Consider the following 288,358-nt stretch of genomic DNA (forward strand, 5'->3'; position numbering starts at 1 on the left):
AATGTGTGGTTATGAAAATCAAGTGCAACCTATGTCATGGAAAAATTGTGTAATGTTGGCTGATGCTGTGTGCGTGCATGTTGTTAGTGGTGCTTGTGGTGTGTGATCATGAGTGATATTACCAGCAAGTAACACTGACATACTCGTTGTAGACATAAAGTCCCATGAGTAACAAAAGAAGAAGGAGAAGAAAAAAGACAAAAACATTTGAAACTAATTAACTTGGACTTGAGTACTTCAAACCAAACAGACTCTAGATTCCCGAAGTGATGAAAGGAATTAAATGTCAGAAGAATCGTGCATTCTGAATTTGTCCTCTTTGTGCTTTTTGGCACAGCTCTGCAACTACCACTGTCTTTACATCAATTTAGGCGTTGAATTGTAACAACATGTTACTGAGTAAAAGGATTTCGCCTATACAGGACTATACCACTTTAATGGTAATACCTTGGGTATCTCCAAAAAAAAAAAAAAAAAGTAAAACAATCCAGGGATGGACAAAAATTGAAAATGAATTTGCTAAAATATAAGGCAATGCATTATTGTAAGCTGCCAGAGATAAACAAGTTTAGAGCTTTTTCACAGCGGACATTTTGATTGAAAACTTTCCGCTCCAACTCCTGTGTTTGTGCATCTTAAAAGCCTTGAGGGTTAGCTAGGTTTAGCACATCTAACTAATCCAGTGTGGGTGTTATTTCACCACAGTGTGCACAGCTGTAACATAAAGGTGAGTCAAGCAAATTTAGCACTTGGCCACATTTTTGGGCTAAAATGAATTGTCCATTTATATTTTGGTTGCAGTTGTAAAATGTTATCTAAACCCTTGGCTTGCATAAACTTTAAAAGTATGTAGGCCTACTTAAAGTAGCATAAACTGCACCAATCTTTGGAATCTACCAGGAAAAATATGGTGGGACTGTTGCAGCTACAAGCCGACGCAGCTCAGTGGTGGTAGCTTAATGATATGCTCGTTGTTAAAAGATATAAGTTAATATTAGGTAATAAAATCCAACATTTCTTAATCTTTTGTAAAAAAAAACAAACAAAAAAAAAAAACAGCAATTCAAACTTAATTTTGATGCTAACATACTATAATTGATTACAGTTTTCAATTAAACAGTGGTGAAAAGTACATTTACTGTAAGATTATTTCGATAGAGTTTGCATATACTTGCATATTTCCACTTTATGCTACTTGGTATGTCTCCACCATTTTATAAACAAATATGGTACTGTTTACTTCATCGAATGTATTGAGCAGCCATAGCTGGTGCCTTTTCAGATTTTTAATGTGGATTGTTTCTTTCTCTTAATAAACACAATAATCTGAATACTATCTTCCACCACCACTTACCCACCTCAAAAAGGTGATGCAATAGGTTTCAACTTCCTCTCGAATGAGTAAAGCAATTACTTTTTTGTCCTGTTTGACCTCTACAAATACAAACCCCTTTCCCGCCATAAGATTTAATAATAATAATTTAATAGAACTAAATTTCGCTGTATTTTGCTAGTACAGAAAAGACAGTCATACATCAGGAGGACTGGGTGACAGGAGATTACTGATGAGTCTGTTTCATAAACCAGAATCCACAGATTTAGCTGAAAGTTTGGCAGAGATGATACTATCTGAACATATCATGTTATCATGTTGGCCAAATAAGGGTCATATATTTTACAGACAGAAAAATGGAAACCTCTGCTCAGTGTAATGTTATTGATTACCATAACCTTGCAATAAATCCTATCTCTTTAACCTTAACTATCTGTGGCCTGTGATACTGTTGCGTTATACAGTTGATTTACCAGCGACAACTGACTCGTTAGTTACTTATACTAATCTCTTTAAGATGATGTGCCTAATGCTTAAATGATGTGCTACAAGTACCACCTTTAACCACATATCGATAACAGCGGGTAAATGCTCTGCTGCTGTAAACCCCACCCGTCTGGTGCAGCCGGCAGATTAAACAAACTACAAGCACTATTTGACCCAGATGTGGATGGATCTACTTCCTAAATAAACAACGTGTGCATCTCGTCAGCCAGGAAATTGCATTAGCGCACATTAAAACGACCATGGAGAGGGTCACAGGCTGTTTCCTCAGGGGACGCTACCTACCTGCATTGTGTGGAGGGGAGGACAAACTGTGGGATGCTGCTGTTGCATTTGAATGTGTGCCAGAGAAATCCCTCCTCTGTGTCCTTCACCGCCTCATTTCACTTTGTGCAAAACAGCACCCACCCACCCACCCACCCATTGCCCCCTCTCCACTTTCTGGGTGTCACGTGAGACAGCTGATATGAGCATTCGTGCACCTGACATCATTGCCTGTGTGTGAGTGTTTTTGTAAGAGTCTGTGTACATGCCCTTGCAGGTCCGTGTGTGTGATAGAAGTAGAATTGTCCCATTTGTTCATCCGAATGACCCTAATTTTTGTGTGCCTCCTAGCTCTGCAGCTATGTGTATTGACCAGACATTTTAGGCACAAAAAAGATGAGCAAGGGCGAATTACAACGGTTGAGATTATCCTCTGTCACTGCAGAGATACTCAAAGAGACTGGGAGTCAGACAGATTTGTTTGTGAAACTATACTGTGCACGGTAGAGAAAACACAAGAAAATCTAGTCCGGCTTGATAACAGGCAGAGGACAGTGATTTAGAGACAGTGGACGGCAGTAGATTACGCATTGATCAAACACCCTCCTCCCCTTTAAATATAGATTTTAGAGAAAATGTGAAGGAAGGTAATTTATTTGCCAGCCATTTCCCCTGGATTGCTGTGAGCAAATCAGTCACTGAAGGAGAGATATTATATCACTTACAGTAAAGTGCCACCACAGGCCTTCTCTTTGAACCGGCTGCCAATCATCCTGACACCAGTTGATGGTGATGGTGAGAAATAAATATTGCCTTTAAATATAGGATGTAGACACGTTGAGAATGAACTTGAAAGTTACTGTGAAGTGCAAGTTGTGTATGAGTCAGACGGCTTAACATAATTCTTCTTACATAAAGGAGTCCAGTCAAATATCAGCCCTGGGAGGGGGATACTTTAAGTCATTTGATTTACCTTTTAGCATCAGGTCATTGTTTTAGGTGATTTTAAGGTGACATCATATTTACAGTTTGTACCCCTTATAGGTATTTCTCATATATATTTGCTTTTTTTTTTTTTTTTTTTTTAAAGTTATGCTATTAAATCTACTAATTAAAAATTTGGGGCTAAATGTAGTTTAATATAAAGTTGGGAAGATTATACATATTTGTAGAATGATTACTGAAGCATGTATTTATTTCAGAAAATTTGCCTGATAATAATAACTGGCCAGAGATCAAGCACATGAGCTATTTACGTCCCATTTCAACACTTTCTGTCACAAAGTAAACCTGTGTCACCGACACAGAGCTGGCAGGTGGAGGTTCAATCCCCATCCTTTCCTCTCCGAGGCGCAGTAATCTAGCATTTCTCAGAGTAGGAAGTGCAGCTTGCGGTAACAGTGAATTGAAAGTACGCCATAAATATGGCGCCAAAAGAGTTTTCAAGCTGATGATAAGAGCTGATTTTTCTCTGTGTTGTCTTTTTGGTTCTGGTGGTGGTGGTGGTGGTGGTGGTGGTGGTGGGGGGGCGGCGGGAGGAGAGGTTGCAAGACAAGACCCGCCTGTGCATTTGTGCAGAGCAGTGTGCACGTACACCGGGCAGAGGAGTGGAAGCGAGGCAAGGCAGCAAGTGAAGGCGAGGAGAGCTCAGTGTTTTATTTTTGAAGGAGGGACGTTGCGAAACTGGCTTGCGATCTTTTCTGACTCATCGTTTGGAAATAAAGCATCCTTTTCTTTTTTTTTTTTTTTTTTTTTTTTTTTTTAATAATAACCCCTCGTCTTCTTGCTTCTCCGTCCCCGTCCCCCCCCCCCCCCCCCCCCGCCTCCCGCCTCCCGCACCACTGGCACCGGAGAGGAAAACACAGCCGGATTTTTGACACCACGTTTGGGCTGCTTTTTTGCAAAATGCGACATGCTTTCCTGTGAGCGGTGTGTTGTGCGCACCTCGCAGCCTGCCACACAGTGAACGGCAGCAGGACCAGCGGCGGCACCGCTTACCGCCGTGTTTGTTGTTGTTGACTTGTGAAGGCTGCAACTTAGTCCGGCCGCCACTTTCGGATTTTTATTTCGGATTTTGGACTCGGTGGTCGGTCTTCGCAGAGCTGACGCGCTGTCAACACGCACCAGCACCGTGAAGGGGAAGGGAAGGGAGGGGAAGGGACAGTCCTGTCACCCAACGTGGATTCAGAGTCGGGGCTGTTTAGCAGCACTGCTAGCAGCCTGCCAGGGCACTGAGTGGGCAAACTGAACTAGTGCTAAACCCTCCACTGTGAAACTACATGTGCCTGGCTCCCAATGATCTCCTAATCTCCGGGAATCGGCCGCCGTCCAGGACTGAGGACGTCTCTGCACCCGAAGCTGACTGCGATCAAGGTAAAAAAAAAAAAAAAAAAAAAAGAAGACACCACTAATGTACGGATAAAGGATAAAATTAAAAGTGGGAGTGTTGCAGGACCAGTGAAGTCCACTTCGCTGCTGCTGCTGCTAGCGCTATACCCAGTGCTAGGCTAGCAGCAGCAGCTTGGTACGCACTTTTTGCAGCGGGCTTGTCAGTCACAGTTAGCGGCGGGGGCTCTGAACAGTGTCGGTACCCTGAGCGGTGCACGTCGACCCGAGAGGGGTAATGCGTTTTGCGTGTTGCAAGAAAAGAAAAGGCAAAAATAACCCCATTTGGAGCCAGAGCCCGTGCATTGGCCGAGATGAAATGAACCGGGTAAACTTGGCCATGTTGTGCTGCAAACGTAACAGAAACGCGCCCCGGTGGGAATCAAGTGTGCGAGCGGGTAGTTGGAGAGTGTCCAAGTGTGGGTTATTTTTGCGCGTAATTGCAACAAATAGGCTCATTTGCAGCACTGTGGCGAGGAATGTGAGTTTAACTCGCAGGCGAATGTGAACGCACAAACACACACACACACACATGCATGTATAGACACATAGGAGGTGTAGGATGTGAGATGAAGTTGTATGGAGGGCAGCAGGTCTGGGTGCAGGGTGGTGGCACCAAACGTTCACAGTCCTCGGATGATTTGCAGGTTCCTTCACTCCTTAGTGAAGGAGGAGGAGGAGGAGGAGGGGGGGGGGGGGAGAGAGAGAGAGAGAGAGAGAGAGAGAGAGAGGAAACCAGGGGGAGCAGCAGTGCTTTTAGGAAGGCTGAGCACGCAACCACACACATACACACATCAAGGAATTAGAGCAACTCCTCTCTGCCTCCTTCACCCTCTCCTCCTCCTCCTCCTCCTCCTCCACCACCTCCTCCTGCTGCTTCGTGCTGTGCAGATCTAGCTGGCTTTAGGAGGTGGGGGGGGGGGGGGGGGGGGGCTGTTGTTTACCTCATCTAAGTCAGAGTGCTATCTGTATCCCTGGGTTGGATGAGTGTGGCTGTTTCATCCTTTCCTGAGGAGGGAAAAAAAAAAAAAAAAACAACACAAGGACTTCACATGTGGATGCAGGTGCTGATGCTGGGAGTCAGATGTGAGCAGGATTAATGGGGTGTAAGTGGGGCATTTGCCTCTGGTGTGATTTTCAGCGGTGCTTTGTGGCCGTGTACTCTTCATAATTGCCTGGAGAACCTCTAAAGAATATTATGTCTGCCTATTAGTGCTGATCATTAATGGATGGAGCAATTTATCCCGATTTTTTTTTTGGTATTAATTTTCTGATGGCACATGTTTGGCTGAACTGGCTCTAGCCTTGAATCAATTAAGCTGGAATCATCTGGGGGCTTGTTAAATGTTCCCGGTTGTGACAGCGCACCCCCAATCCCCCCCTCTTACCACCACCATCACACACACACACACACACACACACACACACACACACACACACACACACACACACACATCATCGTCATCACAATCACAAACAAGCTTGACTTGAGCACACATACCAACAACCCTCAGTGTGCCTCTGGCTCACTCTAAACACATATTCAAGTACAGATGCATGTACCATGCTCTTCAAACTCTCTCTCAACAAACTCTTGCATACAGGCACAAACACACTTATACACAACCCTCCTCCCGCTGGGTATGAAACCGGAGATGAGTCATGGCGTGTGGGGGCATAACAACTCTGTCTCAGTCCCTCTATCCCCCTCTCTGTCTTTCACATCTTTTCTGATGCAGTGCTATCTTGTTTTCTCTCTCTCTCTCTCTCTCTTTCTCCCTCCCCTCCCTCAAGGCTCTCCTCTCTTCTCTCTCGCCCAGAGATAGTGGTTGTTTACAAGGCAAGAGAACAGGGATGGGAGCTGTTTTCATTTTGCATTCATTTTTTTGGATGACAGCCCTCCAGCCAGTCATCCATGTTTCAATCCCTCTTTCCTCATCCATCCCCTTGACTCATCCATCGCTCCCTTTCCCCTCCATCAGTCCTCAGCTCTGCTCCTCCCCAAGCTTTTATCCATCAACCCATGCTTCCATCTTTCCCCTCATTACCTCGTCATCAAGGTGTTACTGTGATCTCTCTCGTTATGTGAATGCACAGCCAGGAGGAATAAATGTGTGTCCACACGTATCAACTCTCCCTGTACAGTATGTCATGTGAAACTCGAGCATGCAGACCTTTTTAAGCCTCACATGTGTACATACGCACACGTGTGTGTGGGCGGGGGGGGGGTGTAGCGTAGCGTGTGTGTGTATTTGTGTCTGCTGCGTTAAGCGGTGAGCTCTGATTGGCTAGAAAAGGGGGTAAGGACCCCCACGTGGTGCGTTGTATCGCATTAGCAGCTACGTAGTGAGGAGGAAGAGGAGGAGGGGTGTTGTTCATGAATGGCCCACTGACGTCACCTAAACTGTACCCTAAATCCCACACACACACACACACACACACACACACACACACACACACACACACACACACACACACCTGCATACCCACCCGTGCATGTACATGTTTTTACACATATTACTATAGAAGGCTTCAGGGCAAGTGTGTGTGTGTGTGTGTGTGTGTGTGATTCAGTAATACATGTCAGATAAGAAGGATAGGAACCAAGTAAGCTGAGGGATTTGTTTGTGTGTGTGTCTGTGTGTCTGTGTGTCTGTGTGTCTGTGTGTGTGCATGCATGTGTGTGCGTGTGGCTGCCTGGAGGCGTGTTGGTTAGCTGTCATGTCACTAGCTCTTTACTGTGCTCTGCTCTGATAACTAACTAACCAGCATGTCGGCCACAAGGGTATTAGCACTAGCTGACTACTAGCCGATTTTTGTGTGTGTGTGTGTGTGTGTGTGTGTGTGTGTGTGTGTGTGTGTGTGTAGTTCATATATATGCTTTGATTTTAGATGTTAAGAAGAGCCTGATGTTGGATTTCTGATATCGATTCTGATGATTAATGTTTGACGAATGTAAAGAGACAGAATAAGCCGAAAAAATGAAACAAGTATTAAAATGTTTTCTTAGACTTGATTATGTTAAATAAAAGACATGAAAGTAACTTCATAGAATTTCTATTACAGCACTATAATATAACAGGAATTATTATATAAAGTGTTACATTTTAAAACTACTTTTATTACACTTTTATTACACTTACATGCATTTTAAGGAAACATAAATGACACAAATAACAAATATAAACCTGTCAGTGTTCAGGGTCAGATCACGTTGGGAGTTACTGGACTTATAAGTCACTTAATCACGTCGACAGTTTAGCTGCAGAAATCAAACACCAGCCAATAAAACACCACTAAGCTGATATTTGGTTTGTTCTTAATGTGTGGTAACAAGTTTACATTTGTTGTGAGTGTGTAGGTCGGGAGTGTTCTGGTTTCCTCACATGCAGGCTTTGTCATGTTTCACAAGGATTGCAACATGAAACCAACCCTGCGGTGGATTAAATGCTGCAGCCATGTTCTTCTGCATTAGCCCCTGTGTAGTGTTGTGTCAACGTTTGCTCTCAGTAGATGACCCTGCTGTGGCCGAGTACCTCATTAGTGGGTTCTTTAGTGTGTTTGTGTGTGTGTGTGCGTATGCATGCTAACCTGCTGTTCATTGGGCAGGACATGACGTCAGACTTCGAGCGAAGGGGGGGGGGGGGGGGGGGCTGTTTTGATATTTTCCTGTTCCACTGTGACTCAGCCTTGTTAGTTAAGGATAATTGCAAAGTCTGCACACCTGCACAGATCACCGAGGAGGAAGGAAGTGGTACACATATTTCGCAGAAAGATTTTTGCAGGAGTAATTGGAATGTGCTTCATTGCTCACTGGTCCCTCGCTGACTGAATAAGAGCAGTGAACGTTCTGGTGCAGCAGATGGTTTTTCAGATAAAATTAATGATCCATTTTTTTTTTTGGTCATAGTTCAGAGTGAAGTCTATGTTGTTACCACAGAGTTGACAGTGATATCATTAGAGCGTATCTCACCAAGGTTATGTTTCATGTCCTTCGTACTTATTTCACATGTTTTCATTTCCCCTCAGCAAATGAGATGGTAACCACAGCAATCCCTATGTAGGACTCGGTACATATTATAAATTATGATACATAATATTTCTGTAAATGTAGTGTTATTTTATTGTTTATTGTACAAAACAAGATATTTGACTTGAAATCATCACTTCCCCTTTTTATACGTTTTTTTTTTTTTTTTGTTTTGGTTATTTTATGCCTTTATTTGATAGAGACAGACAGGAAACGCAGGGAGATGGGGAATGATAGGCTTCAAACAGTCTAGCTGGCTGGGAGACCAACTGGGGACTTGCTGCTCAGGGCCCATGTGGTTCCCACCCTAACCATTGGACCATCAGGTCGCCCCTTAAGTATTATTATTATTATTATTTATTTATTTTTTTTAACTTCCCCTTTTTTAAAGCCACTCCCAAAATTAGATCTAACAGAAAAACACCTGAGACGATCATTTCCTTATATACATTACAGTATCTTTGTAGATATGGAAAATCATATGTCAGATTGTCTAGTTGATATCCATCACCGTGAACTACAGGGTACTCAAGAAGTCAAACTGGCATTTTCATTTCATGCGTCTTAGAAGTCAGTTTGCAAGAAATCTGGTTTAATCAGTGGTGTCAGGCTTTATCATTAAAAAAAAAAACAAACAAAAAAAAAAAAACAGATTCATGATTACAGTGGTGGAAAAGTATATTATACATATGATTCTTCTACCCAGAGAGTTAAAGACTATATTGCAGAAACATTTATTAAAGTGTGTTATTATCCTTTACATACTCTCTCTGCCTGCTTACTAACTCCTGCTCTTCCTTTGGGGAAAAAAAATAAAACGTCTGCAGGCTGTAAGCACGTTGATGGACAGGCTGACAGATGCTGCCTGAGCTCCTGATGGGAAGAGTTTCAGGAGAGTGTGTGTGTGTGCGTGTGTGTGTGTGTTTGTGGGGAGAGAGTGGGCAAGTAAACAACAGACAGAAACAGTATGTCAGACCTTCCTTTGCTGTTTGAACACCTGGTGATCCACTATGGAAATATGCTTCTGACTCACTGTGCCATCCTTGAACATTTTATTTGTGCTCAATATGTATTTAAACCATCAAATATATCAAAATGAATAAAAAAGGCAGGAGCATCTGAGGTTCAGAGAGAAGGGCGGTGGGGGGTTACATATTTCTACTGTTGGTCTATTGAAAATAGCTGTTCAGCTGAGTTTGAAGACCTTGAAAAGAACTTAGAGACTCAGTTTTTATATAGACAAAAAATTACAAATAATACAATTTGAAATGGAGGAAAAGGGCAGCGTGGAGGGAAAGAAAGAGGAAGAATGATGGTGATGAGGGGTGGAGGGGAAGTAGTTGAAGAGCGGTGCAGAGGGAGTAGATGAAATGTAACAAAGGTGAAGCCAAGAAGGTGAAGCCAGCAGGGACACGGAGGAGGGAGGGAAGTAGGTGGAGGAGAGGAGGGGATATAGGGAGGGTAGGATGAAAGACGACAGGAGGGGTGGCGGAGGGGAGGCGCAGGTAGATAAACAGGGAGGTGGTAGTCGGGGTCACTGGGAGTGAAGGGCAGAGTGTTCACCCTCCATCTCTGTCCTTTTCATCCCTCCTTCACTCCCTTCCAGGAGCTAATGAACTCCTGATGGCAGTGGAGATGGGGAGCGAGGGATCAATCCTCCATCTCGCTCTACGTTCCTTTCTCCCTCTCTCCCTCTCTCTCTCTGCCTCCTCCCACCTGTCCTCCTCCTTTTTGCTCTCTCTCCTCCGGGGTTTTTGGCAGGGCCCCAGCCTCGCTGGCTCAGACTCACCTCCTTCATTGTTTGTCAGCAGATTTCAGGAGACGGAGCGGGAGGCTTAGTTAGAAAATTATTTGGACCTCTGCCTCTTCTTTCTTTTTTCTTTTTCTTTTCATTTCTTCTTTCTCTCTCTCTCTCTCTCTCTCTCTCTCTCTCTCACCCTCTTTCTGTTTTCTTCTCTCTCATTTCTGCTCCCATAATGCAGCGGCAGCAGCAGGAGCAGTGGCAGCATCAATAAATATTGTGTTAATGTTCTGGTGGCTGGAGCCAGCAAGGTGATAAAGGAAATCTATTTGATTTCTGAGGCTCGTTTGTTTGACCCGACGCCTCTTCGGTTGGTGTGCATGTGTGTGTGTCCATATCGTGTTTGAATGTATTGAATGTGTGTGTATAGCTTTCTATAGTTTCTTGCATAATTCCTTTTCATTTTTTTCACTCCCTTGTTTGTTCACTCCTCCAGTCTTCGTTCCCGACTTTGCTCCTTCTTCTTTTTTCTCTTAATTTCTTCCCAGAGTTTCTCACACTGTTGATTTGAGCAGCTCGTATTTTTTATGCTCAGCCTTAGGATAAATCAATCATAATATTGAGTGCCAGCCGCTGTACAACACTTGTCCCATTATGATTCCTCTCAGTGTCTTCTGACCACATCTGAAGGCAGAAGTGTTGATACTTGTTTCCAGCAGCCACAGTTGAATGTGATAGGAAAGAGCCTCCTGTTGTACAGAAGGGACTTGATGTGCTAAATGTTCAAATGGGGATAACAGCACACATTTTTGGACACATTTTTTCCTTAGAGGCATTCGAGTTCCTGCCTACTTTCTCACCTCTGCATATGTGGCCAGTCGCTGCCTGAGGTGTCTGAGGTTGTCTGATTGTGGCCACAAAAATTACAAAAGGAAAAAAAAAATATATATATATATATAAATAAAGGAGCAATCCCCCATAATTCTGACAATGGAAATGGGTGAGGGGAGGGTGGTTTCAGAGTCTGTTGGACCGCCGACAAGCACGTCAGTTGAATCACACTGACGCCTTTAGCGCCTGTTAAACAGCCGCCTACTTTAATATTCTTCATTGTGGTTGGATGCTGACAGATATCCATATACTTTAAATGTTTGTTTTCACGCTTGCATTCAGCTGTGATATAACAGGGTGGTGGTGGTGGTGGGGAGAAAAAAAATCTGCCAACTTGCTTCATCAAGATTGTGAGTGATTTGGTCAGATTTTTATTTATGGTGGCGTCGTCAACAATAGTTGGTTGAACTTCACTTTCACAGCATGTGGAAGTTTTTCATTTGTAAATAGGTGAATTTGACACGAGGTGGTAGCCAGATATTCAGCAGTTGTTGAACAAAGGTGAGACTGCGGGCTTCCTGAATGAAATGTCAGTGTAAATGCCACCAAAACAAAACCCATTTGGACGTGGCTGAATGAGCTAAAAATAACTTAAACCTGCTGGTCCTGTCTGTCATGTCAGAGGAGGCATGGAGCAAAAAAAGTCTGAAAAAGTTACTAATAAGCCACCTACACCTAAAACGCCTCCCTGCCTAAATGCAGCATCTGTGGAGAAATACTGAAATGTGCAAGATGATTGATTTCGGGAATCATCTCTCTCCCTTAAGGACCAAAGCTAGGTTCTTAGCATCGTTAGCGTTCCTCATTTAAACCACGCTACAGCTAGCAGGGAGCATTTATTTTTTTTTGGTTTCTGTGTTATTTCACACTTCACTTAGGGAGGCTTTGCTCCCCTGAGAGCAATACCAAAAAACTAATTTACTTTACGGAGACAACAGTCTTCTGTATTTGACATGAGGAGCAAGCTTCCTTCCATCCAGCGGATCCCCGCGGAGTGTTCAGCGGGGGGGACCACAGGGGAGAGGGCTGATGGGAATGGTGATGGTGATATCAGCATCAGAGAGTGACTCATGACTGCACTTAAGTGGCTCTGAGCCTTCCAGTCAGTCAGGAGATGTTTGTGTGTGTGTGTGTGTGTGTGTGTGTCTGTGTGTGTGCTACTGAGTAAGGTTTTGAGCACATCATTAAAGCTGCTGGCTGAGAAGTTAAGCACCACGGTGTGCTGTGGTTTTTGTCTATGCACTTCAGGTTTATTTGTGGTTTTCCACCTTTCGGTTGCAGCTCTCTTTGTGTCAGTGGATTCCTCTGCACAACAGCTCATGTTAACAAATGTATTCAATCGACAGTCCGGCATTGAAGGGGCTTTGTCCAGCTTTCTTTTGAGATTTTGAACTTGTTTCTCAAATATCCTGAAACCAGAGTGCAATTATCTCACTCCAGGAGGGGATCAGTAATGTTATTACAGTTCATCCTGAGGGGCACACAGGTGTGTGTGTGCGCGTGCGTGCGTGCGTGCGTGCGTGCGTGCGTGTGCGCCAAATGTCATGGCAATCCATTCAATAGTTGCTGAGAGACTTTACTGAAAACCAAAAAATGTCAGCTTGCTGTAGGTACAGGAGGAAAAGTCAGGCAAAGATGTCACCAAAGTCAGTTGGCGTCATCTCTGAGCACCATGACTGTCATGGCAGTTTTTTTAATAGTTGAAATATTTCAGTCCATAGAGCCACGAAACCGAGAAGAGCAGCAAATCCTTGCGACGGAGAAGCAGGAACCTGCAAATGTTTGCCAGTTTTTATTGATGAAAGGCTTATGTGATCAATCAATTATCCAGCTCATTCACTGCTAATTTACTGTTGATCAATTGACCAAACGTTTTAACACATTGAAAACTGAAAACTGAACTTCGGTTGCACAAGAACTGAACTGGTGTAAGGACACACCTCTCTGACAGTCTAAACCAGAATCTTGGCATGCAGTCGAGAATAGCTTCCAGTTGCCTGTTACTCTACTTAGATGTCACAGATTCACCATGTTTACCCAAATTTTTAGCCTTTTAATGTCAGATGAATGGCTGATGGGAAATCTTCTTTGAACGCAGCATACGAACCACAGGGCTTCATCTAGACAACACACCGAAAACATCAGCTCCTCCTCTTGAAATGGTCGGGTGTTGAAAGATGGATTCTTGCCAGTTTTATCCACACACCAAGCATGTGTGTGTGTGTGTGTGTGTGTGTGTGTGTGTGTGTGTGTGTGTGTGTGTGTGTGTGTGTGTGTGTTTCTAGCTTTCATGTTTGGCTTTTGAGCAGGTTGCTGTCTTCTTTCTTGCACACCTGTTAGCATGGGATGTTTGATGTGCGTGATGTGTGTCAAATGTATTTTTTTCCTTTTCTTTTTTTTTTCTTAGCAAGCGCTTGCATTTCTACTGTGTGTGTGTGCTTGTTTGTGTGTGTTTGATGTTAAATACTAAATACTTGATACCTGCCTTCACAGATTGGTACACACACAATTTCAAACATGCACCCGCACATCCTGACATTTTCATTCTTTCAGCTCATTCATAATAGTTACCCTATTTCTCCATCTCTCTCTCTCTCTCTCTCTCTCTCTCTGTCTGTCTCTCTGTTTCTCTCTGTCTCTGTCTTTTCTCTCCCTGGTCTCTGAACCTCACTTTATAAATCTTTGTGATTCCTTTCTTTGGTGCCTTTTTCTCTCTATACCTGTCAAACTCGTCGGCGTGAACCTCTCTCTTTTGCCTACCTTCTCTCTAGCGGCTCTGTCCAAAAATAGCTCTGTGTGTGTGTGTGTGTGTGTGTGTGTGTGTGTGTGTGTGTGTGTGTGTGTGTGTGTGGAAGATGAGTTGGAGAGTAGAGGGAAGGAAAGAGAGTGAAAATAGACTTGGACGTGTGTGTGTGTCTGTGTTGCAGTCTTCCCTGCATGCCTTGTAGCTGTTGCTGTCTTACTGGTACGCACATTAACACTGCACAGGCAAGTGGCATACACACACAAACACACACACACACACACACACACAAACACATGTCCAACCCATCTTATCTTGCTTGTTGTTTTTTTTCCACGAAGAAGAGGAAATATTCTGTGTTGGTGGGTTGAGAACAAACAGGGGGGAAGAGAGAGAGGAATGGGCTGACAGAGAGACTGAAGGAGAGGTAGAGAGGTAATGATGGACAGATGACTGGAGTATCAGTGTAAGATAGGGGGATAGCAAGCAGATGATAAGAGAGGTTAAAGGTGGAACAGTGACTGAAGGAAAGAAGAGAGGGAAGTGAGGGGAGAGCAGCTCTGTATTTTCCTGCTGTGGTTGTTGCCAAAAGCTTTTTAGACTTTTTTAGTCTGTTTGTTTCCCCGGCAGGTGGATGTCACCCTGCTCAATCAACACACACATACATCAGGATCACAAGGAGAGAAGGAGACACATGCAGGCCCGCAAATACACACAGTAAATTCACTGATATACAATCCTCCACCCTGGATACACACACACACACACACACACACACACACACACACACACACACACACACACACACACACACACACACACACACACACACACAGACGTAGCACTGCCTCAGAGAGATGACTTGTTATGAAGCAATTTATATGCAAGGATTCTTTATCAAACTGACTGACCTCTGGCTCCTCAAGGAGCTCTAAGCACCGGCCAGCTGTGTGTGTGTGTGTGTGTGTGTGTGTGTGTGTGTGTGTGTGTGTGTGTGTGTGTGTGTGTGTGTGTGTGTGTGTGTGTGTGTGCTGTTTGGCAAACACCTTCACTTCCTCATATTGTTGTTCGTATGTGTGTAAGCACCTACATCACCTGCACGATTTATAGCCTTTTTATATGCTTGTTGTGCTTTATACATAAAAAAACAATGTGTATCTCAATATCTGCCTGTGTGTGTGTGCGTGCGTGAGTGCGTGCGTGAGTGCGTGTGTGTGTGTGTGTGTGTGTGTGTGTGTCTCCAGATGTTCCAGCAGTCACTTGATGTCTGTTTATTGTTGATGGATCTGTCTGCTTCTCCTGACAGCCAGACTGCCTACTCATCTCAAGAGAGCACTCTGTGTGTGTGTGTGTGTGTGTGTGTGTGTGTGTGTGTGTGTGTGTGTGTGTGTGTGTGTGTGTCTGTGTTCTGGGTATGTTGATTTCCAATTTTTTTTCAGACTGATAGCCGACGCTCGTTAACCAACCATTACCCGTTAACTGACAAGATGAAAATGAACTATTTTGAATAGACGAGTGTGTGTAAAGTGGACCAGAACGATGTTGTGGTGTGTCTAAACAGAGAGCGAGACAGATGAGCACACACACACACACACACACACACACACAGGAAAGAAGCCCCTCCTGTTAGATCATCACACATCACACACACAAGGTGATGGTCCTTTTAACTTCATCGCTGCAGAAGAAGCGACGCCCAGGAACACTTAAGAAGCTCCACGTTATAAATTCATGAGGTTGTTATAAAAATCAGCTCAACGTGTGACTAAAAAAGAGCAGAGGAGCAGAATCACCTCTGGTGTGAACAGCTGGGCTACTGCTTGTTCAACACAGAGTCAGACTGGCATTAAACCTCAATAAAATAAACAGGCCAGACCCACCTCAGTCCTCAGCATAGGGGACGGCCTGTCTACTGGTCTTTATTCAGAAATAGCAACATGTCGAGATGCTGTGGGGTTAGTCTGGTACACAGGCTGTTAACTGTGGGACCTGTGAGATTGCTGCTCAGATTGTACTGATGTCCCAAGATATTTGAACTGTTTAACTGATGGAGTTAATCAGTCAAAATTCATATTATCGGTCAATGGTTAATTATAATCAGTCCTAGAGTGTACACGTCTTCCTTTGGTCGTGTGGACAAATGTTGGCTGATCATCTCAACTTCGAAGGGCTGTTTGATGGTTTTAAGGTTTAGGGTAGAAATAGGTTTAGGTTAGGCTAAGGAGCTGGAAAACTGTGTGAAGAAAGACCACTGTAAGTGTGTGTGTGTGTGTGTGTGTGTGTGTGTGTGTGTGTGTGTGTGTGTGTGTGTGTGTGTGTGTGTGTGTGTGTGTGTGTGTTTTGCCTGCTGGGCCTCTGCAGATACAGTCTCTTAATAATAGATCACCATCATGGCAACCATTGTTGTGTGCTGACCTTAAGTGCTGCAAAGTGCTGCGAAAAGACACCAGCCCACTCCGGTGTTTCTGCTGAAGTAAATGCACTGTCATCTACAGGCTGACTGAGGGAGGGACAGACAGACAGACAGCCAGACAGACAGCCAAGCAGTGGGCTGAAATACTTGCAGACAGACAAACAGATGGCAGGCAAAAGGGTAGACGGGCAGAAAGGCAAAGAGTCAAGCAGTCAGACAGACAGAAGGACAGATGGCAAGCTTATCGGCAGACAGAAGGATGGACAGAATGACAAATGGGACGCAGCCAGTCAGATGGATTTGGAGGCTAGAGGACAGACAGACAGAGAGACAGACAGAGAGACAGACAGAAAGTCCTGCAAATATATGTTTCACTGATCACTGATTAATAAACTGGTCATGATTAAAGCTACAGCCAGTTTAGTGCTGAAACCATTAGCTGATTAATCAGAGTATGATTTATAAATTAATCGCCTGTTGATTAATAATAAATTGCCTGTTAATTGATGGTCAAACATTTTCATTCATTTGAGCCTCTTTAATGAGAGCATTTAAAACATTTCTGTTTTGTATCCGTGTTAATGGAATATCTGTTTTACAACATTTTTATAGATCAAATGATGAATGGATTAATTGGAAACTCATCAACAAGGTTTGTTGCAGCCCCAGCTACTAAAGCGCTAGATGTCTGCGAATCATTGTCTTAACATTGGTAATTTTCACAAAATAAATTATCACATGAACTGGCACAACCTTCTAGTGAAGTGACAAAATTAACGGAAAATCGAAAGAAATAAATGGACGTCACAGTCCCAGTCACACAGTTTGATTGACAGGTATGATCGGACTGAAGTGCAGTACTTTTCAACACATTTATTCCTGGCTTTGGTAGACCGTACGATGCTGTCAAGATGTTGTAAAGCTAAATACTGCTTTTTTTATGACGCTTCGTCTGCAGTGGCATCTGCTGTCTTGAAAATGACACCAATGAAGCTTCAGAGGCTTCACCAATGAAGCTGAGATGATAAATCTGGTTCATACTCTGTTATATACACAATTCACAAGCAAGGCTCAGTAGAATGCGCACATGCTGTCTGATCATTTTTCAACGTTGGTTTTTGCCTGAATCACCTTTTTCAACTCATTAGTGATTTAAAGTGATTAATAGAGTGACTAAAGATTGGTGTGTTGCTACCAGGCTATGACATTTCTCCACATCCAAACTCCATTGTAGTGATTAAGACTTAAAAGCCTGTGGTAGCACAAACTCAGTGCAGTTGGGGGAAAGTCCTTGTCTGAGCATGTCAGCAGGCACATCAGTGTAGAGACTTCAGTCCTCCTGAGTGGAGTCTGATTTAGAGAAAACAGTGCTGATGACTGTGCCACTTGGAGTGGCTGAAGTGAAGGGTTTGTTTACTCTGTTGCCTTTTTGGTTTGTTGAGATTCTCAGTGACTAGATACTAGCAAATCAAGGCTCATAAACAAAAGTCAAGCTCAAGCTTTTTTAGCTTTTAGAAATTCGCCCTTTTCATAGGACTGGATTATGTTACATAATCACATTTGACTTGGATCACTGAGGGAGATTCAGAGGTGCAGGCTTCCTCAGCCTGACTGGCATTGCTCTCACCTGCACAAATGAGCAAACCTAAAACAAAGAAATGCTCCAGAGAGGGAGTAAGCTGCTATAAACATGCTGGGAGTGTGAGCACACCCCGAAACAGTCATTTATCAAGCACACGCTACTACTCTGAGCAGTAACGGCTGTTTTCATCCAACTTTTTCTGTGCTGAAACCTACCCTACTTTAGTAGCCTGGGCGTGGGTGTGTTACAGATCCTGTGAACTGGTAAAAGGAGCTGACACATGATTTCTTTTGCACCTGCAGTTTGGTGTCCAGATACAGCTGTTTTCTCAGGCCTGATCTGTTGCACCTTTCAGGGAATAGCTCTCTTTAAATGCTCAGTCAGACACAGTGCTCTCGACAGTGTCATGGTCAGCCAATTAATTAGCTCCCCAGGCGGCTTGGCTTTCCCAGCATGCATTAGTCAACCTTCTCACTGTTTGTCTTATTGTAAATGTCTTGGGCTGACACAAAACTATCCATCGAATATGTGGCTTATACAGGCGTGAAAATGAGAGCAGGAGGTGGCCGTCTAAACCTGTGTAGTCTGAGCCAGGTTTGAATTTCAGGTTTATTTGCCCAGCAACCATTACTGCAACATCTGTGTTGACTGAGAGGTATGTCAACAGGACAGATGTGCCACTCACTGCTATCTGGTTAGGGCACTCGGCTCACATGACCCTGACCTCAGGCCGAATGATCGAAGTGAAATCAACCGTATGCTCATCAGGTTAGTGTCTGTCTGGAGATAATAAAGCCAGGCTATGGTGTAATTAGATGGACAATTTGATAATCAAAATCATCAATACAACAAGTTATCCAAGAGATTAAAACCCTTACGCACCCATAGTCCACCAACACAGTGGTTTCAGTTATGTTGCCTGATTAGGCCCCTTCTCTCGGGACTCTGTGGGTGTGCACCGACTTGGCTTGGTTCATATCTCCCTTCTGTCCTGTTAGTTTTGTTTCACGCATCAGGGTGGGACAGTTCTCCCTGTTATCATTCTGATTGGTACACAGAGGTCTGTGACATGGAATTCTCAGCGTAGCTCCACCCACTTTAACCTTACTGGAAGAGTAATCGAGACTACGTTGGATTAGTTAACTCTCCAGGATTAATCTGGACTAAAGCGGACCAGACTGATCTTTTACCACTGACAGTAATAGTGTTCTTGGCTGGTGTTTACATTTTAACGTTCAGCAGAGGGATGATTATCTTTGCATCAGTCGCACCAAATCCTGCTGCTTGCCATGCTGTTGGCCATTTTCTCTGTTTTATTTGTACGTGTGTGTGTGTGCGCGCATGTGAGTGTGTACACTGTGCATTGTCTGGCTGCCCGTCATTGACCCCATAGCTTTGTTTAATGTAACATACCTTGGCCTCAGGGCAGCGGTTAGCATAGCAATAGTTGCAGTGTGAGTGTGTTTGAATGTACCGCTGTGTTAGCTGATGTATGTATTCATGTACAGATGTTGTACATCTGTGTGCTTGGTTCGTTTATTTTTGGACCAGGCCGCCACAATCATACGTTAGGCAGGACTTCCTGTCTCCATTATGGCGTCTGCCGGACTGTGTGTTTTCACTTGAACAATACAACACATGACATTAAACATCTTTATACTTGCACAACGGGTTCCTCCTATTAAATTTTCATTTTAACAAAGAAAAGCAGACCTTGTTGAAACTGTTTCTTTAAGACACAGAGTTCATCATCACACCTTTAACTTATTATTTAAATTAATGAGCTCATTACCAAAGCTGCTTGGGTTTAATATAGCATGTTGATGAAAGCAGGATGTGGAGAGTTTAAAGTTTGAAGGTGGTTAATGTTTTCTTGTGTGTTGTGCACATGTCTTCTTGTTTTCTAATATGTTGTTGTATATATGCTGTAAATTTGTGTGTTGAGATGAGCAGAGCATTTCCGTCCAACTCAGAAACTCCCGGTTGCTTCCTGCTGCCTTTCTCTGACTTGTTTGTCTTTGTTAGCCTCATATCGTCTCCTGTCTGGATGTTTTTTCCAGTTTAACTCTCATCTTTCTGTCTGCCTCCATCTTTTGGGATATCGCTCTTTTTTCGTTTGACTGATGGTCCCTGTCTTCTCACTCCCATATTGATCTCTGAATCTCTGATCATTTTTTTTCTCCCTCCTTTCGCTCTGCTCGTTTCCAAACCTTTTTTTTTTTTATTCCCTCATTTAGCCAGGAGACCTATTATTTATATGTCAGAAATGTCCAGCTCCACCAGAACCACATTATTTGACGATATGGTTGTATTTCATTCTGTCTGATAGTGTTCTCTGCTACGTACAATATGGTTTCATCAACTCTGACAGCTGGTTGCCTCCAGCTATTGTCCTGCTTCAGCTCTGACAAAGTGTAGGTTTACACAGTGATGGTACAGCATGAGATCATAATTCAACAAAAGCCAATAGTATACATATCCCATGTAATTAGGGGTGCAACTAAGAATAATTTTCATAATTGATTAAGCAGCTTGTTATTATCTCCATTTCCCAATTAATGGTTTGGTATAAGAAAATATAAGAAAATACTAAATAAATATGATATCATAGTTTCTTAGAGCCTGAGCTTTCTTTAATGTAAGACTTACTGAAACAACAATACTCACACTGAAGAAGTTGGAACCAGATAAATTTTGGATTAAATTAATAATTATATTTGTCAGACATGTTAATATTGTAATTTTCTGATCGACTGATTACCAGACTAGATGTTTCAGCTAAGTGTGACACACTGTATTAAAGTGATTGGAAAAAAACAGTATAATGCAGTACAAACCTCAGACACATATAGAAAAAAGAAAAGTTGGAAAAGTTCCATTGGCGACTGTAGATGTTATCATCATTTCATCATTTTACTGGACTCCCAGCACCGTCTACACAGTGAGTTTAATCTGCTTCTGGCTGTTGGCTTTTCAGACAAAACATGATTTGGCCTCTTACCACCTATGGACGTGTGGTTCCTGGCCTCTTTTCTGTCGCTGCTTTTTCTGATGGTTTGGGTGACAAGTCACGATGACAGTGGTGATGTTGGCTTTAACCTGTGGTCTAATTGGATGTGTATTGTACTGATGTTCATATTGTACCGCCTGACATTTTTATTCATCATTGTATTCTTGTGTTTACTGTTATTGACTTAGAGCCAAAGTGCTCTGTGGGGACATCTGTGGGGAAGCTTTACTCTGTATGTTCTGCCTCCCACTCAGCTTTGTGGGATCACCTAGTATAACACAACTCAACATTTCTACTGTCCCACCCTCCCAGGTTTGCTGCATTAGTAAGACCTGTCCCAGTATTTGGGACATCAGTGCTGACCCTCCAGTCTCTTTAATAGTAATGTTTAATGTATAATAATGTACCAAACAAAAGACATACAATATAGCACATAGAGAACATTACTGTACTGTACCTCTGCCAAGGCCAGTTTCAAACAACATACACCAGACTTCAGAGAAAAAAAATCAAATTCATGGATAATGATCCAGATCTTCCTCAAAGTTGAATGGGTTCCTCCCTGGCCCATGTCCCATCCCTCCACCAAGTTCGGTGCAAATCAGTTCAGGACTTTTTCCATAATTCTGCTGACAAACATAACCTCCTTGGTGGAGGTAATAATGATGCAATAACACGTCTGCTGGATACTACCCGAGGCTGTCTGTTGTCCCTTATTGTAGTATTGAATAGAGGCTGTGGAAAGAGGACAATAAGTACCACAGTGTGTGCATCATACCGTTTTCCACTTTTGTATAGTGTGCTTGTCTGCAAAATGTGCACAGAAAGTGGACTCTTTGTTTTGGAAGTTGATACTAATGTGAAGCATTTATGGGGTTTCCCTCCTTAAGTGCTTCACACAGGGGGATTTATAGCCCACACTACGGGTCTTACCTTGTCCAATTCTTACCTTAGGTTGCATTTCGCCGCTCTCCTTTGTTTTAAGGGATTCTCTGAGTGGTCATCTCTTTGAGCTGCATCAGTGACCTTAGTCTTTCTTTTGGTAGCTTCCTCTTCTGTCTTGTCTCCATACTCTATTCTTTCCCTGCACTCTGTCTCCTCTGTTTCATCTCTTTCCAATTAATAACAAAGACAAGTTTGAGCCATTGATATGTTCTGAGCCAGTTAGCCTGAAACTTATCTTTGGACTGCTGCCTCCTTAGTAACAGTACAGTTTCCTGTCTGAGGATCCTGATGGTTAACGTTGTCAGCTTCTGGTTCTGGGTTTTTTTTTCTGTGCAGAACATGCACATTTACATTTTAGCCATTGGTCCCTGTTTGCATGACTTCACGTGTGTTGTCCAGGGTGGAAATAATCCCACTTTCTGCAAGGGTGCAAACATTGGCTGAACATCGTCAGACACGGCTGTAAATGTGTGTGGGAGTTTCCTGCATTAGGAGTGATAGATTTGCAGGAATCAATTAAATGATGTGCAATACCCACAATCCCACACCAAAACCGAAGCCCTGCTGTAAGCATTTGGATTCTGGCTCTAGAGATAGAAGCTCTTACAGCTGTTTTGGCAAGACAGCAGTGAGACTGTCGCACACTCTCTCTGTTTGTCTCTGTAGGTCTCTCTTTTCTCCTCGTCTTTGTGTCTCTTTTTGTCTCTTTTCTGTTTGTCCTCAGGAAGTAACCCAGTGCAGACCCGGAGTCTGATTCACTGGAGTGATTGAGATGAAGTTGTACATTTGTGAGTCTTTTCTCTCTCCCTTTTCTCCTTCACCCACTCCATCTCTCCAGAGAACAAGAAATATCTCAATCTCCAGTGTGGGCTCTGGTTCACTGAACTGATTGAGACAGGGTTGTGTGTACTGCATGAAAGAGAGAGAGAGTCGGAGCGACATCCTGTCGACCTGGAAGCTAAGGATGAGGATAAAGTAGAAGGAAAAAGAAGGATTTCAGGTGGACAGAAAGAATAAGTCAGGGAGATGTAGAAAATGAACTTGGAGACTTTTCAGCAGTTGCCTCGTGCCTTAGGTGAGGCGGCTCCAAAAGAGAAGGGGAGGGGGATTTTAAGTGACATTTCCAATTACCATCAGTTCTTTCACTTTCACCAGCCAGCAGTTCTCTCCTTACATACACGTTCAGAAACGCTGGGCTGCCACCAGGTGAAGAAGTTAAAGAGACTGTCCTGCCAGCTTATAATCACAGGTTCAAGCCCCATGACGGCTACATGTCACAGAGACACTGAACCCCAGCCAGTAAATGTGGCTGCTTAATGGATATGTAACATAAATCAGCCAGTCAGCATAAATCAAATAAAGTTTTTTTTTTTTTTTTTTTTCAATCCAATGGCCAGTAAATGGAATAGAAACACAATTATCAGGAATTACGTCACAACTACACAGAAAAATAGGACAGCTACGTTATTGTTTTGTGTTGTGAAAGTGGCTGTTAAATAAACAACTTCAGCAGCCAAAATTAGCCGCACCGGCTGGAGAGGGTTTCCCACTCTGGTCAATACAGTGAGAAAAGTGGAGGCATTGCAAAAGAAATGGTGCAGTACTGAGAGAAAATCATTATAATTCCCTCTAATTTTCTCTTCTGAGTAAGCATACAATCAAGTAAGGATTTGGCTACTGCTTGGAGGTAGAGCTTTTATCATAACAGCCATACAGAAGAAGAGCTTCACAGCTAAATCACCCGAAGTGGACCCAAAACTGGGACAGCTGTGCACCCAAAATCAAAATTACTCCCCAACTGCTGCCGTAAAAACAAGGAGGACACACACACACACACACACACACACACACACACACACACACACACACACACACACACAAAATTATAGGGAGAATCATTTAAGGCTGTCTTCCTGCAACAAGGAATATGTTTCTGGAGTTTTGCACTTAACCAAGCGTGGCTCGTTAGCATTGTCAGCTAACCAAATGTCAACAGTTTGCCACAAGCTCACTGATATGTCAGTGTGAAAACTTCTCACCTCTTTTCAGTTTGGTTGACTGAAAAGTTTTTATTCCAAAATGAAGTGTCAAGCCTCTGTTAAATCCAAACCTGCTGTGAAATTGTATTATTTACATATCCTGTGACATGTCAAAAAGCCTTCTGTGATATTTGGGATTTGGACTATTGCACTTGACAACGCCTGACTGTTGCTCTGTGAAATCTGCTGGGAGTCAGCAGTACGGTGTGCGTCTTTGCTTGGAATGACTTGGCATGGGTCTGAGGTAGGCCTGGTTGATTAATATGATTTTATTTTTCAATCATGATTTTGGCTTCCGATGATTATGAAAACAAGATAATGGAGATAAAATCATTATTGCTGCACTCTATTTCGCAACAAATTTTTATCCCCCCTACAAAACCCATCCCCCATCCTCTTCCCGCTCACGTTTAGTCATATTTTAGGAATGTACATATGAGTGCATCATCGCGAGAGACCACGCCCTGTTTGGTTGCTATCCCACACTGAGATGTCTTTAACTTATATTGTGTATAACCAGAAAAACTACAGACACAACGCTTTTTTTTGTTTTTTTTTTTTGTTTTTTTTGGTTGTGCCTCATATTAGATCTAGCTCGACAAGCGTGCTGCCAGGGGTGATGTGATGTGTTGTATTGCTTGTAAAAAACTGCTTTGTGAAATTATGATCGCGATGACTGGGTGTCATGGAAAATAATGGCTTGAGAATCCAACCCACCGTTACCAAAGTCAATGAGTAATTGTGTTAAATAATCGGGATTTCAGCATTGATCAAAAATAATTGGGATTCTGATTTTTGCCACAACCGAGCAGCCCTAGTCTGAGGTTCATGTTGTTCTTCTTTGGATCCCTCCCTCGTAGCTCTGCAGTGCAGTCAGTCAGCGATGCTACTCAAGCTCTATTTGATGGAGTTCGTTAGCCAAGCTGGAAGCACTGTAAGAGATCAGAGCATAGCAAAGATTTCCAGTAGATCCTCTCTCTTCTTGCAAACTAAATAACTTGATTTTAGAGCATCTTGGAAGCATTAAAATACCTCCCAGCTCATGATAAATGCTTTTCAGAAACCTGATTTAAAACGTTTTTTTTTTTTTATATCTGATGCAACAGCTCAAAGCTGTCGCGCTGATGGATGGAGCTCCGCACACAGTCGAACTAATCACGAGATATAACCGTCCACAGCTGTAGCCACAGGTATACCCAAGCACTGAGCGGGAGACACCTGAGTAAATATTTCTGACCAGGATTTTTCTGCTCAAGTCAGTTGACTGCTTGGTTGAATCGCAAACAGAAGTGTCTGAATTTGGAAGCTCTCAGGTATTTATCGTCCATGTCTGGTGAAGCCCACTTTCTGCCACAAACTGTTGTTGTAAATGCTTCAAACAGACTCATTCAGAAATGAAAAAGAATTTTATGTCACATTTTTTTCTGGCTTCACATTTTCCCTTGAGTGGTCAGGAAAAAAAACCGACTTGGCTGCTTTGAAAAAAAAAAAAAAGAAGAAAACTTTGGTGCCCTGAGTGTGGTTTAAGTGGGTCGTCTGAGAGTTTAATAGGCGAGGGGAAACCCTGAGATGGATCCAAGCGTGCAGACTTGAAGTCAGACAGACGTAGCTGGAGGAAGTCAATGATGTACTTAACCAATCTCCTAAAGGCAGGAAGACGAGGTAGAGCTAGACAGATGGGAAGGGGTGGAGAGATGGAGAAGAGAACGAGCGAGGCTGAGGAAGTCAATAATGTACTTAACCTTACTCAACGCGCTCCCTGTGTCCCTGTTATTGTAAGGCAGGGAAGACTGGAAGAGGGAGGAAGAGAGATGAGAGGGAGAGAGAGAGCGAGAGAGAGAGTATGATGGCAGGACTTTGGAATGGAAATAGTCAGAGGCAGCGAAGAAGCGCTGTGTTTTTCTGTCAGCATAAATGTCAGAGTAGTTAAGTGTGTGCAGGGCAGGCGGGGAGGCCGGGGTACTGGAAGAGCCCCATATAAGAGGGAATAGTCGGGTTTTACGGCCACATAAATCTCCACTCCCCACACTGAAGGTTGTAACCCACCTCCTCCTCTTCTGGCTTTCCTGCCTGAGTCTAGCAGTACGCTGAAACCTCCTTTTGACTTCTTGACTCTCTTTGCCGCTGCCTCTTTTGCTTCATTTCTCTCTCTTTCAGACTCTTGACCCCTGCCCTGCTTTTTTCCTTGTAGTGGCGCTCGATATATTTTCTTCATTTGCGACTCAAACGACACGAGACAAGAGATTAAACATTTCTACTGGCCATCCTTGATCCGTGTTTTTCCTTCACTTTAATCCTTGTCAGGGATACTTTTATATTGTATATTATATTATATTGTACATATGTATATTATATTGTACATATGTTGAATCATAATGTCATAACATCACATAACAAGGTGACCATCAGGTGTGTTTCACTGCTTCTGACTATGTATTCAGGTGTGTGCTGATCTTTTCTTACCTGAAAGTGCTGATTAATCTGTTTTTTTTATTTTAGTGAAAACAAGGGGAAAGGTCGCTCATAATAATACATGAAATGAATCGTGGCTCCATCTGTCAGTCTGAATTAACTCTGAGAGAGGAGGAGTAACTGTCACTGCATCTCTCTATCTCTCTCTCTCCATCTCCCTCACTCCCTCCCTCCCTCCAACTGGTCTGCAAATGTGTTGTAGCCCACTTCTAATGTGTCAAATGTGAAGCAGTGTGTTGGTGGAAAACACAGAGTGTGCCATTATTTATTTAAAAGCTTTTTCTTGACAGCTTTTGTTTGATTTATTTCTGACCTTTTTCTCCCTGACGCACTCTGTCTTCTTTCTCTGACGTTCCTCCATTGTTTCTCTTTGCCCTGCTCTTTGCTTGTAACATTGTCTTTGTTTATTTAGTCTTAGCATCTCTCTCTCTCTCCCCCCTTCTCTCTCTCTCCCATTCTGGGCACAAAATTGAATCAGACACACAGTAGGTATCTATCTGTTAAATAGATGCCTTTTAGCAGCCTCTCATTTCAGTTTCCCCTCTCTTTTCTCTACCTCTGCAGTGAGACTCGTGCTCCACAGCAGAGTTGACTCTCTGCTGCTGCTGCTTGTGAATTGAAGTTAAATTGATAATAAATTCTCTGTGCAACAATTGTGGATTGAAAACTTCACACTTCTTGTCACATTTGGGAAATGGGTGTAATACAGGGTTTATTTGAGTGTAAGTTGAGCAAGTAACTAGGGTGTGTTTTATATATTCTAAGTGGCAGAAACACACATCAGTTCAGTCAAAATAATTTTTCCCATAGGCAACACTCCTTAAGTTTGTGCAGCTTGTGTATCTTCCTGATGCTCCTGCTGTGTTAAGTATGTTGCTCCCTGATGGAGACTCATTCATAAAGATGTAGAGAGAATCCATTCAGTAGATGCTTTATGAAATACTGTGCAATGTTGCTGAGTTTTCTTGTAAACAAAGCCATGATTACATTCAGTGTTATTCACCAGAATGCATTGTGCGCATCATTGAGGTCTAACAAATGCACATTTGCAAACCAGATTTTTAAACTAATTTCAAATTCTGCTCTGTTTACATTCATGTTTGCTTGCAAACGTTGTTGTTGTTGCTCTTCTTCTTCTATGCTTTTTACTGATGCATATCTGTGTGAAACGTGGCAGGGATGTGTGTCGTGATGCAATGTCCTTGTGTGCGGACATGTGCGAGTTATTGCGCATGCATGAGATACAAGAAAAATGGGGACAAGTGTTCATAATGAAGTGCTTATCCATTAACAGACAGACCAATTTATGCATATTTTAATATTTTAAATACACATTATTACTGTTAAACAGTCAAAATATCCTGGGACATCAGTACCATCTGAGCGGGTATTCTCTGTCGCTATTTCTGAATTAAAACCAGTAGACTGTCCGCTATGCTGAGCCCCTGATGCCCCTGTGTTTTGGTATTTTTAATGGGTTACAGACACTCACCTATTCTAAATAGTACTTTTTAATCTTGGTTAATGGTTTGTTAATGAGGATTGGCTATTGGTCAGACAACAAAAATCAAAATGAACATCTCTAATGGGAACTCCCACACAAAACTATTGAGCCACAGAGCTACTTGTGGTCAAAACCCTCACAGGGTACCTTTATAAGCCAAATGTTTTATCATGTTCATGGATTTAAAAGGTTCTCAATTAAAGATCATTTGAACACGCTCAAAAATGAGGGTTTAAGGTTTAGAGAAAAAAGCATTTTTGTGTGGGAAAATTTAACATTTTAGGTCACTGTTGCCTGTACAGAAAAATTTGCACGCAGCACAATTTAATTCTTTATGGCTCAAGCTCGATTGCAGCACAAGCCTCTTTTACAGTTTTCCCAGATAATCTCATAATGAGAACGACAAGGTGACAAATGAATAACATGAGGTTATTAAATAAAAATGTCCTCCTGCTAGCTGTAGCTTTTTAATTCACTTTTCCATCAAGAAACACTGAAAAAAAGCTCTTGTCTGCTGCCTCCAGCATCAAAAAGTGTCATAGCTGGTTGTGAGAAGCCAATTTTTTGATTTGTCATGATTTGATTTGGTTTTATTCTGTTTATAATGAAGAAAGAAGTACCTTGAGTATTAAAGAAGACGCATAAAACGGGACTTACACTATAGCTCCCAGTGAATGCAGCACTAATGCAGGATGAGTTCACAGCTGACTTGTACAAGGACTCCCACTGTATGCGAAGAAACAGAACAAGTGTATCATTGTGAAGTTCCCAGCAAGTCCGAAGCGCTAATATGTAATGGTGATCAAGTCGGTTTATTCTGGCAGGCTGCCTGCTGGAGGCTCTGACAGATTGGTGCCATCAGCGCGTTATTTCATTAACACTTGTGTTTTCATGGTGAACATCTTCTCACTCGTCATTTTTCTCTCTCCCCCTCTCTCCCCCTCTCTCTCTGTTGCCCTCATTCTCCCTCCCTCCCTGCCACCCCCCTGACAGATGGAGAGCGAGAAGAAGAGGAGAAAATACTCCACAAGCAGCAATGACTCCGACACCACCGACAGTAAGTTGGAGGGAGATTCAGGGGAAGGGAGGGAGGGGGAGTGTATTTGTGTGTGTGTGTGTGTGTGAGAGAGAGAGTGTGTGTATGTGAGTGTGAGCGGTAGAGAGAGAGAGAGAGAGCATGAAACATGGAAGTGTCAGAAAAGTGAGTTCCTGTGCTGCTGTTGTACAGTGAGCTGCCTGGTTTTAGTCAACTCCCGCAGGGTATTTCTCATATTCACTCTCCATATAGACTTTCCACCTGTCTCACAGTCGCTGTCTCCTCTGCTCTCCTCATTAAGACTTCCTCTTTTTCAACACAACCACAATATAAATATGAATATACAGCTGTGGTCTGTTTTTCCTGTTTCTACACTTGTGTCAAAATAAAGAGAGCAATAGGAGAAATGTGACAGAAACAGATAAAACTTCTTGTATCTCTGAGGGCAAACTGAGCTGAGGCTGCATGAACACAGTGTCTAAGTATCTGTGGTGTTAAAACAAGTGGGGGGGGGGGGGATTGTTGTGTTAGTTGACAATCAGTGTCTATGCAATCACCACAGGCTGCGGCTGCACTCTTCTTTCTTTTGATAAGACACTTGTGTTGTGTGTTTGTGTGTGTTTGTCTGCATTTACATTGCTTTGCATTTACTTTACTGGTACCTGCAGCTCCGTCCTTCTCTCCACCAGCTGCAGTGACTTGTGTTGTGGCCTTTTCTGTGCTTTTCTTTGTCCTTTCCTATGAATTATGTTCAACTCATATGTGATCAATAAAATAATAAGACCTAAAGATTTTTTTTCTTTTTTATCAGCTTCACTCAGGTAGAGTCACACTACAGCAAAGTAAACCTTCAGGAAGACCACACTGTGTTACAATGTTTTCTGAGCTTGGTGATTGCAGTCTAAGAGCTAACGGCGTAATGAGCTGCTGCTTTAGTAAACCAGGTGCTTAATACACACAGACTGTGGCTGTAAATTCAGTGAAACCCACGTCTTGCATTTGCGGTGGGCCCTATTCTTTGTAAATCTGTCCTTATGTGCTTTGGAAGAAATGTCAAACATATGCAGCCTGCAGTTAATGGCCTGACTGGTAAATGGTTATTAGATAATGGATGCATAGACCAATAGATCGGCAGATACACTTCCCACCCGGAGTTAAGACTCAAACAGCCACTGAGACAGACAGACAGACATGAGGAGATAGACGGCACGATGGTGGGAACATCTGGCCAGTCTAACACATTACTGTCGCTGACAGCGTGTGCTGGAAAATCATCTGATAATAAACTGTCTTTGAATAACAGTGCAGTGTTACACAAGCACACTTGGCTCTCAAAGCTGATCATTCCTCCACGAAATATGAAGATTTAGTCACTGAAGACAGCTAGCAATTTTAATTTAATTCTAAACATCATTCTTCTTGGCTTTTGGCAGTTCAACATGACTAATTCTTGGCATTTTGCGGGGTGCATTTTTCAATAACAAGCAAATATATTTGTTTGGCCATTCCCCTGACTCTGTCAGGCCAACATAGACAGAAAATGAGATATATCAGTGAGCTAGAAAACAAACTGTTGGGTCCAGAATTGGACCTCACCTTTTGTTTTGTGTCTCTCTAAAAGCCACTGATGAGGGCTTTGGATATTATTTTCAGGCTGAATTAGTTACAAGAACAGAGAATTATCTTGTGTGACACAAGAAACTAAAGCGTAGTGGCTTAATCTGCCTTTTTCACCTGAGAGCGAAAAAAAGCCTTAAATACAGGAAAATAAGGTCTTAAAAGGTCTTATCTTCACTGTAAATTTGTTGTAGGTATTCATTTGTAGATAGTGTGTTTAAGTCTGGTATTAAAAAAAAAAAACAAAGGCAATAAGATTAATTTTGTGAATCAGTTTTATTATGGTGTTGCAGTTTCATGCCACTTACACGCTGGTGTTGCCTTGTTACCTGGCACATAAATGTGTTTCTAAGATGAGGTTATGCCGACATGTTAGGGGGCACTAACCTAATAGGAGAACAAAAGGAGAACAAAAACAAAAGTCTGAATAAAAGAAATCATTTCAATATCGTTTGATCTTAATTTTCATTTATTTTTTATTATTTTTCTTCTTTGAAATTGGTGAAAAATCCAATTTCTTATTACAGGATGATAGAAAAATCAATCTGATGTTCAGTGATAGAAAAGAAAAGGGAGCATTGTTTTGTTTTTGTTTATTTGTCACAAACAGTTCAAGTTAAGGCATTGATTTAAGAGTCTCCAATTCAAGCTGTCATGATGTGGAATGTCTATTTTAAAATTTAGATCTACAGAGAAATGATTTCTGGGTAATGTAGTGATTGAAACGTGGAAGAAAAATCCAACTGTTAACTGCAGCAGGGCCACCAGAGGTTGAAATGACCTTGTGCAGGTTTAACCGTTATGTGGTCACGGGTCTGCATGTGTAAAATATTTTACAGCAGGTTTAACAGGCTGGCTCAGACCTGACTCAGCCACCCTGCACCGAAGGCCATACTGTCTGCTGTGTAATTAGCTGTTAGCCGTTAGCTTCCCCTGGCTGGTGCTGTGGGGGCTCCAGCTGCATCTGTTGACTGGAGGTTATCAGGTTTCTAATTGAAGGATGCCCATGATAATTTTGGCTGCCATGCACCAAGCGCGGCTTTTAATTAACACACGGCCATGATGGTAACCTCCAACTGTGCTGCGGCCCGTTTGGTTATCTGGCCGCAGTGATGGAGCGGTGCAGCTGCCTCATGTGGGGCGTGTGGACGTAACCTAAACACACACACACACACACTCTAGCAGACTGCAGAGGTATGAACATCCAGCAGACAGTTCCACTGACTGAACACACACGTGTGTAACATAGCTCTTGTGGACGAACACATGCATCCTGCAGAACAGCTTCAGAGCTTTGGGCAGAGATTCTCCAAGTCTCTGTGTTGGTTTGATGATGGTGGTGGTGGTGCAGAGTGCTGCCGTCTAACACGTCCCTCCAAAATCTCCTATACATGTTCAGCTGTACTGAAACTGAGAAAACGCCACTCGCCACTCCACCCTGCTCACTCTGACAGTGTTTTTTTGTGATTTTGACATGTTTATTCTTGGACAGACTAGAGTCTATGTGCTCCAGTTTGCCTTTAACAGTCTCTCTCTCTCTCTCTCTCTCTCTCTCTCTCTCTCTTTCTCACACACACGCAGAGCACACACATTTTGCAAGGTGGTACACTTTTAAGACTACCACTTAGACGAAGTGAGCGGAGGATTAATTTGAAATTGTTACCCACTTGTGGCTGTCAGTTCATGACAGTGAAGGTGTGTCTGCGTGTTTATGTGCGTGTGTGTAACAGCGAACATATAAATCTGTGCCACTCTGAGAGATTGAGACATCGACACAGTGTAGGCAAAGTGTGTGTGCATGCGTATGTGTCAAATATATGTATACATTAGCCGCTGTATGTTGCTGGGTGAGTTGTATCTGTGTGCGTCTGCGTAGGGAGAGGGAGTCAGTAATTTCGAAGACAAGCCTGACAGCAGCTCTGCCCTCGGCACCGTTAGTTGTTCAGACATCACAAGTAAAATTAGCACGGTGGCGGTACTTCTGTGGTGGCAAGGGAAATATGTTGAGTGGGAGGCAGCCCGCACACACTCGCACACGCACACACATACAGTCACGGTCACAGTGTGCTATATTACACAGTACTGGCAGGTTTGTGTTTTCCATTATGCCTGTGTGATGTAATTTAATTGCTAATATGATGCAATTTTTAATGAGAGCCTTCTTCACGGTGCACAGGTGAAAATGAGCTTTTGGCTGTCTACGTTGCAGTGGTTTTGTGATTTAAAAAAAAAAAAATATATATATATATATATAGAAAAACTACCATAAATGAATTTACACACATTTCCTGTCTGCTCTTGATATATCCATATGGGCTCTGATCACGTTCATGGACATAGGCGAACACAAACAAACACGCACGCACACACGCACACAGGGCTGCTGATTGAAGCGGTAGGTGGGATATTGGCTCCAGTGTCTGGTTAATTGCCATTAAGTTGTGTATTAATGAGGTTGTAAAGGAGCATAGTGGACTAACTGCTTAACAAGATGCTATTTATTCTGTCATTACTTATTACAGCCCTTAATAGATCATCATCCGTCTGCTTCAATTAAAGGCCTGACTTGGAGAGGTAGGAGAAGACACAGGGAAGGCTGCTTTCCTTTAGTGCTTCTCTGCAGTGGTTGAATCTCCTCTGTCAGTGTGCATTACAAAAGTTTTGAACCCCCGTCACATGCTCACGGAAGAACTTTCGATGACCAGCTTTTTCCTCTCTAATAAGTAACCGATTCCCCACCGGTGCGAGCTCGCTACAGTGTTTTTATTATGTCTGTATTGTAAACCTGCTCTGCAAAACAAATTTCTCCAGTGGGACAATAAAGTTTGTTTGGAGTGAATCTGGCGGCACGCTGTGTACATGAAGTCTGGTCTACAGCCAGAGCCCTGTTCTTCATTTGCCTCATTTTAAAATCAACATTCACACTCATGAGTACACATTCTTGACAAATCAAACACAGACTACGTTTGCTTTATGTTGTGCTCCAGGAGATTTGAAACTCTCTGTCTTTACAGCTGTGTCAGAATCGGCCAGAAGAATGTTCATGGTTTCTCCTCTGGCCCTCAAAAGTACAAGAGGATGTTTGTCACTCTGATCGTTATCGTCCTCTTTGTTGTTGCAGGTCAGGTGACCTCGTGGTCCAGGTCATCCAAGAATACGGGCACCAGCAGCACATGGGTCCGCCACCAGCACAAGAAACCATCAGAGGTAAGTTTGCGTGTCAGCTTGGTTGAGTGACTCGGGCAGATACAGTGTGCTTAGTGAAATACAGTGTCTGTTCTTCAGCGCTGCCTGTGACATATTTATTGCGGCTGTTGGTCAGATTCCAACATTTTGTCTAGTTGCCGGGGTTGTTGAACACTGGCATGATCTGCATCTTTTATGATCCTTGTTTTTGACATGTATTAAAGAAAAAGAGTGCAGGTCCAGCAGCTGATCCACATCCTCGAGTCAGGTGAAGGGTTTCTGGACAAGCTCAGTTGTTATTGGGGTGTATAATTGCAGTACTGTTGAAGACTTTTAAGAAATCATAAAATCATGCTTTACCTAGTTTGAAAACATCCAGCAGCTGTATATCAGTTCTCAACTGGACCAAACACTATCCAATGTAAATACAGCCGTCTCTGTCACCACAGCTAAATCAACCAGGCGCATGGATGGCACAGATTGGTTCGCTAAAATACCAGGTTGGAACATCCATACGGTCATGATGAGCGTTCCCAATGCACTCAAATGACCACCCTGAGGAAGAAACTGGCATAATCCAGCTGGAAAATGGTACACTGTACCAGTTGTGGCAATGCTTTGCCTGCCACAATCACACATTCCTCCCACTCTGTGAGTGAAGTGGGTTCAGATCTGTTTAAGGACAACTTGATGTTTTGAAGAGTTTCACTCCAAAAATAACTAACTATCTGCCATTTGGAACAAATTACAAGTCCTCTTAAAAATTAGCAGAGGTGATTTAAAAAAATAAAATAAAACAGAGCAGGTGACACTGCTCAAATTCTGAAGATGTTCAATGAGACACTTTAAACAAAGATCCTTTACAAAACGAATTAATACCATTTAAGAGGGTGAATTGCTCTCACCGCTGTTATTTCTCACCATCCTTCATCTAAAAAAATGTCAGAGACTGTCTAAAGTGTAAGCACACAAATGCTTTTTTTTAATGTATCTTTTAAAAGGAGAATGAGTAAAGCAAAAAGGCATGCATGCCCCCGAACCACCCGAAGTAGAAGTCATCAGCAGAGCATCTGTCATGCCCATGCATTTGAAGCTTCCTCCCCCTCAGCTCCATCCAGTTAACCACAGGCTGTTGGAAGGTCCTGTCAGCAATCAGTCTCTCAGTAATTACTACTGTAGCTCTCTGCTCTGACCCGGGCCTCAGCTGAAGAGCCAGGGGCCACGTTCAATTTCATAACGCTACCTCCTCGCCTTGCTCCGGGGCACCCTGTTTTTTTTCTTGAAGGATGATGTTTTGCGGCAATTTTTTCTCCTGCTTCTCTCAAGCAGCGAGTGACAGGAAAGGTCGAACAAAGAAAAAGGGCGAGTGACATCTGACAAAGGCGTAGTGAAAAGTTTTGAAGTTGTGTTGCAAGTGCATTGGAAGATTTTTGACACCTTTAAAATGACAGATCATATTATTCTCACTTCTTCCTTCCTCAGAACATCCTCTTCTTTGGGGCTTGTCTTACTTGTTGATTTTTGCACCTCAGTCCAATAAAGGAATGACATTTTATTCAGCTACATACCTGAAGATGGATGAATGGAGATTCATTCAAGTTTTGTTGTTCAAGCTGACACATGAGAACACATAACTGCATAATGTGATAGAATCATTGCAGATATTCAAGCAGTTACATTTGTTATCTTGAGGATGCTATCATCCATTGTTCTTAATCCTAACAACAGATTTTACCTACTGTACATTTACCATGTAGCCGAACCTGCTGGTAAATATGGGAAACTGGTCATACAATAAATACATTAGTTTGTACAGTAAGGAAGAAACTTGGCTTACTTTAGTTCCCTTGTGTCATAGTAAGCAGGGTTCACACAAAGAGCTTGTTGTCTGACACATTTTGGAATAGGCAGGTTCGTATCTGTGACTGACCAGGTGTGTGGAGGTGCGGCAGTTGGCAGGACTTGAGCTACTCTACTCTCTCAACCAATCTTTTTTTTTTTCTTTTTTTTCCATTCTTGTCACAACTACTTGTGTTATTTTCTGCATCTACAACTGAGTGGCTTTGAGAACAGACTGTCCGAAACTGTTTGCCTCATCTCTTTGTGTTCAGTTTGTTGCATCGAGGCTACAGACACATGCAAAAAGACACAGACTTCCTGGAAAGAGATTTGAGAGATAGTGGGATAAAGCCAGGAAGCGTTTATAACGGCCATCCAGAACAGGTAGAAAGCCTTTTGCCTTGGGTGGGTGACTCATCCTATGACCTAGTTCATTTGAAGGGTACTAAAACCTTTAGTCATCATTGACTGTGCGTGTATTTAAGGCTCTTACCCTATTTGTATGTTAATTAAGTAATGGCTCATATTTCTTAAGGGCCTCTCGTCTTCTGTCAGTATGTTGGGGAAGTGATGAAGAAACTGACCTTCATCCCTAGTATAAGAGTTAAATCCTTCAAAAACCAACTAGCTGCTTGTCAGCACTTCAGCCAGAGGTGTTGGTAACTGCTGTCAGTGTGAGAGGTATCCTGAGGCAACAGCAACGACATGTGTTTTACAGGACAAAGGTCAAGACCCCGATTAAATGTCATCCCTCTTCTGCTCAGAGTACTTAGCTGGAGAGGACAGGTTTGGGTCGTCTTGGCTTTTTTGAAAGAGTGAGGACGATCTTGACAGCTTTACTTTCTTGACCTGACTGATCAAAAGGGAGAAGGGGCTTCCCTTGTATCTAAGCAGTAGATAAATTAGGCTAAGATAGATCACTACCACTATCAAATGTCACATTTACATGTGGCATTTTGTGTTGAACTAGTTCATCAGCAAGAATAAAGGGCTTCATGGGTTGAAAACGCCTGTTAGCAAATGATCCTTATCGTGCTCTGTCAAATCTGCATCCGGTTTTTAACTTTTCTTATGGCCGGGGTTTCAGCATTTTCTTCCACAATCACCCATGAAAACATGACATTAAAATTAACAGACTGTTTCACTGAAATAAAGCCTACATGGCATATTCTGTGGTGTTTTTTTGGTATGGACGTACATTTGCTGGTAGTTGATGGTGGCAGACAGACACCGCTGACATTAAGTGCTTTTTTAAAATGAAAAAAAATCCAAGCAGGGTAAAAAAAAAGATGATATATTAGGTTGTGAAGATCCCTCATCCGTACTGGGAAGAAAATTCAACAGTGCCTCGCAATGCGAACAAGTTTATGGAACGATGCTCACCCTGGGTTAAGGGAGGTGTGGCAAATGGTAAACACCATGCACTTGTAATGACAACGTAGCTCATTTCTAAAAATGAGCCGTCTCTATTTGCGCCTTTGCGAGTCTTTCAGTCCAGCTTTGACTTTTCTTAGAAGTGGTTTAGAGGGCTTTTCGGTTGGCGGAAAGAGGGCACAGCGAAACGCTTCCGTTTTTTGTATAGCTGTTTTTATCTCATTTTAGATGAGGGCAGAGATTTAGGATTTTGAAAATGTTGTGGACAAACAGGAAGTCATTATGACATACGGTTCACAGGCAGACAGCACATATTTGGTGTTGTGGTTAATGGTTAGGGGCAGCAGTTGAGAACAGGAAAAAGACAGAGGCAACAAACAAAGCAGACGACAGTTAACTTAAAAATGCACCGTAATGCATGTGTGCTGAGTCACCAGTGAGAAGGAGGACTCTTTGTTAAACAGCTCCTGGCCTCATCTCCTCTGACAAAAGCAAAGCTCCCCTTCTTCAGAGAACCCCCCACCCCCCCACCCCCACTCTCCCCCAGGGGATTGTGTGACACTTGTCAAAACACTGCAACATGGGCAGAGGACACACGCACCCACACGCAAACCCTGACACAAACACTCCCACACATTTTTTGGAGGGTGCTTGTAACACTATATTGAGACAGAAACATGAATACAGACACACTTTGTAATCTGGGGTTTTTTCCAGGCGGTGGTATTGAAATTTTGCACCACACACACTTGGAAGAGGGAATGTCTATATCCAAGCTCCTAGTTTCATTTGAATCTTTTTCTGTAGGTTATTTTTTCCTCTGAGAATCAGGCCAGTCTTCAGATAGTCTGTATGGATATGACAGTAGTTATAGCAAGTGTTTACCTGGGCTGTTTTTGCAGCTAAACACCACAAGTGAACCAGGTATATGAAGCATAAACATTTCCATTTAGTCACTGTGCCCGGTCAGAGAGAGTGTCAGAAGGTGATCATAGCTCTGCCAAACTTTCTCTATAAGTTGCACAGATAATTAATGTTAATGAGGATCAATTATTGTTGGGCTGTCTGGAGCCTTTGACATCACGAACATGGGATGTGCACTTGTGTCTGCACACCCTCTGTTAATAATAGGCCTCCACATCTGTCAAAAGTAGATGAAAATTAGTCTGAAATCCAGGTGTCATGATCTGCTGTAATGTTCTGAGATATATCACAAGCTCAGCACTAATGTTTGACATTATTCAGTTCACCATTTACAGCTTGGCAATTTAACAAAAAGCTGTGACTTGCAATTAGTGCAACAGTTACGAGTGAGTATGCAAAAGAACTCCTATTCATAACTGGGAAGTGGAGCAGGGAGGTGTTAAGTGCTTTTTAAAGAAAAGGCACCAAAGCAAAAACAGCACTCTTTCAGTCCCTTTAATTTTTAGAGGCTTTTTCCTAAACTGGTGGTATCACAGGTCTCCTCTGTGACCTCCCTGTTACCGTCCTTGTTACATAGTGTAGTGTGTTTGCTCTGTTTTGCTGAAATGACTGTATAGTAGCATCCAGGCTGACATCAAATGACAATAGTAGTTAAGAGTTGAAGGCATGTTGCTTTGGACATTTCAGTGTTGTGGTTGAAGGAGGATGACGTGATGAAGTTCAGATCAGATTTAAGTCATAGTGTTTCAACCCTTGTCGAAAGTATTTTCATAAGTGAGGAACTTCGAAGTGATTGTCGAACAACAACTGATATTGGGAGCCACTCACAATGCATCATGGGAGGAAGGAAGTGGTATTGATGGGGCTTGGCAAAAAAGATGATGGCTGAGCAGGTGTGAAACTCTCTCTATAGAATCGTTGTTTACCCGTGCATATACAGTATAAGAGTGTGTGTGTGTGTGTGTGTGTGTGTGTGTGTGTGTGTGTGTGTGAAGACAAGTGTGCATGCAGTGTGTATGTGCGACCGTATCCTGAGGTTGAAAGTGTGTTCGAGAGGTGGTAGCTGCAGCACATTTTCATTTTTCAGTAGGATGCACATTTATCTGCAGTGTTCATACAGACTGTGTCAGAACACCTGTGCAGTGTATTATCACCTTTGCACCATGGCCACAAAAACGTGTATTAGTTGACGTTGCATTGTGTATATGTTTCACTAATATAGTGTGAATCTTAAGTATTGTTCTGTGGTAACTTGCAGGTTAATGGATCATTTGTTTTAAGATGTTAGCCTGAACAATGTTAACTTGAAAGCAAGTTAGAAAAGTTTTTTTTTTTCTTTCTTTCTTGCATTTTTGCTTTTTCAATAACCAAATTGGGAAGATATGATGTTTCTCTGCACTTGTTAGCATTTTTTCTTAACTTATATTAGAAATTGTGGCACTGCAGTGCAGTGAAAAGAGGATGAAAAAGAAGTTGACACTTAAAACAACTGATTTGACAACATAACAAAAGATAAAAATCATTGTAAATGGGTTTAACACTGGGTGAATCAGTAATGATAAGACAGAAAGTGCTAAGCCTAGGAACTGTCAGGGGGGAGTGCTCTGAAGGCGTAAAATTCAGTGCAGAAATTCAAAACAGCAGCCAACTGATGGAAAACACAGCGAGTCTGTGGAAAAGCCCCTGATCGTTTTCTTCCTTATTGCTTGCAGTTGTTGAAGAAATATTACGATCAAATTAAGACATTGGAAAACTACCTCAGGGTATTGACAAGCTCTGTGAGCCATTCTCCAGTGTTTTTAAATAGCGTCCATGTTAAGCTAAGAGTCATTGTTCTCAGGCAGCTGTATGTTCATCCAGATGTGCAGATGTTACAGGTGGATCTCTGTCAAAGTGGCGATAACCTCTGTTGTGTGAACTCGTCGTTTTTGGTGCCAGCAAGACATTACAAGTTCTAACGCTCTCCAATGGTGTTGATCTTCCAACACCATATGTGCAAATGGTTAAATAATCATGTGTACAGACACAAGCATGTGTACTGTACATATATACATGTTTGTGTGTGTGTGTGTGTGTGTGTGTGTGTGTGTGAGCGTGAGCGTGAGCGTGTGTGTCCTAGCAGGCTAGCAGCTGCTGTAGCTCATTAGGGTCTGCTAGAAACAGCTGTGAATCTCCATGGCAACCAGATGCAAACAGCTACAGGAATGCATGGAGTTGATGTTTCTCACACACACACACACACACACACGCACACGCTATCTCTCTCTCTCTCTCTCTCTCCATCACTCATGTGTGCCAAGCTCAGTGAATGGATGAGCCGCCTTGATGGATGGATGGAGAGTTTTGCATGTCGACACATACCAGCACGGAGATGAGCACAAATAAACGCACACACACACACACGCTCACACGCTCACACACACACTCACACAGACTGTCAGTATTGCTCACCTGCCAGAGAGGTGAATAGATAGATGAGTATCAAAGAAAAGATGGGGTGATGGGAGGCTAAAGGACTGCGTAGATGGAGGAATGGATGATGATTAGATGAATATAAATGATAGATGAAAGAAATAATGAATCGATAAATTATTAGTTAATATCAGAGTTCATGTGTTTGTGTCCTTCCCTGATTGATTTTGAGTATTTTTAATAAAAAAATTCTGTCACAGGATCCATTTGGTAAAATTCCTGTATGTATATTTCTTTTTTTTTTTTTTTATTTTGAACCAAAACACCCTGCAGCTTTCTTATCACTTATCTTCCTTTGGCCTGTGTTGTGAATGTTGAATTTCAATTAAAATGTACATACCCAGGTCAGAACTTTCCAGCATCTTTATTCTGTTCATGCATCAGTTGCTCTTGTTTTTCGAAAATAACTCACAACTATTACTGAAACATTTTTGTCAATACACCTTGCCCAGCACTGTGAGAAATACATACATTCAGATTACACAACCTTTAGTAGCTTTTATGTTACGTCTCATGTTTTACTGTCTTCATTGACATCCAGCATTAACATCATATGTGACATGAAAATATCACATTTCTACAGAGTGACCTGTAGTGATTAAGTCCTGACACTTCAATAAAAGCTGTCAGCCAAAGTGCTGATCACACTGGACGGCAGTCGACTGCCCTGATTTGCAAGCAGTGTGAAGAAAAAAAAAAACTAGCCATGCATCACACATTGTCTCCCATTGCTGCGTTATGCACTGCTCTCTACAGTTTTCATGACCCTTCAACCTATTTCTGTTCAAGTCAGATATAGAGATGAGTGTAAAGATAAGGTTTGTAAAACTTCATGGCCTCTCATGCTCATATCCTGTGCTGTGCACTGACACAAAGGGGCAAAGAATAAAATGATTCCATTTATATGACTGACAGCAGGAGCGCTCCTCGACTGATATCATGATAATCCATAATGATTTCAAGTCATCCCAGTATTTGTTATCTGGACATCTGGACAGTCCTCTGTGTCCTAATGTGATGCCAGTCTAGTTGTTTACCTCCGATCATTAGCGCCCGTTGTCCACTTTTCAAAAGTGGATAGAAACGGTTACATTGCTCTGTTCTGTGATGGTGCAGATTTAGCATTGCAGTAGTTTGCAGACATTATAGTGGGATATTTAAGTTGCCTGTGCTGAAGGGAAAAAGTTTAGTTTTAGTAAGACAGTATGAAATGTTGTTCACTGTTCATGAGTGTTGGAAGTCAAACAGTTTTGGAGGTGGGCTCTGTGGCCTGAAACTAAAATGTATACTTTGTCTCTGAGTTCTTTGAGTTTGTGGTTGACTCATAAACTAACTGCTTTGGCCGGAGATCTTCTTGGCAAAATATAAATACTAATCAGATGGCGTGTGTGTGTGTGTGTGTGTGTGTGTGTGTGTGTGTGTGTGTGTGTGTGTGTGTGTGTGTGTGTGTGTGTGTGTGTGTGTGTGTGTGTGTGTGTGTGTGTGTCTGTGTCTGTGTCTGTGTCTGTGTGTGTGTGTGTGTGTGTGTGTGTGTGTGTGTTTGTTGCCTGGAGAGGGAAGTGAATACTTGTTCACCCATGAGCATTTGTTTTGTTTTTGCATGTATCACTGACCGTCTTCGTGTGTCTGTTTCCAGTTAGTCATTACCAGTGTGTGTGTGTGTGTGTTTGTGTGTGTGTGTGTTTGTGTTTGTGTTTGTGTTTGTTTGTTTGTCTGTCTTTCATGGGTAAAGTTGCCCATATTTCCACATACTTCCAGTCATGTGTGATGAGTTCATGGCAGCAGCTCAAAGGACTGGATACTGTTCCCTGTGGGATGGAGAAATCTAGAGAAATGAAGATGGGAAGCGAGGACTGCATGTCAGAAATACAATGATGACAATTAATTAGTAAAATTGTAATGGATTTTGTGGGGGGGGCGGGAGAGAAGTAAGTTAAAGGATAAAGTGAATGAAAACTGCATCATTGAAAGAGTATGACAGAAAGGAAAACAGTGTGATCATCAGTTAAGGATGATGTAAAAGGCCTAAAATAAGGCACACAGAAAGTAAAACTAATATTAATTGTAATTGTTGGACAAAGACAAATCTACATTTGAAATTCTACATTTTTTTGCTAAATTTTTCTTATTTTTTGCTGTGTTCAGTGGTTGCAGGCTTTGGTTCAGTATCTGTGCTGTGTAGACTGTTTGTGTTTCATCATGACCACTTCCCTGATGCAGCCAACTGTGCATTACCTCTGCTGCCCTCCACATGCCAGCCCGGAGATGAGCACAAATAAACACACACACATACACGCACACACACACACACACACACGCACACGCACGCGCGCGCACACACACACACACACACACACACACACGTGCATAACACCATCACCACCATAGACACAGTTTCAGACATTAGTTTTGAAACGTTGTGCAACTCATGACTGTGATGAAAGTTTTAACTCTTTTATGACATAGTTTTCATAACTGTAAAATATTGTCTAGAATAGAAATATACCAACCAGGCTCTGTGCATTGTCACTTTCTGCAACAGCAAGAGACAGATAATTGTAATGATTTGTCAGCCAAAACAAAAACCGCAGGGGATCCAGAGAAGTGCTCGTGATTTTGTCTTGTCAGCCGCTGTTGAGCTAACTCATGTTATAGAGGCACCACATGGCGAGGGCACAGTGTTCAGAAAGAGCTACATGGTAAAAATCCCATATACAGATAATGTTTCCATTACACCTCTGCAGCTTATGTTCCGTTCACCTTATGTTATTAGGAAGCGGCTAGTGATTAAAACCAACATCCCCCGCGCACAATGTTTGTCCAACTATTAAAAGGTCTGACAATGCGTCACTGACACTTCAGCATGTCTAACCGCTGTGGATGTGCCCACTCTCAGGTCTAACACCACACTGCCACACCAATGACACAAAATCACACTTTTTGAACTAAATCAAAGATTCAAACTTTCAATATATTTCCACTGCACTGCAGAATTTTTCAGTTACAATGGTTTGTCTTCTGTTCCCTCCAATTCTTGAACTCAAATTGGCTCATGTCGTGTAGTTCTTAATTTTGACAAAGATTCAGCAGTGAAATCATCAAAGCCAAATGTCAGGTTTTGATATCCCCCTCAGAATCAAAGAGTGAGGGCTGATTTCTAGACCACACATGCTGACACTGACATTCAGCAACGAAACTGAGAAAAGCCTGCACAGACTAGCATGTTGTGTCTCTCACCTTTCCTCAGCTCAAAGAAAATCTTTCACTTTCTGAATATTAAACACTCACATGGATTTTCTGGGTGTTATGAAAAGTCATTCCTGTGGATGTAGTGAATCACTAACTGGAGCGGGAGCAGATTGAGGGATGAAAAAAGTGAAAATAAAATAACTCCTGGAACACACCGAGCATCACAGACTGATCGTATATTCATGCAAGAGCATCTGATGGTGGATTTTTTTTTTTCCCTTTCAAAAATGGATGTTGTGTTGAGTGGTTGTTACTTAAAATGACTCAGAATCTTCTTGGAGTTAGGTTGGGCGTTAATATGAAGCCAGTGGAGAAGTTGGTGTGTTATTATAAGACTGTGCGGACCAACTCCTATTCACAAGTCATGGTGTTTATTTTGGCCTGAACACAGCACCAGATGGGTGGAGTTTAGTGCATCAAAGCAATTCAGAAAAGTCACAGAAAGTACATGCAGAGGCACAGAAGTGTATAAAAATGTCTGAAAGATATTGTTCTGTGTGGCAGATACCACCCAGCTGACAGAGGGTAAAACCAGCCACAGATCTGTCCAGTGATATTTAGACATTTGATCCTTTGTATTAGTTCTTTTTTTTTTTTTTGTGAGGTTTGTTTCTGAAAGCTGTACTTTCGTAAACTTGCTGAGCTTCAGGGCAGGGGCCCACAGACTGGCTCATATTTAATCAACTTCGTTATTCCCCATTAGTAAATTCTGCTGCTAAAAAGCGTGACAACCGACTCCAGTCGCAGCCGACGCAGATAGGCGGAGTGGCATTAATCATGTAGTTGTTTTGGTTGTTTTTCAGCCACGCATCTCCGAAAGTGGGTCACATCTCCCCCCAGCCTTCGCTTGTCATTTTACCAAATCGTGTGCCTGAGCCTGCCATACGAAGAATGATATTTGCATCGGACTCTGCGGGGGGAAATTGGCTTATCCCTCCTGCCTCTTAAGTCTCCTTCACTCCTTCTTGTCAGTGACCCAGTTTTTTAACCTTTATTTATTGAGGGAAGCATGTCTGCCCTCTCTCTTTTCCTCTCTCAGAAACATCTTTGCTTCACATTAATGATTTTACACACATTAGCACTTATGAGCTGCAGAGCACAGCCTCTACTAGAGGGGTTCGGGGGCCACAGGCCTCATTCAAACCGGCTGTTTTTTAAAAAGCTCGAACCTTTGTACTAAAGTAAGCAGTGGATGGTCATTTCTGCTCTACCTATGCTCTCTATCAGAAGTGTTTTGCTTCATTTCCATGCTGTTACATGATTTAGCATGTCCAAGCTGCCCAGCGCAGTTGCCATCTCTGACATATGGTCATTTAGTAGCTCCACTGAAGAGGTTTGGAGGTTAAATGCCTTGCCCAAGGACATCTGAGGAAAAGAGCTTTTCCCTGACCAGACTCCAGTCCAAGCACCCTCCAGCTCCAAATCCAACTTACTTAACTTCTAAGCTACTGTAGCCCTGAATATTGATATTTAAATTAAAATTAAAATGATGATCTTTTCTGCCTTTTTTTTTTCTTTTTTTTTTTTTTGGTAAGCGTTCTTCTGTCTGTTAGTTTGACTCATTTCTTTGAATACATGATTGTGAACATGAATGGAGGGCAGAGTTTTAGCTTGCTGGAGGCCAAGAATCACATCTGTTCAAACGGAGGAGCGCAGTCAGTCTGTCAAAGCCTTATTGAAGCGGGAACAAAGCTTAATTGCGTGACCTTTGAGTGAAGCCTTGGCAATCAGCCTGCCCTTGGCGTGGAGGGGAGCGGCATCGCTCCACGCATCATTCAGGCCATGGCTTGTGATGAGGAGCCGGCGTTCGGAGAAATCTCAAAAGGACCTGTTCACTGTCTCGTCTCACGCTAATGAGGGGGCATAAATTGTAGGCTGAGTGCCTTTTCAGAGCTCGGCTGTGCGAAGCTAGGCTAATAGCAACGGATGTGACAATTCAGATGTACGAGGGGAGAGGGGTAGCGCAGAAAGAGCAAGAGGAAATCCTTTTCACTTCCCTATCAAAATCCTTTATGTGTTATTTTAAAAGTGTCATATCGATACAGGCTGTTGATGCGAGAGATTCGGTTTTGCGAGACATAATGTTTCTGCATAATAACAGTGACTCCCTCCGCTGTCGCCTTTTGTGCCTCTTCCCCCTCTCATCCGTCCTGAGCTGGAGCAGGGTGTAGCGAGCGCACTGAAAGGCGCCCTCAGCCCTGTGCTCTTTTTGCCCCGCGTGGTGCCTGTTCTGCAGCGCTCACACAAAGAACAAGCTGCCATCAGAACTATGTCTTCATGGTGAAAAAGAGAAAAAAAATATGTTTGAATTGCACCTCGGGGCTCAGCGGTAGAAATCACAGGTGGGTTGTGAAAGAGTTCCGCATAAATATAACCATTTAGTGGCTCCAAAAAAGTAGCATTAAATATAATTTTAAAAAGTAATATATGTTTTGAAATGATGTGTGTATAATCTGTGTTTTAACATCACTCTGCTCCGTGTTTGTGAAGTTTCCAAATAGGAAAAAATCCTATGCAGTTAAGCTCTGCTGAAGCTGCAGCGTTCATTCAGTGCTGCTGCGTTTACCCGAGAATCCTACACAAACGTCACCGTATTTTTTAAAGATGTTTTATTTTAGAGATGTTATCGATTGAAATTTTAACACCTTGGATGCTTAGCGCTCAACTTTTAATGCTGGCGATGTTGCTCGTGATCGTATAAGAAATTGATAGTGGTTGCTGTTGCCTGGAAGGTTGTCTGGGGCAGTGCGTAGTTTGGACAGAAAATGTAGATGTTTTAATGAAACGCTGAATGCTTTAAGATGGAGAGTAGCATGTTATTAAAAAAATCTCATGAATATTTACTGTAAGAACACCTGTCCTTTGTACAAATCAGGGCTTGATTATACTCTGTCAGTTTCTTGGCTGAAATGAGACAGTTTGTCTTCTAGAGGCTTGAATCTACTACCTCACTTTCTTCTGTCTTCTCTTTTGTATTGTGTTTTTTTTTTTTTCTTTTTTCACAGACCACCTTGAAAACCAAACTTAGTTTTCCAGGCTGTGAGAAAAGATGGAAAATGAGAGAAAAAAAAATGGAGGAGAAATAGAAGATTGGGTATAAAAGGCTTCTCCTGGAAGAACATCAGGAAAAGATGCTCGCCAGTTGAATTTGCACTTCACTTTCTTTTCTCTCTCTCTACTATCCCTTCTTCTTTCAGCTACTGTTCTTTTCTTCCTCTCTGTCTCAGCCAAATGTGTCCTCTCCTTGTCTTTTCATCCTATTTCATTCTGTTTGTCTGTGAAATATGTGTCTTTACCTTTTCTCCCTCTCTCTCCTCCCTCTCTCTCCTCCTCTCTGTTCAGCTTAGTGAGAGGAGGAATAAGTAGCAGAGAGGTGGCCATTTTTCAGAGGCCTGTGGTCATATGATAAAGAAAAACACGGAGAAACATTGCTGCTGCAGTGGAAAACAAACATGGAGAAGATGGTAACAAGCAGTGTGGTGTGTGTAACAGAATCATATACTGTATTTCCACAGGAGCCCTTCGTTTGCTTCTGTACATCTCTGCACTTTATAGTCTTCTTCATGTCGTTTTCCACTGCAGCAGCAATGTTTCTCTCTGTTTTTCTTTATCACATGACCACAGGCTTCTGAAAAAGTGCCGCCTCTCTCCTATTTTTTTTTTTTTTTTAAGCAAAAATGCCCCAAAATTGCTGCTGTTTTGTAGTCGTCTGTGATGGTAAACTGTATATCGTTTATCTTTTTAAACAAAACAAGACAATTGGATTTGGATTTTTCACTCTTTTCTGACTTTGTATAGAGAAAATGATTAATTGATGAATTGAACAGTAATGTTATGGATTCACTGAGAACAGAGTATTGTTAGGAATGAGATGGTGCAGGGTAATCGCTGAGGAGAGATGTGCACGTGGAAGCTCAGTGTGATATGAAGTTAGTGTACTAATTGATGAGGCACCAGATTCCTGTTTTGGTGCCTGTTAGAGAAAGTGTGTTTGAGTGTCTGTGTGTGTTTGTGCTTGATGAAATCACTGAGTCACTGTACTAATGCACTGAACACACACACACACACACACACACACACACACACACACACACACACACACACACACACGCTCTCTTCTCCTTTCTGTCTGTCATTCTCTCATCAACCCCTTTCTCTCCCTTGCCGTCTTTTTCTCACTCTTAATCACCCACTCAACACTCACACACACACACACACACACACACACACACGTACACACACACACACACACACTTCTTCCTGAGTCCTGTGGACCTTCCAAGCAGCCAATCATTAGAGCCCATCCCTGCGCTCTGATGTGGCTGCTAAAATTAGCCTCCTCTCTCTGTGAGTCGACATCTGCCATGACGCACTGTGGAGAGCCAGGTAGCCATGATGCCCAGAGGAGGGAGAGAAGAATCTCTCCTCTCTTCTCCTCTTCTCTCCTCTCCTCTCCTCTCCTCTTCTCTTCTCTTCTCTTCTCTTCTCTTCTCTTCTCTTCTCTTCTCTTCTCTTCTCTTCTCTCCTCTCTTCTCTTCTCTTCTCCTCTCCCCTCCCCTCTTCTCTCCTCTCTTTTCTTCTCTTCTTCTCCTCTTCACTCCTCTCCTCTCCTCTCTTCTCTTCTCTTCTCTTCTCTTCTCTTCTCTTCTCTACTCTTCTCTCCTCTTATCTTCTCTCCTCTTCTCTTCTCTTCTCTTCTCTTCTCTTCTCTTCTCTTCTCTTCTCTCCTCTCTTCTCTTCTTCTCCTCTCCTCTCCTCTCCTCTCCTCTCCTCTCTTCATCTCTCTCCCCTTCCCTTTTCCTTCCCCTCCCGTTTCTTTCTCTCTTATCTGCTTTCTTTCAGTTCTGCTTTTCCACTCTGTATGATTGCTTTTGTCCCCCTTTCTCCGATTCATACCTCTTTACCTCAGAGTTTCTTCTCTTCTTCTTCAGCAGCTGTGCGTAGACACCAACCTTTGTTGTTGTTCCTTTGTGCCAACCCATTTGAGATGCAGGTATGAGGTCTGACTAGTGTACACTGCTGTTAGTTCTCCATCTGTTTTACTTTTTAACTTTACATGGACTATTATGAACCTCATATTGCCTGTGGGTGTATGTATTCCTTCACAGTTCAGTCTGTAGAGTAGTGGCTTCATCTTCTCCTTTAAATGTCTGAAATCGTAGTACCTTCAATTCCTTACTATGTTGTATGCATTTGAAATATGATACAACTTAATTAATAGGATTTATTTGCTTATTTATTTCTATTATTCATTAACTGTTTGTTTATACCAGCGATTCCCAAACTTTTTAAAGCCATTGCACCCCTCCATTTATTTGCTGCAGATAAATATTCAACTTAAAATAATCAATAAAATTAAGCACCCTGTTCGTTGACAGTATTTATTTTTCTCTGTTCAAAAGTAAAATGAGTTCACATTTTAGGTTCTCAATGAGAAAAAAACACACATGACATCACGCATCAACTTTGGTTTGTATTTACATTATTGTTTAGGTGCTTGAATTATTCAATATCTTTGCTGTCTACAGAAGATGCTACATATGAAGATGTTTATTGTCTTTACCTGGTGTCACTCGCGTATCTGACAGTTTTTCCCTGCAGATGAGGCGTTCTGGTGTGGGACAGCTAGTTTTCTTTTTTCAGGAAAAGCCACGACCGAAGTGCATTTCACCTAAATTCAGGTGTTTTGGTCAACTCAGGTTCAGTCGGCTCAGACTGGGCTGAGGGCCGACAGAAATCAGTTTTTCTTTAAACTCTATAGACATCTTGTTTCCACCTGTGCTATTTGTGACAGCTGCCCTCATGGAAAACTGACACACTGAAAAGTGTGATGCATTACTATGACAACCAGCATCTATGAGCTGTCATGTTGTTAGCTGCAACAACATATGCATACATATATTTAGAAGGATTTGTCTTTAAGGGAACGACTGATTTATAGTTTCAGAGCTTTCATGAGAAACGGTCGATCAGGATGAGCTGTTTGCCTCTTGTTTTGTTCCTGTATCACACCACAGGTGCTATTTAGAGTCTTTAAGTTGACTTTGTGAAAAGGCAGAAGCTTCACTTTCACTCTGTCCACTCATTCTGTACACATGAACCTATTCTGTTAACATGGTGGCCTTATTATAAAAAACCTGTTGACATTGTCGGAGGTCAGCCAACTGCAGCAGTGTGTTGTTTGGTAATTAAAGAGTACTTGGACATTTTATTTTCTTCAAGTTAAATGAATAAAAATAAATTGAAATACTTAAATTTTTAAATAAATTTTAAAATAAATTCTCAGAAGTCAGAAGCAAACCAAAATTTGACATTACACCTTTTCTTAGTATAAAAAATTCCTTTCCTTCCCATTCCTCATTCACAAGTTTATAACTATTCTATATGCATAAATATATGCATATAGTATAGTGAGTTATGTATGACATTTTGTCACTTAACATTACTATTTTATGATACACTACAATTATGTTGCTTGATTTTGTGGATAGTTGCTATGATTTTGTATAATTCTGATTGTTTTTCTTTTGGGTAACAGTCATTCTTGGCTCAGTAGCAGTTCCACATTATACATTCAGTCCGTTTAGCTGGACTCATGCTGCCCTCGTGGGTCTTTTGCACCTCGTTGGGTGCTGATAACTATCACACCACTGTTGCACTAATAATCACAGTGAAGAAGGCCCTGCCAGAGTTTAGCAGTCTAATAATAACAGCGGGATGAGAAGTGAAAGGGAGAGCATCCTCCTTCATCAGTGCTCCCATCCTTTTCAGAACAACAAGGCTGAATGTTTTTCAAGATAAACAGCGAGTCAGATGATAGTGTGTGATGTCAGCTGGCCTTCAAATGCACCTAAAGCACTTTGTCACTGTTTTCAAGGAAAATGGCTCAGCAACGCCGTAATAACAAGGTCTTTTGTGTGGGTGAGAGACTGGGTGTGCACCTGTGTGAGCTTGTGCAAGTATATACGCATGTCATGTGTTTGCACTGTAGGATTCTTTATTTTTTCTGTTAAATGCATTTGTGTGCGGCCATGTAAAGATCCATGTGTACGTCTGTGTTTATGTGCGTGTTTCTTCCTCTGTGTGGGCGGTTTTAGGCGTGTCATTCCTGTATGTCATTGTGTATTTTGTGCCTCTGTTTATTCAAATGTGTGTGTCTGCTTTGGCATCGGTGCGAATATGTCTTTGTGTATCTCTATCTGCCTGAGTGTACGTGTGGTTCCCGGTTTGAAATGTCAGCTTTCAGCAGTTGTCCTCAGTGGTTTCTGTTCCGTTCGGCTCAGGGAGAAGCAGACAGTGCTAATCTATCATCGCTCCGCAGATGGTCAGAGATACGAGTCAGTCCACAAACTAAGACAGACAGGATACAAACGGCATACAAACAAACAAGCTCCATTAGAGCTGGCAGAGGATTATACTTTCACCCTGTCCTTTAAAGGTTGCTGGTTCAAATCCCCCCAGTTCTGGTTGGAAAACTCTGGTTGATTTTTGTAATATGTATCTATATATAGTGGCAGTTTGTTTTTCTTTTGTGGCTCATTTTGCTGTGTAAAAATATGATTACTGTATAATGTAGTAGTAGTTGTTGACATTTCAGAAATGTCAGAAGTAGTTGAAATAGTAGCAGAGGTGTTTGTAGCATATAGTATTTGTGGCTGGATGAGAAGTGGTGCTATTGGCAGAAATAACATTCACAACACTGTTGGTAGTAGAAGCTCTGCTAGTATCAGAAAAAGTAGTAGAAATAGTGTAAGTACTTTGGTGGGTAGAGTTAGTTGTGAAGTGGACCAAGGAAGTAATTTTCCCAGTTAAGGCGAAATATTTATCTATGATATATATATCTATGATAAATCTGTATTTTTTAGGCCCACATGCAAAAAACAGTTGAGCAAGAATAATCAAGAAACCTGGACCACTTACAAGAGTGTTGTCATTATGCATTGAAAAAAGAAATGCAGCTATAACACACAGTCATGTATGGACTGTAAATAGCAGAAGCTTCAGCTACACAGACATACACTTTAACTATCACTCTGAGCACAGACAGTCTGCTCACGAATTCATCTGCACTGTTCATGGAGTATTAGCAGTTATCCTACTAGCTGTATAGTCGTTTATTCTCTTAGAGGTGGTTGTGATAGTGATGGTGGTAGTGATAGAGCCATGATCAGTTATCAGACAGGACTTCTTAAACACACTGCTTCTCTTTAGTATGCCTGTGTTTTTGAGTGTGATTATTAATGCCCATCAGGCTGTCAGCCCTCCTGCCCTCCTGCCAGTGTGCACACTCACACACACACACACACACACACACACACGCACGCACGCACACAACACTGTACACACTCCACAGCCCCTGTTCATGTCATCGGTCCAGATCTAGATTGGACTTAATGAGAGCCCTGCATGCGTACAGCCCATAACTCAACACAGCATACTGATCTACTGACTGACTGGCCAGAGGAAAGTGTGTGTCTGTGTTTGTGTGTGTGTGAGTGAATTTTCCTGCTCTCACATTAATGCTGAACTAGAGTTTCTGTGGGACCTTGTCTGAGCAGCTGAATCTCATCTATTCAGTTTCAGTGAGAGGTCATTGATCACTCGGCGCTGCGTGATTGGATGGCTTGTGATGCAAACCAAACTGATGACGGAACGAAAAAAAAAAATTGAAATTGAGTTATTGAAATGCAAATGAGCGCAACATTTATAGCATGACAACCTGTCACATTTGGGGAAATGAGGCAGCTCAGGATCTCTCTAGACAGAAACTCAATAATCTGATTGTTGCTGAATCATGATTTGGAGGGAAAGTTATTATCTGAACTGTAGGATTCCCAAACTGAATGATCCAGCTTTTCAGACGTTCAGAGGCTGTACAGAAGAGAGCAGCAGATGTTGGCGGTGTCTCTGGTGTGTAGATAAGAGTAAATTAAGCTATTGCCTTTCAGCTAACCTCGCTGCGGCATTTTTAGGAAATAATTAGGTGTTTTCACCGTGTTACAGCAGAAAAATAAAAGGATATGCGTAAACAGACTTGATGAGAAACCGGCTGAAATGGCCAGAAGCGGCTGAATACAATGAATGATGGTGATGACATATGAATTAATTGCATGCTAAAGGGGATTTTCTGTCTGTCTGTTGGAAATTTACTGTATCATTCCCTCTTTTGTAGGAGTTGGGCATCCACTCAAGATGTTCATTTGCAAATTATGATTCATCAGATTTGGAAAGCTGAGTGGAAATGGCAAAATTTAATCAGATGTCCTCAGAACAAAGTTATTAAGTTTGATCAATGTGGAAAATCTTATCCAGCAATAAATAAATCATGTGATAAATGGAGAAAGAAATGCACTTTTTGAGTAATTGCAGAAAGAGTTTCCATGGCTGCTCCAAGCTCATTGCACAACAGCCTCTGTCCACCAAAATCTGATAGACAGTCTGACCAGATCTGACATTTGTATTTTCACTCTCGGACATAACTCTTCATTAGTTGTTCTGTTATAATACAGCCAAGCATTTTTGTTTTGTTTTTTGCATGAAATACAGCCGACAGTAACTGACTCTGTAGAGGATAAACAAGTTACTCAAATCTAATCAGCTCTTAAAGGACTCTGTTTTTCCATTTTTCTGCTGGATGTGTTTTCTGACTTCCTGAAAGCCCAGGGAAATGCACCTCATTTGTGTTTTATATTCTGCGTAAAAATTTGCTCGACAGTTTGGAAACGGCGAACACTCGCCTGCCCCTCTACCTGTCCGACATCTGAGTCCTGTCATCGTTTTTTTTTTTTTTTTTTTTTTTTAATAATGCTCCTTTTCCATCTGTCTGCCAGCCATCCATCACAAAAAGAGTGTCGGTCACCCAAAGAGCAAAAAAAGAGGAAGAGGGTGGTGGATGAGAGGAAGAGCAGGGTGGAGATGAGTTGGAGGGAGGGAGAGAGAGAGGCAGGGAGAGAGCAAAGGCAGAACATAAAACTGCAGGAGCTTGTAATAGTGTTTCCTAGACATTAATTAGCCGCAGTCATTCCTGTACAAACACACAGCAATAAAACTGATATACTCTCCTCTCCTTTTTCCTCTCCTCCTTTTCCATCCCTTCCTCTCTCCTCTCATTTTTTTCCCTTTTACCCCCCCCCCTTTTACTTCACTTCTTCCCTCCCCACTGCTGAGGCGTGTGACGAAGAAGTGAGAGAACATGGGTTGAGGAGGAGAAAGAGACTGAAAAAGGGAAAAAAGAGAGAAAGATTAAAGAGGAGTGGATCACCCTCAGTCTCTGTCTCTCCTCCTCTCCTATTGCTGAAGGGGAAGGCAAGATTCATCATGGCCTTGGCTCACTGTCTAAAGCGCGCGCACACCCACACACACACACACACATACACACGCACACACACACACACACACACTCACTCACTCATGCACACACACTTTTTTAAACACTCAGACACACGCAGTAAAACATGCAGTTGCATACCCGCGCGCGCACACACACACACACACACACACACACACACACACACACACACACACACACACACACACACACACACACACACAGAGAGGGGCACACACACGGGCGAAACTTGAACACGCACATAGACATTTACGCCACATTGTTCATAAACATACACACACACTTGCAGCTATATATGCGCAAACACACGCACACACACACACACACATGTCCTCTTGCTCCATTGCGTTATTTATTTGTGCTGGCTGGCAGACGGTGCAGGCAGCCGACCAGCACAGGCAAGGATGCTGCTTTTTACATATGGCCTTTTCATATACTAGTGACACACACGCACACACACACTCACATCCTAATCTGTCCTTGTCTTTCCTCTCTCTTTCCACTTAAATTGATAACACTCCCTTTTTTACTCTTTCTCATCTCACTGTTCTCTGACATCACTATCGTTCCTCCTCTCCTCTCCTCTCCTCTCCTCTCCTCTCCTCCTCCTGCTGGTCCAGGGATTGAACCAGTAACCTCAATGCTCAGGAGTGCCTTTATTCTTGACCGACATGCTTTCAGGTTGCAAAGACACTTTTTATTGCTGCTCATTAACTATAAAACACTGCAATTTGTCACATGTGCTTATCTATCTGCAAAGATTTAGTCAGTTTCAGGAAAGCTGGGGTGATGATTACTGTAAAAGCAGCATCCATTGTGATATGGAAAATCTTATGGAAACTCATTTGAGAAACGTTCTTTCCGTCTGTGTTTCTCTTACTCTTGTTTTTTTTTTATAGATTATTATTAATCTCTCTGTTGCCTCCTTCCTTGAACATCTTATTTAATCCCACTCACTCACTTCCTGCACCTGGTCTGCAGTTGCGTTGCTGTTGGTGAGAAATGCCTGATGAAGGTCGCTTGACTGAAATATAGTGATTTCATACATTTACCTTAAGTGGTGACAGTGTGCCGGTGTTGATTCTTTTTTTTTTTTTTTTTTTTTGTTTTTGTTTTGCATTTTTGCTTTTCATCTCTGCACCTGTCGGATTGCAGGTGTGCAGAGTCTACAGCTTTAGCATTTTCTCTCATTACTGTGTTTTTCCTCTCACAACTCTCCTGTTAACACTTTTTTTTTGTTTAGTGTCTCTTGGGTCAAAACAAACAAGGTAAGAAAGAAAATCCACATTAGGGGACAGAGGGGGAGAAGGAGGAGGGATGGAGAGAGGGAAGATGGAGAGGTTAATGGAGAGAAGGAGGGGAAGCGGGGGAGTAGGACGGAGGAGAAGAGCTAATAAAGCAGGGATAAGCAGGCTTAGAAAATAATGATAAAATATAGAGTGAAGTCATATGGTTGATTTGGCACCTGTGTGTGTGTGTGTGTGTGTGTGTGTGTGTGTGTGCGTGCGTGCGTGCGTGCGTGCGTGCGTGCGTGCGTGCGTGCGTGCGTGCGTGCGTGCGTGCGTGCGTGGGTGTGTTGCTTGTTTTCCTATGTGAGTTTGTGTGTTCACGTGTGTGTGTGTGTGTTCTTGGCTGATGTCCTTGGCTATATGACTGATAATATCTTTGCTTCAAGTCTCTGTTAGAACATGTCAGAACAGACAGTGTGTGTGTGTGTGTGTGCGCGCGCGCGTGCGTGCGTGTGTGTGTGCGTCGTGGGTGTGTGTTTGTGTTCATATTATGTATGAGAATGATTGTGTCTGCATGAATACACCCACTCCCTCAGGTCACACACACCCCATGTTTTGTTTTTATAGAGTCCTCCTGCATATTGTACACACGCTTCTAATGAGTCAGTAGGTGGTTCTCATTTGGCTACAATGTCTCCTTATTTCACTCTGTCACATCTCTTCCTTATGTCTCTTCCTCGCATCTTACATGGGGGGGGCTAAAGAAAAGATGTGAGGAATGGAGGAACCTCGTTTGTAATGAAGTGAGACGTCCTCCCCGCCAGCATCAGCATCATCCACAGCAACGTTAGTCACTGATGTTGGTGTCACAGTGGATCACCTGTCAGTCTCAATGAGATGCAGGCTCAATGTTGTTCCTTTGGACTTTGTATTTATACCTGTAGTGTGATGCACTGTGTAAATAATAAAAAGTTACTACTCCCAGCGCCAGCACTTTATTATGACATAACAGAGCATGAAATATTAGTCTCTGCATGTTGTGTCTTAAAAAGGACGTAACCACTGATCAAAGTTAAGACCATGACCATGATCTTGATTCATGCCTCAATGTGATTTCAGAATAGCACAGTAGGCCTATGCTTGTAGTGTGAAAACACACACAGAGTCTGTTATCGAAGTCTGCGTGGAATTCAATTGAAAGGCGATGATGACAGTAAAAAGCACCTGTTACTTTGCAAACAAAAGTCAGGAAATGGATCACCCATTGTGAAAACAGTCTTCCTTTTTCTGACCTACTTCATCCCTTCCTTCCTCTTCACCTTAGGTCCGCCTTCCACACTTATGACCACCCAAAAACAGATGGGAGTATACACTGTTTTTCACCATTTAACTAAACTTTCTTTTACCTTGCTGTCTGTGCAGGTGTTTCGTACCGACTTCATCACGGCCATGAAGCTGCCGGACTCAGCCCAGCTGGGCTCAGACGACTTCTACGTGCTCTCAGACCCTTGGAGACAAGAGTGGGAGAAAGGAGTACAGGTCCCTGCCAACCTGGAGGCCATACCAGAGCCTGTGGTCAGGTAGGACACAACAAACACATGGAGCACGTACACACAAACAGCCATTGACTTTTGCAAGAGTTTAATACCAAGTAAATGACCACAGGTGACTCTCCTTTTGATTTCATAGAAGTCGTTGAAAGGCAGAGGCAACCCACATTGTCCTTTCTGTGGCAGTATAATAGGACAGGAGGAACTGTTATCTGTTTAACAGTGATTCAGGACCGGTTCAGCCTGTGGCTGTAGCACACATAGACATTATGTCACCACCATAAACACACAGACACTGGCAGAGTTCCCATCACAAAGAAAGAAGATCTGTGAGTTATGAGATTTGGACATTTGTTTTCCATGACTAATAGTTGCTTTGGAAAACTGCCTAATTCTCAGTGGACTTTTGGAAAAGGTCTGAAATTGTAGACTCTGGTACAAAGTTGAAACAGCCTTGAAAATGAAATTGACTAAAGTAATTTCGATAAAAGTGAGAAGTGTGCTGATGAGAACCCAAAAGTCTTAACTGAGATTGTCCAACAAACCAAGTCTTTTCTTTTTCTTTAAGTTAAACAGCTGTCATACATTCATGAACATTTTGGAACAGTTAGGGAGAAACACTGAGTTGTAATAAAACGTGTGCAAATCCTTTTACATAATTAAACTGCATGTAATTACACTTATAAGCATTATATAGTTGTTCATGTAATACATGCACACACACACCTACACACAGAAATCTATGGAGACACTCAGAATTCTACTCTCTCTCTCTCACACACACACACACACACACACACACACACACACACACACACACACACACACACACACGTTGGGAAGCAGGTTTGGATGCACATGCAGGCAATGAAACATGCACACATGCACAGACACAGAATCAAGCTGGTTGGCAGATGTGTGCAGGCATGCACTTCGACCCACTTATATTCACTCTCATACTGTAGATTAGTCTGCTCTCTCTCTCTCTCTTTCTCTCTCTCTCTGTCTGTCTGTCTCTTTCTCTCTCTCACCCCAGTAGGTTGTGGCTCTCTAGTACTACTGCAGCTGCTTCACATACCCATGTGGTTTGTTTGGCGTTCTAGGAACTAATGAAAATGCTCAGACTGCCTGGTAATGCCTGTTAGACAGACATGTCATACTGGGAGGCCACACACACAAACACAAACACACACATACACACACACATATGCATGCATGCTCTTTGATAGACAGACAAATTATCCAGTCATGTGAGAGTCTGTCAAATGTTTTTTTTTTTTGTTTTTTTTTTTTACCTGTCGCAAGAAAACCAGAAGCAGAGAAATCTCACTCCCACAGACACAGACTCTCTTTACTTTACATTTGTCACAGGGTAAATAGAATAAGTTTCCACCTCTTTCATTTGTAAAAGTTTTCGTGTGTGTTCCTCTTGTTTTTACTGTTGACCAGAGTTGAAGTGTTTGATGTTATTGGAGGCATTTTGTGCCATTTGTCTTTGCCTTTTTAGTTTACAGGACTGGAGTGGAAAAGAGTCACAATTCTAATAAAAATATTTATTATATTCACTCAGTCTGTCCATTTTAAATAAAATAAAAAACATTACTTAATTAATGCTCCAGCTTCAAAACTGCAGCAAAAAGGACTTGGTTGGTGATTGTGTTGTAAAAACTCTAGGTAGATCCAATGACATACAGTAAGCGCTTCAAACAAACTGCATGCAAACCTTAGATCAAATAATCAAGTGTCGCCAAATGAAATGTCATACCTTATGAGGGAACCAGAGTACCTGAAACAGCCGCTGACTTGCAAGTGAATAAGCTTGCATAAACAATTTCTCTTGAGAGAAGAAATTGAGTCTCCAAAATAGAAAAACAAGAAATGAAAAATCGTGTTCCTCTGAGTCTTAATGAGGGCAGAAGACAAAGGTAATAAATAATAGAAATGAAAATGCAAAAGAGAAATCTGGATCATTTATATGATTCTGTGATTGAAAGGATAAATGTGTCACCCTTACTGTTTACATTGTCTAATAGGATCATATCTCAGTAGACACACGTATGAATCAAGTACACACACACACACACACACACACACACACAAACAGTGCAGAGCTGAGAGACTGAGCGGAGAGATGAATGAGCAGATTGGGAGAGGAAGAGAAATGGCAAAGATGGCCAAGGATAGATGGATGAACGGGGGCTTATCTATTATCTTATATGTGACAGAGTGATGAAGTGATATACAGTGATGTTGAAATGGAGTGAAAATGGATGGATGAGATAAAGGAGAAGACAGTAAATGTAAGTGTGAGAGAGCTGATGGTCTCTGTCAGAGTCTCTGGCAGCAGCGCGTTCATCTTTTTTCTCCTCCGTTATCTTGATGCCCCTCTTTCTTTCCCTGCCTCTTTCTTTTCCACTTCTCACGCTGTTCTTTGATACATTTGGGCTGAAATCACCAGCGATGCTTGAGACTTCCTTGGTTTTGCCCGTACAAGCCTCTGTGGTTGGGCAGAATCAGTGGTAGGAAACCTTATTCCCACACAGGAAGTGACGTCTTTTCACAGTAAAAATAGGTCTGCAAGAAAGAAATGAGTGCTTAACAGGGAAGAAAAATGCATATTAAAACTCTCTGCTTTCAGTTTAAAATAAACACAAGTCAGTGCTACTAAGATTTAGCTGCTTAGCCTGAAAACATTTTCTTGCATGATATACTGATATACCCATCTGGTCTGGCTCTAATTTCATAGCGGCGTTGTGTAATACAGGGAACTCTAAAACAACAAACAAAACTTAATTTAAATTAAAAAATTAAACCATCAACAAGTCAAAAAAGAGATGTGGTGACATTAATAAAACCTGCTGGAGGTCATACACACATACACATAGGAACAAATGTAAAAATGATATCACGCAATCAGTCCACTGCCATCAACTCAAGCCATTCAATCCGGCAACAGTCCACAAAGTCCTCCTGTTAGAGCACAGGGAAAGAACAGGGTCCCATATTTTGTAGAACTGAAAAAAGCTTAAGGCATCAGTGGGCTAAAATTCCTGAGTAGATTTGATCCGCTGGGTTGTAACAGGATGTCTGGTGCAAAATGTATGTGTTGTCTCGCAGAGAACAAGAAGGGGTGGGAGAATCCCCAGTATACAGACAAGTGGGGCAGGACCAAGAGATGAAATTGATTAAACTCCCAGTGCAGTGTCGTAAAAGCTGAATGCTGTGCAGCAGCCACGGTTGTGCGACCACGAAATTGGACATTCACTCTCTTCATAGATCAACAATGGCTCATGTTGGCGCACAGCAGCTGATCACATGTGGAGAGTCTTGGTGTCAAAAAATCACAGGCCATAGTTGCTACCTGAGGCCCAGGTGTTGCCGAACCTGTAGGGATTTTAATAGATCTTTTAATTCCTCAAAAATTCACACTTGACTTAGTTTGATAGTAGCGATTTAACCCGTTATTTCTCTTGATTGGAGAGTTGGAGAAGCAGTGGGAAATGTGGGTCGAGTTGTGGAATGTTAACGCAAACTGGAAACGAGGGGAAACTGTTTACCTGCCTCCGTGAAATGGTAACAAAATCCTCCTTCCTGCGCCTCTAAAGCTCACTGACTCACATGGTTATCAAGGTGTTTATTCAAGTTATCTAGTTATTTATTTATTCTAAATTTCGTTCACATTAAAGAGATTTTTTTAACCCAAAAATAAGAGGGATAAGAATGAGCTGAGGTAGTTTCCCCTCCCTTCCCCCCTCTCTTCTATTTATGTCATGCTACTTTCCTGTTTCTATTAACTATTTTTGTCCCCATCTAACTCTTTTCCTCTTTTCTGTTACCTCTTTCTTCTTCCTCTGTCTTCAACATCTTAATCTCTACATCTCTCCCTCTCCTTTCCTTCCCTCCTCCAACTCCCACCTTTCCCTCTCCCCTTCGCTCTAGTCAAGCCAGAGGCGCAGACACATTTTTCTTTTTCTATTTTTTTTTTTTTTATGAATAATGACATCATCTCTAAAAATTGTTGGAGAGGAAAAGGGCTGCGGGCCCCGTCTGGCTTTGACAACACTCCTCTTCCACATTTGCCTCTCTCCTTGGACCATATTTGGCTGCTGCGGCATGATTTTCGGTAAAACTGTTTTGGCGGCTGGTGAAGAGGTCATTATGGTTTGATGTTGTTTTCTTTGTGCCTCTCCCTACCAAAACACAGCAGAGGAGACGCAGGAGAGGAGGAAGATGGTCTTTATCTCCCATCCTTTCTCTGTCTCCTTGTCTTGCACTCCCTTTGTTTCTGTCCTTTACTTTCTCTCCCCCCTTTCTCTCTCCATTCTCCTCCTATCTCTCTTCCTTTTGCACTCTTTTTTTCTTGTGACTTCTCCACATCCTACCTTTCCTTCATCTGCCTTATAATGCCTGTCTTTTCCTCTTTGACTTCTCTCCTGCTTGTCCTCCTCCTGTCTGGCTGTCTCTCCTCCCCTCTGTCCATTTTATTTTATCACTCTCTTTTCCCTCTGTTCCTTTCTCTCTCTTACACTCTCCCTCTTCCTCTCCATGGTTTTGTTGGGGCCGAGTGGAAGTAATTAGCCGTTGCGTAACACTGGCTATGTGCAGACAGTGAATGGGGCTTTGGCAGCGACTCGACAGCCTCAGTCCCCAGTGACAACGCTGAGCCGGAGAGGGAAATAATTACACATACACATGAGAAGATCTGTGCCTTTTCACAAAATGAAAGAAATGAGATAGTGGTTATTTTATTTATTGCTTCATTTTTTCCCCCCTTGGACTGGTGGCCGAGTCGGTGAATGTGAACCCGTTGTTTGTGGTTTGGCTGAATATGTTGGCTTTTTGAATGGCGTGTAAAGCTGTGGCCGCGGGGAGCGTCACATGGACAGACTCCTTACCAAAGCGGTTCATGTACTGCTCAACAAAAAGATTGATTGTGCAGATTTTAAAAGAAGGTACTTTTTTTTGGGACACATTACCATGCAAATATTAACAGACTTGCAATATTTAAAGTTATTGATTGGTTGACACACCTCAAGAGTCTATGTAAATCATGAGATGTGAATCTTAAATTAGGCTGAGATTGCAGGACAGTGGGGTACATCATGTTCCCCAGTGATGGAATATCTGTAATCAAGCTTCCGGCAGCTGTGATCATATGCAAAACTTGGTACAGACAGGCATGAAAGCTATAAAAAACTAAAGTCAACAAGCTTTCAGTCCTGCGTAGAGGGGATGGAAGGTGCAAACACTGAAGGCAACAAGGCAAGGCAAGGAGAAAAGATATACATCTTTCTGTGAAGTGACTGCTCATGATAAGATTTGGTTACTTCTGTCATAAACAACGTACACAGTACCATTGTATGGCTGGACATGCAGAGTAAACAGACAGTTCACCACAAAGGGAAAACATAGATGCTGTGCCTCAAAAGCCTTAATCTATTCATAGTTTACACATCATAGAAACATTGCTAGATATTTTTGAAGGTGCCACCTGCAGATGTGTATAGTCTCTGGTTCAGGTAGTGTGAGCATACTCGCACAGCAAATATAGCAACTCCATCAAACACAACTGAAAGACAGGAGCAGTCGATTTCAAAGTCCATTTCGACTATTAGCCTGCATGTGTTATGACAATATGACAGCTGCCAAATACTGAACACATTATTACATTACTGAATTGTCAGTTCAGGCTGAGTACTGCTGAAAAAACATTCAGTAATTTGTTGACATTTTTTGTACTTGGTGGACTTGTGAGAGCTTTGCACTTGGCAGGTTCAGACTGGACAGAAAATATAATTGCCCTGGACAGTCCCCAATAACACTGATTGAGCTGGCATGGGATTTCAGAGAAGGGAAGTGCATATGTCAAGCTTTGCATTCAGGGGCAGGTACAGACGGAAGTGCCAGCCAACACAATTTGAATAGATGGATTCCTATGGAACATAATACAGTATGTAAAACCATGGGTTGTTACTGATTAAACAGGCAGTTTCTGTTTATATATACAAATTAATCTCTTCAAGGATACACATGCACACGCTCGACACAAACACAAAAAGGCACATAAACACGCCCTTTCAGTGGGACAGACTGTGCAGCGGTGGGTCAGAAGGCTAATCGCCCACTAATAACTCAGTGACTGTCTCACACACACACACAGATAATGGATTGAAGAGAGCCTGAGGGCAGTAAGATGGATAGAGAGATGGAGAGAAGGACAAATAGCTGGATACTATGTCACGGCTGGTGAAAGCAGCTCAGGCAGGGAGGACCCAAGCTCAGATGCACAGGCAGGCAGGTGCAGAGGAGACACTTTAAAGGTCCCATATTTTAACTCTTATTGTTATATCTGTACTGTTTATGAATGTCTATTAAACATGTCTGTGTTGATTAGATTTTTCTCCTGCTTTTCTTAGGGCCTCTTTCTGTCCCAGATTTTGCTCCTAGACAGATTTTGTTCCTAGACAGGAGCAAAATCTCTGAAAAACTTTGATCTCTAAGCACAGATCAACTCAAAAGGCGACCTCGGATCAGATTTGAAGAAGAAGGCTATGGTAAACATGATCAGCTGGCTCTGTGGCGAGCACCTCTGTCTGCCCTGACAGCGGCCACACCGCCGCTCCCTCACTTTGGTTCCGGTCTGGCTGGGCATCGATTGTGGTGCTGGGCAGCTGCAGCTCTGCGTTGCTGGGCATCAGGGAACCTGAGGCTGAGGTGGTGGCCAGCAGGCTGGAGGTTAGTTGACTGGGAGACAGGCTGGTGGCGAGCAGGACCCGTGTTAGCCGGCTGGGACGCAAGCAACCGTGATGAACAGGAACAGGAGGAAGCAAGCACTGCGGTAGTTTTGTGAGCTTAATAAAGTTGATCCGTTTGCCTGTTTGCCTAAAATAGCTTTTTTTGGAAAAGTTAGCACTTTTCATTGAAATCATGGGACACAGCAACAGCATTTTTAGTTAGTTAGTGAATTAGTGTATTTGTGTGGTTTCAGTGAGGAATGGACAGAATCATATCTCACTTTCAGTATCTGTGTGGGGATAAGTCAATACACTGCCATGACCTAAAAACTGCTCTTCCTGATGTTTTTATGTCGTTTTTCAACTCAAAAAACTGCTTTACACCTCAGTTAGACTCCAGTGGAGAAAGAAAAAAAAATAGCTCTAAGCAGCAGCCTGATACAGTCTATGTGTGTAAGAACTTTTAAAAGACAAAAAGTGATGGTCCCCACATACTCAATTGGCAGAATCTGGTCCAGATCTGAACACTTCAATCAGTTCAAGTAATTCATTCTGGACTCGACTCAAAATTTCAATGCAAGTTGAACAGATTGCTTGTGAGTAACACATTTTTACAGTCTCATGTCACCTCGCAAACACACATACTTTCAGCTGATGGTAGCCACAGTGAACAAGAACATTATTGAGGGTAGACACTCAAATTGAAAAAGTGAAAGGACGTGTTCAAAACTAGCTAATGCAAGTAAAGGTCAGCCGTGAAAACTCGTGTTCCTTTTTATCCATGCAGAGCAAAAAAACAGTGGCTAAATCACAATCAAACAGTAGTCATTGTGAAGTACATTAAAACGCACAACGTCTCCATTTTTAGCAGTTTTGTCCCCAAATTTCACCAGCTGAGGTCATCATATCAAGCAACCAGTAGAATCATTGTTAAATCAATAAAACCACATCAATCAGTAAACCCAAATAAAACTTAAATCCCTGGAGCAGTGTCTCTGCCTGACCATCAAAGCTTTTGTGTGAAGTTTAAAGACTTAGTTACACAATGAAATATGTAACTAATAACTAAATAATAACTATTAGATTTTTTAGAATTGACATCAGTCACATAATCCACCCTTTCTGGACCTGTGATACTGTGGAAACTTGGCAAGTGGATCTTTAAGAGTTATATTTGAGGTGTCCTCGTATAGTTCTAGTGATAGTCAGCCATATGAAAAAAAAAAAAAACCCTAATATTCCATTTCTTCTTTGAAGAAATTATCAAAGTCTGTAACCCTTGTCTGAAAGAAAAAAACTCGAATAAATGTGACATTTGTTTTTTCTTTTCAGCGTATCTGATGAAGACAAATAGGCTGTTAAAGGTCACGACAAAAGCACTGATGGAAGTACATCAGTGACATGCATAAAACTAAAGGAAAACAGGGAGGTATGAAGGAGAAGAGTGATGGCTAGATGACTGAAAAGCCCCCCAGGGATTTGCCCTTCCCAGCTGCAGCCTCGTCCACCGGTGCTTTAATAAGTGGTCGTGTGTGAATGTTCACTTTTATGAGCGCACAACTGTATGTGCGCACATTTCATCCAAGTGTGTGTGTGTGTTTGTATGTATCAGTATGTCCACAACAACATCTGGAAATTCACCCAAGATACCCTGTGATCTTTCCAAAACAGCTCTTCATCAGATAATAAGATGACTAAGAGCAGCATCATCATGTGCATCATGTACAGGGTCAGTGGGTGCACACGGACTAATAGCTTCCACACACACACACACACACACACACACACACACACACACACACACACACACACACACACACACACACACACACACACACACACACACACACACACACACACACACACACTCACTCACTCACTCACACTACCGATGTTTGTTGCTAGTCTAGGGCACTGTGGTTCATGATAAATGGCAGCAGTTAAATGGATGAATGAACAGCTGACAGGCTGGTTTGCACATACATGTACTATGTGTTGAACTGTTGTGCTGGGAATTGCTGCCTACATGGATGACATGCAGACCAAATAGACTGAATTCATGTAAAACCTTTCAGTGCATGAATTAATTAACAAATGTCTGGCTGAAGGAACCATACTTACTATGGCAGCCACAACTGCAACTTGGATCACTCGTACATCTGGAACAGTTCAACACAGTGATTATGTCTCACTGCTGTGTACCAAAGTGCACAGACAATCATTTTCATTGCCTTTTGAACAACATGTACTAAAACCAATTCAATCCCCAGAATCTGAAGCATGTAGGTTCATATTTTTTCCAAGCTACTGTAGCTAGAAACTGGAATCTTGTGTGGCCAGACCTCCATCTCATCATGCTCATTAGCTTCAGTTATGTTTTGGGTATTTTAAAATTTTTGAAAAAAGACAATTGAATTTCCCTCCAGCATGGTACATGGTTTATGGGGACATTAAGTTGTCACGCAGGCGTCTGTGCCTCTTTGGACTCTGTGATTCTTGTGACCACAATAACTAACAATGCATAGTAGAAAGTTCCAAACCACAGGTACTACATGGGGAGTAGATGATCAGATTAAATTCTGGAGCACCTTCCTGCATAAATTTGCATATTAATGAGAGAACACTGACATCCCAGAAAATGCAGTAATTCCTTAACAATTCAAGCTGACAAGTTCAAATGAATGCCAGATATGTAGTATGCAAAGATAAACATGGTGGTGTGAAAAATCTTTAATGAGCTAATTGGCTTAAGAAAAAACTGATTTGAACACAATAGCTGAAAATACAGTACTACAGTACATAATAGGAACTTCATACTTACACCACAGGTACCCCATATAAAGTAGATGATCTGATTAGATTTTGGTGTGCCTTGCTGCACAAATTTGCATATTCAATGAGATAAAACTGATGAAAACTGATGCGCTGTCTTTTGCCTGTGCTGGATGGGAGCTTGCTGCATGAACCTACAGCTCTGTGCACGATGTTTGCGAGACTGAAAGTAAAATGAGCTTTCAAAAATAATATCATTAATAATTTTCATTTACCAATTAACTTCATGCAGTAACAGGGAAAAGAAATGTTCCAGTGTTCCAACTTTTGCATTTAAAACGACACCAGTTCTCCTCAGTACATTGTGCACAGTTTTTAAGGGACTTGGCAGGTAGGTTGTTCCAAGCATCGTGGAAAACTTCTTCACACTTCTTCTGTGAATTTAGGCTGTTTCAGTGTCTTGTGTCTCCTCGTGTGATCCCAGACTCGAGTCCACGGTGTTAAGATCAGGGCTCTGTGGGGGGAAGACCATCTGTTGCAGGACTCGCTTGCCGTATGTCTGGGGTTGTTGTCATGCTGCAGAGTGAATATGGGACCAATCAGACATACTGATAGTATTGTGTGAATGATAAGAATCAAAACATCTAATACACTGAAAACACTGCAAACATTTCACATGCAGACTTTGAACACTTAATTGAAATGTTGGAAAGTAAATATAGGGCTCTAAACAGTGAGTTATTATGAGCACAGCATCAGTGTTTTGTGAGGTCGCAGATTAAGATGTGGGTTGCTGACTGCTCTCCTAGATGTTGTATTATAATGGATTTTTGATTGACAGATGGGACAGCCTATTGACTCAATGATTTTGTTAGGACTAACTGGATTTTTTGATGACTTGAATGGCAGCCAGACTTGACGAACTGCTAAATGAACAGATTAATTGGCTGTTTACTGGATGGATGAGGAGATGAGCTAGTGGCTCGGTAGCTACAGCAAAGATTTGGATAAATGACTTGCTGACCTGCTGATGGACAGTCAGGGTTACGACAAAAGCCAGATTCACCCGCATTAACTCATCACCACATTGCTATGAAGGGTCAGTGGGTGTATTTCTGACCACAGGCAATCTGCCTGGTTGCTTTGGCTGGATGGACGGGTGAATATGAGAACTATATTTCTTAAAGTATGGGCTATGGAGCCAAACTGGGCCCCTGCCATCTGTATCTGGTAGGTCCCCATGACAAAACTAATAACATATTATAGTGAGAAATAACTTTTGATCTCTTTCCTGGGGGAAGGAGGTTAATAAACTTCCCACTGAGGCAGGAGGGGAACCATAATGGCAAATACAGTAACATAATAATACATTCTCATTCCTGGATGAGTTCAACATGTCACTGGGTATATCTTTCACCGCCGTTAACCCTTCTTACTGAACCATGCCTGGTTGACTGTGGCTTTGACTGGCTGTGTGATTGACCAAGGTGCTGGCTGACAGGCTTATTGACTGACTGGCTGACCGATTAGCTATCACTTTGACTGCCCCATTGATAGAACTGCAGCCCACTTGGCTGACTGGTTGCCTCCCTGGCTGATTACCTTTTTTCTTTGACTTTGCAAAAGTGTATGGACATGCAACCTCTGTGTAGTCTTTGACATTGGCAAAGCACAAATTTTCTACCTCTTCACCACTGGACTGGGTCAGTGGGGCTGTCGCTTACCACATTTCAGGCTCTCTGCCTGGCTGAACAACCGCAGCAACCGCTTTCCTGGGTGGTTTGCTTGTCGACTGCCTGGCAGAACAGCCATTTCCCTGACTGATTGAATGGATGAGTAAAGGGTCAATGGGTGGTTGAATGAAAATAGGAAAGAAATTCTGTGCCCTCTCATCACAACAGAATGTGGTTGGGTCACTGGGTGCTTTATTAATCACATAGAGGACATGCTGCTTTGTTTCCTGACTGATTGGAATGACTGGCTGACTGGCTTGCTAAAGTGACATCTGGCAGTCTGAGTTGAACTTCCCTCTTGTGCCGCTGGCCAGCATCCAACCAGAAAGCACAATGACTGTATGAGTGGTTCATCTTTGACCACATTTTTAGGTCAGCTGCCTGACTTTTATTGACTGACTGGCTGGCTTACTGACTGGTTGGCTGACCTCAGTGAAATGACAGAGAAGTCAGAACTGGCAGACTGACTGAATGACTGGTTGCCTGCCTGCCTGCCTACACGGCTGGCAGGCTGATTCTCTGACCACAGTGACTGAGCGTTGGCCAGAACCGAGCTGGTTTTCTGGTTCCAGAGGGTGAGTCAGGCTCCAGCAAAAACCCATTCACCTCTGGAGGCTCGCGGGCAAAGAGTGACTTCAGCGTGGGGACTGGAACCTGGGAAATTGAAACATTTCACCTCTAAACAAAAGGTTGTAAACCCGCTGAGATGTGTATGTTGGAGGCGGCAGAGCGGCCGGCCAAAACCTAAATGTGTTAGCATGTTTCCACTCCACATTCCCCACCCAGAGATTCACTTAGCAGTCAGTAGTTTTGATAAATTTAACCTGTAGTTAACCAGGGTACTGGTATTAAGTGCCGTTGAGAAAAAAAACTAATTTGGAAGCTTGACCAAAAAGGCAATAAGTAGCTGATGATTGTAAAGGGAAAAGTATGAAGAGAAGAACTGGTCCGAGTTGATAAATGAGTGCAGCTTTCCAAAATTACATTGGGTGAAAAAACGTTCTGTGTGTGTGTGTGTGTGTGCGCGCGCATGCGTGTGCATGTGTGTGTGCATATTAAAGCAATTCCTCAGTTCACAACCCAGCGTGTGTGGCGTGTGTGGCTGTTGGTGTTTACTGCAGGCTACCCTCAGGCTCAGTGTGGGTTGATTTTCTGTGTGTGTGTGTGTGTGTGTGTGTGTGTGTGTGTGTGTGTGTGTGTGCATACATGTGCCTTTGTTCCCCACATGGATGTCATGTGAGTAAACCCAAGAGCCATGTGTGGGAGTCTAGACTGTGTTTAGGCGCCTGCATTCGTGGATGCACAGTTTATGTATCCGTGTTTCTATGTGTGTGTGACACATGGGATCTATCCCTCGGGTATTTTCTCGGAAACACTGATACATCTCACATGGGAATATCTTCCACCTCTTTTCTTGCTCTGCTACACTGACATTCATTCTCTCTTTTATTTAGACACACTAACAAACACACACATTCATTGCCGTCATTCCTCCTCCTAAAGCCCCAACTCCTCTCCTCTCTTCTCTCCTCCTCTCCTCCTCTTCTCTGCTCTGCTCTCCTTTCCTATCTCCTCTCCTCCTCTGCTCTTCTCTGCTCTTCTCTTCTCTTCTCTTCTCTTCTCTTCTCTTCTCTTCTCTTCTCTTCTCTTCTCTTCTCCTCTCCTCTCCTTCTCTTCTCTTCTCTTCTCTTCTCTTCTCTTCTCTTCTCTTCTCTTCTCTTCTCTTCTCTTCTCTTCTCTCCTCCTCTCCTTCTCTTCTCTTCTCTTCTCTTCTCTTCTCTTCTCTTCTCTTCTCTTCTCTTCTCTTCTCCTCTCCTTTCCTATCTCCTCTCCTCCTCTCTTCTCTTCTCTTCTCTTCTCTTCTCCTCCTCTCCTTCTCTCCTCTCCTCTCCTCTCCTCCCCTCCTCTGTATCTAGCTCCAGTAGTTCCTCTGTGGTATAGCAGATCAAAGCCCTTTGCCTTCTGCACTGTGGGTTCAGCAACATCTGGACCATGCCGTCCGCCTTTTACCAGTCTACCATCTGCCAGCTTCACTTGACTTGACTGTGTGTGTGTGTGTGTGTGCGCGCGTGCGTGCGTGCGCGTGTGCGTGTGTGTGTGCGTTCAATAAACAGACAAAAAGCGAGTGAGACACAGGAGAAGATAGTAGATAGATAATGAAGTTCCCCTTCTCTCTTTTTTTCCACTGATCCCTTTTCTTTGTTTGTGTGCCTGCTCAATTTGAATAGCTCTGTAATAGCTAATGTGTCAGGGTGCAACTGACACCGACACTCCTTTCGTGTCTCATCTTCCTTTTCTTCATCTCTGGGTCTTGGTGTCTTGCTCACAGACACTTCATCAGGGTTGATAGGGGTTTATGATCAGATCCCCTCATAGTTAGTAACAGTTTCTTAAACTTGAGCCTCTCTTTGTCCCGACCTCCATCTCTCTGCATCCCTCCTCCAGCGGCTTCAGCCTGGTTGCCAAGACGAGGTCACTGACTTTAATGGTCAGACGAGGGAGGCTGCTGCATCCTGGCCGGCCACTTAAACACAACCACCTCAAGGACAGTAAACACTGTTTACTCTCAGCAGTTTATTCACTAAGCAGAGCCCTGAGGCCCAGATCTCACATAAAATCTCCTCCCTGGATTTAGATGGATGGATACATAAAATGTAGATAAACTGAAAGATGAATAGATGGAGATTGATAGACACATAAGACATTTTCCCCTTCAGTTTTGGGGAGCAAGACAAACGTGTATCTGATAACTAGACTTCCTTGTCTTTGATATAAATGGCAAAGATTGGAGGAGAGAAAGGAAACTGTTGAGTGATCTCTCAGATTTTAATGCTGACAGTGGAGACACAGCATGAAGGAAGGTTTGTAGATGTTTTTCTGGTAAATATTGCTCAGATGCCGGTAGGATTTTCCTGCAGGTGTTTTCCTTTCAGCCCCAGTGTGAAAGACAAACCAAAACATTATATCTCGTTACCTAATAAGCAGCTATTTTTTTGACTTTGGTACAATGCGGCAAGAGAAGAGCAGGAGCAGCAGCAGCAGCAGGCACCAGTAACAGATCTTGGTAAGCTGTTAAGCAGAAGATTCAGCAGCATACATATGCCTTTTGAATTTTGGTTTTGGAAAAAGGATTTCTCACTCTCGTTTGTCTAAAAGCGACCAGATGTGATAAAATTGGCATGAAACAGCAAGTTATCCTTAAAGGATAAATGCCTACAAATATAGCTCCCGATGGGGAAAAATGTTGCTACGTAAAAACAGATTTTTCTTCTACAAAGTCCCCAAACAATAGTCAACCAGCACAGTTTAACCTGCATGCTGCTCTCGCATCCTAATATCTCATCAAATAAAAATTAAGGGAACTATTATGGAAAAAAAGTACTGATTCCTCCTGTGTATAGCGTCATGCACACACCTAGTCAATCATCCAGTGTCAGTCTGATCCAGCAAAAGACAACAGCCCTCTAGAAAACATTCATGTTCATTCCAGGAGTTCTCAGTGAAGTTTTCAGAGCCGACACTGCCACTGTTTCCTGAACTATACAAGTGCGAACAGCCTGATGTTCTGGTGTCGACATCTTTTTAATATGTGCCAAAATAAAGCAACAAAAGTGAGTCAACTCTGAACCAATAAGGAAAGGTTTCTCAACCTCTGAGAGATGCCTCAGTGTGTGATTTTGACCGAAATGCTAACTAACGGTAGCATGTGACCTGTACCTCAAATGGAGACTGGAGTTGTTTCAGTGTGTCAAAGGGGAGTTTAGCAAGGTGAACATGAAGGCACCTGTACTGCAAAGGCAAGAAACAGACACACCAAATATATATGTATATATATATATATGTTAAGATTTAACAGAAAGTCAGGTTGATATGTGGAGGGGGTTTGAGGGTGGGTATAGGATATTAGTTGTAGAATTGTGTTTTTACTTTTCATTTTCATGGACCTTGTTTTAATCTGCATTAAATGCTAAATAAAGTTCTCGATTTACATTGGCCAACCTTGTGTATACAAATGGTTTCACCAGTGCACAAATTAGCATATATCCCTTAAGATAGCATCTCCCCCAAAGGCCTTTTTTCAAGCAGGGAAAAACCACTGATATGAAGTAACTACCTCTTTTTGCTCTTATCTAACAGTAGCCAATGTTAAAGACCACCTGAATGGCCTCTCACTGTCTCGCTCTCTTTTGACTGGGATAAGGATAAACGAAAACAAAGAGGAAGTGAAGGGCAGAGAGAGGAAGTAATGGAGATTGAGGGAGACGGCCAGACTGCGATGGAGATAACTGGAGGAAGGAATAAGAGGCAAAATGGAGGAATAGAGACAGAGAGTGAGGATGGAGTGAATTATCCAGAGAATGAGGGTTAGAGACACTGAGGGGAGGAGGGATGTTGATGGTGGAGGAACTGAGGGAATAAGTAAACAAACAGGTAGATGAGGCGGTTGAGTGGAGCGGTACACCGACTGCAGATCTGCAGGGAATGACAAAGAGAGGGAAAGAGACTGATGGACACACAAAAGAGCTTTGCCGTTGCTTCAGCAAATAACAGTAGTACCCCCGCTCGTCTCTCCTCTCCCTTGTGTTGCCTATCAGCTGTTTTCTGTGTATGTGGGTTTAATCGAAGCTTTCAGGCACAGAATTAAAGCACGCGGGAATGTACCTCTGAGGAGCCGACTTGAAGCAATGTGCTCTGTTAATGCAGAGAAGTAATTGAAACAAAACTCATCAAAACAGCCCAGCAGCAGGTGAGGAGGCTACAGCATCAACAAAGAAAATAGAGAGCTGATGCATTTTCCACTGCAATAAGAAAATCAGGGGAGGAGGACGTCTTGGACTACCATGCAGGTACCTGATGCCACCGTGACCTGACCCCAGATTAAGCAGCTGAAAATGGATGGACGAATGGATGGAAGAAAATCCTTAATTTCCTGAAAAAAAGAGGAAAATTAAATAGAGGCACTTAACTCTATGGCATAAATTTTACTAGGGCTAAATTAAATGTTTGGTCTTCATCGAGCCCAAGCTAACAGCTTCAAATTGATTGTTTTGTTTGACTAAAACTCCAGATGTTTGGTTTACTGTCACATAAGACGAAGAAAAGCAGAAAATCCTCACAGTTTAGGAGCTGGAACAAGGCAATGTTTGGTGTGTTTACTGGAAAAATAACTATTGTTTATCAAAATAGTTGCTGGTAGACAAATCGTTTTAGCTCTAATGTTAACAATGAAGACTTCTTAGAGCAGAAGGGAAACTGTTGAAACAGAAAATTCAACTGGCACTTGAACTACTTTTACAAGCAAACTTGATTTACAGACCGCAAACTCTGGCCTATGCCAAGGTGGTTGATAGGCTGGAGAAACATACCAAACCCAGCCAAAGCATTGGCTGCACCTGTGGGGTGTTTCCAGTAAGATGGTGGTGTTTGTGACTTTGTGTGCGACAGAGCTGAGCATGTTTTTAGCAGCCGCTGTCGTCTGGAGGGCTGCTGCTGCTGCTGCTGCTGCTGGTGGTGGGCTGTTTTTGAAGTGCTGGTGGGCTTACTGGAAGTGTGTCAGACAGGAGAGGAATGCAGGAAGAGGGTGGGAGTGTGTGTGTGTGTGTGTGTGTGTGTGTGTGTGTGTGTGTGTGTGTGTGTGTGTGTGTGAGAGAAATGTATGGAGGCGGTACTGGGGTAGCCCCTCACTCTTGATGTGTACATGTGTAGTATGTGTGTTAGGACATGCCTGTGAGTGTGAGTGCGTGCCTGCCCAAGGCTTCATTGCTTCAACCCGTTATTCCACCCCCTCTTGTCTCACTTTGAAAGCCTACAGGGATTTCCCACAGTGTCTGTGGTAATAAAGTTGACACTGGGCTGGGTTTAGTGCCTAGATAGAGCAATATTTTCAAAAGAGAAACACAACCATGAATTTTGGAACTCTTGAATAAATAGAAAACAACTGCATTGTTGTCTTGTCAAGTAAGAAGATGTATCTCATGGGTTTCCATGTTAAAGTTTCTATTAAAAAAACATGAAACATGACTCAAATCAGTAGTTTTCCCATCACAACAGTGGGTAAATTAGGAAAAATATCCAAGGTCATCCATACTGTCCCTACAGAGGAAATTAGTTTCACAGTCACAGGAAGAAAAGGAAGACACACAATAACAAACACACCACAACAACTGACATCAGTTACCATTTAAAACTTGGTATGTAAACAGTCTGGACTCCCCTGAGACCTTTAAAGAAAAACCAAGTAATAAAAATAATAAGTGATGATATTCATATGACTAAAAAGCTGGTAAGCTACGGTGTTCAGTCACAGCCCCCTGCTGTGAAGATCTGGATCATCTTCCTCGAACTTAGAAGCATCACAGGAGAAGAATCATGAGAGTCGATGGCATGAAAGGAATCAAAGCTTCTACAGATTATTAGCAGATCGTTCCTCATCTTTCCTCTGCCTTGTTGGGCTGACATGTTTTGCAGAGTCCAAGCCAATTATTGGACTGGTTGGCAAAGCAGTGTATGAGGAATGACTTACCTTTCAGCTGTTACATACTCTCCTCAGAACCTCATAGCAGGTTGAAAGAGAAGTATGTTTTACCAAACTAAGAAACCCGCAAGTCTGTAATATTTCATGACACAATATTTAAGCTATTTGAGAAGTTAAATCTGCAGAGTCATTAAAAACACCGGTTTGTTTGGAATAAATGTTCTGACTTACACTGCTCAGTTGAAAGTTCTCTTTCTTTGCAAAATCTTAAGTTATGCCTAAAATTACAACAAAAGCAGGGACGTTTAATCATATTAATTGATATTGAATTACTTGTTAACTAAATACACTGATGCATATATTCTCCATGCATTAAAAAGCAATGGCGAGCACTTCTAACCAGCATCTTGTAATGAGAAATAAACACAGAGTAAAGCATAAATTAACAACAGAAGGGAACCACTGACATTTAATTTTAGTAGTAGAAGTTTAGTTTAATATATCAGCCAAAAAAACAAAAAAGAAAAAGAACTAGGTACAGAGTTACATCTCAGATTATTGCTCTGAGAAACATTTTTCGCTCCTCATTTCATCATTTATGTACTATGGTGTAAACACTGAGTGTTAATGTACTGTGCAGTAAACACTGAGTGTTTACAGCATATACTTGGGTTCATAGAGAATTCTTCTCATGTACAGTGCTCACAAGATATACTTTTGAAACTCGGACTTTCTAAGTTGTTTTTGCCACTGTTTTTGTCTTCATATGTAAAATCGACGCAGTTCTAGCTCTACAAGTACATGAACAACAGAAGACACAACGATTAAAGACAGACATCAAACAACAGATTTAATTTGAATGCAGGATAAGCCAAGGGAAATTTTTGAATGTATGGTATGAGAGTAATGAGGCTGAAGAATCCCTCTTTATCTTTTTGAACCTTAACTGCTATTAGATTACTGAAATTGGAAGAGCAATGCTGTCCTTTAAACTGTTGATGTAAGATGATCATAGAAACATTTTTTTCCCCCAACACTACTTAGGAATTAGCACATGAGACTTTTTAACCTTAATGTCACCAACAACTTGGACCTGGGCCAGCCTCAGAATAGAAAATCCTGTCGTGTTTCACAGTTTGGGTGATTTTTCCTGTATCAGAGGCAACTACGTTCAATTTGTCAATAACAACAGTCGGAGCTGTGCTGATGTTCAGAAAGCTATGAAAGCTCTGTGACGAGCACAGGGTGCTGCAGAACAGAGCTGGATTTCTCTTTCCAGTCACAAATATCTGTTTTATAAAGGGAAAGTATAACGCTGAGAAAAAGGTTTCCCTCCTTTTTTGAGTGATTTCTCCTCCAGTGCTCCTTCCAACTAACATCCAAACTTCAGCCATACACATCCCACATTTTAAAGTGGGAAATCACCCGCCTCTTACTCTTTAACAACAGGCCAGGTGTATGTGTGGGGGTGGGGGAGTGTGTGTGTGTGTGTGTGTGTGTGTGTGTGTGTGCGCGTGCCTGCGTGTGTGCGTGTGCCCGCACTGACAGCTGCAGAGAAAAAGTAGAGGTACAAACAGAAAATTGCAACCAGTCAGCCTTTCACACATCTGGCTGCAACTGCACTGTGGTCGCTTTTGTAATTAACAGGGGAAGAAGGTTAATGAGGAACTGACGTTAAAATAAAAGACATTAAATTAAAGGGCCAAGAAAAGCCACAGTGTTTTTGTAACAGGTTTATTTTGTGACCCATCAGTGGGATAGCGCAGCAGTTTTATGAATGTAATTTTTGAAATCTTGTGGACAGCATTACGTTGAATGGTCACCGTAATGTTTTGTCCACGCCTGTTTACATACATGTAGAATATTAGAGACATCACTCCTGTAACAGCCTGATAATGAGACTGAATGGCCTTTTAGTATCACTCAGCTTGACATTATGGCTGCTGATGTCTGTTTTTGGTGAATGTAGCCAGCTAGCAAGATAGGAAGATGGCGATCCCCATTCTTAATCACGCCGATTGCTGATTGGACAACTATTTCAGATACAACTGTTGTGTAGCACAGCAGCAGATCTAAAGGAAGAAGGTCATATTCAGGCCAAACCACTTGTTGTAACTCACTTGACCAAAACCAACTGGTAATTAAACTATTTAATTACAGTGTCACTCAGCACCTGTCTCCATGGAGAAAGAAAAAGAGCATCACTTCCTGTTTTGTGCTGTAGATCAATAAATCTGATCTCTGTTGATATTTGCCTGGGTGGCACACTGTATAACTGCCAGAAGAGACTAGCTTACAATGGGGCAAGTGCCTTGTTTGTTTGTGATTATTAGACTAATATCACAAAATGAATATGCTAATGATTTACTGATGGTAAAAATGCTACACTTAGCACAAATACACCACAGGTTTGTGCTGTATTTACTTAAGAAATGTTGATTTAGCAAAAGAAAAAAAAAGTGGGGGGGGGAAACCCCTGCGTTGGCAAAAAGACAAATTGCTGGCAGGGTAGCTGGAGGCTCTGCAGTGAAGCAGCTCTCAGTATCGGGCTGCTGGAGGAGCAGAGGCAGAAAGTTGGCCTATTAACTCTTGTCTCGGGGTGACACAGAAGAGCAGACATGGAGAGAGGTGGGAGTAAGTGCTCTCACTTTCTGTCTGTTTTAATAATCCCTCCCTCTCCACCTCTCTTTTCATTTCACACTCTCTCCATCTTTCTCACAACATCCTAACGTCTCTCCACATCTCCCCTTTCATTGGCTCTTTGGATTTTGTGGGCAGGACCAGCCTGAGGTCAGGTTCGAGATGGGCTCAGGTCAGACTGTCAGAATGAGAATTTGCTAGTGACCTTGTCACTATTTTGCTGTGTCAGTGTTGGTGCCCCGCTGTTTTGGGACACTACAATCACATCTTCAGTGTCCTGTCCAGATCAAATGTGCTTGACCCTGCCAAGTGTGTCACTCAGACTCAGGCCACTAATGTATTCGCAGCCTGCCACTAGTTCTCTGTCTGAGTGTCCCTGAGAGTTTCCTCTGTTCTAGTTTTAATATTGAATGTACTGACAACAAAATAAGAACCAAGTGAAGTTTCCTTTTTTTTCCAGCAATAACATCATTAACATTTTCAAATTGCTTCCAACAACAAAAAAACAAATGAGTTCTCATCCACAAGGGAGATATCAAAAGACATGAAAATTAGGGCTTCCCTTACATGTCACACATTTGGAAGATAAGGAAAATTATAATTAAAAATTAAAAACAGATATAACCACATAAAAAAAAAACTAAATCGAGTTTGTCTTCTTTTCACAAGGGTTTCTGTATTATTATATGCACATATATATGTTTGTACGTCATTGCCAAGCTCAAAATCACAGTTGACATGGATCACAACAACCAACTATTAAAAGGAATCAGTTTAGCAACTGCAGAGGACCACTTGCATTTATACCTCATCTGCCACATTCATCACATTACTTCAATCCACATTCTCCATATATTGTAGAAAATGACCCCAATTGTTTTCAAAGAGTCAGTGTTTACCTTTAATAAGAAATGTCAGTTATTCTTTCCTGAGGTAATGTTATGGACAATTCTTTAGTCCAATGAATGAATTTTGGTTTACTGGACTTTTTCCAAGAGAGTGAGATAACACTTCCTGTTTAGTTTTTCTTTCTTGTTTACTGTTACTTCCCGCTCTTTTATGAAGGCTTTGTATGTAATTCTGGAAGCTGTGCTCCCATTCAGCTACAAGAGCATTAGTGAGGCCGGACGCTGATGTTAGGTGATAAGTGCCTGGCTCACAGTCGGATTTGGATTTGTACCCATAGGTTTTCTCTGAGGTTGAGGTCAGTGCTCTGTGCAGGCCAGGCCGGTTCTTCCACACCAGACTGGGAAAACCATTTTTATGGATCTGGCTTTGTGCACAAGGGCATTGTCCTGCTGAAACAGGAAAGGGCTTTCCCCAGACTGCTGCCACAAAGTGGGAAACATGCTACTGTCTAAAATAGCATCATATGCTGTAGAATGAAAGGGCCTTGTCCAGTCAATGAAAAACGGCTTCAGACCAAAGGTGCACAAAAATGTAAAGCCAGGGTTGTCCATATACTCTTGGTTATACTGTGTGTGTATGAGCATGATATCCCATGATGTTAACTTCTGCTGTCAAGGTGTAAATTGTATTTGAGAAATGGAAAAGTGTTGAGCATGAGGCCTCCATCTTTTTACCATTTGTCTGTCTCCCCCTTTTCTCTCACCTCTTCCCTCAACCTCTCTCCTACCCTTTTTCTTCCTCTCACCTTTCTCGCCTTATCATAAACAAGCTGACTTTGTGCTCTTTAATGTGCACACTTGTCAGTTTGTGTCTGTGTGAGTGGTATGGAGAGTCAAGCTCGGAGGTTTTCTTCCGCTGATTAGCAGAGCTCATGACTCTCCGTCTCCGTCTCTGTCTCCTCACTGGTGTTTTTTTTTTTTTTCTACTACTTAAGAGTGCTGACAATGATCCAGTTCAGGACAGTTTATTGCAGCTAATTGGTTGGATTCGCCTTCCCAGAAACGATCTCATTCTCTCTCTCTCTCACGCACACTCTCGCGTCTTGCTTGACAGCATGACAGCAAAACCACATCTCTCTCGCTGTTTCTCTCTCTCTCTCTACCCCAGTCACCAACTGGTTTGTGTTAATATTCATGACCTTTATATGTTTCACAGAACTGAAAACACTTGACTGTCTGCTCCCATCATTTTCTTGCTGTGTGTGTGTGTGTGTGTGTGTGTGTGTGTGTGTGTGTGTGTGTGGTGGTGGTGGTGTTTAAGGCGCCAGGGGAGCAATAATTCTTCATTCTGTATTTCTTTTTTTTTTCTTATCCGCTTGTCTGTATTCAGGGCAACACACGTGGCTTTGACAGTGAGGAGGAGGGAGTAAGGAGAGTCTTCTGGCTGTTCCTCTGAAATAGTAGATAGCGGTATTATAAATCACAGACTAGATTAGATTAGATCTGATTTGATTAAGTTTGATTAAATCAGCCCTATTGGGAAATTCAGTCATTGCTGGAACAGATAGCAGCCTGCAGCAGAAAATAAAAGCAAAAATAAAAGCGTGCAAATGAAAAGAGCACAAATGGAAGATTGTGACCATAAGACAGCCTACATCATTACATAATAATGTCGGGCTCTGCTTGCTTGTTGTCTTTTAGATTTGGATCCAGGTGTCTAAGACACCCACTGACTCCAAGTCTAAATCTTGTCTTTTGGCAGCAGGCTTCAAAATTTTCAATTTTTTTTTTCTTTTTTTTTTTTTTTTTTTTTTTTTGGCATTTCACCTTAATTTGCTGGTGAGTGTAAACATGGGGGGAGAGAGAGGGGGGCACAACAAGCAACAAAGCTTTTCTAGCCAGAATGAAGCTGGTGACATTGTAGCCAAATGGCAGGATCCTAAGCACCAGGCCACCAGGATGCTTACTGCTCCTCATTTGAAGCCGGCCACTGACCGCTGCGTTTGCTGCTTAAATGATAATGAAGAATTCTGCCACTGGCACATTGTATGAGCTGCAGCTAATTAATGTTGATGACCAAAATGAAACTTTTGGCTGCTGTATGGTTAATGCACTCTCGACAAACCAAAGCTCATTTGTTAGAGCAACAAGTGCGACTCTTTAACAACACTGTGCTCTAGTCAGTGTTGTCTTGTCGAACTGGTTTTTGTGGTGATTAGTCAGTCTAGTTTCCATATTTGAAATCACCAAATACTTCTATACGGCCACAACTTATATAGGCGCATATATATAATTAATAGTTCTGAATCAGGACCAATATCTAGGCTACAACTGTTATTTCATTGTGTCAGATTCATAATCAACATTTAGTATCTTCTGCTCCCTGTTTGCTCCGCTTGTGGCCAGAGATTGTGAATATTAATTATGTTACCGTTTGATAAGTAGAGTGGATGCTGGATTCAGATTGAATAGAATACTGACAAGGTCACAGGTGTGTAAGTGTGTCACTGATGTATTGTGAGGTGAAGAGGTGATGAAAACAGCTCTCCCTGCTTGTGTGTGTGTGTGTGTGTGTGTGTGCGTGCGTGTGTGTGTGCGTGTGTGTGTGTGTGTGTGTGTCTGTATATTGCAGCCTTGTATAGAAATGTAATATTGTAATCCTACCTATCAAGTCAGTGTAGGAAGGGCTTAGTGTTGTGTGCACACACATACACACACACACACACACACAGATCTAGTATATACACACTATAGTAGATTACATTTGTTCCTGCAGAAAAGTGACTCATCCTTATCCCACAGCAGGTGAAAACCAATTTATACACACACACACACACACACACACACACACACACACACACACACACACACACACACACACACACACACACACACATTGCAGATTGTAACTTTCATGACATCATCCAAAACAGGACAACATGTAAGGGGTGAAATAACCACCTTTACTCTCTGTGTCCGCTCTCACTCTGTGTCCTGTTTCACTTTTTTTTTTTCATCTCTACCTCGTCTCTCCGCCTTTTACACTCCTTTCTTTTTTCTCCCTCGCTCTCACCCTGTAGCCCCCTATCTCTTTTGCTTTCCTCTCTGGTCTCTTATCTTTCAAGGGAGCTTTTTAAAACAACTCCCACACGCTTACTCTGATCTGTCTTACAAAGGCACAGAAACAAACACGCACAAACACGCACACACATACACATACGGGTGCACAAATTGTGATTTGCCTCATGCATATAATGAGGGCCCGAACCCTCTAAAACAAAATAGCTTGCTTTTACATACACACACCTATGCACACAAATACCCACAGCACAGATGCATTTCGCTTTCAGGGAAAGCACTGACGCCATCTCATATGCCTAAACGCTGCGATAATAAACACACAAACACACCGAAGAACAGAGGCAAGGCAGTGCTATCAGACTGAAAGCCTGTCAACATGTTTTTCCACAAGACCTTTTATTTGCTCCCCAGTCTATTTTTCGGCAGCGTTTTATTGGATCTGAATGAGGAGTCACATTTTAAAACCCCAGGCTGTAATCTCAAAGTGAACCAAAGGGCAGCTAAAGCTGTCAAAATGTGGCGCAGCAATCTTCTTGTTTTCATCATCCTCACATTGATGTTGGGACTTTAATGCAGCCTCAGATAACACATGACAGTCAAACATATGGTGTTTTAAAATGTGTCCAGCTGTAAAAAGCCTATTAATATGTAACAGACCTGTAGATTTGTAGTTTGAGTCATGGGGACTGATGGAAGAGTTCATAAAGCCACATTTCCGTTTTTAACTCAAAACATCTTAAGAGTTTAGAGGAGTTATATTTGGGCATGAGCCAGGGTGGCCCAAATAATGTATGAGATGACAGTGCCTTTTGGGCATAAAACACTGACTAAAAGAAGACATATTTAAACACCTTATAAAGTGTTGTATAAAAATAACATTATCAACAAGTTCTTTTTACCATCTGTAGGAGAATCTGCGATTATCAGTGGAATCAGATGTTTGCTGATTTCCAAAACATTCGGCTGAATGTGACCAGGCTTTCAGTTATTCTGGTTTTCAATGAAATTACTCAAACATACTTCAGTGAAGCTCTTGGATGAGGTTGTTTGGAAGCACAGGAACATTTTTCTCCGACTGTTGGATTCTGTTGGACAGAAGTGAGGACATTTAATTCGCATTAGGAAATAATTTCCTCTGTGGCAGCAGACATATCGTCCATCACAAAATACCAGTAGTTTTAAACCAGTGAAGTGGTTTATTGGTCACTTTGGGGGCATCAGGACTTCATGAAAAAACACCACCTCATTCATTTCACGGAGACAGAATTGGCACAGTGAGGGTGCCAATGTGGATAAAAACCAAGACCAAAAAAATAAACTAGCTAGAGTTGTCCAGCAAGAAAAGAGTGAAGCGCCACACAATGTGATGTCATCTGGTCGTACACAGATTACTTTCTCGTTACTTTGTAACAAGGATGAGGTATTTCTACTGTTTACCTCGTGATCGTGAAGATGAAGGACAATTGTTGATTGTTGCCATGATGACTTTATAGACTTGAAAATCTTTCTTAGCATAGTATTATAAACTGCTATTAAAACTGTGTTTTGGTGTCTTTATAAACCTTCAAACTGGACGCGTTTACTCAAACTTTACTTTCCTTCCTCTCTGGTACCTGTAAGCACCCCCCTACCTCTGCAATTTTTAATGCAGCTGTCTTTTTTGGTTGGAAACCCACCACCTCAGCAATGTTATCATGAACAATAACATTTCCAGGTTAGGGCTTTAAATGAACCAGCGTGTGCAGTGCAGAGCGCTGAGTGAGGGAGGGGCGTCTGTTAACAGAGCTGCACAATGAAGGCGTCTCCCATCAGTGAGTCTGTTCCATTCATTGTGTGTGTGTGTGTGTTTATGTGTGTATGTGTGTGCGTGTAAACACATTGTTGCTGTCAGTTCGTGTTTACTTGTCTGTGTTTTGTGTGTTTCCGTGTCTGTCTGTGTTTTTGTGCATGACTGTCTGTGTTTGTTTTTCTGCCTTTTCATGTGTTTTTCTGTGTGAATGAGTGTGTGTATGCCTGTGTGTGTGTTTCAGCCCCCCTTCCAGCAGACACACACACACCCGGAGCCCCTTCTTGTGAACTGGCCGAGTGTTGTGTAATCATTTATATAAAGAGGTATTAGTGTTTCCTCCTAAAAGGAACACAGGGAACATTGTAGCTCTGTTGGGTGACATTCCCCTCCTGCCTAAGGACAGGATGACTGTGAAAAGCCTGTTAAACTATTGGTTCCCAAAACTTGGTCACATCAAGGAGCCCCAGAATATACACTCTTTACTTTCTTTTCTTTGATATTTTTGTTCCAAGGTTCCTTGATTTTGTGGTGCATGGGGGCAATATTAGTGGGTAGTTATTCATACCCTGATTACACCAACTTGTGAACAATGACATTGAAGTGAAGTAATGTGCTCCTGATTTTCTTAGAAGTGCCTACAATCCTCTTAAAGGAGCTATTTGTAAATTTTCCTGTTACTATTTAGCCAACGATAGCATTAACAGCTGTTTACTCACTTAGTCTTGCCAAGAGCGTCAACCATTGTTGTGTTATAAGGTTATAATATGCCCTCTGAGCAGTGCTGCTTCATCAGGGCAGACTGGAAGTTATAGTGACTCAGTATCAGAAAGCGACGAGACGGGCAGACTGAGTTGGAGCTAACTGGTTAGCATGCTAACTTCAGTAGAAGAAAAGAAACGATACTAAACAAAGTAAAGGTATGAAGTTTGGTGCTCAACTTGCAAAGTTTCCTTTATTCTGCGAAGTAAACGGCTGTTAATGCTAACATTGTCTGCATAGCAATAGCAAAACTTACATATAGCTCCGTTAAAGGGACAGTTCATCCCATAATGACAGTTCTTGCATTTTATTACACAGCTCTTTGCAGTGGGAAGTCAGTTCACATTCATAAGGCCACCACAAATGGCAAGTGAGCTTATGCATTTCAGTCACTGCTTTTTCTTAACCTATTCAAGTGAAATAGTTTATGTTCCAAAAAAGGCATAGAGTGATAATCTAATTTCTCTTGAGCAGCTTGTGCGATAACCAGACACTTGCCAGCATCTTTTTCCTGCCAATGAGCAGGCTGGAAAAGTTACTGTTTCTTCTTCCAGGAGATTTGAATTGAAATTTTGCTGCGAGTTTAGTGTTTAAAATTATTTAATTATCATTTTTGTTCCTTTAAACGGCCAGATAACTCGCTTCAGTGACTTCAGAAATGATCGGATGTTTTGTGCCTACACAAACCTAAAGGTGGTGCGTGGAGTTTCTCGCTGCACGTGGTGCTATGGAGCAGTGTTTGTCAGAGTGGGCCCCCATTTTCTTACTGTCTTGCACACCTGCAAAGACGCCCATGTATGCATGCACATGTGAATGAATGTGACATGATGGATGATCCTGCCAATGGTTTTATGCATATTCTGTTTACCAACATTTAACAGTGGTAATGTGCCAACAAATGTGGCCACGTGCCAAGATAGAAGGAAGCACATAACTATTGTAATTATGTAAATAATGTAGGTTTCAAATTCCTCAAAACAGCTCTTCAATTTTGGAAGCTGCAGATTAGGGTTACAACAGGCTGCTCTGCTTTGGATTCTTCTTTTTGTTTTGTTAACAAAGGACAATATACATGACAATGAGGTATTAAGCTTTTCCTTTTTGGCGGGAACTGAGCGCACCTTGTGTAGGTAGAGATGATACACGCTACTTGTTGCAGATTAAATCAGCTGCTGGTAGTTAAATTCTGTGAGTAGTTTAACAAAATGAAACTTGAATAATGTCTAGTTAATATGCCAAAGATTTTTATCTGAGAGGAACATCACTGTCTAGCCTGACTGTATGATGACAAGTGGACTGGAACAGTCTGTCTGTCACAAGTTAAACTTTCATTCATATCATATCAATGTAATATTGACGAGCTTCAGGGGGCGGCCCGATGGTGGAGTGGTTAGGGCGCGTACCACATGAGCGGATGCCCCCGACTCCTGACCGGGCCGACTCTTTCCTGCGTGTCATTCCCCTTCTCTCTCTTCCTGTCACTCTTCTGTCCTATCAATAAAGGCAAAAAATCCCCCCCTCCCAAAAAAAAATCTTTAAAATGATCAGCTTCGTAGTTATGAATCTGGACCTTCAGTATTTGGCGCAAGCAGCTTGTGAAGTGAAGTGTGCAAAAGCAAGTAGGCTTCACCTTCCACTCTATTGTGTCAGATTCATGTTCAATGAACATTTAATGTCTCCTGCTCCTCATCTTATTTTCAGCTTGTAGCTACAGGTTGTAAGCATCAGTTAAAATTAGATTTGTTTCACTTGAGTTCCTTTAAATGGCCAGTTGACAGCTAGGTAAGGGATTGATAAGGGATTTGAAAGGATTCAGACTAGACACTTGATTCAGATATGATATCATGCTTTTAAACCCCAACCCAGGTACAGGTGGATATGGGCTGAGGAGGGTAGAGAAGAAGGCGAGGCACAGAGAAGCTCAGGAAACAAGCTGGGAGAACTGAAGTGGAAGTGTGCCACAAAACATGAAAAAAAAAAAATCTTTGGTGTCTCCTGTCTGCTCTCGCTTCCACTTTTGATCCTCTCTTTGTGAGTCTCTCGCCCCTCTCACTGTGTCTGTCTCTCACTCCTGTGCCTCTCTGGCTCCCAACTAACTGGGTGGAAAATATGAATGAAAACATTCCCCCCGTCTCGTTTGCCCAAACCCTGCTTGAGGCACAAACACACTACCCATCCGTCTTTCTTTCTCTCACTCTCTCCGCTGCACCCTACATTTCTTTCGTCTTTCTTCGTCACTTTTGTTTAACATTGTTCGCGCATTTCTGAGGATAGGACTGGAAGAAAGGAGCTTGGGAGGGGGGGGGGGGGTGTTGTGTTTCTATATTTTTTTTTACTGTTTGTTGAGGAACTGTGGGAGTTTGGAGAGGGGAGAGGGAAGGCAAACAGGGCGACACACTGAGAGTGGTGTGTGTGTTTCTCTCTCTTTCTCTCTCTCTCTGTGTGTGTTAGCATCTATTTATGCATGTGTGTGTTGCTGAGAGTTTGGTTTTGCACATATGCATGCACTCTTGAGAACTAAAGTTTTGATTGTGTATGTGTATCTTTCAGTATACGTTTGTGCACTTGGCGGTGGCTGTGTACATGTAGTGATTTTTCTTTTATGTGTGTGTATGTGTGTGTGTGTGTGTGTGTGTGTGTGTGTGTGTGTGTGTGTGTGTGTGTGTGTGTGTGTGTGTGTTGTAGCCTGCAGTGCTTTAGAGTAGTGGTGTTAATAAGTCTGAGTCATATCCATGACAACAGGCAGACTGTACTGGCATCTGAACCACAGAACAAAATGGCAGCTCACTGTAAAACACACAGTGACAGTGGCTTCCTGTGCACAAAGAATCCCTGAAAAACTCTCTCCTTAACCCCATGAGTTGTGGGGATGAGAAATTCATTCCCTTAAACTTCGACCTAAACATTCAACTTTATGGCTTCAACTTTATGGCTTTGTGTTTTCCACAAATTCTCAATCAATTTTCTTGACAAATAGAAACATTTTCTGCACATTCACAAACATGAATTTCTCATGTCAATTTTTTTCAGACTCTCAAAGTAGGATATCCAACCACAGGCTTTTAAATGATGTCTACATATAATTTCACCAATAAAAAGGACACACAGAAAGTCCCTAAACCTAAAATATTTTTGTGGCTGTCCCTAATTTTTACATAAAACTTTTTTTTTTTTTATGTGACCCCTTTCTCTATAAACCAGACTTGGCTAAACTTCCATCTGGCCTTTAATCAAATATTATAGTGTGGTTTTACTGGACACGTTGCTCTTGGCCTGAGACATTTCATGCTTTCACTCAAAGATTAAAATAGACAAACTCTTGGAAATGTTGTTAGTAACCATTTACTGTTTTCTTTAAATCTGCTGTGCAGCCCTAACACAGACATAGACCTGACAGTAATAGCAGGTAGAGAGAGAGAGAGAGAGAGACAACGGTGAAAAGAGAGACGATAATGAAGCCACATTTTTGATTCATGAGTTCCTACTTAAAATGGTAATTCTCTGGATTCTCATTTTTAAAAATGTTCTCTCTATCTTCGGTGCTCAGCGCTCATTACTGTGGTGTTTCTACACTGTACCTCCCAGTGATCAACTGTCAGTCAAACAGTGTGGGCAGCTCTCTAACATCCTCTCCTTGGTAAAGTTAGAGTAGTTCCTCACACTGTTCTGTTTTTCTTCTCTTCTAATCCCTCAAGTAAAGTTCAGTTTCTGCTGGAGGAAAACTTGGCTTCAGTATATATTATGTATTTCAGTTATTAATATTTACGGCCTGCTCTGTCTTCTGCTGCTGCTTGTTGTCAGCGTTCCGTTTAATGTGATCATCTGATTTGATTTTATAACAGTTGCCCTGAGTGAAGTTAAAAGGAGGTAATGGTTTTAAACCAGTGCTAAAGATCCGCAGTGAGATCGCCATGCTGTAGAGATGAGGGTGATTATTTTGAAAGATTGAAGACTGCTTTACATGATCTGTGTTTGTGTTTCTGTGTGTTAGTGTGTGTGGTACTTCACAGGGGTGAGTCATCTCTGAAAGGTCACTGTGCAAATGATGTTTGTGTGTTTGGGGAGATGATTGATTTCGTTGACATGAATATGACATGAAGATGACTCACTGCTCCCGACTATCACTGTAGCAGTAACAGTTTCTGTGTGTGTATGTGTGTGTGTGTGTGTGTGTGTGTGTGTGTGAGAGAGAGAGAGATATTTACATTATTTATTTCATATAAATAAAACAAAGATGACTGTCTATGCTAAGGGATTTTTTGGGTGTGTGTTTTTTTTTCCATATAAATATGACATGAAGATGACTCTTTTTTCCAAAGCAAAACTGTAACAATCCACCAGTGTGTGTGTGTGCGTGTGTGCGTGTGTGTGTGTGTGTGTGTGTGTGTGTGTGTGTGTGTGTGTGTGTGTACACGTGTCAACAATTTATTAACATCTGTCAGGTTCTGTCAGTCCCATTCCTTCTTGTCTATGGAGGAATCCGTGTCGTTTGTGTCAGTATTGAAGACATATTGGTGACTCTGGGTTGAACACAAAAGTAAACAAGCTGCCATTGCTGCAGCAGCATTTCATGTCTTTCATATTTTTATTTCATGATGTACTTCATCTGGTTACAAGGTAAGAATGAATAAGCTTGCCCTGTATTTCATTTATAACCATAAGCGAGGAAGTAGGGTTGCAGAGCAATTTCATATCCAGGCCGTGGCAGTTTTATAACACTGAATAACTAATTGAAAGTGAATTATTTAAACATGATAAGAGCTACCTGAAATGACAGAAACTGCCTTTGGGAAAATTTTATTTGACGTGCACTGATTTTTTTAGTTTGGCTCCTGTCCCATCTGCTAACATGAAGAGGGCGGGGTTTGTGACCTTAACTGCAGCAAGCCACCAGGGGGCGATGAATATGTTCTGGCTTTACTTTATAGAAGCCGTCATGTCGTCCATCATTTAGATACATTCATGGCTGAGCACCAAACCGCAGACAGACGAGCTACTACCTGACTATCCGGTGAACATCGTGGAGCATTTAGCAGCTAAATTTTTGCAGATTTTAGCAGTTGATAGAGACCGAAAACAAAGCTACAAGGAGAGTGAATGCTGGACTTCGGTTCATCAGTTAGCCATAAGCTCTGACTTCAAATGAATTATAAAGTTGTAACTGCTGGATATGTAGATTGTCAATTGTTTGGTGGCGTTGATGTATTGTGTTCCCAGCTTGTTTCTGCTGCCCCCTAATGGCCATAAAATCAGGTATTAGAGAATTCAGGGTTGAATAGGACACATTCGAGCGAAATGTCCCCTAGCCCTATTAAAAAGGTTAATCCTGTTTTTGCAGACCCTCTCACACACACACACACACACACACACAAACACACACACCCACACACCCACACACCCTCCAGCACCATACAGGTTTGTGCCTGGACCCTGGGGTGGGTAACCCTGTGCCCTGTTGGATGCTGGCCTGATTCTCTTGCTCCAGTCTGCATGCTGATATGGGAGTGTGTTTGAGAGGAGGGGGATTTTGTACGGGTCGTCCAAGGATAAGGGGCTGTTGGCACAACTCACTCACCCTCTGTCACACACAGTGAGTCTGGTGTGAAAACTAGGGGAAGAAAGAGAAGGATTACAGGGAAGAAAAGAGACCAGCCAGTTTTCTCAGCCGTACTGTGACAATGAGGTATTTCAAGAATGAGAGATTATTTCACACACACACACACACACACACACACACACACACACACACACAGACACACACAGACACACACACACACACAGACCACAGTATGTAAACGCAGGGAAGTGATTGTTTGCATCTGACAAAAATGGTACGTCTGAACAAGTGGTTTCGTCTTGTATTCAGACTAACACCCCAATCTGGAACACGCCGACTGAATGTTACACATTTTTGTTGGGGTTTCAATTTTTCCTTCAGACTTTATGGAGAGTAAAAGAAACTTCTTCTTCCTCCGTGATGCTGTAGATGTGTCTGCTGGCCATGGTGCTGTTATTGTGTTGATAAAGGGCTCTGCAGCTTTGGTAGCAGAATTGAAAAGAAGAGAGGAGAATTTTAATTTGACTTAAAATGAACTAAACCTGACTCTTACTCTTGGAGTCAGAATCAAATTACTCAGAAACTGGAGGAAAAGCATCCTTCCATCTGTCCTCCCTCTTTTATTTCTCTGCCCGTCTTCCATCTTATCTTATTACCACCTTTTCCACCCTTTCCTCCTGCATTTCTTCTGTCTCATTCTCAACATTGGTTTTTTTTTATTTGTATCATTATCATTCCTTCTTTCCTCTCGTAGTCTTTCCTCTCTTTTATGGCTCATTGATGAATCAGATTTAAATTGGGATTCAAAAATGTGCAGTTTTCAACCAGGGTCTCCCTGAGGAAATTGCTGCAGTGATATATGTCCAGCTGCTTAACACAAACCATCAGTGTAGTCACTAGACAATGGCTTCACTCATTAAAATCATGGTCTTCGCTTTGTGGTTCAGCGCCACCAGAAGTTCTCCCTGAAGCTTAATAAGCCCGAAATTATGTCACCAAAAATGAAATAATTTCTCCTGATTTTCTTCTTACTAGAAAACGCTTTAAGTAACCCTGAACCTGCGAGTGCTGCAATTTTTAATTAAAGCTCAAATTATTAACAAATCTGTCTTTGCATGTTTTGAGGGGGTGAAAGTTGTTGCACAAAATTGTGGATATTGCCAGCTGAAATGACAGCTGTTGCTGGCAAATTTAATCATCTGTAGCTAATTAAGAGTATTTCTGTGAGGTGGTTTAAAAAAATGAAACTCCTGTTAGGGTTGTGTGCTCTCAGACAGGCAGATGGCAAATAGCACAGTAGTTGTGGAGTGTAAGTGAAGGAGACATGGCAGATTTCAAACATTAGTGGGAATATTTCAAACTTTTAATCGTATTGTGTCGTACCACATTGCTCATTTTCTTTCTTAAAGATTGTTTTTTCATTTCTTCCATTCTATGTTCCATTCTTTTCTCCTTTCCTGCCTTAATCCCTCATCCCTTATTCTTTTCTAATGTATGTATATATCTTTCTTTCTCTGTCTTTTTATCTGTCTTCCATGCCCTCCTCCCTCCCATTCTTTCCGTTTAGCCTCATATATGTTTCCAGCCTTATTTAGCAGGACTTCCTGTTCTTCGTGAGTGATCTGTCAGGAGTTGATGTCTGTTTAATCTAGATGTGTCCTGTGTGGGTAGAGAGTCAGACTGAGAGCTGAGCTCAGCCGTTGTCGCTCTGCCCACACTGGAAATGTCTAATGTAAACACCATCCACTTCATCCTTTCTTGAGGAGCGATTATTATTGACGTTTTATGAAAAGGAGGAAAGTGCGATTTACACAGTGGTGAGAAACATATGTGAGGGAGGAGAGAGAAGAAGGCCGAGTTTTTTATAACCACTTTCTCTCTTTTTCTTTTTCACCACAGTCCTGCAACACTCCAAAAATGAATATAAACCGTCCCGAAATCAAAATGTGGTTTCTTTACAGAAAGTCTTGCTTTATAGTTAAATGTATGCTGCCTGCTGTGGTCCTGTTTCTGGTCCTGATAACCCATATTCGTGCCATTATTTCTTAGTAATATTCGCTTATTATGAGTTACGCTGCAGTACACCTTCAGTTATTCCTCAGAAAACGACTAGAGGGTGTAACACTAAATTGTGGGGGATCATATGTCATATGTGCCTCTGTCTAGACATCTGACATAGATCATTTGCATAAAATAAGAGCAAGTTTAGCCCGCTGTTTCTGTTTACTCTGGAAGTAAAGGCTGTGGATGTCGGTTTGCTCTCAGAAAAAAAGTATTTGCGTCATTTGTTTGACCCAGGTATCGCTTTAGCTCTTTCTTTCACTTTCACACACACAAACAGATAAATCACTTGTCCTCCCTGCCCAAGCTCATATAACATCCTATTCAGGAGTGTTACGCCACAAGATATACTTTACAGTGCTCACTCGTCTGCTCCCCAGAGGCACATCCAGTGGAGTAAACCCAAGACACTTCTGCTCAGGGCCTCAGAGCTGGAGGAGGAATTGAGTCAAGGGGGTGTTTGGTTTTTGCTGTTTTAAGAATCAGAGCCCCGCAGTGTGTAGTTCCTCCTCATAAATATTTCACGGGACGCACAAGTAAGATCAAAGAAAACGCTGCTGTCGTATTGTTATGATTCCAAGGAGGGAACATCTAAATATTCCCCCTCTGCTCCTCTTCTCATTAGGACTCCTCAAATGTAAACAGAAGTGATTTTGAAGATTTCCTCATGATAATTTTTTTGAAATCTAAAAATATAATAAAAGAAACCTTTTGTGTCAATATTTTAAAATACTCAGAAATCTTGAAATCAGTCTACAGAGAAGATTTGAATAGCTTTGATTTGGTGACAGGAAACCTTCGTCTTGTTTTCTTCTTAAAAAATCTTAACTAATTGTCTACATTTATGATTCAATTTTTTTGTTTTAGCCCCTATTTTCTGATATTTCTTAGGTCAGACATTGTACGGCTTTCTCTGCTCTGATAAATGAATCTTTATCAGCTGGTTAATGGACAGTGAAAATACCAGGGACAAATACAAACTGTTTAAATCCAGAGCAATTATACAATCCATCTAAACAGTATTATACAACTGTATGGTCCAATTAAATTTGTAATGAACACTGTTGTGAAATTTGGGCAGAAAGAAGAAGTGAAAAGTTAAATGTTTACAACCACCATCCAAAACTGAATCAACCTGATTTATTCTAGTTTATAAATTTAAAACTCTCTGGGTCACATGAATATCTATGGATTGATTGTTGGATTTTGGTTGGATTGGTTGTAACCCTGTAAAAAAAAAAAAAACAAACCATCTCTATACAGCTTCACTTAGAGCTGTAATTGTCGTCAGTATTGACAGATGACTCTGCACTTTACCTCTGCCTTTGTTGTCATGATAAAGCCTGGATAATGGGAGGCCATTTGCACATGGTTTTGTTTACCCACATTATGTAAGATGTGTGTGTGTGTCTGTGTGTCTGTGTGTCTGTGTGTCTGTGTTTGTTGGATACATGATACTTACCATACTGGGAAGAACACATTGTGCTCTGACCCCCACTGACTCTCATCCTTTTAGATGGGATGACTTGACTTTATTACGAGGTGATTCTTTCGTTTCATGTCTCCCTACATGTTTTGTTTTACCTCTGACAGCCACGCAAGAGACTCAACTCGAGCTCACACTGGTGATAGAGATACGATACCTAGAATCCTGACTGGCAGGGTAGACAGAAGTGCTGAATTTACATGACATTATCTTTATCATTATTATCTTTTAAACCTCTAAAGTGTTCCACCACTTTTGAACTGATATCAGTGAGAAAGAATTATTTCACAAGCTGACACGGGTAGCAGCTGGATGAGTTCAGAAATTAACACAGGTTTTCAGTTTTGGTCCAGGTATCATTCACTCAGTGTCATGTGGGTCCCCTGTTTTCTTTTCTCCTCTTTTTTTTAATGTTTTTTATTACATCCCATTCCCTACTTTGAAGCAGTTCAGCACCGCCAGTCATAGCTAGAAGGCAAACAAACACTAAACACCAACCAAGAGTTATAAAACTAAATGTAATAAAGCCTACATGAGAAAAAACAAAGCTAATAATATCATAAAATCCAACAGCACTGTGCTGATTACATCTCAGTATATCATACTACTGACTGGATATCACATTATGGACTCTGTAATCAGGTTTTGCCTGGTTATGCTCTATATTTTTCTTACTCTCAACAAATCCTATGAAAAGACCAAAACCAGCAATGAATAGATTTTACTAACAAGTACTGTATCCAAGGCCTGATACAGTCCCTCTGCACTGTAGACCTCCATTGTTCTTCAAAATCTATGAAAGCAATGAATTGCACTGTTCCTTCATTACCGTGACATAGCCTCTGTAGTTTATATCATCTTTCCTGCTGTTGTTAATGCTCACCAGAGCAGCAGGTGAAATAGTTGCTGACAGTTCTCCCAGTAGAGCTGCAGCTGTCGATTTATTGAATAGTCGATGAAAAGAAAATTAATTGTCAACTGTTTTGATAATTGAATAATTATTTGAGGTACTTTTTAATGCAAAATGCAAAACATTTGCTCATGTATGACAGGAAATTGAAAATGAAAAAACAACAAGACAGGTGAAGATGTCACCCTGGGATAAGGTGAATTATAAAGGCCATTGTTTGCTTTTTATTGACATCTTATAGACAAAACAATTAATCAACCAATCAAGAAAACAATCGTCAAATGAACCTATAATGAAAATATTTCATAGTTGCAGCCGTATTTCCCAGCTGTAATTTTTTAAATGACAGTTTATACTGTATTTGTGCCCTCTTTTTCTTTAAAGAGTTACATATTTATTAAGAAACTAATGCTTGGGGCTAAGTGCCACAGACAGGGACAGAGATGGATTTACACACTTCTGGTTGAGGTCTTTTTATGGGGATTTGTTGACACTATAGAATATCACCAGCCTTATCCTTTCATAATGCAATAACACCACCCGCTAATGTAATTAGACACTGAAGTTGCTTTTAACATTACATAACAGAAACAACCGGCCCAGTGTCTCCAGTATGAAACCTATTCTCCCTTCTGTGTGTGTGTGTGTGTCAGTGTGTGTCAGTGTGTCTTCATCTCTCTTCTTTCTCCCCTGCCAGTTGACTAGCCAGGCCTGTTTGTCCAGTATCAGATGTCAGACTGATACCAGGCCAAAACAGTTTCAGTTTTCTGCCTATTTGTCCTCACAGACAGATTGTAGAATATTAGATTCATTAATATAAATTTGCTTTGATTGATCTGTAAATGGAAGGATCCTGGGTTTGTCGGGACATCTGCACATCTACAAGAAAGCCGCAGACAGCATAGTGCAGAGCATTTATACTGTATGTGTGCAGGGCGATGTTTTGCTTGTCCACAGAGGCATTCTCTCCCTGTCAGACAACCATGTGAGAAGGCAAAATCAGAAGGTAGAAGAAGTGAAGGTGGAATGGGTGGAGGACAGGAAGAGATGAGAGATGAAGTAGAAGTGATGGCAAGAGGAGAGGAGAAAATTATAAAACTGGATGAACAGAGAGAGGGAAAGAGAGGCTGAGGAGGATACAAATGAAAAGGAGGGTGGCGACAAATGATGGACTTTTTTTTACTGTTTACTGTACAGTTTGCTGCATATAATTATATAATGTTAACATACAAAATCACATCAATACAAATTCATATTTTATTCATTATCTGATTCAGTCTATTAATAACAGTAGTTCATTTGATTGTTTTTGTTACTGTGGCAACAGGTAAAATGTCACTGGTGAAGATTGCTGAATTAAAATTGTTGCAGCTGTCGATGATGATGGTGATGATAATGGGGAGGATAATGATAATGATGAAGAGGAGGAAGATGATGATGATGATGATGACAGTGCTGCTGGATGTGAGGGTGACAGCAGCGATGGAGGATGGTGATAATAACTGAGCGGTATGATAATGAGCCGTTGAAGCCGGGAACTAGAGCTGAAGGTTGTTTTGTTTTTGTTGTTGTGATCACTGACGCTCTTCACCTTTTCACACAAAGGTCACAACTGTGCCAGGCAAGTGTGTGAATTATAGCGGAGTGTGTGTTTGTCTGTGTGTGTGTCTGTGTGTGTGTGTGTGTGTGTGTTACTATGCCAAACACAGGGCTGTTTTAGAGAGATGGTGCGTGTGAGATCTGCACAGTGTGTTAGTGTTTCTCTGATTTCTCCAGTGAGGTGTCTCCCTGCCTGATGGCATTTGTGTGTCTAATGTGTTCCTGCTGTATTTTGTCTACGTGTGTCTATTAGCTCTTGGAGTATCTAGATGTTTTACACTCGGCTCTATGTGTGTGTGTATGAATGTGTGTATGAGCGTGTTTGAGTCTTTATTGGTTCCCAGTGGGTCGAGCACAGTTCCTGACCCCATTTCCTGCTGTTGTTGACAGAGAGACATTCAGGCCCGAGGCTCCAGAGACCAGACACTGCCTGGAGGAGCTTCCTGTCACTGCTGCCTACAGCCACTCGATTTGTCATTGTTTCGACAGCTTTTTTTTTTTTTCTCCTCTTTTTTGGCATCCGTCAAAGTCTGATTCAGTCTTTCTGGACCATGAGGTCAGGACCTGACTGTAAGGGAGAGCCCCAGACATTAGAAGCGCTTCACAGTGATTCCTGTTGTCATGAGCAGTGCAGGATTTTTGTTGTTGGTCACACAAGCCTGCACAGCTTTTGAAAATGATGACCGAATGAAGTTGTGAAAATGAAACTGCCATAACATACTGGAGGTTGAGCTGTATTGGGTCAAGTGTTGACAGTGCACTGATACACCACTGCAACACACAGCTGCCAGCAAACGCAGCACTCTAGGTTGTACGTTGTTGCTTCATTAATTTGTCAAACAAGGGCTGGAAATCTTACCCATTAGATGTTTATTTACCCGTCGTGTTAATTCATGTTGAAATAAGATTTGTTGTTGTGTTTCCAGACCACACGATAAACTTTCTGCATGTATCTTTGTGTTTGATGCAGGCTGCTGCCGGAGTCGACAGGTGGCCTGAGGAACAACAGGCAGGAGGGGGAGAGTGACACCCGGCCTCCTCCCACCCAGGTCTACAGTTGCTATGACCTGGATGATCTGGACGTTGCCTGGCTGGAGCTGGTTAACCAGGAGTTCAGACAGATGGGTGAGTGCTAATTGACTTGCTGCGTAATTCGATGATAACACCCACAAAACATTTCGACAAGGAACGAAAAGATTCTCTTAACCTTTGAAAATACCACAATAAAATCTGAGATGTGTCAACATGACCGCCACCTGCATCATGGTGAAGGAGTTTACCGAGATGTTGACCATGGTTATAATTACTGTGATATTGTGTTGTGACACAATATCCACTTCCAACAAGGTGTATCCTATGAAATGATTTGCAAACATTTCTCATGAATGATGTGGTTTCATTTCAGTCTCATTCACTTTATGTGCCAGAGCTACATGTGCTTAAACACATCCACACTCAACACTGTGCTGAGTGAAATTCTTATCCCTGGGTTGCGCTGTAACTAATCCATATTTTCATTTTTTGATTAACTCATCAATTCTTTCGACTATCAAGCGTCAGAAAACAAATTTAATCTGCTTCATATGACTTTGTTTTTTCCTTTCAACTGTCTAAAAGACAGTGATGCTGAATTTACATATTGTGTAGATTAGAAAACAAGCTGCAGATCTCACATTTTAGAGACTAGTAGTGATGGAACAATGGATGATTAACAGAGACAACATATTCTCTCATATTACTTTGCAAAAACCCCTTGCTGTTGAGTTTTGCAGGTTGACAGAACAAACTGCCATCAAGAGTTTTGTTTTTTTAGGACTTCAATATTGGAAAGTTCATTTAAGTAATACAAACATCAATTATCATTAGTCAGTTAATATCCAAGGCTCCCAGAGGAACTGCAACTGAGTTTTATTTTTACAAATTATCATTTTCCTCTAGCTTCATATCTGCAGTTTTTCCGCCCATTTACAGTCTTAAAATGATCTTGCATAAAAAACTCTTTCGTTGTCTCAGAATTTTCTGAAACCTGCAGATGCTCTTAATATTCTGTAATGTACATCCTCTTTCCCTTTCTTTCCTTTTCTTTGCTCTTGTTTTTTCATCCTCTCCTCATTTATCATCACCTGCTATCTCTATCTATTCTGTTCCTCTTCTTCTACAGTTTTCTGTTACTTTCTCTCTCCTCTGCTTTGCTGCATCCTCCATTTTGCAATGGTGACAACTGCCGACCCCAAGCATCTCTCCCATCTCCACAATTTTATTCAATATCTGATCGGCTCCTTTCAGATAAAGTGTAGTAATTGTGTTTATAAATCCCCGCTGGGGTTTCAGGCCTTATTTCTGGGACACATTCTCCTTAAATCACAGACACACACACACACACACACACACACACACACACACACACACACACACACACACACACACACACACTGGCTCTTCCTGGAGGAGAAGCAGGTTGTTTCTCATAACCTTCAGTGCTAGACCAAACAAACAGACGGTTGACTGGTTCTGCTGGGCGAAGCTGTACGAATCTGGACTCATGATGGGATGATTCAGCTTTTTCTATCTCAGTCCCCCAGATACTGTATACGTTTATATGAGTGTGTGTGTATTCAGAATGTGTACTTGGACACTGATTGTTCATACTGGACATGCTGTAACTTTAATTATTTAAACACTTTCTCATTTGGGTTTAAAGGTGGCGTTAAATTGATTTTCAGATTATTCAGCTTAGAGGAATCCTGTTTTCTTTGAGAAAACTAGGCCATTACAGTGGCACAAAACACTGAAAAACACACTGTCCATCAGTAATAATGTAGGAAATGCCTGTTTTAAATATCAGGCCTGATGGCAATATAATAGCTTCAGTAAAATCAGTTAAAGGTGCCATATTTTACTCTTTTCCTGTGTTTTATTTGAAGCTTTGATTGCCATAAGAAGATATATCTGTGGTTGTAAGTACCACAAACCATCTCAATGTAGTTCTACATCTCCTCTCTCAGGCTTCTCTCTCTCGCTCTAGTAACAACAGGTTGGCGAGCCAATCAGAGGAGAGGCTCTGAGTGTCTCCTCTGATTGGCTGACTGTTTTCTGAGTGATCAAATAAAAACATAGCAGATTTCAAGGAAACACTCAGAGAAACCAAATCCTGCATGGTTGGACAGTGGGTCTGGGTGGGCTGGACATGGGGCATGGCTGAGAGCGGTTTCTGCTTTGTTGTGACATCACAAAGTTACTGAAGTCCTGATGGCTTGTTTTAAGGCTCAGTTTCTGAATACAGGCTGTGGAGTGAGGCTTTGATACTTTCACAGTATTAATATAAAACCTAGACCTGCTTTATAATCAAAACAGATATGGAAATCTCACTTTATACAATATGGGACCTTTAAATAAAATCAGAAAACTGGAGAAAGGTACCAAATGCGTGGAGGTTGTGCAGTGTGTATGTGTGTATTTGTGGGCACATGCGCACATGTTGGATGCTGTGTTACCTTCAGACAAACAGATAAGTGCAGTCATGCGCACGGATACATTCACAATGTTAGAATTGTATCTGCGCGTGCAAACAGCCGTCACATGTACAAACAGAAAGATAAATCTACAGTAAAGGCACTGAGAGTACACACAGTACACAGTGCAGACAAGACTCACACGTCATGTGTGAATAATGTTGTTGCTTCCCCCCCTCCTGTGTGTGTTCAATTCATGATGTAAATGTCACAGCAGGTTAATATCTAACTCTACTTCGCTTTTCTCTGGTGTTTCAAAGGCAGCCTCTAAATCCAGAACAACCACCGTCACCGTTTCTTCCTTTTTGTTCTTCATTCATGCCAACATACGGTAGATTCAGCACTACTGTGTGATTCACAAGTTGACCTATTTTCAACATCAGCAGCAGGTGTTGACTTTCAGATTAAAGCTAAAGTATAGAATAACAGTGTCTTGGTTGGATTTGTGTGAGCCTATGCGTTACATCTTTCCTGTAGCTCAGGTTACACAGTCAGCGTGTTGATAATATGACGATTGAGAACCAGTAAATGATTTTTTAATTTTTTTATTTTTTATTTTTGGGTGAGTAAGTGGCAGATAGAGAAACCAATTTTTTTTTAAAAACCTCCCAAGTGTGAGGTGAATCATTCAAATAAATCAATAAATAACTACTATAACTATAGAATCCAGCACGTTTCTTTACTGCTGCATCACATGGAGGATTCAGGCGAGGCAGTGAGAGGCAGTGTTGCAGAACAATGTAAATACTGTATTTAGAAATGATCACTTTAACCTTAATGTTTTTATTAGAGGTTGTGGCGGAGCAAATGATTTACTCGACTCTACAGACTGTGATTTGATTTGTGTGGGCATGGTGTTCATTCACAGCCAGCACTCAGGAATTGTGGCATATTACAGTCTCCATCTGAAATGCCTTTTTTTATCTGTTGTTGAACAGTTATCCAAATTATCATTGATTTCAGAAAAATATACTTTTTTCACACTAGATTTAATGCCTTACTGTTACCCATTTTGTACAATCACTGTAATCTCATTGCATGTAATGAGATAATAATATGCCACATCTGTTTGCCACCGTCCTGGAAACCAGTCTGTTTATTTTCCTGGTGCTTCAAATCTTTTATTTTTTATGAGTATGAAAGCTTGCATTTGCCAGTTAAATCAGTTTTCATCAACTATTAACCAGCCTTAGAGCAAGGCATCACTTTGAGATGCAAATGGGGCAGGAATAATAATGCTAATGCCGACACACATTGGCATGATGAACTGAGCAGCAAATTTCATCGTTTTTGGCTTTGATGGCAAATGGATTTGTGGTGATAGAGAACATGTAGCATTTCTCTGCTTTTCTGTGGTTAGCAAAGAGGCAACTGCAACTCAACTTACTCCCACATCCGCGCAGCAAATTTTCAGCACATTTCATGGCTCAACAAAAACAGAAAGTGAGCTTGTGAGGTGTAAATGCAAAGGGAAGCTGTGTGCATTTCCAATTAAAGTATGACACAAAGTGTTATGGCCGAAAAAGAACTTCAATTTGGTAAATTGCCTCACTCGTTTTGAGTTTCCCGTGAGCAGCTTCCCATTACTGTTATCCTTGTTGATAAAAAAAACCTAAAAGAAACCTGAGTGTTGACTCTGTAACTTCACTCTAAGTTTTAATTGCTTTGTACAGGCTCAGTTCTTTCTCAAATATTCATGCCTCTTCCCAGCAGTAATGTCTGAACCTCCGCTTTCAACACTTCTTAACTGTTTTGAACAATGGGAGTGCACTAAGACACTTTTCTTCTCTCTTATAGAAAAACAAAATGTGCTGGTGTAAGACAACGAAGATAACGTTCTTCACATGAGCTAAAAACGCACTCCTCAAGTCAGCCCTCCCTCCCCTTCCTTCATCTCAGTCCTCCCAGCCTCACCAGAGTTGGTTTCAGTCTTCTTAGTCGGGTTTGAGAGGTTAAAACAAAAACCAATCATGTTTTACTTCTTTTCTTCACACCGCCAGCCTTACCCGAGCTGGATGAGCTGACGATGGAGTGTGTTCTGGTCGAGCTGGAGAGTGTGTGTGAGGACAAGATGCAGCAGGCCATCGAGACGGAGGAAGGCCTGGGCATCGAGTACGACGAGGACGTGGTGTGCGACGTCTGCCGCTCGCCAGAGGGAGAAGACGGCAACGAGATGGTCTTCTGCGACAAGTGCAACGTCTGTGTTCATCAGGTCAGGGAGAAAGCGATTCATTTGTTCGTATCTCTGTTCAATCACACGTCTTCGTGTGCATGCTCATACATGTTTGTGTATCGATCATTCTTTTGGCTTTTCTCAAACTTTTCTCAAAGACTCTCTGGGTAAAAAAACAAACACCAAAAAAAAAGCAACTAAATGCTTAAAACATGAATGTAAAATACAAAATCAAGGTCAGAGACAAGGCTAGGCTGTTTTCCTCAGAGCAGCCTTACATTTTTCTCCCTCCAACTTCATTTGTCAGCATGTGAAAGTACATATACTGTAGCAAGTTCACAAATAGTGCCTGCGATAAAAGGAGGCCTGAGGGGCTCTGCTGTGTTTGTTACACAGTGACACAGTGCTAATTATTCTGTCCATCCTGTTGGCACTAACACACCTTCAGTGTGATCGTGCAGCTGCAGACTAAACCTCATGGAAAATTTCACTCATACTGTGGAAAAACAAAATCCTGCTCAGTGCCCGTGACACCAGATAATGTCTGGTTGTTTAAAGTCTCACCCAAGTTATTGACAAATAGGTGTTTGTTAGACTCATTTTCATTCATTTGAATGAAATGGAAGAAAAGATTGAAAACAGGATCATCAAAATTTGAGTCATTGTTTTTCATCTCATGCATGCATTCTTAAAGCAAAATTTAGTTGTGTAGCTCTTTACTCTACTAGTTACTGACTTTATTGAAACTTTTTGGAGTGTGTCTACTGTTTGGTGAATGCACTGAACAATATTTATTTATTGCAACATAACTGTATGTATATATCATATAGAGACAAGCCGGGAAAACAAATTGAAAGTGCTGATGTGCAGTTTCACCTTGTATGTCCGAAGTCCATTTTCTGAAAGTAGATTTTAAATTGTGAACTATTAATATTTTCAGTGATTTAAAGGCGTACACAGACTCAATGAAAAAGGCACAATCTGTGAACCAAGCTATGGTAATATTTTGAGTGACCTTCACTAAAGATTTTATGGGCACCTGTTCTTTCCTGGCAGCTAACTCTACACTGTCTGAGTATGTGCTGAAAAGAGGGCCATGCAAACAGCTTTAAAGCTACTCAGTAAAATCAAAACTGAATCCGTAGAAAGTCAATGAAAATGAACCCAAATGAACATGTAGATTTATTTTTTCTCACTAAAGCATGCTGTGTGTTGTCACAGGAGCTAAAAATATGGTGGATGCATTTACTTCGTCACAAAACATTTACACTTATTTCAGTCTTTGTGATCTTTATCTCCTCGACTTCCTCGCTCTTCTTTGTTTGTTCTTTTTAGTTTAAGTTTTGAAAGCTTCATGGTTGAAGTCATCTTGCAGTCCTCTTCTCCTCTTTTACTGGTGCATTACGACCTTCCATGACGCATTTGTGCAACCACCTTTATTAGTCTCTTCACTTGGCAGAAATGTATCACGTCACCTCTTGTGCTGCTGCTGGCATTTGCTTGTGTGTCCTCATGCACATTCTGTTTCCAGACTGACAGAAAACATTACTCAATAGCACCACTAGTGGTTTAAACCATAGGGTTCCTGCAGTGTTTTCCCAGTTTTTGTGAGGTAGAATAAGAGATATCTGCCAAAAATTGAGGTGTCACGGAAACAAAATGTAAAAGTCAGTGAAAGAAACGATTGCTCTCAGGGAGCTCTAAGTCATATTATTGCTTTTATAGATTAAACACACCCAGTGGTCTCTGTTGCTTCCCTAGTAAGGCCGTTTTCCTAACCTTCAGCAGGTAAAAACCAGGCCTTGCTTACTGAAGTGTCGTGTTTGATCAATAAAATCCTTTGATCAATGAAGCGCTTTAATTGCATTTAACGAAGACAGAATCTTTGAAGTCTCATTTGGTGCCACTGTCACTTTGACACCAATCTGTCAGAGTGGAGGTTTGGAGGTTGGTTTTCCCCTCTACCTTTACTTTGTTTTATCTCCTTATTACTGATCGTGCATTTCAGCCGTATCTGTAAACTGTAGCCTGTAATGTACAGTATCCTGCTCCCAGTGAGAGGGTGAGTGATACTGAGGCCTGGTTTGAATGTAGCAGCAGTAGTTCCTGACATTGTGTTTGGGGACGCTCTGGGGATTTTCAGGGGAACTTCATTTAGGCCTTAATTAAAGAGGAGCAAGTTTGACTTGACTCATTAGAAATTAGATGTGATAGATCTGATGGAGAAGCAGTAGTGGTAATGACGGAGAAAGAGGCTTTTGGAATGACTTAACTTGCCACAGTGGAGGCACTTTCAGACAGTCCAGACAGAGTTAATCATATCTGACATGAAAATCATTCTCTGTTTCTGACCATGAGGGACTGGATCTCATTAAAAACTTGTCTGTTGGCAGAAGGAGAAATGGGTTTAGCACTGATGATATGATGATCTGCTGTTTTTAAAACAACAGCCAGTGGAGTTTTGATTATGTCTTGTTCATGTAAGTGTGCGTGCGTGTGTGGTATTGGGTCAGCAGGTATTTTTTTTTTTGGGGGGCTTTTTGTACCTTTATTATAGATCAGTGGAGACTGACAGGAAAGGGGGTAGAGAGAGGGGAATGAATGCAGGAAAGAGTCAGACCGGTCGGGAGTCGAGCCGGTGACTGCCTGATAAGAGCGTCTTGCGCTCACGTGGTATGTGCCCTAACCACTCCACTACCGGGCCGCCCAGTGAGCACAACTTTTAAAGAAGTTTAAGATGAGGCAAAAGTGAAGGAAGAATGTTTCTACGTGTGAAATTTGTGAATTTGCAGGTTTTACAGGAGAGAAGAAATAAGCAGTAGAGTGTAATTACTTTTTAAAATTTTCAACTCAGGAGCAGCCACCACTGAAAATAAAATAGATAAAAAATAATGGGATTCTGACATAAAAACAAGATGATGGGGTGGCCTTGTGGCATAGCTGGTTAAAAATGTGCCTGGGTTTAAATCCAGCCTGTTTATATCACTGTTCTCTCTGTCCTTCAGTCTGGCTCTTCTCATACTACTTTATTGAGATAGTTCAAAAAACACAAATGACAATGTCATCTATTTTACAATGTGACAAAGTATATAAAAAGTTCTTTTAAATAGTATGACAGGGTCATATGCTCTTGTGCGTGTATTTGGCAGACATTTTGTATATATTGCTAGAAAAGTGCAAGCTTACTACCCATTTTCTATTTATTTTACTTTTCTCCAGGCAGCTCAAAACTTCGGAAAGCAAGACTTGGTAAAAGCTACATAGTAGCCAGCAGGGGTGGTTGGTTTTTGCAGTCGTGGAAACATTCTTGCCCCCAAAACCTGGGAGTTGGCAACCAAATGGCGTGTGATGACCAATAAATGACCACATTCATGTTGTTCTTTTCATAGTGTTCATGTTTATTTAATGTGTCTCTTCTGGATTTAATTTCCTGATGGCATGGGTTGTGAATGCATGGCACAGAAGCTGACTGTCAAATCATCTCAGATGCTGGAGTTTCGTTGCAGTCGTTTTGCAATGATAACATACCTTTATCGAAGGGAAAATCCAGTAAAATAATACAGGAGGCTACAGTAAATATTGACTGTAGTGGATCTAAAGTAAATTTCCAAATGCTGTAGTGTTTATTTTCATAGTGCACTGAAATAAATGGAAAGCACTGGCTGCCTGAAAGATGGGAAAATAGTCACCAATGCTTTAAATTAAGTGTAATTGGTTAATTGGCTTCAGCAAGCAAACCTGCTTGTATGGTTTTCTAATGTTGCTATAACAACTTAAAATCCTCTTATTAGGCAAACTATGCTCAAGGAATAATTTGACATATTCTGTACATTGAATATGAAGCAACAGCTAGCAGCTGTTTAGCTTAGCATAAAGACTTGACACAGGGGGAAACAACTAGTCTGGTTCTGTCCAAAGGTAATCAGATCTGACACCCCTGAAGTGCAGTTATTAGTTTTATTTGATAATCTGTCAAACTAAAGACAAATGTAAGAAGTTCTAAAGGGTCTCTATTTATCTGTCTTCTTCAGATCATCACCTCCCCTGACTTTTCTTCTCCCTCTCTTTTTCTGTGTTGCAGGCATGTTATGGCATCCTGAAGGTACCCCAGGGGAACTGGCTGTGTCGGACCTGCGCTCTGGGCGTCCAGCCCAAATGTCTGCTCTGCCCCAAGAGAGGTGGGGCCCTCAAGCCCACCCGCAGTGGAACCAAGTGGGTCCACGTCAGCTGTGCCTTATGGATCCCTGAGGTGAGACCCATGGGAAGACACAGGGGCGGTCGATATAGATCATATTTTGCAGTCAGTCAGTAAGCAACATGAGCTTGTGATACATCCTAGCTCTTGCGCTTAAGGTACTGTAGTCACTTTCTTCATTTTCTATAGCTGGGGCCAGACTTGATGATTCCAATGACAGCAGGGCCCGTAGGCACATCAGTATCTCAGAGTGTCAGCATCTAGCTGTGGGTGCACCTGGGTGTTTGTGTTTATGATCCCAGTCACACAAGACACTCAGGAATCAAGACGTGTTGTGGCTGCACTTTATGCCTCTGTTGATGAAGAGATTGGTATCCCTGCCTCCTCCTTTACCTGTGAGTGTGGAGTATTGGTGCAGAGTGGCTCAGGAGAGTGAACGGCTGTTGTTTACTTTTGCATGAGTGCATACAGCTGTAGTCATTGTTAGAATTAGTGCAAAAATCCATCTATCCTACATCTGTTCAGTGGTCACTAGAGCCAGCAAATACATAAACATGAAGTGGCAAAGAGGTTTGGGGCATTGTGTGTGTGAGTGTGTGTGTGTGTGTGTGAGAGAGAGTATGTGGTGAATGTGTAAACAAGGTAGTCTTGGACAAGGTGTCTTCACCATGAAAGAAATGGAAAACAAGGACCTAACAGACTGAGAGGTGTTTGACATGCCTTGATGAAGACTCACACACACACACACACACACACACACACACACACACACACACACACACACACACACACACACACACACACACACACACACACACACACACACACACACACTCTCACTGCTTATTTTGACATCTACTCTTGTGACTGAAGTTCACCTTGGCTTTTCTCATCCTACCCTCAAACATCACTGCATCCATTTCTGAAAATGCGGAGCCACACTACACCCTCTTTCATGAGCAGTGGTTTTCTTTCCCACCATTTTTATTTTTCACCACTTATTAGATCTTTACGAGGCTAAAGAAAGAAAGACCATCTCTCCCACTGAGGATGTAGCAGAAATACCGTAGTACTGCAGATCACTGTCATGGAAGATTTGACAATGAGTGCAGCCTTGTCAGTGGGCGCTTGCTTAGCTCGGCAAACATTCTGTAAGCATGTAAACACGAGCACAAATAAACTGTGCTGTGCTTCGTGCGTGTAATGGATTCATGCACTGTTCACAGGAAATATTTGTCTAAGTTAAATAGTCGATACTAAATCAACAGTATTTAAAAAAAAAACCAAGACATTCTGTTTCTACTTATGTAGAGGTGGGATTTTACCATTGATATCTAATTACCACATTGAATGCATCAGTCTTACCGTGGTATACAAACAAAGGCACTGCTGAGAGGATAGGCAGTGTTAATGTGACTTTATGTTGGACTTTTGTATTTTTAAGTGTTGCTTTATGGCACAAGAGCAGCTTCAAGTGATTGGTTTGTATTTTTCCAGGTCAACCTTAAACCCTTAAGAGTAATCGCTCAGAGAGGATTTGGGGGAGATTACAACCCATAATTCTTCCAACATACATACCGAATGACATGTGAGTGTACTTGAAAAAATCTGAAACAACTGAGTTTCCAGGAAAGTTGGCCCTTGATTTTTTTGGCAGACGCTCGCACCTGTCAGTTTTGGTTTTTTTTTTCCACCATGGTTTTCTTGTTTATAGTAAATGCTTAAAATACTTTATGTAGCTCCTTCAGCCGAGACCTCACTTTTAACCGCCTGTAGATAATGTAAATTGATTCAGGAGGAAACTGTTTTTCAAGCGTGCACCTCAGCAGCTGCTCATTTTGACTTGATTTGTCTTGATGATACCTTTTGGAAATAACTCTTCTCTGAAAATGGCCACAAAGCAGCCGTTCTTTTCAGAGGTTCAGGGACGGATGTTGCTTCACGCCTTGCACACCTTTAAATCGTTAAAGACAGTCAGTCATGTGTCTTCAGCCTATTCAGCAGCGCTCTCCAGCAGCAGATTTCTCAGTAATGGAGTGGCTTTTGGCACCTCAAACCTTTTACTTCTAATTGCCTTCTGTCACCCTTGATTGGGCTAATTGTTTTCGTTGTGCCGTTCGCTTTTGTTTTCTCTTCCTACCATGAAGGGAAAAAAAAAAAAGATAATTTGCATGTCTGTGCTGTGTGTGCATTTGTGCGCGTGTCCTTATATAAACTCAGTTTTGTGTGTTTGCATGAGCTAAAAGGTGTCAATCGTAGACGAGTACACAAATAAACACATGCAAACACAACGCACACATCACAAGGCTAGTGGGATTTTACTGAATATCACAGTAGTGGAAATTTCCAGAAAAGACATGCTGTGTGTGTGTGTGTGTGTGTGTGTTTGTGTGTGTTTGTGTGTGTGTGTGTGTGTGTGTGTGTGTGTGTGTGTGTGTGTGTGTGTGTGTGTGTGTGTGTCAGTCATTCATAGAGAGTGCCGGATTGGAGGCGTGTGTTTGTGTTTTTGAACACACCACCCAGCCGTCAAACGATACAGCCCCCCTGCTGTGCTGTGTGTGTAGCTTCCTTCTGCCCTCTGCCTTCAACCCCTAGAGAGAGGTCTCTCTTTAAACGGCTTTTCACAACACACACACTCACACAAGCACACACATTCAAAGACTCATAGTCCCTTTTTTAAAATGCCTTTTCATTTAACTCTTTGATTTCCTCTCATTTCCACTGAAGTGATTTCAGATTTGAAATGTGACGGAATTGGGGCTAGAATATGTTTGGGGAAAGAGCACGTTAAAGGCATGTGCCAACACATGGAGATGGACACACACTCTTTCTACACAGAAAGCTGCAGTGCTGATTTTTCAGTATTGACAAACTACAACAAGAGAAGGTGGAGGAATTGTAAAAAAAAAAAAAAAAAAAAAAAAGCTACCTGTATGAGAATGAGTATGCGTGCATGTGTGCACTCCCTGTATCTGCTCCATGTGTGGGCATCATGGTTGAGAACAATCCAATCAATTAACTACCACGTCAAGAACTGGAAATCCTTTTGCCATCTATCGGTTTTGTACATCAGCTGTTAAAAAGTGGCGAATATTGACGGTGGCGGCTGTGGCATCATTGTCTGAATTGTACTTCTTATTGACGTCTTCAATGGAGTGAAAATTGACCCCTACTTGTATCCAGTGGGCTGTACAGAAGGCATCAATAATAACAGAAAGAACCAAGGCCGTGGGCTTGTTCTATGGATGAGAGGATGACAGGAGGAAAGGAAAATCAGATAGAAGGACAAGTGAACGAAGAGAGGGAGGGGTGTGACCTACGGAAATCAGTCGTCAGCTTGTTAATTCAAGTGTGAAGGACAAGGAAGAGGGGGCCTTGCCGCAAATATGAGGATAAGTGAATGTGAAAGAGGTGGAATGGTTTTTGGAGAGAAACAGGCAGTGAAGGAAGGAAGGAAGAAATGGCACTTTGGTGATGAGTGCTCTCCACTCTATTCTGCATGGCTGGTTGGCACAGGTCAATGACTTTTTGGTTGTATTTGGTGCTGCGAGGTTCGGAGCCAAAGTCGTTGTGAATGGACCGCTCAGAGAGAGTGAGTCACACTGGGCTTTACAATGATGTTTTTCCAAGGACCACATGTGTCCCCGCTCTGGCTCCAGGGACAGACCCGCTAATCCAGAATCTTGGCTTTGAAACTGGAAGACGCTCAAGTAATTATCATTTAAGCTACAATAAGTTGATTATTATCTTTCAGTGGAAGGTTTGGTGGAAAGTTTGATCTTTTAGTCAAGTGAAAACTGAAGTTTATCCAAAGAAGCAGTGCTAAATAAAATAAAGTTATCTGTGCTTCTCTGCATCACAGCTACCAGTTTTAATGTGAGGAGTTCTGCAATTAGAAAACATAGTGTTGATGTGAAAGGTCCAAGATCTCATTTTAAAAAGAATCACAAGACATTGGTTGACTCTCCACACAATGTTGATTGTTTATCAGAAATTGAAGTTTTTGTATCGGATATGTATATATATATATATATATATATATATATATATATGTATATATATATATATATATATATATATATATATATATATATATATATATATATATATATATGTCTCATGGTTATATGTGCTCTCTGTAGGTGAGTATAGGCTGTCCAGAGAAGATGGAGCCCATTACCAAGGTGTCCCACATCCCTGCTAGCCGCTGGGCTCTGTCCTGCAGCCTGTGCCGAGAACACACAGGAACCTGCATACAGGTACGTCACACACACACACACACACACCTCTGCATCTGCCCAGCCTCACAAAATGTTGTTAAGTGACCCCAGTGTCTTACAATTAAGAAAAACATGGAGCTTTCCAAGCTGTGTTGTGAAGTAAGTCTTTTGTTTTCAGGTTTTACTTCTTAAAACAAGCCCCCAAACTTCACCTGAACACCAATAAAACACAGTTAGTTGCCAGCTCTTAACCACCAGTTAACAGAGGTTAAAGATTTGTTAGCTCATCATTTTAACAGTTTGAAATGAATTGTCCAAATTTTTATATCATCACAAATGTCTTCTGTAGATGAGGTTATCACATTATTTGTTTCTGTGCTCTGCCTTTCTGGATTCACGGAAAATATCAGCAAAGTATATCAAGCACACTGTTGACACTGTACACTGTACAGCTGTGTAAGTGCTTGAGTTTTACTCAGCTGCCGTCCACTGTCAAGAGCCAGACAGATGCACAGTTCAATCCATTCCTCCTCCTCTTTCTTCTCCATCTTTGCCTTTTCCAGTCTTTGTGCCATATGCTTGCAAACTTTACATCATCTGGACGTGGCGTTGGAATAAAAACAAGTTTGCGTTAACTTTTTGAGTGGCGTCAAGGTTCAAATGCACTCAGCTTTACAATCAGATAGATGGGACGTACATTCTGTAATAAAGCTACTGCAAAAAATGGAATACGTCCAGTATCTATAGTATAAACTCAGCGCGCACACACACACACAAAATGTCTCAGCAACACAGATCATCATGGTTCGTAGCCTCCTGCTGGGTGCGGGAGGATCAGTTTCTACCCGGCACTTCTTCAACACACTGCTGAGTATGCAAACAAAACCCCTGCTGACATGCCAGCGCTAACCCACTCAACAGTGATTAGCCTGAACACCATTCAGTGTTAAAAGTGCCCTCAAGGTGAACTGGATTCCTAAACCCCTACGTTTCACCTGTGTGTGTGTATACGTGCAGAATATGTACAAGTGTGCTTGATGTACATGACTGCACGTGCAAGTGTGTCCACATACTTATTTGTATAGCGCTGAGGGTGTTTGCTGTCACAGGACCGATGCTGTAAATTAACAGCGAGTCCTTGAGCCAGACTCGCCCACAGGGAGCGAGTCTCTCTCTCCTCTTTCCATAGCTGGAGGCAGGCAGCTGTACAAACACATTCACTGCTCAACTGCCACCTCACACAGAAGGTAGAGATGCAGCTCACCACAAGCAGCAGGAGTCCTGTGTGGGCCTTAATGTAGGGAAGAGCATGAAATAACAAAACAGATTTCTGTCTTGAAAAGAAGCCTAAGCACAGAAGAGTGGGAGAGAAAATAAAAAGTCCACATTCAGTCTTGATTTCCAACTTCTTCATACTTTAGTTGTGGGCTGTCATGTAGGCCTCCAAAAGTTCTGCTGTGCTTTATTTTGAACATTTTTGATAAAATCTCAAGCAGCTCACTCACTGTGGATTAAATGTAAATAAGGTGTATTATCGTAGTCACTGTTATGCATCTGCAGCAGAAAACTTACAGCATATGCTACCAGTAAAATGTGTGTGCTTTTAATGTACAGCAAGTTAGACAGTTCAGACCGTTCTTCCTCTCTATACCTGCTTTAATAATGTAAGCCAAGACACTCTTTCAAGTCTTTGGTCATTTCATCTCTTGGTAGTTAGGAAGCAAGCTTTCTTTCTTCTAATGACACCTTGTCGAGTCCGTTTTCATGTGCTGACAGCTCCTCCCATTAAGACAGTTGTATTTAATGATCCACTGTATTTTAGTCTAATGAGAGTCTTAATTAGTGCTATATTAAAGGAAGGTGCATTGAAAAGGTCAGCCAGTCAAGCCTAGGCGGTATTTGTTAAAGCTTGTAGAGAGTCTGTGAACAGTAGTCTTCAGTAACAGAGTGACATGGTCAGCTAATTAAGAAAATACTCCTGCTTCACGGTTAGTTTGTCTTTAACACACGTTTCAGAGGAACGTGGCCGCACTTTGCATTTAAATCCCCCTACAGGTATAGCAGGTGAACATACCAAACAGAACTATAGCTACAACAATTCAGCAGAAGAAGTTTTGCCCTTTACCTGATTATGACTCAAGTCAACCTTGTAACAAGCAGTGACTTGCTGGTGGATCAGCTCGAGTGACTGTGCAGCCAAACAATTTTAAACCTACAGAGCGCAAGGCTGGACTGTGGTTTATTTGCATTCTGTGTAGTGTCAGTCGGTTTGACCGATGATTATATTTGTGTGAAATCTTCATTTAGCAGTGAGCATGTGAAATTAACAGTGATGCAACTATATATAATACATGAATATGAAAGAAACATTAGGGCTAAAGCTGAACTGGACACAAAAAGAAAACCGGGGAAGTCTGCTGTTGGTACAAGGAACATTAAGGGAAATGTATAAAGAGAAATTTAGTGCAGATGCATGGAAACTGCACGGGAAACAAAACAGTAACATCAAGAGCAAAACAAACAAATAAACAAACAAAAAAACATGCATTAGGAATAACATTTTACAACACATCAGCAGCTGCAAATAACAGGCTAAAGCTACCATTACCAGAAGGTGTGTGCTCATCTCTGTGTATGTGCTGCGTTCATCGAGGAAAAAATGTTTTAACGTTACACTTTTAGTAGTTTGAGATAGGTTCATGTCTTTCTCATGGAGCAAAAAAGAAGATGTTTAAGATATAAAATGATGAATATCATTATTGTATTCCACAGTGAACACACAGTCAAACAAACACCCAGAAGTACCAAGAGTCAGCATGGGCACTGATAAAACATTATTAATGAATCCCTGCCAGAACAGAGCAGGTGCAGTGGAAAAGGCCATATGAGTATTTGTTGTGATGACTCACTTGATACCAAACAACATATCGAGCCGGCTTCACGCTGTGTTCAACCTTTTGCCTTCTGACACCAAATAAGTTAGAGCAGCTGCAGTGGGCTCAATCTGACATTTGTGGAAGTTAGTACCGGTAATAAAAATGGGTCTGAATTGTAGACCTTTGACGATGACTAACTCCATTTTTAACAAGATGATGTAACTATATTGGTGTGTCACACAGGTCAGATATATGACTACTGGATCATGCCTTCTGTTCCCCAAACACTTGGTTTACTCAGTGTTTTAATGAATCCAGAACAATTTTTCTCCATAAAATGAATTTTAAAACTCAGTTGTTGACAAAATCAAAGTAAGATAGTTTAGAATTCAAGTTTCACCTATGAAAGAAACAAATGACACAGATGAAACAGTACTACAAGAGACTAAACGCAGGAGAGCAGCCTATTATTTAGAAATAACTGGACTCAAAGGGTCCAGTCACCGAAATTACAAAGATGTCAGCGTGCAGCCCAGAATTACCATGTCGCAGACTGTGCAAGAGCTAGAAATGTAAACTGGTGACTGGTGTTTCTCAGCCAAATACAACAGAGGAACTTGCTGTCGCAGGTCAGCACCATGTTTTCTAATGCACCTGTGGGGAACGTGTCCATGCACACTTTACCCTGACAGAATGTATAGAAAAGCAGGTGCATCCAGTGTCTGCGTACAGGTTTACAGCTGTCCATGTCTTGATCAAGGTTTACTTCCAAATTTTGTTTATTAAGCTCAAAGAATTGATAGAAACATTAAAAAATTCAACAGCAACATCTTTTATTAGGAACCATGTCCTCAGTATCTATGTAAACTATAGCAGGGATCCCTTACATTTCTTATACTATGGGGCATTTTTATATCACAGTTTTGTGAAGATTTGGGCCGGTGGGGGAGGAGAGTGCACATCAGTGCTTGCACCAGAACACAACAAGACAGGAGGTCTCCTGTTAGTCTGTTTGTGGTTTCACATGGGTTCATATGCTTGTTCAACAATCATGTAAGTTGTGGTTCAGATGTGATGTCTCTATTCATCCTTCCAACAAACAAATAAGCCCTCACACCAAGTCCAAACAGTGAAAACAGGAGAGACAGAGAAGGCAGGGGACACAAGAGAGTGTGGTGGTCATTACAACTAAACTAAACATAAACTGAAACCTTGGTTCCTTACCAAATTAAAAAAAAAGAAAAGTGAAACCCTTCTCAGCAACATTCAAGTTGCTGCCTGATTTCATGTGCTGCTGAGAGCTGAAAGGTGGTAATGATGGACTGGTTTACCTCGCACTGATGACCTACTTTAGCTCCAAATCAGTGTATTGTTTTTGGGGGTGTGACAGGGAGTAATTAGGAAAAATACACCACAGGCTAGCCTAAGTTCAAGGTAATTTCCGCAAAAATAGGTCATAATAACCTTTAAATTAATATAAATATTGTTCTGTTTTTTCACCACATCATATAAACCACATTAGGAAATGTTCCAAGGCCTTTTTTTCCTTTTTGTAAGGACTATTTCTTTAGTAGGAAGTAGGTCCAATTAAAAGTTTTCACAAGATAACGTGAATAAGGATAATAGCTGGATAAGCTTAACTGCCTGCTTTTATCATTTTTGTGTTAAATACACTAAAAGCCTCAGTTTTCCTGTGTAAGGTGTGAGAGAGGCAGAGAGTGAGAGGTTGACTGCTAAAACGTTAGACAGATGTTGCCCGTCAGGTTTTTGTCACAGTCAAGAGAGTCACCATGAACCCTCCTGCTGAATGCTAAACTCCTCTGAAAAGTACAAGCACCAACCTGTATACTCTCACTCACACACACACACACACACACACACACACACACACACACACACACACACACTTACTTTTACAAATGTGTACATATTTGCACACAGTGACAACAACACATAGCCACAAGGGCTCACACACACACACACAGAATCACACCATGCCTGGAGGGACTCAGTGGGAGGCCGCCTCTTAGTATGACCTGTAATGGATAGTACTGGGGGAGAGACACACACACACATTCACACACATCCCAAGTTACCAAAATGTTGGAATAAATGGGGGAACCGTGTTTGTTGTGACTTGGCTTGTCTCTCTGCTTTCCTGCACTCCTATTACAGCCTTGATAACACAAGAAATGGACTGAAAATGACACTTTAAAACAAATAGTTGTGACAAAGTGGCTGAGAAATTGAGGACATTGTGTGTGTGTGTGTGTGTGTGTGTGTTCCCTTCTATTTTCTTCTCATCTTCACTCTTCTGTCCCACCTTCTTCCTTCCTTTTTTTTTCTCCTCATTCTTACCAACTCGTCCCTCTTTTCCTCTTCTCCAATTCCCTCTTTTTGTCTCTGTCCTTAACTGTATTTCCTCTCTGTCCTCTCCGTCTAGTGCTCCATGCCCTCCTGTATTGTGGCCTTCCATGTGACGTGCGCCTTCGACCATGGCCTGGAGATGAGGACCATCCTGGCCGAGAACGACGAGGTGCGCTTCAAGTCCTTCTGCCTGGAGCACAGCTGCACCGCCAGCAACAGTAGTGCAACCACTAACAACACCTCCAGTTCCACCAGCGTGAGTAACGGCAACCACACCACCATTTCCACCACCAACGGAACACATAGCACAGCCAGACCTGACTGGACCACCGCTGGTGTCGGTTCTGGGCCCTGGCCAGACCAGCACCAACCAAACGGCAGCAGTGACCCTGAGCAGAGGCCAGTATCGTACCCGGTCTCGGTGTCGGCGTCAGAGCGAGCTGAGCGGGACCAGCTGGAGAGAGAGAAAGTGAGCCAGAGGAAACAGAAGCTCCAGGAGCTGGAGGATGAGTTTTACCGACTGGTGGACCCAAGGGAGGTGGCGGAAAACCTGGGGCTGCCTGTCTCCCAGGTACGTTAAGCCATATAACTGAGACACAGTGATTTATCACATAAAATGATAAGACATAACACTTTACACTAGTCATTCACTGTAATAGGTACACCTTCAGGTGTGCTATAAATAACTTACTCCTCCAGAAAGTGGCTCGGGTATAAATAAAGCATAAGTATAAAGTACACACACACACACACACACACACACACAGGGTCGACAGTTTGAGTGGGTGAAAAAAGCTTGCTGATGAGAGAGGTCAGAATAGCAACACTTGTTCCTTCTAGCTGGCAACAAGTATGCTGTTGAGTACAACAGAAACATCCAGCAGGGCAACTCCGAGCATGGAGTTTATTGACCACCAAGGTAAGTTCAGTCTCTATCCACTCAGCTTCTTGTGGTCAGCAACACTGAAGACAAGTTTTTATTTTTGTGTAACCTCTGTGAATCTGGTTTTAACAATAAAATAACAAGTTTGAATTTGACAACGCCCCTAACAGTCATAATATCTTCACAAAATAATATCACCAGAAGGACCACGTAGGAACCATTCGGGAGGTCTCGATAATATGACATCATCTTCTCCCAGTTGTCATGAATCCATCCATGTTAGAACATAATAATATAGCTATACATTATAGCATTATTATAGCATTATATTATGCAATTCATTTAAGGGAAATGAATTGCAATACGATAATAATAAAGAAAAACTTCACTTAAATTTGCCTGCACAGTATTTTTCTTATCACAGTTAATGATATTTTAGCTGAGATAAAGAGTTTGGCTTCCACAAGTGATTACATTTATTCAGATGTGGTATTGATGAGTTGGATTTAGAGTGCTGGCTTCAGTGTATCAAATAAAATGCTCCCACTTCACAGGTAAACTATCTGATGAGTAACAGATTTGTTTAGAGTATGCTGCCAGTTGCTCTCTGCTTTTGTCTCTGTTGACATGGTTGCTGCTGCAGACACAAGCTTTTTTTTTTACTATAAAGGGAGAAAAACCTGTCAGGATGGTTTAAAGGAATAATTACTGATATTTTGAATAATCTTTTTTTTTTTGTATTTATTAAATACATCACGAAAATAACAACATGATCAACATATACTCCACACTGGATTAAGAGATTTCAGACAAGATAATACAATGATGATGCTGTAATTAAATATTTTATTTTTGTTAACTGGGAAAATTTGTTTTTTTTTTACTCAAGGTGGACTTTCTGTATCAGTTCTGGAAGCTGAAGAGGAAGGCGAACTTTAATCGACCTCTGGTGACCTTAAAGAGGGACGAGGTGGACAACCTGGCCCAGCAGGAGCAGGACGTCCTCTACAGACGCCTCAAACTCTTCACGCACCTCCGACAAGACTTGGAGAGGGTGAGTAAGCGACTTGTGTGTTTGTGTTTGTGTTTGTGTTTGTGTTTGTGTGTGTGTGTGTGTGTGTGTGTGTGTGTGTGTGTGTGTGTGTTTGGTGTGAAGCCAGTGAAACTTGTTGCTTTATACAGTGCAGTATTCAGACTGGGGGTAATTTTTCCATCGTGTGTATATCTGTGTTTGTGCATGCGGGTGTTTACATGCTCAGTGCTTGATCCAGCAAGTGCTCTGGATATTTAAGGGGTAATTTACATTTTTCATATTAATTTGTTAATTAAAGAGATCATTGACAGTATCATTTAAATTTGATTTTTGTTACCATGAATATTAATGTTAAAAGAATGAATAGCCTGAAGGATGAAGCCATAATGAAATGGCTGGATGATATAATGAATGATTGAATGATAGGCCAGTGTTTAAAATTACAGTGGAAATCCTCCCACATAGAATTCATTTGCATTCCCTCTGATCTGTATTCATTGTGACTGTTCTTCAGTATATGTAAAAGACTGAGGGCATTCACAGACCTCAGGGAATTTGATCAGACCTGTTTTCTTGATTTAATCGCCAGGACTTGGTTTTGGTTTTGGTTCTTGTTTCTCTGGCTTTGGGACAGACAAACATCAAATTTAGTTTCAGGTGACCCAGAGCACAGAAGAAGAATATTTGTCTCTTGGGATGTGAAACGTTACCTCTATAGTAGAATAGTGAATCAACTAGATACAGCTGGGACTGAATTTCCTCTTCGGAAAGACTCAGGGTATGCTTATGGATACCCTTGAGCCTCCTGCGGAGCAACACTGTGTTGGAGTTCCCTTGAAAAAAATGGTAATGTTTTGCAACTGCATGTCATGGAGAGGAAGACTTTGCTTTGGAGTCTGTGGCTGGGTCCCACAGAAGGTGCTACCAAGGGCCTCATCAGTTCTGTTGAGAGACTTCAACCCTTGGGTTCTTGAAAGGAACATCCTGCCTGATGTAAACCTAAGATGTGCTTTAATATTGGTTCAAGCATGGCATCTTTGTCAGTATTATCTATTACAGGTCACACTAGAAGCGGCCTCCCACTGTGTCCCTCCAGGCATGGGGTGATTTTGTCTGTGAGCAAGGCACTGGAGCAGTGATTGTGTGTGTAGCTGTATCTTCAGATCTTAAGCTGTATGTCTCTGTATGACACTTGGATGAGAAGAGCAGCAGAGCTGTCAGCTGGTTATCACGTTGGGTGAATTAGATCAAGTGGCAGGGGTGGCTGCCAGGCAGACATGGTAAATCCATATTTGAAGTTACAGTGAAGTGGTGAGACCCCTGTCTGCGAGGTCTTCATCTCCTACCTCCAGAAGAGTTTTTCTTGCATCTCAGGGGCGGTTGGAGACATGAAATCCAAGTGAGTCATGTTCAAAGCCTCTATTGTTAAACAGCTGCTCAGACAAGTGGCCAGCATTGTGGTCACCTGTGCCTGATGTGGGGGCAACCCAGCACCAGCTGGTGGCCATTAGTGGTGAAGGAAGCTTTCAGGCTGAAGAAGGGTCTCCCCTGTCAGCTTTCTGGCTTGGTTAGCCCAGAAAACCCTGGAAACAGAAGACTAAGTATTGGCAGACCAAAAGGACAGCGGCTTTTGAGGTTGTGGAAAGAAAAGTTCAGGGAGGCCATGGACGGGACATAGACATAGACCTGGGAGAAGAAACACATTGAGGAACTCCTAAATCTGACTGACATTCCCTGTGAGGAAGAGTTGGAAGATTTAGGGAAAGTCTTGTTCATCTTTCTGGCGAAGCTCGCCAAAGTGACAGGGTGCAAAAGGTGAACAAGATCCAAGATGTTCTAGATAATGTTGGAATGTCTTAGTTGACATGTTTCTGCATTGTTGCTTGGCATGTTTCACTGGTTATTGTATTGTTACACTTTTTACTGCAAGGTACAAATGACTCCCATTGACTGGAAAAACTCAATGCCGCACAACATTGTTGAGAAGTTAGATGGTAAAGAAACAGAAAAAGCTTTGACGCAACTTGCAGTCTGTTTGCCGGGGCTGTGATCAGAGAGAAAGTGCTCATCATCGTCATCTTAATCACCCACATCAGTTATTTAAATACTAAATATTCACCCAGAGTCTCAGTCTGAACCTGAACTGTAGTAGCACAGTGCTGAGGTCGGTCAGAGTGGTGATGTATTCCCCCACTGCCTTCAGTATCATAGCTCGCACTTGGCAGCTGAATGCTAACCACTATGTAAATTTCCTAGCTCGGTTTCTTGGATTGGTTCAGTCCATGCCCATAACCTCACTCCAGGCTCATGTTCGCAGTGCTCTGATAGTTGATTGGCATTCACCGCAGCACTGCTCTCAAAACCTCTTTCTGACCCTGCAATCTGCCCTACAGAATCTGAATGACAGCCCGCGGCTAAAACATCTACTGCAACCTGAGTTTAAGGGGGTACAGTTAACTCGGGTTTGCCAAGGACAGGCGGCTAGGCTGCCGCGCTGCTTCTTATGTTTGGACAAATGTTTTATATCATTACCACAATCCAAAAAAACATGGTATCCTATAGTATTTGCTTACTCTGACACTAAATCTACCAAAAGGAATCAGTGTTGAAAAAGTCACGCCACAAACCCTCTAACAACCAGTTTAAATGTGTTCTCTTTCAGCAGGCTGTAAGATATACCAAATAATCTGGTGTCATAAATGCTTTTTTTTTTTCTTCCTTCATTTCTTTCGCGTGTGATTTGATACAGTGCAGTTGGCGTGCCTTGGGTTGGTTCAGCTTGGTTGATTTAATTTGGCTCACAGTAGGACAACTTTATAGCAATTAGGGGGCTGTATATCAACCAAATAACCCACTATCCTGTAACAAACCAAACAAAAAAAAAGAAAAGAAGAAAATACAAACACAGGAACCAACTGGAGGACGTATTTAATTGGTCATTGGTTTTCCCATTCAGCCTCAGCTGGTAAGACCAATTGAGTGGACTTAAGGAGTTCTGATTAGACCAACGGATCAGTGTGGTTTACCCAGCTTCCCACAGGGTTCATTAGCTTTTAGAACAATTTCTCACCTCTTAACTTGAAATGATGGAGTAAAATAATCATTTTCCACAAAGCAGGTAGTCACTCCTTAACAGTTTACAAGTGGCTGATCCAATTCATATCTAAAATGAAAGTTCAGTGTGTCAGCACTCTGTGTCTGTGTTTGTTTTGTCCTTTCTTCTATGTATGTTGCTTTGTCTGGGGGCAGACGAAATAATGGAAAGACATAACTATATACTGTAGTCGCACATTAGGATGTGAGTTGTGCAGATCACTTTCGATATAGTATTTTCTGTGATGGAAACATTATTCTCCAGAGGTGTTTGTTTCCTATAGACTTGTGTAACTGTAACCATACCACAGTGGTCTCCAGTGGTCAGGGTTTATTGATTGTTGCAGGCCTTGCTAACCTCCCGACCAGTCAGTGTATCTGTGGACTCCATAACTCTTCTCCCTCCAGACCGCCCATTATTGATGTGTGTGCTGTAGAAGTGGACCATACCACTTCAAGTCTCTAAGGTTTATTCAGTTTATCTCATCAATAAAAGGTAAAACAATTGAAGACAGACAGAAGAAAATAAGAGTGTAAACATCTTATTTAGTGCTGTTCTGTCAATTTGTAAAGCACCATAAAATCAACTGTTTTTATATTGATCTTATTGTTCATTTTCATTTTCATCCATCCATCAAACATAAAACCCGTGGAAAAAAATACACGTTCAGTTAATTAGTAAGTCATATGTATACACAGCACTGTAGAGTGAAGTTTACAGGGGATGCTATAAAACTGATAAACACTGTGGTAATGAGTTAAAGGCTAACGCCTAGTGATCCATCTCGTGCCCACATTAGCAGTGCTGAGCACTAAAGTGTGTTTATGCATCTCCAGGTAGCAAGCGTGTCCGACTTCTGAAAAATGACAAGGCACACTATACGTAAAGCACACTTGATGTACACGTTGGATTATTCACACAATCCAGTTACAGTAATCAGAACCGCCACAGATTATTACGTAATACAGTCGTTCTTTATGAGACTCATAGTAACATTGCATATGTAACATTGCCAACATAGATATCAACTGCTCACTTTTCCATTTTTTCAGACATACAGTATGTCCTTTCCCTAATATTTTCTCAAACAGAAACTAATGAATATAACATGTCTCTCCAATGTATGGTGTTCCTGTGTGCTTGTAGTGAAGCAGTTTAATTGTGTTATCAGTTGTATCAGTCCTCCCAGTCACTGAATGTGCACATGTTTTTCACTGCCATACAATTGTTACTCTAGTGTTGCATAGTTGATTTGACATGTTTGTTGATTATGTGGAAATTAAATGAAACCGATCTGAGCTTTATTGAGCCACATGTTTACGTGAGTGATGGGGCAGCTTCATGAACCACGTGTCACGCTTGCGGGTGTAACCGCACTTGTGAAAATGCTGCTTGATGTGCATATTATTTACAGTTTTTCTCAGTGCTAAAAAAAAAGTGGTGAAGATGTGTTGAAAGGTCCTCTTTTGCTCACTTTGTCCTTTCTGAAGCTGCAGTGCACCGCGCTCTCTCAGCCACAAAATCGCTTACACACTACCAGCTGGACAGCCAAATGTGGAGGAATTGTGCGTCTCATAATTGTGTTGAGGCATTTTCAGAGCAGCAATTATTAGCCTGAAAGCTTCCGTTGCTACAGTTGCAGATAAAAACATGGCAACATTTGTTGCTAATGGTTCCACAGTTAGGCTGTGTCATCACTGGGTTACGATGCGTTCACCATATCAGGAGGCAGTTTGAACTCAGGGGGTTGTTGAAGTTGTTGAGTTGTTGAATCTTGGGCTGCTTGAAATCGAACAGCGTTCCTCTTTAACATCGCTCGAAGGTCTGACAGAGAGGAGGATTGATTATGTTTGCTGCTGGCAGGTCTCCCATGTGGAGGATTGATCATCAATTGGTCACCTATTGGCAGAGTGAGTGTTGACAGCTCACCGCTACTGATGCTAGTGGCTGTCAATATACAAGCTCTCTTTCTCTTCATCTGTCTCCTTCACTTTCCTTCCCCCTGCGCTCGCCTCTCTCACATTTCCTTTTCTGCTTCTCCCTCTCACACATAACAGATTTACCACCTGTAAGAAACCGAGAGCCTCATTGCTGATTGCTGACCCATATTTTTAACCCATTTTCCTGTATTTGGGATCCATTCAGCGTTGTGAGCAAATGTTCTGCCTGTTTTTTGTTTTGTCTCTGGGTTCAAGCGTGAGGTCTTGTCCGTGGAGATGGATGTGTGTTGTATGTATGGCATTGTGTTTGTGTCAGAGCGGGGGTGTGTGTGTGTCTGTGCACGAGAGAGTATTCCAATCATCTCTGATTTGCTGGCAAATTGAAAAATCCCCTCCATCCTTCCATCCCGTCATCCCTAGACCCCAACCCAATCAGACCCCACGACCAAACCCTCAAGCCTGCTGCTTTTATGGATAAATGTGTGTATGTGTGTATGTGTGTGCATGTTGGTGGTGGTGGAAGATTCCAGGGGCTAATGTTGGGGAGGATTATCCCCCTCCTCTTCCTCTTTGAAGTGGTGCCCAATGGAACGAATTGCACCGTGCTGTCCCTAATGCACTGGTGAGCTTTCTCCATTTCTGTACTCCTCTCCTGAGTGCCGCCCCAAACCACCCTCCTCCCCCCTTCACCCACATCACTCATCCAATCAGAGTGCAACATGTCGAAACAATGTGTGGCACGGTGATTGGATAGTGCAAGTTAGCTGCTAAATATTGCGTCTTTTTTTATTTTTTTTATTTTTTATTTTTTTGGTTGTGTGCTGTTTTTGAATCAGGCTAGAGGTGGAGGTGTGTGTGTGTGTGTGTGTGTGTGTGTGTGTGTGTGTGTGTGTGTGTGTGTAAGGGTAGTAATGGTGCTGGAGCGAGTCAGAGGCTGCTGGTGTTGAAGAGGTTGTCAGTGCAGATCCCTGCACCAGCTGAGGAAGTCAAAGACAGAAGTGCCTTTTACCAAACCACTGAAACCCCACATGTCGTGCACTGTAGTTCACACTGAGGCAGATTTATGTGATACTGGTAAAAATATTACATCAGCCATTTAAATAACATGAAATATACTGTAAATAGTGAACATAGGCATGTTAAAATCAAGTAGAAACTAAAAAATGATTATATTTATTGTGCCTGTATTTCAGTGTTTAGTTTATATTATCTTTATTTTAATATTTCAGTCAATGTTTTCTTTTTTTTTTCCCCTAGGTTTTGGAAAGTGTTTGAGATGAGGGTCTAGAGCAAAGGGTCAGGGTTTTAGCTGCAGAGGTCTGCAGAGGTTGAGGTGAGCAGGGAGAGCGCTGGAGCTGGGTGAAAGTAAGTTGGTGCCAGAGAGGAGGAGGAGTGCAGGGTGGAGGCTCAGGCTCCTCAAGCACAGAGGGAGAGGAGAAGGACTAGACTTTAGGAGTTAAGGAAAGGACTAAAGAATGGAGAAGAGGTGCTGCTGCACAGGGAGGAGGTGGATGAATCAGGGGAAAATGCCAAGGCTCAGCAGGAGACAGGAGACAGGGGAGAGCCGGGGCTGACGGGGGGAAAGCAGGTGTGAAAGAATCCCTTTTCCTTACTCATTTCCTCTTGTATGTTTTCACATCTATAATGACTCGAGTCAAACAATTGCAGTTAGTCTTTTCCCTCTTCTTAGTACACCGGTACTCCAGCCAAGGCTGGCGGAGTGTCAAATGGCACAGTGTTGTTCTGTGCCCTGCCCTCTGCTCTCACTCGCTCTCTCACGGTAAAGACTTGGCAGCACACTCAGCCCAGCAGGTCAGCAGTCCCACACCCAGGAGGTCCTCACAGCAGAACAGGACAGTACACTTACAAAACAGTCCACTTAAGGAAAGGTTTGTTTTATATCACATATCTAGTATATATCACAAGCAAGGAGTATAAGAAGGAGGGTAAGAGAAGAGAACTGGTATGTGATGAGAAGTAGGGGTAATTATGCAAAAGAGAGTTGGGGGAAAAAAACAAAAAAGGAAAAGACGTGACCTGACAGGGAGAAAGTAGGGATTTGGAGGGAAGTTTTTGGACAGTCGTGCTGCAGAGAGTCAAACCTGCAGAGAGGGCAGTGGTGGCAACACCTTGAGCCTTTCGCTGCAGGTTTGGAATCAGCAGGGTGGTTGAGGAGTGATATCTGTCAGGTAAACTCAGCCGGTACACTCTGTGCCGAGGCAAGGGGGAGGAAAGCCCATCAGCTAGTTTTCTTTGGCCACAGGTTACAGTTTTTACAGTTTGTTTTCTTTCCACTAACCCCCCTCGGTGCGCCATTCTGTTTGAAAAGAGCGGAGAGGAAGTTTCGAAGCAAAGTAAAGGATGAGAGGGAAATATATGTATACACAACCCCGTAACCAGAAGTTTGCTGGCTTGGACTTACAGTGCAGTGAAAATCTGGGCAGGGAAAAGATAAGTGAAGAACTTTCCGCATCAGAAGAAGCTAAAGACAGAAAAGTTATTTGGCAGATGAAACTTGCTTGTATCTTTATTATTTCAGACTGCCAACATCTATGGATTCCCGACAATTTTTGTGGTCTGTGTTGACTCACATCCACAATTCATACATGCCAAGATCCACATAACCCACCAAAGAAAACTTCCAACTTCGCCAATCCCTTATATTTCATTATTTTTTTCATAGAAGATTTTTGTTGGAAGGAACCACAAAGAATCATTGGACTCTTCTCCTGACTGTAATTTATTTTTCTTAAGTCATCTCTGTTCTACAAAATTATCCAAAGAACTCATTATTTAGTAAGTCATTTGTCAGTTTTTTATGGCTCTGACCCTTGTTCAGTTTACTTCTGGTTACATCTGATTTTCATTTACCCGCTGAAGCTCCAACTTTCAGAACCAGCTTTTTTTTTTTGTCGTAATTTTATTAAACTGTTGCTTTGAACATGTAGAAATCATTGGACAAAATAGCCCACAAGTGCGGATACGGCACTGAGAAAAATAGAAACAAAGCTGTCATCTAATTTTTGTGAAAGTCATACAAAGAAGAGAATATTTTGAATGTCTGTTATTTTGAATTTGACAGAACATTTTGAAGAAAAGTGCAAAATGCTTTGATCAAGCCGACTCAAAATTGAATGAATATGATGCATTCAAAGCATGGAGATAAAGACATTGTTCTTTTTAAGTGGTACACAAAATACACTCATCACTCATGGACAAACAGGGCAAAAAGGCTTAACAATGAGTTTCTTGATCTCATAATCTACACAGAAGTCCTTAATGTAATCTCAGGATGCCTTCTGAATTCAAGACCTCAGATTTTTCTAAATGAATGAGAAATATTTGGAAATTTTCCTTGGTCTCTTACAGTTATTTATTCCACCTTAACCTCTAAAGGCGAACTCCTGTATTGCGTATTCATAAAGTTCATAAAAGAGAGAGGCTGAGATATCCTGACGTCAAGTCTCAAAAACCCTGGATCCTATGCTTCCCATAATGCAATTCAATGACATCTTTTCATTAGACCATCACTGCCTGGTTAATGCTCGTGTTCCTCTGGCTCTACACCCCCAGTTTGTTATGCAGGTTTTCTGTCATAAAGCTGCAGTCTCAGACCTGACGAAGCTCCTCCTGAGCCACAGAAGACGTTATACAAGTGTTTTTACTGGCTCAGTAGTACTCCTCATGACTAGTAAACTGAATTTGATTTGTAAGATCGGTGGAATGCCCCAAAGCGGACATGAAAGGGTTAATGTGATGTCAAGTGACGATGGAAAAGCGCCTCATCCACTGTAAAATGCAGCTGTGCACTTCAGATGAGATTGTTTGCATATTTTTTTGTGTAGTATGAATGTACTTTATGACTTTTCCTTCTATCTGGAGCTTCTCCTCAGAGTCATTTCTCTTTTTCTAGCCAGCACAATCAGTTCAGTTGGAGAACAGACAGCAAAGAGAGACGGAGGAGGGGGAGAGTTGTGGATGGTGAGGGATATGTCATTTGATTCTTCCTTTTCAGGTCATTTCTTCTCATTACATTCATCTGATTGTTTCAGATGTAACTTTGTGCACCCTATTGACATTCTTCCAGCACCTGCCCCCATCATACATCTGGCATGAAACCATCTCAAGTGTTAAACAATGTTAGATAGGATCAGAGGGCAGAGACGTGGAAAGAGCGACGCAGCGTCTGTAGTTCTGTGCCTTGGTTACAAGATCCCTCTTTCTCTCTTATACACACACACACAGACACACACACACACACACATATACACACGTACTGTATGTGTATATATATATATATTTATATGTATAATATGTACACACATCACACATACAAAATCATTCATTGCCCACCTGCATACTGACAGAGGCATGCACCACTTACATGCACACCCTCTTACACCTACACAATTATAAACACATAGCTGTGGGGTGGGGTGGGGGAGGGGTGGGTATAGCTGTAGGCCAGACGGGCCAAGTCATGCAGCAGACAGACCCACCCTGTTGGATCAGCATCAACCTGGCTCCCCACACACAGCTCTGCTCCAAACCTAATACTGGCTCACTACACACAATCCCTTCTTCTTAGGCTGCTGTCTGTTTCCAAGATGCTTCAAGGTACTAAGAAAGATCCGAGACAAGGGCCTTTTCTGTCCGCCAGCAATGGTTACTCTTATATCTCAGGACTTAACAGCCACTATAAGTGTTTTACCAGCCACCCAGGTCTCATTTCTAGATTCAGGAAAGACCTGGAAATCATGGTTGGCCTCCTCCCAAAGTGACCAGCAGAGTAACGTAGACTCCTGAGGGAAGCAGTCTGGTTCTTGCTGTAGTTTTACGAGCTCTCTGCTACCAGGATTTTGGCCTGTGTTCGTAGTTGCTGATGGATTCTCCAGAGAGACTTCCCAGACATCAAAAAACTCAAGTGACGGGTTTTGGACGTATACTTTTTGAGGATCAAACACAACACATCACTGCTTTGTCTGAGCTCATTCAGAAGAGACCAGCTGTGGACTAACTGTACTAATCCAGAAGGATTTATCAGTACTTTTGATATTGTGAGGTTTATTTCATATTGTAAATCAAACAAATTAGGGTTAACAATATCAGGACTGCTTTGTGTTTTTGAAATATGTGATTACAGGTGGGAGCTGTTTTTATGAGGCTTTGCTTACTTACTGATATCTCATCAGGTGAAAGCTTCCCCACCCACCAAGGTCAGGAAACATTGTTGAGACCTATTACCTCATTTAATTATTGATAGATAAATTGCATCTTCATGGGGTAAAATGCAATTTAAACACATTTGAAAGCCATTTCCTATATTTTGAGTTCATGTTCAAGTATTGTTTTACTATGGTACTGCTAGACCCCTTGGCATTAACGTTGAAAATTTACCACTTAGCTCTGGGTCATATATGCTGAATATATGAATATATAATATATGCACTGCTGATTTTTTAATGCAAAAATAGACTCTTTTTAAAATTTACAACCAAGAAATATTGGATTTTTAATGTAACTAATGCATCCCCTGGTCATGAAACAGTCAGTTAAATTACATTTTTTAGTTTAAATTTTGGGCAGCTTAAATGCTTTTTTTTTTTTTTTTTTACAGTTGTGATATGAACACTTATACTGCCTGCAGAGCCATATTACTGTTTTAAAGCTACATAAGACCATTGACACTGAATATGGTTTTAAGGCACAGCAGCATATTGTATAGGGCCAGAGTGAATTAAGTTTAGAAAATTATAATAATTTGGCACAGAAATTTAATATAATACACTGATACTACAATTAATTTGTTCCAAAGTGGTTCACGGGCAAAAGAATATGAAAGGCTGAACAGACAGAACAGGAAAGTAGTTTAGTAATGACTGAAACTATTGAATGATGAAGAAGAGACAGTTAAAATCACTTGGTAATGAGAGGCAAGGTTAAAAAGGGAAACATCAGAGGCAATGACCGCTTACTGCAAAAAGGTCAGACTGCTGAGCAAACACACACCTTTAGTCTTCAGTTTGACAGCTTGAGCCATGGGACAGGATTTTTCATTGCATAGCCAAGAGTGTAAAAGTTCACAAATACAACGAGGAGTCAAACTGTGAAGTTTTAAAAGGTTAAAAATAATAAGCAAAAATCTTCCATTCAAAAATCCACTGTAAATGTGAAAATACTCCTTTGCTCCTTTCTTTGATCTGCTCAGGAATCTGGCTGCATCATTATATATGAGCTGAAGGCGAGAACAGGCTTTACACCTTCAGGTAGCCTCGAGCTCCATTCACTATGGTAGAAACCGCCTGTTCACTGCTGTTTAAAATGCTACATGCTAAGCTTGACTGTGTAACACAGCCCTAAGGCTTCAGAGCTTACTGAGAGCTGCTCCTTTGGCTCCAGCCTTTGCTAATGCTCTGCCACAAGGTCACTGAGCTGCTTTCCAGGGTGAAAAGAGAGACCAGAAACACTTATTTATGCCAACATCAGTGAAACTATGTATGTTTTGGCTATACTGGTGGAGAACCACTATTTTGGCTAAACTGGTCCAACTTGGAGATTCACAAAATATACGAACATGTTAAGTCTTAACAAAACATGGCAGGATGTTTAGCTGAAAAACATTTTGAAAGTCAAAAACAGAGAATTAGGTTTGTCCTGCTAACATCAGAAATCTGCAAGCAAAACTTTTTCTATAATTCAGTGCAATAGCAATGTATGTTGTGTAATATTATCTACCAAACATGCCCCAGTCGATACTTTTACAGCTGCTTTTACTGATGTTGTCTGTTTCTGGTGTTCAGTCTCTTGTCCAGTCTGGTCTTCCACTCTCTTTTTAATGTGTAAGAGTGGAGATCGTAAAGTGGAACTTAGAGTCTGTTTACAGGTCTTGGGGAGTAGTACAACATATGTGGAAAAAAAATTGCACAAAGCCTTTTGTGGCTTCAAGGGGAGTTTGATAAATTGCCTCAAGTGATGTCACTCGAGTCGGCACCGTTTGGGTCTACAAGTTTGAAAATTAAAAAAATCTGGGGGTGTGGAGTTGGAAAGAAATGAGCTTAGGAGACCCCTGTAGCCTGCTCCTCATCTCTGCTTAAGGCTGCATTAGGAGCTACTGCAGTAGCATAACACACCTAAATCTCAGAAGCAGTTTTTGACAAGTAAGAATAATGCATACAGTATTTGTGGTTTTGCTGCTCTCACTTTGATATTTTTTGTTTGTGAGTGCGACAGTGTTATCAGACTGCAAAGCTACTTCAGTGCAGTTCTCTTTTAAGGTGTTGAATGACTTGTCACACAGTAAGTGCTGCTTCCCTAAGACTTAAAGACTCTGGCCAGGTCCTCTGACAGTCTAGCCACTTAAGGGAGTCCACCGGGATGCCTCTGGCTGTCCCCGTTGGTTTAGCCGTGTCCATCCTTGTCTTAAGTCAGGAGAGGAGTCTTACCCTCCGCTCCTTGTACCATGGCAAAGACTGCTCTCCCTGCACCTCTGCTCTGTGTAGAACCATTGATCGTTAATGTAAGTCCTGGTTTGGGTGAAAATTTAAGCTACCCAAAAATGATCTATGCTTGGTCCCTCCACCTGCTTCCCTCTCCTAACTGTTGGTTTGATCATAAGGTACGTGATGCAAAGTCAGAACCTCTTCCTTTGTAAAAGGTAGAAAAACTTGATAAACCTAAAGGACTTTCAATTGTGTTTGAGAGGAATTGTTAAGTTTGTGTTGTTACATAAAGCATACAGCATGATTTTTTCATGCAAAGTGAACAGTCACATATGTCCACTATCTTATTTTAAGGTTCAGTTCATGCATTACATGAAATACACTATTTCTGATGCCCTCCACTTATGCTGTTACTGAAATATACATTATGTAAATGGTACAGGTCTTTTCAAGGGGCAACATGAAACTTTTTCTTCAACTCTTGGGAAACAAAGTATCTGCGGACCGACTCCGTCCTCTTTTCGGCTTTTATTTTTAGAGTCAGAGTGATATTTCCCTGACATTTTCCGCCTGGCTGCAGAAACCCAGTGGCTGGTCTTTTCCAGCAAGTGCAAAAGGCCAGGCCACACAGCCTTTTATCCCAGCTAAGTGACGTGCTAGGCCAGCTGTAATTGTGCCCCTCAATGGCTGCTGTTAAGACGGCTCGATAGTGACAACAATGAAACTCCTGAGTGACTTCAATTCTACCTCAAACCTTTTTTTTTTATTTTTTTATCATGTCTTAACTTTTTTTTGATAACGTCTTTGTCCTGACTTTCAACACATTTACCAATACAGAACTTGTAGTTAATGTTTTCCCCCTTTCATTCGGTCCTTTCTCTTTTTTAATCTTTTTTTACAGCCTCATTTTCTTCTACTTTATCACCTTCTCTCTTTTCATCTACATCTTTTTTTCTTTTCATTTATAAAATAACTTTAATATTCTCATCCTGTCTCACTTTCTCTCTCTCTCTGTTTTTTTTCTTTCTCCTTCATCTCTCTATCTCTCTCTCGAACACCCCCTCCTCTCTCCCTCTTTCTCTCTCTGGATATCCTCACCATCCCGGTGCCCGTCTGATATGAGTTCTGTTGGATGAAATAAATATGAGGCTGGAGAGGTATAAATATTTATAGCTGCTTCAGCTGTATAATTCTGCACGGCAGTGTGTTGTTGCACTGCGTGCATGTGTGTGTGCCTGCTTGCATGTATACATGTAAGGGGTGCGTGTTTGTGGTATATGTTTTCAGACCTTTGGCCTTTGCAGGTGTCAGGGCTACTGCGGGGATAAATAATTCACATGAAGTTAAAACTTAAATGCACATCATTCTGATAAGACAATAGTAGCAGCATGACAGCATACACACACACAGACACACACAGACATACACCACCTGGCACTGGGCAAAGGTGCCCTCACACATGTAGAAATGAATGTAACCATGCATGAAAGCACACTCACCCTTGTGTAAACCTTTATATTCATGAAATGAAATGCACACATCAACACACTCTGATAAGCTTACCTTAATACACAAATGTTGTTAAACACACACACACACACACACACACACACACACAGATCTAGTAATACATCTATTCATCCATCCATCCATAAACTAAACACATAAATGATGCACACACTCCAGTTAAAAAAAAAACACTATATTAGATAAATTACTGCTGTTTGTGGCTGTTGTGTAAATATGCACATCCATACTTGTGTGTAGTTAATATAACCACTCGAGTCTATTTCTGGTTGTGCGCTTTCATGAATGTTGTGTACCTTTGTGGTACACAACATTCATGCGTTGGCGAGTGCTTGCTCATGTCAGCCATCTCCACTCTGTCTCTCACAACACGCTCACACACTCAGACCCAGGCTCACTACCTGCGTTACACACAGATAGGGCTGCGTCAATAAGTAATGAGGGCGATACGAGGGCCTCCCAGTTGACCCAGGTCTTTAATATTTTACGGTAGGGTCTCTCAGATGGTACCAGCCGGCACACTGCCGCAGCTCAACCGTAAAATCTCACTTCACAGAACTCGGATGGCAAGCGCCGCCCTCTAAGGTCCAATTTAATAACATCCTCTGAGAGCCTGTCAGTGCAGTCAACTCAAACAGCACTTTGTAGAACTTTTGTTTTATCCTATATGTGTAAGAGTTAAAGCTACTGTACAAAGTTTGTAAGCATGGAGCCTTTGCGGAAATAGGATTTGTGTTTGAGCTTCAGGTGCTAATTTGACATAAGCGTCTGTGAGTTTTGAGCAACTGTGAGTTTTGAGCAACTGGGGCAGCTTATATGCAATTTTTTTACAGTCAGGAAATGAACACCTACAATGCATACAAAGCCATATTACTGTTTTAAAGCTACATAAAGTTAAGTGTGGTTTTCAGAGGTCCCATTTTTACACTTTTCCTGTGTTTTATTTGAAGTGTTGATATCCATAAGAAGATATATTTGTGGTTTTAAAAACAAAAAAGAAAAAGAACCAAAAATGTAGTTTTACAACTCCTCTCTCAAGCTTCTCTCTGGAGCTCTAGTAACAACAGTTCAGTGAGCCAATCAGAAGAGAGGCTTTGAGTCTGATTGGCTGACTGTTACAGCATGTTTCAGTAGAGCATATGTCAGGTAAACAGAGAAAATAAATCCTGTAAGGCTGGACAGTGGGTCTGGTTGGGCCGGGCTTGAGGCATGGTTGAGAGCGGTGACTGCTTTGTTGTGACATCACAAAGTTAAAGAAGTCCTGACAGCTCATTTTAAGGCTCAGTTTCTGAATACAGGCTGTGTGCATTTCTCTGTGGACTGAGCACTTTGATACTTTCACAGTATTAATATAGAGCCTAGACCTGCTTTATAATCAAAAAGACATGGGAATCTCACTTTATACAATATGGTACCTTTAAGGTACAGTAGCATACTGTATAGAATCAGACTGAATTAAGTTGAGAAGAAAAACATCATAATTTTGCACTACAACTTAAAACAGAAAAGTAGTTAGGCAATAACAGAAACTATTTAAAAAATTATTATTATTTAAGATAGACCAAATTAATGAAGACAAGAGTCAAATCAGTGAGTCAGCTTCACTGTTTCACAAGTTTAAGAGTACAGCAGCGGTAATGATTTCTTGGCCAGAGATTTTACATGCACCATTTCAGTCACCAGCTCACGTTTATAAAAATTAGGCTTACGCTGCCTGAAAAGACAAACATAAAGGTTAGCGGTAACATTAGCTGATGGATATCAGTGAAATGTGCAAAATGTCATATTCATCATTTAAACTAACAGTTTAAAAACAAAAGAAACACAAGCACAGAATCAAATAAAGTCTCTGTCAGTTTACTGACAGGAAGCAGTTACTTAGTTGATAACAACAAGCGAAGCCAAGAAGTTCCCCACCGCAACCAAATATCTTGTCCTCACTTGACCTGGGGCTTTAGTTATTTTGCTATAAACAGCTGGGGGTGTTAATATTTATAAATTAATCGCATACACTGTCAAGCATGCAGTTCATATAAAACTACTCTGTAACGGTGTCTATACTAGCATTCTTGATCTTTCACTACGGTAGTTTTTAACGGATAAGTGCAACATAACTTAAAAAGATGAGATTGTTTTGAAGTACAAAACACTTAATGCTGAAATCCAAATGTGTTGTTAACCACACATACAGCAGAGAAACAGAAGGGAAATTTTGCAGAAGTTTCGATGCTGCTGCTTAGAATAGATCCGCTCAGCAGGCGGACAGTTGGGTTTAGTTTCGATTATATTGGTATACAGTCAGACAAAGAAAGATGTCCACTGGAGAACATCCACAAGTCTTTGTCTCAAAATGTTACCTGTCAGACATATTGATTTATTGAAGTTTGATGTGTGTTTCGTGCGTGTATTTGTTGTAGTCTACATGGTACACAAATCAACCACTGCCTGCACAAGGTTTGCAGTGAAAGCCAAAATTTCCAGTCAGGACAGGCAGTGTGATTCTGTTTCCATTTAGCCGCTGTATTTTTAAGTAAAACATATAATACTAACAGTCCAATACTTCATTTGTTTCACCTGTTTGTTTGTTTGTTTGTTTGTTTGTTTGTTTGTTTGATCGATCATCAGCAGGATTATGCAAAAAGCACTGAACAGATTTGCTCCAAACTTGGTGGAGGGATGGGGCATGGGACAGGGAAGAACCCATTAAAGTTTGGTGTGGATCCAGTTAAAGAGGCAGACTCAGGAATTTTTCATCACTTTCCTCAACATTGCAAGTTAGAGTTTCCAACATTTTCGTCACTTTCTCTGGAAATGATTTATGGAGCTTGATGTAAAACATCAGACATATTAATGGTATTGAGATCTGTGAGTATAGGAATTTGGTGCAGATCCATATAATGTTCTGCATCTCACAGACATATTGTTTGGCCCTGGCAGAGGTATGCACTCTTCTAAGCGCCTTTCTAGTTTGCGTTACACATCCAGTTCAAAGATTAAATACCTAAATTACATTGGCACAGTTTCGTGATGTTATGATGCTTCAGGGGCATTTTAGTGGTTTTGTGAGCAGTTTCATGACCTGCTATGTAAATAGTCTCTTGACCAGGCATGTATTGGGGACGGGTGTTTGTTAACTGCAATATTATGTGCTTTACAGCTGCAACAACAAGCATTTATGATGTGGCAGTATTTATATTCTATTCTCAGGGTGTGACTTCAGTTAGCTGAAGTTGACAGATTATAATCATACAGTGTGCAGCAGAGCAGATTTTTAGTTTCACTAGTCTTTAGTCAGTACAGAAGCATTAAGACATTTGTGGTTTCCAGTGGCCTAGTTGCATGTTTGCACGTTTTTCAGCGCATTTGTGTCCTCATTTATGTGTTTTAATATAGATGAAATTGTGCGATGTGACCTTTCCAGCTCAACAACAACAGAAGTGAAAACAGATACAGAAAAAAACATCTCAAACGGATTTAAGGCTGGCCGCTGTTGCTTTGCTGCTCCATGGTACAGTAGGTGTCATGACCTCCTTGGTTAACACCCTCTATACAGAACTGTTGCAGCATTTTTACAACTTAGTGAGCTCTTACCAAACTTGCTGCAAACTACCCGCCTTCTTTGAAATTTGGTTTGGTTCAGTACTTCACTTATGAAGTTGGTCACTGTCACTGTCAGATCGCTGTACTTGCTGTAGATGTTAAAATCACCCTCATTACACAGGACCCCTCAGTCCAATATATTCAAAACATTATTCATTCTGGTTACATGATAACACAGCAGCAAAGGAGTTATTCCTCTGGAAGATGCATGGACTTCCTGTGCAGCTGTATCGCTGTGAAATCTGTGTGTATATTCTGAGTTTTTAATGCTGAGTGTATGTTCTTTATTCTGTGTGAGCCACTTCGAAGACACTGCTTTTGTGACGGACAGTTGAACTTGAGCAGATATACAGACTGCACCTTTTATGTTTGTTAATTGTGTCAAGAGGATTTTAATCTTAGGTGAAAGAGAGATGGGATGCTAAAGGAAGGAAATGTTAACACTGATGAGAGTAGGCTGTTTAAGACCAGCATTTTAATATGATCACCTGCTTAAGTTGCTTTTATGGACACAGCAGAGCAAAGTAGCTGCCAGCATACCCACCCTGGCCAGCCTGAGCTCCTCTCCTTCAGCAGGGAAGCTTGTCCTCAGTCTGTAAATCCAGAGTACAATAAATTGAAACTAATTGGAAGATTACAGTCAGCTGGGTCCACCCTGTTAGCGCCCAAAATCCATCACTTCCCTAACTGAGTTTCACCATAGAGCTGTGAACACAATTTTGCCGAGGTTCCCTGATCCTATAATTTTTGTCCCAGCCAGCCTCTCAAACCATTATGGAATAAAGTTTCCCTGCTGAGCACCCTGTAGCATCTGCAAACAAATTCCTCAGACCAACACTTACCCCTGGCTGGCTGGGCAATAAAACATAGCCAATTAGGTTTTACTCCTTGCTGTGTGAAGCCTTTCTCCTGCTGTTGAGTGTGATTCTAGTCTGAATAACTTCCTTCCTGACTTCCCCTCCTGAGAAGAGGTGGAATGGAGAGGAACCTGTCCTCACTACCTGCCATACAGCGTGATACTGTCTCCAGAGGTAGCACTAGGACACCTGTTCATTAGAGGTGTACTGAGTGTTACCTCTGTTGAAATCTCACCATCCTCTGTTCTTCATTTCTGTACACTGCAAGAGACTGTTTGTCCTGCATCTCTCAAGATTCTGCCTAACAGGATTTGAATCATGAAGACTCCAAATAAATCAGAACATGTATGAAAACCATAGACTTTATATAAAAATATAAAAATCTAAAACTCTGAGTCTGAAAAGTGAAGCCAATGCAAAAGTGCCTTAAACTTGCATTCTATCTAATGACCGTCAGGGGGCAACTCCACTGGTCGCAAAAAGGAGTCCGATTTTATTGAAGTCTACAGGAAAGTTATCCTACTTCTTACGTGATTTATTACCTCAGTAAAGTTTTTCTAAAGAGTTTATGGTCTCAATCGCTAGTTTCAAGTCTTCTTCAAAACATCATGATCTTCATTTGTTCATGTTCATGTTATGGTCCAAGAGGAAAATAGACCATAAAGCAGGGTATGCACTAGGGCGTGGCTACCCGTCAACGTGCCTGATAATCAGGATAGAGTACAGAGCAGGTCAGATCCACCCCTCAGAGCTCCTCAGCTCCAAATATGGTTTCTTCTGGTTTCAAAAAACCAAGATGGCGACGGCCAAATTACACCAATGAGGCTGCAAAATGGCAGTTGACAAATCAATTGGATTGTCACAATGGGTCCCCCCTTGATGTAGACCCGCACAGACACTGTCCAGCTGACAGCAGCAGCCTGGACTGAGCTATGACCAAGACGCTAACTTTTTCTGTCCCACATCATGAACCAAGACATCCAAGTTAGGCAAAACATTAGAGTCATGTTCAGGAGTATGGTGGGTGGGTGGTGTATTTCTCCAATTTGTAGATGAGGAGTAATGAATGAATGCTTTTATTGATGTTGTACTGTAGTACAGTGAAATTAGGAGGAGAGCTACGAGCAGCTGCATTCATGTGCGCTGCCATCTTGCATTGCAAATGCATTACACACAATGAAGAAAAGATATCGGTACTGATGTGTTTGTATAAAAATGTTAAAGCATCAACCAACAAACCACAAGCACCTGAACAATTAATATAGTGAAGATAACACCCACCCACCTTCCTCCACTGCCACCCACAGTCGAAGCATCGGTTATATGCGGCCAACTCAACAATGAAAATCCTGACTTGGGGACAGACCTATTCTAATTTCTTTATGGCAAATTCAGATAAACATTATTTAGTACAACACATAGTAATTGTGAGCAAAATGCTGCTGGCCACCAATAGAAGACTGTATTCATGTTACTGGGGATTCCTTAAGGAACTGTGGCACGAAGGATTAGACGTTTCCAAAAGCTCAGACCAGTCTCTTCTTTAATCCTTTCAGGGCTTATGCATGCTGCATACAAGGCGGCCGATCCATGCTGTCTGGATACATTGTCAAGTGAGATTTTGGAGACAATTTAATCCCCCCCCAAATCCTGTTTTGTTTGCTGACATGAAACAGTTTGTCCAATAAAACCTCAAGTAATAAGGTTTTCATAACCAGGATTTGATCTTTAAATATTTGCTATTAGACATGGTGTGGTGTGTACACCGCTCTCCTCTCATTTTAATTAAAGTGTGTGTGTGTGTGTGTGTGTGTGTGTGTGTGTGTGTGTGTGTGTGTGTGTGTGTGTGTGTGTGTGTGCGCGTGCGTGCGCGCGTGTGTGTGTGCTGTCTGCCTGTTTGTTGCTCTCTATTTTCTTCCCTCCATTTCTCTCCTTTCCCCTTTATCTTTACATGGACAGTGCATGAGGAATCTGTAGAAAGGGAGGAGGGATGGAGATAAAAGACAGGAGAAAGACAGAGGAGCTGTTGGAGGGGAAAGGAGGACAGAGGAGGTGGGGAGGCGGTTCAAAAAGTAAAGAAAAAGAGAGGATGGAAAGGGGGAGTATAGGAGTGCCTGCAAAGAGGGAGGAGGAGGAGGAGGAGACAGGAGAGCAAAGAGAGGGTGGATGTAGATTTGAGAATGACAAGAAAAGAAAAAGGAAGCAGGAAGGGAAAAGAGTGGTGCACATGGAAAAAGAAAAGAGGAGTACGTGATTGTAGAGGAATGAAAGGAGAGAGAGGAGCAGAGTGTTGTCACAAGGTTTATTTAGAGTTTATTGCTTTGGCAGAGATCCTGACTCCCTCCCCATACTCCTCCAGCAGGTACATCAGTGTGTGTTACAGTGTGCATGTACCCCTGGACAAAAACATGTAATCTTATACGTGTATAAATATGAACATGCACAGAAAGGAAAAAAAAAAAACGTGAAAAGTGAGAGAGAGTATTCATACATGCATAGAGAAGGAAAGTCATATGAAAAACACACACAGAGTAAGACCCACAAGTCTATTTAGATACATGTGAGAAAAACACACACAAACACACACACACAGCCAAAAGCTGTACATCTGAGCTCTGATTGGATGAGTGATGTTGCCATAGATCCCAGGTGGGAGTGGCTACAATGTCAGAGACTTGACTAGCAGGAGCTAATAAATCATGTAGTTTGTGTATGTGTGTGTGGAAGGGGTTTGGAAGTGATTGACTTTGGAGTGTGTGTTTGATTGTAGCTTGTGTGTGTGTGTGTGTGTGTGTGTGTGTGTGCGTGCGTGCGTGTGTGTGTGTCTGTGTGTCTGGCGGCTGTGTATGCTGTACATCAGGGAGGATTTCACAAAGCTTCAGTCTGCAGAATCCAGCTGCAGCAGCCTCTGCTGTCTGCTTGTCTGACCCACTTTCTCCTCTTTCCTTCCTTCTCCTCTTCCTTTGTTAGCTCCTTCTGTCCTTTCTTCTTTCCTATCAATCCTATGGTCCTTCCTTCCCTCATCCTTTCATCCTTCAGCCCTCCCTTCTGTCCTTGCTTTCCCTCCTCCTTTTATTTTTTAAATGCCCTTAATCCTTTCTTCTCTCATCCCTCTGTATGTCTTGTAATTTGGTTAACTGTTTCTCTTTTCCGACTGGCTGAGGATCTCAATGAACAAGCCACAGCATGTCATTCTCTTCTTTTTTCTGTTCTTGGTTTATTCTTGTTTCACTGTCTGCCTGTCTCTCTAAATGTCTACCTGGTTTCCAGTTGATCTGTCTCTGCCTACAGTATGTAGACTCTCTCATATACTATTCATGAGTTATCTATCTTCTGCTTTTAAACTTTTATCAACTCAGGATCCAAATTCATTCTCACCTTTAGCTGCAGGTCCAGTAAAAGCTACTCCTGCTGGCGCTGGTGCTGGGGGAAATCATAAGATCATAAGTAATAGACCCACAACCTATTTTAGGTCTCAGCTTAGAGTTGAAGTCGAAGCATCACAATGACATTATCCAGGCTGGTGGTAAGCTACAAGTCACTGTGGCTTAAATCTGTTGCTTTCAGTGACATTTCCCAGGTGTACAGCTGTTTTTATGCTGGGGAATAGGTGAAGCCGTCCAAATCCTGTTCCAACACTGACATGCTCTCTCTGTATAGACATGCTGTATACTAAACACTGTGGAAACCTGTCCTCTGAAACTGGAACCCTTACTTTCAGCTTGAAAACTGAAAAAGGCACAAAAGACTCAACAATGACCTTCACTGTGCCATGTAATTTGTTGTCTATAAGGAAATGTAATTCTACATTCTCTTCTCAAGTATTGGAAAACAGCTGCTATAGTTATAGTGAACACATTTAATAATTAAAAAACAGCAGAACAGCCAGGACTGAAATAAACACAAGAGTAACTGGGTAATGACTGCATTTCCTTCCAGACAATGTAGTGCAATAGAAATTTAATAAGGCCCTTACATTCAGGCTTATTGAATCCAGATATTACTTATATTATCTTGTGGGTATCCACTGGCCTTACATGCTTACAATCCATTTTGGGTCGTGACCAGTAGTTAAAGAACCAAGATAATGCACACTGGCCAACGTTCCCCACTGTGAATAGTGTTATTGCACTGGCAGCTTCAGTGGGTGAAATCAAGTCACCGACTGTTTTAGGGTCCTCTGAAGGGCACTACAGAGGGAAGGTAACAAATTCACATTGAGCTACTTTATCCTCCAGGTGGCTGATAACATCTTAAGGTCTTTACGATTCACAACACAGATATGTGTGTTCCTGCTGCCAAGATCTGCTTTTATGGCAGCTACTATTTCAGCCCACAGTGTTTTATACAGTCTGTTTATGTTGCACGGACTTAAAGAGACTTTGGCAAGGCAAAGCAAGTCAAGCCGAGTTTATCTGGATAGCACCTTTCAAACATGAAGATGTTTCAAAGAGCTTTACATATGGCATGAGACAAGACACTGAAAAAAATTGAATTACAGTAAAATGGCAGTACATCAGAGTAATCATGTGCCTCATGGTTGATAAAAAGCAAAAGGAAAGCAGCTGACAGAAGTCTAGACTCTACAGTTGGAGGAGACATAGCCTCGTATTATTCCGCTGTATGTGCTGCATTAAGCTAAAGGGTGGTCCACCATGTTTTGTTTTCTCCAATCCAGTCCCAGAGGACCTGAGAGGTCTGGAGGGTCCGTAACACAGTAGCAGATCCGAGATGTATTTTGGCCCTCAACCATTTTGTGCTTCAAAAACAAGTAATAGTATTTTAAACTCAATCATTTGATACACAAGTAGCCAAAGCAGCAATTTGAGAGCTGAGGTATTGTGTTCTGGTTCGGTGCTGTGATGTGAATCAGCTGCAGCTCTCTCATAGCTGTTTAATATCATCTTAATCCAGGCCACTAAAACAAAAGCATTTTCAAGGTCTTGGTAGATATCAACCCTCTAGTGGCCACTATATCATAAGAGAATAGTTAAGCATTTTGGCGAAATACACTTGAAGAAATAATCTACCACATAAGTCCATATGAAACCACGACCTGTTGTTACGCTCAGATTTTTGTGCAGAATAAACAAACAAGATATAATGTGTTAATTAATGAGCTTCAGAGGTGCTGGAAGGTGGATTTTATGACTGTCTGACAGAGCCAGGCTAGATGTTTCCCCTGTTGCCAGTCTTTATGGATCCCGGCTGCTGGCTGGAGCTTCATATTTAGCCTATAGACATGAGACGGGTTCTCGTCCAACTCTTGAAAAAAAAGCAAATAAGCAGATTTTCCAGAATGCGGAACGATGCCTTCATGGTGGCCTTGTTGTGGATGTTAAAACTTAGGCCTGAGGCCATAACTTTACTGAGGTTTTGATTTATTTTATTGTTTTTTTTTGCAAAAGCTATTCCAGGATGTGATTTCACTTTTCTTCCTCGGCACCAAAATGGTCATCTCAGGCTCTTCTCTTTGTTTGAATGGAGAAACAGGATGAATGATTCTTCTTTTAAATTTACTGATATTGTAATATAATTACAAGTAGTAGTGTTCCCTTTAGCTTTGATTTTGTAAAGCTAATGGAGAACTTTACTTTTGAAAATATCACCACATATTTTAATAATCAGCAGTGTAAGTTTGACTCTAGAAACTAGCCACTGTCAAACAGATGAGTCAGTTTCTTGTTGGTGTTTAATTGGCTCACTTTGTATCATATTAACAATAAACTGCTGAAGCAGATTGTCAGTAGTCAATAGTCCCAAAGTCTGTGTGGCATCAGTACAAGACTGACCTGTTTGTTTGTCCACCCATCACTCATTATTTGAATACCGTGTCTTTTAACATCCCTTATGGTTGAGATATTTGACAACCATGAGCTAAACTTTATTTTTTGGCTTTGAGGCAGCAGCAGTAGATTCACCAAATTTATGTCCCTCAGACAGGTTTTTATTGTCACTCATAAATTTGTAATGTTGTGACAGATGAGGTTTCTAGGTGTGGGAGTTGTCTAACTGTCCCTGTAGCATCATGAAAAAAATTTATGATGTGTTGCATGTCACTGGGGTGTTATATTTTTGAGTGTAGACTGTGAAGGAGAACCTTTTATAAGGTGTAGTACACACTTCTCTTCAGTTAATTACTAGTATCATGGTTTTGTGTGACATCATGCAATGTCTTGTGGACACATGTTTACCAACCAGTCAAAATCAAATATAATTCAAAATGCCTAGGGTTGATTTGGTGTAATGAAAAGGTTTCATGCTGTATTGGACTCTGGATCACAGGAAGCATTTATTTGGTGATTTGCAGGTCAAAAGACATCAATATATCAAGGGCCTGCTTTTGTCTAATCTAATTTACTTCAACTGTTGTTTCAAAGCCTTTAAATGACTATCTATCTGTATGAAGCAGGTCCTAACTACATGTTGGAATCTCAACCTTTAAACCTGAAATATCAGGACTCCAAATGAATGCCAGTGATGCCCAGTGTCCAGTGTTCACTCCCCTTGTAGCTCTATTTGTGGTATCCACCAACACCTGAGGGAAATAGGTGGCTCTTAAGCTGCTAATGCTCCATATCTGTGGGTTCATCACTATACAAGCAGCTCCATTCACATTCACATCATCCATTGTTTATAAAAAATTATTGTTTAAGGCGTCTTTAACCTTTAGCTTTAACCTTTCAACACAGGTTTGAATCTTTTACGTCTAGATGTCTTTTGTTCGGCAAGTTTTCAAGATCTGTTGACTTTCTTATCATCGTAGTATGAACAGTGACATTACTTTGGTACATTACCTTATGGTTGTGTCCATAATTATTGATGCAGATGTGAACAGCTACATAGTCAGGTGTAAATCACCCCAATAATCCCAGCTATGTAACTAATAAACATACGTGAGCAACACAGTAACAAATCAATTGACTGTTTGGACTTGTACCTACGGCCTTTTATAATAAGCTCTCTGCATTTAAGTGCACACTCCAGTTTAATTATTCCAGTTGGGATTGTCTTGTTAGTAATTAACCCAGGCTCTCCATATTGGGTTTTGGGTGATACTGGGGCAATTAAAGATCAATAATCCTGATCTTTAGCGGGCTGCCTCCTCACAGTTTTGTCTGTGTATTTCAGGGCCAATGAACAGTCAATGGTGCTCATTAGTAAGCAGCACAGGTCTGTAGTCAATATGCTGGGAACTGAGAGGGTCAGGTCAATATAGATCTGAGCTGGAAGTTAGTTGGAGAAGAAAAGAAAGGAAAGGCTGTCATCTCCTTTATTTCTGAGCTTTTTTTTAACTCTTTTCTTCTCTGACTGAGTCGTATAACTCACTGGTGAAATGAACAGGCTGTGTTGTCATCCTTGTACCAATTTTTTTTCAATTTTTTTGTCTTATCATCTTTACTGTGTCTCTTCTTAGCACCCAACCTCTGTTAGTATGTCTTCACAGTAATTTACCACATGTCGCATATCACTTACATCAATACCATGAAATCCATTTTCCGAAACAGTCACAGACACTTTGACAAACATACACACACACACTTTCTTTTATTTGTCTCTGTTTCCCAGAAAAACACATACATGACACAGACACATGTTCCTGATTTCTCCAGACACACACACACACACATTCCCTCTATGGTCCCACTGGGTTTTTATCTCTATCTCAGAGATCAGTTTGGGAATTAGTTCTGACGCAGCTCCTGCCTTTCCGCCTGGGGAAGCACAAACACAGACACGCACACACTCTTTCTCAGACCAACACACAAACACTGTAGTTGACTGACCTGCTACAATTGTACCTACACAATTCACCTACACACTTGAAATAGACACTCATTAATTATATTTTCCATCCACCTGTTGTTATGCATATTTAGAAACTGTGATTAAATAACCTCAGTTATAATATCAAAAGCTAAAAAGAAAAGTTTTAATTGTTGGCTGAGGTGGAAGAGAAGACATTTTAAAAGCAGAACATGCAAAGACTTTTTGCTGTTTTGTTTTGTGTAAAAACAGCATTGACATATGGTTAGGATATGGAAAACACCATATTGTATGAGTGGACAGGGGAAATAAATAGATATATCAAAGAAACATAAATGTCATATTAGGTGGCAAGCAGCAGTAAAAACCCCTTCACATATCAGATTTATGGTATCAGGATCAGTATTATGAGCCACTGGTACTTCGTAACAGATACAGTATCGGTGTCACACAGCAATTATATTTCTATATGCTGTTGTTGATGTTAATGTAAAATTGATTTAATTTTTTTCTTAATTCAAGCTTCTCTTGTATTTTATATTCAGCTTTCATTCTTTTACTAAAGGAGGTTTGACACATCACAGCAGGAAAACCACAGGTTTAAATTATAAAGTGAATGATGGCTGAATTCTGCTTCAATTTCAGGGTCCTCATGCTGTTCACACAGGCTCACTGTCAAGGTTTACTGGGATACTTGAATAAAACTAATAAAATGTTATTAGTAGCACCTGTGCTTTTCCTCTCATGACAAGTAGGGATGTCTGGTGTGAAAAAGAGCAGCTAGAATTTAGAAAAATAGTCAAATATGCCTTTAAATGTATCCAGTATCAGTCGGGCTTCAGGAGATCATTTCTGTTGCTGACCTTTGGAAAACATGCTTAAAATTTGTGCAATATTTAGAAGGAAAAGTACCCAGTTTCTACCTCTCTGTATCACTGTGACTTACAGTACACACACACACACACACACACACACACACACACCAGCGGTCAGCAGAGCCCTGGCTGTCATCAACCACTAATTACATCAACAGGTGTCTGGCAGGAGGGCACCATGCCCTTTGCATGCATGCGTGCGTGTGTGTGTGTGTGTGTGTGTGGGGGAGAGAGAGAGAGAGAGAAACAGACTGTAAGTGATCGTGAACTCACATGTGCACATATGGCCTGTGTATGATCATTTATGTGTCTGTGTGCATTAATTGTCAGGACAGGAGAGACATGATGAGAGCAGAGAGAGGTGGTGATAATACACACTGACAGAGAGAGAGAGAGAGGGAGGCTGAGAGACCCTCACTGTGTGAAGGTTAGCGAGATAGCGAGAGATATAGACAGTGCCGTATGAGAGGCGCTGGCTTTGCTCAGGGCAGTTAATGCACTTGTAATGCTGATTATCTCCAGCATGTCGAGTCATGGATAGATGCGAAAGAAAGGAGCTGGGTTCAGTTGTTGAGGGATTAAGGGAGCGGGGAGGATGGATGAACCGGTACCAGAACCAGCAGATAGATGGATCAAGGGAGAAAAGGAGGAACGCATCTTTTTTGCTGCTTCTTGGTTTCTTTTATTCTCTATGAAACTCAATCGATTCATTTTATCAGTTATTATTAGCTCGGTCGAGGAGGTTACGTTTTCACTTGTGTCTGTTTATTTGTCAGTAGGATTACACCGAATTGCATTGAACTTGTTGGAGGGATGTGGCAAGAGCCGGGGAAGAACCCACTGAATTTTGGGGCAGATCTGAATTTGACTTTGGTGAATGTTGTTTGACATTGGCCTTAGTGCAGGTCTGTACCCTTCCAGTTGTATATTAAATGTTGCACATTACATTCAAGGATTCATTTTGATAATTTTACTTTATTACTTCCAACTCCAACCTGTGCTTTAAATAAACTCATCTGGTGCACCTGCCAAAAAGTTTACCTGCCAAGGTTAATTCATATCGCACAGATCAATCAATATCCAATATCCACCAATATGCCATACTGACTTTGTCATAAGCAGGTGGTACTACAGATGGAACTAACAAACTTCTTACATGACTGGTCACAAATGAAAGACATTTGAAATGTAAAAGAGGAGATATGTTTTAAATTTAAATGGTTTCTTTGAGCGTGTGATTGTTCTTCTCTGATACCAGCATTGCTGTTTTCCTGATATCATTGAGGAAATTGTCAGCATGGTCATTTCCTGACATGCTCAGTGCATCAGCAAGTTAGTGTTTCACCTCAGGCTAGTGAAGATATCCAAAGACAAATGGTCATTCCTGATTTCCAGACTTGTAAAAACATTGATAAAGAGACATGCTGTGGGGACAGTTTGTAAAAGTATCATAGGGAAAACAATGAAATCTCATCCGCTCCTCCATCTTGATGCAAAGCTGTTGTTTTGCTTTGGTTTCACTGGTTCTCCATCAGAGAGATACCGTATGTAATTGAGGCTTTCAAATGTTTTTGTCGAAATGTTAGTGCGGCTTGGTGATCTTTGCCGACCTATCCATCAGAATAGCCTTTACCTTTAGCGCCTTTGGTGCCAAGTAATGTCAAACGAATGTAACCCAGCACACAGTCTCAGATTTGTGTCTGCTGGTTAATGTGTCTAAATGGGACAGATAAAAATGGAGCAGTGCTGTGTTTGCTGATTCAGAGACGATAGCTGCTCTGGATGAATGAATAGACTCAGACAGAGATGGGGAAAAGAAAGACAGACTGAGTTAAAGAGGAATAAGAAGCTGGACTGAAGTACAGATGTGTGGACGAGATTAGAGGTTTGAGTACAGGCGGGAGGATGGAGGATTAAACTGTGGAGGAAAGAATGACAAAGGAGAGAGTGGGTAAAGGGCAGGAGGCTGTGACAGACAGAGGAGACAGAGTGAGAAAAGGTCAGAGGCTGTTTGTGCCAAACCAAACACAAATTCACTTCAGGTCATTCCATCTCAGCTCAGCTTCCCCTGAAACCTTTTGCATAATTCTCCGTAAAAAATTTGATTAGCATGAATGTTACATTTGAAAATGTAGAGCAGTTTTGAAAAAAGAAACAACAAAGATAAACGATACAGTTGAATATGTCTATAATAATGACCTTTCACAAAATTTGTTTGCAGCAAAGCAAACAAAGTAAAAATACTTGATGTAATTTTTAACACCAAGAAACTGGGGTGGAAAATGCAGCACCCAGAAGTTACATAAAGTCATTAAAAGTCAAGTCAAACATTCTTATTGACCAGAGGTGTGTAATTAATTTATACATTTTCTCGTACATTTGTTGAAATATAAAAGTAAAATTCCACTAGCGAGCAGACTTCATGACATTTAAATATTCATGGTTCATCTCCATGTTACATTGGTTTGGTTCATTTTCAGTCAGCTGAAATGAGAAAAGGAGAAAAGGCTGCATTGCTGCTCAGCTACTTGAGACAGTTGGCTCTCATATCCAGAGTTTGGAGGGCAGAGAGAGAGATAGTTGATGAAATGTGTAGGTAAAGGGTGGGTCAGAGAAAAAAAGAGAAAATAAATAAAAATAGGTTCAACTAAGCTGTTATTTTACTTGTAATTCCACTCCTTTCTCATCGCTCTCCTCCCTCCTTACCTCCCATCCTGCTCTCCAGTCCCCTGTCATGTGTCCAGGCAGAGGTAGTTGTTTTTCAAAACTGTACACACACACACACACACACACACACACACACACACACACACACACAGAGTGTCCTAATCAAAGCCAGGCTCTGCACATTGTGTCCCAGTTGAGCAGCTATTTTTATCTGCAGCCCTCTAACAGGGATGGAATGGGTCAGATAGGCCGGGCTGACGAATCCATCAAGACCAACAGATAAACAGTCAGCATTCAGGACCCCAACTACAGACACACACATACCCCCCCCCCCCCCCCAAGAAAAAAAAAACACACACCTATACACACATACTGTTTAAGTAAACAGATAAACCATATCTGTTTCTTTCTCATGAATACAGACTCATACAGACATTGCTCTCTTCCTGTCTCTTTATCTCACACTTGCTGACACACACACACACACACATGCACACTTTGGATTACAGGTTGTTCCAGCCTATGATGTGGTTTCATGTTGTGTTCCCATCTGTGTAATGTTTTCCTGGTATATGTGCTTATGTTTCTTTGTTTGTTCTGCCTCTTAAATACCTGAATATTTGTCCTTCTACATACACACATACGCAAACACACACGCACAGGCACACAAACAGTCTGTCCTGTCACATTAGCACCATGGCGTGCACACACACAAACACACACACACACGGTTCGAGACACATGATTACTGATTTACCGTCGTGAGAGAAATCCAGCTGGCAAAGATCCAGTTCCTGGCTTGTTAGTTTGGGATTCAAGTGCTCTGGCTTGGACCCAATTAGTTTCTCTCCCTACCTCACTCTCTCTCTCCAGTTACTTTGTTGTCATGGCTATGTGTTGTATATGATGTGCAGTATATCCACACACTGGAAATCTTCACAACACACAATTTACAGTATATGCAGTATAGACTGCACCATGAAACCAAACTGAGAGGAAGTTGCTGAAGTTATATCAGCTCAGGTTATACTCCCTAATGATGAAACATCAGTGAGCATCAGATCAGCATCCAACAATTTCTGTAACTTTCTGACTTCTTCTGGCGCTTTTACTACAACACTATGAATCCCTTCCAATAAAAATTGTCTGAAAATATGTCCCAGGATCCCCATATCCAAACAATTATCACACCTTGGCCCTCTGTGTGACAGCCAGCTTTTCGGCCCACCTCCTCGTGTGGCCATTTTGGAATAGCTAGAAATACTTTTGCCCTCCTGTGTGGCCTTACCTATAAGTTACTGCACAAACTTGTTATGATATGAGAAAGAGCATCCCTTCTACCTCTTGTATTATTTTTCTTTGCAAATAGTGTATATAATAATTCCTCATTCTGCATTGAAATGAATGGGGAGTGAATTTTGGACTCTCTCTCTCTCTCTCTCTGTCTCTCCCTCTCTCTCTCTGTCTCTTGCTCCCTCTTTCACTTACTCCACCATGGAAGGATTTTTCTGCCATACTCTAAGCCAACATGGGCATCTACTCTCCATAATTGTTTTATCTGTAGATAAAATAATTTTGTTAACATTTAACACCAACTGCAGCTGCCAGGGGATTGCACTCCAGCTCTGTGTTTCTTTACCTTTGAATCTTGTTTACCCGGTCCTCTGCACTGTCTCTCTTCCTAACTGTCTCTCTCGATTTATCTAATTCTGTTTTTCTGTTGCAGTCTAATATTCAGCCTCTTTACTTGCTTCCCTCTCTTTTTGTCTTCTTTCATATGTCGCCAATTAAAAACAGAAACGCACACACAAAGACAAGCCACAGCATGTCTTTGAACATCCATATGTGCTTGACATAAACATGCACACCCACATATTCATTCGTCCCATAGCTCTATACTCTCTATCTACACATATATACTGCTTATAGGGCCATATGATGATAATTTGGTAGTATGGAGGGGCAGGAGGGCTGAGCGGAAGACAACTGTGCGATCCAGTTTATTGGCAGGAAACAGGAAGTCACCTCTGGACTCTTACCTCTGATTGTCTCATTACTCGATGCACATAAACCTGATATTGTATTTTGCTGTGTTGACGATTTTAACCGTAAGATTTTCCAAACTTTGCATCTGGCTTTAGTCACTTGGGACGTGATATGAGATGTATTTTTAGTAGGTCTAAATACTGATTCAGTCAGTTGTACTGAGTCAGATATAGCAAACTCTAAAGCATGAAAAACAACCACCTCTGACATATTAGTTTTTATCACCTTTTCCCTGTTGTGTTAGTCCTTGCTTATTTAAACATCCAGTGGATGGAGAATAACATTACCATCCCTCATCTTTCTTGCCACCTGTCAAATCTCCTCCAACTTCTAATAAAAAAAAAATCTTGTGCTTTACCTGTTAAATGTTCTACTTTGTTCAACCGAATTTTCACTAAAATCATGTTATGGTGTGATGGTAACTAAAATCATGCTATATCAGGGTTGATGAGAGCACTGAGACTGAACCGCACAGTAAAGATCCGGTTGTTTTACCCTTACATCTTACAAATATTTGCTTGGTTTCTCATTCAGTGCTGTCGTAGCCCACACAAATCCAAGCATGCCTTTCCTGCTTCAGTGCAATCTCCAACCAGCTGTGGCAGACTCATAGTCCAGTGTTAACCTGTGTTCAACTTGCACTGTGCAGCTGTGCACAATCAAGGAACAGAAACACTGCTATGCTGTTTGCAAATAGGGAGGCCGTAAATCTTGCGTGTTTAGTACCCTTCACCACCAGACTACACACTGTAGTGTTGCTTTTACAGACCGTTTACAGTTTGTGATCACTTTGATCAATATTTATTTATTATCCTTATCAGATCATCACTTCCTGTCTCGAGACCTAGTGCAAGTTAGTTGAACGGACGATTAATATGACCATAGCTTTCATGTGCTGTAAAACCAAAACAATGGACTAAAAGAAGCTAAAAAGCTCCATAAAGCTGCAGAGTGTGTGCTTGCTTGTGTTTAGAGCTGTTGCAAAAATGGCAAAATTGAAATATTGCGCCACAGACTAGGATGGAAAGTAACCACCACAACAGTGCTATATTCACTTTTTTACATGAGGTTTTAATATGATTTGTGAAACATCTCAGGAAATGTATTTTATCGGCCAAAAAACACAACACAAGTCTATCTAACAATTTCAAATGGCTAATGGTTAAGTTATATCACTGTAGAGCCGTGCATTGATTCACAGCTCCTCCTTGCCTATCTCTCTTTCTTTCTTTTTACATTGACAGTGTTCCCGTCTGTCATAGTTGGACTGGCTGAAAAACAACAAGGCACACCCTGCATGTTTCTTTGCGTATACAGCAGGGATCACTTGTGATCGGATCACCTGAGACGCATGTTAACGCCAGGACTGAACAAGTCTCCAGGCGACCGTCAAACACAACAGCACACAAACTAGCTCGAACTCTTCTGTGATACTCACACGAGAGAGCAGATTTCATTTTCAAAAGTCAAAAACCAGAACACACTAACAGAGTGTGCACATACTAAGGAAACAGGTGAACACAATGATTAGACAAGGTGCGGACAGCAGCAGGCTCAGCTGTGGACCGGGTACACTGTCCAGACAGATATCGCATACGCTGCATACCACGCTGCTGTCCTAAATCACAGCAGGGGAAATTCCTTCACCATGGAAGAGCTAGAGGTGTGTGTTATTTGTTCTGATGATATTTGACACATGGCTACTTAACTAGACAAAATGTGTGTGTGTGTGCGTGTGTGTGTATTTGTGTCTACATGTCAGCCGGTCATAATGTTTATGCCTCAGTTTTCCTCTCTGTCAGGTTTATGTTTGTCCCTGCACTAAATCGGGATGAGGTGGGAGAAGATGAAACATGGCGCCTGTGCCACGCCTCTTCCCTGTCATTTCTAACTGTCATGTCTTGTGTTTCAGGTGCGTAACCTGTGTTACATGGTGACACGGAGGGAGAAAATGAAACACACTCTGTGTGACCTCCAGGAGAAGATCTTCCACCTGCAGATACAACTACTAGAAGAGGACATGGCTGGAGGTAGGAGAGAGAAGGCATGAGTGTGTCTGTGGTTGTATTTGTAATCCCAGACACCAAAAAACTGTTACCTTTCACCCACTCCAGCACTGTAGCCAAGGCTGTGACACACACACTGTCCACTAACAAAAAAAAAAGAACAATTTGGAAATCTCAAGTGTATAACGGTTATATCCAAACCCTTGTTGGCTGAGTGTGGTGGGTGGACAGTTTTAGAAATGGCCTGTCATCATTTTTACACAGTAGGCCACACTTGACACCTGCACAGCAAAGAACACTGAAATAATAGTCCAGCCAGATATTGTGACACACACCATCCACATAAATGGAGCTCGATTTCCCATCCACTCTACATGGATCACTGACCTCGATGGATTTCATGCAGCTGCTCAGTGATGGAGATCAGAAGGGAGGAAGTTAGCTGGTTGAGTTGGTGCTGCTGTGTTGCGCAGATCAAAATGAGGTTTGTAATCTTAGTGGTATATCAGGTTAAGTGGAGTATGTTTATAGCATTTAATATTTAATCTTGAAACAACTATACAACGCAGAGACAAAACAGAGGTAAGAAACCAGGAAATTTAAAATTCTGGTGTTTGATGCTTCTTCAGTAGACTGTTCCAGAGCCTGGGAACTCCCCTCAATCTGAGGATCTCAGGTAAGGTTTGGTTGTAGAGGAGTCCTGGATGTAGGCAGAAGTGCAGAGGTTGACAGAGGTAGGCTGAGTTATTAAATTTGCAATATGGCCAAGTGCAATATCCAAATCACAGGAGCTGCAATTTTTGAAGAAGCTAAAATGTGTCTCAACATATCATTATAAATGAAGCATTGTGGGAACATACCTTTTTGGTACAAACCCCAGCAAAAATCACATCATAATAATTTTTATATACATATATATATTTGTTTGTTTTTTTTCAGTGAAAAATTCAAAAATTACAGAAAATACAACTATTACCCCCAATCACAATATATGTTAAGATAATAACTTTTTGCACATCGCTCATCCCTATCAACACAACAAATTGAGACTATGGGAAAACAGAAAGAATAAGCCACAAGCCTCTGCTCCATAAAAGCAATTTTACTTTACTAAATCTCTGTTATTGTTAAATACTCATGTTTCAGTCATTTTCTGTGCAACTTGCCAACACTGGACCAACTAGGGACAAGACCAAGCAATGGTTGGTTGACCTTTGCTAGCTTGGTAATGTGTTTCTTGGCCTGAGATTCCACCTTAATCCGATCATGCATTTCCATTTTTATTAAATGATACATTTTGTCTGATTAAAATGCAATTAATCATGGAATACGATGATTCAAAGTAACAAGTAATACCTGCTGGGTTTACTACTCTGCACTGGACCTCTACATATACACTGTGGATGTCACAGAGAAGCAGTTCTTTCATGTTAGTTTTTCCTGTGTCATAACCAGTTTCAGACTAATACTTTAACACTGGATATCTTCCATGTTTATACAGTCTGGCTTCAGTTGTCAGGGGGAGGGGCTGCCGACTGCCATTAACCCAAACATCTCTACTTTGACTGTCAGTGTAAATGCGTTCAGTTACTCTCTGCCACCACAGTAATGCTGGGGGTGGGTGTCGTCTTCACTATATTAATTGGTCAGGTGCATGTGGATTGTTGATTTATGCTCAATCATTTTTATACGCACTCAACATTATTGTCTTTTCTTCATTAGTGCTTATCTACAAGTAGGGGAAATCTATCATTCACTCCCCTGCAAATGTAGTGTCAGTTCAGCTCCACACAATACTCCTGTACGTGACTCTGGCTTCCTGGTCACAGCTTAGTTAGGAAATCCTACTACACCACAGAGACTGACAGCGCTGTCAGTCGGACATTGGAGCTGAGAGTATGAGAGCGGCCAACAGAAACAAGTCATGCTGTGTGGTGTTGTGCTGCCCTCCGTCTCCATCACCTGTCTCTGCCTATGTCACAGTTACTTTCGTGGTTTGGTCATTTTAAGGCAAGACTCGGTTTGTGAAGTTTACAGCCTGCTACGCTGCTGCTCCTGCATCACTCTGTGTACTGTGAGGCAAAAGTGCAGTGTGTTCACTCGAGGTCTTCTCCACTGATGTATCAACTCATCGACTTTTAGGGGACAGCCTCAGTCAAGGCTTTAGGAGAAAGAAAACAAAGACGCCTGCACTCTGTCCTTCACTTGAAATCACTTTATTGACTTGGATTGACTTTATTGATTTGGTTTTCAGACCTTCATTGGGTAAAGTTGATACAGATAAACAGCACCATACAACAACACCTTACATGTATATCCAGGACATGCATTTTTCTTTTTCTTTTTTTTTTACAAATCAGTTCCATATCACACAATGTAGACTACACTCTTTAGTGTTTAGAAATGGCAGGAAAAGCCGAACAATCACAATACTCTGTAATCATTCATAAATAAAAGTGCAACCTGGAGTCTAGAAGAGATTAAGGCATTAACAACTTTCTTTAGATTATCAGTAGATAGAACGAAGCTTATCTTGGAGATGTTTATCAGCTGAATAAGGTAAGACTGAACAATCTCCTTCACTTGAGCATCCAAACAAAGCTTGAAGTTGAATACACCCAGATTTTTTGCTGTCAGTTTTACATTGATTGCCATATTTCCAAGCTGTTATTGTTACAGTGATGATGGTGAACTGTAGTTATGGAGATGATGGTCAAGTATAATTGTTCAAAATCCTGAAGAAATCCTGTATTTGTCTCAGATAATGTTAAGGAACCATGGTAGTTCCTTTAGTCGTGACCTGCAGCTGTCATGCTGATGACAGTGATAGCTTGTTGTCATGGTAATACCAGAGATGTCTCGCTGGCATGGTAATGATAGTGAACTCTTGTCAGCCTGCCCCTGTGGCTGTGTTGTGGGTTGTGTGTGTGTGTGTGTGTGTGTGTGTGTGTGTGTACGTGTGTACGTGTGTACGTGTGTACGTGTGTACGTGTGTGCATGCGCATGTGTGTGTGTCTGTGGGGTGTTGGGTGCTCAATTTGCAGTACTCATCATTGCAGAGGCTGCACACAAATCTTCTGTATGCACTCAACTAAATCTTACAAACACTTTCACTCTCTCTCTAACTCACTGTGTCTCTCCCTTACACACACACACACACACACACACACACACATAAACACACACGCAGTGCAGAGCTGCTGACTCAGCAGACTGCTGCCATCAGGTACCGGGAGCTGAGCTGCTGGCACTAAACGGCCATATCTATTCACACTGCCACAGGAGTTAGATTAGAGAGGATAGTTGGTGTGTGAGTGTGTGTGTGTGTGTGTGTTAGAGAGAGCAGCAGAGAGTGAAGGATGAGGTTGTCTGCTGTAATGATTTGTCGTGTCCCTCACCTTGTATCTACCTCTTTCCTTTTGCCTCTTTTATCTTTCTCTCTTATTTTCCACTGTCCATTTGTCTTTATCCTCTTCTGTAACCCATTTTCTCTTCCATCTGTTTCTGTCTCTCTCTCTGTCATTTGTGGTGTCCTCCAAGGGTTATATTTTCCCCATCTTTCTCTCTCCTTGGTTTTCTCATCCAACACCCTGTTTTTTAGCCAGTGTATGAGTTGTCTCAGTTTGTTCTTCTTTTGTCCCTTTGGCCATGCAAACTGATTTCGTCATACTATGTGACACTTAAGTGACACTAAATATAACTGAAAACATTGTCTGGAGTTTTTCAGACCCTACTACAGCCCAGTGTTGTTCAGATAGTTATACTGGTCACAGTGGGATGGTTTTACCCATTTGATCAGGACGGTCAGTAGCATGTCAGTTGTGACCTGCACTACATTTTATTGTCCTGACTTTGAACCAAATGCATATGTATAGGCATGTGCATATGTGTAAGCAAATTCATAACAGGCTAAGCTGAATATGTTTAGATATCATGTTCCAACACTGAAGGAGCTCATATTGCTGACTTAATTTGAAAAAATATTCCCAGTCTTACAGGATGTGTTTTTGAAAAAGGCCAGATTGCCTGTGTTTACTTTCTCTGACTGTTAAAATTGGTCTAAGGCAGCAGAGTCGGGCTTTACAACTGTAAAATCAGATTTTCAGAAACCTGCAGATACCCTGAGCTTACCGTCCACCAGCAACACTGTGCTTCCTCCCCTCATCTCCCGCTGGGCTTGTTTCCATGTAGAAAACACACATCTCTCCTCTAACCCAACTAAAACAGAACCGCTAACCTCAGTCCACCTGTCTGTCTCTCATAGTAGTTCATCTGTCATGTTCCACGCTCTGTCTGCCTGTCTGTCTTTCGTGTTTATCTGCCTGTCTGTCATGTCACAGGCTGCTCTCGTCATGCTTTGTGAATGCTAGCATGTTACCAGCAAGGCAGTTGGCATGCAGGCAATATCCCTGTAGTCTCACATGAAGACAGACAAGCTATATGATACAGAGGAAGTAAACCACATCTAGTATCTTTTAACAGCAAAAAAAAAAAAAAAAACATACATGATAACATAAGTAAAAGTTGAACACAGTGTTTGAAAACCTTAACAAGACCTAAAGTGCAAGTAATTTGACATCAGAGAACAATTTGAAAAACATACAAGAATACAAGTCCTCATTCTTAAATTTCATAATACAACTACTTGATTAAGCATGGGGAAATGTCATAGTGATAATGCTAGCACGCTCACATTTAGCCAGGTGCAATGTTTTCTTCATTACCATCTTACCGTTCTAGCATTAGCTAGTTAGCACTTGCTAATTAGATGCTTAGCCAAGTACAGTGTTTTCTTTGTTGCTATCTTGGCATAGTAGCATTAGCTAATTGGCCCTAGCTAATTAGACAGGTATAATGTTGGCATCATAGCATGCTAGCATTAGCTAATTAGCATTAAATGTACAACAGAGGCTGATGGGAATGTCTCTAGTTTTGCAGATATGTAGTCATAAACCAGTAATGGCCAAATAAAATAATGACCTGAAGATAGAAGTAGATGAAAAGTTGAGGGACCACCAAAGTTCCTACAATTCATCCTTAGGCCAACATTTATGTCATTAATGGGGTGAAATTGGCTTAATCTTGTCTGAAGAACCTAAAAAGTGTTTTAATGTCAAATGACTTTTTCCTTTACAGGAACAAAATACTACGATAAAACAAAGATTTTATTGGTAAAAGCTTGACTCATTAAAAGGAAAGAATTAAATCACTTTGGCTGAACAGGAAATCTCCTGTATCCCCTTTCTCACAGTATCATAGTCTAAACCTGACAGTCATTCATATCCAGTTTTGTAGTTAGTTAATTTTGTCCTGGTTTGTTTATAATGCAGGGCAGACAGGCACTTCATTCATTTCTGTACAGCTGACCAGTTTTCTGATAGGGAGCATTGCTCATTCTTAGCTTAATATAATCTTATTTAAGCATAACTGAACATACAGGTTCAGCTATTTTCTGTGGGTAGGACTTCTTCTTGAAAGCACACACACACACGCACACACACAGTATTATTGTTATGCAGGAAGTGTACTACATTTACATTCTGGCTCAAACCGAACTGTGACAAGCTGACAGCGGTTAGTATTGGTCTCTCTGATCTGCTCTCAGAAAGTGTGTGTGTGTGTTTGTGTGCAGGAACCAGAGGAAGACAGAGAAAATAAGGACGGAGGAAGAGGAGGATAGGAAGGGACAAGAAGGTGATAGGATAAAAGAAAGAGTGGAAGAGGAGAGGGAAACAGGAGTGGCGGTGATGAGAGAGAAAGGAGAACGTGAGTGTGAAAGGACAGAAGAGAGGGTGGAGAGAGGGAAGAAAAGACAGAAGGGGAGAGAAAAAAAAAACTTTCTCACATTGCACTAATGAGCTCAGGTAAGAAATGGGACACAGTGGCTACACACACACAGACTCACGCTGCAGTTCAGCGCACCTAGAAAGAGGGGAAATTAATCACACACTTCAAAAAGACGAATCCCCTGGTGCTGTTTCGCCTTCTAAACTAGGGAGGGAAGGAGGTTTGGAGGGAGGGATAATATTGCAGGGAACGAGAGAAAGGCAACAGCAGAATGTAAAGACAAAAGAGGGGGAAAAAAGCACAGATCTGACAAAAACGTGTTTAAAAAGGTTTCCGCTGCCGATAGTTGGATTTGCGCTGAGATTACAACCTGCAAGGGGAAAGCTTCCACATGTTCAAGCAGAGCCTGCAGGCGTCCTTGAAAACCCAGACTTAGTTTTCCTCTTTTTCCAAGCTGTAGAACATATAAAAGAACAAGATCAGATTAGGTAAAAATGGGAAAAATTTTGAAAAATGATCCCTGGGAGATCAGAGGATAAGATGGTCCTCCTGTCAAAACAACAAAAAAAAAAAACAGAATGAAATTACGATGTAGGAGCTGTGCGAAGAAGCATTCCCTCCAGGAGCTCCCTCAAAGATCCCTTGGCGTTAATGGCCTCTGCAATTTCAGCAAAAGCCATAAAATAAATTGGAAAAAGGGGGTGAAGTGTCTGGTAGATGTAACTGCACCCTTTTAAAAATCCTCTCCATAAAAAAAAGTTCAGTCATCTTATACTCCTTCCACATTCACACTAATTCCACATGTCAGACTTTAGTAAGGATTAAGCCAGGTTTCAAAGTCACACTGTAGTTCCACTTTTCAACTAAATAGTACCAGCAACTAAGCCCCATTCACACTTAGTCACTTAATGCGTCTTGGGCAGATCAGAAAACAAAAAAGCTAGGTATAAGTGTCTCATTGAAACCACCTCAGGAGGTGTTGACTGGGACATTTTCTTATATCTTTGTACTTGTACTTTTAAGTCAACTTTTTTCAAAGTAGTAAATGCTGTAGGTTTTATCACTGTACTGACTGACTAAAAGTTGAGCCCTTCCAGATTTGTGTGTATTTACTGCTGTACAATCAACTAAACTGCCTGGTTTATAAATATGTGATCACTGTTCCACCAAGTACGTGACTTGTAAAAACCAATTAGCTGTCTCAGTGATGATTTAGGTGTGCCCTGAAAGGGGGTAAATACGTATGCAAACAAATATTTTATATTTGATATTAATTGAGATCACTTTGTAGAGATCTTGATCAGTGCATTAAATCCCCTTTCATTCGATGTGTTAAAATTGGTCTTTTATAATTTACAGCTGTTGGGGTAGAGAAAGGGAGACTGAAGGCATCAGAATTGAAGCTCAGGAACTAAATTTTAATTTTTGTTCCTGATTGAAACACAGAGAAAATGCCAAAGTTCCTAAAAAGGTTTCTAGGTTTCTGGGTTCCTGGAGAAGTTCCTGATGTCAGCAAACGTTATACTTGATTTATTGGCAGTCCAGCCTCCATTTGTCTCTTGATTTGATTCTGGCAGTCACAAGTGCAAAGCGCATCAAACAGCAAACTGAAACTTTTAGTACTAAAAAAAGAACGAAACAAACAGCTTTCATCTGCAGGTGAGCTGGAGTCGAATCCTGGACCTAAATAAAGTCAGATTTTTGAGATTCAAGACGAGCAGTTGTTTTTTTTTTTTTCCCATGTAACAAACGTACAAAGTTAGATGTTTTCTCTGCTTTAGTGAAAATGTGTTCAGTGCATTTTCACAAATTATTGCAATTTTCACTCAACAGAACTTTTCACAGGCAGGCATTTCCAAGCCTCCTCCTAACGATCCGTCATGAACCTGGAAATAAAATTCATCCACACTTTTCACACCTCATTCCAGCCCATTTCATCTTCCTAATTAGCACACACCCTGTCAGTTTCCATAAAGTCTCCTCAGCATTTATTCTTCCACTTTCACCCTACATTTTATTTCTGAAATGGAGGTACAGCACGGAACCTGCCGAGCCCTTTAAAAACATAAATATCTCCAAACAAAAATGGAAACTTTTAGGCCAACAGAAACATACAATACACACAGACGTTCTTCTCTTCTCTCTGTTCTCTGCTGCTTTTCTTTCTAACCAATAAGCATTGTACTTTTACTGAACTATCCAATCACACTATATCTCTCCTTTGCCTCTGTCCTCACACACACACACACACACACACACACACACACACACACACACACACACACACACACACACACACACACACACACACACACACACACACACACACACACACAGAGTCAGTGTGAAATCTGTCTCTGGTCTCTCTCAGCTTCATTCATGCATGTCCTGCTCCTCCATGCTAAAGCAAGCATGAGGACAGCCTACTGCTGGCTATGACAGCCACACACATACATACACACCCACACGTAGTGTTGGCATCTACTGACCAACACACACAATTCAGCTACAGTATAATGTCACAGATTTTACTTTATTTATTTTATCCATGCTAGCGGCACATTTGTATGGACGGCCGTGTTGGTCTGTCAGTTGTTTCCACCACTAACTCCGCATCTATTGGATGTGTCAAGACGACATTTTGTGCAGACATTCATGGCTCCCAGAGGATGAATCCTACTGACTTTGATGACGCCACTGACTTCCTGCAGCACCACCAGCACCGCCATCAAAGTTTTTGCTTATCCTGTAAAATTTCTCATAGATTGGTAGTCATTAGTGTAACTAATGACTTTGGTTATCCTCTTGCACCACCATGAGGTTGACCTTGTGCTGATGAGTGAAATGCCTCAAAAACTATTGGATAGACTGCTCTTAGATGTGGGACATACATTAATGTTCACCTCAGGATAAATTGTAATAACTTTGGTGATCCTTTGACTTTTCATCGAGTGCAAATTGAGCCAAAATTTTAATTCGTACAATATTATACCTTGGTTTATAACCACATAACAGCGACATTAATGATATGGCCATCAGCTGCAGCTCTACTTTGTGTTTGGTGCTAATCAGCAAATGTATGTTGGTTAAAATGCTGAACTAAGATGTGTTAGCATTTAGCTCAAAGGGCCGCCGCTGTGCCTAGCTGCAGGTGTCAGACCATCCATGACAGCTGTTTCACCCAAGAGTGACTGTTGAGCGATACACACACATACACATGAACAAATAAATTCAGCTCTTCTGAACCCCAGTATAGCTGTAATGAACCTGCAGGTGCCACCTGCTGTACCAGTGCACACAAGCACACACACACACACACACACACACACACACACACACACACACACACATACATACACATACACATATGTATGAACGTGATAGCAGCAGGAGAGTTAGTTAACCATGCAGGCAGGACTCTGTGTTTGTGTAAACAGCAGGAGACTGTTACAACAAGACATCCCAACAATAAGGGCTTCCCATGTCACAGAATGAGGCACAGAGAGAGATCATCACTGTGCGATATATGTGAGTCAGTGGAGTGTGACTGCAAGTGTCTGCACCGTGTCTTACATGCTGTGTGTGTGTGTGTCTGGGTGTGTAGAGACATGTGTTCAACTTGCATGTGTTTGTGTGTATCTGTTGAATGTAGAGTTGAGCAACAGTCAATGTTATTTTGTTTTTCAGTAGAATTGTGCCATGAAAAACAACGGTATTGAATTTAGAGCTGAAATAAGTAGTTGATCAATTGATTGGTCGATCAAAAGAAAATGAAGCTGCAATTATTTTTGATAAACAGCTTTCCAAGCAAAAACACCACCTATTATCATTTTTAATCATTGTAAACTGAAAATCTTTGAGTTTTATACTTTTGGGAGGATAAAAATACAATAGTAAATGTAAGGTTGTACATTAAAATACCAGTTAATTTCAATATGAACTGTTATTTAACATGTTGATTGTTAATGCTGATATGAAAATAACTCATGACAATTATTCTGATGATGATTATTATTAGAATTTGATAGTAAATTTGGTATTTTGGTATTTTTTCACATAATAAAGACTAACTCATTATTGTCAGTAAAACGGGCAATAGAGCTCTTTATTTAATGGCTCCATTGATAGTATAAGGTGATGGTGGTGGAGGTTAGTGTTTATTGTAAGACTAGTGTATTGGACTGAATCATATAGTCAGGTGTTGTTCTTAGTATGTTGCCTTTCATCATGTGCACATATCAGTGTTTGTTGTGTTACCTGCCGTACTCCCAGCTGGAGGGAGCGAGCGAGCACTCCTGGAGTGAGAGGACAGCTCGCAGCAGGGAGGCGCTCCGCAGGGCTCTGTTACATGTCATACAGAGTGTGTGTCAGTGTGCTCACAGACCTGAAGACTTACAAACAACTGATGTGTTTGTGTGCAATATATGCATGGTCTCTTTCCTAAGAGAAAGTATATGACAGTATGTCAAATAGTGTTGCGGTTTTCTTGTTGTTCTTTTTAAAATGTCCGAATGGCGGGCTGCGGTGTTTGATTTTTATTTAAAGAGATATAAGAATAGGCAGCACGGATAACCAAGAACCCCACGAGTCTTCTTTGTTTTCCAGTTTTATCTCTGAGGTTTACTGAGGTGTTGCTCATCAAGGCCATAGGGGCTTTAAATCTGACAGCCTGACCCTCAAACTTTAACAAACTTTACAACAAGCATTAACATGTATCCCGAGCAGTTAGGTTTTATCTGGGTAGAGGAGAAGTGTAAATGTACACTGAAGTCAAACCTCATCAGGAGGTAAGTCACATTTTGCCACAGTGATACAGTACAGGGAGCAAAAACCTCACCAGTTTCCATATAATAATCTGTCAATGGAAATAAAACTAATTGGCTGTGATCTCCTGAATGTTTTATGTCTTTGTGATGAAGACATTTTCAGACATTATGTTCTTATTTGATGGACGTCGTAAAAAAAAAAAACACCTGTGTGACATGAGGATGACAATTCTCGTCCTTCTGAAGCATAAAAAGTGCAAGTGAGATCAACACTTTGCATAAATTTGCAAGGCAAAATAAAAAAAAACATTTGTTTTGTTGTAGGATTCTTCAGATATATTTTTCTAAAGTCTCAGAGAAGGTGTAAACCTCTGTTTATTTGTTTTCCTGGTAAATCATCTGGCTTTTGGGCAGTTAAAAGAGCATACAGTGTCAGCCTTCACCTTCCACGTCAGTGACACCTTTTACACCAGGCTGCGGTCCCTCTCCTGTGACCACAGATTGGCTCGCAACTTTTATCAGTCTTTCAGGATTATTTATGCACCCAGGATGATGCCAATCAGCAGCCTCAAGCTCCTTATGCACGCCTTTCAAACATGGGCAATAAGTTCTGGAGGCCACAACAACGCAATTCAATACAATCTAAAAGTGTATCTTTAATGTGTGCTGACTGTACTTCCTCAGGCCTTAGATTCAGGTACACCTGAGACTCCCCCCCCTCACTGTCTTTACTATTTTTCCTTCTTTATTTCTCCCTCTGCCAACTATCTGTCTTCTAAGCTATGTTTACACCCAAATGTCATTTCCTAAAATGTCAACAAATAATCTGAAAAACTTTCACTTTTCCATTGTATTTCTCCAACTTTAACATTCATTATCTCCTACTTTCTGACTCAAATTCCACCTGAAAGAAAGTAGTTCCCCAGTCTCAGTGACACTTTCCACCTGAATCAAGCTTAAATTGAATAAATCACCTAAATCCTTAACCTGAGCCCATCTTCTGTGTCTCCCTGCAGAGAAAACCCAGAAGGGAGAAAAGAGGAAGCAGAATGGAGTGAAGGAGAAAGGGAAGGAGAAAAGGAAAAGTAGTCCTGAGAAGAAAAAGGAGAGATGGAAGTCAGAGAACGGCTCCCTCCTTAAAGAGCTAGGTACATTGTGTGTTTGTGTGTGCGTGGGCGGGTGTACGCCCTGCAGTTTTTGCCGTGTTTCCAAACTGATCAAATACACCTCACTGGCTGAACATATGCCTACGTGTGTGTTTGGGTGTCCATATGAGAGCTCATGCTGACAAAAGTCAGCACATTCATAGCCTTGATGCATCAATAATTTATTTGAGGTTTTGATATACAGTCTCTTCATAGGGCGAGGGCCAAATGCAATAATAAAACAACCAAGACACTCTAAAAGTTGGAGATCTTCGGATAATATCATTTCATTGTGCTTTCTGTGTATACTGTGCATATGTGAAATCTTAAATAAAATATTGATGCATCAGTAGTGCTGCAACCTTAACAAAATGCTGTTACATTCTGCTATTGTCGGCATCCTTTCTTTACTTGGCGTACTTACTTTTTCTTTTCTTTTCTTTTTTTTTTCTTTTTTTCTACACATTTGATGCATCCATCATCACTGTTGTTATTCATCTTCTGTCTGTTGATCACTGCAGATCAAGTGTCAGATGTAAGAGTAAAATCTTTAATAGGAGTTGACCGCAGCTCAGCCCAGCAGGTCTGATGTGATACATAAATGTGACAGCAGGGGAGCATAACTCAGAGACAGACAGATAGGAAAACAATGAAACAATAAAAGTGAAGGACAAAATTCAGCAAGACTTGAAATTCTAAAAATTGTCATCTGTGTAAATCATGCAGAATCATGCAGACCTCCTCCCAGCTTTTCTGTAATTATCAAATCACCATATTTTAAAAGGTGGCACTGTAAAACAGAAGTTATGCTCATACTGGCAACTGGACGATTTTGCAATCCTTTTAACAGTGAAGTGCAACAGCTGATGTCACTTTTTTTTTAAATATCACTTGAAAGAAAGAAAACTAAAACTTAATTTGTTCTTCTGTGTCATGCTCTGCTATACTGTGTGCCTCCTTAAGAACGCAGTCACTTGGGGCTGTGGCAACCTCAAGAACTGTGATTGGCTATTGCTCATTATTTTCCTTTGCCAGTGGAGATTTTTAAAATAAGATCTGATAAGATAGTTAAGAGTCAAGACAGCATGAAACATATTGAAAAAAGGGCTAAACTATAGTGTCTTCTAAATTATAGTAACAGACATGTTGCAAAGTGATTTCCAGTGTAAACATTCAGCTCCCTACCACAGAGAATTTGTGGGAATAAAATAAAAGCATGATTCAGCTCAATCATCTATGAACAGCTGTCTACTCTTTCGGTGGTGCTATGAATTGGAGAAATCTGCCTAGAACTACAAATCCAAACCTTCCTTATCTACAGCGGGACTCCTCTTAACCCCCGCTGTTGACCATGTATTCATAAACTCATTCAAACGCAAACTACACAGGCTAATCCTTACTTGTGTTGTAGAGTCGACATTCTCTCTGAACTTCTCTGCGCCTCTGCTGGCAGGTGACTTTGGATCTGGTGTCACTTCAATGTTACTGAAAAGCAGTTGTGTTTTTGTTGTGACATAAGCCAACTGCCTCACCTTCAACCAAGACCTTTCCATCTATGGAGTCAAATCCACAATGTCACCACACATTACCCCCCAGATGGTTTGGTGTCAGTAATCATCATTTTGCTGCAGGGCCTGTAGAAGATCAGAGCGGTAGTGTAATGTTATAGTTATATAGTTATAACAATGTTATAGTTTGGAATCTGCAACAAGTACCCACAGAATCAGTGGCTTCACCAAGTTTTTCACTGTTCTCTATATTTAAAAATTCAAACAGCAATGTCTTAAATATTGCAAAGACACATAGAAACAGTGGGATGGGATGCAGAGCCACCGCTGTTATGATCAGAGTTGCTAAATGCCTCATCGTGTCTTGTCAAAAATGAAAAGAATCTGACAGTCACGAGTCAAACCTTTTTCTGGGTAAAAGGAGCAAAAGTTGTGAATGCAAGGGAGAGAGAACAGGCTATAGAAATGATGGTAAAACTGAAGAGAGAGAGAGAGAGAGAGCAGCTCTGTCAGTGTTAATCTTTGTCATTAATGAGCGGCGGGGAGAGAGACACTGATAGAATAAGGGAGAGGGAGGCCTGTCACTGCCAATCCTCATCACTGGTGAGATGAGGATGGATGATAATGGTTGGCGGTCCGGCTAGTAGGTGATCCATTACCTGCTGCTGATCATGACAGCTTCATGTGATGCTCAGAAGACACTCGGAAGACGTTCAATGGAAATGGAGCATGCAGACTATATGTACTGTATGTAGATATTTGTTCATAACATTGACAGTTTACAGCCATTTAGCTGACACTCGTATCCATACCGACTTGAAGTGAACAAGGAGATAAAGGCTCAGTCTCTCGCTCGAGTACACTTGATAGACTGTTGATGGACACACACTGCCGCTGTGGTGATTAAATCCGCAGCTTTTAAGTTGTCAACATGAGACAAGCAACCTGCCTGACTATTGAGGTGCAAATTAACATTTCAATGCACAGACATCCTCATAAAAGTCAAAAAGACTTACAGCTCCGTAGCAGTTTCTCCATCACTAACTGATGAGAGAGGTTTATTTTTTATTTTCCACTGAGCAGAAGTGACATGTTTGGCTTGGTGAAGGCTATGAGTAACTGTTTTTTGTGGCTGAGAGCTTGAGTTTCTCAGGAAATCATCCAGGGTCATGTTAGCAGGGCTAGAAATGTGTTGACTGATGTGTTAAATCGGGGGTGCAGATACCAAAGCTTCTCTACGAGAAACATGGGAGTTTCAGATTTGAAATTGAATGTCTATCTGTTTATGTCCATCTATTTACTGCTTCATCTGCATTCATTTGGGGAGACAGGCTCCTTTTCAAAGTTGGCACCGTGATGTGTCTGCAGAGCCCGGAAAGTCATATTTCTTGACATCCTAAAAACATCCTCAGTTTATTTTTTCAGATGCAGCTGCTTCACGGGACAGTAGAGCAGTGACAGTTTGATGAGAGCTGGTGCTGTCGGTCGTGGCAGAACCAGAGCGCGCTGTCAGGATCAAACGCAGTGTTTCCTCCTTTCCTCGCCTTTCAGGTTATCTCTTTCGCTTTTGCTTTGGAAATGTTTCAGTCCAAAATTACATAACCACGCTAAGCCATTCGAAAAAAGGTGACAACCCTGTGTGCGAAGCCGTTGATAACATAAAGATCAAATAAACTGTGGTGCTCTTAGGGATTGTATGAAGCTGCATGGTTCATAAATTCAGACTTCTGAAGTGAAAATATTGAATGAGCTTCAATGTTTTTTTTTCCCTTAATGCATCGGAAAAAAAGAAGTGAAAATTTAAATATTGTTATTAAGTCAACTTATTTAGCATTTATAAGCAGTACACAAATATCAATAACGCAATATAATATAATTGTTCAACTGTGTTTTACTATATCTTTATCTGTTTATAGTCCAGCCTTCACTCACAAGTGTCCACAGGAGTTATAGTTGTTACAGTTATAGTTGTTGACAGATACATTTATGTGAAGACTATAAAGTCTTTCATTGTCTTTTATACCATTTATTAAATGTTTATATAGTGCGTATAAATGCTCAATAGAGGGACTTGAAATAAAGTGTTTCCAATAAAACTATAAATGTCAAGTTAAGATGAAAAATCAAACAAAATGTAATTTAAGTTTTTGTTGTTATATAATAAACAAAAACAAAAATTACAGTGAAGTTGTGCCACAGGGAAAGAAACACACAAGTTGACATATCCGGTATGTTTGTGTAGGCGAATAAAATTTGGGGGGGGGGGTGTCCTCCATATCTTCAAGCTCTCTCTAAAAACTAACTCCTCCGCTGTGAAAAGCTTCTATATGTAGGACGTCAAGTGGGTGGATTTGTAGTCTTACGTAATGCTTGTTTATGTGTATCCAGATCTAAAAAGTTCTGGATATTCCTCCAATGACATTCTGTAAAAAAGCTGTGGGCTACACAGACAATTACTGAACATGATTAATATCTGAGAGCCTGAATGGAAATGAGTCCTGATGACTAATTGTGCTCTCTAATATCATTTATCCTCCTTTTATCTGAGTTCTTATGTGCATAGAAGCAGCTCACCTACATAAATGATAACATTTATAATAGTTAAACACTTAATAGGTTTTTGAAGGTTGCTCCCATCCTTCTCCAAAGAGGTCAGAGGTCAAATCAGCAGAATCCTACATCGTAAATAGAAAAAAAGACAAATTTCTCTAACAGACATGTCAACATACAACATACAAGACACATGAAAGGCATTAGAAATACATAAACAGGACATCTCAGCGCACTGAAAGCAGCACTAAAGCGACATGCAAAATGTGAAGAGCTCGGTTCCTTCCTGTGATCCCAGAAATCGAACATGACAGAACGTTTTTCAAAGCTCGAAAAACCAGCCAACAAAGACTTCCTGCTGTCATCAAAGGATGAAACCTGGAGCTGCTCTGGTGATAACTAAACTGGCTCTGACTTTGAGGGATTATAGCATTTTGGTAGTAATTGTATACAGCTAGGTTTAACCTCGCTCTGTTGCTAACATTTCTATAACATAAAATCAATTCATACGTCCAGGAAGATTGAGTTTCCACTTTTAGGGGTTTGAAGTTTTGGATTTTTGTGTCGGCTGCAGCCTTGAGTTTTGAGAAAAAGGCTTATAAGTGGAAGAAAGTCAGATCTCCTGTATGAATGGGAAATAATGCTGTGTATGTGACTGTATATACCTCATTCATATTGGCCATTAAGGATGGGAATATTTGGGAATCTCACAGGCAAACTATACTTTAATTTGTAGATTCCTGATTCAGTTTAGAGAACAGTGCACTATTACTTCAGAGCTCTGTGTGCCAAACCATTTACTGATGTCTTAAATCCACTGAATGATTTGAAACACACCTGGCAGTTAAGGTAGCTGATATTGATTAAGGTCTTTGTCTGACATCAAAAAAAAGCTGAGAAAAGTAAACAGCTTTATTTTTTGAAAACTAGTAAAACTGCATTAGATGGAAGCATGTTACAGTCTTCTGCCAGCATGAGAATGAATGAAGGCAATGAAATTACCACGTAGTTTACCAAAATTGGTCTACGTTTCCTGGTCAAGAGTGCTCTGTTGTGCTCTTACTAACGTTATATCTCCAGCAGTGAAGAATACCCTCTGCTTCAAAGCTTTTTCTAGGGAAACCCTTCGTTATCCACAGAGCTGTACAGGCGCAGGTCTTTGGAAATGAAAATGAGCAATGATTCCAGTTATATTTTTTCCCCCGATCAAAGTTGGCTGCATGTTTTGTGAAGTGGTGCTACGTGCCATGGTAGGTCTGGATTTGTCTCTGGGTGACGGTGCACAAAGTATTCAGAGAAAATAATTAACCTTCAGATTGCACAGCTAGTTATTAGGTTATTGAATCCAAGCTAGACCCAGAAGCTCAAGAAGATCAACTTTGGTTAATTCAGCTCTGCCTTTTCTGTTCTGCCAGCAGAACACTGTCATACAAGAATACATTTTTTGAATTTGTGAATCGGTAAGAAAAGAAAAGCAATAAACATTGCAATTATTTGTGAATCCTTTTTTTTTTCCACCCACCCACTATTGGCCATGATAATGTTTTGCTCACAATCATATTGCTGAGGTCTGGAGAAGCAGCAACAGCACAGGACAGCATACAGTGTGACCAGAAGATTGGAAACAATTGCCTGATTTCGCCATGTTAATTTGGAACAGAAATCAAAGATAAACACTAACGCTGTTACCCTTTAACAGCTGTAATGTTCAGCTATCAGACATTTGCAGGCATGCACGTTGTGAACTATAGCAGGAGACGTTTCAGGTGCATTGACTCTCTCATCTCTGATATATCGGTGTCGGTCATTAAACATTTGATCTGGTCAAACAGACAGTGTAATATACATTGTACAGGATCATCCAATCCAATCATAAAATGTATATATATCTTTAGGTAGAGAGAGAGAGAGTATATAGAATCATGTCCATCATCAAATGTGCGTTTGCATCTCACTTGCAAGATACAATCTGGCAGAGATGTTTCGAGCTTCTCACCCACACGCACAATAGCAGTGACTACCAGTGATGACGCAGGACTGTCTCTCATTTCCTTATTTAACCAGAGCCCAGCGTCGCAGAGCCAACAGTACTTTCCTGTCGAAGTGAATACGATCAATAAACACAGATGATAACAGGAGGACAGGAGAGTAGTTTTGATCTGCCTCACTTGCTTCGTATTCTGATGTTATCTCCCTCTTCTTTTCTGTTTATCTGTCTAAGTTTTCCTCCCCCTTCTGTGTTTTTCAGTGAATCTGGCTCTGTGTTATAACACTCCCTCTTTCTGTTTATCTTCCCATCTTTCTTCCTCTCTTTCCCTGTCTCAATCTTTCTACCTGTCTGCTCAGGGATAGGGACTGCAGCTTGATGTAGACTAGATGCTTGGTAATCATTGTGTTTCCATGACAAACAAGCCCTTCTGTGTATTTGGTGTGCTCTGTTGTGTGCTGCCGTATAATTTGTCTGTTTTTGTATGTGTGCATGTATGCTTTTTCTTTTCACTGTTATATATATATATATATATATACACACACTGTATATCATTCCTGTCTCAGTGTGTCATCTGTGTGTTTGTCTTTGCATGCCGTACGTGTTCATATCTCATATCACAGAAAGAGTGTGTGTGTGTGTGTGTGTGTGTTGTGTGTGTGTGTGTGTGTGTGTGTGTGTGTGTGTGTGTGTGTGTGTGTGTGTGTGTGTGTGTGTGTGTGTGTGTCAGGCCATCTGTTCTCTGTCGTGTCTGGTCCTGTCTCCCAGGGCTTTGTCTTCCTCTCAATGTTCTGGGATCAAGAAGACAGGCATCTACCATAACTCCGTCTCAGATGTACTGTCCCCTATCCCCACTGTTTATTAGTGGGGCCCATATGCCAACGGTGATTGGAAAAGGGAAATTGTTTTGAAATCTTCCAAGTGTCACCCTCATTGGCACTGAGGAGTTTCATCCTTATAACTGAGATCCATAACAAAGTTCAGTTAGAAAAATGTAATTCAATCTAATCTACATGTTTGAGTGTTAATTCTTCAAATTTACTTTCACTGGAAAACATCCACAAATAATTGACTGGCCAACAACAGGGAGAGATGACCTGGTGAGTTACTGCCTCTCGATCCCCAAAACCTGGTGCACAGCTTATCTGAACTAGCCCTTGTGTAAATGACATGTACCAATGTGCAGTTTATTCAGTAATAGATTTCATTGGATCATTCAACTGAAATTAGATTTTCTAAGCAGGCCTAGTGTTTTTCCACTTTGAAAATGGGAAACACAACTCAAGGATGTTCAGCAAGCTTATGCATCAGTAATCACATCGTGGCTGAAATAATAACTGTGAGAGGAGTGAACAAATCACCTGCAAAGTAAATATGGTCTGTGTTTACTGACAACACCTCTAACCCAAGCTAATGCCTTTTGAGACGTGCCAGACTATAAAGAGAGAGGTTTTGTAAGGGGGTTGCAGATTTAAGATGCACTACAGTAAAAATAAAACACAATCAAATGAAAACAAAGCTAGGACAAAGTTGCAGCTTAAAGAGTAACTTAACACCCACTGGAAATCAAATCAATGCGTCCTTCATCCTATCAAGGTGGCAGTGTAAAGTGTAAAACTCCAGTCACAAATAATTCTTTTGGTATTTCACTTCCATACAACACTGGTGTTTTAATACAGTTTACTCTGGTATTAATGGAGGTTTCGAAACAGCACAAAGGGCTGCATTGGTGCAGCTGTGTTGTTGAAGTTACCAGTTAGACAGTGAAATGTGATCAGGACGTCAGGTCTGAGTATCAGATTTTTGAGTTTGAAGAGTTATTAGACACCAAAACAGTGCACAGAGCTTTGTAAAACCATGAGCCTGTTTGATGCGAGTCCTGTTCTTTAAGCTTCTACTGACACCACCAGACGGTGGTTCTTACCATTGGCAACAAGTTAGAAAAAGGCCCCTCACTCAAAGTATTTTGCAGTCTTAGTTGCAGTGCACCCTGGAGGTTTTTTAGGCTGCTTTTACTGAGGGAATAGGTGTCTATGTGTCCTGCGTGATTCTGTCCTTCTCTCTGTATTATTGTTCATTATCAGTGCAGGATAGCATCTCTAAAAAGACAGCTGTGCTCTTTCAGTCTGAATGAAAAAAAATTCAAGGTTGCATTGTAATAACTGTGTAACAAAACAGGTGTCTTAGGGTTAGATTTTTCTTTCAAAGAGCTTTTAGAAGTTCTGGAGCATTAAGATGAAATAGCACAAAATTCAGCATTTCATTCGGTGAAAAAAAGATAATGAGGCCAAATTGCGCATAAGAATAGGGTGAGATCATTTTGACAAAGTATGGTAAGAGACGGATAGACAAGTAAAACGTCCCTTTTGTTGTAGAGAACAGTTTTATCAGGTTCATTTCTGTTGAGTCATGCTAAGCTTTCCTGTTCCTATTCTTATTGCAGATTTTTTATACAATTACCCATTCAGGTATTTACTTTGCTCTTTTTCTGCCTTCTGCACTTCTTGTCTCTCCTTCATCGCTCTGATGGCTCTTTAGATCATTAGTCCTCCTGCACCTTTACTCGGTTTCAGTTTCTGTGTTTCTATCTCTGTCTTTCTCATGGAGTTTCCAAGGAGACGGTTTGCACCCGAGAACAATCATCAGGCTGTAGCGAGGGCTTTAGACCTGGCACACACACACACACTCCCATGCACAGGCCTGGTCCTGGCCCTGTCCTGCTGCTAGTGCATTCCTTGGCGAGCTGGCTAGCGAGTCATTGCTCGCTGCTACAACATCAGCTGTTCTGTGTGATGCCACCCCGAGGCTTTTTGTAGCTGTGAGACACTGGCACCGAGGTCGGCTGTTCTCCAGACTGTTGCTGTCGTGTAATACTGCCTTGAAAAGGGCTTAGATGGCTTTAAATGGACCAGGACCTTTTGAAACATAGCGTTAGCCTTCAGTAGCACTGCCCAGGCTAGCAAGTGTAGCATCCGATTAGTTTAGCTGTGGCCAAACAAGGAGGAGGAGTCAGTGTCGTCAGCTCCACCATCAATCGGCTTCCTCTGGGAATAAATATTTTTTGGGGATGTTGAGTCCTCCCAGTGAGCAGGAAAGACGTTCTCATTTTTCCCTCTAAAGTAATCTCATCTCCACCCAGGACACATTCAGACGAAACATTTATATGTAACCCACCCTTTTAGTATCACATTCTTGATCTTAACATCATTTTTCCACATATGAATAAACAAATGTGAAAAAGAAAAAAACAGACCACAAAAATGGATTAATAACACCAGCCTCCCTCATAAAGTATGTCCTAGCACAACTCTTGTTACGATAAAAGTAAAAGTTGTTACAATAAGATATAACAGGTTGCCATTTAAAGAGATAAATACGAAAAAAAAGTCCAATTCAATGAAAGAAATCATATCGTAAAGCCACTGAGAGGAAGTGGGAGGCGGAGGAAAATAAAACATCAAATGTGGGGGAGAAGTGGATGATAGCTAAACATTAAATTAATAAAAACCACTCATTATGCTGCAGTGTGTCCCTGGACAGTAAAGTGAGGAAGCAGCAACACAGTGACACCAAGATGGTCTTAATATGGAAAGAAAAAAGGTGTTTCTCCTATATTTTATTATTCCAGATGTAAAGTGTAGCCACAGCTATCAACCAATGTCGTATGTGTATAGTGCAGGCTTTGAACATGGCATCAGACCACACAGTGGCATGTTTTAGGTTTCCCTCCTACCTTCCTCTCTCTGAACTCCACTTAGTCTCTCCTCTCCTCTGTCACCACCTCCTGTCGTCTTCACACTTCTTCACTGTCTCTTTTTTTTCCCCTCCGTCACCTATTCCCTCCCTCTGAGCTCTCCTGACTCCTGCAGAGACATGCTGCGTCATGGAAACGACCGACCCGTGCATGTGTATGTGCGTGTGTGTATGTGAGAGAGAGAGAGAGAGAGAGAGAGGGAGAATAAGTGTGGTGGATAGCTGGTGTTAAAGCCACCCTAGCAGCACCTCCTGCCGTCCTGCTTGGCAGATCATTACAGGCAGTGAAGATTTACACACAGGCTGGAAAGACGGCAGAGAAAAAAAACAAGAGAACGAAGCTCAAACCACAAAATCTTCTTGCACTTATTGCTACATTTCTCAGTGTGTTTGTGTGCAAGTTGTTAACATTATTGGTATTTTTGATGATGTTTCATGGTACTATGGGTTGTTGTTTCTCAAAGAGGATAGGACCGACCCCCGGTGTTCTCGTGCAGTGGTTGTTCCTGGCTAAAGAAGAACCCTAAATTTCATTATTTTAACACAAACACAGATTTTTTTTTTTTTCTTACCACAGGAAATCACTTCAACTTTTCTTACAGATCTTAAAGTGAAACCTTTGGTGTGTTGTGGGTGATTATTGTTTTTTTAAAAAGTAATCCGAAGAATCCAAAATGGGTCCAAAACTGTGATAATGTCTCACTGTTGTCATCCCACTTTGTGTGAACATTTTTGTAAGTGATTACAGGCACAGATTGTGTTCAAATCCAGGTTTATGTCTTGTCCAGGTGCATCTATCTAGGGTGTATAAACAACAGCTTTGTCATCTAAAAATATTGTTAGCGCTTCTCTGTGTTCAGACAGAATGCAAGGTGAATCTTTGAGGTGGTGCAATAGTGTACATATAAGTCAGGGGAAGAATGTGAAGGCAAAATTTTGCTTCCCTTTCTGTCTGAACACATTGTGTGGGTTGGGTCCTGATAACGGTACCATTTCAGATTCAAGTCCAAATTTGCAAATTGTCCATGTAATCTCCTGTCTTTTTATCAGCAGTTAGCAATGGGTAATACATTCAGTAATTAGAGGTAATTGGAGGTAATTAAAATAAATATCATGTAAAACATTTAATCTATTGGCATAACTTTAAGTTAGTTTTAGTTTTTAATTCCTAATTCTCACAAGCTAAATCTTAATGAATTTGATAGTGTTTCAGAGAAATTCACATTCAAAAGTGGATTGGATACTGGACATTGATTCAAGGAAATACAGTCACTACCTCTTACCCCAGCTCTTCTACCTCTAAGTGTTAGAGGATGTAAAGATGTGCGGAGTGAAGGAGGCAAGCCAAAATGTGAGCACCCTCTTCTGTGGGAACAGGAGAGAAGAAGTGTATAAGCTTATGGATCCCACCCCTCATTCTCTGTCCTCCTTAAGCCTCACTCTTTACTGCATTGTGTGTGTGTGTGTGTGTGTGTGTGTGTGTGAGAGAGAGAGAGAGAGAGAGAGGGAGAGAGAGAGAGAGAGAGTAAAAAAGAATAAAATGTCACAGACATACTCACAGTGCTTTGGCAGCACTTTCACAGCAAACAATGATAGAAAAGGAGCCATGAAAATCTTCTAATTATACAGACACACACACACACACACACACACACACACACACACACACAAATGCAGGGAGCTTTGTCTGCAGCCTCCCACATACACACACGTACTGAACACACACACACACACACCCACAGACACACAGTCCTGGACTGTGACAGTCCTGTACAAAGACCAGAATGTGGAGCACGCAGTGTTGAGAAGGAGACAGGAAACAGGATTTCTGCTGTAAAATGGGTTTATATCTTCATTATTGTTTGGGGCTCATTGATACTGTAAATGTAACTGTGTCAAGTTTTTTCTCTTTTTGACAGAGCTACATTAGTCTCTGTGTTTCTGTTTAAAATAATTGTGAGGCTAAAATACAATTAATCACATTTAGGAGAAGGATTAACACCAGTTTGAGGATAACATCACAAAAACTTTATTTTGTTTTAGATTTGTGCTTTGTCTGTTAACCTTGGCAGAAGACACCCAAATTGAGTGGCCTCTCTTTCGCCAGTTTTAAAGAAAGAAAAATATCTCATTACTATAATGAATTGAAGTGCCTCTTTTGAATGGAGTGAAGTGACTGAGTGAACTGAAGCCAATTCTGTATTAAACAGATTTGTGGGATGTAAGGTTTGACATAAAAGTGTTGTGTTGTGACTGGTACTCCTGCTCTATTTATGTCTTTTACCTCTTGATTTGAAAGACAGCTTCCCTCAACTCCACTGACACTTTTAGAGTAACTTTTTCTGTGTTTTTTTTTTTTTTTTTTTTAATGAAAAATGTGCAGCTCCCCTCACCTGTCTGCTTTGTCTTTCTCCCCCTTCTCTCTCTTTCTTCCCTTCATCCCTATAAATTGTCCCATGTATTTTTCTTCTCCTTTGCCTTCACTGTTCACTCTCTCCCTCTCTCTCTCTGTCTTGATGTCATCCATCTCCTTTTCCCTGCATCCTCCTTTCTCCTTGCTCATGTCCCTTGCCCTTCCTTCAGGTTTGTCAAAGTCCTTCCCATTGGACAACTCTTTGTTCGACAGCTGGCTTGCCCAGTCGGTTCAGATCACCGCTGATGACATGATGAGCCAGTGGGCTCTGGGTGCCCAGCATGGGGACAAGAGCGGCAGTCTGCTTTCCGACCAGGTAGGGCTTCAGCAGCAGGAGGCCTGAAGGATGAGGCCTCGGCTGCATCTGAGTTTACTGTAATTTTATGACCCTGATACCTAATGTAGATGCCTCTTTGATAGAGCAGCTGCAGATTGAATTCAGTATTGGATTCTTACTCAAAAGAAAATAAACAGTAGTCTGCAAGCAGACCTTTGTTTCAGCTCCAGTACATGCAGACAGCTCATGGATCTGACCTGTTAAAGAAGGATCATATTAGACAGAGCTACAATCTGGGTCTTGGCAGTGAATGTTAGCAAACATGGCAAAATTCAAACAGCTGAAATCAGCAGAAGCATCAAACAGTCCATCACCTCTTGAACTAAATCTCAGTCCACTACACTGGTGGACAAAAACTAGTGCCAGGGGCCAAATAAGGAACTATCCTGCCTACAGACCTGATTGACACAGACATCCAAAGTTACATAAAGGTTTTGGTCAAAAAGTTGTTCTTAGTCAGGAAAGGGGATTTGATCAGGGGCACAAAGGCCTAAAACTATATGAAACTGACATCCGCAAAAGCAGGAAATGTGAAGGCGAGGCACCTCTTCAGAAAGAAAATACAACAGCTACAACAAACAGAAAAAATGAGCCTTTTTCAAATGTTAATGCAGGCCTACTTTTTATTTCATGAACTTAAAAAAAAATAGCAAAAAACTAAACAGTAATTGTGGCACATGCATAGGTTTGGGCACCTTACTAAGTCAGTACTTAGTAAGGATAAAAGTAGATGCAAATGAAGTCTCTTGCTTTCCAACCAAGGCTCATTGATCAAACAGCCGGCCCAGTATTGGAGCACAGTATTGACGTGTCACGTATTCAATTTGTAATGCTAAGGTCAAAAATCTGGATTACTATACAAGAATTTGATGCCTTACTCTGTCAAGCATAGTAAAGAGGAAACTGAATATCCTCGGGTTTCAACTGATGGTCAGTCAAAATAAGAGATTTGAAGAGGTCACCTTGATCTGTAAAAAATTATACCGGACATTTGTCACTATTTAATATCATTTTATGTAGAAAACAATTAATAAAATAAGTAAAAATAATTGACAGCCATTTGTAATGTGGATTCAAAACTTGCTGTGAGCCACTACAATAACTTTGAACAGTTAATTGTGATACATTATGAAGTACAATGGATTATGGTGGAGAGAGAGAATACTTACTCTCTTTTGACAGATGAGAATTAAAGAAAATAATTAAGCCTCCACACTTGAAACCACATTCATGCACTTTTTATGTAGAATTATTTCAACGCTGGATCAAGACCCTCAGATTGAATCTTGATATGAGTGGAGTGAGGAGCTGTTTTGCACAATTTGCATGGTGGGTCGATCAGTTGGACAAGAGAGCTGATGGTCAGAGCAGAGCTGCACTGTGGCTGACCTGCTGTTCTCCTCAGGAATGTGCTCTGTTTGTGTATTGATTGGCAGGGGGCTCCAACCCGAATACATGATATAACACCATTGTTTGGGAATGTGTTTTGGAACAAAAAAACAAACAATAAAAGGGGCAGGAATACAGTCATTTTTCAATAAAACAGACGAGATGTTGAAAACCTGATATCCTTAAGAGAAAGATCTGCAAAAACAAGAGGGTGTTAAGTGATCACTGACTTTTATCCAACAACCCCGCAGGTTCCAAGTTACAGTGGCCTGTAGTTGACACAAATAATAAAAGCCTTTTTTTATAACACAAAGGAACAAAAGATTCAACAGAAACCTCCCATGAAGAAATAAACAATCACAATGTGAGACGCTGTCAGAAAACGGCAGCTTTGTCATTCGCTTCTTTGCTCAAAATAATGTGACATTAGTTGCTCACATCCTCCACTGATGAGCTGTTGGAAATGTGGGTGGGTGGGGAGTTTTTGTTCCAAAATATTACGGGCAAGAATGTGAGCTTTCAAAACCAGAAACCCAAGTTACAGGGAAATGAATTGTTTTGATCTATGAGCAACTTTCCAAATATACTGTGTCATGAAAAACTTTGAAAAAAATTGTTGTGCCTCGGAAGATGAACTGATTCAGCTGTTTTTTTCTCATCTTTACTCTGATTGGCTCTCTTTTTAATTCTTATCCTCTCATCGCGTCTCTCTCATCTTCAATCCCTGTCTCTCCGTACCTCACCTTCTCTCTTCTCCCCCTCTCACACAGCTCCTGCAGGGCGAGGAGAGCCTGCTAAACCTTATGATGGAAAACTCCATGCAGTCCACCTGGAAGACGCCCCAGCTGGGCCGCAAACCACGAGGGAGCAGCAAGCCCCGTGCTCGTGGACATTCCACCACCCCCACCCAGCCCCAGACGCTGCTCTCTGCAGCGGCTGCCTCCGCCACTAGCAGCCCCTCCACTGCAAAGAGCCTCTGGGTGAGTGTGGTGGAGGAAAAGCCAAGCCATGTGGGCCGTAAAGGGGAAAGGTCCAGGGGCTCCTCCAAAGCCCTGCACCACCACCACCTTCATCACCACCAGACCAGGAGCTCTGACCTGCAGGGGGACCCAACACCACAGCCACCCATCTCCAAAATGGATTCCTGTCACATCTCAGAGGACCGCGGCCATTGGGAAAGCATCCACGCAGGGAACGGTGTTGCATCAGGGGCTGGATCTGTTTTCACCACAAGCTCATCTCCACCTCCGGCCTCCAGCCCTGGGGTCACGGTTCCCGACACAGGGGCGATCCTTCGTGGCGGGGCTCCACGACTCCGTCTGCCCCGCCAGGGTAAATCAAGAGGGAGGGGCGTGAGCGGAGGTGGAGGCATAGCGGGGCTGGAGCCCATGGACCTGCCGCTCACAGGAAAGGACGCGTCCCTGCTGGACGCTGCCGAGACTGACGGGTACTTCTCTGATGGCGAGCAGAGTGATTCGGACACGCGCTCTGGCGGACGCAAACTCCGCTTGCCACAGTTGCATTCTGGGAACGAGGACCTGTTGAGAAGGAGCGTGCTGGCATCCTAAAGAGCTGAGACTCAAATCAACACACACAAACACACAATTATCCAAGCAGAGTCCCGCTGGCTAATTGTTTCTCCATCTGTGCCCAGTATACAGTCTACACAACATGGCTGGATGGCTTTGTTCAACCAAATCCCTGTCACATTTACCAATGGAAAATCTCTTCAGCTCTGACCTGCTTTGTTTTTTGGGGGAATTTGAATGTAGCTGTTTGCCTGTCGTACAGTTAAGCTTCTCCACCGGACCGTAGTTTGTTGTTAGACAACCACAAGATGCGATACATTCAGCAAATAGGAAACAAACATTACCTTTAGTCTTTTCTTGTGTTTGTGTTTCAGATTCATTTTGTTTCTGGGTGTTGAAGTACCCTGTTCTGGCCTCATGTCTGTGGTATCTGCCAGACCTGGGAACAAACACTTTGGGGCATTATTATTATTATTATTATTATTACTCAAGCTGGTTTCAGGGTCTGCTTCACCTTCAGTCTTTTATGGCCTGAGATACATCCAATGAGTCCTTGTTTTCTTGAATATATTCAATGGAAAGACAATGTCACACCAGAGTTGTTCAAAATACGTGTGGGGTTGACATGGGACAATATGTATTCAGCCTTGAAAAGCACAACTAGCTAGTCATAAGAGCTGTAATGTAAGCACTCGTGTGTATAATAGATGCTCATTCAGGGTCGGGGTCAATCCTCATCATGTTAACTCAGTTCGGTCAAAATGTACACTAAAGGCTTCATTCTCAGATTTATCGTCGCGGACTTAAAAAAAAAAAAAAAAAAACACATCTCCAGCTTTTCCTCTTTTTGAATAGTAAACGGATTGACCCCAACCCTAGTGCTTATTCCGACTGTCACACAGAGACACAAACACAGACATACTGACACACAAGCAAATCCCTTTGCTCGCATCACAGCCATTGTTGAAATATTTGGTCTGACTTTTGTCAGCTGCTTTCAAATTCTTCCTAATTCAGAGTTTTGTTTTGTTTTTGTTTTTTTTTTCAGCCTGAATCTTTGAAGAAAAATCATTGTAGAAACTCTGTGCCTTCTGTCGCTCACCCTGTGCCCCTGCCTCCCCACAAACCCCCGCACACCCCCACCTTCTCAATCAACCAAACAATCAGCAAGTAGATCAATGAGTCGTTTTTCAATCGGATTCGTAACAATCAAACCAAAAGGTAATCCAGTCGGATTGGCTACCAAGTGTAGCCAGCATTGGGCTCCTTGTCACCTTAACAATTGTCTAGTGCCTGAAACAAGGATGTAAATGCAGCGTTTGCCATTAATCAACAAAGCATCTGCAACAGTTAGCAAAGCAGAGCCACGCCGTACTATCGGTGCAAAGAGCTGCTTCCTGTTCTATGCCCCCATAACTAGATCACTGCAGTCCAGAGCCATCAATAAACAGAGTTTGGCCAGGTTGCACTGTGAGCACCATGTTGCTGCCTCTATGAAAGCTGACCCCAACAACAGATATATGTGGAGAACAGAAAAATGCACAACATAAAATAGTAACATGCGTTAACTTAACATAACATTTTGAGCAGAAACTCTTGCAAGTCCCTCATTTCTATCTGGTCTCTGCAGATTCTCCGCATTTGGCCTTGGTGGACTGATGAAAATAAAAACTGGAGAAAACATGACAAAATAATCTCAACTCAAATGTCCACTTACAAGCTCGTAAGCAGCAGGCAACCACACCTCACAGTCTTGGCTTCGCTCAGGTGTGTTTTCACATGACCTAAGAGTGGAGGACCATTTTCTCTCCCTAAACTTTTGCCTTTTTTCTTGTGCATAAAAAACAATCACTGACTCACTGTGCAGGTTAACATGAACATCACTGTGCAGTTTATCCACATCACTTGATGATTTCTACGTATTGAAAAGTCAGTTATTTCTATTCATTACGTGAGGTCCCCAGGGTTAACAGTGCAACTTTCAGGCAACAGAGAAACAAGTATATATCTATATATAGTATGTATCTCTGTGATTTATAGTTTTGATGTGGCCCACACTGCATTGACTGGTCATGGCTGCCACTGAAGCTTGACGTGGACAAGCTCTCGTCACTGATGGCTCTGCTGCACCTTTTCCACCTGTTAGATGAATGATGACAATGTAATAATCAGCTTCAGAGGCCTGCGCTCTTAAGTTCATGAATTGAGTTGTTTGTAAATTTGTTTTTAAAAAATGCTGTTTGTTGTTCTCTCAGAGAGTTGTATTTTGTACTTAAGCAGTCCATGGTATTCTCAGGGGTTAAAAAAAACTTTTAAAAAAGAAGATTAAAAGGTTAAAAAATTTATCGAAAAAGCGACGCAAGACGTAGATGCATATATATATATATGTATATATATATATACATATATATGTATATATACACATTTTATATCATATACTATATATATATAAAGTGATGTGTGTATGTCTAGAAACTTCCTTATTTGGCAAGCTTCACTGTTTGAACTCCTACATGACTACTACTGAGCATGCTCCTCTCAGTGTGACCATATGACCATCAGCCCTGGGTTTAATAGTCTCAATCAATAATTAATGCTCATTTTAACTTGCTTGAGTTACCAGATGAGGCGGACAGGTCAGATAATATTGGCTCTGTGGTCAATTACAAGAAGGGACTATCTTTTCATTCTCTCACCTTTCTTGCAGCTAAGACCCATCTGGGGCCAAATTGGGGTGAAATGAGACATCACAAGTGATTTTTAAGGGCTGCTTTACCCAGGTCTGATGAACAGACATTTAAATGGAGGTGCAAGTCCAATCTACTTCCTCTGTTTTTTTCTGTTTGGACAGCTTCTAACCTGTCTTCTGAAGCGACCACGCCAAAGAACAGATCTGTGTATCAAAAGCAGCATATTTACGTCTTATCTACACAAACACACATACCCGTGCTCCGTCTCTGGTTTTCAAGACGAAGAATGTTAGATAAACATGTCAGTCAACTCTGCCAGCACTGTCCAGGTCGGCTCGGTTTAATCCAGCTTCTCGACCTGGTTCGACCTCGGCTCGATGTGGTTCGGTTAGAAACCCTGTAAGCTCAGGCGCGGTGCCTTGGTGTTGTGTGAACCCCTTTGCTGTCGCTGTTAATTCTACTACACAACCACCACCAACAAATCGACCCTGGATTCTCCCAGATCTGCATTTATGGGGGTTCACATAGAAGCCTGTAACCACAGTAACGGGCGATGGTTGACTCATACATATTAACCCCCTTCAGAAAAAGCCAAATGCTGCTGAACTGAACACACAACTTACAGCTCACACACAGACACACACACACCAGAGCTGGTATAACAGGGTTATAATGTACAAGACGACTATTTTTTTTTTTTTTTATGTATATGTGGTCCTGACTGCATCAAGAAGTATGAGCTTACTCAGAGTGAAATGCCCCCTAACAGCAGGAGAGTACTATTACAGGTGACAGCGCTGTGTCTCTGTCTCCTTTGTCCTTCAGGTGTAGCCATCGTAGAAGATTCACATTGTCTGTCCGCCACACTTGTCTCTTTTTCGCCACAGAGAGGCAAAGTCTGTAAAAACCCTCTTTTGAAAGTCAGAGTTTTGATTTTATTTTATTTTTGAACTGTGCAAAGTATTGTGTTAGGCAGCATAAATACAGGACAGGTGGACAATTTTGGACTTCTACGTTGGCTACTGTTATTACAATCTGCATGGGAACTGACCATAACAACACATACAACATCAATAACCACAACAAAGCTTGTGTTTTAAAGTGAGGATGTGGGGATGTATCATTACAATCCACAGAATCCTCCGTCGAGTGGTTGTTACCATTGATGTGTTGCAAAGACAGAAAAATGTAATCTTGGTTTCAATATTCAATGTTCAGAGTAGCCTGACTTTGTAGACAGTGTTATTAGACAAGGCCTCACATGTAACGGCCTTAACATGTAGTAGCAAATGCTAAGGCTGCACAGTGCTGGCAAGAAAAAAAGAAATGAATTGCCTCTGCAGGAAGTTGTGGAGGTGGTTAGGTGAGTTAGACTTGCTGTTTCTAGAGATTCTCTCAACTGCTAGTCCGATTTTAACCCAAGAACAGCATTATACTACCTTCTCTGGCAAATTGGTAATTGCAGTTCTGATTTCTTTTTCGCCTAGATATTGTGCAGCCTTGGCAAACACAAACTGGTTATTATTCTATATTTACAGTGTGGCTTCAATGCCCTCTCCTTCCGCTTGTTAGATACTGTAGACTGGAGTCTTTTGCAGGTTCTTTTTATCAATATCCACTAGAATACAACTTCAAAGCATCACTGTCCTCTGTGTGGTACACTGGTGTGGGTGTTGGCTCACGGCCCGAAATGTGCACTGATGATCTTTGAATTTTGCAACTCTGTCAGGTCGAATATCCACATGATGTTAGATCCAGATACAATTTTCTCTCTCTCTCTCGTTTCCATTTTTAATCTGCCAAGGCGTTGAAATTTTTACCCTCAAGAGTGACACATCAGTGTCAGTATAAGCAGAAAATCTGGTGGAGTATTGGACGATGTGTTTTCTGTGCCATCTTACTATTTAGAGTGATTATGTGTAATGGATAAATATACAACGATTCAGTTTTCTAAGTGGTGAGCTGGTGCATGTGTCAGAAACAAAACTCTCCCCCAGGTGTTGGCATGAATGCTACACCACAGAAATAAGCTGGAGGGCATCGTGCATGTAATGGCAGGTCAGAAACACACCTACACACCGCAATGAATTCCTAGACTTCAGCTAAAAAAAGCCAGCGCTGATTGCTGCAGGTAATTGGAACCGCGCCCACAATTCACACAGCTGCCGTCTACTGCACCGACACTGTTGTAAAATTCCTTGGAAAGGCATCACTGCACTGGCAGGGCTGGGTTCCTCAGAACTTCCTCAGCTGCACGTTCAAAGCTCTTTATTAGCAGAGAGGTAGGTCAGGGCCGTCCACCAATAAAACGCTGGGAAATTTTGTTGTACAAGCTAATTTGTGCTTCACTTGAACAAAAAAATTAAAATTTAAAAAAAAAAATTATGAAAAACAGCCATTAAATTCAGTTGTTGCTCCTGGTGGATGAAAGACTTTGATTTTCAGCTATTACAAGACAAAAACTGATGATTGCACTGGTGTGGTTTTGGGGAACCAGAAGGGCATCAGAATGCTGTTCATACAATATCTCTATCTTCCTCTGTGGTTGCTCCTTCGTCCAGTAAGACAGTGGTTTGAGGCTGCCGTCAGGTCATTGAAGCCAGGGTTGGCCAGTGCTTAGACATTTAATCCGGGAAATCATGTGAAAGCAGTTGTTACTTGTTCATACAGCTTGGTGAAGATTATGTACATTGGACTTACTTGAAAAACCTAGAGTCCAGAGTTGAAATCTCTTAAAATCTTGATGAAAATTGAATTTATTAATTGTCTGCCGAAATCCATTTGGATATTGAGACTTTGTTACATGATTGAGTGACATCTAATGACTGCTTAGTGCTTCCTGCTTCTTCTATCACTGACAGTCCTGGCTTTATTGTCCTACACCAGCCATACAAACCCACCCACCTACCTACATACTTACCGCTGGAGTTTATATACATCTACAATAATGTATAATACTGTTCAACTACTACTACTAAAGACATTTTCATTTTCCGTGTTTTGAAAAAGCCTTTGCAAGCTGTTTTTTTTTTTTTTCTTTTGTAATGCTTTAGCTGGCCACCGTGGCTCGTATCAAACTAGAAAGCTGACTCATTATCTGCTTCCTCTGTTTTTACTGGCGCTTTGCTCTCCTCTCCGTTACAGCAAAGTTATGGCTTCAAGGTCTCAGCATCCACACCCAGACACACTGCACAGATTGGAGGTTTAGTCATACAAATGCTTATCACAGGCAGAGCTGCTGTGGAGGCAGAAACAAGCTCAATTGTCGAATCAGATGTAAATTGGTGGAGTCAAAGAACCACAGTGATTTGAATCAGAGGGGCGTTTGCCTTTTATTCATGATGTTGCAAGGGAGCTGACTGGAGAACCAACATCAATACAGGAAAATACAGTCAGTTTGAACTTCAAAGGTCAAACTCTTAAACCGGGAGCATTACAACCATATATAAGAAATATGTACAGAAGTACAAAGCCTATGTAAAAAGCTGATTTCTAGAGCTGAAATTGGGCATTATATGCCTTTATTGTACAGTGACGGTGGAGAGATGACAGGAAATGAGAGAAGAGAGGACATGAAACAGGAATGTCATGGTTCGTGTTCATCCCTTAACAGTACATGCGAAACTACCGATGTCACCACCTGCCAATTTCTAAGAAATACATAAATCACAGTAATCCAGCAATAAGGCTGCCAGGGTTGCTAAAAATTAATCCTTTGGTCTCTGAAATGTGAAACATATGTTTTAGAGCCCAGACGTCTTCAGATGCTTTGTTTCATCCAACCAACAGTTCAAAATCCAAACATATTCACTTTGGAATGACATGAAAACACAGAAAAGCAGCAAATCTTCACGTTTAAGAAGTTGGAACCAGAGAATATTTGCAATTTTTGCTTGGATAAACAACTGTAACGGTTAATTCGTTATCAGAATTGTTGCTGAGTTCATTTTCTTTTACTCAGATTATGAATTAATCAGCTAATTGTTTCACATGACTCATTAGATTCCTGAGAAGTCAGACGTTTTTCATTTGAAAGCACGCCACTCTGGAGGAAACCTGGAGAAGCAGACATCCAAATAACTTCCCCCTGTTTTTTTCCCCTTTGCCATTTTGCTGGGCTTCAGTCCAACATCACTCTGGTTCTGGCTCCACCTGCTGAGGTTCAACACAGTGAGATTACTTCTGCTTCCAGAGCAGATTCAAGAAATGTTTTTAAGACTAAAGCTCCCATCTGCACAAACTGCACACCTTTCTCTGCCTCCACCATCCAACATCTTCCTCTTCCCTGCTTGCTCCTCTTCCTCCCACCAGCAGCAACCCCCCTCTGCTGCTCCATCCTGAAACCCTAAAACCACCCCTCCTGCCTCTCCTGTCCGGTGATCAGCCTCCTTGCCCAGCACGTGGCTCTTTTCAAATCCCTTGTGAAGCATAGGGGAAAAATTAAAAGAAGAAAAAAAGAAAAAAAAAAAAGGATGTCTGTAGCTTTAAGGACAAATAATGACAGGCACGTGTTGTGGAAGTACGTGTGAGGAGGGGAAAACGTTGCTTCGCTCTGGACTGGAGAGAGAGAACAAGGGGAGAGGAGAGTAGAGAGATGGATAAAAAGAAAGAGAGGAGAGGAGAGGAGGGAGATGTTTACTGAACCAGAGCCAGAGAGGCAGACAGAGAAAGAGTACAACTTGTTCTTTCCCCTGCGTTCTGTTTGCAGCCTGTCCGCTCAGTCAAGTTAACAAGCAGCTAATATAAACAACACCAGGCCCTTCCCTTCTCCTTGCCCTCTCGCCTCCTCATCTCCATCTCCTGCTCTCTCTCTCTCTCTCTCTCTCTCTCTCTCTCTCTCTCTCTCTCTTTCTCTCTCTCTCTCTCTCTCTCTCTCTCTCTCTCTCTTTGTCCATACAGCCGGGTCTCCATCCAAGTATTTCTTTTAACAAACTGTAACAATCAAATCAGGAAAGCAGAACAGGATTGGGCAAAATTTGCATTAAATGGCATGAACAGCACGGAAAACAATTCAATTTTGTTACAGAATATTTTGATATCAACCATGACTTTCAGTGTAAATCACCCTGTGGTTGCATGTGGTTAGTTGATGCATTTATTTGTATTCAGACAAAAGCATAAATTTACATAAAATTACTCAGCAGTAAAGACAAACAACAAACAAGTCTTACAAAGATAATTGTAGCTTGCTGTCAACAAATCCCATAAAAAGACGAAAACCAACAATGAACTGCTCCCACTAACAAGTACTGTCTGTGTGTATCTTATTCCTCTGTGCCATCGCTGCTAAAAAACTACAAAGAAACACATCAGTGAGTCAAATACATTCCTTCATTACCATGAACACACAGCATAGTTTATTTTGAGTGATTCCCAAACACACCGTCCTGCTTCTGAAAAAAAAAAACAAAAAATGTGTATTAGTCAACAGCTGGAAAAACTCCCCAAAAATTGCCCAATTTACTTGTATTTGAATTATGTTTGGTTAAAGCTACAGTAAAACTACAGTGCCCAGCTGTTTGAGGGAATTATTGAGTGTTTTGTTGTTGTTTTTTTTTTTATTAAAATATATATTTATGAGCTGTTTTTAGATATTTATGTATTCAGCAGAAACAAATGGGGTAGAACTGGGCTATACATTGAGTTAGCTTGATTTATTCTAATTTATGTTTTTGCACAATGCAGTTTTTACAACGTGCACAAAAACATTTATGTTTTGGTCTTGCTGCGTTTTGTTGGGATAAAATCCAATAAAATTGTGAATTATCCCTAAGTTTTAAATAGTTGGTTTTGGTATTTCCATTGGATTTGTTGAGATGACAGAAAGATGAAAAAAAAAAGGATTTACACCAGCTTTATTCTAGGTAAACAATTTTATTTAAATTTTAATACCAGCATTGGAATTTTTTTTTGCAATTTATCTATCCATTGTTATAAATACACAAACACACACACAGCCAGGTCTCCATCCAAGTATTTCCTTCACAAACTGTAACAATCAAATCAGGAAAGAAGAACAGCACTGGGCAAAATGGCATGAACAGCCTGGAAAACAATTCAATTTTGTTACAGAATATTTTAATATCGACCACAACTTGTAATGTATAAATATTTTTTGGCAATTTACCTTGAAACCTGGATGGAAACATGGCTCGAGTCCCCTTTATGCTTCCTCCCTCAAAATCTGAGCAATTTATTGAACTTCCCTTTACATCTGGTTTTACCATTTGGCTTGTGGGAGGTTGTCGGACACTGCTGCTCAGACATATATCACCATAGACAAATTGAGGTGTAAATGCAACCAGGACTCACTGAAGATCCATTTGGCGACAGCTACCGTCTCCCACTGATGGTCAAAACAACATTTGGTCACATTAAATTTAAGTTCTGCTGGGCACAATACACACAACATAAATATAACAAAAGGACGTGGGTGGGAATCTGTTTTATGAAGGAAAGAGTGATTTCAGCATGAGCACCGGAGACAATTTACTTCCAGGTGTAAATGTAATCTGGATAAATCACGTCTAGACACAATCTGGATTTAAGATGCAGAATAAGACCATTTGTTAAGAGGCCCTCTGCACTGTATTTCTGTTTCTGCTCTTTCTCCAACATGTAATTTCTTCGCTCCGTCTCTTTACGTCCTTCTCCTGATTTGTCCTTACTGTTCTTCTCTCTGCTTTCATAACCTGACTTCTTTATCTCTCTCACACACACAAAACAAATGTTTATCTTCTTCCTCTGAGGCAAATATGTGTTTATTTGCCTCCCCTGTCCAATCTTTGATACATGCAGGGGGGCAATAGGTGTTATGATTACCTAAACTGTGGAAAGTGCAGCCCCTCTGTTTGCTATTATTCTGAAAATACAGGGAGTGTGTGTGGTTGCAGGAAGCTCAGGAATGAGAGAGAGTACACGACTTGCATAAATCCTGTTCTGTTTGTTCATGGCGAGAGAGACTCAGGGTTAAATGTAGTTAAAAGTGTACAGCAGCTCAACTGTTCTCCCAGTGAGGTGACTGACCTTTTGCTTAAGTCTCCCTTTGTTCTCCTCGCCTCATTTTTCTTCCCTCCTCCTCCTCTTCCTCATCTGGATGAAACGTAGCGGCTCGAATGGAAAAACAAAAGTGGGCACAAAGGTACAACAGCACAAGTTGAAAATGTTTCAGCTTGAGCGAAAAATTTGTGCTTATCTAGGGGGCTTTATGACTCTACAAACAGTCGGTGGCAATGCAAGGCAAAAAATGGGCTTTACTTTAGTAAACATTCACGCTGAGCCAGCTAAATTTTGAAAACACTGGTACATGGTAATGATAAGGAAACATCTAAATGTCACCTCTATCAAAGATAAAACTGCATCACAGCCAACATCTGGTCAGCAGGGAGAGAGACAGACTGGTTACTCTGCTGAATTAAAAGTCCATTCTGTCCGCTCTTGCTCTGCAGAAACACTTGTGCTGAGTTTTAATACGAACTCACAGTTTAGTTGTTCTCTTTTATACATTTTTCTGTTGTCACACAGCTTAACTTAAAGGATTTGATTCCAAAATCCTCTGACGAAATGAACAGAAATACTCAATTGGATATGTTCGATCACACGACAAATCACAGAGAAATTTTGAGGAAACACAAAGTTATTCTCTCAACTTACATCAGCTCACTGACCGTATCCACTCAAGCTTCGTTTTCTCATTTTATGTTCAGAGCGACACTGGCTTTGTGTGGACAGAAGAGATTTAACCAGCTTACTGTGGATGTCCTTTTAAGCAGGTCCCCCCTCTCCTCCTTGTTTATTTCTCTCTTTATCATTGTTTCTGTTTCACTCAACTGCTCACCTTAACTCTGTTCTGCTTTAATATTTTCTGTCTCGCTCTTGACTCCACTTCGTGTCTCTCTTTATCTTTTCTCACAGTCTCCTCTCATATTCCTCCGTATGTCTCCTGTGCAGTGCAGAGCAGGCACTTTCTGACTCATTAATAAGAAAAGAAAAATCTCGCTTCCCCTCTCCTGACCGCCGATTCTCAAAAGTTTTCTCCCTCAGGCCAAATCACATTATCAAACAACAATTCAGTGGAGTTCTGGTTTGCAAAACTTCATCAACATTCAACAAGCAACTTTTTTTTTTTTTATACCTTCACCTACAAGGACTTATAAATATCTTTTTTTATGTTAATCTTTTATTTTAAGCACTTAGTTTGTTCTTGTTTGTTGAAAGAAGGTTAATTGATTAAGCTGCTTCTTGTCTGAACGGTTTCTTTCCCTTCTCTGCTCTCTCATGACATTTTCAAATATTATTGGGTGTCATTCTGCATCTTATCTTATTATCTCTTATTTAGGCACTATTTGAATACCAATCAGCATCATCCAGTCAGAGCAGAGCTGGACACAGGCTTTTTCCCCTCCACCTCCTCCTGTCTTATTTGTCCTTATAAAGGTGTTAAAATCTCTGCTGCTGTGTCCAGTTTCTCCTCCACTCTGCATCGGTTCTTCAATAAAATAATATGAATGTTGCAGGAGTTAATCCTTCTGTATTCTTTGTTTCAAAGAATGTTGTGCCATTTGTTAATAGCAAAGAGAACTATTGAACATATATGAAAAAGAAGAGCTATTTTAAATTATTTTTTGGCTTTTTTTGCTATATTTATTTTCTTGTATTAGAATCTTCTTTGTAGGAGGGAAAAATCAAAAAATGTATTTTTCATTAGTGCGAAAAACCTATTTTCTTCCTTTTTGTACAATTTCGATGTTTTAAGCGAGACTTTGAAAAGCAATATGATGATGATGACGATGTTTCCTGTGACTGTATCTGCATGCTGTTTGTGTTGCCTTAATGATGGCTGCATCCCACCATGACCCCTCCCTCCCACCCAACTCTGATCCCGCCTCTTAAACTCCCACCCTCATCTAATGGAGTCCTACTCCCATTTGATCCAGTCCAGACCAATCCAGTCCAGTGCAGTCAATAAAGCAGTGCTTTCTGTGTACACAAAACTTTCTCCCTCTCATCCTTCTTCATCACTGAAGTGTCACTGGTCTTTCTCACTGATTTACAAAGAGGAAAAAGTCTTACATTTACAACATTTGCAGTATATTCATTATAGATCCTAATTACATTATATAACAGAGACCTTTGTAAATTACAGGAAATGTGTTTATCTTTTTACATCAACAGAAAGAAGTTTTAATGGAGCATAACGATTGTGCAATTTGTGTAAAGTGATCTTTTTGTTTTGTCTCTCTTCCACTCCCTCAACTATTGGTCGATTTTTACAGGCCTGAAAATTGAAAGTTAGAAATGTCATGGGTCAATTTTAAATCCAAGTTGAAGAAAAAAAAAAACCCCAAAAAAACACTATTAATATTGGTGTCTAGCTATGCAGATGATTTAACTTTTATCTGTTGCGGTTTTTGCTGCTATCCCAATACAGTCAAGGTGAACAGACTTTCTTTTGCAGTTCTGAAAGCATTAAAATAACGCTAACAGTCAACAGCCATGCTAGAGGCTCTGTGAGGCTGTACTTAGGCACAGCTGAATGCAAGCTGAATGCTAACGTCAACATGCTAACATTCTCCCAGTGACAACATCCTGTTATTTAGAATATACGTTTACCATGTTTACTATCTTAGTTTAGCATGTGAGCATGCTAACATTTGCTAATTAGCACCAAACACAAAGTACAGCTTGCACCAATGGGAATGTCATTAGTGTTGCGGGTATTTGGTCATGAACCAAAGTTTTTGATGATTTGGTGCCAAAGGAAAAGGTTTTACCAAACTTTTTATAATTATATATTATTATTATATAATTGCCATCCCTAGACAGCCATGTCACTAGCATGGCTAAAGCTCACTTTCTAGTTACGCCTGTTATTCCAGATAATGCACAAATCAACTGTTTTACTAGAACTAGTAGTAGTAAGGAATAACCTACCACTGTAAACAGTAGACAGTAAGGTCTGTAGATTATCCATTTGTTAATGATTTAAGCACCGGAAATGAAATTCCTTTAACCTCTGTTGTATTTGGATGAAGGTAGAAATCTTAGAAAGGATAGATACTTTTTTAGCGATTGGGTGAACTAAACCTTTGTCCTTCAGATGTGTTTATATTTGTATTGAAGCTCACCTGCGACAATGAAAAGCACTGGACAAAATTTAAAAGGAGTCTCTTTTGAAATCAGTAGATAGAAACTTAACTAAGACTCAGATCTGGGGAGGGGAAAAAAATCTAAAAAAGGTTTTTAAGTCATCAGCAAACCCCCATCATTAAGAGATTTAAGAGCAAAAATTTAATTACCAGGACACATCCTAGAGCTGGTTCTTGACCAAAAGCAGCAATCTTCCAAGAATGACCTTGATCTGGAAGGTGGCCAAGAACCTCAAGACCACTCAAACAAAACTCCAGTGGTCTTCAATCATGATGAAATAATTTTGCTAATAGAGAAAGTGGCCCTCAAAAAATTCAGAAACCAGCCTCTTCTGAAAATCAACACATGGCAGCAGCCTGGAGTTTGTCAAAAGACGTGAACGACAGAGCATGACGCAAAAGATTCTGTGACCTGATGAAATAACATTCAAATCACTTCAGCTGGAACTCCACAGTGTCTGCTGGAACTGGCCAGAGATGATCAACCCTCTAACATCACCCATACCTCACAGCACGATGGTGCAGCTTCAGACTTGGCCAGAGAGAACGGGAAGAGGTCCAAAAGAACAATGCAGAGATCCAAACACAGGCAAGTCTTGAGGAGAGCATGTTTCTGAGTGCCAAAGGCCTGAGAGCGGGGCCAATGAATTTCTACTCCAACGGGACTCAAACATGCTGCCAAATCAACGCTGGAGTGGCTTCACAACAAGAATGTGAAAGGCCTTCAGCGGCCTCATAGCCCAGATGTGAATCCCAGAGATAATCTGTGGAATGACTTGAAGATCGAGCCATATCTGCAAAATCCAAATGCGCCATGCTGATGCAGATGTTTCCAGGGAGAAATGAAGAAGAGTTACTGTCACAAAGGAACAACGTCAACATTTGAATTTCTTTCACGCTGCCTTAATCAATATTTTTTACATTAACAATGGATCAAATGAATATGTGTAACTTGAAAGGGGTCACTCATTGTGAAAAAACAGATCTGCTCTATCAAGTGTTTAGTGGTTGAGCTCATTTTTTGAGCTGTTTTGGTTCACTCTCACCACTACTATCAACCATGTTTCCAGGCACAGCAGGGAGCTTTTTTTCAGCAAAAAGAAGTCTCTGATAAACCCACTGTAGACCACCTGCCCAGTGCCAAACATCTGACAGACAAAGCTCCATTGAGACTGGATTTATTTCTCTAAGAGGGGTGGAGCAATTTTAACATCAAATGCACTCGTCAGTAATAATTACAGCCGAAACTGCCTACTGTTTTTGGGTGAACTCTCTGGTCCTCCTGTAATTAAAATCATGCCCCGGAGTGACGTCCTTGTATTTTTAACTAGATCTCTGAGTTTTGTTTTGTTTTTGTTTTTCGTTTATGCTGCTTATCCTTCTACTTTGTGTACTTTTTAATCATCTTATTGTGAAATGTATCTTTTGTGTAAAAATGTTATGCTAATCTGATAAAGGACTCCCAACATAATAACTATTTGAGAACCAATACAGAGATCAAAACCATCAGGGGAGCAAGACCCACATTCGCCCATCAGACAAGCTGTCGTAATGTCAGCTACGGACAGATAACTGGTATTGACTTTTGGCTTTGTCCTGTGGAATATCCATGTCTATCACAGACCAAATCCAGCAATTTTGCAATAGTTAAAATGTGATCAGGAACAATGAGTTAAATTACAGAGGAAAAAAGTGAGTATTTTATTTCCCACCTTCCCTTGTAATATTATTAGGATGTTGCAATGTAGTGCAACATGTAGCATATTTCCAGTCTGACATTTTTTTGGTGGCCACAGACACAACTCCAAATTAATGCTCATTGTGCTCTATGTCTGCTGCATGTTTAAGGGCCAGGTTATAGGCTCCTGGAAAAGAGGTGGTTCGTATGACGTGCTGTCTGACCGCATCAAACAGCCAAATTTCGTAGGCGGAGTGAAAACCCAGCAGTGATAGAGAGGAGGGAGTTGCAATATTGTTTGAAAATGAGACTGTTTTTCCTGGAAGACATTCATAATGTTGCACTGGGTTGTTTATGTGAAAAGTGACATAAATAGTTGTGTTACAAGTGAAAAAAATGAGAGCTGGAGAGACAAGTTCACACCTCCGCACAGCTGGCCAGTCAAGGCGTGAAGTGGGTGTGAATGTGGGTTTCAGAAAGTTAGAGAAATGGTCAGACAGGAGGAGAGGGGGTTTCCAAAGCTAGGAGGAGTTCTGATGGAGTATACTGGCCCCAGGCTGTAATCTGCATTCTTCCTGTTTTTTTTTTTTTACAACCAGAGAAGCAAGTTAAGAAATCAAACTGTTGCCGAAACCAGTCAGGAGAGGAGTGAAAACACTATTACTCTCCAGTTCTGATATAACTGATGTTATAGCAGCATCTATGCTAACCTCTTTGGGAGCCGCCATGCTTCTTGCTGTTTTCACACCTAAGACACACCTGTAGGTGTCAGGTCCTCTGTCACAGGATGCTGATTGGCCCGAACCACTGTGGTTTGACCACAAGCCAATAGCTTGGATTCTGGCAAGATGGATTCTCACTTGCGAGAAATTCATCTGCCTCAAGGTTGACTACGTAAATACAGCACACAAATTTGTTTTTAATTCATAGGTCTGTATTTTTTGTGTTTTAATTTCAAAAAATGTTTTTAATCACATGATATTTAAAGTAGGTAGATATATCTTGAATTATTTTTGAAATCACTGCAGCACCATAAAAGGTAAGAAAAAGTAAGGTACTTTAAATACTTTATGAAGGCACAGTAAATACAGGCTCTGTTCTCAAGGGTTGATTTCAGGGTGATAAATTAACTGCTCTCCGTTTTCTGTTTTAGTTCTCTTTTTTATTTACTGTAGCTCTGTTTTTTCTCTGTCATAATCTGACCATCTCCTCCAGCTGTTTTCTATCTCACTTCTATTCTGCCTTATAACAAGATAGACTTCAACTCTCTCATCTATCTGATTCACACAAACACACCCTGGAAACAAGCCAAACAGACATATTCATAATAATGGAAATCAATTTAGCAGCACAAAGCAAAAGCACCTGGAGAGACTTCATGCACCTGGCTTTCCTAACAAAGCTTTCATTTTCACTTTTCCTCTGGGGCTCTTTTGAAAATCATTTTATTTTGCAATCTAAATGTTATTTTTCCAGGCTATTGTAAAGGCTTAACTGGTTCAATCTGCTGTATAGTTATACTACTAACCCCCCTCCTACTATCCCATCACAACTCCAGGGAGCTTGAAAGGCAGTTTTGGATACATTTTTTCCTTCTATAAATTCAGGGATTTATTTCCTGTTTTTCCCAGCTTCACATTCTCAAATGGTGTTTGGTAAACAGCAGGATGACGTTTTAGAGCTGAATGTGCCAGGGGGGACTCAGGTGAACATTTTCATGCACCTGCCACAGTGCCTGCTGTTTTTACAAGCAGCAGTTATTTAAGCTGCAGTAGGCAGGATTTTAATGTGAAAAACTGACCTCAGTTATCAGTCTGAATCACAAAGCAAGGCTGCTGTATGGGATAACATCACATCTTCCTCACTAATTATGATACAACACATTCTCTGGTGTCTGGTATTCTCCCTATAGAGGTACTGAAGAAATCAAAGTCAAACTCTTTTTTTTTTTTTTTTTTTTAAATAAATAGCAGTGATCAAGCTCTCACTCAACCAAAAACTGGCAATTCCCAAAGCATTTTAGCACTAACAACAGCTCAGAACAGGTCAGCCTTGTTGAAAAGAGTTATTCCAATTGCACCAATCACCAGAAAAAATTCCTCGTTATTTAAGTTTCACTGCTGTATCACTTATCTCTCCTGGTCTCCTATTATCACATTATTCTTACAGCTAACTGTCCTACCATGTGTCAGTAAGGAATGCAAAGTATCGTGGATCATCAGCTAGCTCATTAGCTTTCTAGTAAACACACAAGCTCAATGAGGAATGCTAATAAGCTTTGTCCTAGTCCAAAAGACACAAAGCAGAGAGTAGTTTCCTCCACAATGTGACAAGTGGCTGGCAAAGAAAAATGACAGATGAAAATTCAAAATGTCAAGGAATCCATTTAACAGCCTTTTCTTCTGGCAGTCAGCTAATCTGACACATTGTTGAAGAATCAATAGAGAGCAGAAAGCTGTTTGGAAAAACAGTTGGCAGCTGACGTCCACCACTGTGAAACCATGAAATCCACATCGGTTTCAGGACATCCAGCAAACGACAGAGGAAGGAGGTGGGTGGCTCTGCTCAGGGGGTTGTAACAATTCTATCTGGTACAATCTGATATATTGTCCTACACACACGCACACACGCACACACACACACAGTGATAACATATACACACCAGCAAGTCATCATAGTCCTGACACAAGCACTTGAGCTCTTTTCTCTCGTTTTCATTTGCTGCTCCCACGAGATCCTTATCAGTAACACATCCAGCCCAGACCAGTATTTTCACATATCAGGTGTTGAAACCATCCAGTGCAACAACAGGCTGAAATGTCAAGAGGCCACTGGGGTTTAGTGTGTTCCTGATAAATAATAAGTCATCTAGTTCCTCTTAAAGCAACAAACAATGGACTCTACAAAGGGCTCGGCTTTAAAAAGAAGGAAAAAAAGATGCCAGATCCTGTGGACATGAAAGAGTTTGTTTTTGTTGCTCTTGGTCCAGGTCCAGGTCCAAGCCGCTCCGCAGTAAGTGATGCAGCACTTCCCATACGAGATCCCTTTTAAATACTTAGTAGAGTCAAAGGAGGGTGGAAGTGAGGTGGAAAAGGGGGGGGGGCAGCTATGAAAAAAACATTACCAGATGGAGAGAGCCCAGACCAGTGTGTTTGCATGTTTTAGTCCCTTAAGTACAAATTAGAGCCTGACCAAGGCTGGATTTATGAGTCCTAAACTGGTACTTATATGTGAGAGTTTAATTTCTTTTTAAATCTAACAACATCTTGGCCAGTATTAGTTTTTTTTCCTTAAATTTGGTTGTTAAAGAGCTGTGACCAAGATGTGTATTGAGCAGGATGTTCCACACTGAAAAGCTATAGAGCACCATTTTGGGAAATATACTTATTTGCTTTCTGGTGAAGCTTATGCAAGAAGATTGGTACCACTCTCATATATCTGTCCATTAAAAAGTTCTTTTTTTTTTTTTTTTTTTTTTTTTTTTAAAAGTATATACTCACATGCCCTTATGTACTTTGAAACACTTATTGCTTGCTGTGGTCATTCCCTCCTGGCCTCCCAACAAGCTTTCAGTGTAAGTGATGTGGGACTCATTCTGCATAGAAATATATTTCAAAGTTTGTCTGCAGCTATGTGAGTCTTCACATCAAGGGGGTGGCTTCCCGAGTCTTTTCGTGTACACTTTTTTTGAGTCGTGTGCCTACAGAGTTTACAGAGTATTTGTAACATTTCACTTATCTTTTTTGAACATTCAAATGCTCAAATGATGTGCCTATTGGCCGGTCACAAATAAAGGGACACTCTAAATTATGAAGTTTCATCACAGTAGCGTGCAGTTGGCTGCTGAGCTGAAATGAATGGTCATTTCACGACCATAAGTGGTCTCCAATGTGCAAGAATGTGGCAGTACATCAAACTGGCCACACAACTGCAGACCATATATAACCACACCAGCACATAACCTCCTCATCTGGGCTTCAGTCAGGGCCCCTCTATAAATAAAGATTATTATTATTATTATTATGATTATTATTATTATTATTATTATTATTATTCACCTGCAAGATCATCTGAGACCAGCCATCTGGACAGCTGCTGCAACAGCTGGTTTGTACAACTGAAGAACCTCTGCGCAAACTGTCAGAAACGTCTCACCATCTGCATGCTTGACATCCTCATTGGGGCTTTGAACCGAGTGTTTGTTGTTTTAACTGATGCTTCACAGATGAATCTCAATTTTCACTGCACCAGGCAAATGGCAGAAAGTGTGTATAGTGTTGTTTGGCCGGTTTGCTAATGAGTGAAAAAAGTGCCTGTTTGTGGTGGTTGGGTTATGATACTGGCAGGGATAAGCTGTGGACAATGAACACAGGTGCACTGATAGCAATGTAAATGCACAGAGATACCTTGACAAGATCCTGAGACCCACTATCGTGCCATTCATCCACTGCCATGCTTCAGCATGATAATGCTAATAATAATGATATTAATAATATAATAATGATAATGCTTGCAAGGATCTTTACACACTTCCTGGAAGCTGAAAACATTCCAGTTCTTGCATGGCCTGCATACTCACCAGACATGTCAGTGCTCTGGATCTGTTTGTATGACAGCGTGATCCAATTTCAGCCAATATCCAGTGACTTCACAGAGCCATTGAAGAGGAGTAGGCCAAGATTGCACAGGCCACAATCAACAACCTGATCAACTCTGCGCCAAGATACTGATAGATACTGACTCGTTCTCTGATCCATGACCCCCCCTCCCCAAAAAAAATGCACTGCAATCTGTAGCTCATGTCAAATCCATAGTTCAGTGCCTGAAATGCCTTTTTTACAAAATAAAACTGCACATTTTGTGGTGACCTTTTATTGTTACCGTGCAGCCCAAGGCACACCTGTGCAATAATCAACAATGTGTGATCAGCATCTTGATCTGCCACACCTGTCAGGAGGAGGATGGATGACCCTGACAAAGGAGAAGTGCTCACTGACGCAGATTTAAACTCATTTGTGAACAAAATTTAAGAGAAATAAGCTCTCTCTGTGTCTGTAGCTGTTAGAATATGTAAAATAAACCTGAGAAAAGCGTTTCTTTCACCCCCTGGTGACAGGAGTTGCATTCTTCTATTTACACCTCTATTCATAGCCTGTGAATACAAAATTTTAAAAAACTTAATATCATACCAATAAACAATTATGCTTATCAGTTTGGACCAGTACTTCCAGCATTTGGATCAAGTAGCTCCTGAAAACTATGGTGTGCCAAATTATTTCAATTTGTCAGATATATATGCAATCAACGTTGTATATCTTCTGCTGTTTATTTTTTCCTTCTCTGTATACTAAATATCTTTGGCACAATGCAGTCACAGGATACAAATTGGGTTTCTGTGAACCTCAATATTGAATATGCTGTATCTCAGTCCATGGCAGGTCCCTCCTACTAACTACTGCAACTCTGTTGCCTCCTCAGTAAGTTGCTTCCCTAAAGAAAAATATCCACCACAGCATTTTTCAAGATGATTGTTATTTTGACAGCCAAGTATCAACACACAGAAGTACCTTCTCCAATCCTCCAATCCCAGGAAGAGTATCCTGACAGGGGTTTACACAGCAATTACTGATACTGTACACATACACAGTGTGGACAGTTGTTTACAACAATGTCTACATACTACATACAGGAACCTCAGTATGTCTGTGTCAGTATATCATTTATGAAATCTGTGACACAGCTTGTAAAATATCTAAAATAGTTGTTATTGAAATCCATCCATCCATCAATGTGCCTGATGGTGCTGCTGTGTATTGATGTATATTTTATTTCTCATTCACCGGCACACATCAGTCACCTGTCAGCCAGTCACTCATAGAGAATAACTCTCAACCAGAGACTCTTTGTTAGGAACTTTCGTGCAGTTTAAGTGGTCCGATAAAGTCCTAAACTTACTAATTAGCACAACTTAATTCATTTGCAGGGTAATCACAAAGCAATTACCTCTTGCAAAGGTTAATTAGCTGAAAGGGTGTGTTTACTCAAATTATCAAAAAACATTGAAAAACAACATTTACAAAATGTAATATCAAAATCTCCGTTGGAACATGTTGGAACTACTTTTTACTGAAGAAGTAGTCTGTGAATCACAAGAGTAGCTGTTTCTGGATTTCCAAAAGTCTTCAATATGTCACATGAAACCAGGAACTATCTGCAACAACAATAAAAATAATAATAACTTACACAGACTTAATGCAAAATGTATATTCTGTTCACCAGATTATCACCATCATCATCATCATCATCATCATCATCATCATCATCATCACCATCACCATCACCATCATCATCATCATCATCATCATCATGGCTTGCCAAATTAGTTTTTTTTAAAGATTTTATTTTCATGCTTCTGCACAGATACTTACTTACTGTATTAGGAAAATTCTCTCACTCCACCAGCCGATGCAGATCTCTGTCCAGTAATATCTTCTGTTGCACCTGACAATGTAATATCACTTACTGCAGCCTATGATATTCTCTCATCTGATCTTTCCATGACACATCCCCTTGACCCCCTCTCATATTAGTCACAGATCACTTTGCTTTGGAAAAGTGTTTTCGAGCATCTAACTTTATGTCAAACCGTTCCCTCCGTATGTCTGTGACTATTTCAGTACAGTGCCTGCTCTGATGACACTCTGTTGACAGATGTACCACTAATATCCCCTAATTGCTTCAGGTCCTTTAACACCACTACTGATACTGCCTAATGTGTTATTTGTCTGTTGGTATCTGAAAGGATTTGAACCTCTGCAGTGTGAACGTCTTGTTATTACTCTTATAACATTTTTGTGAATGAAACTTGCCAAAAAACAGAGCAGAATAGTTTGTGTATGATGAAAACAGTTTGGTGAATCCCACCTGGAACATTCATATGAATAAACCTCAAAGACTAAAGTAAGAGAGTGTTTAGGATAAGAATACGAAAATGATCTTATATGAGGCCCACGGTGTTACTTACTGTTGTATAAAAGCAGTCTTGCCCTTAAAAATATTCTCCTCTGATTATGAGTTCTCAGTTGTAGGTACAAAATATCTTCTTTGTGTAACAGTTATTTTCTTGCCATCTTCCATCCTCTTAGATACTTCAATCACCTTTGCAAAACAGGGATAACGAGATGTTCTGCTCAGACAAATGATGAAGGTCTGCAGCCAATCATCGAGTGCTGCCTATTGTGCACTGTCACACTTTACAGAGAAGTATACAAGATTGTGCAACTGAGCCAGATTTTTAATCCAGCAGATGCTTCCGTCTGGTAAATAATTCAAGTGAAATCTAGTTTTAAAGAAGGACTAACTATTTCCTTCAAGGTATAACATTCACCAAAGAATCTGAATCAAAGCTAAGACAAAACCTGCCTCCACAGCCCTTTCCAGCAAACACAATTAAAAACTGATTATGATAACTTTTAATAATGTACGTCAGTCGGGAGTTGTATGCTTCTGACAGCATATGGATAAATGATTCAGCCACTGTTGCATGAAACACAGCACAACAGACATAATGACAGGATCAGCTGAATTCTTTTGAGAGCTTGAGAACTAAGGATTATAATCATCAAAGTTAGTGATTTGGTGATGCAACACATCAGAACAGACCACATGGTTAAATCAGATGTATGCATGCAGACAGTCTGTCTGAACGCCACATGGCTGTCATTAACAGAGCTCAATAATCTGACAGCTGATAATGTTATCTTGGAACTGTTTGCTTTGTTCACTCACTATCAACCAGTTTACAGAGGAAGAAAACACAAAACTAAAACATATCTAAATTGTTGTTACAGATAGTGAATTATTTGGCTAAACATGGTCATAAATGGCATGAGCAGATATAATGTAGCTCTGCATGTAGTTCGCAGTTTTGTTATGAATATCTGAAAAGAGATTTGAGGTAGTGTGTAAATGTGTAAACTGGCTTTGACTTCACTTTATCACAGACAGCCTTACACTGACAACATGATAGTGAGCTAGAGCTTGCTGACTAATCAATAAGTTGCTGATTGCAGGTTTTCAGATATAAGGTGTTGGTGCTCTTTGTCATATGTGATTATCATTGACTGAATATTGTTGTGTTTCAGATATAACAAGACATCTGAAGACATCAAGTTGGGCTGTGGGAAATCATAATGGCCATTCGGCAGTGTCCAGACATTTTACAGTGCTCCAAAATAATATCCAGGTTTTCTTATAAGGGAAGGGAGGGTGGGTTGTTGTCTGCGAGTAATGACTCTTGCCTCTGAATGGAAATGATCTAAAATTTAGTTGTTGCCATTGTTCATCTATTGATTGAGTCATGTTCTCCAAAACTTTCCATATCTTTACTGTGAATTGTGATATGTGGCTAATTTATTTATATTTATCAACATAATCTGCGCTCAGTATATTTAATTAGATATATTCATTCCATATTTATTTTCTGTGGAACTTTTTTGTGGAACATTTATCTATTGTGAAATTTATCTTTTTGTAACTACCTATATGCTTCATCTGCTGCAAATGTACCTGAAGGCCACAAGGGAAATGTTTCGGTTTTGATTGTTGCCCCCAGTGGCCAAAGAAATGCGATGCATACACACCTATTTGCAGCTGTAATTATCTGCTGGCTTCTTTGTTTCCCCACACCCTGATGAAGGCTGTGAGCACATACATGTAGAAGTGTTGGTCTTTTTATACTCAGTCTGTAAAAATAAAGGCTTTTTAACTTTGAACCTTCTGAGTGCCTGGATCTGGAATTTTTTGTCATCCTTGACTGATGTCTTCCAACTGTTCATTCATTCACATGTTCATCCTTTCACCATAATATTGCATGATTTCAGTGAAAATCTTACAATACAGCGTTTCCCACAGTGTTTTATACTAGAGGCGGTCACCCAGGATAAAGACCACATCTGCTAACAAGAATTAATTTTAAACAATTTTATAAAATATTAACCTTTAGGGAAAAGAGCAGGGGCACTGTTTCACACTGAAAATACCATACATACCTACTGTATATTTAATGAGTGTGAGTGTTGCTCAGAGAGTTATCTATTAACCAAATTGATCACGTGAAGAGCTCTATCAGGTTTGCTACCTCAGCTCTGAGATTCCCACAGCATTTTATATTTCAGACAAGCTCTGCCTTAACTGAAATAGAGTGTCTTTGCTTACATAAGAAAAAAAAACTAAATTTTTATTAAATACAATATTAGACTTACAGCACATTCAGAGAGTATCACTTTTATCACATTTTGTTATGTTGCAGCCTTATGCTAAAATCATTAAATATTTTCCCTAATATTTTCCCTCATCATACCACATAATGACAAAGCAAAAACAGAATTTTGGAAATGTTGCCAAATTTATTAATAGGGAAAACCTGAAGTATCACATTGACACAAGTATTCAGACCCTTTGCTATGATTTGTTTAGCTCAGGAGCCTCCTGTTTCTCTTCATCATCTTTTAGATGTTTCTACATCTTGACTGGAGTCCACCTGTGGTGAATTCAGTTGATTGAACATGATTTGGAAAGGCACACACCTGTGAAACAAGGTCTCACAGCTGACAATGCAGAGCAAAACTCAAACCATCAGGATGAAGGAACCTGCAGAGCCCAGAGACAGGATTGAATTGAAACACTGGGGAAGGCTACAAGGACATTTCTGCTGCATTGAAGGTTCCCAAGAGCGCAGTGGGCTTCATAATTCTTAAATGGAAGAAGTTAGAACAACCAAGACTCTTCACTGAACTGGTTGCTAAACTGAGCAATTGAAAGAGAAGGGCCTTGGTAAGAACCTGATGGTCACTCTGGCTGAGCTCCCGAGATCCTGTGTGACAGTGGGAGAAACTTCCAGAAGGAACTCACTGCAGCACTCCACCGATCGGAGCCTTCTGGCAGATTGGCTGGACAGAAGCCTCTGCTCAGTAAAAGACACATGAAAGCCTGCTTAGAGTTTGCATAAAAGGCACCTAAAGGACTCAGAAATTCTGTCCACTAGCACTCCACATTCAACCTGTCAGAGCTTCAGAGGACCTGCTGAGACACATGGCAGAAAATCCCCAAATCCAGGTGTGAAAGGCTTGTCACGTTATACCCAAGAAGACAAAAGAATGTACTTGTTGACAAAGGTGTGTCATCTGAAAAAGGGTGTGAAAACTTATGTCAGTGTGATATTTCAGTTTTTCCTTTTTGATAAATTTGCAAAATGAAATCTAAGATTATGTGCTTTCTTTGTAATTAAGGGGTATTTTTTAGCATAAAATTTGAAATAGCTTTTTGACATGGCAAAGGCCACATACTTAATAGTAATATTTAATACAATATAATTACTACTTAATGAGGTAGCTGTTTACACAGTTATCTGTGGTGACGATGTAAACGATGTAACTCCATTGATAGCAGAATGAGATACGGCAGTCAACTGATCAATCCAATCCTGCATTTACTTGACAGTAATTACTCAGAGCAGCACCATAAAATGAAAAGGTTGGTAAAAGCAAACACAAACAGACCAGACACAATGTGTGAGGAAAAAGACTGTGGGTCAAACACTGACATTAGTTTGATAACTTCAAGTGGATTATGCTTCACCCAATAGACTCTGCAGTGAGTGAATGTTAATTTAAGGTTGGTATTGATCAGATGGATTGTCCTACAGGAGTTCATGGGTGCTGATTTGATGTATTTTAAACTGTGTAATTAAAAAGTCTATTATTTAGTATAGAAACTGTTGTCTCATTCCTTCTCCCTGCCCTGGATGACAGTAGGAATCAATGTGTTTTCTCTCAGTCACAGCAAAGAGGAACAGATTTAGAAAGACTTCCAGGATGGAGGTGATGAGAGATCCTCAGCTGCCCTCTGGTACTGCCCTCTGGTGGTGTGATACGATATGACTTAGTTATACCACAGCCATCAGCAAACACTTCAACTCCCGAATGCAATAAATAATTGGTGCAAGGACTAACAGCTTACAGCAGCTTAGTTTTGTAATACATACTTACACCACATACCTACACCACTGCAAGGCAAATGTTGAACAGTGTGTTCTACATACAGTGTAATACCTGACAGGCTATACTTTTCATGTTATAACTGCAAAGGACTGCCAACTGTGAAAAAAAATTCCAAAAAAGTTTTTATGATCCTTTGTGACATTAAAAGTAGAGTCTGACAGTTTGTCAGTGGGTAAATTATATCATCAAAAAAAAAATCTTGTGTCCATAGTAGATTATTACCATGCAAATACTTCTTAAATATATCTGAAGTGATAGTCACTCACACCAGAAGTTGCTAATATTATGATATTCAGATGAATTATTTTCAACATTTAAACAATTTTCATCTCTACTTAAAATGTAAAAATATGCTCCACAATGTTGCTACAGACAGTAGAAGATCATCAGAGACAGTTGCTTTCACATAGTACAGGAATGAATGTTTTTTGGTGTGAAACTCACTTATCAGAGGTAAATATGTAGCCGATGACGGACTTACAGCCAGTAAGGACGATACCCTGGAGCACAGCAAGCACTCTTATAGCACAGACATTACATAGTGGATAAGACCCGTCTTCCAGATTCATGCAAATATTAAACAAATTTGAAAATAAAGTTGTGTTTATGTATTTTGCTAGTCCTTACACTATCCACACATACTCTTTACCCAGAGTTTAACACATTAATTCAAAGTGGCAAACACCTACAGTACATCAGAGGTGTCTGTTATACATTGGAAATTAATACACATGCCCATGGTATAAATTGTATTAATCATCTATGTATGTGTGTCTTCTAACTAAAGCTTGATTGACTGAAATAATTTCAATAATTTCTATATAATAATTTCTATTACATAATTGCTGCTTCCCAAAATTAGTTTTTGGGAGGCAATGTCATATTCCTATGTAACTCCCAATATTTTAGTAGTCTGTGATACATTTTTATTTTGGTGATGCTTTTTTTTTTATAGTTCCCATAATATCCAAATAATTTCCTGAGACATACTCCCATATTTTTACAAAGAGCTATGCAAGTTGGTATTCCAAGAAACTTCCTAACCTTAATTTACATTAAAATATTAGCTCCCTTCTAAATTAATTAGAAAGTGTCGGACCTTTTTAAAATCAAGTGTTACCCCTATTTTGTGTAAAATTGAATCTGCCATACAAAACATAATCGCACAAGGTCGAGATTATTTGAGCTCTTACTTTTGCAACTTTAAGGTCACTGTCATCCTTCACTTTGCCCTTCACACCTCAGCCCTGACCCCATACCCACTTTGCCTCCGGCTTTGATATGTTTTGCCTCTGTTAACAGTTAACTGTGCTCTGATATTTGTCTTGTGTTTAAAAAGTTACATATTTAGATTTTTTTTTTTTTTTTTACCAGCACTTAGGAACTGCTGGCAGAGGGAGTGTTTTATCTGTGTGCCCACATAAAAAGTTGGCTTGCACCTCTGTGGGGTTGCATCTTTTTTATGAATATTTCTGCTTTTGTCCATTCACTGTGTTCACTTACATGTGTGTTTATGTGCATGTGTATAAGCCTGTGTGTGTACATTTACTGCATGTATGTTGCTTTGCATGTAGGCCTGTGTATTATATGATACTAACTGAGGTCCCTGTATGTCCATGTTGTACGTGGGCATTCGTGTGTCTGTGCGTGTGTTTGTGAGTCTGGCAGGCAGCATTGTTCACAGCGGCGGTGAAGGACACATCTCCATGGTCTGTAAACACCCCCCACCCCACCCCAACCCCTCCTCGACCCCTAGCAACTATAAATAGCTTCCAATGTTTTTGCTCTGTGTGTGTGTGAGTGTGTGTGTGTGTGTTACCCTCTCCTCCAGAGATTTACTGGACTGTTGATTAGTTGAAAGTGAAAGAGACAGAAAGAGAGAAGGTAAGAAAATGAGAGAGAAGACGAGCAAGAAAAAAATTCAAAATGTTCAAATACCATGTTCAAATCAACTTACTAAAAAATAAGGACAGAAATACAAATGCATGTTGAGCCAAAAGAGTGGCTGTGGAGGTCGTGGTATCTCCAGGAGTTTTTTAATGTTTAAAAAAGTGGTGTGATTTTTTTTAAAGTTACTTTTTACCAGAGTTATAGCAATATTTGTGAACTTTACTCACTTTTCTTTAAAAAATGGTATGTAATGGTAATGTTAAATCTAAATATAAATGTTAAATATCAAATGTTAAATCTAAATCTAGTTAACTATCCTAAAACCAAAATTGTAACAACTTTGAGCCTGAATTGACTGTGGATAGTGCCAGATCAAGCTTTTATTTTGGTACTTCCGGGTTCCCAACAAATGCCAGGCATTTAGCTTTTTGTGGTATTGTTAACTCCTTGAGGGTCAGAGATGTTAATGCCAGGTCTGAACAGGGCCCAGTCAGCCACCATACTATCTTGTGTGTCATCAGTGTCACCAGAGTCATGGTGACTAACCACTCACATGATGGCTGGGTGACTCATGACCATGACTTCCACACCCCTCTTACTTTTATGTTTGGCATGTGCAAAATAGCCTATATAAGTCTGTAATATTCAGTTTGTAGTTACACATTTAAGCTAATTAGTTGTTACAGAGCAACTTCAAACAAAAACAAAGTTCAAACATGCAGCATCCTCCTGCACAGATTACACACAGCTACAATTGACTTAACTTGCAAACCAATGGAACATTAAAATTGAAATTATGAAATTAAATACAGTCCAGATCGTGCATGCAACAACTTCAACATCCAGGCTGACATCTGGACATTTATAACCTCTGTATCATCAACTACAGCCATGCATAAATGTACACACAGACACAGTGGGCCATTTAACCATCAATAGAAACCAGAAAAGGGGAAGTCATTTGACTCATGCTAGTTGAAGACCATAGGCCACTGTCCTTAACTTCATGGAGGCCATGTGTTCAAAATCCATGTCATTTCATTTCCCACTGCTTCAGTTCTGCGCTGGTCATTTTGAGTTTGGCATTGCTGCTCGCTCAGTAAGATACTCTTAAGGCACAAACACGGTACCTTTCGTGGGAATGCAAAGCAAACCAAGTCACTGTTAAGCTTCTATCAGTAATGACTCTTATCTTAAACAGTTTTTTGACAGTGGTGTGTTATGGTCTGATTGGTGACACTTTCTACCATCATCAAATGACATTAACTTCACCTGGCTTGTCTCCAGTAAGACTACAATTCACTGTCTGGCCACACTGGTTGACTCACATTACCATGTGTTGTAATCAAGAGGAGCGCTGTTTAACAAATCTGGATTAACATCAGGAAGAGGTGTGAATTTACTAAGCACCTTTCCTCAAGTACTGTACTTCAGAGCACAGTTTCTTTATTGAATAAACAATCAAAAAACTGAATTCCAAGTCAGTATATGAATACCCAATAAAATATGGTTAAAAAAAAACCAAACAAAATAAAATAAAATGTTTTCACACTTGATGTTGAAAAGTTCCAGTAACATGGACAGTTAATTAATTTTGCTGATTCAGTAACACCTGTTTTTGCAGTCACAGTATGTTTTGTGTCTTATATTCATTTATCTTTCTGATTTTATCTGTATTTTGGGTATTTTATTTTCTGTATTTTCTCTTCTGTTTTTTATATAATTCTGGTGCTGACTTGTTTTCATTTCTTCTTTCTTCATTTTTTTCTATGTAAAGCAATTTGTAACATTGTTTTAAAAGGTCACTCTTTGACAGATTGTCTGTTCACTCTTGTGGTCACACATTACAGTCACATTTTGAGTTCATGTTTCCTTGTGCTGCTTTTAACTCCAGCTTAATGATTGTTTACCTGTGCTGCAACTTCACCTTCACCTGCCATGCTCAGCTCCTCGTGTCCTAAACCTCCAGCCTGAGATCCAGCATCGAGCCAGCTCTGTGTTTGTTCTCTGCTCCAACTTAGTCCTCTGTCCTGCCGACCATCTCGCTCTCCAGTGATCCCAGCCCCAACTTCAAACCATCACACCAAAATTTTACAATAAACTGTTACACCACTCAATTTTCCCATATTTGAGTTCTAATACAAAGCTTAATTCAAAATGTAAAAACACTGATTTTACATACAAAACATACCCAATAGTATAAAGTAATTAAAAAATTGCCCCCACAAATTTTTGAATCCAGACTTTTACTTGCAATGGAGTTTGTTCATGTTTACATGCTGTATTTATACCTTTGAATACTCCCTCTACCACTGAACATTAATTATTAATAATTTAGGTATGCTGGTCTTGGGCTTATGTCGTGTGCATACTGGCTCATTGGCGTGGCTTCCTCAGCAGTAAAATGGAAAGGGTCCATAACCAATGTCATTAGTTCCTCCTGTCCTGCAAATCACACTGACTGCTGTGAAAAAGATATATTTTGAGACACGTATCCTTGATTTGAGATTTTATCCTGCCACATTTCAGAGGCAAATACTGTGCTTATTACTCCACCACATTTATGTTACAGATTTAATTATGCTGCAGGTTAAGAATTTTAAACTGCTAAACACCCATTATCTACCCACGCAGGTGTTTTCACTAACGTTGTCCAATTAGACCTTTTCTCAGGACTCTGTGGGTGCGTACAGCCTGCACTTGATTGACAACTCCCCCAGTCTTTTGCTGAGTTTGTTGCACCCACCAGGGCAGCACAACTTACATTGTTATTTTTGGCTGTGCTCCATTTGGCCATGCCCGCCAACTTATTCTATAGCGGCAAGGGCAGGCAAACCAATTTAAATGCAGCACATTTGGCATATGAGGTGGCAGGTATAATCTCTAAGAGTTGATAATCAAACAGCAGCAGGCAGTGGAGATCCTGTGGTGACCTTTAATTTGAGTGCAGGGCAAAGACAGAATACAGTATCTTTTAGTTTTTTTGTTTTTGTCATCTCACCAGTGGCTGAACCCACAAATACAACAGCACACTGACATCTTCATATTCCCCATACCTTTCCTCCACCCCAGCAAACCAATGATTACATCCATTATCTATGCTGCTAATCTGAACTGGGACATGGGGATGGAGCTGATCCCAGCTGACATTGGGCGAGGGCGGTCACCAGTCTATCACAGGGCTGACGTCTACAGACGAACAGCCATTCATGCTCACATTCACACCTACGGGCAATTTAGAGTCACCAATTAACCTAATGAAGAGACCCCACACAGACGCAGGGAGAACATGCAGACTCCAAACAGAAAGGGGTTCGAACCCAGAACTGCAGCTCTAACCACTGCACAACCATGCCGCCCAAGATTACAGTATACAGCATTTTTTTCTTTTAGCAAATCTAGCTGATAATAGCTAGATACTTTTCTGAAAGTGACAGTGATAGCTGGTTTTAAAAATAGAGGGGACCTCAGTCTCTGTTGCTTCCCGAGGGAAAGCATCACTTCATTTTAAAGGGGACACTTCCTGCTCTATTTTTGCCTTAAATTTGTCAAATCAGTGGTGATTGCCATGCTACCAGCTGGCATTCATTATAATCTGACTTGCTGGTATAATCTCACTGCTGCTTTAATCATTTTTGATGTCTCCGTTTTCATGGATTGTTTCCATCACTTTGTCTGATACTGTGAGCGTGGCTGTTTACATGTTGACGGTATCACTCTTTTCTCAGTAATAAGGAAGTTCAGTTGAGGAGAGACATGCCTGGCTTTGTCTCTGGGGCAATTCCTCACCCAGTTTATCTGATCCAAGGATTTATTTTCAGGTCTCACGCAATAAAAGTGTTTATCATATGATCTGTGTGTGTTTTCTTGATTGTTTTGTTTTCTTTCTGTCTCTTAGATCTCTCTCCTCTGACAACTGTCACACCCTGTTCAGGGCTTGACAAAGGAGGGGAAGCCACACACAAGTTGTAACTAAAAATAAGTTATGAAAAGGGAAAGGAACTGAACACAAAATAAACAGGATGCAAACCAGAGGAGAAAGAGAGCAGCAACCACTTAATCATTAAAACTCCAGTTTCTACTCCTTCCACTAATACTGGTACGACAAGTTAGTCACAAGTACTGCTATTGGTACTTCTATTAGCACAACTGCTACTAAGTACTGGACCTAGACATGACCATTTTCCTCAAACATGTGTCACACATGCACAGACATATCCCTAAGACAATTTCACATTTCTTATCACAATAATGCAATACTGTGTATGATCACCATAAGAAAATTAATTATTCTTTGAACCCCTTCCAAAAAAGACCAATGGTCACCAACAGTACAGCTTTTCTTGAGCTTCTAGGGAATCTTGCTCGAGGACACTTTAGCAGGGTGGCACTCTGCACTGCATGGCGCTTAAACCCTGGTCCTCTGGTTGTTTGCTTACTCACTACTGCCCTGCAAGCAGCTGTCTTAAATGGATGAAATTTTTCATCTTTAATCACCTTCAACTAAGCCTATCCAAGACTGAACTCTTAGTCATCCTGGCCACTAAATCTGTTCATCACAATATCAACATCAAAATCACCTATTCATCTTTCAGCCCAGCCAAACTCATGAGAAACATGGGTGTTGTATTTAATGACCAGCTATCCTTCTTTAGTATGCTCACTCAGTACTCCACCCAGCTCTTGGTAGAAGTTATGGCAGTAAAACCCCTACAGATGGTCTAAAATGCTTTTTGATCAGCCTGAAAGGGCACGTGTCACTCTGCTGCTCATTGACCTCCACTAGCATGGCTGCCAAACTCAAATTCAAGTCACTATTGCTTGTCTACAGAGTGACTTCTGGGTCTGGACCCATCTACTTGAACTTAATGATACAGTCTAGGGCTCCTTCTTGGCACTGCGTTCCTTCAAGGAATGTTGTCTGTACACAAGGGAAACGGAGTCCAAACTGTTTTTTTGTTTGTGGTTTCAAGTTATCAAAAGCTATCAGGGCAGGGGCGTCACTCTCTGACTCATCTTTTCTGAGAACCCCTCCTCTCCTAACACCTCTAACACCCTAACATGCCAAACAAGCACTTATTGTGCACTTTTGTGGCACCTCTTTACCTGATCACCTTGTACTGTGCCTTATTGAACAGACCTAGAAGTCATTTTTTGCCCGTTTTTGCCTTTATTTTGCAAAACAGTGAGAGATAGACAGTAAAGTCAGGGAGAGAGAGGGGATGAGATGCAGCCATAGGTCGGACTCAAACCCGGGCCTCTGCAGTTAAGGCTAAGCTATAAGGGTGCGCCCTCCACCAGTTAAGCCACCTAGGTGCCCCTCAAATAAGTAAATATGAATGTAATCAATATCATTAGGGCTTAAAGATGCTATTCATTCAATAATTAAGTTTTTCCCCATAAATCACTGTGAAATACTGCAAGGCTGCATCAGACACATCCACATTGTGGCAGCCCCAACTTGCAGAGACAGATATAAATTCTGAGCAGAAAACATACTACCCATACGTGGTATTCACAAGACAATTTAGTTGTTTTTTTTTTTATTTCTATTTTTATTGTCCTTTGAGTGAAGAAGATTGCTTGGTATTACATTTTCAAAATAAGGTGAATCAAGTCTACAGTGTTAAACTATACTGTAAACTATAAACATTAACTTTTATTTTTATTTTTTTGTCCCCTTTTATCTTTCGAACATATGACCAGGAAGAAATAAGTTGAAATATAACACATCTGTCTTAAAAGCCTGTAATGAAAATCTGTGACAACGTATGAATGAGAGTGTTAAGTTGCCAGTGTTTAAGATCCTTACGTCATTAATCCCATACTGATAGTGGATAAAAGTGATGATAAAATGTCATTTGACTGAATTCACTGCACTTCAGGATCATTTTTTCAAATCACACATTGTGATTTATAAATATGACTTATATATGCCTGAATATAGCTGCACTTGCAACATTCAGTTTATAAACTGAAAGTGCCTCAGGAGTGTGGGGGCCTCAGCTCCCAGGGGAAAATGTGTCAAGTTCAAGCACTGTAAATAAATGTATTGATGTGGATTTCCACTCCCTCACATTTCTCTGTACATGTTTTTTTTTTTTTTTTGATACTCACTACATTGCTGTAGTTGCATTATATAAACACAGAAAAAATAAACTGATGGTACTTCAGGTGAATGGACTTCTCTGCCTGTGCTGTTTAGGTACAGTTTAGTTGGCTGTTTTCAGCTCCTTACAGTCACAAACCTTGTTCCTCTCTATTGCTTATAGAAGCAAAAACCTCTAACCCAGAAACTGTTGGAAAATGTCAGACCACCATTGTCAAATGAACTATTGTAACTTGTGCTGTCACTTTTTATCACTATTTTCAAGAAAATTTCCACAAACTGTGTGTGTGTGTGTGTGTGTGTGTGTGTGTGTGTGTGTGTGTGTGTGTACACGCACGTGCGTATACAGGTACATCTGTGGCCTGATTTCCACCAGTATTAGCAGTCATAAGCTGGGTGTTGTAGAGTAAACATGTTTTTAGCTTTGGGAATGTTAAACATAAAATAAATAAATAAAACATGGAGCTCTGCATCTTATCATCCGTCATATTATGTTCGAGTCTGACAGAGCCTGGCATCTCATGGTGAAACTCTTTGATCAGAGACACTTCTGGTTTCATGGCAAAGATAAATTATCATTGCATTATATATCATTTTAAATCTTTTCATATCTACAGACTTATCACAATATAGTTCAATCTCACTTATTTACAGTAAAAATGTGTTTGATTGTAATGTGAAGGGTGATTTTTATCAGCAGTTAAAGCAGATGAGATGTCTGATATTCATCCTATCAGCACTTCAAACATTGTTATACTATTAGGTGTTAGAATGAGTGAAAGATTCTTCATATTCACACTTGTAACAACCATCCCACCCATCATTTATTAATCCAAAATTTAAACACATTTCTTAATTCATTTTCACCCCTCTTACAGCTCCAAGAGCAAAAATGGGCTGTATATACATTTAAATTTACTTTTGGAAAATTACCTCACCTACTCAGATCAAATGACTGATATTAAAAAAGAAAATGTGGTTGAATTTCAAAGCTATCCAGCAGCTCTTACTTTCTAACAGGAAGATTTATTTCTAATATGATCACATAGGAGATTTCCGCCTGAATGGACGGCTGTGTACTGTAGCTGTCCAACCCCTTCTTGTTAACTTGCTGTGTATTGTTACTCGGTTTAGGTGTGCCCTGAATGCTGATTAGAAGGGGAGATGGAGGCAAAGTCACCTCTTCTGGTGTCTCATGTCCTTAAATCGCTGTGAGGGAGGACAAGCTGCATCAGTTCCCTTTGCAGAGCCAACACAAACCTTCACAGACATGCTGAGGTAAGACATTTGACAACTAATGCACTATTAAATAAAATACTGCTATTTAAATACTGCCCTCTTTCATACTCCTGCATCATGCCATGTCAGTCTATAGCAGAAAACCTATCTTGCACTCACCAAGCCTGCCCAGGCAAAACCCCTAGCACCTCATCCAGGGCAAGAAGCTCCATCTCTGGGCGGTCAGGACTCCAGAACCCCTTCAGACCCATTAAGCCTACTTAACAACCACATTTTCCTGTCACAGGGACAGTGGTAAGTCTATCAAGCCAGGATGGCTACAGGGGTCACAACCCAGTTCTGAGACCCACTGCCAATGTCTCAGATCTCAGCCCAAACCCTGGAGCCCCGGTCCCCACTGTGAGTGCAGCCCTGGAGGGGGAAGGAAACAGAGGGAAGGTTGCAGGGGCAGCTCAGAGAAAGAGGCATCGCTGTGGGGTGTGTGGGCATCTGCTGCTGGCTGGATGTCTTGGCTGCCTTCTCCCTGCTGATTGCTGTGGGAGTTGTATATGGAAGATATTGTGACTGGAGAGTGCTGTAATGTGTGTGGGAGAGAAATGGACTCTGTGGATGACCCATATACTATATATAAAGATATATGATGACCTGATGGTTTTGTGTGTGTTCGAGAATGTGAACTTAAAGGAATGCACTAGTACTTGTCCATGTTTTATTGAATTATCTACACATTACTGATATTTTTCATGACATTTTATATCATAATTTTCAGATTCATTCATTCACTATGAAAAAGAACTTGCAGAGATTTCATATTTGCTTGAGAGGCAATCCGTTGCAATGTACGTTTTTCTGTCTTTATTTTACGACACATTTGCCGTGTGTAAACTTTGGGTGGTGCTGCTGTTGGGAGCAGGGACAGCATTCAAAGTCATTCCTTGTGATACAAACAATCAAGCAAAGCCTTATTTATATAGCACATTTCATTCTAGGTTGACGCTCAATGTGCTGCACAACACGTGAGCTAACAGTGAAATTACAACCACAAAAACTATGCATTTAGGGAACCCCTCAACATTCAAGAATCAATAGTGGCTATCCATTATTATTGCTTTCACCAGTTCTGTTACTGGAAAAAGGAAAGCTTGAAGACAAACAGTGACGCCGATTGATAAATAAATGGCATGGATGTGTTTATTGCATTACTGCAATGATGCAGTACACTGTATGAAAACATGTATTTGATGTTAAGTCTGAGGTGATTTTTTGTGAAATACTAAACTCAAACCAGCTGCTTTCTGGAACTTCATCTAAAAAGAACATGCACAGAATGCTTTGAAAAATCGTTGACATTATCAGTGAATTATTAGGATAAAATCTGTGACATTATCCTGTCACAAAGCTGTGCACCTGCACTTCTTGTGAAATTCAGAGGTGAAAAATTTTTACCTTGTCAGCACTAATGTTATTCTGAAGAACTCCTTTAGTGCCATTCATGTGTGACACACTATCATCTGTGTAAAGAGTGAAGATAAAATTGTACAGCACTCCTAAAAATGTACGCTTTAAAGTCATTGGCACCACCTAGTGGTATTTTGGTAAAGTGCTTGTATGAAAGAATATGAGGTCAATATACTTTTTACATAACCTCCACAGTTAACTGTGAACATGCTGGTATTTCATCCTTCTCCAAATAGAAACTAGAACTGTCAGATCAAAATAATTCAATATAATCATCCCACCCAGTGGTAGAAAGTATAATCTAATCTAAGTACTATAGTTCACACACACACACACACACACACACACACAATTTACTTCACTTAAATATTTCCATTTGAAGGTACTTTTTATTTCTACTCCTCTATGTTTTGGAGAGAAATATTCTTACTGAACAGCATTTTTTGACAGCTGTAGTTTTTCAGATTAAAATTTAAAATAATAAGACACATAATATGCTTTTAAAACACTTCATTCTTGAAGATCAAAACAGTGGTTCCCAACCTTTCCTCAAAAGTCAGGATCAGAATATTTTTTGATTTGTATTTGTGTTTTTTGCTAATTGTACGTAAGTAAAAAAAACTGACCTCACCAAAGAAAAGTGACAAAAAAAATCAGTCTGCATTGTGGATCAATGTTAAAGCCTGTTATTCATTGCAAACATTTATTACATTTTTTTTATGATGCAAACAACAGCAAGTCCCACCCTTGTTGGAACAGCTCATCACGTAGTCATGAGGGAATGAAAGAGACACAAAGGGACAGGGACAGAAAAAGTGTGTATTACGCGCAATTCCATTGTTTCCTTTAAAAAAAAACATGACAATCAGCTCTCATTGTAAATTTTGGCATCTTCTTCCCTCCTGTTGTACTCTCTGGAATAATAATCATTAAAAATCAAAAGAACAAGGCATGCATAATAGTTTCTGGTAATGCACATAGATCAAAGGATACCATTTATAAATACAAAATCCATGTACGATGTTCGTGTACATTTCATATATACATGGTCCCTTTCTTAGAGGTGTCATAGGTCTATCTACCTGTTCCCACTATGGGATTGTGTCCACTGTTATCTACACTTGGTCACTAGATTCACCTTGTAAAAAGGTCTGCGCTGCAAAATACATCTGTAGGATGAACTATTAATATCGATGACTACTAGATGTTACCAACCATCGGTTTATTCCTCCCCTCATCTCTTACTGCATGTTATTATCAAGCTATTTACTCAAAGCTTCGTTTACTTAAATAGTTTTCTTTGCATCAACTGACCATTGTGCTATCTACACGATTCCATCAAACTTCGCCAGGGTTATAGCAAGTATTATTTTCTATTAAAATTCTCCTCCCATTGCTTTACTACCACCCCATGCTTCTCTTTAAAAAAGGGAGCCCACAGTTTACTTAGATCCATTCAATGCTACTGTGCCCACAAGATAGAAGTCTGGAACAAAGTATTTTAACTTCCAAGTAACCTAAATAAATGGATCACTAAGATAAATGCACTGGTCCATTTTAATAAATGAGTGAAACAGCCACACGTCTATAGTGAGGGCTGTATGCGTGGCCACACATTTTATTTATTGAAATTATGTAGAAAAAAAAAAAAGGAAAAACAAAAAAAAAAAAAAACTGGACTAACCAAAACGCAGTGATTAAATACAATGTTGAATGAATGTCGTTACTGTTAAAAAAAAGTGTACTGCAATGTATACAACTAAGTTGCTCTCTGTCATTGCTCAAAATGAGATGCAGAGGGGGAAGAGGCGCCGGGAAATTCTGATACATGTACAGATTTACAGTTATAATGCATCTATCATTACACTCAACAGATGGCAGGAGGGGAGGGAGAGAGGGCAGCAAACAACAGACACAATATAGAAAAGACTCATCCGTTTGAATTTGAACACCCTTTGCTGTGGAACCAATGCTATGGTACTCTCTTAGAAAAAGAAAGAGAGATAGAAATTAGTGAGTGTGTGTGTCTGTCTGTGTGTGTGTGTGTGTGTGCGCGCGTACAGGTATGAATGCTGTAAGTGCGGAACCAAATGTTCGACCAATAAAAGTCTATTGGGATCAAGTTGTACTGGTTTCTCTGAAGGTGGAGGCAGACTTGTTTAACCAAACATGGGGCTGAGTATGATGGTACTGGTGGCAACGGTGGGCGTCTTCAGTGGTTGGGTCTAGCGCCCCCCTGATGGTGGTGGTGGTGGTATATTACGGCAGCTTGGCTTTTTTAGTCGATGTACTGGGAGAGCCAGCGGAAGCCCTCACCGTAGCCCTGCCTCTTCAACACACTGCACATGAACACCTCCAGTGGTCTTGTGTTCAGCTCCTTCATGGGAATGTTACCCTGATAGGAAAGCAAGGAAAAAGTCACACTAAACCCACTTTTCAAAATTAGATTGCAAATGAATGTCATCAACTGATTCTGTGTAACACGCTGATTTTCTTTATTGCACAGAAAATTAAGTAATCCTGTCCTCTTAACAAAACAAGTAAAAGCAGAGATCAGCTCTTGTGGCACACTAAGTTGTTATGTAAAATGGGTGTTAAATACCTATTTAACAGAAGGTAACTCTTACAGGAAAAATCTCTATCCAGCAAACTAAAACTTTACATTTAATATTTTTATAATCCACCAGCACTGCAGGGACTTGAGTCTATTTAGACACCATAACAGAATCAGCATTAGTGTATTGTGGTGGAGACTCATCTTCCTGTAGTCTGCCTTTGGCTCTTCATGCAGTCTTTTCTTTGGTCTTGTTTCTGGTAATGACTTGACATGGTATTTGTTTTGTACATTTGCCTGACTTAGAATTATAAGGAGGATATGTCTAAAAAAGTGTATAATGTACTGTCCTGATACATAGCTGTTGTGTCTTCTTACCTTTCCTGTCGTCTGTCCATACAATCCAAATATTTCCCTCAGCCTCTCCTCACTGATGGCTTCTGATCTGTCGATCTTGTTGCCCAGGATCAAGATAGGCACATTTCCAATGGTCTCGTCTGTCATTAATGCCTAGGAGGGTAGACAATGTATTACTACTTGGTTTTCATTTTTATCCTCAAGACGATAAAAGGAAAAAAATCTGCCCTCAGATACTATGTTACACATCAACCTGTGATGTTTGAATGACATTTAGTGTTTTCTAATTCCCTAAATTTCACAACAATAACACTGTGGTTATCCCTGAGAACTGAAAGAAGTGGATGAGTCTGTAAATGGTAAAGAGCCATCACATGGCCAGATTATTAGTAAAAAACTAACTCAGACAGGAAATGAAACAATGCTTTGATGAGTTTCTCTCACTTATTGCTATCAGACAGTGCATTGTATTTCATCAGCTATTGTGACAGCAGAAATTCATATCTTTGCCTCATGTGCAATGGATTGCTCTTTCTACAGTTACTAAACATTTGTGCTAAAAGGTGACTTGCTTCATTTCTGAGGGATGTTTCTATGTTGTTTATAGATACAAGAATCAGTTTGATTATTTCTTAATTTCTTTTGCTTAATGTGCAACATTAAATAGTTATTACAAGTTTTACTAACTTTCTAAGTAAAGGCTGTTTGAATACTGCATCAGGACTGCAAAGTTAAAATACTAACAGCATCAGCAAAACAAAAAAAGCCACAGATTAAAAAGAAATCACAATATAAAATATTAATATTATAACAGCTAACCTACCACTATCTCAAATTTGCTGATGCCATAAACACCAGCAAACAAATACTTGACCAAAAGTGTGTAATCTTTTAATGTAGTTTAGGGGACATCTGAATCCTGTCAAAAGTACTGCAAGTACTACAGTGTGATGGCAGCAGGTACTTACGTCAAGTTCTGCTTTTGATTCACCCAATCTCATGTGGTCTGCACAATCCACAAGGAAGACAATGCCATTAATAGCAGGGAGGTAGTTTTTCCACACTCTGCGGGCTGTGTAAAATGATGCACAAACACACACAAAAATAAACATGAGTTTGACAGTGGTATATTATTGGCCTTATATTAGCAAGTATTGGTTAGAGCGAATTTCCTTTATGTACTGCAGAAATTGCATGATGCTTTTTTCCTCATGGAGGTTAGGTATGTTGCTTGAAGGAAAACTGCTTAAATCACAATTATTTTATTTCCAGATCATATCTGATGTGAAAAAATGGTATCAGATCTTCACTAACACACAACCAACAAAACCTCAATACATTAGTATACAAACCACACACACACACACACCTTGTGCGTGGCCTCCAAGGTCAAAAGTGGTGAAGGTCATGCCAGCAATCGTCAACTCTTCCGAGGCTGGAGGAAAGGAAATAATCAACAAATCAGAACAATGCTGCACCTTAAAAGTCACTGACACACAATAGTTTAGTGTATTCACACATGTAAAGAATGAATGAATATGTCAACAAAATGCCCATTCAACAGGACTGTTTGAAAATGTTAATTTAAAAATGGATAACAAATGTCTGAGTATAATCAGAATGACTTATTTTTTTAATTTATTTTTTATTTTTTGCACGGATGGCTTTCAATACATAGCTGAGTGAGCATCTGTGGATGTGCATGTGAGAGAGCGAGAGTAGCACCAACTCACTTGGATGTAAAGTTGGCACATGCTGTCCCAATCTGTCATCTTTGAGCATGTGCAGTAGTGTCGTTTTGCCAGCATTGTCCAGGCCAAGAAATACTAACTTGCCGGATTTCTTGTACAGTCCTGAAACAAAGCCAGAAGCATTTTAGAACACAACCCTGGACACTAGAAATCTTTTTAGATGGGCAGCATCATAATATGCAATGCTAAGTCTTTGGAAAGCACACACATAAGAAAACCTCACATTTCATTCTGATGGTCTGTCATGGCTTAACAACTTTTCTTTTAAGAATGTTTTAAAAACAAAGCATAAATGTGACAGTTGACTTGCCAAGCTGAGACTTGTCTCAGGCATGTACCAGATATTCAGGTCACACATATAAATACCATCCTTGATGCACAATGAAAACAATGGCTTGAGTCCACCTACTGATTTTGCCAAATGTAAAATTGAGCCCTCCTTGCTCAAGTTCAGGTACAGTTCAAAGTTTCTGCCAGAAAAGTTGTTAGGCCCTGTGGTCAAACCAACAGAGCAGTTTCTGCTGTGGTGAAGTTGTAAAAATGAAGTAGAGGTTGATTTGTTTTCCTATGAAGGAATGACATTCAGTCACACCGATAAAACTCACTATCTGTCACAGTAAAACCACCTTAAATTTAAGTTCTCACAGATGGGTGTACTGTCTGCCTGAATACAACAAAGGTGCAACTAAGGTCACTCCTTCCTAAACTTTGCTGACCAGATTACAAGGCTCAGAGTTCACCACGCTGAGTCAGCATAGAGATATGCAGTGGATTTGTGAAATTTCTATCTGACTCAGCTCAAATAGATGTCATTATTACTCATAACAGCACTATACAACCTGTCTGACAGGGAGAACAGGAATGACTGCTTCACGGGAGCAGCTCTGACACAGAAACTAGAACAGCATACACTGGGGAGAAGAGCAGCTGGTACACATAACAAGAGTTTCCAGCAGATATGAAATGGACACTGTTATCACACACAAATTCAATAAGCTGGGGTGAAAAATCATGTTATGTTTCCTCTACATGCTTTTCATGACATATACCATTTGGTAGATACTTTTAGCTGAGCCACTTTACAGGAACATAGGATGCATGTATGGCCCTGATGGGAACCAACCCCATGAGCCATCTTCTGTTAGTGCTATAACCAAGGAGCTATAAAAAGCCCATTCAAGATACAGAAGCATTTAAAGAATAGCGGCCACTGATGATGGTGATTCATTCATTTCTTACCACATGGACTGCTTTAGAAACTGATCAGTGTAAAAAGGGCCTTGTGATATAGGGCTTAACTGAGGGGGCAAAATTGCTGAAAATGTTTTATTACATAAAGTTTTGTATTGTAGCTGTTAAGGAGTGGCGCCTGCTGAAGCATCACAGTATTTGTGTTTCAAATTTGTGTCTGCAGGCACAGAGTGAACAAACACTTAAAGAGAGACTTCTTTTTCTTCCTATCACTCTCTCTCCCACAACTGAAATGGATTTCTAGGAACGAAGCCTACTATTGTCTTAGCCCTGCCCTCCTGAGGAGTGAGGTGTAAAACTGACCAGTAGTTGTAACGATTTACGTTCTCCTTGTGATCTCTGATGCCATTAATAGGACTATACTCACACTCTCAAATTACCAACTCTGTTTACCGAGTTACTTAACTGTGAACACCATTTTTATTAATGACTTAAATACTCAAGTAGTCAAAATTGTCAGCAGCAATAGTTTTAAGGTCTTCAACTCTGAATTTCTGTTTCCCTTAAATTAATGTGTCTGATCACCAGTACTCACCTAAAAACTGTAGTACGCTATTGAAACCGTTATAAATCCAATCGAATAGGAATGACATATCCGGAGCTGTTGAATCCTGAAAAACAACAAATGGGAAAAAAACATAGGTAAGAAGACATGAACACACACAGAAAGAGCAAAAAAAAAACTGGGACATGTTATATTAGCTGTGACATCCATCATTAGCCTACACAACAAGTTGTCTAATGTTGGTACCTTAACCCATCACACCCCCAAGTTATTTCTCAATAAGTTGATATGTTTTCTTTGTTTTTGTATGCAGGTTGTCAGTGACTTTATACATTGTGTCTGTTCCCATGGACATAGTATACTACACAATGTACATTGAGAAATGAGTATGAGTGTCAGCACTAAACTGTTCTGGCAGGAAACTTTGGGGGTGATTTGGACAGTCTCTCTCTTTAAGCCCAGCATGAACAAATTATGTATTAATTACTATTTTTGACAAGAGACAATATCAGTAAATATTTTAGTGGGAGAAAAATAGAAAAATGATGATGTGGTGATTTTTTTCCTGGATCTTAAGCATGTTCCCTTAAATCAGGAGAATATGACTTGGAGACCAGAGCATCAGCAGTGTTTCATTTGTAATGTGTTTATAAAGGTGACACATTTTACCTTTATAAAACAATTGCAGCTCCCTATATTGTTGAACTAAATTATATCTTAATATCTACATTGATTACAGGCCCAGAACTTATGTGGGAAAGTACCTGAAAACAACAACAAATGAACAGAACACAAATAAAATCAGACAGGAGACAGAGAGTAAGATCAATAAGAACCAATCAGGACTTCTCACCGCAATCCTCACTGAAGTGACGGCACTCACTCTATGAATATGAAGCCTGCCTCAACCTATCAGACTGCTATTTGCAACTGGTGATAAGAGCAGTGACTGTCTTTCTACAGCCAATGATAAGCTTGTTCCAGCAGGAGTCTTTGGACAGGAGGACAGAAGATTCAGATCACTGATCACATACCATCTGACAGCAACTCAACCGGAAACATGAGTGTTTTGCTCAGTACAAGCCATCTGCAAGGGCTTTGGAAATCAAGCCTAGTCTTAGCCTTTGAAGATAAGCTAGCCAGAATGTATTTTAATCAAAACAAAATGGATCTGAGCTAAGGCAAGCTGTAACTGTGTGAAATCAACAGCTCACTGACTTGCTACATGTAACAGCTTGTTATTTATTCGTAAGAAAAGCTGTTTACTTCTCCATTTGTCGTTCTAGTTCACACAAGCTACTTTTTTTCCCTCTTTTAAATGACATGTGATCAATGCTTCAGCAAGTGTTGTGGTAATGAAAATCTGAGAAAAAAGAGCAGGAAAAACAAACAAACTTCCTAACTCTATAACTAAAGGGGAAGCTTGTGGTTACATTAAAGTTTTCCCCCCATGAAACCATGATATTTCATCCACTGAAGACACACACAGACAAACACACATTTTACCAAATTCATCTCATTTTCTCAGTGACAGTTACAGAGACTTTAGAACAAGGTAATCTGGTGCTGACCTCTAGCCCTAGTTATGTAATGTGCAAACAACTCCAGGGCTAAAGTATAAGGTAGCCAAAGTTCAAGACCATGCAAATACAGCTGAACTACACATCAGTTGCTGCTATGCTCCAGTCCCATATGCTTCCACTCCCGCCCCCACTGGCTGCTATGACACTGTGGGTTGGTATTACAGTCTGATGCTCCCGCATGTGGCGTTATGCAGCTGTAAGTGTGAAATAGTTTGTTAACTGACAACAAGCAAAGGCAATCATGGGTCAATATATTAATGTGAGTTTAAAACAAGTCCGACCAACCACATTAAAGTAAGAATGCAACTAATGATAATTATCTTATCAATTAATCTGCCTGTTATTTTCTCAGTTAACTTATTAATTGTTTATTCTTAAAGCATCCAGAGTCAGTGAAAATTGCCCACTACAATGTCGTAGAGCACACACTGATGACATTAAATGTCTTCTTTTTCCAACCAACAGTCCAAAATCAAAAAATAGTTGATAATATAACACATTTCTCTAACATAAGACCAAGAAGCAGCAGATACTCTCAATTGAGAAGCTGAAACCAGAGAATGTTACGCATTTTAGCTTGAAAACTGATTTGAAATGATCAAAATAGTACCCAATTAAAATGGTGATAACAAGGTGCAACAAAAATTGCTGGTTGCCATGTTAAGATTGCTGGAGATGTGCAGGAAGAATTCGGTTAGAAAAGCCCTCAGAGATAAATTCAGCTTTACTCTGGCATTTGTTATTAATAACAGTCATCCAGTGATTTAATGAGCACAGTTTCAAATTGTGTACTTAATCAAAATCACCAGGCTACACGTGTTGACAGTTTGCCCTTATTACTATCCACCTTCTGAACTATTTCTGTAGTATCTAAGTACCAAATGTTAATGTTTCCTCACACTCAGATAATAAGGGATACATGAACATGTTACTTGTATAAACATAACAGCACTACTTTAGAAATTTCTTTACGATCACAAATTATGATGTAGGACACATGTTCTCCCTTGAGAAGACATTGTCTCTATTAACTCCCATCTTCTCAGGCTCTCTCAAGCAGGCGATGTTATTTCACACAGATCCCATGAGAAAATTGTGAGTCCATAACACACTGAGCGCAGTTTGACTCGGCTGTCAAACCAGTTATCATATCCACTGTCAACGTAGCAGTTAGCTAACCCCTACCTTAATGGCTAACGTTACATGGATGATTCATCTCTAACAGGTTACGCGTTAGCAAAAAAACTAAAATGGCCAACATATCAGAGTAACGACAAGTCAAAGGAAAGTTAGACATATACGTTCAGTCTAATATTATACAGCTTGGGTGAGGCCGGCTAACAGGCTGGCTAGCAGGAAACCACTAGATACGTGTCATATTCTGTAAGAGGCGACGTTGCATCGAGAAGGTACTGGTTACGTTAGCTACTTAGCAGTTAGCAAGATAAATACTTCACCGACGTACTAACAACATCAGAAACCAAATAGTACGGCCATTTTCCTTCTGGCAACAAATATGGATGTTAAAATAATTAAAGCAGCGACTCGACTCCGGTTTAAATCCAACTAGATGGTCTTTGATAATAAACGAGTTAGCCAACTTGGTGTTAGCAATGCTAACGTAGCATCGTTAGCAGCCGGGATAATTTTCTAGCCGAGATGCCGACCGCTCACATAAGATTTTTTCTGACCACGGGGGAGAAAATGTATTTAAAAACTTACCCGTTACTCAGGTGTAGATTAATTTAACGAGTGTGTTCGCTCTTATACACATGTAAATTGGTCTCCCGGTCAAAAAAGAGAGCCTGCGAGATGCCAGGTCTTCCTCTCCTTTTTCGTGTTTTGTTACTGAGCCACGACACTGCAATGGCTGTCCAACAACTCCCCAAAACTCTGCCCAGCCGCTTCCTGTTTATGTTTCACAATATTCTTTCCGACTGGAGAACTGAAATTCACCAACTCCTTAATTTATAAGTAGCATACACATATTTCACTGGGTTTTTTACCATGTAATATTTTATGAAGGCACATGCGCCTCGTTTATAGATCCAACAAAAAACACTAATTGATTGCACCCAGCTTTTTTATCTAATAGTATTTGCTTTCTCGCTTCTAAAGTCATTAAAATCATATTGCTAGTCTTTAAAAATAATAAAATGTAATTTCTTTAATGGGTGACCATTACCCTTGTTATCGTTTGAACTCTAGATGTACATTAGCATGTCATATTTTACCAATTCCGCCACATCCAACTAAGTGAGCAAATGCTTTAAAGGCGGTGGTTGTGCATTAAATCGGAGAATGAAACAGGTAAATAAATTCTCTCCTCTTGTTCCTGGTACGCTTGGTAAACCTAGAGCACAAGAGGAAATGCCACGTGTACACACTGCGCATGCCCGAAGAATTTTACGTTGATCCTGCTGGGTGATCCCAACTTCCGGTGAAAGAGGAGAAGTGTCTCACACGATTACTCTGACAAGGCCTGTCGTTACTAACCCGTAGCTAGTTGAACGGGGTTTCGATAAGAGCCATGGCCCTGTGAACGCCTATAAGTCAGCTAATTAACTTTAAAAAAAAAAGAAACTAGGAGACGTCACCGTTGACGAGGCTTTGACTAAACGCCTCATCGTCATAGCCACAGGTTTGAGCGTTACCCCGCGACTGCCAGCTAGTTAGCTAGCTAGAGACGCAGCTAGCTATTCGCCGACCAAGCACCTCAAAATTAGATCTTGGTGTCTGTTTCAAGATGTCAACTGCGGGGTTCAACTCTCAGAATGGGACAGGGACGGGACAGGCATATGCAAATGGTGAGTCACGTTAAAATTTAGGTAAAGTTGGGTTAAGGCGGAGGCGCCATCAACGCAAGTAACACGGTAACATTAGCAGTCGGTATTGGATCTTGTCTCTGTGGCTATTTGCTAACTGTTGGCGAACTGCTTTGCTTAGTAACGCTGTAACTTAAAGTAGCCAAGCAAGAGTGAGCAGTCAGGCAGTTATGCAGGGGTAACTGCGGTTAATCTTGAGTTGTGTTACTTTACTGACTTAAGGTGTCCAAAATAGTTGCCACCGTTCAGGTAAATTTAGCCAGTGTTTGCTACCTTTGGTTTTTCGAGGTGGCAAACTAATAGCTTGACAAACGGGAAGGGTAAACACTCATCATAACTTTAGAGTCCAGTAAATAATAAACATCCCAGTGATGATGTGACCCCAGCATTAGCTTAGCACTTGTATTCTTCCCCCGTCAAGTAGCTCGGTTAGCTAGAATTTTCCTGTTATATTAAAACACCTGAGGAGCTTTGTCATGTCTTTTCACGTCTGTCTCCTTAGAGTTTTTCTTGTGTACTTTCATTGCCACTGAGTAATCCCGTTTATTGGTTTATTAGTTCCCTCGCTGTTGTGCAATACGGATTTTAGCAGACTAAATAGCTGGTGTGTTTGCGTTGTACGTTATACTGTACATGTGGCACATTGGGGATGATCCAGATAAGTTGCTGCAGTGGTTTCTCCAGGCTCAACCAATTGCCTACTTAAAATTTACATTACTCACGCATTTCCAATGGGTTCCCATGAAAACTGAAGGTGAAACAATCTAATCGCTGTCAGGGACAGCTGACAAAAGTGTGAGTGTGTGCAGTTTTCAACCTTGTTTCTTGTCAATGCATGAGTGGCACCTCTCTTATACTGACCAGACGAAACAACAACTTGAGTTTATAATGCATCAGTTTGGTTTTCCAAGCCACAGATAAATGCGTGTCTGAACTTCTAGTTGTTTAATGCATTTGCCCCTAATCTAATTTCTCTCTCCATTTAATTAAATATGTCACTAGGGGATGTCAGTCCACCTCTGATCAATGTGGAAACAAGGTGTTTTTCTGACAATAGACACAAATCATGAAAACATTCCACTAAAGCTGAATGGGATGAGTTTTCAGAACAATGTGTGTAATTTAATTCCTATGACGGGATATCTTAAAGATAAATGAACAAATCAAAGCTTCAGTAACATTATAATCCGTCATGAGAAAGTGATACCTCATGTATTTAGTGCCACACCAAAATGATTCCACATGTCCCTTGTGGTTTCCACAACTGCTGACCATAACATAGTATGGCCATAAGTTTAATATATAAAGACTGAAAGCAACTGTAGTGCACAAAAGCTCACTTTAGGGTGTCTTCTCTTGTTAGATTTTCAGGCATATTCTTCCAAAAACTACAATAGTATAGGCTTCCTTGGTTGCCTTAGTGGTATACTTCATACCAGTAAAATTAAAGATGGCAGCCTGCACTGTCCAATGTCATAAGGTATTTTAATATCCATTGAATAATAGAAGAATGAAGTCAGCTTTACTGGAAGTACATGTCTGAAATGATGAAAATTACCCCTTTTTTTTATTTCTACCAACTTCAGTTATGTTTTACCTTTCAGTGCGTTGATTTCTGATTGGCTGAGAGCTCTAATTCCACATCAGACTCTTTCTGATTGGACAAGAGCTGTAACTGACAAGGAGCTTTAGTTCTTAAAATTTCCCTGCTCTAAAGAAGGACAAAGATTTGTGTTGGATTATGTGCCTTCACCTATCTTTGCTCATTGAGAAGAGTTGTTTTCTAATCCCTTCTCACTCTGCTGACTTGGCTTTGCAGGACTGAGTGGATAGTCGTGAATCTGTTTACATTATGTATTCATTTAAAGTCCAAGCAGCAGTATACTGACGTTGCATTAAATCACAGATGCCTGTTAGATTGTTATTTAGGTAACATTTATTGATGAGAACTGACCAATTTCTTTTTCCCTTCTGACTATATTTGATAAGTATTTCTTTTCTTTTTTTTTATTTTTTTTTTGCTGTTGGCAAGATCTAGCATTACCTGCTATGTATGACACCACTGTTCTTGGCATTTATGTTTGGCATTTGGGAAATTGAGAAACAAATGCCATATTTTAGTCTCTTATCTGCGAAATATACAATCAAAGCATTTTTAATTGTTTTACTATTAATGTTTTCAACAAGACCAGACTTGGTTCCGAGCCCCATACTCAGTGAGGACAGATCATGTTAAAATAAATCCAGGTAAAGAGATTAGACCCTGGTCTTTCACTTCATTGGTAATTTGGTTGATCTGAGTGCTTTTCACTTGTTGTCATTACTATCATTACCATGCCATCTGTTTTTCATGTATCTTTTTGAACAGATTTATACCCAAGGATTTGCTTTCATTAAAAGGCACTTGGATCACGAACGAGCACTTTTTCAGACATGGAATCTGTAACATTGCTGGCCTCATCTGTCTGCAAAGTTAATGGCTTGGCTTTTAAGCTTTCGAACATAAGGCTCCCTTACAGAAATGTTCCATAATGGGTCTGCTCAAGCATGAGAAGACTGTAACCCAGAGAGCTGCAACCCTGGTGCACATTTTGGCATCTGGTACATAAGAATGAGTCCAACAGCTTGTTGTTTTCTCATTACAGTGACAGAACTGCTGGTGAACAGTTAAAAAGAAAAAAGAGTGTTCAAACATGACATTGACATGTAAATTTGCCAGAACATTTAGAGGTGATGTGCATGTCTGAAAAAGTCCCTTAAATGTACATTGACGTTTTGTTTTTTACCTTGGATTCCCTAAGATTCCTCCATTTTCCTTCTCTGGTCTCCAGGTCCATCACAGAATCCAGTTACCCTACAGCAGCTGCCAGGGGTCAACTATGGCATGACCCACCAACCAGCCTACAATCCAATGCAGGCTAAAGCTCCTGCACCTCCTGGCCCTGGACTCTACCCCTCTGGGGCATATCAACCTGTTCCACCAGTCAGCTCCTACCAGCCTGGCCCACCACTCACTTCCTACCCAGCTCCCCCAGGCCAGCCTCTGTTGACCAGGCCTCCAATAGGAGGTGCTCCATCTCATACCCCCCCTCAGTCTGCCAGCCCCAGCCCTGGTCCCAGGCTGCCTCCTGCACAGGCCACACCCCCCCCTCCTGCTGCGTCTTCTGGTAACTACTACCCAAACCCACAGCAGCCGCACCCCATGGCTCCAACATGGCAGTACAACACAGCCCCCCCACCTATGGGGCCACCCAGTTCCATGAGCACACCTCCCCGTGGCCCTGTGGCAAATCATGTGAACCCAGCTTCAAGCTCGGCAGTGCTGCTGCCACCTTCGTCGGCAGCTTACAGCTCTGCACCACCAGCCCATGTTCCCCATAGTGCCACCCAACCTCCAGGTCCCAGGATGCCCCCCACCTCTCTGCACGGATATATCCAGCCAGGTAGGAACACAAAGGCTCCACTGAAAGACAAACTTGTGACGATCAGTTTAGAATTCAAATGCACAATACAGTTTTATTTTCAAATGAAGGAAAAATAATCATATGGAGAAAAGCAAACAATTCCCACTTGTAGCAAGAGACACTAGTGATACAGGCACTCCACAGGTCAAATCATTGAACGGATGAATCATCCTTTCAAGTTTCAATAAAATCAGACCAGTGAACTTTAGCCAGGTAATCTCGAGGGTGACCCCATCATTTAATCACTGTAATAATTCTAAAGCATGGACTAAACATAGTCTGTATTTTTAAAACACCCTCCACTGTCCCCTTCTAAATCTAAACTTTCCTGTAGCACGATTGTTGTGTCTTTTTGCTCTCATTATCTTCTTTCAGTGACATTTGCTGCAGATATTCATATCTAGAATGCTGATATGTTGGAGCTGGACGTTGCCCTCTGCTCCCACACTGAACATGTTGGCTGGCTGCTGCCTCTGGCTCCCTTCCAGACACAGAGACTCATTCACTCTGAATTTGTACAAAGTTCAAAAAAGAATTTTATTGTTTCCAGTGTGATTCTTATGTAGCAGTATGACGTAGCTTTTAGGATGAATCCAAATTTCAGTTTCTGGTGCTGGTTGTATTTTTGACCTGATTGCTTTCTACTGATGATACTAGCAGAATGCACACAACCATATCTCCTGGGCACTTATAACACATTGATTGATTCAGGTAGTTGTTTAGTTTCTTGCCATGACTGTTCAGGGGTTGTCTCTACTGAGAGGTAGTTAGCTCACTGTGTCAAAAACAAAAGACCATTTATAGAGAATCTCAGGAACTGTGTATGCCTACTAGTCGTGAACTCTTTCTCTGAAGGAAGTGGTTTTGCTCACCGATATGAGCATGATAGAAGTTGGTTGTGTAATCTGTGTAACAGTGTCTTAATGGTTCGTCATATCATTATGGAAATGAACCTTGATTTTTTTTTTTTTTTTTTGAAAGTCATCTTTAGTAGACTGCTTCTGCATGAAGCCACATAATTGCCTCAGTTTTTCTGTTACCAGCATATCTCAGCATATCTATCATATGATCAGATTGTCTTAAAAATCCACATTCACACCCCCAACAATAAGAGTCTGCTTGAGTTTAGTGACCTTTCCCCCAGCAGCACCATTAGGAACCTCTTACCTAGTACAATGGTGACAGTGAAAATGGTGGCCAACTGGAGAATTGATTAGATCTTTGTGGAGATGTATACTTTCTTGCTTTCTTCATTCTAAAATGTGACATATTTCACCACCAGCCACATTAATCTGCTGAACAGTTTATGCCATATTAAGTGTCCAGGTATATATGGTGCAGGTATATATGGCTTAGTCTCCAGATTTAACAGTCACTAAGTATTTCAACAGTAGAATGTTTAAGAATAAATGTAAGATGTTGCATCAATATAAAATGTATATGTAAATGTAATATAAATTTATTTTCATCATTATCAAGCAGCTTGATTTCAGTCTAATCTCAAATCTAATAAATTCTTTACTCGTGTCTCCGAAATTATACATGTTTCCCTATAAATAGATAATAATTTGTTGTTATGATTGGCAGTTACCATTTTCTGTTACTGCTGTAAGAATAATCAACCAGGGCATTTTAATATACCGAGCGCTCAGTAAACTGTGAAATAATTGGTGCAGTCTACGCTGTATACATGAAAAGTTACCTGCTTGTTGCCTTTATTCAACAATAACTTCACCAGGAGTTTATTTGGGTCCAGAAACATTTGAACCGACTGGTTTGTTGGTAGAGATGGAAGCGTCTCTATCGCTGCTCTCACATTAGCTTGCTGTGGGTCAGTAGTGCCACCAGCTGTTGTCACCTTCAGGGCTTATAATGTTACAACACCTCTGTGATGCCTCGGGGCTGTCTTCTACAGGATATGTGACAACATCACGGAGTAACATGACACAATAACATGATTTTAGAGGTCATAACTCTGCCTAAAGCAATAAGTCAATTGAAAAAAAAAGATTCAACAGCTTTGACATGTGATTAAATCAAAACAAAAATGAAAAATAGTCACAGCACTGATTTTTTTGTGATTTCTCTGTGGGAAATTTTGATGAGCATTGTTCACTTCTTTCTGACATTTTTTATATACTAAATGAGTAATTGGTTCATCAAAAAGAAAAATCAAAATGTATCAATGTATGAAATAAATATGCATAAATCTATGATGAAAATGATCCTTAGTTGGTCTTTACCACCAGGTGCTGTACCTCCACCAATGAATCCCATGGCTTCCCAAACTTTCCAGCCAAGCAGAGCTCCCTATGGGCTCCCAAATACAGGACCCCCACCTACAGGCCCACCACCAGCCATGAAGCCTACACCACCTCCCACTGGACCCCCAGTGGCCAATGCCACACCTCCACCACCCAAAGCTGATGGTAAGATTTTTTTTTTGTTTGTTTTAAATCTTGACACATTTAATAGTGCTTTGTCTTCATTCATGACAGTCAGTCTATATGTGCTGCATCACTTATATGTATTTACATTTTACAATTGGTAATTCAATTTGAGTGGTTTTAAAGGTGCTAACAGCTTTCTTAAAATAATTAATAAATAATACTGTATAAGGTGCTCCACTGCAAATATTTTAATTGCCAAGTACTTTTAGACAAATAAATAAACTAACAGGCTGTTCACAGCTCTACAGTGAAGTGGTGAAATGGTGAAAAAAATAGAAAATGTGGTGGACAATGTTGATATTGTGGTATAAAGCAATGTATGGGAAACACTGTTATATGTGATGTTAATGAAATGTTTGAAGTACAAACATTTTGTGGATATGCTCTGATTGTAAGTGAGAGTGCTGCCTGTGATGATCATGATATCATATCACTTTGGACCAGGAACTGTGTGCCATTTTTAAAAAACAACCCATTTTTTTTCTGATCACCTTCCGCTGTTTCCCTCCTTCCACTCCTTCCTCTACATGCCAGCTCAGTGTGGGGCGGCTGTTAACAGCACTCTGTCCCCCACTGAGCCCGACTACCAGGAGGGGGATATTGAATGTCCAGGTGTGGCCAAATCTGTCAGTCGCTGTTAGATGCTGTGTCAGTGCTGTGGTGCCCATCCTGTCCTCTCTGTGCTGTTGTCCATTGTGTCCAGAGATGCACTAATTCTTTTTTTTAAATCTCTTAAATTGATACCAGATATGAAGCTCGACAGAATCAGCTGATAATGAGCTCAAATCTGTTACTTTTACAGAACAATGCAGAAAATTAATCGAGATATTAACTAATTTGCTGTTGTATTTGCTATTTAAACAACTTGGTGCTGGATGGGAAAATGACAACTTTGTCTGTCTGAAACTAGCAAAGACACTTGTGTTTTGCTTTGGGCTGGGTGTAAGTTAGGCCTGGGTATTAGTGCTGCTTAGTCCAGTACTTTTTTGTATCAGTGCATCCCTGGTAACATCTATTTCTTGTCATCCAGTCTCACCATATCTCTTATATGACCTCTGAATAAACATTGTGCAAGCACCAAAGTAGAAATGTTTCCTTAAAACACCATACATCAGTTTCCATCATCAGCATCATCCTTAGTATTGTTGATAATGTTGTGCTTTGTGTTCATGTTGTACATATCTTGCACTGTAGTTCATTTTATTCCACATCCCAACTGTCTGTGGTCGGCTCTCTGCTACAGAAATAGTGAAAAGTGTCACTAAAATCATTCCTATCACATCTGTGTTTGCTTTGAAACAGGAACTGTGGCTGGCAATGGCCCCCAAGCATCAAACAGCTATAATCATGTTGACAACAAAATGGGTAAGGCCATTTTCTGCCACATATTGGATTCTTTTCACGCCAACCACATTTCTGGGTTTACTAAATGGCGTTTCATAGCAGCTACACATGCAGTAAAAGGGCAAATCGCTTTCAATTCACATCAGTGTTTGGGGGAAGGCAAAGCATTTCTACATTTTATTTTAGTAGTACATACCTTCAGTACTGTTGTACTTAAACATTATAACCTTTTGCATTAATTTCAACGTACATATGACTAAATACACAGTATCACAGGTTTATTCCAGAGAAATTAATGTCAGACAGTTCTGGTACTCTGTAACAGTTATAAATCTCTCATTTTCTTAGGTTTAAAAACATGTCAAGCAATATTCTATACTTATGTTATAGTCAACTAATCCCAGACCCAGACCAAGACCAACAATAAATCGATCCCAGCTATTGTCTGTGTAGCCTAAGCTTACGTCATTTATTCTTCAGAGCCATTGTTCTCCACGAACTATTAAAAACACACCAGTGAGCCAAATTATTACACATCGTGCCACTGTGAATACTCATCAGCCACCAAATGTGTATTAATCCTCAGCTGTAAATAGTCCCCCACATATGCAACATTGAAACCTGTTTGAGGATTGTTTTCTGAGGGCTACAGTCTTTTTAAAACCTTAAACTACAATTTGGGACGTGACAATTGCATCTTTCATTCAAGACTTCTAGCATGGTGCCCCAAACAGAGCAGGGAGGTTTTTTTCATGGGATTTATTAACAACAAGAAAAATATAGATTAAAGCCGGCCTTATAATTTTAAACAGTTCACTTTTCACTAATCCCTGCTAACCAGTGGCTGTATTTTCTCACATTAACTGAACTTATTTCTGTTTCCTTTTCTTCCGCAGCTGGCCCACCGCAACCTGGACCACCTGGTCGACACTTGGGCCACTACCCCTCCCTCCCCCCTGGGTACCAGAACACCACAGCTCCCCACAATGCCACTCCCCCCATGCACCCTTCGATGCAAGCTGCCACGCAGCCTTTCACTCAAGCACCTCAGCCATACCAGCAGGTGAGAGGGAAATCACAGGTCCACACTGATTTTGTATTGTGAGAGCGTTTTGCATATACTTTTTTTACATGCTCTTCAACTAAAACTACTAGAACTAAAACAGCTAAACAGATTTTTTAAGCTTATGCCTGCAGATAACTTGCTTTGGGATCAATTTATCACATTGGTTTGCTGAAATGTCCAAATGATTACCATGTTTTTGTTAAATGATGGTTTGTAGTTAGTGTCTATAAACAATTTTAAATCAAACTTTATTTTGGCTACGTTATGACAAGATAAAAAATATTTATTATTAAATCCTTTTGACTATTAAGTGGTCAGATTTGGAGGCAGTTGATCAAAGTGTGGTTAGCACTTGGCTGTCATTTGGTCAACTCACTAGCTTGTTGTTTTTCCTTCTCTCAGCCACCGGGTGGCCCCGGGCCGGCCCAGCTGAGCCCATCCTTGGCGGCCATGAGCCTCCATGCCAGCACCCCAGAGGCCCTGAGAGTGGTCAACCTGCTGCAGGAGAGGAACCTGCTGCCACCAAGCTCGGTCCCGGCTCCGACACCCTGCCTCCCCCAGGACCTGCAGAGGATTAACTGCAACCCAGAGTAAGCCACGGTGGACTCATATCAACAGCAAATGTTTATATTTATTCTTTCATTTGAAATGTTGTTGGTCTTTAAAACTAATATTTTTCTGATGTTAAGTATTTAGACTTAAATTTTTCAAACTACACTGTGTAATTTTGTGTAAAGAAAATAATTAAAGGCAACTTACATGAGACTAGTTGTTAGTTAAATAACTGCTTACAACTAGGTACCTATGGTTTAGTTGCCATCTGTGCTACTGGACACATTTGCAGTAGATCAGCCAAAGCATTAACTTGCCCCTGTTGACGTTGTTCGTAGATGAAATTTAAAGCAAGGCAAAGGGGAATTTTCTTCTGACATAGATCAGAGCCCCAGATGATCAATTACGTGTTCATTCATCACCATAACCCTGTCACCCACATACTGTGTTGGTACACATGAAATACCAGAGACAACATGATCCTTCTTCATACAGTTCAAGTACAATGACTTTGTGTCTGTGTGTCTCCAGGGTTTTCCGTTGTACGCTGAGTAGCATCCCTCAAACCCAAACTTTGCTCAATAAAGCCAAGATGCCACTGGGCCTGCTGCTCCACCCCTTCAAAGACCTCTCGGTAACACTTTGGTTCAATATTTAATGTGCATGCACATCAGTTAAGGCATGCGCAACAACTTCTTAGATTTCATGTAAATGTGAAACCTGATTCACTAAGTTGGGGTAAGGTATTAAGAGGATCATGGTGAACACAGCTATATTTGTCCTAGGATAACCACATTTTTCTGGGAATATATGAGCTTAATCAGGCTTCTTACTGTTTGTAGCATGTGAATGAGAAAGACGTTGGACAGGAAAAGTATCTCTGTGGCAGCAGTGTTGCTGTGCATCCTCGTTCCCAAAAGTATAAAATGCAAAATTGATCAACCAGATTCTTCTGGTTTTTTGTTTGTTCTTCTTTTGTATGAAAACACTTTGAGCAACTTGTAACTGGATGTTCAGTAATTCAAGCCCCAACAAAAAAATTAACAGTAAACACCTCTTGTTTACTTTTTAAGCTATGCAATTTTTTGATTTTGCAGGTGGTCACTTCTGCTTCACTGTTAAAGCCCTAGGCAGCACACTGGGGTGCAAGGAGAAGTTGTTGTTGTTATTATTATTATTATTATTATTATTATTATTATTATTATTATTATTATTATTATTATTATTATTATTATTATTATTATTATCAACAAAACTTGCTGAACAAGTTTAAGAATCATCTACAGCCTCATCCTCAATTATGCGTCTTAGATTTGAATAAAGGTATTACGTCAGTCTTTTACTGATTAAACGCGGAGTATCCATTCAACGCCCTTTTTTCTGAACAGGATGTGACTAAATACGCCTCTGGGCAAAATCTGTCAGAATGAATTTGTGTGTGTTCCTATGTTAACTGAGGACAAACAACGGAGACGTTGCACAACTTGGAGAGTAACAAGAAATTGGAATGCCAATTGCAATGAGCTGCCATCAAGTTTGCCTGAAGGCACTTATAACACAGGGGTTGGTTTTGTTTTGTGGTTTTGTTTTTTAGCAACTTCCTGTGGTGACATCCAGCACCATTGTCAGATGTCGTTCTTGCAGAACCTATATCAACCCCTTCGTCTCTTTCCTGGACCAGAGGAGGTGGAAGTGCAACCTGTGCTATCGGGTTAATGATGGTAAGAAAGGAAAGAGGAGTGACGAAAGAGAGATGATGATCTGAAAGAGCTACTGTCAGCGAGAATGCTGGAGGCACTTGACATGAGTCAGAACTAATACAACAGCAAGATGAACTTTCCGTTAAGTAACAAATGGAGAAAATGACGAGGCAATTTTTTTATTTTCTAAGGAGCCAGTTGAGATGACCTTATATATTCTGTTATGAAGTTATTAAGAGGCACAGAAATGTTCACTTTTGATAAATGAATGAAAAAGTCAATTCTAATAATTGGAAAAATGCCACTTTTGGGGCAATTCGTTATTTTACTTTGTATGAGATTTTGAAACATACGCATGTTTACACATCCTATATGATATCTGGTCATTATTTATTCTCCTTTGTAGCGTGTGAACATTGTTTAGCCTGTTTGTGACTGTTTTGTATTTAATTTTGTAAAAATGTTCATATGCTGTCCTTTAGGCCAGGTCTCTCTTAAACAAGAGATTTTGTGTGATGATTTCTTATTGTGATTATATGATAATACAGTCCATAATGTGTACATAATTCTTTTTAAATTGAGAATTAAATTGCATACAAAGTACATAGTAGACTATTTAATACTAAAATCTTCCTGGATGTTGTGTGTGTGTGTCTGTGTGTAGTTCCAGAGGAATTTATGTACAACCCAGTCAGCAGATCATATGGTGAGCCACATAAAAGACCCGAGGTCCAGAACGCCACGATTGAGTTCATTGCTCCGTCAGAATACATGGTGGGTTTCAACATCCTCACTGAGTTTGTTCTTGTTTAACATCTGAACAGATATCGGTACGCTCAGTTTTGTGTACAACTTGTATAGTAATATGAATGTGTGATTGATGATCTCTTAATTGACCATAAGTAATGTGTTTGCTCTGATATTGTCCAGCTGAGGCCTCCACAGCCTGCTGTTTACCTCTTTGTACTGGACGTATCCCACAATGCAGTGGAGACAGGCTACCTGAACGTGTTCTGTCAGTCACTGCTGGACAACATCAATGCGTATGTATAACATTTAATTTCTATGTTATTGCAGTTATTATAGATGTTGTTGAAATTTCTCATAGTGCTCTGGAAACGGGGCCAAAACACAACTCGGTGTAGATATTTGACATTTCATGCATAGACCGATATATTTAAGTTTTATATTTAAGGTTTTCATGAAGATATTTAATTGTACAAAAATGCTCTTTATTAATAGGAATGAATTCTTTCCTTTATTCATTCAGCTGTGAGCCACCATATAAATATTTCAACTAGAAACTGGGGAAATATGAGCAAACAGTTATTGAATTATTGCCATAAAGTGAAGTAATTCAGCAATTCAGCAGAAGAAGGGTGACTTCTAACTGCAAGGTTTATATGCAGCTTTGTAAATAAAGATGAAAATAGATCATTTCTGTCGCCAAAGTGCTTATGTGTTAATGTAAGTGTATGTGTGTGTCCCAGGCTTCCTGGAGACTCTCGGACAAAGGTAGGCTTCATCACCTTCGACAGCACCATCCACTTCTACAACCTGCAGGAGGGACTCTCCCAGCCTCAGATGCTCATTGTGTCAGACATCGAAGGTGAGACACAGCGAACAGCAAAGGCCACATGCTCATTATTTCAGCAACTTCACACGAGCTGTCTGCAAACTTACTGTTAAAATTTACTGCTAATAATTATATAAGGTTTCAAGAGATCACAGATAGCCTGGGTCAGTAAACGGGAGAGTGATTTCTGCAGTTTTTAGTAACTGTTGCCTTCTGCTTTAGGTTACACTTTTGCAAAAAATTCTCAAACATTCAACTGGATTGAAATTTCATGGACATGACTTCTGATTTATTTAATTCATGATCTCATCAGTTGCACCACAAACAAATGCTTTGTTGTCAATCAAGATGTAGTAGCTGCACTTGTAAAAGATTAATCTTATCACTATTGTAATATCAGTGTGTGTATGAGACTGTTTGTTTAAATAATAACTTTTTGTACTTCACAGATATCTTTTTACCAACACCAGACAGCCTTCTAGTAAACCTCAATGAATGCAAAGAAGTAAGACACTTCACCTTGATTAAAGCTTTGTTGTGAACATGAATATTTCCAGAGTCCAAACCTTTCTTACTTTGTCAGAAAACAGGTGCCTATAATTGAGCTTAAAACTCTATTTCTTTACTCTGTACTGTAACATTGATAACTACTGTATATTTAAGATGTTGTTCATTTATAAACATCGTGTCCACACTACTAAGTGAGGCTGAACTTAAATTACCCTGACTCTGGGCTCTGATCTCCTTGCAAATGAATAAAAGATTAAATGACAAACAAAGGTTTTCCCTCAGGGATCAATAATGGGTAAGACTAACATCCTGTATTTGGTTTTCAGCTTGTGCAGGATCTGCTGAAGAGTCTGCCAAATTTATTTGAAAAGACAATGGAGACCCAGTCTGCTCTGGGATCAGCTCTGCAAGCAGCCTTCAAGCTGCTGTCACCCACCGGAGGGCGCATGTCTGTCTTTCAGACGCAACTGCCCAACCTTGGTGTGGGGGCACTCCAGTCCAGAGAGGACCCCAACCAGCGGGCATCTGCGAAGGTGAGAGCTCTGATGATGATGTTTCTCCAGGACATCAATAAGAAGTGTGTAGGATACATTCAATAGGATTAAATAGCTGCACAGCAGCTTTATGTTACTTTAAAACACTTTCATGAAATGAACCTATATTATTATAGTGCTATGATACGTATTTTATGAAATCGGGTAATGCCTTATGCAATGACCCTGCTTTGCAATTAATCACACAAAAAATATATAATCAGAGAAGAGTGTCTTTTTAGAACACCTCAAATCTGTTACTCTAAAGAGACCAGCTCAAGAGTCTTTTTTTTTTTTTTAATTCATGACATCATGCACTGAACACAGGATAATGATCAGTCACCGCAAAGCTACCAAACCTGACCCATTAATGGTTTTACTTATGGCAGCTTAATAATTACCCATCACTAATACACTTGTATTATTGAATTTTGGAGGCTATACCAGATGAGCAGAGTCAAAATTCTCTGAGGAAGTATAAAAATATAGTTGGTTGCACTTTTACGACCATTTAAGCCAGACCCCTTTAAACAAGGCAGAATTACTGAGTTAATGTCATGAAAAATTACTGATTTTCATATTGGCACCGTTTCTTCTAGCATTTCAACAATAATTAGATCTTGGAAAACGTCTTGATTTGAACGACTTTTGGGTAGTTGTGTTATGTTCAGATTTTTTGCTCATTGGTCTATTTTTTCCTTTCAGGACATCCAGCACTTATCCCCGGCGACAGACTTCTACAAGAAGCTGGCTCTGGACTGCTCCGGCCAGCAGGTGGCTGTTGACCTGTTCCTGCTCAGCGCTCAGTACTGCGACCTAGCATCACTTGGTGAGTCCTGCACTGATTGAATGAGGGGGAGAGGATAGAAGGAATGAGGGTTTCCTGGACAATTGACATTTGTTTACCTGTTTATTGCTCAATGCAGGATACTTTGATACCACAAATTTGTGTTTTGACAAGTTTGATAAATTTATGATTTGCCATCTGGTTATTCTGTGGTTGTAAGAAACAACAGGGGGAAATAATTTTACATAAGGAAAGAGAGGGGGAGGGAGGGGGCTAGGGTTTTTTTTTTTTTTTTTTTAATAATCTCAAAAATAGGACCCTCATTATTTCATCATTGCTTAATCTCTCTTCTTCTGTACCTTCTTTCTCCCAGGCTGCATATCCAGATACTCAGCAGGGAGCGTTTACTACTACCCTTCCTACCACCACCAGCACAACCCCGCTCAGGTGGAGCGCTTCCAGAAGGATCTGAAGAGATACATAACCAGGAAGATTGGCTTTGAAGCTGTCATGAGGATACGCTGCACCAAAGGTTGGTTGTCACAAATGCCGGAATTCAGTTGAGCATTGACCTAAATATGCTTTCCCAGATGTGACAGAGAATTTTTGTTTTGTTTTTGTTTTTTTTAATCTTTAACTCTCATTCCTTTTTGATTAGTAAAGCCTTTCAATGTTGATCTGCCTGATATTTACATAAACTTAATTTAAGTATTTGCACTTTAAGGCCACACCAAAAAATAGTTAAATATTTTCTTTTGCAGCACTAATAAACAATACAGCTGCTTCAGCCCCTGTGTACATTAAAATGTCCCTGATAGATATTTAGTTTGACTGACTCTGTCAGTTATTCTGAAGAAAACATCATGCCTCTAGAGTCTAGGCAAATACATTTTTTGTTTTTATGGGTTGTGTTTGATTGGTTCCGTCTCTTTGTCTCTGTCTCTCTGCAGGTCTATCCATCCACACGTTCCATGGAAACTTCTTTGTGCGGTCCACAGACCTGTTGTCCCTTCCTAACGTGAACCCAGATGCTGGCTTTGCTGTTCAGATGTCCATCGAGGAAAACCTGGATGACATGCAAGTTGTGTCTTTCCAAGCTGCCCTGCTTTACACCTCCAGCAAAGGTACACACACACACACACACACACACACACAGCCAAAATTGTTTTGGTTATTTTCAAATCCACTGTTAAAATAAAAAATGAGAAATAATTCTGTCTCTTCTGTTCAAATAACATTTTCTTTTTCTTTTACAGGAGAGAGGAGGATCCGTGTCCACACCTTGTGTCTCCCTGTGGTCAATTCTCTGTCAGATATCTTTGCTGGGGCCGATGTTCAAGCCATAACTGGGCTGCTGGCTTGTATGGGTATGTATTGCATTATGTAACACTTTCAAGGGAACATGTCAGATGAGACTATTAAAGGACATTGTCCCATAGTTTGTACAATTTGTGAAATGCATGTTGAACTGACATTGAATAATTTGACTCTAAAATTTAAAAATTTAAATGAAGAATTTTTCCTTAAATTCTAGTTTGAAGAAAACTTGAGGAGCAACATGTTGTGGTACTGTGGATACTAATTCAGTGTCACATGAGATAATTTGCTTTCATGCAGATTGGGAGTACCTGCAGTAGCCTCTGATTTTATAATTTCAAATCACAGCCCATGTATCACAACTCATACTTAAATTTATTAGCTATTTATTTATTTAGATTTATTAGTCAATTTATGCATGCCTGTTAGTATTTACAATTTTCATTTGTTTCCATAGTTGCGTATGGTAACTTTAAGCAGGAATGTGAAGGTAACAAATGTAAATCATAAATACTGTCAGGCATCTGTCTGTGTGTGTGTACAATATGGATAAACTTAAATGTGTGTAAAGCATCACTCTGAAAATGATTCCTCATTGTTATAGTAAATAGTCTTGCAAGGTTTTCATCCACTTCACTGTTATTAGCACTGACAGATCAACATGAGTAGCGACAGCTGCGGTTGCCTAGCAACCATTGCACACTGATCAGTCAGATCTGTCCGGAACAGATGCTCATAATTTGCTTTCCTTAGAATATGGTCCTGAAGAGTTTGACATTTAGTTTACACGTAGCCATTTGAACACTGCCACTGTAAAAGTTGCATTCAAAAATAAAATCTATAATGTACAGCTATAAACAACATATGTTTAAAATGATCATAAATCATCATAGATAAAATCAAGGTCCCAGTGGTGCTTACGTGTCATAAGAGATGTGGATGCATTCAAAGTCCAACCATTCATACATCAGCAATTATTGAGCAATCCCCTCTACACCCTTTATAACATGGTTAGAGTTTATTCATTTTAAAGAATCCCAAGAACAGAAATGAGACTAAAACCTGTGAGAACTGGTTTATCTCTGTCAGTTTTGTTACTACCACCAGAGGACACCAAAATATCAGAAACTTCTGACAACTGTAAATGTGTCCCTCTCCAGCTGTGGACCGATCAGTGACAGCCAGTCTGAGTGACGCCAGAGATGCAATGACCAACGCTGCCATTGACTCCCTGTCATCGTACCGGCAGTCTGTGTTGACCATCCAGCAGCCCGGTCTGCTGGCCCCGGCCTGCCTCAGACTCTTCCCTCTCTACATCCTTGCCCTGCTCAAACAGGTCGGCTTTTTCACATGGTTCAGCTATTACACAGCAAATATGTTTACTCCTACCTAAATTCTGAATATGTGAAGAGTAAGGGTTAAACTTCTGTATTCTCTTTGCTTATTAGTGAATTTATTAGTTTAGCCTACAAAGAACACTAAAATAAAACTATTCAGCATTTTTCTAGGCCTTGAGAAAGTGCTTCTACTCCCAGGATCAAGTGTTGTAAACCAAGTCTTTATGATTGAGTTGCATGTGTTTGTGTGCGTTCTGCAGAAAGCCTTCAGGACAGGCACTAGCACCAGGCTGGATGACCGGGTGTTTGCCATGTGTCAGTTGAAGTACCAGCCACTGGCCTACACCATGCTGATGATCCACCCTGCTCTGTACCGAATCGACGATCTGACTGATGAGGTGAGGAAGATGATTCAGTGCTTACACGGAAAGGGGTGACCTAGATAAACTTTACTTGAAAACAGAAGTTTCAGAGAAGTCCACAGAGATTATTTATTTATTTATTCATTTATTATTATTTTTTTTTATTTTATTTTTTTAATCTTTCAGTGTTTTTTATAATCTAAATTATATGATTGGAGTAATTAACTCATATCTGGCCAACCCTTTTTTTGTTTTTCTTATTTGTGTTAAAAACTATTTTTAGTAAATTCTCAGTTCACTATCGAGGGTTTTTTTTGGCAGTGGGCTAAACTTGAACAGTAATTCCGATATAGTAAGTAAGTATTCTTAACCATCTCTCTTTCCCTATCTTTCCTGAATCCTCAGGGAGCTTTGAACATCAATGAGCGGACCATTCCTCAGCCAAGAGTGCTCCAGCTGTCTGTGGAGAAGCTCAACAGGGAAGGAGCTTTCCTCATGGATGCTGGAATAGTATGTTCTAAAATAACTTGCACTTGAAACAAGCAAACAGAAAAACAAAGCTGATGTCTCAAACCAGGCTGAATTACGACGAAATCCTGACTAAGAACAAGAGATTTAGAACATTTTCAGATGGATCTTTACTTTATAAAACACTTGTTTCGACTAGACAACACAGCATACAAGAATATTTACACATTTTACCCAGTGAAACAGCACTGTCTTCTTGTGTGGCTTTGAATTAAAATATGAGCACACGCTTCAGTTTTTATATTTATTTGGTTTTGCGAGTACCCAGTAATGAGATGGGCGAGTGAAAGCTTTCAATACTGCAATACTCACTATTTATTTGTGGGTTTATTTAATATGTTCCCTGTTCTGTTCCAAAAGGTGATGTATCTGTGGATCGGACGGAACTGCCACCCCAACTTCCTCACACAAGTCCTGGGAGTTCCCAACTATGCTGCCGTGCCTGATAACCTGGTAGGAAACCTCATGCTGCAGCAGTCACACTTTGAAAACAAAGTTTCTGCTGGCTGTGGTCATTGTTCATTTCTCCACTATTATGCCTTTAGCATGTATCTGCATCAGGATTTTCTAACAAATTGTCTTGAGGATGGCGCACTGCTCCCATAAAGTACAACTACAGTTTCACTTTTGCACCTCTTGCCTCCTCCCCCCGATGATGAAAACTTGACTGTTGCACTTCTCTCATAGTATCTGCTGCCAGAGCTAGACACCGCCGAGTCACAGAGAACCAGAGCTTTCATTGGTTGGCTGAGGGATCAGAGGCCATTCTTCCCCTCGCTGCATGTCATCAGGTGGGCAACAGATCATAATGTTTATTAGAGAGTAAAGAGTCAAGTAGCGAGAGCAGCACAGATTATAGATACTTCCAATGTGGGGAAATTAGCCAACAGCTGCCAGCAGATTTTTTATTTTGGCTGTGATATTGGTTTTGTTTTCCAGCCTCCTGGGCAGATAATCTACTGTCATTTGAATGCCCCTTTCTGTTCCACTGAATGAACAAAAGCTGAATGATGGAAAATACAGAGTGGTGACTGGAATGATTTCACAGTCAGTGTAACAACAGATTAAGTGGAAAAAATCTGAAGCCTGAGCAGCACTGAGGTTATGCATTAGGTTTCATGGAGTCAGTTTAAAAGAAAAAATAAGAAAACTACTGAGCAATCCAGTAGATTTAACAGATCACTTTACAAATAAAAACTGAGCAACTTTAATCAATGTTTGTTTTTATTTTTTCACCCTATATCATTTGGTATTCTCAGGGACGAGAGCCAGCTAAAAGCCAGCTTTATGCAGAACATGATCGAGGACCGAACGGAGTCGGCCCTGTCGTACTACGAGTTCCTGCTCCACCTCCAACAGCAAATCTCCAAATAATCTTCAGTGGGACTGTGGAGCAAACACTGGAGCAAGGACGCGCATCAGTGTATGTGTGTGCGTATATATGTTTATGGGTGTGTGTGTGTGTGTGTGCGCGCTTGTGTTTGAAAGCAGTGGAAGGCAGATTCGAGGATGCCTCTTGCTTAATTTCCAGCTGTGGTCGACCCTCTCTGTGAGGAAAACCCTCTGAGCTGAACTGATGTGAAGCGTCACTCAAATCAAACTGTGTGACCGACTGTCTGAGAACAGAGAGCGACAAAGATGCATTTTTGGCACTTTTTTACCCAGCTGAAGCAATGCGTTGGAAGAAAAAAATCAAGACATCCATGACGGTGATATACGTCAGTGATCGAATGGATCAGTGTTTAATTCATAGAACAATGCTGTCTAACTGAGGTATTGCTCAGACAGTTGCAGCAAATGGATGTGTGAAGTGTTTTTGTCCAAAAAGCACAGTCGTCTCTACTAAACAAATCAAACATGTATGTATGTACGTCTTAAGATTAGGTTTATAAGGAAGGTTCGTATGTCTGCGCTTAAAGACTGTTATTGGGTGTCACCTGGAGTATTTGTATACAGACCACCTGAGCTCTAACAACACTCTAATATCATACCTGAAGGGCAGAACATGTGCTTTTTATTTCTCACTCATTATAATTGTGTGTCGAACAAATCCATAGACTCTGTTAAAGGCAGAAGTGTGAAAGATGTTTAAAGGCGGTTCGACCTCACTGTCATCGCTGCCTTCAATGTGTGGACAGTGGAAAGTTGTTTTCATTGTTCTGATCTGTCCTTCAGAAACTCTGTCATCTTTTCTCTCTCTGGACATTCAGAACACCTCTGATGACATTGCTGTTCTGTTTGTTAATTCCTTTTTTTTTCCTGATTGTTTAATTTATGAGACTCCCAATCTGATTAAATTCTATAATTGCCTTGTATGGGAACTCACTTTTTATTATTAAACCTCTGTTTAAATACAGACTCTATATATGAAATATTTTAATATAATAGGATATGGAAAATTCTTTAACACAGACATAACAAAGCCATTGTGATCTTTTAATCATGCTTATTGATACTTGTATATTGAAAAGACTGCATTATATAAAGGTGAAGAAATGCTCATGATTTTAGTACAAACATAAAGGTGAAATGACGCTAAGAAAATAAAATGTTTGAGACTTTTTAAATGTAGTTTGTGTTTTGGTGGGTTAACAGTGTTTATTCAGTGAAAATGAAGACTACAAAGCAGGATATGGACCAGTATAGTCAATATTTCTCTTGGATTGAAGGTTTTTGATTTGGTCTGATTTCATACATTTGTAATCTATGTATCATATAAGCAAAGATGTATTTAGGAGCAAACAAATGTTTTGGTCTTCATGCACAAAATTGTCTTTCATAAAAAAAAACTGATGAAAATAAAAATAGTCTGTATTTGTACAGAGTAAATTCCAGAGGTGTGGACTCGAGTCAGGTGACTTGAATTTGGATCAAACTCCAATCATGATCTGATTACTTCAGACTTGACAAAATATAACAGTCTTGCAATTTGACTTGGATTTAGACACTACTGACTTGTGACTTCACCTGTCCATTAGAGAAGGATTTTTTAAAAAAAAAAATCATTAAAGTCCAAGTAACTTTACTTTTGACTTGGAGTGACTTGACCTCCTGCCCAAGCAGAATAATAATTATAGAGAGAAAGTGTTCAGATTAAGTTTCCCCCCTCACGGCTACTAGCCTGGTGGCTGTGCTTTGGGCCCACTGGGGTTAGACTAGCCGTCTCCCCCTTTACTAATCATGCTATGCTAGCTGAGCCCTTTTGTGTTGTTTTTCTGAACCTCCAAATTTGTTATTTCTGAGGTGGGATCTTGTATTGTATATGGCTGTAAAAGTCCTCTTATTTTGATGTTAAAATGGCTTTATTATATAAATTTGAAAATAAGTCTTGTAGAGTGGATGAGTGTTGTACATTCATTTAATGTTTTGCTATTTTTTGTTACATCACTCATCCACTCCCTCAAACTTATGGAACGATGTTGTGTTTATTCTTTTCTTCACCACTTGCATCCTTCAGGTCTTAGTGCTCCCTCTCCTGGGCCTGGACACTCACAGGATCAGCTCTGTGTCAGTGCTCTGATAACTCACAGCTTGAGTTTCAGTGGGTGGTGGTTTCTTGATGGCTGGGATCAAGCTAGCAGCTTCCCCTGGCATATCTTTCTGCTGCTTCTTCACCCACAAGTGCTGTCTTCTGTTTACAATTCCTGTCACACCCAATTACACTTTTTGCTTAGTTCATTTGCAGAACTCTTTGGACAGCAGTGTTATTTATTTATGTGGTGCTATACGTAAGTATCAGTTAGAAAATCTGCTGCTTGTCCTGCTTCATGTTTGCCTGTGTGCTGACAAGTCTCTCGTCCCGCGGGCGGAATGAAACACCACCACCTGTCTGCCCACAGCCCCGCCCTCCTTCAAACGGTGAGTGAGGCAGGCATGCAAGGCTTGTCCTAAGAGGCTGTATTTGTCACGGGAGCCAAGATAGTTACATAAGCGCACATTTTCGTGAGCTTGTCACCTTGAGTGAAACAGAACCATTACGTTTTACATTTTTCAGCGTGTCTTAAAGCGGTACTGTGTGCTTTATGTTGATTTGTTAATGACTTCTTGTTGTTAATATCTTCAATTTATGCACCTTTTTGGCTAATAAACGGGCTGAAGCTAATAACACTGCTAGCTACAATAACAGCATGATGTCGACAGAAAATCCACTTGTGCACAACATGCACGAATACTGCGTGACCTACCAACCTGTAATATCTATTGTGGATGCGAATTTTACTTCCTGACCTACATCACCATCCAAAGTTCTGGTTTTCTGAATTAATTAGATAAGGGGGGGGGGGGCATCGGTGTAACCATAGTAACCCACTCACACACCTTCCTGCATGCACATATAGCATGGGAGGAGCAGCAGCATTGAATAAGTGACAATAACAGAATTGTGGATATTTCTCACTTTGTACTGATGGTTTGAAGAACTGCTGCTCTGTCTTGTCTGTGCGCCATCAGCGACCTTTAACTAACCACGGAGCAAAATTATTTTACCGAGTGTCTAATTGTGCTACTTGCGCTGTTAGAGACTGTATAAGCTACCAAACACGATTAGGTTGTCTGGGAGATTTTTAAAAAATGTGTGTGATATGAGGTTATGATATTGAAGGAGATGAAGCTCAACTCAGATGGGCTCAGGCCCAATTTGACCCCCGTGAGCCACCGATGGAGTGAGGCAGGTAGAGCAGACGTTCAACTAACCTAAGGTTAAGAAATGGTACGGTCCACTTTAGGGGTGTCTGAAATCATATTGCAAGATTCTTTCAGGCATGAATAGGGGAAATATATTGTAATATTTACAATTACAGGTAAGAAGGATAAATGTTTCAACCCCTCCGAACCTTTGTTTTTACCTCTTTTGGGGGGGAGGGGGTCCAAGCATTAATCATTGGGGTCAGACCCCCCAGATCCCCCCTGTAATTCGAACCATGGGTTTGTTTCAACTCATGTAAAAGTTAAAATGGTGCAGCTCCTGACCAGAGGGTTGAATTTCCTAGTTTCATCCAATGGTTTTATCCACACTTCAACCTACTTCTTACTTTGTTCCATTATTATTGTTGTTTACACGTCTTTGTCTATTACTCTCAATGCCAGGGGTTAAGAAATACCATAAAACACGAAGCTTTTTTTTTGTTTGCAAAGCAGCACAGAACTGATTTTTGTTTTTTTCAAGAGTCACACTCGATTCCCAGTGATGCAAGACTTTGGAGGTCTCAGTGTGGCGATGATCTGTGGCTGGCACATAGATCTGACACTCAGCTGGTGTCGCCACACTAAAGCACACGTTCTCTGGGACACAAGAGGTCATTTTCTTTATCATATCATTAACATTAAAACTTCACTCTCATAATAATTACATACGCTCACCAGCCACTTTATTAGGTACACCTTGCTAGAACCAGGTTGGAACTCCTTTTGTCTTCAGAACTGCCTTAATTCTCTGTGGCATAGATTCAAAAAGGTGCTGGAAACATTCCTCAGAGATTTTGGTCCATATTGACATGATAGTATTATGCAGTTGCTGCAGATTTGTCGGCTGCACATCCATGATGTGAATCTCCCGTTCCACCACATCCCAAAGGTGCTCCATTGGATTGAAATCTGGTGACTGTGGAGGCCATTTGAGTACAGTGAACTCTGTCATGTTCAATAAACCAGTTTGAGATGATTTGAGCTTTGTGACATGGTCCGTTATGCTGCTGGAAGCAGGCATCAGAAGATGGCTACATTGTAGTCATAAAGGGATGGACATGGTCAGCAACAATACTTAGGTAGGCTGTGGCATTTAGAATATGCTCAGTTGGTACTAAGGGGCCCAAAGTGTGCCACGGAAATATCCCCCTCACCATTAGACCACCACCACCAGCCTGAACCGTTGATACAAGGCAGGATGGATTCACACTTTCAGGTCATTGACGCCAAATTTTGACCCTACATCCAAATGTCACAGCAGAAAAAGAGACTCATCAGACCAGGGAATGTTTTTCCAATCTTCTATTGTCCAATTTTGGTGAGCCCCTGCGAATCGTGGCCTCAGTTTCCTGTTCTTAACTGATAGGAGTGGCCCCCGGTGTGGTCCTCTGCTGCTGTAGCCAATCTGCTTCAAGGTTCAACGTGTTGTGCATTCAGAGGTGCTCTTCTGCATAACTTGGTTGTAATGAGTGGTTATTTGAGTTACTGTTGCCGTCCTATCAGCTCAAAGCAGTCTGGCCATTCTGACCTCTGGCATCAACAAGGCAAGAAGACTATTTTCTCTTTTTTGGACCATTCTCTGTAAACCCTAGAGATGGTTGTGCGGGAAAATCCCAGAAGTTTCTGAAATACTCAAACCAGCCCGTCTGGCACCAACAACCATGTCACGTTCAAAGTTACTTAAATCACCTTTCTTCCTCGTTCTGATGCTCGGTTTGAACTTCAGCAGGTCGTCTTGACCATGTCTACATGCCTAAATGCATTGAGTTACTGCCATGTGATTGGCTGATTAGATATTTGCATTAACGAGCAGTTGAACAGCTGTACCTAATAAAGTGGCCGGTGTGTGTCTATGTGTGTTTTTGTGTGTGTGTGTGTACTTGTACTTGCTACATAGTAAGGACCAAAAAAAGTATTTTACTAACAGAGTGAGGACATTTTGGGAAAGTGAGGACATTTTGGCCGGTCCTCACTTTTTGAGACACCTTCAAATCACATTTTGAGGGTTAAGACTTGTTTTTAGAGTTAAGGTTAGAATTAGGTTTAGGTTAAGGTTAGGGTCAGGGTTAGGGTTAGGCACTCAGTTGTGATGGTTAAGGTTAGGGTAAGGGGCTAGGGAATGCATTATGTCAATGAGTGTCTTCACAAAGATAGAAGTACAAGTATGTGTGTGTGTGTGTGTGTGTGTGTGTGTGTGTGTGTGTGTGTGTGTGTATATAAATATATATATACACACACACACATACATATATTTACATACATGCATACAAATATACATATATTTTTAGATTTCTTCCTTTTTTCTTATAAAATACATAATAATTTTATGTAAAGTCCCCTTTAGTGGCAATTAAAATATATTTCGAAGTAGCTTATTCATAATTCTGTACATGAGAGTCCCCCACCTTATTAAGACCAGCGTTTCCTGCAAGTCAGCGCCGAGGGCTGAAAAACCGCCAAAACCACTTTGTCATCGGCGCTGAGATCATCACTGTGCGTCGTCTCTTCAGCCACCCTGCTGTCCACCCCGTCATGTTTATCGTGTAATTCAGTGGCCTGAGCCTTTTGTGTTGAATCTAGCGAGCTGTTGGATCATTACTGTCTAACACTGTGAACAGACGTCGTGGTTAACTCTCATTTATTTGAACATGGAGTCCGGGGAGGCCAACGGGGAGAAGTCAGGCTCCCTGTCGGCGGCGCAGAGGAGAGCAGAGATCCGGAGGAGAAAACTGCTCATGAATTCAGAGGACAGGATGAACAGGATCGTGGGCTTCTCCAAAAACGAGTCTGAAAACAACGGTATGCAATAATTTTGACCCAGTTTGCACCACAGTGCTTGCTCCTGCTCCATCCTGCTGCTGATGCTGTTTCAGCTGCAGTCAGCACATTGCCTTTGTTCACAAGCTAAACTCTATATCTTGAATTCCGCATTCATTTTCAGTACAAATGATAAACACGTGTGGCCTGGGACTCAACCACTTCATTAATCAGTTAGTCGTTTCATATGGAATTCATCACGTATTACAACTTTGATCATCAATAGATCACTGAAGCAAATATGAATGAATAAGAGAAAAATAAAGTAAAATAGCCCAAATCTCCCCAAGAGGAGACACACACACACACACACGCCCTTTTGTGACCAGCCTTTCCCCTTAAAACAGCACCAATTCTCCTCAGTACACTTGTGCACAGTTTTTCAAGGCACTTGGCAGGTAGGTTGTCTCTGGCTGTACGTTTGGGGTCATTGTCTTGCTGCAGGATGAATTCGGGACAGATCAGACACCTACCTGGTGGTATCATGTGATGGATAAGGATCCAAATGTCTAAAGTGGCTAAAACTTGTGCGCAGCACTGAAATACACAAATATACTTAAACTCCAGCGTCACCACAACATAAAACCTGGAGTACATCTGTCATCATCCCACCCAGTCATCCATGGTTAAAACAATCATCTTTGGGATTTGGATTGTCGGTTGGACAAAATAAAAAAGATTTCACGGTGTCATCTTGTACTCTGAGAGGTCGTGCAGGGTATTTTGCACTATTTTCTGTCAATTTTTTTTTTTTTTAACTGATACATTAATTGATGACAACTCTTGCTTCATGTTTACAAATATCAGTGTCAAATGTTTATCAAGTATTTGACAGACAGAGTCAAACTGGTAACAGATCTTAAGCTTTATACAACTAAATCTGAAACAGCTGGTTGGTTTATTGGTCTACTTGATTGACGGAAATTTCATCTTCAGCTGGATTTTTTAGACTAAATGACTGTGGGTTAATTAAGAAAATAATCAGAAATTGAATCAGTATTAGTTGCAGCCCTAGTTCAATGCCTGATGTTTGACAGTGAGTTTGAGAGCAACAGTGGTGTTGGATAAAGCTTGTCCATCCAGGTTCCTTGAGAGTGTGATAATACACATAAAATAACACAAACTCAGTTTTAGCCTGATACTGATATCAGTACTTGAGGAGGAAAGGGCCTGCACTCTCATGGTTCACCCACACAGGTGAGCAACATAGTGTCACAACTGAGAGATTGTAACCAGACAATGTTTGTCATTTTCCTTGGTAAAGAGCTTAAGCAATTAAAAAACTTTGAGTTTCAGCACTAGTTAAATGTGACATCACTGATGTTGTCTTACATCCTCAGCAGGAGCATCTCGGCGCCCAGCTGAACCCCGCTTCCACCTCGATCTCGACAGGACAGAGCCATGGTCCTCATCCTCATCTTCGCCAAGACCATCTCCTTTCCTGCCAGAGGCTTCGGGGCTTGGCAGCCGCTCACACAGCGCCACTCCAGAGAGAAGGGGCTCACCACTGCCAGACTGCAGCGATCTGCCTGGAGGCTCTCTGGAAGACGACATCACAGGGGTGCGACAGAGACCTAGGGGGGAGCGGGCATCAGACGACCTAAGTGGGTCCCCGCGCCGAGGCCTCCAGAAGTACCTGTCTCGTTTTGACGATGCCATGAAACTGCGGGGTCAGCTGACCAACGAGAAGCCGTCCCAGGACGGAGGGTCTGACTCAGAGGAGTTCGATCCCTTCAGAGTCTTCAGGCTCATCGGCAGCGTCCTCCTTGCTGTTTTTGTCAGGGTTTTTGTTTGCAAGTACCTGGTGAGTCTTCTCGCTGTAGACACCTCGTTGCTGTGGTAACTCTGATATCGACCCACTGGTCATTCTACGTATTAACCAATGAGAATATAGACACTAATGTAATACGTGTGCATTGGATCGATCCATCACAACCTTTAGTGAGAGCAGGTAACTATCATTATCAAAGTAAGACAAGTGACTTTTCACATTCTTTATTATTTCTTACCACCTACCGTCAGGCCACACATATAGTAGATGCAGATGTTTTGACATTAGAATTACAGATACACAGAAAAATGTATGTATATATTCTGTTTTGGTGTGAGATACTAATTTTGTGGTCATGTTACATACAGTATAATGTTGATGTTTCAGTAATAATGAATCTGACTACCAGAAACATTGTATTGCTGTAGTGATGTGACCCTCTTACTCTTTTATTTTAGTCAATATTTGCTCCATTTCTGACCCTTGAACTGGCCTACATGGGGTTGTCCAAATACTTTCCAAAGGTGAGTTTGCACAAGTTATTTTTCTGATCCCTTTTACATTGTTTAACATGTATGCAGACAGTATCATTTAGATGCAAATTCTTATATTTTAACCGTGGTTGATGACTGATGTGAGGAGATACTGTGGTGAAAAATTTAAAACGGTGACCTGCATGATTTGCTTTTATTCTGCCGTTTCTCCAGGTGGAGAAGAAGACTCAGACCACTGTGCTAACTGCTGCCCTGCTGCTGTCCGGCATCCCCGCCGAGGTCATCAACCGCTCCATGGACACCTACAGGAGGATGGGCGACGTCTTCGCTGACCTCTGCCTCTACTTCTTCACCTTCATCCTCTCACACGAGATCCTACTGTTCATTGGCTCAGAGACTCCCTGACATACCAGGAGGACCCCAGTGACCCACCACTCCTTCTTGTTGGCCCCTCCCTCTGTCTCCCATAGCAACAAAGCATGCCCATTTACACCCTCTGACGTGGGTTTGTTGTTATTAGTCGGGAAATGAATCCCTGCTGTCTTACGATCAGGGTCGCACGTCAGCTTGACGAGTGCTCACGCTTCAGGATTCCACTAAGGCTACGCTACAAGCAACCAGAGAGCCCAGTGCTTGTTTCAGATCTCCAAGTTATGTTTACTCTGGACAGAAGCTCAGTAAAGGAACAAGTTTGTGTTTGTATCGGTAAAGAGTGTACAGGCATTTATAATGCTGGGTCATATTTATTTGTCAGGCGCAGAAAATGGTAAATGTCTTACTGAAAAGCGGACAACAGTACAGTTCTTCATCAGTCTGACATTACATTGGGAAGCCACAGATTCCATTTAACAGATAAATGGGAAACACTGGAGTCCCTCAGGGCTGGGTGATATTTCTGAAACTCATAACATTCATTTGTAAAGTCTGATATTAATGCATGTCAGGACAAAGTTCATATTGCCATGACGCAATTCCACTAAAAGCTAAAAGACAGTATTATTGAATTATTGCCCAGCCCTGAGCCCCTTTATATCCTAATAAACACTTAAGATGGGTAAGGTGTCATATTCTCAGCCAGTACCAACTAGGCTCATTAGCAGGAGCCTGGCCCTGCTGCAAAACCACATCTACTTTGGAGGTACAGTCCATGATCTCCCAACTAGTTTACAACACTACGAATGCCTTCCTGTCATATTTGTCAGCCCTGCAGTGGGGTAGGCAGGGTTGGGGTCAGTGCGGCCCTTGATCCTTGGAAGAGGGCTTAACACAGAGTATTATAAGAACTGACAGAAGCAGGTGGGTTACTTTTCCCTCACATGGAATATCATCACCCCTGCTGATTAGTTGCAATGTCCCTGTAGATGACTTTGAGGCGCTGCAGTAGTACCACCAATAGTAACCATGGTGGTCCAACAAAGAGCTTCCGTTAAAAATAGGAACATTGGAAATGTGTGCTCTGAGATTAGTTGCAAGATTCAGACCATTTGATTTCACTCTCAGGATTCTGATTTGAAATTAAGAATTATTTTGTCTTTTTTGGGGGGGAATTCTGTGATTAATCTCAGATGTCTTTTTCACATACAGCCCTTTTCCCTGCCTTACATACTTCAACTAGCAAGAAAATTCCAGCTACATGTTCATAAGGACCTCCAGCATGGCTGCACGGTCACCACAGAGCTATCTTAATATCTTGTTCTGAGACAAAACTTCTCTGGATAAATGAAATAAACGAGTATGAATGATTGAGAACAGATGGCAAACTTTTCTCAATTGCATCAAACGTGAAGCTTGTTATTCTGAGGTCACAATACATGAGAAACAGTTACATACGTGGGCCTCAAGCCTTCGCTTAGTTAGAAATTTTAAAAATAGTTTGTTTTTCGAGAACATCTTTCGTGTCATTGTTGTATTGCACAAGCAGGAGACGCTGAGTGCTTCATCTACTGAAAAACAAAAACTGAACTTGGTTCAACAGACAGTAGTCAGTTCCTGATGATTTTAATTGGTGTCACAAGAACTTGAACCCTCCTTTAATTGGTGGATATGAATCATGTACTTGTGTTGTGACAAATTTGCTCATAGGCAGTGCTTTAATTTATGTTTTCTCTTGTGATCTGTCATCCACTGTAGCGAAGGGTCCACCTACATTACTTTACGTTGTGAAGTCAGTGGAAACATTTACTCCTAGAATGTGGAGTGTATTATTTTGCACGTCTATGAGCTGACAAACGCAGTAACCTTCATACAGTAAATGTACGCAATGAAAAGTGTGATTAATGGCAATGTTGTGAGTTTTAATGGAAAATGCTGTCACTGCAGTTTGGTGAGAGGCAGTAGGAGTTTGTACGCTTATTAGTGTTTGAGTAATTCTGGTGACGTGTCCTGCTCATTCATACATACTTTATATACAGTATATTCTCTACTTCTGTGCTGTTAATGTCCTTGCTGCATACTTTTAATTTCATCCAAATTAATTTATTAATGTGAATGTTTTTTTTTTTTTCATGTAAATGAATTGGTGTGATTTATCTTCCGACTTGTCTGACCTACTTGATTGTTTTTGATAACGTTTACAGAATAACTGTTTTTAATGGCTCTTACTTATTTGAACTTAATGGAAAAATTTAGTGTTGACACGATGTAACAGTTTCTGCCTATATATTAAAAAAAAATCCAATAACCGACCAGTTCATACCAAATAAATACTACTTGTGTGACATACTGTTTAGACTCTCACTTTCTTGATTTGTTTATTGGGCTATGTAGCAGGAATAGTGCACATTAATAAACATTACTGAAAACCTGCTTCCCCTTGATAACTTTCTTTAGGCCATCCTTTAAAAAAACTTGGCGTTGAGCTCATTACTACTTTATAAAATGACTAGTGGAGAAGTTGAGGTGTGTCAGGGCCCCTGTAGAGCTCTATGAAAAGAGCTCTACTTTTAATTTCTTATCAAATATGATCACAGTATAAGGAATAAGTAAATAAACAGTACATACAGTATATAAAACAAATGTAAACTTGTTAGAATACCTTTAATATTTCTTATGAAACAAATATAGAAAAAAAAAAGATTCAATCACAAGGTGAGCGTAATTATTAAGTTAGTATATAAAAAGTTAACACAAAATACCTGAGTAAAAGCCCACAATACTAATTCTTAAATTTTTCATATAGCTTAGTTGTCACAGTTTTTTCTATATTATTATTATTATCTTTTAATATATATATATATATATATATATATATATATATATAGAAAGTACAACATTTCCTTTGATCTTTAATAGATAGACTATAATACATTAAAGTAATATATTAAAAAAAAAAATACTGTATAAGATTATTAAAGAAAAATACTCAAGTAAGTACCAGTATGGAGCAGCTCTAAAAGATTCTATTAAAAGAGATCTGGGGTTCTGATGTGTCTCTGTTCTTATATGTGGGTGCGTAAGCAGGGTAACAGAGGAACTAAGTACCCAGTGCTGGACACGGACAGGGCCCTCACAATTAATTATGAATTTTTACTTACTTATTTACTTATTACTTTTGACTAAATGAATTGTTTGAAGGACTACCTCTTGAATCTAAAAAATATCAGAGCTTCTGAGGGCTTTTCTCAACCTACTGCAATTCCCGTACTGCTCAATACTGAACAATTTGAAGATTTGATGTAGTGCACAATATTTCTCAAGTAATAACTTTTGAAATATGATTACAATCTTTACTTAGTGTTTTTTTGTAACTGATGGAAATAAACCCTTAGCAGCATAAGAAAAGTTTAACTCTGACTTCGCCATTATTTAATGTCACTGTATTAATACCAGTCAGTCAGTGAGTTTGAAAGTGATTGAAGAGTCTAAACCTGAGTTTTAATACTGTGACTATTTATTTTGTTTATCTATCTAATGGGCCTTTAAATGACTAAAAAATCATCGTGCTGCTTCTACGGTGTGACAGACTGGGCCAACACTTATAACACTCACATCTGAGCCATTGCTTCTGCCCTATGTGAAAGTGTTTGGTGTCACCTGTTGCTCAGGCCCAGGACTGACCTCCCGACGCGGGGCGGCGCTCTACGCTTTTTGACGCGACAACTTTGTGAGTTGAACGGTCGCAGTTTTCTGACGTACGGGTTCAAACACACAAACAACCATCCATCGTACAACAGTCGTTACAATCTGTGAACTCACTTCATTTTTTTTTTTACAAGAACTAACTTCGTGGAATAGCAATGGGACGTGAGTCGAGGTATGTCTAGTGAATTATCACGTTACTTTTTGTCAGGTCAATATTTCTGCTGTAGCTGCTAAACTTTAGCTGTTTTAATTCAGTGGCTAACATTAGCATGCTAGCTGAGGCGCCCAGATGTTAGAGCTCATCAGCCAACAGTTAATCTCATACAGCTGTGGAATGAGACTTTAAAAAAAATTACCTGTAGTTTTCCATTAAAACTTTATCAGCTAACATGACTGTTCTGCTGTTTGGTCCCCAGACACTACAGGAAGCGCTCGGCGTCCCGGGGACGGTCAGGTAGCCGATCAAAGAGTCGCTCCCCGGACAAACGCTCCAAGAAAGACGACCGGGACCGAGACCGAAGCAGGAGGGAGAGGTCACGGAGCCGGGACCGCCGCCGGTCCCGGTCCAGAGACAGAAAACGAGCTAGGTGGGTGTTGTATGTTATTGAATTGTGCAAGATGTGAGTGTTGAAGAGAAAAAAAAACTGCAGCTGCATGCATTTTATTTACATCTTAGACATCTCAGACCACGTTATTCACAGATATCAAGATGGTTTTTCACAGTTTTTTACTTCATGTTCCTGATAAGGCTCGAGTGGAGAAATGGAGGAGAATCATTTTGCCATGGCCCCATCAAAACTAGGTTATGTGCTTGTAGCTGTGACATAACAATACCATAACCACACGGCCATAACCAAGAAGCCTTCAGGAGGTATACGTTCATTACAGTTTAATCATAAAGGCAAATCCCAAAGTGGATCAGGTCTGTCTTGTGTTTACAAATTGACTGTTAATTAACTTAAAAACAAATCTCAAGAACTGCAGTTTATTTAGTGGGGTCCTGAATTAGTTTGCTTATGTCTTAAAAATCCACAATTATTCTTATTGTTTGGATTCACTCAATATAATTGCATGTACCAATTATTTCTGAAAAGACGCTGGTGCTATTTTCCTCTGATCTTTTGTGTTCTCATTACACATGTGCCTTTGCTGTCCAGGCGATCCAGGAGCAGAGACAGGAGGAGGTCCAGAAGCAGAGACAGAAGGAGGTCGGGCAGCAGGAGCAGAGCCCGGAGGTCTCGATCTGGCAGCGCCAGCAAGAGCAGAAAAACAGATGAAAAGTGAGGCTTTAAAAAAAAAAAATCATCATCTCATGACCTAATTGTCAGCTGTGGTAGCCAAAACTCAGACGATCATGAAGTGTAATTTGTAAACTAATTCATCCATTTGGAACAGCGTATGTAATTTAACAGCTAGACTGAAGCACAGGATGATGAATCGGGTATTGGCCCAAAACAGTATGTGCAGTTGACATAGGTAGCAAATGTAGATGTGCTTTCCCTTTTATTAAGTTGAAACTGTCCTAGACAATATGCTGGAAAACGGTTATGATGGTTTAGAGGTAGGATTTCTGTAAAGGCCTTTTAGATTTTCTCAAAATGAAGCCAAATACTTTGAGATCTTAAATAGTCGCTTTCCTTGCCCTGTTTAATCTAATGGTTGGTCACTACTGTTTCTTTATTCTTGTTTTTGTTATCTTCCATACAGGTCAAGGAGCAAGGAGAAAGACAGCATTGATCCTTTATCTGAGAAGAAGAAGGTTAAGGAGGAGAAAGAGGATGAGAAGGTTGAGGATGTAAGTGCCATAGATGAATTCCTTTCTGACCGCTAAAAGGTCACCACATAGAAGAAGGAGAATATTTCAGATCTTTCTTTTCTTTTGTGCTCTAGCAGCAAGATTTTGACCAGAACAAGCTGGAGGAGGAGATGAGGAAGAGGAAGGAGCGGGTGGAGAAGTGGAGGGAAGAGCAGAGGAAGAAGGCCATCGAAAACATCGGAGAGATCAAGAAAGAGCTGGAGGAGATGAAGCAGGGCAAGAAGTGGAGCCTCGAGGATGACGATGGTGAGGAAGCTTTGTAAATAACCTTTGATATTTCTATTTAAACCTGCCTTGATTGTCACCATAAACAAGCCCCTCTCAGCTTACTGGTCACTTGACCAGTACAGACCTTAGCTTTTGCACTGCAGCGCTTTATGATTGACTCTTCTTTTCAGACGATGACGATGATGGCTTAGCGCTGATGGAGGGAGACGATGACGAAGATGGGGAAGGGAAGGGGGAGAGGAAAGACAAAGAGATAAAGGAGGAGAAGAAAGAGGAGGGTGAGAAGGAGAAGGAGACTCCCATGGAGCAGCAGGCTGAGGAGGATGACGTGGATCCTCTGGACGCCTACATGGAGGAGGTGAAACAGGAGGTGAAGAAATTCAACATGGGAGCAATGAAAGGAAATGATAAGGTGAGTGCAGGGGGAAAATCCTGCAACACTTCAGCTTGGGGACAGGCCCGCTGATGTTTAATGTCGTCATTATTTTAAGACTATTCAAAATATTATATTTGTGAAACAGGCTTGAACACCTCACTCTTTAGTATTTTTCTAAATTTATCATTTTTATTGTCCAGTGTTGTATGTCAACATCAGTTAGTCTAGAGCACAAGATGTTGTCTTTATGGATGTTTTCAACTTCTGTTTTGTCAGTTGATGTGTGTGTGTTTTTTTTTTTTCATCCCTGACAGAAAGGAGCAATGACAGTAACCAAAGTGGTGACAGTTGTTAAAACCAAGAAAGGACCTCACACTCACAAGAAGAAGGGTGAGCTGATGGAGAATGACCAGGATGCCATGGAGGTGAGTTTTCCCCTGTGCTAATGTTTTGTTTGTGAAGGGTGTCACATGTTCAGGGGATTAAAGATCCATTTCTTTTTTGATAATGGCATTTTCTTTCTTTATAAAATCAGTTTTAGTTCCCGAGTGTCTGTAGCATTCCCTCCATTGAAGTTATGTGCTTATGAAACAATATTTGAATTTGTGTATTAGGGATGTATTACAGGTTCTAATAACAAGTAAGAATTTTTGTAAATCAGGCTGTAAACTTGACATTCACTTAAAGTTTCTCCTGATGTGTTCGACAGTACTCGTCAGAGGAGGAGGAGGTGGATCTGCAGACAGCTCTGACGGGCTTCCAGACCAAACAGAGGAAAATCCTGGAGCCTGTTGACCACGGGAAGATCGAATATGAGTCGTACCGCAAAAACTTCTATGTGGAGGTGCCTGAGCTGGCCAAGATGACGACAGAGGGTCAGTAAACTGAAAACTGGGAATAGATGGGGATTTCTGTCTCGATTAGATCTTCTCCCACTGAAGATTTTTATGCCTCCACATCAGTCAGGGCCGAAGGCATTATGTTTTCATGCATTATGTTTCCGTCCCATTCTCCTGAACTCAATATCTCAATAACGCTTTGAGGGAATGTCTTCAGATTTGGCACAAATATCCACTTGAAATCAAGGATGAATTTTGATTTTGGTGGTCATATGTAAAGGGGTTTGGCCTATTGAATGTGATATCTCAAGACCACCTTCAAGAAATTTGTTTTGATCCGGTACAAACATTTATCTGAAGTCAAAGATGAACTGTTAGATTTTGGTGGTCAAAGTTCAAGGTCACAGTGATCTCATGTTCTTGTGAATTTGATATATCAGGAACGCCCAGAGGGAATTTCATAACATCTGGCATTAACTGTTTAGATTTTGGTGGTCAAAGGTCACTGTGACATCTCATAAAACATTTTTGGCCACAACTCATAAATTCATAAACACCAGTTATGACACAATTTAACTCAAATGCCTATTAGGATAAAATTAAGTGATGACATTTTATATTCAAATGGTCAAAGGTCAACTTCATTGTGATGTCATTATGTTCTGTAAAAAACACCTCTGGTCATTACTCAACACTGTAACTCAGGAAGGTGAGATTGTGACTATATTTCCTGCAACTTGGCTGGATGGCAGAGGAATACAACTGTGAGGCACTAATTCTAGTTAGTATGAAAACTGCCACATACCAGCTACCCCATGATTTGAATTTTTCTCTCCTGTATAAACCTACTAGTTTGGCCTTTTTGAACACTGCTGTGATCTAAGTGTGACTTTACTGAAAAATAAACATAAACCAGTTATTTCAACAAGGATGTGAACCAAAGGTACTAAATGCAGTTGTTTCCAGCATTGCTGCTCTGTAGTGTTTAGAATGTATGAAGAGTGTATGACTTTATTGTAATCCCTCACAACCCCACATCTATCTAACATCTCTCTGTTTGTCTTTTGTTTTAATCTATACAGAAGTGAATGCACTCAGGTTGGACCTGGAAGGCATTACTGTTAAAGGGAAGGGCTGCCCCAAACCCATCAAGACCTGGGTGCAGTGTGGGGTGTCTATGAAGATCCTCAATGCTTTGAAGAAGTGAGTCTGACTGATGGACACTGGATACTTTGTGATCAGACACCACCACATCATTCAACACATTTGTGTTAATTTTTTCCTCCCAAATGTACCCAGGCACAGCTATGAGAAGCCCACCCCTATCCAGGCCCAGGCCATCCCTGCCATCATGTCGGGCCGAGACCTTATAGGCATTGCTAAAACCGGCAGCGGGAAAACCATAGCCTTCCTGTTACCCATGTTCCGACACATCATGGATCAGAGGCCTTTGGAGGAATCTGAGGGACCGATCTGTAAGGAGAAGATCATTTTATACTTCCTTTTAGGCATTGTTTCAATCCAGCATTTACAAAATGTTCCTATTTCTGTTAATGTTAAAATAGAAAATACAGATAACTGAAAAGTTCAGACAGAAAGTAAGAGCTTGGATTGTGGGAATTGGAGTTGTGATGTCCTGCTCCTGTGCTTTTTAAAGACTTGTTTCATGACCTAAATATAGGTCTAAGGAAAACTGTAATACTAAATCTCAGTTTGGAATAATAACCCCTTGCTGTTGTACTCCCACAGCATTTCTAATCTTATTTATAAGCCACCCTAACATTCATTAAAGTCAATTTTGCCTCAGTTAATGTTCTTGGCAAATGCGTTGCATTAAATTTTATAGATATTGTGTAAATGCAAGTGCTCAATTTAGTTAAAGATAGAAAACATATTGTCCGTTCTCATCCTGTTTTCCTCCCTCTGCCACAGCTGTAATCATGACGCCGACCAGAGAGTTGGCTCTGCAGATCACCAAGGAGTGTAAGAAGTTCTCTAAACCGCTGGGGCTCAGGGTGGTGTGTGTTTATGGAGGCACAGGTATCAGCGAACAGGTAAGCACACCTTAATATTGCTTGTTCATTTTATTTCAAAAGGGCTTTAATGCTTTTCTATTAAAGTCCATCTAACATGGCAGCACAATAACACACAAGGATGTTCTCATGGTGCGGGACAGTTGTGATAAATGAGCTCCTGCTATTCTTTTTTTTCCTCCTTTCCATTTACTCCATAAACTGTGCTTAAGAATAACTCACCTAGTTAATTAATTAATCAATCAATCAATCAATCACAAGAGAAGTTTGTTCATGATTGAGGTCATAGTCAGTGGTGGCGTTCTGGATTACCTTGTGTATTTACTTCTGTGACGAAGGCCTGGATATTATAAGCTTTGTATGCAGTCTCAATGCTTAAACATTATACATTTTTTTAAGTAGATTTTATGGCTGAGATTGTTGCATTGCACTGCTTTAGATTGCTTAGGTGTACCTAATAAAGTGGCCACTGATTGTATGTCTCTGCTTTGTTATAGTATGTAAACAGTGAGAACATTCAAACCAGGTTTTTAGTGAACATGCTCCTTATACTGTGTGTTTCCTAGTGCACTATATTCACATTCCACCATTTAAACTGAGTGTCTGCATTTTAAGTGTAGACTTTCTGCACAGTGCGGGTCCCACAATAAAATTAATAATTAAGTGTTCAAAGCAAACAACACTTACACTACCTTTTGTAAACAAGCGCTGCACAGTGCATTACTTCGTCTTTTCTCTTGGGATGGTGAACATGTAAATAACAGTTATACACAGCACCTGTCACGAGTGAAGACACAGACTATTTGAAGATTACATTCATGATGTCACTTCTTGTTGGATTGCAGATTGCTGAGCTGAAGAGGGGAGCTGAGATCATTGTGTGCACACCAGGGAGAATGATTGACATGTTGGGGGCCAACAGCGGTGAGTTCACCATGAGCCTCTCGCTTCTTTATTCAGTTGAGATGTATCTGTGGAAAAGCTCCTTTGATGACTTGTGAAGTTAATTGCCTTGCATGGAATAAATGTTACAATATGATGAAGTACATTATGAATCAAGTCAGTACCACTTACTAAACTGTTGACATTATTTGACCACCTTTGGGATCAGTCATATCTACAAGACAATGATGTGTTTCCTGAAGATCAGGGCAAAGTGCAGGTAGGTGGACCTGGTGCTGCCTCCATGGTTCCTCAGTCTCCAAGCCAGAGTCAATCATAATGTTTGATAACTGTATCGTAATATGGATATAGGTTGGTCTGATTTTTTTTTTTTTTTAATATTAAATGAGAGTAGTCTGAATGCTCAACCAGGGTTCTACAGTGTAGTTGTTTTGGTACATATACTCTCATCAATAAATTCAGACTTTAGAGGAAATGAAAGGCACACATGTGCAACCTAATACTCAAAGCACAGAGAAAGATTTTCACGCATCCATAAAACCTCATCTGTCTCCCTAATTATTTTTAATTTGGAGTTCATCTGACAACAACCATCATTGTAGAGCCCTGTGCAGCACTGAGCATTTACATAAAAATGTGAATAAATGCTGGAAATGTTTTTAGGAAGTAGTGGTTGTTATTTTTGATGACATTTTAATTATGTAATTTCTTTTGCGCAGTTATTATAGTAAAGGGGAGTTTTGTGGTTTCCACACATGCGAGGTAATCTGTAATATGTTTCCCTTGTAGGTGAAAAGGCGCTTGGTCAGATAATGCTTGATGGGGCTCCATCTCTTGTATTGTATCTTGAGGCTGTTTTCTGACTTTTACAGGTCCCTCATGCCCCTGAGATGGTACGCAAGACGAGAGACAAGCAAAAAAAAAGAAAATTAATATTTTAACGTAGACTTAAAATAAAATCCTTGCCACTTGAAGCTATACCACTGAAGATGCTTTATTTTGTTGTCATGTAATTTCAAGTAGTTGTATCCTGCAAAAGGTTTTCTGTGTTTGTTAGAGTAGTTTCATGTATTTTGAAGAAGGAAGGATGTGTATGAGGATCGACTTTCCTTGAAGTTAACTGTTTATCTGCCCGTCTCCTTTGGTGTATAGGCCGAGTCACCAACCTGCGCAGAGTTACATATGTGGTGCTGGACGAAGCAGACAGGATGTTTGACATGGGCTTCGAGCCGCAGGTGGGTGTCAGCCATATTTATACTTTAACCTACATGGTTTCTTATAGTTGTTTGTTTGTCTGATGCTGCAGTTGTCAACTGTGCATGTTTGGTGGCCCCAGAAAAAAAAACACAGAAACTGTTTCAAATGTGTTTGTTGCTGTGTAGAATAATCAGAGCAGTTAGCAGTAAATGGATGTGTAACTTCACAAATACAGCACAAATTAGGAAATTCAAGCCTGGAAAAAAATCTTTTTTGGTACTTAAATTGAATGATTTGAATTGTTTCTTCTGTAGACTGTTACTTTGGCTTTTATGCTGCCATGAAAAATGGAGAAACATAAGATGAAAAAACAAAAAGCTCCAAGATAAGAAAGAGGATATAAAATTAAGTAACCTCCATGGATCATCTTTTTCCTCCAGGTGATGCGTATCGTGGACAATGTTCGCCCAGACCGTCAGACAGTCATGTTTTCAGCCACCTTCCCCAGAGCCATGGAGGCGCTGGCTCGAAGGATCCTGTCTAAGCCTATTGAGGTCCAGGTGGGAGGCCGCAGCGTCGTCTGCTCTGATGTGGAACAACACGTGGTAAATCATCTACGCTTCATCTGTCTCTGCTGGAAAGGGTTTTATTTAAAAGACAGCATTTGGTTTGTTCTCATGCTATCTTATGAATATACTACTTTTAGTTATCGTTAGATTGTCCTCTTTTCATCCATCAGACCCTGCTCCTCTGGCTGACTTTTTTTTCCGTATTTGTTTGTGTAGCTGGTGATTGATGAGGATAAGAAGTTCCTCAAGCTGTTGGAGATTCTGGGTCACTACCAGGAGAAGGGTTCAGTCATCATCTTTGTGGACAAACAGGAGCATGCAGACGGACTGCTAAAAGACCTGATGAAAGCCTCGTACCCATGCATGTCACTACATGGAGGTAAGTGCTGATTACGGCTAGGTGATACATGGATATTTTAAATCCCTTTTAAGATCCCACTATGTTTCTGTTAATAAGACCCTTTGTTGGTGTCCATCCTGCTTTATGGGCTCTCCATTTTACACAGACATCCAACTCTGTGACAGACCTCCACTGCTGCCTTAAAGAAAGAACAACAATTCAATGTAACAGTGGAACCCCTCTATGTTTGTTCCTTATATACAGAATGGCGAGTTGGAAGAAAAGTGCAACATTCTTGCCTTGAACAGGCTCTGTAAAAGGGGCTAAAAGCTACAATTCCTGCCTTAACATAACTGTATATAGATGAAGATGAAATAACCTATTTTGAAGTGCCATGGATATTTCTAGTGTTGTGCTCTTTCATATATTCATTTCCTGTGCTCCTCTTAGGAATTGACCAGTACGACAGAGACAGCATCATCAATGACTTCAAGAATGGAGCTTGTCGTCTGATGGTGGCCACCTCTGTGGCAGCCAGAGGCCTGGACGTCAAGCAGCTGATCCTGGTGGTCAACTACAACTGTCCCAACCACTATGAGGACTACGTCCACAGAGCCGGACGCACAGGCCGTGCAGGCAACAAGGTCAGTCATTTAGAGGGCAGTTCAATTTTCCATGTCAACATCTGTTTACAGGTCTTAATGAATACTTCTGTATATGTGGGAAAAAAAGTTGTACGAAGTCTCTTGTGGCTCCAGAGCAAACTGTGCGAAAGCTGCTGGCATAACACACCTGAATCCCCAACTGAACTGTTGAAGGTTGAATTACACTGTGCTTAATTCAGGCACCAGGTTTTGACTTCTGGAGCGTCAAAAACAGAATTTAAAGAAAGACTATGTAACTTTTGCTGTGCAACAGTGACCTCTGCAGGGTGATTAGAGGAAGCTGGAAGCAGCGTACAAAAACAAAGCCCATCAATCGCTCAGGCAACAAACATAAAATCTTCATCTCGGTACAAAATCAGCAGTCACTGAGAATACCAAGCAAGAGTCTTCTTAAAGCAAGCTGAAGACCTGTAGTCGTTGGTGAATGATGTAGTGCTGTAAAGCGTTATGCACTTCCTATGGGAGATTGTACCTGCTCAGGCAAGACCAGGCGATGGGGCACAGAGTGGTTAACTAAAGAGGCGCCATTCTCATTATTACAAGTAAACGTACCATCACAATGATTTTGAGCCTTTTCTTTTAAGGTAAAATATATAAAATAATAAATCCCCTTCACATCTGCTTTTCTCCACATCTTGTTCCTTCCTTCAGGGATACGCCTACACCTTCATCACAGAGGATCAGGTTCGCTATGCTGGTGATATCATCAAAGCCTTAGAGCTGTCAGGTTCTCCTGTCCCGCCAGAGCTGGAGCAGCTTTGGGCCTCCTTCAAAGACCAGCAGAAAGCGGTAAGATGAGGGAAAGTGGAATCAGATCAGAGTGTGTGTGTGCCTCAAAGCTACAGTCAGTCTTCAAAGCTACACTAGGCTTGAAGGTAGTGGCAGGTGGAGATAATTGCTTTAAATTCTGAAATTTTAATGGATATCAGTGCCTGTAATTTATGTATCATAATGCTGGAAAACTAAGTTATCCTTTGACTTAAATATCATCATCTTAGTTTGTTGTGTTTCATACAATGTTGGAATAATTTCCACAACACTTTCTTTGCTAGTATACAATACTGGCTCACTGTTTTATATTTCACTCTTCATTCATCTGTCACTTGCTTTGTCACAGGACGATTTGCTAAGAATGATAATATCACTACTTGAAATGAATCATAGTTAAATGGATTCAGTCGCTTGGAATTTCAGGCATCACAGTTAGCATGTAGGACCAATAAGTGATCTAGAAATAATAAAAGATATTCTTGCACAGCTTTTAGAAGTGTTTTCTTTTTTCATCCTGTTTTCTTTCTGCCCCTCTTCATCCATTCAGGAGGGTAAGACTATTAAGAGCAGCAGCGGCTTCTCGGGAAAAGGCTTCAAGTTTGATGAGACAGAACACGCCCTGGCCAATGAGAGAAAGAAGCTGCAGAAAGCTGCTCTTGGACTGCAGGACTCTGATGATGAGGATGGAGCCCTGGATGTGAGTAATCTTTTAAGTTTCATTCTTTGTTACATGCTTTAAAATGTTCAGTAAGTGGGCTACTAAACTGTCTCTTCGCACCATATTAAAGATGTATTCACTTTTTGGTGTCTTAAGTGTGCTGTCTTCCCAATTACAATTACATAATCCTAACTAATGAATCAACACCGGACTGACTCCCTGCCTTACCTCATCTTCAGATTGAGGAGCAAATCGAGAGCATGTTCAACTCGAAGAAGAGGGTGAAGGATCTGTCTGCTCCCGGTGCAGCCACCGGTCCTGCAGGAGCAGTCGCCACCACAGCAGCTGCCTCTGGAGGGCTGCCAGGCCTCGGACCCACATCTGCTGGAAACATCCAGAAACTGGAGATGGCCAAGAGGCTGGCCCTCAAGATCAACGCTCAGAAGAACCTGGGCGCCGAAGCTCAGGTATGTCAAATAGATGTAGTATACAAGTGCAGATGTATCTGACACTGTGCACTGCAGGACATTTTTCCCTTGAAATGTTACTTAAGTCATTACATACTGTGCTTAGTGATTAATTGCTTAAAATTCAGTTGTGCATCTCCCAGTGACATGTTGTCCAAGTGACACATAGACACTACAATGGTTAAGCCACCTGCTTGGGTGGTGTCTTTTCTTTTTGGAATAAAATCAGAATGATGTTCTGTGCAAAATATGTTCACTCCTATTATAAATTTGTGAGTAGCACTAAAACTGCACTGTAACTATATTTGTAATCATAATATATATAGTCACAGTGATTATTGTCCCATCTGCGGTCGTTGCCTTCAGGTTGTTGGTCAAGATGACCATAAATATTAATAAGAGTTCTTATTTATTCCAAACACTTTTCATCTAATGCCTCTATTCTTTGCTCAGTTTCGACCAATCATTTTATCTTTCTTTTCATGGTTTTTATATTGTTTGAATAGTTTGTCATATGTATCATGTGCTGTGTCAAGATTTGTTTCCTTCCATAAAATTTCAAACTCTCTTCGCGTACAGGATGTGATGCAGCAGGCCACAAATGCCATCCTGCGGGGCGGCACCATCATGACCCCCTCTGTGTCAGCCAAGACGATCGCAGAGCAGCTGGCGGAGAAGATCAATGCCAAGCTGAACTACACCCCTGTGGAGAAGCTGGAGGAGGAGCGGCAGGCAGCAGAACAGGCAGAGACTGTCAAGAGATACGAAGAGGAACTGGAGATCAACGACTTCCCTCAGGTCGGCGGCACACAGCGAAGAAACTGCCTTTTCCGGCTGATTAAGAATCAAACATCTAATAATTCAAAACACATTCCTGTGTTTTTTTTTTTTTTGTTTTTTTTTTTTTAATTCAGAGCAATTGGTAGTGTCCAAATGTTCTCAGTTTTGATGGAACGCCTAGTGCACGTGGAGAAAGAACAGTATCTAATAAAAGTAATATACAATATTTCTAATTCTGTTCTTCCTCAGACGGCCAGGTGGAAGGTGACATCTAAAGAAGCTCTGCAGAGAATTGGTGAATACTCTGAAGCCGCTATCACCATCAGAGGAACCTATTTCCCTCCAGGCAAAGAGCCCAAGGAGGGAGAACGCAAGATTTACCTGGCTATTGAAAGTATGTGTCTAGGAAATAATGTCTCAGGGCTAATTTTTGGGGAACTTATGTACATTACATAATTTAACTCCCACTCTTTCATTTTTTGTGTTTAATAGAGCTGCATATACTATATTTTAATGCTGTTTGTTTTCTAGGTGCTAATGAACTGGCTGTGCAGAAAGCCAAAACAGAGATTACGCGGCTAATCAAGGAGGAGCTCATCAGATTAGTAAGTATCCTCTGCTTCTTGAAATCAATAACCAGCAGTGGAAATCATGTTGACACCAGAGCAAGAAACATAAAACTTTGCAGGTTTGTTATTCAGCAAATATCAATAAAACATGTTGCTCATTGCCCTTTCTTTTCCTTCTTTCTCTCTCTTTAGCAAAATTCCTATCAGCCAACGAGCAAAGGCCGGTACAAAGTGTTGTAGAGGAGGAACAGCTGGAGGAGTTTTCCATTTCTCAGCAGTCTCGTGTCATCTCTACTGTTTCATCAGATTGGTTGAAGAATATTTTAGTCTATATTTTTAATAATGTTAATTTCAGTAACCTATGTTCAGTGTATGGTTTTGTTTTTATTTTTCTTCCTTTTTTTCCCTTGTTAGTTACTTCTGTGCTTCACATGATTTTCTAGTGATTTTTATACCAACAAACCATAAATACCAAAATGTGATGTTGTTTTCACCTTCAGTGTCATCAAACTATCACATTTCTACAATAAGTTAAATAAAATGTCTTTAGATATAAGACACATTTTCTTCAATGTTTGTTTTTTGCTCAGATTACACCCTGTTGTATGTAAACACCACATACCAGCCATTGTCTTTATGATGAAATCCTCAGATGAAAGATGTTTTTACTTTCCCTCAAAAATAAAACGATGTGTTGCTAAGGAAGTAAACTTGATGTGTCCATATGTTTGCCTGAACAAATCTGGTGGATACAGTGCACTCAGCGACTGTTTTACATTTTAAATAGCCTTTCGTTTGTTTATTACTCATCAGTGGTGGGAAATGCTGTTTGTTAAGCGGTGCAACTGGATCATGGCTCAATTTCAGGATGATCAGGATAATAAAAAAATAATAATAATAAAGCAGGTTTTTGCAGGATTATTATGTGTGAGATGAAAATGAACAGTTCTAAAGTGAAAACAGCGTTTGGATGTCAAACTGGTTCAGGAGGGGAAGGAGAAAACCCTCTCTGCGCATGCTCAGACTGCGCTCCCCGTCTTATTAATTTTTAATGGAAAATGGCTGCGTTTCTTATCCAAACCTCTGGAGCTGGGAAATAAAAACGCTTCTCGCCGAACCATCTCGCGTCTTCTTAACGTTTACACCGACACAATCCGATGTGGTGATCCCACGCTAGCTGGCCGAGGTCCTGTGGTGCGAAAATATTTGGGGAAATGGATGGACTCACGCTTTGAAAGATGAAAGATCATTTTTCTCCTTAACCCTTTCTACTCCGAGATCTGCGAACAATCGAGGTACAGTAACCTCAGTGCTAACGCTGCTGGCAGGACGGCTTATTTAGCTCGACTATACGGCTTTGATGTAAACACTCAGACCAGGTATGTGCGCACTTTTCCGCCTCTTCGTCCAGATCTTAAACCTTTCTTTCTACAAAACCGTTATTCAGGCCCCAAAAAAACAAAAAAACGAGGCTTGTGTTGTAACGTTGCACAGGAGCAAAGTGACACGCAGAGCAGGAGGTTTTTGTCGTCTGGACGCAAAGATGCGGAATCCCTGCGCATATGTTTTTGTGAATGAAAATTACTACAGACCGTGTAGTGTATGTGATAGTAAAGTCCACACCTCCCGTCTTCGTCTGTCCTGTTCTGCAGAGGAGAGGAGGCAGCAGTCTCATCAGCAGCAGTCTGACTTGTGCTTTTTTTTTTTTTTTTTTTAAAAAGTATTCATAGTCGTAATTAGTTAAGAGCATTGTATAGCACTTCCTGATTAGGCAGTATTTATAAAGGGCTTATAAACAGTAACTGATGGCTTGATTAATGGTTAATATATCATTTACTTATGGCTTGTCAGCTGTAAGCTATAAATAAGAGCTACTTTTGGGTTGACAGGTTGTGGAAAATGCTCCCCCACCATGACACTTTGCTGTCTTTTTAGTTCTTATTCATTAGGGATACCTTTCCAATGGACTGTTTGATCACCTCCCCTCAGGAAGAGGGCTGCAGAGCATCTGGACCACAATCCAATTACAAAACTGCTCTTATATTCATACGGCATTTATATTCATTATGGGGGAGGTTCATTCAAAATCTGAAACAAACAAAAGAAAGCAGGCATAATGGATGAGTTGAGCTCGGAAAAAGCCAGCATAACACAACACACTGAGTGTGAACCTGGATTCAGTGGCAATGGCAATTTTATTTATAGAACACATTTTATTACAAGTAAACTCAACCCGCTTTATACTGAAAGACATAATATGAAAAATATACACAGCAATAAAGAAACCCCAAAACATCAACACAACTAAATAGAAACCCCTGCCGCACATGTAACAAACATATAACCAACTGTGCAATAATCAAGTGCTGTCATACGGCCACACACACACACACACACACACACACACACACACAGGCCTCAGAGAACAGGTAAGTTTTGAGTTTGCTATTGAATGTGGAAATTGTTGTGATGGACTCAAGCAGGATCAAGCAGACAGGCACACGTCCAGACACCCTGACAGAACAAAGCAATGGCTTGGAGAACAGAAAGCATCACTAAAGTTAGAAGATACACGTCTGGTTAACTTCCCCACCTCTGATGAAGAACAGCACACAGCTAAACCATTCAGGGCTGTCCTCCACGCAGTCAATGTCACAGTCCCAAAGGAGGCTGGACCTAGACTGTCTTTATGCTAGGGCGTGTACACTGTAGCTGGCTTTACCCCCTTGCATGTTTTAGGCTTGGGACTCACCTGAACCCCAAGCTTATGAAATGCTAAGTTGTAAAGCCCTAAATGTGTCCAGGTTTCCTTTCTGTCTTCAGGTCAAAATACTGACATTTACACATTTTATTGCAGAGTTGAGGCTGTTTCATCTGAATGCTGTCCTCAGTTTCATTGGATGTTTACCTGGCATTGTAGTGCGCAGATAACAGTACTGACTCTTCACAGAGATACTGTATTGGTCCTTTTTTCTTTGTGTGATAATAGCACACAACTTATTTCTTATTTCTTACTTATTTCTGACTTCCCACAGACGATGATGCGCCAGGTGACAAGCAGTGACTTCTGCATGAATAGCAGGCCGTCGTGCTTAGCAGAGGACGGCCACCACCCCGCCTCCCACTTTGACCTGTGCACTTCCCAGTCCAACAAGTTCTACCCTCCTCCCCCTCCATCGTCCCTTCAGATGACACTGACGCCTATGGCCTTACCCACCCAGAGCCACAAGCCCATGGTGTGCCAGAGACAGGAAGTGCTTGGGGGTGACCCCCGCTCATCTGGAAAAATACCAGGCATTAAAAACACTGATCAAGCACCAGATGACCCCAAGAAGAAGAACAAGGCTGTCGGGAAGACAGGAAGACGCGGAAGGCCTTTGGGAACCACCAAGCTCGCTGGATACAGAACCAGTACGGGGCGACCCCTCGGCACCACCAGAGCTGCTGGTTTCAAGACGAGCCCTGGAAGACCGCTAGGTACAACCAGAGCAGCGGGGTACAAGGTCAGCCCTGGACGGCCTCCTGGCAGCATCAAAGGCCTCTCTCGCCTCAACAAACTGGCTTATAGTAGCACCTGCAGTGGAGCGGCTTTCCCCTATCCGCTACCACACAAAGAAATCCTCTGTGAACCTTCCTGCAAAGAGAAGACGGCTAATGAGTAAAAGCTCTACCATGTTTCTACTCACCCTCCATCAGTGGAATAAGAGACGCATGTGTACACGTTTCCTGCCAGATACGGGAGGTGACTGTATTCTTTCCCAGTCTGTTGTGAGGCTGAGAGGAGGAGATTTTCTATGATTAGTGTTGGTGTCATCTGTGTGCCTGCCACCTGATATAATACTGTTAGTTTTTCAGTGTTACTGCTGGAGATCTATAGCCAGTGAAAGGTTTAACTACTCATTGCTGTATCTGTTTTCTTGGAAAAAAAAAAGTAATACCTGATCTTCATTGAGCAAGGGGCTTTTATCTTACTTACAACTGTTGTGACAAGTTTAATTTTTAGTGTTGCTATATGTAGCATTTCTACATCAACAATTGATTGAAACATTCACATTAAAATGCTTAATTACTGTAAACAAAGGAGACCATAGTTGAGAAGATTGATGGCCGCAATTGTGTGAAATTAGCTTTGATGCTTTCCAGCACAAAACAAGGACTAATTTTTCTTTGTATTTCCATCACACTACAATATCAGCTAACGTTGTTGGATATTCACTCCTGTTCTTGCTCTTTAAACAAACACATACAAAGCAAGAAAGAAGGAAAGAGAGGGACAAAAAAACAAAATGTTAAATGTAATACCTTGCATATGACACATTTGTAAAATGATCGAGACATATCGCTGGATTCAAATCTTTAGGTTGACTGTCTGCTTTTGAGCAGATATAGAGGAACAGTTGGGGGTCGAGTGCCTTGCTCAATGGCAATTCAGCGATAGATGTACAGAAAACCCCCCAGGATAACAGCACCCCAAATATGAAACCTAGTTAATACAACCTTTTCCACTCAGCTCCAGACTAAAAACACATGACTCCTGCTAATAAACACCCACTGTTCACTCTCTAAAGGTCACACCACAAAATGTCTACATATTATTTGCATGCAAATGTTATCAAAACAGCTGAGTCAACTTCCAGATTCTTGTGAGAGATCCAATTTTTTTTAACCTAAAAGTATAAAACTAAAAATGCATAAACTTTTAGCAACTAAGTTCACCTCCTGCTTTTTGTTACAACCTGCTGAAAATTGGTTAATGTGAACTGCGGTTGCCTCACTTGCTCATTAGTCGCCTTGGAAAAGTTGTCTGTGGGTAAACATGTGGATGAACAGTGTTTATATGTTCTGCTTGGTGCTCGATCACTCTTCATAGTTATAAAATTCGAGGTTGTTAATCTTGGCCACCAGATGGTTCAGAACCTCTACTTGATGGTGGACTGGTGGAAATTTGTGAGTGTACTCCTGGTGGAAATGTTTCTCTGGTTTAATTTTGTCAGCTTGACATGGGCTGCGTGCTGCTACAGACACCAAAATTACATGTTTCATAACTGTTTTTGTACACAGCTCAATTTTTTCAGATTCACAAAACACCCCAAATTTCTCAAAAGTATCTGCATCAAACGAAAAGCTAGCAAACTTATTAGCAAAATTTTGATTTAAATTTAAATCAAAAAAAAAAAATTTCATTCTTGTTGCTACAGCCACATTCTGTTCAGTTTTCAGAGTGTTGAAGTTTGCCTTAGTCTTGTTTCAAAAGGTCTCCTGGCAGTATTTCTAAAATGTTTGTTTTTTGGGTATTATCAAATCTGACTACATTATGTGATTTTTGTTATAATGCCCCAACAAAAAATCTGGCCTAATCAGGTCAGGTTTGTACCTTTAAGACTTTACTGAGAGTGTTGTCACATTGTAGTCGTAGTAGGCTAAGTCCGTTACCCAAAGAATTACTCTGTATCTCTTGTGTTATACATTGAAACCATTTGCTGCATTATTTAATCTAAAGAAGGATAAAGAAGAAGCTTAATTCAAGAGCAAATAAAAGTAGATTTTACTTTAATGTTGTCCCAAGAAAATGAACACAACGATATTCAAACTATCAGATTTGTTAACATGAATGTGTCCCTGAATCCCCTGACTATGATTGATATGGCAGTTACGTTGTAGTTGTAAAATTTTAAAAACTTAACTTTAGAAAAACATTTATTATTGTTATCCTTTATTTGATGTGATATTTGTGTGACAGACATTAACACAAACTAAGGTCTAATGATATTTGGTATCCTGTTCACAGATCAACAAATACATTATTGTGAACAAATAAGACCATCACTGAAAAGGATGTCAGCTGCTGCTTCCCTGTATTCTGTGTTTCTACACTGTGAGCTGTCAGGTTGTATTTGGTGGGAAATCTGCAGACAGAGGGTGCTGCTCCTCCAGAGCAAAGATCCAAAGCTGTCAGAGATAGCAGAAGCAGACAAAAACAGTTCACAGTAATCTGAGAGAGTACTTCCACCATGTCGATCCTTGTCAACACATGCCAGAGGAGATAATGGTATCAGTCACTTTAAAAAATAATAATCACAAGGTTAATGTCTGATCTTTTTAATGTTGTTATTTATTATGTTTTTTAGGTACATTATCATAGCCCTGTAGAACACTTGAATCTGACTGTTGGAGAAGCTGGTGTTTTTGTGAAACATTGATGTAACATGAAATGATTTAGTTCAAATGAACTAAAGGAAGAAGTGAAGAGATGCAATACTTTTATTAGGTTTAATATTTTATATTTCACAACATGCTTCATGCATCGTAAATACAGTCAATCACGTGGTGAAATATGATTTTGATCCAAAATAACCACTTTCCACTCTGTTGTGTTCAAGTTTTCATTATTTGGCAAATGATGTTTTTGTGCAAAAATGTTATCTCACAACTTGCCCAGATGAACATTCAGTTTGTGGTACTATTCATTTATGGGGAATTTAAATCCTTAGAGTGAAGAAATAGTACAGCTTCACTCAGTTACTCTCTCATGACAAAATTTTAAATGGTTAAATTTGGTGCAATAATCTGTTGTATGTATTGTACTGTGGAAACTTTGATACTATCACTTTTTATTATTGTTGTATTTTGATACTGGTGTACAAGGCCTTTTATCACTTGTTTTGTTGATGTGTGTAGTGTTAACAGAGGTTACTAAAATGTCACATACAAACATCCTTTTCATCCTCCTTTACCAAAGAACATGATGCTATCTAACTGTAGGCATTTATGCTATTTGATTTAAAAAATATTCCAACATCTCATAAAAATAATCTTAGCATGAAAACTCTTGTATAAAATGTAAATGAAAAAGCACTTGGAGACCACTATCGCATAAAAGATAGTATGATTGTTTGGATTAATACAAAACCTTTGAGTAATTGTTGCATCTGAAGCTCTAAACCTGCAGGCGTATGTGTTTCATGATTCAAATGACTAAAACGACATTTTCTTGAATGCATTGTAAATTGCAATACATTGATGATGTGAACTTACTTCCTTACATTTCTTTGTTTTTATATCCATCTGTTATTCTACATTGAAAAACATTTCTCTCTTTATATCTATTCACGGTTTTATGTTTTTTTTTTTATTTTCAATCATTTTGTTTTTTGATTTTAGGTTCATACAGTATGGGATAAACATGCTGGTAGGATGCACTGTTAGCTAGGACGGCCTGTTTCACCGCAGATATTTTTCATAAATAAAATGAAAGATGGTTTAATTCCATTTAGATGCTTCAGTTTCAGGGTCCTGGTCTTGTGTATGCTAGCTCACTGTCACGCTGTCATGGCTTACAGGGACACTTCAATAAGCTAGAACAGTAATATTCACCTTCAAAAATTATCTGCTGTGAAAAAGGCCTTTTGGAATAGCTTCTGACTGAAAAGCTGAAACATGTTTTGCATTTCTTCTTTCTGTTTTTCAGTTTCTGTTTTATGTCCATATTCTTAGCTAATGGGGTATCTTCTGTCGCTTCAGCAGCTACAGCTCCAGTTAGTCTCTGACAGTGTGCTGCTTTGCTAGCAGCTGCGAAGACCCACAAAGGTCTTGAACTTGTTGAAAACTGTGTTTTTCGAAAGAAATAACAGTCAAATAAATTTAATAACAACAAATTTAGAGAGGTTTTTCAAAACAGTACCACCCTTAGCTAGCGTATGGAGCGAACAGCATGATGTCGTGTTGAGAAAGCTTGGCTTAACCTGCATCCAGACCAGGAACCGCTCATGCCATTCTGTCCTCATGTCATTGTGTCCAGCGATGAAGTGAAAACAAAGTGGCAGTTCAGTCTGTTTTATCAGGCTACCACAAGGTTATGTTGTAAGGCTGGGTTTTTAATCATTTGTGTGAAAGAACACAAAGGTTTTAGCTGGCTTAAAATGGATAGGCTATATTGCTGCTGAATGCTTACAAAACGTCGTATTGACTCTTCACTGACTTTTTAGCGGTAGATCTGAATGTTGCTGAGAATGTGGACGGATAACCCCAGGAACATGTCTCAGCTTCAGGCGGACGAAAGAAAAACAGTTATGGATATTGGCTATGTTAGGGGGACTATGTTTAGACTAGGGTTAGAGATGCTGTGGTCAGCCAAGTGTTTGACAGGGTTACGACTTCACTAGCAATTTAAGCAGGACTTCCTTCGCCCTATGCCTGCACACCACAATGATTGTGTGTCACATTATCTCACTGACTAAATGGTGAAAATCAAAAGACCTTGAGATGATGCAGTGTAATGACTGATGTATTTGCCAGTGTTAGGTGTAACCTCATCAGTTTTTACTATGAAGCTTTGAGTTTCTAAACTATTTTGTTTAATGTATGGCCAAGGTACGTATATATGTTGCTAAAAACAATTTCTTTTCCATATTTTGTTTACTTGATGAAAGGCACTGACATTTTGGATCATGACCGTTCGAGGCGGACATTGTAGACAGGATAAGGGATTAAAGGAGGATTATAGAGGGTGGATTTCCTAAAACGGACTCAATAAAGAGGTTAATTTATTGACATTGCTGTTGTTTTTAGCTGAAATACTTCAAGTTAAACCAGCGCTTATATGAGGCACAGATATTAATGGTTGTTTTATCTTTATTGTTTTTTGAGTAATTTTTTTTTCTCTCACCATCTTCAGCATTATATCGACACATGGTCTGTTGTCTGTAGATGATGATTTAAAAAAATATTACCTCACATTTTGAGTGTTTTTGAGAAGATGTGAAGCTCAGTTATTCCTAAAGTGTGATTGGCGACGCCTGTAAAGCTTTGTATAATTCCCATTTTATTCCTGCATGATTGTTGTGGAATGTTCAAAAGTTGTGTAATAAATCTGAGAGTAAAACAGAAAAAAAAATTCTTCAATTATTTTCCTGAGCAAAACTTACAATATTTGAAAACCTTCATTTAATTTTATGATTGTGCTACTTCTGGTAAAATAAGCCATCACCTCTACCAAAGGTTATTTGATTTCCTTTATCAATCTCCTTGTGTGCTTATGTTTTACTGAAAGATCTTAAAAAGCTGATTGGGAAGACAATTACTATAAAAGCTAACAATTTTGGGGTTAAATCCCAACTTCAGCATTTTGCTGATGCATTTTTTTTGTATATTAATGCATTTTCAAAAATGGTTAACAAGTAACAAGACTTGAATACACACATTAATCAGAATCAGAATCAGAATCAGTTTTATTGCCAAGTATGTTTTCACGTACAAGGAATTTTTCCTGGTGATTGATGCAATGAGCGCACCAAAACACAGAGGCAGCCGTCCGCGGCGCCATTAAAAAAGGTGTTTAGCAAACTGTATTTGTTTAGGAGATTATATTTAAAAATCACGGTAGCCAATTTAGCTAAATTTCACAATTTTGGATAATAATATTAAATCCAATAAATTATGTTTATGATGATATAGCACAACTAAATATTTTTTTTCAAACTTTATATTACATTCATTCATCGGACAGATGATTCTTCCAACAAAATATAAATACATACATAGACTCTTTTTCCCCATTCTGTAGTTCATATAATCACCAAATTCAATTTTAGTTGGACAAATTAATGATTTTTCATAAGACATTTTGCATTTTCCATGCACAGAATATATTGAACATGTTAGGTAAATATTACACAAGAATCTAATTTCATCAAACAAAATAGTTTAATCCCTAAATACAAAAGGAAAAAAATAAATGATTTATTTTTCATTTCACAATTTCATTGAATTGCTGACACAAACGAAACAAAAGAAAAACCAAAAAAAAACCATCACTCTCCCAATCATTGTGTTTGATCTCTGTAGTACAGGCAAACCTCCACATACAGGCCACTGCACAGCACCACAGATGAATCACACTCTGTCTACTTCAGCTCACACAACTCAGCAGTGCCTCCATCAGCACTTGGAAGCCAGAATCCAGGATAGAGAGGCTGAGTGAATGTGGTCTGGACTCTGTGGAGGAGAGTCATGGTTTCAGAGACGCTGTAGAAAGACAGAATACCTGCCCTGTGATCCAGGTACACTCCTACTCTGGAGCACCAAGGGCCTGAGATGGGGGTTGATTTATTATCATGTCTGAATTCACAACTACTACCGTAACATTTTAATGACCATGATTTGTCATTGAATCCAAATCCACATTCCATTATGTTCCCTACTCTGCCGATATCCTTGTATGCAACTGCTATATAAACCATCTCACTCCACTCCACCTCCCAGTAACAACGTCCAGTCAGACCCTCTGTACTCAGGACCTGCCATTTTTCACGGAATCTGTCTGGGTGACTCAGATATAGCTGCTCCACATCCATCAATGTTGCTTTTCTGTTCCTGTCACACAATGACACAAATGTGTGTGCTGTATTAGGATCCAATGTGATTTGATATGAATATCTCAAGAACTCAGCTCTGGTCTTAGGTTCTCCTTGCAAAGGTAAAACTTCTACTTGAGCCACTGTCCATGAGACCCTTTCCCACTCCTCACTCAGAACAGCCTGCAGTTTATCTCTGGTCTTTGACACTGCCGCTGTCACATCCTCAAAATAAGGCTTAGATTTCTGATTGCTGATAGATAAATCTGTTGATTCACTCAGATGTGACAGAGAGGGGTAGTTCTTTAGAAAATGGAGGTGATCCTCTGTGTGTGTGAGCTTTGCCAGAGCAGAATCCTTCCTCCTCAGCTCAATTATCTCCTGCTCCAGCTTCTCCTCGCGCTCTTTAACTCGACTCACTTCAGTTTTCTGTTGGGATCTGATCTGCTGCTTCACTTCAAACCTTCGTTGCTCAATGAGATGGATTAAGCCAGTGAAGATCTTCTCACAGTCACTAACAGCTTTATCAGCAGAAAAATTGATGGCCTCCACTTCTTCTTCAAGCATGTTCACATCTTTCTTTATGTCTTGGATTCTCTGTTGGATTTTCTGACGACTCACCCCGAGCTCCATCTGCTTCTCAGCCCTCTCTGCTACAACTGAGACTGTGTCATGGTCTTTATGTTCATCCATGGAGCAGAGATAACAGATACACCGCTGATCAGTGCGGCAGAAAATCTTCATCACCTCGTCATGGTGAGAGCAGATGTTCTCCTGAAGCGCCGAAGTAGCTTCAATCAATGTGTGTTTCTTTAATGGAGCTACATCGTAGTGAGGCTGAAGGTGTTGCTCACAGTAAGAGGCCAAACATACCAGACAGGACTTGAAGGCTTTCAGCCTCCTCCCAGTGCAGAAATCACAGGCCACATCTCCAGGTCCAGCGTAGGAGTGACAAGGTGAAGCAGGTTGAAGTCCGACTTTCTTCAGTTCCTCCACCAAATTGGCAAACATGGTGTTTTTCACCAGGGCTGGCCTCGGTGTGAAGCTCTGCCTGCACTGAGGACAGCTGTGTGTTTTCGTCTGATCACCATTATCCCAGTAGTTTTTAATACAGCCCATACAGTAGCTGTGGCCACAGGGAATAGTCACCGGCTCCTTTAGAAGATCCAGACAGATTGAACAGCTCAGTTTTTCTCGGTCCAGCTGAATCACTTGCTGCGCCATTTTTTCCTCACGGTCTCGGGCTCAGTGAATGTCAGTAAGTTTCATTTTCTGTGAAAAGCTGTGCTGTGACACATCACTGCATGGTGTTTATACCCATCTGTACAGAGGTGGGTCAGTAAGTTTCACTTCCTGCTCAGTTTATGAGCCTCTCAGCTCTGGCACGTCAGTACATGGACTTTGCACCCATTTATAAACAGTAGCCTACAGTGGATCTATAAGAGGGGACTGAATGAAGAACGTCTGTTTAATGGCTGGATGAGGGAGAGGTTATCAAGCTGTGGTTTTTGTCAGAAAGAACAAGTGTGTATGTGTTAAAGGATTGTAGAAAATCTGAAGTTCATATTTTTAGAGAGGTAGAATATGGTAGTCATACTTAGTGCCTGTGTAACGGTCATGAACCAGGAAATTGACTCAGATGCAGGGATCACACAGGAAGCCAAGAAAAAGTTCAAAATGAAAGTCTTGAGCCTGAGGTCATACACATGATGTTAGTCAGTGTAGCAAACTACACAGGTGAGGAGCAGGAAAAGTATATTAGAGTAGTAAACTAGTCACAGGATGGTTGGACAGCTTGACCAACAAGTAGTAAAAAGACAATCTGGCAACTGTTTGTAAGAGGCTGGAGTATTTATACACAGAAAACTGATGATTCACTGAGTCACATGAAGTGAAGTGAACAGAACAAACTGGCAAAAAAACCCCAAAAACATAAAAGGCAGGAAAAAGATGATCCATAGATACATGAGGTAAGAGATTACAAACTAAAGCTGTTAAATAAATCAAGCAAATATTTACAAGAAGCCCAAGTGGGATGCCACAGCCTGGGTCCTCAGCAGAATATTAAAAACACTTTCTGCTCACAATACATTGTTGAAACTCAGAGTTATCCCATTAATATTACATTGTCCCTTATATAGCATGAACATAGGCAACAAGTAACCTGCTTGGGCCTATTACAGCCGTGGAGGAGCACCTACAAAAAGCTCACCCCTCTAAACATTTAATTCTATCCTTAATTGTCGCTGGAGTATTTGCCATATGAAACCTCCATGTTCCCTCACATAATAAATATTCTTTGAGATAAGTAGGTGACAAGGGATGAACAGTGGGCATGGCCCTTTGATATGCTGTAAATATCTAAAATAGCACTGCTTGCTGGGCAAAGTACTGTGCTGCAGTACACTGATGCAAACACATTTTTCTTTGCTGATTTCCCCTTCATTCGTGTTAAAATAAAAAATTATAAAATAAGTGTCAAATCAATTAACGCCAAAAGTTGAACTCTCTGTGCATTTATATATCTTATCTATATGGAGTTTGAATAGTGATTTATAAAATAGAAACATGTTAGTTTTTCCTCACTTTATAGTGTATAAATGCCTGTTTTGCATATGTGAAGTGAATATATGGTATTTTATCAAATTAAAATTATCTGACCACATTTGTGCTTTTGTTGCCTCTGTGCATGTTTGTCTCATTCAAAAACACCAGAAAAAATAGATGGCTGGATTGGAAAGAAAAGTCCCATTCACATTCACACCAAAAGATTAAAAAAAATGTCTATTTTTTTTGTGATACTTCCATTGTCGTTGCAAACTTTGTTCAGTCTTAACTGCTGTGTTATTCAGCACAGCTGTGAAAGTAACAAGTTAGCAGTGATATAATTTACACATTAGATAATACTGAGTTGGATTACGTTTATATGGATGTAGTTGAGGGAGTTACACTGCACTGTGTACCTGACAGAGCAGTAATGGGTTAGGGTTTTAGGGTTAGGACACTTAAAAAAAAAAATCACAGTCAGAGAAGAGGACTTGAAGGAAGAAATGTGTCAGCATATTGTTATTATCTTATCACGTTACCCACCTCCCCTAGGTTACTTACGTGTCGACAATAAATCGCTATCTTGTAAGTGTAGCCCGTAATAAGCATATAGTAAGCCTGGTGAGCATTTGAGTTAAACTGAAAACATTTTTTGGTGCAGTGCATCTTAAAAGAGGGGGTTGCTTGTAGCATGATGAGCTATTAAAAACTACTTATTAACTTGTGTGCTATTGGTTACTGAGTTTTCATTAGTTTCCTAAAAAACCTTTAGCTTATCTTTACATTTAAAGATATTTGAATGAGTTCACACTTAAAAATATCAAACATATGATTTCACAGGATTAAAAATGAAAAATTATTACTGTACATTAGCCTATGATAAACTGATTTTTGCTTGGGTATTGTGCCAAAGACAACATTTGTTTCGTAAAAGAGAAACTTTATTCAATATTGTGTTAACATTATATTGGCCTTATAATTTGCAATGTTATACACACTTCTCACTTTACTCTCCAAACGACAGTATATCAATATAATGATCAAACATGTAAACAAAAAAATGTATAAATTACATCCATAAACACATGCATAACTAGAAAACAAACAAGCAAACAAAAATCAAATCCAACTTCCAAAGAGTTATTTGAAGTTTTACATGTGTTGCTCTTTTTTTTGGTTTTAAATATAGGCTAAGTAATATTATATTAATACAAATATAATTAAGTCCATTGATGTGGTAATAGTTTTACATCAGTCATTTTTCAAGTGTCTATTATTTCCTTTTTTCTTTTATTTGGTGAAGCAAGATAAAGACAAAAAAAGTGATATAACATTACATAAGAAAACATAGCATAATGCCATACACTACTACAGAGGGACAAAACAACTGACAGCTTTTTGTTATTGCTATAGGTTTATATTTTGGCTGAAGAAATTTATATTTGACATGGGGACCATCAATCAGTCCATTGCAAGTGTGTATTATTTCCCATGTACAGAAATATGATGACAAGATTTATTAAAGTCAAACATTTCTTTTCAAAATAAAGGTCAAATATTAACAGAACATCTTTGCCAGGTAGATTAACCCTCACTGTATGTAGCAGAAGAAAACAAATCCTGTCCTTTTACTATTTCACTAAAAGTCTGTTATGTAGATAAAAACAACATAAATCCAAGAAAAAAAAGACATCGCTATACACAATGTTTAATCTCTAAAAGGTGGATCTCTAAAAGGCTCCAATATACAACATGAAGCGCACAAACTCTCACTGTATAATAACTCCTGTCTACTTGAGCAAACACAACTCAGCAGAGTCTCCTGCAGTACCTGGAAGCCAGAATCCAGGATAGAGAGGCTGAGTGAACGTGGTCTGGACTCTGTGGAGGAGAGTCATGGTTTCAGAGATGCTGTAGAAAGACAGAATACCTGCCCTGTGATCCAGGTACACTCCTACTCTGGAGCACCAAGGGCCTGAGATGGGGGTTGATTTATTATCATGTCTGAATTCATAACTACCATTGTGACACTCTAATGCCCAGGACTTGTCATTATTTCCAAATCCACATTCTTTCCTGGTCCCAGCTCTGCCGATATCCTTGTATGCAACTGCTATCAAAACTTTACCACACCACTTCACCTCCCAGTAACAACGTCCAGTCAGACCCTGTGCACTCAGAACTTGCCACCATTTAAAGAAATTTTCTGGGTGAAAGTAAAACATCTGCTCTTCCTGCATCAATGTTACCTTTCTGTTATTCCTTGACAGTGACAAAAACGTGTTTGCAGTGACTGGATCCAGATTGATTTGACAAGCATAAATCCAAAACCCGGCTCTGGTTTTGGGCTCTTGATGTTGCAGTAAAACATCGACTCCAGTACTTTTGGGTGAGACCCTTTCGCACTCCTCACTCAGAACAGCCTGCAGTTTATCTCTGGTCTTTGACACTGCCGCTGTCACATCCTCAAAATAAGGCTTAGATTTCTGATTGCTGATAGATAAATCTGTTGATTCACTCAGATGTGACAGAGAGGGGTAGTTCTTTAGAAAATGGAGGTGATCCTCTGTGTGTGTGAGCTTTGCCAGAGCAGAATCCTTCCTCCTCAGCTCAATTATCTCCTGCTCCAGCTTCTCCTCGCGCTCTTTAACTCGACTCACTTCAGTTTTCTGTTGGGATCTGATCTGCTGCTTCACTTCAAACCTTCGTTGCTCAATGAGATGGATTAAGCCAGTGAAGATCTTCTCACAGTCACTAACAGCTTTATCAGCAGAAAAATTGATGGCCTCCACCTCTTCTTCAAGCATGTTCACATCTTTCTTCAAGCGCTGGAGTCTCCTTTGAATTTTCTGACGACTCACCCCGAGCTCCATCTGCTTCTCAGCCCTCTCTGCTACAACTGAGACTGTGTCATGGTCTTTATGTTCATCCATGGAGCAGAGATAACAGATACACCGCTGATCAGTGCGGCAGAAAATCTTCATCACCTCGTCATGGCGAGAGCAGATGTTCTCCTTAAACTTTGAAGAGGCTTCAACCAGCGTGTGTTTCTTTAATGGAGCTACATCGTAGTGAGGCTGAAGGTGTTGCTCACAGTAAGAGGCCAAACATACCAGACAGGACTTAAAGGCTTTCAGCCTCCTCCCAGTGCAGAAATCACAGGCCACATCTCCAGGTCCAGCGTAGGAGTGACAAGGTGAAGCAGGTTGAAGTCCGACTTTCTCCAGTTCCTCCACCAAATCGGCAAACATGGTGTTTTTCACCAGGGCTGGCCTCGGTGTGAAGCTCTGCCTGCACTGAGGACAGCTGTGTGTTTTCGTCTGATCACCATTATCCCAGTAGTTTTTAATACAGCCCATACAGTAGCTGTGGCCACAGGGAATAGTCACCGGCTCCTTTAGAAGATCCAGACAGATTGAACAGCTCAGTTTTTCTCGGTCCAGCTGAATCACTTGCTGCGCCATTTTCTCCTCACGGTCTCGGGCTCAGTGAATGTCAGTAAGTTTCATTTTCTGTGAAAAGCTGTGCTGTGACACGTCACTGCATGGTGTTTACACCCATCTGTACAGAGGTGGGACTATGAAAGGGGAGGGAATAAGGATAGACTGTGTGTGTGTGTGTGTGTGTGTGTGTGTGTGTGTGTGTGTGTGTGTGTGGGGGGAGGAGGGAGAGGTTATCAGGCTATGGTTTGTATCAGAAAGAGGAGCAGTTAGAGAGAGGGGCCGTGTGTGTTGAAAGATTACAGAAATATTAAGTCCATATTTTTACAGAGGCATTTCTCCTCTCAGTAAGTTTCTAATAAGCCTATTTTATAACTACTCATAACTAATATGTATAACTCACCCGTCTGCATGTTTGGTCTAGTTAATAACACACACACACTCACACACACACACACACACACAAACAAATGAACAAAAAAACCGTAACATCAATTTATTGTTTGCAACATAAAGTACATTCAGATTCCAGTTCCTCTAGTCTCCCAGTTTTAAGGCCGGAAACTGGGGGGTGTAACATTTATTTTCTTCCGCTACACCTCGAAAGAATGGTTCCTATGAGCCGAACAACATGACCTCGCATTTCAACATGTCGTGATAACCGTTCATATTTGTGTCGAACTGGATGCATTTAAGAAATATGGCGGAGATAGTGAAGAAGTTGTACATCTTGTATGTTTTATTATCTGCGTTGCATCATTCTGGTGTTTTGAGGTCTTCGTCCGTGACAGCACAAGGTAAGAGACTGACAGCAGCTTGTTAGCTACACTGCTAGCTAAACACTGCGAACTGACAGTCAGCAGTTCATGTTAACATGATAATTGTTTATGTCAAAAGGCTTGAACGACAAACTCTCAGTTTGATGTTCACGTTTTGAAAAGATCAAAGTGGTCGTTTTATGGTGTTAAATGTCGTACTTTGTTCATCACCCCAAACTAGCTGAAATTAGAGATGTACACTGCTAATAAAGGTTTATACATATTATCCTTGTAAATGGAAGCGAGATTTTGGTCGATCAAATTCACGACAAATAACATTAAAATTAAATTTAAAAAGCACTTGTAAGGAAGAGAGATAAATTAGTTCGAGGAATTGGAAAAGTATTTAGTTTTTTGTTTTTGGCCTGTCAAAATTTGTTTGTAAAATTTAAGAATGTCTCTAAAGTTGAATTAACACACTCTTTAGACCAGTAAATACTGGACAAGGTGGCATTTATTATGGGGCTGTTGAACTAGACTGTATTAGTTTTAGAGCTGACACTATTAGTTTACATTAATCGATTTGTCGATCAACTGAAAAAGAATCTGCAACTATTTTGATAATCGATTAATCTTTTAGGTAATTTTTCGAGCATAAATGCCAAAAATCAACTTGTTGCTGTGGTTGGTGTTAGATTCCACCACTTGGGAGCCAAATCTGGATGAAGTGAAGTGTGTTTTCTCTAATCTTCACCCGAATCTAACCTCATCTCTAACCTTAAGCAGTCCTATCCTGTGATGCTCAACTTGATGTTGACTTAAACGGGAGAGGAGGCAGCTATCTCTGCCTGATCCTGAGTGTTGTTCCCAGGCCTCCACTGTGAGGATTTTCAGTTTTTCTCTGTTACTGTAAACTGGATATCTTTGGGTTTTACACAGTTGATTGAAAAAAATGAGACATTTGAAGTATTACCTTTGAAGTGTGATGGGAATTTTTTGCAATTTTATGGCATTTCAAACAACTAATTTATTAATCAAGCAAATAATCATAAAATGAACTGACAATGAAACTAATCATGAGTCACAGCCATAATTTAGTTTAGGTAGGTACCTTAGTAAGAGGCTACTAAATGTACAGCCCCAAGTTTCCCTTCAGAGAACCTCTTTAGCAATGTGTCTTCTCTATCAGAAGGCAGACAGGAAGGACAGCTACAAGAGAAATGTCATATATACTAAACTCAGCATGTATTATGATTTCAGAGAATGATGAGTCGCTCATACTGCCAGATGATGCAGTTTCTGACTTGGAGAACAGCCCCAAGTTTGTTGAATCAGAAGACGTGGAATCTCTGCCGAAGAGGCAGTTCAAGACAGCTGAGATTGCAGATGCTGTAATGGGCACTGAAACCCCCATCCATCCATCTGACATCGAGTCCCTCTTCCCTAAAAATGTGAAAGACTTTCAGTCAGGCTTCTCCCCGCCTTGTGACGAGAACAGTGCCCAGTGCAGTTCACCTGTTCTGGCTGCTGAAGGAGCGCTGCTGGAGGAGACGAGCGCTGAACTGTCGCAGCAGGTTGGTGACTAGAAGCAGTACGAGGAGGAAATGTGAATAGGAGTTGTTGCAAATTGCAGCCTGAAGAGAAGTGTGTGCAAGGATAAGCAACTGTTGTGTGAAGTTTCCTGTCTCTCCCTAAAAAGAATAATCATAAAATTAATCAGAAAAAATGGCCAGAGAATATTTGTTGCTGCTACCTCTTGTGACAAGATGAAGAAGCAAACAGGACAACCTGATTGTTAAGAATATCAGTAAAATTAAATGCCACACGGGCAGCAGATGTTTGTGAATAGATGGCAAAATAGTTGGTAACAGTAAATACATACTCTTGTAAATCACCGAGATCAGTATTTCTTAGGCTCAATGTTGGGACCCTAAATCAGTGAATTACTCTTTTAACTTTGGGGTACTCGCTAAGAGATTCATCGGATAACAGACAAGTATACTGATTATCATGAGTAAAATTGGCGGTGTATCCCTTTAAGCTTTGTTTTAGTTTATTTTATATTTTCATGTCATTCTGAACACAAGTTCTGCAGGCCTCAGTTAAGATCAGGTACAAGAAACAATGAAGAGCTCGTACCTAGCAGTTGACTTCTCCTTTGGGTGTTTACCTCCAGGTCACTCTTGACATAGTGCGTGCAGACGTCACGCCAACTGAGGAGCAGAACACCACAGAAACTGCCAAGACGTACAAGGTGAACTGTGATAAGAGGAACATCACAGGAATGGACAGTTTCACTGTGCATGTCCTCAACGCTTCACAGGTATTCATGCCGCCCCCTGAGGCTCACTAGTTGAGAAACTATTTGACAAACATGATGCATCTGAATTTAACAAACTTAATTTCTTACTTATAAGACAACTTAGTGCTGAACACATTTTTAATATTTGCCCTAATTTCCCTAATCATACATTCATGATATTAGTAGCCTAATGAAGAAGTTACAAATCCAGTTCTGTATTGTTGTGTAAACCCTTTTGTTTCATTCTAATAGACCTAAGACAGTAGTGTTGTATTTTAAAATACATTCACCTCCTCTCCTCTTCATTTCTCTCAGGACCTGATGGAGTTCCTGAATGCTAACAGCACAGAGTGCTCTGTGGTGCTGTTCTTCACCGCCTGGTGCCAGTTCTCAGCCAGCCTGGCACCGCATTTCAATGCCCTGCCGCGAGTCTTTCCCAGCATGCACTTCCTGGCACTTGATGCCTCTCAACACAGCAGGTGAATGGTTTTAAAATGTGTCAGCCTCTACCTGTGAAAGTCCACTTTAAAGGGTCATTAAGGAATTTTTAATTTGAATTACTCTTTGTTTTCTGTAGCTCAAGGTAGTTAGTCTAACTCACATTTTCAATAGCAGCTCATAAACTAGTTAATTATATTAGGGATCTATCAAAAAGGTATTTCAAAATTGAAAATATGTATGTTTGAGTGCATGTTGGAAAAAGCACAAACCATAGAATATGTTTTTTGTGTTTTTTGGGCATTAAAAAAAATCCTATTTAAAGCAACTTTGTATAAACCAAAAACTCTCTATACCCTGAGACCAGTGGTTCCCAACCCAAGAGCAGATGAGCAGCTCTGGTGAAAATTTCAAAACTGAATTATTATTGTCATTCTTGTGTCTTGACCGGCTCCTTATTTTCCACCAGCCTCTCC

The 288,358-nt window shown here is 40.7% G+C and overlaps 9 protein-coding genes across 13 annotated transcripts in view; 6 read left to right on the forward strand and 3 right to left on the reverse strand.

Annotated features, from left to right (window-relative positions):
• Window positions 1-3,634: 3,634 nt before the first annotated feature.
• jade2 (jade family PHD finger 2) lies at window positions 3,635-188,928 on the forward strand. 2 transcript variants are annotated; one of them, XM_071461492.1, is made up of 14 exons: window positions 3,636-4,474; window positions 28,850-28,913; window positions 33,631-33,716; window positions 56,553-56,710; window positions 96,095-96,249; window positions 100,637-100,848; window positions 104,891-105,058; window positions 109,147-109,263; window positions 114,544-115,038; window positions 116,240-116,404; window positions 150,108-150,225; window positions 161,771-161,902; window positions 174,281-174,426; window positions 176,607-188,928. In XM_071461492.1, the coding sequence occupies exons 2-14, from the start codon at window positions 28,850-28,852 to the stop codon at window positions 177,402-177,404; spliced, it is 2,814 nt and encodes a 937-aa protein (XP_071317593.1). In that variant the 5' UTR covers window positions 3,636-4,474; the 3' UTR covers window positions 177,405-188,928. The 2 variants fall into 2 exon arrangements, with proteins under 2 accessions (XP_071317594.1, XP_071317593.1); XM_071461493.1 differs by lacking the exon at window positions 161,771-161,902 and having other exon boundaries at window positions 3,635-4,474.
• Window positions 188,929-214,307: 25,379 nt separating this feature from the next.
• sar1b (secretion associated, Ras related GTPase 1B) lies at window positions 214,308-223,540 on the reverse strand. Its single transcript, XM_071461113.1, has 7 exons — window positions 223,361-223,540; window positions 220,086-220,161; window positions 218,282-218,401; window positions 217,918-217,983; window positions 217,517-217,620; window positions 216,570-216,701; window positions 214,308-216,032 (listed from the first exon to the last, which is right to left on the reverse strand). Exons 2-7 carry the CDS (start codon window positions 220,141-220,143, stop codon window positions 215,916-215,918), a joined length of 597 nt encoding a protein of 198 aa, XP_071317214.1. The 5' UTR covers window positions 220,144-220,161; window positions 223,361-223,540; the 3' UTR covers window positions 214,308-215,915.
• Window positions 223,541-224,094: 554 nt separating this feature from the next.
• sec24a (SEC24 homolog A, COPII coat complex component) lies at window positions 224,095-244,560 on the forward strand. Its single transcript, XM_071461110.1, has 23 exons — window positions 224,095-224,445; window positions 227,295-227,906; window positions 230,177-230,356; window positions 231,680-231,742; window positions 232,618-232,784; window positions 233,190-233,377; window positions 233,871-233,973; window positions 234,934-235,060; window positions 235,704-235,813; window positions 235,970-236,082; window positions 236,530-236,648; window positions 237,065-237,120; window positions 237,452-237,658; window positions 238,364-238,487; window positions 238,819-238,977; window positions 239,396-239,569; window positions 239,702-239,812; window positions 240,923-241,098; window positions 241,360-241,497; window positions 241,867-241,971; window positions 242,350-242,442; window positions 242,677-242,780; window positions 243,249-244,560. The coding sequence occupies exons 1-23, from the start codon at window positions 224,385-224,387 to the stop codon at window positions 243,361-243,363; spliced, it is 3,405 nt and encodes a 1,134-aa protein (XP_071317211.1). The 5' UTR covers window positions 224,095-224,384; the 3' UTR covers window positions 243,364-244,560.
• A 4,547-nt stretch (window positions 244,561-249,107) lies between these two features.
• On the forward strand, window positions 249,108-254,471 carry camlg (calcium modulating ligand). 2 transcript variants are annotated; one of them, XM_071461103.1, is made up of 4 exons: window positions 249,108-249,471; window positions 250,833-251,293; window positions 251,719-251,784; window positions 251,968-254,471. In XM_071461103.1, exons 1-4 carry the CDS (start codon window positions 249,321-249,323, stop codon window positions 252,157-252,159), a joined length of 870 nt encoding a protein of 289 aa, XP_071317204.1. In that variant the 5' UTR covers window positions 249,108-249,320; the 3' UTR covers window positions 252,160-254,471. The 2 variants fall into 2 exon arrangements, with proteins under 2 accessions (XP_071317204.1, XP_071317203.1); XM_071461102.1 differs by having other exon boundaries at window positions 249,127-249,471; window positions 250,830-251,293.
• Window positions 254,472-255,869: 1,398 nt separating this feature from the next.
• Window positions 255,870-268,755, forward strand: ddx46 (DEAD (Asp-Glu-Ala-Asp) box polypeptide 46). 2 transcript variants are annotated; one of them, XM_071461507.1, is made up of 23 exons: window positions 255,870-256,006; window positions 256,251-256,421; window positions 256,992-257,114; window positions 257,542-257,629; window positions 257,725-257,896; window positions 258,049-258,290; window positions 258,569-258,679; window positions 258,964-259,129; window positions 260,176-260,296; window positions 260,393-260,568; window positions 261,026-261,147; window positions 261,972-262,050; window positions 263,182-263,264; window positions 263,667-263,831; window positions 264,012-264,174; window positions 264,586-264,779; window positions 265,452-265,589; window positions 266,119-266,268; window positions 266,469-266,696; window positions 267,276-267,494; window positions 267,726-267,870; window positions 268,008-268,081; window positions 268,238-268,755. In XM_071461507.1, exons 1-23 carry the CDS (start codon window positions 255,990-255,992, stop codon window positions 268,283-268,285), a joined length of 3,195 nt encoding a protein of 1,064 aa, XP_071317608.1. In that variant the 5' UTR covers window positions 255,870-255,989; the 3' UTR covers window positions 268,286-268,755. The 2 variants fall into 2 exon arrangements, with proteins under 2 accessions (XP_071317608.1, XP_071317609.1); XM_071461508.1 differs by having other exon boundaries at window positions 257,728-257,896.
• A 325-nt stretch (window positions 268,756-269,080) lies between these two features.
• Window positions 269,081-273,156, forward strand: cunh5orf24 (chromosome unknown C5orf24 homolog). 2 transcript variants are annotated; one of them, XM_071461513.1, is made up of 2 exons: window positions 269,081-269,424; window positions 271,081-273,156. In XM_071461513.1, the coding sequence occupies exon 2, from the start codon at window positions 271,084-271,086 to the stop codon at window positions 271,705-271,707; it is 624 nt and encodes a 207-aa protein (XP_071317614.1). In that variant the 5' UTR covers window positions 269,081-269,424; window positions 271,081-271,083; the 3' UTR covers window positions 271,708-273,156. The 2 variants fall into 2 exon arrangements, with proteins under 2 accessions (XP_071317614.1, XP_071317613.1); XM_071461512.1 differs by having other exon boundaries at window positions 269,081-269,340.
• Window positions 273,157-277,516: 4,360 nt separating this feature from the next.
• On the reverse strand, window positions 277,517-279,715 carry LOC139608054 (E3 ubiquitin/ISG15 ligase TRIM25-like). Its single transcript, XM_071461510.1, has one exon. The coding sequence runs from the start codon at window positions 279,619-279,621 to the stop codon at window positions 277,948-277,950; it is 1,674 nt and encodes a 557-aa protein (XP_071317611.1). The 5' UTR covers window positions 279,622-279,715; the 3' UTR covers window positions 277,517-277,947.
• Window positions 279,716-281,863: 2,148 nt separating this feature from the next.
• Window positions 281,864-284,472, reverse strand: LOC139608053 (tripartite motif-containing protein 16-like). The gene has a single exon (XM_071461509.1). The coding sequence runs from the start codon at window positions 284,406-284,408 to the stop codon at window positions 282,735-282,737; it is 1,674 nt and encodes a 557-aa protein (XP_071317610.1). The 5' UTR covers window positions 284,409-284,472; the 3' UTR covers window positions 281,864-282,734.
• Window positions 284,473-284,965: 493 nt separating this feature from the next.
• The window catches only part of txndc15 (thioredoxin domain containing 15), a 3,984-nt gene continuing 591 nt past the window's right edge, over window positions 284,966-288,358 (forward strand). The window contains exons 1-5 of the mRNA XM_071461511.1: window positions 284,966-285,181; window positions 286,403-286,716; window positions 287,319-287,465; window positions 287,760-287,923; window positions 288,352-288,358. The exon at window positions 288,352-288,358 is cut by the window's right edge and continues 124 nt beyond it. Coding sequence (XP_071317612.1) covers window positions 285,070-285,181; window positions 286,403-286,716; window positions 287,319-287,465; window positions 287,760-287,923; window positions 288,352-288,358 — 744 coding nt within the window. The 5' untranslated portion in view covers window positions 284,966-285,069. The remainder of the gene's footprint in view (window positions 285,182-286,402; window positions 286,717-287,318; window positions 287,466-287,759; window positions 287,924-288,351) is intronic.

The sequence above is a fragment of the Trachinotus anak genome, unplaced genomic scaffold (assembly GCF_046630095.1).
Source record: "Trachinotus anak isolate AG129_WGS33_773 ecotype Australia unplaced genomic scaffold, CSIRO_AGI_Tana_v1 ptg000024l, whole genome shotgun sequence".
NCBI classification, from domain to species: Eukaryota; Metazoa; Chordata; class Actinopteri; order Carangiformes; family Carangidae; genus Trachinotus; species Trachinotus anak.

Excerpts from the sequence above, each read along its gene's own strand:
- LOC139608053 (XM_071461509.1), bottom strand. The coding sequence starts at position 284,408 with ATGGCGCAGCAAGTGATTCAGCTGGACCGAGAAAAACTGAGCTGTTCA.
- sec24a (XM_071461110.1), top strand. The coding sequence starts at position 224,385 with ATGTCAACTGCGGGGTTCAACTCTCAGAATGGGACAGGGACGGGACAG. Across the intron at positions 237,659-238,363 it reads ACCAGCGGGCATCTGCGAAG|GACATCCAGCACTTATCCCC; the intron begins GTGAGAGCTCTG and ends TTTTCCTTTCAG. Across the intron at positions 238,488-238,818 it reads CTGCGACCTAGCATCACTTG|GCTGCATATCCAGATACTCA; the intron begins GTGAGTCCTGCA and ends TCTTTCTCCCAG.
- LOC139608054 (XM_071461510.1), bottom strand. The coding sequence starts at position 279,621 with ATGGCGCAGCAAGTGATTCAGCTGGACCGAGAAAAACTGAGCTGTTCA.
- jade2 (XM_071461492.1), top strand. The coding sequence starts at position 28,850 with ATGGAGAGCGAGAAGAAGAGGAGAAAATACTCCACAAGCAGCAATGAC. Across the intron at positions 96,250-100,636 it reads CCAGGAGTTCAGACAGATGG|CCTTACCCGAGCTGGATGAG; the intron begins GTGAGTGCTAAT and ends TCACACCGCCAG. Across the intron at positions 174,427-176,606 it reads GCAGTCTGCTTTCCGACCAG|CTCCTGCAGGGCGAGGAGAG; the intron begins GTAGGGCTTCAG and ends CCTCTCACACAG.
- ddx46 (XM_071461507.1), top strand. Across the intron at positions 261,148-261,971 it reads GCACAGGTATCAGCGAACAG|ATTGCTGAGCTGAAGAGGGG; the intron begins GTAAGCACACCT and ends GTTGGATTGCAG. Across the intron at positions 268,082-268,237 it reads AGGAGGAGCTCATCAGATTA|CAAAATTCCTATCAGCCAAC; the intron begins GTAAGTATCCTC and ends CTCTCTCTTTAG.
- camlg (XM_071461102.1), top strand. The coding sequence starts at position 249,321 with ATGGAGTCCGGGGAGGCCAACGGGGAGAAGTCAGGCTCCCTGTCGGCG. Across the intron at positions 249,472-250,829 it reads AAACGAGTCTGAAAACAACG|CAGGAGCATCTCGGCGCCCA; the intron begins GTATGCAATAAT and ends TTACATCCTCAG. Across the intron at positions 251,294-251,718 it reads TTTTTGTTTGCAAGTACCTG|TCAATATTTGCTCCATTTCT; the intron begins GTGAGTCTTCTC and ends CTTTTATTTTAG.
- cunh5orf24 (XM_071461513.1), top strand. The coding sequence starts at position 271,084 with ATGATGCGCCAGGTGACAAGCAGTGACTTCTGCATGAATAGCAGGCCG.
- sar1b (XM_071461113.1), bottom strand. The coding sequence starts at position 220,143 with ATGTCATTCCTATTCGATTGGATTTATAACGGTTTCAATAGCGTACTA. Across the intron at positions 218,402-220,085 it reads TAGCGTACTACAGTTTTTAG|GACTGTACAAGAAATCCGGC; the intron begins GTGAGTACTGGT and ends GCTTTGTTTCAG. Across the intron at positions 217,984-218,281 it reads TGTGCCAACTTTACATCCAA|CCTCGGAAGAGTTGACGATT; the intron begins GTGAGTTGGTGC and ends CCTTTCCTCCAG.